The 243,793-nt window shown below is 33.0% G+C and overlaps 7 protein-coding genes and 1 non-coding gene across 8 annotated transcripts; 3 read left to right on the forward strand and 5 right to left on the reverse strand.

The window, feature by feature from the left end:
* Window positions 1-11,180: 11,180 nt before the first annotated feature.
* Window positions 11,181-12,394, reverse strand: LOC133201274 (uncharacterized). Its single transcript, XM_061337075.1, has 3 exons — window positions 12,335-12,394; window positions 12,129-12,163; window positions 11,181-11,611 (listed from the first exon to the last, which is right to left on the reverse strand). Exons 1-3 carry the CDS (start codon window positions 12,384-12,386, stop codon window positions 11,360-11,362), a joined length of 339 nt encoding a protein of 112 aa, XP_061193059.1. The 5' UTR covers window positions 12,387-12,394; the 3' UTR covers window positions 11,181-11,359.
* A 4,714-nt stretch (window positions 12,395-17,108) lies between these two features.
* On the reverse strand, window positions 17,109-25,790 carry LOC133178115 (uncharacterized). Its single transcript, XM_061312871.1, has 11 exons — window positions 25,680-25,790; window positions 20,139-20,395; window positions 19,875-20,003; window positions 19,651-19,786; window positions 18,561-18,722; window positions 18,309-18,463; window positions 17,970-18,134; window positions 17,818-17,858; window positions 17,627-17,740; window positions 17,417-17,497; window positions 17,109-17,320 (listed from the first exon to the last, which is right to left on the reverse strand). Exons 1-11 carry the CDS (start codon window positions 25,788-25,790, stop codon window positions 17,109-17,111), a joined length of 1,563 nt encoding a protein of 520 aa, XP_061168855.1.
* A 9,188-nt stretch (window positions 25,791-34,978) lies between these two features.
* Window positions 34,979-46,670, forward strand: LOC133174138 (tyrosine-protein phosphatase non-receptor type 21-like). Its single transcript, XM_061309196.1, has 20 exons — window positions 34,979-35,103; window positions 35,238-35,441; window positions 36,446-36,624; window positions 36,925-37,022; window positions 37,409-37,479; window positions 37,761-37,919; window positions 38,241-38,329; window positions 38,430-38,511; window positions 38,702-38,784; window positions 39,521-39,565; window positions 40,351-40,393; window positions 40,585-40,663; window positions 40,859-42,339; window positions 42,556-42,678; window positions 42,803-43,021; window positions 43,371-43,499; window positions 43,627-43,701; window positions 44,991-45,150; window positions 45,452-45,609; window positions 46,130-46,670. Exons 2-20 carry the CDS (start codon window positions 35,268-35,270, stop codon window positions 46,256-46,258), a joined length of 3,576 nt encoding a protein of 1,191 aa, XP_061165180.1. The 5' UTR covers window positions 34,979-35,103; window positions 35,238-35,267; the 3' UTR covers window positions 46,259-46,670.
* Window positions 46,671-51,367: 4,697 nt separating this feature from the next.
* LOC133178116 (fibrinogen alpha chain-like) lies at window positions 51,368-144,654 on the forward strand. Its single transcript, XM_061312872.1, has 12 exons — window positions 51,368-51,448; window positions 51,938-52,069; window positions 53,872-54,014; window positions 54,429-54,525; window positions 54,600-54,770; window positions 60,024-60,158; window positions 72,000-72,131; window positions 132,011-132,153; window positions 132,372-132,468; window positions 132,551-132,721; window positions 134,525-134,708; window positions 144,621-144,654. The coding sequence occupies exons 1-12, from the start codon at window positions 51,376-51,378 to the stop codon at window positions 144,652-144,654; spliced, it is 1,512 nt and encodes a 503-aa protein (XP_061168856.1). The 5' UTR covers window positions 51,368-51,375.
* A 726-nt stretch (window positions 144,655-145,380) lies between these two features.
* On the reverse strand, window positions 145,381-220,264 carry LOC133178117 (uncharacterized). The gene is made up of 36 exons (XM_061312875.1): window positions 220,157-220,264; window positions 219,548-219,855; window positions 202,826-202,969; window positions 201,213-201,369; window positions 198,547-198,717; window positions 182,645-182,778; window positions 179,424-179,597; window positions 178,674-178,717; window positions 177,542-177,573; window positions 177,148-177,248; window positions 176,458-176,619; window positions 175,945-175,991; window positions 175,666-175,782; window positions 170,368-170,487; window positions 163,273-163,395; window positions 163,028-163,062; window positions 161,843-161,940; window positions 160,825-160,986; window positions 159,957-160,006; window positions 159,501-159,523; window positions 159,055-159,170; window positions 158,823-158,966; window positions 158,513-158,574; window positions 158,087-158,200; window positions 157,919-157,962; window positions 157,451-157,542; window positions 157,015-157,170; window positions 156,320-156,366; window positions 156,100-156,204; window positions 155,927-155,961; window positions 154,826-154,932; window positions 153,667-153,819; window positions 153,285-153,321; window positions 145,949-146,034; window positions 145,633-145,846; window positions 145,381-145,548 (listed from the first exon to the last, which is right to left on the reverse strand). Exons 1-36 carry the CDS (start codon window positions 220,262-220,264, stop codon window positions 145,381-145,383), a joined length of 3,990 nt encoding a protein of 1,329 aa, XP_061168859.1.
* An 11,115-nt stretch (window positions 220,265-231,379) lies between these two features.
* LOC133201284 (acylphosphatase-1-like) lies at window positions 231,380-238,562 on the reverse strand. Its single transcript, XM_061337086.1, has 4 exons — window positions 238,448-238,562; window positions 234,762-234,778; window positions 234,413-234,522; window positions 231,380-232,198 (listed from the first exon to the last, which is right to left on the reverse strand). Exons 1-4 carry the CDS (start codon window positions 238,500-238,502, stop codon window positions 232,084-232,086), a joined length of 297 nt encoding a protein of 98 aa, XP_061193070.1. The 5' UTR covers window positions 238,503-238,562; the 3' UTR covers window positions 231,380-232,083.
* On the reverse strand, window positions 236,572-236,644 carry Trnas-aga (transfer RNA serine (anticodon AGA)). The gene has a single exon. It is a non-coding gene; the product is annotated as a tRNA-Ser (tRNA).
* A 3,191-nt stretch (window positions 238,563-241,753) lies between the features above and the next one.
* Window positions 241,754-243,339, forward strand: LOC133201295 (uncharacterized). The gene is made up of 2 exons (XM_061337094.1): window positions 241,754-243,000; window positions 243,263-243,339. The coding sequence occupies exon 1, from the start codon at window positions 241,772-241,774 to the stop codon at window positions 242,990-242,992; it is 1,221 nt and encodes a 406-aa protein (XP_061193078.1). The 5' UTR covers window positions 241,754-241,771; the 3' UTR covers window positions 242,993-243,000; window positions 243,263-243,339.
* The last annotated feature ends 454 nt before the right edge of the window (window positions 243,340-243,793 follow it).

Raw genomic sequence — 243,793 nt, forward strand, 5'->3', positions numbered from 1 at the left:
TGTTTGTACCTTAAATAAGGGGTGATTTTTAATGCTTAGAAAAACCACTAGCACCACTGTTGTTTCTAGTAGGTATCGTTGGGTATTCTGTAAAAAGTTTTCCCGAAGTTTGTTTGCATCGGCCAATCGATAAATTAGCTAATTTTAAACCTAAAAATCATTTGTCCATTTAACTTGCAGAGAGATTTTTTTATTAATATAGATCGACTGTTAAACATAGGAGATATTTATTTAGGCTCATAGCAAATTTGCTAGAAAGATTATGTTGGAGCGTTCCATTTATTATAACGCTTCCCATGGTTCAAGGTTGCCAAGTTTAACTTCGATTTGTCCTAAGTTAATTTTTATTAGCTACTTAATTAATTTAAGAAATTCACTTTAGATCAACATTCAAATGTCATATTTTAAGAAGTAAGCAAGTTTATTAATTCTTATTCAGCTTAAAATAACTCCGTAGCCTCAAAATCACAAGTAATACTTGTTTGTATGTTTATTTTCATATGTTAACTCTCAGAAGCTATTTAACATTCCTTGACAAAGTTAGATGCCAATATTGTATGAAATTGCATTGATTTTGTGTTCAAAAAATATTTTACAAAGTACAAATTAAAAAAAGGTTCAACCTGATTTATTTTCCTTTATATCTACAATCAGATGCATTTACACTGATATTATTAGCTGTGGTATTATACTCTACAGTATCCATAGTGACAGGACTCTTGGAGTTGTCTGGTCTTATCCCGTCCTTCCAGCCTTTGTTGACGTCATTGGAAAACGTCAATTAATAGTGTTCTGAACTAAAATACTAGGGTTACGGTTAAAGCACTAAATTATCGAGGTGAAGGTCCATGTCCACCGGATGTGGAAAACTGATTCCAAGTGGGTCATCTGGATTACTAGAATGAGTCATATAAGCCCCGCGTTCTAGATGGATTACATGTATTATTCTGCTTAACATAATGTTTTATATGTTTGAATTATTAACACTATCAGAAATAGGAATCATTGTTTACAGGGTGTGGTTAACGTTTTCTAGGATGTTTTCCTTTTGCAAAAAAATAAATTATAATAAATGATTATTTTGAAATCACAATGTATTAAATGGTTTTTAAACAACAGAAAAAATCATCCGACCTTATCGAGTTTACTAGCCTTTTATCAGCTCACCTGAGTCAAAGAGCCATAGAGTCGTATAGTATATATCCAGGTATATACTAGAACAGGTTATAGTTCGCAATTTGCCCTGTACGACTATAAGCTATATACGCTGTTGTCCCCGAATGACTACTCGCCGAAAACAAATAATTATGTAGAGCAATTTAGAGGCCCTGTAAGGGGTTACAGGTAAAGTGTACTTGTAATTTCATACTTTCGTTTTCAGCAGATCGGAAATTATATAGGAATTATAAAGGAATTAGAAAGAGTACATGGAAATAACATATTTTGTAATAACATGTTTTGGTGCCAGCTGACAAACCTGTATTGTACATGTAGTCTTTATAAGGTTCATTATTTCAATTGCATTCAGAGGAACTTGATTTATATTCCACATTTGGTAATCCAACCTATACTCACAGTTCCCTTTCAAAGGATGAAATTCCTCCAAAACACCTTTCATTTTTAAATACTTTTTACATTTCAGTCATTGGAAGTGAGTCACCGCACAGGTCCTTGCCGGATTCCAAAACTTTATACAAATCCTTACAACAAAAGATACATATAAAGTTTCAAACATTCTTTACTCCTAACCAAAATATTTGCTGCTGTAAAGGAGAAACTTCAGATGTACTGTGATACAACATATTCAAGAAGTGGCATAAATCAAATGTGACTTGTCAAAAACTCCAAAGAATTTTTGAAATTTATTAAAATCACAGTCGGTTTTTTTCCCCAAAAAAATCAATATCATCAAAACATATGACTTTTCAACGGTTTTAAAGCATATAAAGCACGACAAAATAAAAATTAAAAAGCATGCTACCTTAAAAAACACAACTCGTAAATTTTCATATCTTGTGATTGGTCATCCACAAAATTACTTTAGAATCGTTTTGATTCTACATACAGATACGCATGTACTCTGAAGTTAGTATCAAAAAGATGCTGAATTCCTAATTGACAATGTATATACATGTACTTGTATCTTTGGAGACCAGGTCTTCAAACAAACTGCTGAAATTTAGATGGGCCTTAATTCTGCATTCTTCTCTATTACCTGATCTGTTTTTTTTTTATTCTTATGAAGCACAATTTATTCAAAAGCTTCTACATGAGAATAAAAAAAACAACTCGACATTCAGATATATCGACGACGTTTGCTCGATTAATAATACATGTAGTTACTTTCATTTATATGTCGTCCCGATATATCCAGGTGAACTCGATATAATAAAAGACACTGCAGAGTCTGACACTTCTGTTTCCTATTTGTATACATGTATTTTACTCACTGTAGACGATAATGGGTAACTATCAACGAATCTTTATGAAAAACCGGATATCAATAGTAGTCTCGTTTGAAGTCATCATTTCGCAAGTTTTATGGTCGATACAATGACCTTGTCGGCAAATACAACCTAGATCTATCACTAAAATGCTACTGACAAATAAGTTGATGTTACAGGGATTTCAACAACATCGTTTAAGTCAGTATTTTGCAAATTCTACAGTAGTTATATTAACCTCGTTTACAAGGATAACCTTTTACTTTAGCTGATCGTCTTTTGACTAACATGTTTCAAACCAATTGTTAAGTTATTTGTTTTCTGCCCTAATTTGAACATGGATACCTCCGTTTACAAATTGTTAGGTCATTATTTACACACTGATTTTTCCGATTTTCCCGTTCATAAGGAGCACACGGCGGTTGTGACCGGTCGACAGGGTATGCTCACTCCTCCATGGCACCTGATCCCACCTCTGATAATTTTGGAGGTCCGTATTTTCTCTGCTCCCGATTTGTATTGTTTAAATGGACTTTGAGCTTGAATACTGTTCGTTATCTCCATATTTCAAGACTTCAGATTTCCCATCGTCAACTTCCCTCAGTTACCCAGTAATATTCCACTATCACCTGCAAATTGTGTTTATGATTCCCATCTGATTAGATAGGCAAGAGTATTCTCTGAGTACGATGATTTTTTTTAAACGAGGCTGGCTACTGACAAATAGGTTGATGTTACAGGGATTTCAACAACATCGTTTAAGTCAGTATTTTGCAAATTCTACTGTAGTTATATTAACCTCGTTTACAAAGATATCCTTTTACTTTAGCTGATCGTCTTTTGACTAACATGTTTCAAACCAATTGTTAAGTTATTTGTTTTCTGCCCTAATTTGAACATGGATACCTCCGTTTACCTGATCATACAGTGGGCTCACGACGGGCGTGACAAGTCGATAGGGGATTGTGACGGCACAAATTGTCATTCTGTACATACTGTTCGCCGGCAACAATATGTACTCACTGCACATATTGTAGTCAATCGGTACATATTGTCACCGACAACAATACATGTGCCGAGACGAGCCTTTTTTCTTCCCGCAGAATACACAATACAATGTACAGTCACACATCGGCAAGTATTGTCCAGATAGAGTCTATGGCAGATAGATAAGTAAACAAGCAATAATGAAGAGAGAAACTTTTTGGTCAGAAAAGTGTGCCCAGGATTTGTACACCGGTATGATATGTCAATATACCGGAAGTCACGATTTACTTGTATCTGATAAATCAGCCTATTTTTTTCTCGTTATATATATTTGGAGATTTGTGTAGTTATTTGATAGAATTGTCACGTAGGCATATAAAAATATAAAAAAAAAATAGAAAAATATGCCTACGTGCAAGTCTGTGTGATTTACACATCAATGATTCACACTAAACTTTAAAAAAACATTTCTTATATTTACATTCTGCATGATTAAAAGCACCATACATATATGCTCCATGTTTAAATTTCTCTCTGCACTATATCGTTATATTTTCATATAATTTCGGTTGCAACGCGTCATTTTTTCAGTCTTACATTTACCGTTGTAATATCTTAACTATAAATTTAAAGGTCGATTTCAACTCTAAGACTTAACATTCACACATGGTTTTGTAAATATTCACCGATATATAGGCAGTTAAAGTTTTGATATTAACATAATGTAATGTTGAAAAACGTAACAATTTTGTTTTAAATTTCATGCATAGGATGCAGATTTCAAAAAGAACTGAAACTTTTCTGAAAGTGACCACGGAACCTTATAAATATCATCGATTCTTGTTGCGAGTCAGCTATTTTAGACGATTACATTTTCGACATAACAAAATGAATTGGACAAAAACAGTTGTCTCTCATAAAAATTTAACTTCCATAACGGTAATTCAGGGAAGTTTTTGCATTAAAGGTATAAAAAATTATTATTTTGGGAGCGAAATGCTTCATACTTTTGTTTAATATTCTAAAACTTTAACTATTGAATTTTAACTTTTATTGCTGGGAATTAACTTCCGTAACGATTAACTTCCGTAACGATATTTTTCCCGAAAATTTAATTTAAATTCGGATTTATGCGAGACTTTATAAATCATATTTTAGCGTTCTTTACTGAACATCAGAAACAAAAAATTGGTCAAATTCAGCTTTATTTGAAAAATAATAAGGCTTGATCAAGCTTTAACTTCCGTAACATTACCTTAAAATCAATGGTATCATGAAATTGTTGTAAAAAGTAAACGATACCAGATTTGTGGACAATTCTTTGTTTTCAAGTTCACTGATATATCCTTTAGAGAATTATGATGGTCAATTTGCTATTTGAAACAATTATTTTTTCATGTTTTATACTCTGAATTGGTCCATTTATCGTAGAATGACTGAATTGCACACAAGATATTTTTAAATAACACATCTTGATGCTATGGTGCCTCTTACATAATTTTAGGATTTGTATTGATTTCCTTAAACTTTTTTTTTTTTGCTAACGTACAAATCCATCTCCATGACTTCGTTTGTGAGTATTGCCATTTTATTTTTAACGCGTGATCCGCAACAGAAAAGCGCCCATCTTTTTTAACTTTCGATTCTAGTAATTTTACTTATAACCCGTTTCCTCACATATCGTATATCGCCTTATACACAGTCTCTATCACCCCAAAACTGTCTTTGATATGTAACCACAAATGAACGGCTCACTTTTGACATTTTTTCTGCTTCCTAAAGACTTTTCAGATTTTATTTTGGAGTTTTCCAGAGTGCAACACAAAATTGTATCGCTTGTCGCTGCTTCGTGACTTTCAACAACCGTCACGTTATCTTTTTTCTTCCCTTTTTAATGAAGACTATCCAACTTCTGAAATTAATTTCTTTTCAACGAATCAAAATCATAAGGTCACAGTAAAGTATTTGAAAAAATGAAATAATTCTTTCTATGAACGTCTAGATTTTATTCGTTTCTGCGCCATTTTACTGAGAAATGACTAGGATTCCCAGTTAGGGGTACGCAAACTTTTAAAATTAATTTACATGACAACAGAAACTCACAATGCTTGCAGTTCATATGAGTTTAATAAGGTAAGTTGTATCAAGACTTTCTTTATTTTAGGGGACGGGAACGGGAGTGCTTCCTTCAATCTGACACTAAAAAGTCCAGTTTTCATTTTTTTTAAATGTATAGGAAGGTGATAATCTTACAAAGATAAATAATCTGACTGTGTAACGTTTTATCTAGGTTTTCATTGTTATATAAGAAATTTCTCCATTAAAAAAAACATAGTTTCATTTAATCATGGATCTAGTCATAGCGATCAAAAATAAATAATTAGAACCCAAATCAATTTCTTTGAATTAAATTCTTGCTAGCTCCATCAGTCCAAACATAAGGAACAAAGCTCTTTGAGGTAATATGTCTAAACAATTTTCGTAAGTACTTGAACATTATGGTCTCAATTTTCTTTCAATCCAATTTCTGAGATTAAACTTTTTCCTTTGCCTTGGGCAGGCTTTTTAATTCTAAAGTCCTGGCATTGTTAATGAAGTTCAGACTTTAAAATATCCAATAGAGAATGCCATTTAAACAGTATTGCAAAACTCTCGATTGAAAGTATGCTGGGTACAAACAGAAGAAAACATTTAATCGGTAACCCTTGTCGATGCTGAATTGATGATATTTGTGTTCGGGGTGCAATATTGATCGAGTTTAGAACACAATAATGGAGTGGCTGAAGAAGGTGGTGGCGTGGATCAAATATTGGTACTTCCAGTGGGAGGTGGCCAGCATGCTGGTTGTTATGGATCCCATTGAGAGGTACTTCTTTCGTATCCTTTGTTGGGTGGTCATTTAAAAATATTTATTCCAAGAATGGTCTTCTGAACATTTTGTTATTTAGCATGTGTTTATGTTTTCGTCCATTTGGCTGCATGGAATATATGGTATAAGCTATGTTTAGAAAAGGTGTTAAGTCAAATTCAAACGAACATTTTCAGCATTGCAATAATTTGTAATTTTTTAAGCAGCATCTATAAAATGTTGCTGATTTATATTTCAAATTTCGATTGCCGACTACAGGATCAGTCGATAAATCGGCTATACCCGGCTATAATTAACACGAATATCACAGGTCCATTTAACTCGCAGAATAAACATTTTTTCGATTTATTGATCCATTTTTGTACATTGGATGAAATATGTATAAGAGCTCACCGTGCATTTTCTATAAAGATTTTGTTCAAGTGACTAAATTATAAATGCCTATTGTTTTTCTCGTTACCGAGATATTTCTTATATTCATCATGCAGGCGTGGATTCAGGAATTTTTTTTCCAGGGGAGTGTGTGTTTCTACCCCAGTCCAAGAAAAATTTCCAATCCAGAATTTTCCTGACAAGCCAAAAAAAAAAAAAAAAAACAAAAACAAACAAACAAAAACAAAAGAAAAAAAAAAAAACTAAGGACCCCCCACCCCCTTCTAGATCCGCGCATGTTCATATTTCATGAAAAAGCAAACCTTTTTACTTTGAAAGTCCTGATTGAATTCTCATTTTAGCTCTAATATGCGCAATAAAATATATTGATTGTATAAAGAACATGTAGTAACGATACAGATTGGTAAGAATGTTAAAGCCTAGTTATTTGGATCAACGTAGTAAGATACATGTATATATGCTCAACAAAATCTCACAGTAGTCATTTGTGATAAAATCTACTATAGTTGAAAAAAGTGATTGAAAATTTCAAAGATTATTCCTACATGTACTTATGTATGCAGGGGTACAAGACTATTCCTGTAAAAAATTAACAAACAACAAAAAGAATTCAGTCAACCGTGACTTTGCTTAAAACCCCAAATTCTATATCTAGTTTTCAGGAATGATCCTTTGTATGAGACTAAATATTTCAAAAATTGAACGTTGTTATTTTTCTATATTTCGAGGTTTTTGGGAAAAAATCACGTGCCTTGATACGACGACAAAATTTCCCATTAACTTCTTTAGAATGTGTTTGGTATAGTAAACCATAAAAAATCAACTTCAACACATATTTTTGTTTTGCAAATAAAATAACTGAAGTTTTGTTCAGTGTATATGAGCGCCTTTCCTCTCGCCCCTGAAAAATCCCTAGATCCACCCCTAACATTAACCGATTAAACGAAATTATTTCAGATCAACGTTTAATAATTCAAATGACACATATCTCTCAAAAAGTGTTAGTTCACATCTACATTTTCTCAACTTAAAATTTCTGCTTCGCATATCTATCAAAGAGCAATAACCGACTCCACGAAAATATTAATTTATAAACATCTGTTTTTGAAATTCGTTGGGTGTATAATTTAATGTGTAACATTATTTAAGAAAATGAAATAGTTTTTCCTTAATATCTGCACCCAGATGCCTTTACACTGATATTGCTTGCTGTGGTAATATATTCTACAGTAACTTTAGTAACAGGACTCTTGGAATTGACTTCGGGATCCCAAACCTTCCATAGTCTTTTGACGGCATGGGAAAATGTCAATGATTGACAGCTGTCTGTATTATAATAAAAAAAAGGAAGTACTAGTGACGTAACATAACAGCATTGCATTTCGGTTGTTAGTTATGATTGCTGAACATTCTCTCTGTTGGTGCAGTAAGCTGTTCAAAGTCCGGCGTTCGAAACAGGATAAGATGATGGCTGCATGCAAGATTCGAACTTTTATAATGAGGGATGGAATGTTGTTTTATCATCATATTTTATAAGTATATTATGAAAATAAATCAATTTCCAAGAAAGCTTTCTTTGCTGATTATCCATATTTAGTAGAAAAGTATTACGTACATGTATGCCAATAACTCTTTGGAAATTTTAGCGGTTTTTTTTTTCTTTTTTTTTTTAAATTATTTTGTTTTGTTTTTGTTTTTTTTTTTTTTTAAATTTGATTTGTTTTAATAATAAATAACAATATTTGTCATGTAATCAAATATACATGTAGCTTCTATCTTTTCGGGTTTTATTATGGCAAAAATATGTTGCGTTTGATTGATTTATATATGTACGTAACATTAGATAAATAGATATACCTCAAAGTAAAACTATATTAAATGCTTTTTATAGTTAATTTCTATCGGCTGATAGACTTACTATATATATATATATATATATATATATATATATATATATATATATATATATATATATATATATATATATATGGGCATACATGTAAAACGCCTATCAAAACACATTGATACACAGTAATACTTGGGACAACTTTCACGCCTGAATTATTAAGCAGTTTATCCGATTACGTCTCTCGTATTTTAAGAATTTGAAATTTCATGACCTATTTCCTTAGATCGTGTGCAACATTTCATAAAATGTTCATAAAATGAACCCTAAAATACTGCAGTAAAAGCTTGTTCAAAAGAGTTTCTTCAAATGTTTCCTTTTTTTATGTCGAGGTTCAAAATTGTTTTCATTTTCCATCTTACAAACTGTCTTATAAACAATTGAAAAGTACAAATGTAAGTAACTAGCCGGGATAAAATATTATAGTTTACTATAGTTAGCGATAGTTGATCAGCGATAAATCAAAGATTTTTATAATTCAATGACACATTAATTAATTCAAATTATCAAAAATCAGAGTTGGAGGACATGTAAACTCAAAATTCTTGCAATATATGACAATATTTTTGACATTTTTATATTCAATGTGTTTAACCTAAGGATCTGCTTTTATCGACAGTGAAACTACAAAAAAGTGCATGTGAGAATTAAAGTCAAATTTTTCTTTAAATAATAATAAATACTTTGGCAGATGATTTATTTCTGGATTTTAAGGGTTAAATGGAAAAATGACAAATTTGCTTACGTTGGGCAATTGATAACAAAGGACAAATCATTGATGTCATATAAACATGCATCATAATTCAATACTCATTCCGATGTTATCCGTGTATTGAAATTGCATATTCAAGAATCTCATGTAGCATAAACCATGAATACATATGCAGAATACATACTAACTAAAGTTAATTCCTTAAAAGCAAGCAATTGATATTAATTTCACGACAGCGTTGTCAAAGAAATAAAAAGCGTGACAATCTTATAAGTTATTTATGGTGCTAGAACGTTAAATGTTACTTTGGAAATATGAGTGGCTGTAAATTGTATTTTTAAGAAGCAAACCAGTTCTGTTCTTGTTTTAAAACCACCTTTAGTATTAATCGCATTTTTTTTGAGGGAAAAAAACTAAAAACAAAAAATTAAATCCAAGTTGATACCTGATTTTTCATTTAAGTTTTCTGTACCTAGGATTTCTAATACGAGTCGGATTATTCTCAATCGTCCTTAAATGTCCCATTTTTTAATCATTAGTAGCCCCTTAATCTAAACCTGATCAACAGTAAACAAATCCACCGGATGCCTCTAAACACACATTATAGAGAGTTAATGCAAATATTTGTTTTGCGGACTGTCACAGAAGTTAATCTTGACCCCCGGGTTTTAACGAACCTTTAACCTTCACCATTCCAGTCTCATTGTTTAATGCGAAGTGGTAACAACTAAGAAAAGAGGGGGTCATCTTGATTGTTTACATTAAATGTTTATATATTTATTTAAACCAAAATTTTTGGTTTAGATATTGAGAACATAGGAAGTGTAGAAACCTTCTATATTAATACTTTTAGATTGGGGGGGGGGGGGGTCGGGAGGGGAGGGGAGGTGCAGGCAAGTATTGCTCTACAATTTTTATCTAATTTTAATCAGTTTACATATAAACCTGTATTTTTTTAAAAACTAGTTTATGGTCTCATTGAAAGTAGAGTCGTCAAATTTATTTTTGAAAGGTCTTCTATCGTTTTATATGAGATATTCGGTAAAATTCATAATTATCGGCCGCGGGAGCGACCGATCTATTTGTGGCTGTGTTAGAAAGTGCACATGGGGAAATGAGACGTGCTTTTTATATTAGTTCGGTAAAAGAATTCGTTAATGAGAAAATGTATAAAATTATGAGAAAAATATTTTTAAAACTTGCATTACACAAGTCCTCATTGTCGTTATTATGTTTCAATTTCATGTTTATTTCTCATCAAATAATTATTAATTTATGATAATATAAAAAGGGTTTAAAATAGGTAAGCCCCAACATGGGAGTGTGTATAAGATATGAATGCTAGTCGTTATGATTTTATGATTTTCCGGATGTTAATTACAGTGGTAAAAATGAAAGTTGTTAAAACTAGTAAAAATTGTCTACAACTTCATTATCATTATATATATAATTATATATTATTATATATATAATCATTGATTTTTATATCGATAAATTCAATTTGATGAACTGATGAAATTTCTATTTATCGTGTAATATGTTTTGGGGGTTTTCCTTGCTTTGAAGGCAGTCTGAAATAGAAAGTGGTCATTCTATCAGCTTTGAATATCTTGCGCTTTCCTTAGCTTGGATGCTTACTTGTGAAAGTACCTTTTAAAATGCTTTATTTTGTTTGCGGCCGATTTGATGCTTTGCGTCGATTTAATTTGTTATATACAAGTACAGTCATGGAAAACATTAACAATAATTGTTAGAGGATATAAGAAAATATTCAAACAGGAACAAACTGATGGGTATATAAATCTTGGAACAGTCGTTCACATGTACTTATTTTCATTTTCGAATAAAAATCAGCAAACGAGACAAGTATCAAACTGATATTGCAAACGTTTATTGGGTGCAAAAATTGTAAACATCATTTTGAACTTTGATTACATTTTTTTGACACTGGAATCCTCCCTGCTATACAAGCAAATCAAGCTGTGGCCACATTAAAAAAAAAAATGCAATGTTTACTATTCTTTCTCCACAACGTTTGTTGTTTTAAATCAGAATTTCAAGGCAGAACGAATTCTTGAAGATTCATCAGAAATCTTTCTGTTTGTTTTCTTTTTCTTGATATTATTGCCATTATCGTCTATCTCCTTCATCTTTTCATTTTCAGCTAAATGTGAATCTCTTACTTTTGACAGCAGACTAGCTCTTTTGTTTTTGGAGGCAAAGAAAAACAGCACCATAAGTAGCAAAGCACAACACACACTACCCACCAATATAAATAGGAATTTTGACAATGATAACGCCTGGAAAAGAAGGAAAAGCAATTTTAAGAGAACAAGATCATAACATTTTTTAAAAATCGGCAATGTTCAATAACTCAAATTTGAACATTCATTCCAATGAAGGTTTCTAAAATCAAAATTTCTATCACTGAACAGCTACTGATTTCGTGACTTTAAAGGCACGACTTTGAGGCAATATATAATGATGTACATTTAGGTAATATGCAGCAACATACTTATGTACTCGTAAGTTTGAATTCATTCCAATTAAGAATTTTCAGTGTTGTCTGAATAAACATTGTGCATTGGGTGAGGGGAGAGATAACCATCGATACTTCAATTTTTTTTATTATTAATATTATACCTTTATAAGAACTCGAAAGACACAAACTACTCTCGAAACAATGAGACACAAACTACTCTTGGGACCATTCAAGAATTTCCATCTACTAATGTTAAAGTTCAAATGTTATAAATTGGTTTATGAAATAACAAGATTAGGGCTCTAGATTTTTCTGACTTTTTAAAAGTTATTTACCCTTTTATAAGATGCTTTGACAGTCAATCTCAAACCTGCAATAAATCATAGGGAAGAATATACATTTAAAATAAGTGTTATACGTGCAAAAGCACGAAATCATATGATTCACTGTAGATCACAATGAAGGAAAAGAAATAGTCTACATGTATTGGTTTAAGATAATTTTGTGATAATAATTTGTGTAAGAAATTTAGTTCCATTACCTTGAGAACAATCACTTCCAGTCCATCCAGATGCACATTTGCATACAAACATCCCATTGCGATTCAAACAAGAACCGTTATTTTGGCATGGAGAATTACACGCATCATATATTTCTGTAACGATAAAAACGAAACACAAATTTGAGGCCAAAACTATAGTTTTCAACCAAAAGCATAGAGTTAAAAAATGCTTTGACAGATAAATGCGAGGAAATTCAGTTAAGATCCTAGCGGCAGAACTGAATCTGTCTGGTTGAGAAAAACCAAAGAGCTACTAACAGATCCAAGCATTCACGGCCAGGAACACGTTAAGTTCCTAGGCAGTAACGTTGTCAGAAACCTTTAAAGTTAAGCACTGAAACTGGTTCGTTGTCATGAACATACAGGTGAGGTTGTGATAAAATCCGTCCGGTGTCATGCAAAAGATACAAGAATTTATACATAATGCCTAAATTTTAACGTTTTTGACAAATTCTAAGAATAAATTTGAATTCTGGGAAACAGATACAACATTCAGTATTCCATAAAAAGATTTCTGTATTTGATATCCACAATACATTTTGAGGAGTTTTGGTTGGCGATCACATACCCATGTGTGAAGCCATGATCGTGAGCTGGAAAATTATATATTTCTTATATTTAAATCATCGAAATGGTTCTTTTATTTTAAAATATGAAGAGAAACTTCATTTTCAATGTATTAGGCAAGTGACAGCCTTTTGTAGCTTACATGTTTTAAGAAATCGCATTTTATAAGCAAAAAGTCCGTTGTCAGTACATGTACATGTTAAGTTTATCTGGTCCGGTGTCATTTTTCTTACCATGTAAGGAAATCAATAAAATGCAACAGAAATGATCAAATATATGCTTAATTTAAAAGAATACAAAGCATATTACAAATATATTTAAATCTCGGGGTCGTCTTAAAGTAGCTCACACCAACGTGCTAACTATTCTGCGATGTTTTTATTTTCAATTCATTTTCTCTCAGGAACCTGCATCCTAGCTAGTATGCAAACATATACAATTCCTTGTATATCATCAGTATAACAAAATTAAAATGATATGCTTAGGTCACATTTAAGCCGATGGTCGGGCGACCAAATTATATTTGTATCGTCGGCTGAAAAAACATGATCGGCCGACACCAGTATCGGGCGACGCAGAGTAGTCATATTAATTCCTAGGAACATCGATACCTTTAAAAGTAAAAATATTTATAAGTTGGCCAACCGTCGCCCAATCATCGTTTGCTAGGCCGCAGTTTGATTTTCATCTTCGGCCGACAGTTGTACGAAAACCCAATTCCTAAATGTCGACCGACTGACGACCGACTCTAAAAATTGTATGCCGATGGTCGGCCGATGATCGAAGGTTGGTAGACGGACTATTCATTGAGTGCTTCAATTGAATCGGCCACAGACGCAAAAAAAAAAAAATAACTTGACCCGACTGACATGCATAAAATTGGTCGGTCGACGAAAAAAAAAGAGATAAAAATCGGGCAAGACAACGACCGATAATATGAAACTTATGTGGAAGCATCCTCAGGTAGTGTAGATTCAAGTTTGTTCAAATCATGACCCCCGGGGGTAGGATGGGACCACAGTGGGCTATCAAAATTTTACGTAGGATAACATAGGAAAAATCTTTAAAAAATCTTCTTCTCAAGAACAGCAAAGCAAAGCCATGATTGGTCATAATAAAATTAAAGCGTGATTGTGACGGTACATTTTGTCGCCCTGCACGTTCATATTGTCGCCGGCGACAATGTGTACACACACTCACTGAGAATATTGTCGTCCATCAGTACATGTCGCATGACAATACATGGCAATGTTTCCATATAGATCTGACTTATCATTGCTTTGCTGTTGTTGAGAAGAAAATGTTTAAAGAATTTTCCTATATATTCCTGTGTAAAACTTTGATCGCCCTTTGTGGCCCCGACCTAGGCCAGAGGGTCATGATGAAAAGAAACTTGAATCTACACTACCTGAGGATGCTTTCATATAAACAAAAAAAAATCGTTTGTGTTTGAAGGAGTCTTAGTGTATAAGTTAAGTATAGTATTTAATCATGAAATTTTGTCTGTGGAAAAATTGAGAGTATATACAGGTTAAAAAACAGAATTTACAAAAGCAAAGAAAAATGAAAAAAATCAAATGGAGGGGACAGGGTGGGATAATGATGGGGGAGGGGGTGGGGTGCGCCGGTGCTAGATCCGCCTTTGGTTCTTGAGGAGATTTTTAAAGAGTTTTTGTATACCGTATATTCCAACAGGAAACTTTTATCACCAATTGTGGCCCCACCCTACCTATGGGGGTCATGATTTGTACAGAATTGATTTTGTGTTTGTTTGTTGTTTTAATATCCCTCTAGAGAATATTTCACTCATAAGGAGACATCACCACTTGCCGGTGGAGGGCCAAAAATTTAGACCTATTCTCGGAACTCAGGGCCATTGAAAAGTGTGGGATCTTCTTCGTGCCAGAATCTAAAAAAATTAAAAAAAAAAAAAAAAAGTACACTTCATGTACTGTAGATTCCTAAATATACGCGAGGAATAAATTATTGCGTAATTACCCGAGAAGCACCACTCGCGAAATAAAATTACACGCTTTTATTTTGATGGTGCTTTAATTATGTAAAATCTCTAGATAAATCACCCCTTCGCGAATTATTTTTCTCGCGATTTGACGCCCTTGGGCCATTTCGCGATAAAATAAGGAAACTACAGTATGTGAAACTTTCACATAAGTTTAAACTTTTCTGACACAATGGTTCTTGTGAAGATTATTTAAAGATGTCACTAAATTTTCACTAATTCTTAATTATACATGTACTTTGTTGAGAGAGGACATGACCATTAATTTAAACAAACTTGACTCCCTTTATCCACGTTTGCTTTCTGGTAAGTTTCGTTGAAGTTGAAATTGGCTAGTAGTTCCTGAGAAGAAGCTGAAAATGTGAAAAGTTTACTGACAGACAGACGGACGATACAAGAAATGTGATCAGAAAAGCTCACTAGAGCTCAATAGAGCTATCAGCTCAGGTGAGCTAAAAATATGTCAACCTCTACACCAATTATATCGGCACTCGTATGAGAATTAAGCAAAAAAAAAAATGAATTCCAGATAACACTTCTACTGAACAAATAACTTTCAATCTCATATCCATGTATATACAACGAGAAAAAAGAATAGACTGATTTTTTAAATATCTCAAGAATTACGGTATTTTGACATTTCATAGTCATGTAAACCAATGCTGGACACAATTTTCTGAGCAACACCATTTCTCCCTACAGTACTGCGAGTAATTCTAAATAAATACAACTTGTTTACTTATTTATCAGCGAAACACTTTGTCTATCCTTCGGTCTGTCTAGCTCTCTCTCTTTCTCTGTGTTTGTGTGTCAATCTCTCTCTCTCTCTCTCTCTCTCTCTCTCTCTCCACGACCATAGTAAATATTCAACACAATATATCGGAGACAAAATGTACCAATGGTCACAGTACATACATGTATTGTCGCCGACGACAAAGCGTGCCGATGCTTGACTGTACATTTTGTCTTCCATTACGCAGGAGGAGGAAAAAAGCTCGTCTCGGTACAAATTGTCGCCGGCGACAATGTGTATCGATGGACGACGATATGTGCAGTCAGGGTAGGTACATTTTGTCGCCGACGACAATATGTACAAACAACAATTTGTACCGTCACACCCCTCTTTTTGATGGCATGCTTAACGATACCTAAAACAACATAAGATCGTCCTTCGTAGTGTATACAATACAGTAGCGACAACGGACCGATGACAACGGACTGAATTTTCATATCTTGTCATGACAACGGACAAAAATTGAAATAAATCAAAATTTTCAGTTTTAATTTGTTCTCAGTTTTTCTGTAAAGGCTTAAAACATGTCTTGATACTTAGTGTGTATATTATATTCTATTTACGAAAAATATAACATCTTAGGAAAACGAATCAAATCCGCAAGTGATTTCAACAGAGTTAATGTCGCCAACGCAAACTCTTCTTTTATTTCTTCTTTTTAACGGCTGAAATTCATACAGCACCAAATAGGGTATCAGTCCTGTTTCCCATTGCAATTTCAGACATTGTTATAGATAATTTAACTTGAAAAATGAAAAACTTCTCACAGCCTGTCTCCTCAAGTCATGACGGATTTTATCATAACCTCACCTGTATGTTCATGACAACGAACCAGTTTTAGTGCTTAACTTTCAAGGTTTCTGACAACGGTACTGCCTAGGAACTTAACGTGTTCCTGGCCGTGGCATTGTTAAAAAAAAACCTTCGATATACGGCAACGCTTTTTTGTCGCTCACTTCGGGTATCATTCCTTTTATTATATGCGTTCCCTCACTTAAAGCAATGTATCCGTTAAATAACCATATTTTTTTTACTCCTATTCCTGATACTTATATCCCATTCAGGGTGTGTTAATCTATCAAGACTTCAACATGGACGTCGGACTGCGAATTTATAAAGCTGGCATTTCAAGCCCATATAAGGCTGTTTGGGATCGCTAAAAGGTAAATGAAATATTAGAAATAGAAGTCAGATATGCAGTTACACTCTCTATCATCGGCTCATACATTCACCTCGAGGTGTCTGAGAGAGAAACAAACGACAACTGTGCATAGGAGATTGATGCAGTTAATTAAGGATATCATCTTTTAAGCAGGGGGCGCATATGATACAAGAAATAATACCCGAAGTTAGCGACAACAAATCGAATGTTTTTACAATGATTGGATCTGTAGCTCTCTGGATTGTCTCAACCAGAGTGCTACAGCTCTGCAGCTAGTATGATGCTTACCACAGCTGTGGCCAATGAAATTTTTGGGACAGAGACATCGGTATATTCCCGACAAAGAAATACAATTCCCGCCATTTTTGCATGGGAAACTTGAGCAGGGTTGTTCTTCAAACTGGCAGAGGTCTCCAAAAAATCCTAGCAAAAAAAAAAAAAAAAACAAAGACAGAATAAGACAAGTTTGGTGACTTTTCATCAGGAAAATGATACATAGAAAATTACCCTCCCCCTTACCATGTTTGCACCGACAAGAGAATGTCGAGTTGACTGAACATGTTCCATTATTCAGACACGGGTTTTGGTCACAGGTTATTTCTGAAAGAAAAAAAAATCACAAGTTCTTGGGAAAAACATGCAAATAATTAAGTATATTATAATATTTTTTGAGAAGACGGTGTTGTTTGCAGCTTTGCATAGATTGTTGGAGAATTTATTTATACATACTTTTCTGACAAGTTGAGCCCTTGAAACCAGGTGGACAGGCACATGCGTACCTTCTATAGAGGTTGACACAGGTGGCAGAACCGTGACAAGGATTGGAAAAACACTCGTCAGAGTCTGAGAACAAAACATCAAAAGTAACAATGTTTTTGTATAAATCACGTGGTAAAGTCGATGTAAAACGTTTCACTTACCAGCAATAAGTCCTAGGATGCATTGTTTTCTCGTAGTCACTCTGTAATGGAAATTATACGGTTTGAAATAGAAACTGAGATTAAAAAAAAAACAAAAAACAAAAAAAAAAACTGATGATTAGTTTTCTTTTTTCTTAAAATAATTCTCTTACCCTTCATTATCCTTCCCCCAAACACACAAGAGATTCTCGCCGAGTTGTTGTGGAACTGGTCGCCATTTCGAATACAATTCTAAAGTATGATGACTTCCTGAATGGTTCCTTATAATTGTAGTATTGATGTGTTGTGTAAAACTCTGTACAAATGTTGTAATATTCCTAAACAAAATTATAAATACGATGCTATAATCATGAAACAAACAGCTTAAAGCCTCATTTCTTATAGAGAATTGGTATGCTACAACTAGTCATATGGGAAGGAACATAAAAGAGTGATACAAATTATTGCTGGATCATTATTTGATAATCAGTAATTGATATAGGTACACCCACCTTGTTGATAATAAGTATACTGGAAATACAAAGTTGACATGATTGTGGAAATCCAAAAAGCTGTAAGACGCAACTTTGTTGTCTGGAAAGTTCTTGTTCTCAAAGGTAATAACGGGTTTACAACCGGAGCTTGACGAAACAACGTCTATAAAGAACTAAAAACAAATAAATACATGTATGTATCAATCTGATTAATCAGAAAACAAAAATAAAACTTGCATTTTTTATGATTGGCCTGTGAGTGTAACTTACCTGAAGAGGAATGCTACTGATTGGCTGATTTGGGAGGAGAATGTGTGACGCTAGTTCAATAGGGAATCTTGGGAAGTCCTCGACTGTCACTGCAACACGATATCTGTGTCCTGTTTTATAGCCTGTTTGCTTTGATGCATTAATATGAATAGTGCAGGAATTCTAAAACAAAATTTAAAAAAATATCAAAACAAGAGGCCCATGGGCCACAACTCTAACCTGAGACACAATGACTCTTGTGTGTTCTTCATCAGCAGATTTTTTTCCTACACATTTCTATGTAAACATTAAGATTACATATTATGACCCCACCCTACTTCCCAGGTGTCATGATTTGAACAAACTTGAATCTACACTGCCTGAGGATGCTTCCATATAAATATGACTAATTATGGCTTTGGTTCTTGAGAAGAAGATTTTAATAGATTTTTCCTCTGTATTCCCATGTAAAAGTTTGATTGCCCATAGTGGCCCTTTCAAACCCCCCGTGGTTATGATTTGAAGAAAAATATTGAATTTAATAGAAATATGTCAGGAAGCTTTCACATAAGTTTCATCTCTTCTGGCTCAATGGTTCTTGAGAAGAAGATTTTTAAATGACCCCACCCAATTTTCACTATTTCTTAATGATCTCCTCTTGAAAGAGGGTGTGGCCCTTCATTGAATAAATTTGAATCCCATTTACGCAGGGATACTCTGTGCCAAATTTGGTTGAAATTTGCCCAGTGATTCTTTGGACGAAGATGAAAATGTGAAAAGTTTACGACAACGATAAAGCCGACGTCAACGACAGACAACATATACATTTAGATCAGAAAATCTCTCTTGAACCTTCGGTTCGGGTGAGCTAAAAACCCTTCTCTTGAAATTTCAATGATCCTCCTAATCTGGCTCCGGGGCCATAGATGAGCTCAGTTGTTGGTCTAGGTCTCATACAAAAAGGAATCAAAGGATAAGTAAGAATGAGATCAAACATAAGTCCCAGGGCCTGAAGTTAGTCAGACTGGTATGCTTTCCACAAGCATCTATAGGCTATGATTGTTGCATTAACAAGTTATTCAAAAGAAAAAAATGAAAATCATGAAATTACTTCGTTTATGTATGCTTCAGGTAGATCAGTGCAAGCTTGACCACATTCTGCACTCGTTGCCCAGCGACATTTGATTACGTCATTGTCAGGGTCGATAACAGGGAGTGTAATGTTGGAGACACACCCAAAGGGAATTCTGAAATCACACAACTTTATTGAATGAAATTAGCATTGATTACATGTACAAAGCAATTGGAACGTGGATATGTTTTAGCTTTCTTTACCCTGTATATGGAGGAAGAGCCGCAATAGGACTAGAATTCATGCTGTGTGTGTCATTTCGAACACGGGTATCAACAATTGTTGTTAAAACTGCTCTGCTGGTGTTACTAAGAATAGATGGGATAATCATTCTGAAATAAAAAGAAAAACTAACTTATTTGAATGAACTTGTTAATTAAATGACTATTCTGAAATTTTCATTAGACGTTATTTTAAAGAATGTTCCTTTGTATACATGTATAAACATGATATTTGTGAACACATACGACATTGTGAATTTGGTGTCTTTTATTCTATGTTCAAATACATTTTCACCCTGCTCCCATCTGGGATTTTCTCCAATTGCAGTGACTACGTAATTTAGGTCACTTCCGGTAAAATGGTTTGAACATCCTACGCATGCCCAGGAGGTTTCGTTGAAAGGTTTTCCCGCCTTTGTTTTCTTTCCTATATCTGTATAAGAACATGCTGATCCGCATGGCCCATTACCCAATCCAAATGTCACTCGATAAGTATAACGCAGCTTGAAAAGAAATAGAAGAGGGAAGTAGTTAATTTCATGTCGGACAGGGTAAATGGGAGGAAGGAGAAAGGGATGGGAGGATGGGAAAAGGGTAGAGTGGATTAGGGGAAAAAAAGAGGAGAAAAAAAAGACAGGTGGAGAACATAGGGGCTTGACTTCCGGATTGTTAAATGTAAAATAAATTCATAAAATTTTGAATCTACTTTAAATACACTTAAAAGTTGTTAAAATAAAGATTCTGACACTTTCAGTCCAGAAAAAAAAAACGTTTAAAAAAGACGTACCACACCTACATACATAAACTCTACAGGGGACGAAAGCTCTCTTGGAAAAAATACCCCACCCACTTCAGCGCCTATTTCTGGACTCTAAAGCATTAATTTATTTCGTTGCCATGGTTCTGTCCGCCACAGCGATGATTTTCCTATTATGTTGATGCGTTTGTCAGTCATCAACACGCAACAGAAAACGGATACAGTTTCTTCGATTTGGGGCTCATTTTTCTAGGAGAAAAGGAACAAAAAGAAGGAGATGGCGAAGGAAAAGGGGGAGGAGGTAGGAGGCGGCTACCCCCTGTACTCTTCTATATGTTTCATGTTCTAAATTTTGAATTTACCGGGTGGGAGTAAATACTCCCACCCGGTAAATTCAAAATTTAGAACATGACATTTGATTAAAATATGAATTTCTTTCAATTAATTCTTTGATATATTTTTCTTTGATAAAAGAGTATTCTTAATCTTAGTTTAAAATATCGAAGTCTTAACACTCGACTTTAATGTTTCTACTGATAAAATTGAGGGGGGGGGGGTAATCAAAAACATATATATATATATATATATATATATATATATATATATATATATATATATATATATATATATATATATATATATATATATATATATATATATATATGTCAAAAGTGACACATATACATAATCAGAGATTTAGAAGTTGAGACTGTCTTGAATATGAGGATTAGACATTACCAGCATAAATTAAGCGGTGCGTTTAATCATATGATGTTCCCTCCAAGGTTATTATATGCAGTAATCCATATGCAAAATATTCTTCATTAATTGTATAATTTCGTTATGTCTTTAAAAACTCTACTTTTAACCTTATACATGTATGAATTACGTACTTTAAAGATTTAATTTATGGAGAAATTCTTGTCAAGTTTCTATCTAATCAAAATATACTTGTCTTTTAATTGAAATGTTAGGAATTTTTTTTAATAAATCATATTTTTTCTTTCCGTTCTTAAAGCTGTACAACGAGCTAAAGAAATGCTACACCGAGTTTAAAATCTTGCAGAAACAGCAGCGTAGAAGATATTAAGTTTTAAAGTTTTTCTTTTCAAATTTACTACAGAATAATGCATTTAGTTCACAGTTTTAAACAATCAAAGTCTTAAAGGCTTTTGTGAGGTGAATGAAATTTATAATTAGGGACTTAGGTTTACGAATATATTAAATAATAAGGTTTTCCAAACAAACTATATAATATTATACAAATATTGACTGGGTATGAGGGCAACATATGAGGCTGCAGGCCAAGGGCAACATTTTCACCTTCAGGTCCAACAAATCATATGTTGCCCGAATCCCAGTCTATAACTGTTTTGTTATACCCTTCACTTCAGATAGAACAATTAAATTAAAACTTTTGAACAGATTTCATCAATATATAATCAATTACTTTCTTTGAAAAATTTTGGCTTAATCAACAAAACAATAGGAGAGAATGAAAAAGTAAAGAATAAAATTATTATACCATAAAAATTATTTATCACAAAACATACTCTTTCATATAGCAAACGACAACTCTTTCAGCTCTAAACTTCGGCTATTTCCGTGTCGCCTATATTGAACGATGATTAATTACTTGTGACGTAGCAGTGACGTTGCGGTCTAACAATTCTTATGTTGCAGGCCGGCCAACAATGAAATTGTTAGACCAATGCAATTAACATTTCTTTTGTTGGCCTTTTTATTAGTAATAAATATATAGAAAGATATTTATAAGGGTATAACAAACAATCTTGTTGATAAACACTGTAAAGACCCCGACAATTGCTAACCTATTATTTTCACACTGAATTATATACGGATTTTTCCGTTTATCCGATGATGACAAAGCGTACACGATGGGTGTGAGAGGTCGACAGGGGATGCTTACTCCCCTGTGGCACCTCATCCCACCTCTGATGTTTTTAGAGGTCCGAGTTTGCTCTGCTCCAGATTGGTATTGTTTATAATTGTTTCAATGGACTTATGAGGTTGATTACCTTTCGTTATTTTCATATTTTATGAGTAAAGAATTCATCAAAAGTACTCTTGTCAAGTCTCTGATAATTAAAATTAATATAAATAATACGCGAGTTTCGAGATTGTAACTCTCCTACGATAGAGGCGCAAAAAGTATCCATATCAGCATGGAAGTGGGACAGGTTGTTAATGAATACAAACGTGCATAAAGAAATGAACGATGGCTATGGCTTTTAAAATTCATTTAATGTTATAGAAAGATGATAGTGCTAAGCAATGATCATTTTGATGGTTTTATAAAGCTTTACTATTTACATATTTACAAAATTTGCTTTTAATTAGGATACTTGAAAACGAAAGAACGGTCATAGTCTTTGCAAGAAAAATAATTCTTTGATTGTACAAACCTTTTCTAAAAAGTTATTAGGCTGATCTTTGAAGTTATTACGGTATAAGGGAAAGAGTCATTCAGAATGCCAACGTACAATGAGATGCGTGTGTATATTTAATAGAGATCCATATCTCTCCCCTCGTTTGATAAGTTCTTATCCACTGATATTTTCTTTTGTTCCGATTTTTATTTTCTTTTGTTCCGATTTTTGTTCGTAGAAAAAAATTGAAGCCTTTGATTCGGTAGTTAGTGTATCCCGACAATCAGTTATGATGGCACATGTATCCAATATATAAATAACTGTCCCACCTGCCTTGCTTACAAGGAAACAAAACTTCCCTCCGTAACGAAAGAGCGCACCAAGGGAGATAATCTCGAAACTTGCGTATTGAAGCCTAACAGAATAATAATGTACACTGTGTACAAAATTAATTTCATAAAAAAGCTTGCATGCAGCCTATCCGGTTTTCCATCAGCAGCTGTCTTTTCAAACCTAGGAAATTAAAATATCGTGCTAGAACTTATCTTCTGAATATTAATTACTGGTGCAACTTTTATAATTACAACCCCCTTCCCCGTATTTAGGTCCTCAGTATTGCATTCTATTTGTATTTTGTAGAAATAGTTGATTGTTGAGGTTTAAAAAAAGAAAGGAAATCAATTAAAATGATCTATGACTTGGCCAACTATTAAAAAGCTATTTAATGGTTAAGTGGGGGGTCACATGTGGGATTGACATAGATACAGTTTTTGACAATATGACATGCAAAAAGATACCTCCTACCTAATCGCCAATATCCAGCATGCCTTCGTGTACATAGAGTATACACAGGGTCCCCAAGAGTAGGGAGTCTATCCATTTAAGTCGGTACGAAAGTCAATTAATGATATTTCATGTGTATTATGTTAATCTGAAACAGTGAATATCAGGGGGGAGGGGTGGCACCTGAATCTTCTTCGCTTGACCTTTAATTGAAGCATATTTTAAAAATCGTATATTTAATAACTTTCAATTGATTATCAATCTTCTTTTATTTCACATCATTATTGCTTTATATATATATATATATATAGAGAGAGAGAGAGAGAGAGAGAGAGAGAGAGAGAGAGAGAGGTGGATGGGTGGGCGGTTTTTTTTGGAAGGGAAAAACTCGAGGTACACCCCCTCTCCCCATTTTTCTCTTCTAAAATCAAGGATCTGAATAAGCACATGTACTTTGTACAGCTATATTAATCTTTGTGTTGTTTTAATTATTAATTTTTTAAGTGACAATTTTAAATTGAAATTTTAATCAGGCATCTATCTTGATTTCGAAAAAAAAAAATCACAATGATTTCAGATATATTCGAGAAAATGTATCCAGGCCAATCTGCGGGGGGGGGGGGGGGGGGATCCACAATTATTTTCCCAATATAAATTTTAATAAAAAAAAACTATATTAAAAAAGCTTATATTTTACAGTTGTGCGCCCTCAATAATTTCTACTATAATACACTCTACAAGAAAGCAATTCCAATGATTCTTTTTTGTTACTTCCTGTGTTTGTAAATCAATGAAAATTCTTTATGCTTTGAAATCCATAGATACATGTTTAATATTCATGACCTCTATTGAGGCCCAATTTGTCGATACATTTCACCTATATCAGTTTATATGATAACGGTTTATCTAATAACAACACGAGCCTCCTCTTGACTGCTTCCTCTTAACGCTTCGCTGTTTTCGCTTCTGAACATGATAAAGTAATTAAATTGATAAACATTGTAAAGACCCCCACTTATGGAAGAAAGGAAACAGTGGGTGAGCACTTCAGGTGTATAATGACCCCATCAACATGCAATTAATTATACTAAAAGGTGAAAAATATCTGTTGAATATATAAAGTTCCACGTCTTACCAACAAGCGATATCCCCCTAGAAGAACTCTAGAACAATTTATTTTGAATCAAAATTCTTCAAGTTAAGAATAAAGATAATAATTCAAAGTAGTATCAGCTGATAATCGTTTGTTTATTTGTTTTTGTTTTTCTGAAGTAAAGGTGTTTATTTGAGAATTTTTAAGCAAAATCGAATCAATATGAAACCTTTTCCTTAGTTCTTTCTTTTCTTTCTCGCTCTAAGTGATTTGTCATCAAGTATTTTATGCTTGCTTGTTTTATTTGCTCTGTTTTTTCTCTTTTACCAAACATTACATATTAATTAGCCTTCTTCAAGGGAAGAAAGATTTGTTGAGTCATCTGTATTTATTTACAATTTAAAATTGTAAATAAATAAATGAAATATATATTTTTAAAAGCATGTGAAATTAGAAAAAAAATATACATGTATATAATGGGATAAATGAAGTATGCTGAACCAGAATCAATGGCTTTTTGGAAAGAAAAATAAATGAAGATGATCTTAAAAATAAATGCCATTGAAAATTTTCGCTGACCATTTTGATGTTTAACGAAGGACATGTAATACAGATTCTGATCAAATTATCCAATCATCATCTTTGGTCGTCTATATGAAACAAAAGCAAAATAAATTGCAGACTGTTTTCCTTTGTTTGTTTGTTTTTTAACTATAAAAGCAACAATCCACTTTCATTCTTTTGTATAATAAGATTTCTCCTACCTTTCTCTGATTCTCTCGCCAACTTATGGTCCCTCCCAGAAACACGGAAGATGCAAACTCAAAGAGAACATTCAAAATGCTAAAAATGACAATTGTATTCCATTCCTTCATCGCAGTAAATTTTTGCTCTATTCAGATAAAAAAAAAAAGCTATCAATAAATATATTTATTGATTAGGATTTCCAAAGAAAACTCTCAAATTAACGCTATAATGATCACTTAGAGGTGACGGCATCCTAGAAATGCCCACTGCCCCTTGTCGAGTCGTTTGACATTTTATATAAAGGGTTAGGGGGTGACGCAAGGAGATAACAGGGCATTTATAACCAATACATGCAATACGTGCAACTCAATGTGTTTGAATAAAAGAAAATGACCAAAAGCACCTGCTTGTCAAAATGAACAGAGGAATTCCAAATTAATCATAAGTATTTTAATATTTACATGTATTTCTTAATACATGTATATTGATTGAGTAAATATAGTAAATAGAATAGAGGCAGTAGGGAAAAAGACATTAGCAAAAAAATGTAATCAATGCTAAATGCGCACAATGTGTTAAGGATTAAGCTGATTGAAAATATGTATGTATGTTTGAATTTTATTCAGTGAAAACATAAGGTGTTGGAGGTTTTTTTTTTCCGAATTCTTAATAGAAAACAAAGAAAATCAAATTTGTTGATAGCATCTTACCCTAAAATTTTCAAAAATAGGTCAAACTCCAAGGTCATGGTGAAAGGGTCAAAGTTGTTGGTATCCAAAGAAAGGTCTTGTCACAAGGATTACAGATGTGAAGTTTGAAAGCCCTAGCACCAACTGCTCAATAATAATAGTGGCCAAGTTTAAAGTTTTCCAAAAGTAGGTAAAACTCCAAGGTCAAGGTCAATGGGCTATAATTGTTAGTATCTGAAGGAAGGTCTTGTCACAGGTAATATACATGTGAAGTATAATTATAAGAGCCCTAGCACCAGCCATTCCAAAGTTATGACAAAGGTTAACGTTTTTCAAAAGTAGGCCAAACTCCTAGGTCAATGTCAAAGGGTCAAAGTTGTTGGTATCTAAAGAAAGGTCTTGTAACAAGAAATACACATGTGAAGTATAAAAGCGCTAGCACCAACTGTTCAAATGTTATGGCAAAGGTTGAAGTTTTTCAAAATTAGGTCAAAGTCCTAGGTCAAGGTCAAAACGGTCAAAGTTGTTGGTACCAAAAGGAGGATCTTCTCACAAGGATTACACATGTAAAGTATGAAAGCCCTAGCACCAACTGTTCAAAAGTTATGGCCAAGTTTAAAATTGGGTAAAATTTTGTAAAAATGGGTCAAACTTCAAAGACAAGGTCAAAAGGTCAAATATGATGGTACCCAAAGAAAGATCTTGTCACAAGAATTATATACACATGTGAAATATGAAAGGTATAGTTCCAACCAATCAAAAGTTATGAGCAATGTTAAAGTTTTTGCGGACATACAGATAAAAAGACAAACAGACAGACGGACGGACGGACAGGGCAAAAAACTATTTACCCCCGAATCTTCGATACGGGAGCATAAAAACTGCTTATCATCTTAAAATACTAATACATGTAAATCAAACTACAGACTGCACAGTAATTGAATGAGATGCATGAATATGCCGAGTTTTGCATTCAGGTTTCTGACTTTCTTTGTCTTCAATTCCATTCTGAGCTCATTGTTTGAAAAAATAATTCCTTGATATGAGGTTGATTTTCAAGGTCAGACCTGTAGCTCCCGATCCCGTGTCAATCTGAGTACGAATTTCTGATTATTATCCTTGTATGAACCTAATCCTCTTTACCCTTGGATTGTAATCGATCATACTTTTTTGTCAAAGATAAGTCGTTTTAAGCTTTGGACACTTCCGACAAAAACTATCAGTGTGTCAAATGTTGATCCATAATGAGTGTCACAGTATTAAATAGAAAACTCTGGACAAGTTACGAGATAGATCAGTAGGCATACATATACATGTATTATGCTATCTTAGATCAGTCGCGATGCATGTAATATTAGGTCTGTAGAGATTTAAGGAAGAAAGAAAAGAAAACAACCCATCATTTTGGAAACTGCTATTTCCATGTTATAAATGACCAACAGAGAGTCTTTGGCTCTTTTAGCAGGGTTTTCATACCTGGATATAAAAACATTCAGAAATGACAAGAACAATCAGTTTCTGTTAGCTTTAAAGTAATCTGGTCTTGATTTTAGGTGACGTCCTTTTTTACTTCCCAGAAAGAGTCACACAAGTTCTTTTATGTATAGCTTTCATTCAGAGCTGCATGCTCTTTTTCTTTAAACAATCGTTCAGAGATAATAAACGACCAGGAATGAAATCTTTAATGGTGTGTCATTAAGTACAAGTGTCCTTTGAACACTTCGAACCTATATAAATATTTGTCAAAATTGATAAAAATTATGTCATCAAAGTTTGACTTCATACTCACCATGTCTTACCTAAATGGAATCTTTATAAATGTTTAATTTGAATTAGTGTTTGCATGTTCATTCAGACATATTTCAAAATTATCTATTAACATGAATTTTTGAAAGCATAAACTTAAGGATTTAAGGATTCTAGAGTGGAAAAATCATAATTGCTTCCTTTTCCCTAAGAAAAATTCGATGCTTTAAGTCACTTATCGACCCTACATCTACCAAACTTATTACAGACTGTATAAAATAAACAAGAGGTCCAAGGGCCTTAACGGTCACCTGAGTATAATACAACAACTTAGAGGATCCATAGAATATAAAATAAACAGGTAGATGAAGATTTGTTGCCCAAAAGCAAGAGAAATAGGATGATCAGGACCAATGACATAATTAGTCTAATATCTAGTAACAACTCAAAATTTAAGTTCTAATCTGTCCCCAATTTATCACTATCACCATGCAGACTATTAACAAACTTTTAGTGCTTCTGTACTATTTTTAACCCCAAGTTATAATCTCTCACATTGGCCTCTTTTGGTCTTTGAAGAACATTTTAAAAAGTCATTTTTGTCTCATTTTTCATTATTTCATTATTTACAAGTCTATCTGATCATTAAAACTATGAAAGTAGTTTTTGTATTATACAATAAAATATTTTGCCTAATTCACTTATTCTATTAACTTTACAAATACATTATTTATAGTGATTATTTATCAAAAGTAAATTGCAGAGGGGAATAACTTCTCTCAGTAGAATACAAACTTTTACTTTGTTTGCCTTTGATATGCCAAGCAGAGATCAGAGAAGAGAAGATTTTCAAAGAAATAATGCATTTTCAGTACATGTACCATGACTACAGATTCAAAACAGCCCTACCCTAACACCAAAACCCATGACCCAGGGTCATGAATTTCACAAAATTGGAAGAGGTATCCTCATCACAAAATTGGAAGAGGTATCCTCATTATCATAACTCTGCACTTAGTTAAAGATTTTCAAAAAATTAACACATTTTCACTTATGTTATCAATACCCCCCCCCCCCCCCAATGAGAAACACAAAAGCCCCCCACCCTGGGACCACGAAGTTTAAAAAATTTTGTGAGAAGCACCCTTATTCATCATAACTATGCACTTTGTGTATCTGCTCAACACTAAGGATTAGACAGGATTATTTAACAGAATAAATCCATTTTCACTTCATATTTAATAGAGCCCCGCCCTAACACCAGAACCACTGACCCAGGGGCCATGAAATTCACAATTTTGGAAGAGACACTCTTGCTCATCATAATTATGTACTTAGTTCATCGACTTAATATCCAGGAGCAGAGGAGAAGATTTTCAAAGAATTAATGTATTTTCACTATATAATCAATAGAGCCCCGTCCTAACACCAGAATCCCTGACCAAGGGGCCATGAATTTCACAATTTTGGAAGAGGCGCTCTTGCTCATCATAACTATGTATTTAGTTCATCAGCTTTTTACCCAGGAGCAGAGGAGAAGATTTTAAAAGAATTCATGCATTTTCACTATATAATCAATAGAGCCCCGTCCTAACACCAGAACCCCTGACTCAGGGGCCATGAATTTCACAATTTTGGAAATGACACTCTTGCTCATTATAACTATCATGTACTTAGTTCATCGGCTTAATACCCAGGAGCAGAGAAGATTTTCAAAGAATTAATGCATTTTCACTATATAATCAATAGAACCCCACCCTAAAACCAGAACCCCTGACCCTGGGGCCATGAATTTCACAATTTTGGAAGGGGCACTCTTGCTCATCACAATTATGTACTAAGTTCATTGGCTTAATACCCAGGAGCAGAGGGGAAGATTTTCAAAGAAATAATGCACTTTCACTATATGATCTGTGTAGCCCCGCCCTAACACCAGAACCCCTGACCCTGGGGCCATGAATTTCACAATTTTGGTAGAAGGCTCACTGCTTACTACAATCATCCCAACAATTTGACTGCTTGATGTCCAGGAGTAAAGAAGAAGATTTTTAAAGATTGTATAAATTTTGGTGGTTTTAGCCCCACCCCTCAGGCCCCCCGGGGGGGGCAAGGACCCTGAAATTTACAATTATTTTTGTTCCCCTTCACCCATAGATGCTATTTGCCAAAATTGGTTGAAATTGGTTGAGCGGTTTAAGAGAAGAAGCTGAAAATGTTCAAATGTTAACGCACGACGAACGACGAACGCCGACGGACAAAAACGAATAGCAATAGGTCACCTGAGTCACTCAGGTGACCTAAAAAGAAACGAAATTGTGCTATTGAACAATCTTTTAACAATCTTCCATTATTTCAAAAAGTCCCATTTCCCTTTTATAACATTTAAGAGAACCTTAGGGAAACAAGACAACTAAAAATCTTTAAAACGTCTGTATCTAAGATCCTGTAGCGACGTCATCACCGAAAAGGTATCCAAACGGATTCAGATGATTATTTATCATACCTAAAATTTGCAATAATATTGACCATCCGTGCACATTTATTTTTTCAAAGTGCGTTAATATGGTCGATATTAACGCACTTTGCAAAGAAATATATTTTTTGAAAGTGCGTTAACTTGGTCCCAGATTTAACGCACTTTGAAAAATTTTTCAAAATGCGTTGTAACAATGGAAATATGACAAAACTTTATGATAAACGTAATGGCTTCAACTTTAAATTTTCCGTCGTCAGCTTCCATTATTTATGCAGCAATAAGTTGCTGATTTATTTCAATCTATTTATTACACATACAAGGTTTCATCACAACTAAACAAAACCTCTATCTGAGTAACATCACCCCTCCAAATTGTATCAAATCAACGTAGAAATGAAAATAGATATAGGCCATCGATATATCTAAATATATCTGAACAGAAGGCCACAGCAGGAGACTGCTATTCATGTAGAAGTTTTTGATGCCCCCGTAATAGAAGATTCGGGGCATACAGTATTTGCCCTTTCCGTCTGTCTGTCTAGCTGTTTGTTCGTCTGTCTGTCTAGCTGTTCTTCCGCAAAAACTTTAACCTTGCCCAAAACTTTTGATTGGTTGGAGCTATGGCTTTCATATTTCTCATGTGCATTTCTTTTGAAAACAAGATGTGTTTGTGAAATACTGATGCCCCCGTATGGCAACTTATAGCGAAGGTTAAACTTTCTCAAATGAAAATCAAATATGTTGGTACCCAAAGTAAGTTCTTGTTCCGAGGAATATACCTGTGAAATATGAAAGCCCTAGCAGCAATCATTAAAAAGATATGGAAAAGCTTAAAAAAAAAATCAAAAGTAAATCAAACATCAAGGTCTAATGGTCAAAATTAATGGTGCTCAAGGAAAGGCCTTCTCACAAGAAATACATATGTGAAATATGAAAGTCCAAGCACCAAACGATCAAAAGATATTGCCAAGTTTAAAATTTATCAAAAGTAGGTCAAACTTCAAGGTCAAAAGTTCAAAGTTGTTGGTATCCAAAGTAAGGTCTTGTCACAAGGATTACATTTGTGAAGTATAAAAGTCGTAGCACCAACTGTTCAAAAGTTATGGCCAAGGTTAAAGTTTTCCAGAAGTATGTCAAACTCCAGGGTCAAGGTCAAAGGTATCCAAAGTAAGATCTTGTCACAAGGATTACAAATGTAAAGTATGAAAGCCCTAGCACCAACCGTTCAAAAGTTATGGCCAAGGTTAAAGTTTTTCAAATGTAGGTCAAATTCCTAGGTCAAGGTCAAAGAGTCAAAGTTGTTGGTATCCAAAGGAAGGTCTTGTCACAAGAATTGCACATGTGAAGTATGAAAGCCCTAGAACCAACTGTTCAAAAGTTATGGCCAATGTTAAAGGTGGGTAAAATTTTGTAAAACTGGGTCAAACTCCAAGGTCAAGGTCAAAAGGTCAATTATGATGGTACCCAAAGAAAGGTCTTGTCACAAGGAATACACATGTTGAATATGAAAGTCATAGCTCCAACCAATCAAAAGTTATGGGCAATGTTAAATTTTTTGCGGACAGACACAAACAGACAGACAGCTAGACAGACAGCTAGACAGACAGGACAAACACCATATACCCCCGAATCTTCGATACGGGGGCATAAAAAACCTTTCTTTGGGTACCATCATACATGTATTTGACTTTTTGACCTTGGAGTTTAACCTAGTTTTGCAAAATTTTACCCATTTTTATCCTTGGCCATACTTTTTTAACAGTTGGATTTGGGGCTTTCATATTTCACATGTGTAATCCTTGTGACAAGACCTTCCTTTAGATTCCAACATCCTTGACCCATTGACCTTGACCCGGTAGTTTGACCTACTTTTGAAAATATTTAACCTTGTCCATAACTTTTGAACGGTTGGTGCTAGGGCTTTCATACTTCACATATGTAATCCTTGTGACAACCTCTTAATTACACGTACTTTGGATACCAACAACTTTGACTCTTTGACCTTGACCTTGGAATTTGACCTAGTTTTGGAAAACTTTAATCTTGGCTATAATTTTTGAACATTTATTGATAGGGCTTTCATACTTCACATGTGTACTTCTTGTGAAATGACCTTCCTTGGATACCAAGAATTATTTATACATGTATATAATTTTATTCAAATGAATTGATCGGGATTGGGCAGCAGGCATAGCCTATTTAGCCCTCTCCCTACAAATATAGCCCATTGTACTTGACCTTGGAGTTTGACCTACTTTTGGAAAACTTAAACCTTGGTCATTACTTTTGAACAGTTGGTGCTAGGGCTTTCATACTTCACATGATTATGTAATCCTTGTGACAAGACCTTACTTTGGAGAACGGTTGGTGCTTGAGCTTTCATATTTCACATGTGTATTTCTTGTGAGATGACCTTTCCTTGCAATCGGGCACCATTAATTTTGAACATTAGACCTTGATCTTGATATTTGACTTACTTTTGAAAAACTTTAACCTTTTCAATATGTTTTCAATGGGTGCTGCTAGGGCTTTCATTTTTCACAGGTATGTTCCTCGAGACAAGACCTTACTTTGGGTACCAACATATTTGATTTTCATTTGAGAAAGTTTAACCTTCGGTATAAGTTTCCATGCATTCGGGGGCATCAATATTTCTTAAACAAATCTTGTTTGTCATATGAAAACAGAATGCAGAAATACATCTGCTAATAACTGGGCGCAATTAGTACCCTGGGAATTCCAACAGATTGTTGGAAGCCTTGATAATCAAAAACTATATACATGATATTGTCAATCCGAAACTCAAGCATGTGTTTAATATCAACTTCGGAGTACTTGTGTTTCAATCAGAATGTTATTAACAAAATAATCATAACTTTGATTTATTAGGATATCTTTATTCGATCAATGCAAGCGCTGGTAGCAGGATATATATAGTTCTCATAATACATGTAATAGGAGGGTCATTCAAAAAAAAAATACGTGGACAATATCGCTCTTACTCATATTACAAAAAAAACACAATCATATTAAAAACATTAATTTTATTTTGTTGATGTGTGCATTTTCATCCAATACGGTCAACTGAAACTCACGATACTTTTATCAGTAGTTTTAACACCAAGAAGCAATTAAAGCATCCATCGCTTTCCAATTTGACCAGATATTACAGATAAATTCTGTTTTCTCTCAGATCCTCCAGTCTCTACCATTCAGAAATTTTCCCATTTTAGTACAAATGCACGACTCACTTTTGAAGAAAAACACGTCTTTGATCAAATTATTTAAAATTTGATCATTGGGAAAAACACTCTGAAACCATCGTTTTCGATAAAAGAAATCGTGTTACTTCAAATTTAACACAAAACTAAGTAAAGTTTTGAAGTTTACCATCTAAGACCGGAGTAACAATGCTGTGTATGTACATGTACTATGTAGTGTACCCACCCTTTTACATGTATGTCTCCTGAATACTACACACTACAAGTAATTTTTTCTAAAAAAAAAAAAAAAAAAAAAAAAAAAAAAAAAAAAAAAACGTGCATAGAGCTATCATTTTTAGTGCATTTACCCCCCCCCCCCCCCCACACACACACATGTATTGAGCAGTACACACCATTTCCTTTCAATTTGTTGGGTATCTTTCAAAACTATAGGAAATTTTACACATGACGTAAAGGATGCATCTAATCTTGTATTTAATCAGGGACCTGTATACATGTACTTAATTTGATATAAAATTGCATTTTGTGTCAAAGTTATGCTGTAAATAAAAATAAATGCGAAAGATGTTTTTTTTCTATAAGAGAGATTACCAGGATAATGAAAATTCAAAAACTTAATTTAAAATCATTGAGACAATTCACTTTACTGACAACGGGGGAACAAGAAAATTACATAATTCATTTCTTTAACATAGGCCTACTTGTTAATTATTTCAATATTACAACTCTGAAAAAAATTCTACCAACAATAAACCTCTTTCATAACTTCTGATGAAACTAATCCCGTATCGCAACCCCTCCCCCCTTTTTACACAAGAGATATTATTTATGTGCACCACCACCACTCCCCAATAATCAAAACACGTTACAGACTTTGTTTACAGAAGCACCTTTACTGAGCTTCGCTTTATTTGATTGTCGTGTTTTTCCATTCGTTATCAATTACTATTCCGGAATATTCTAGTCTTTTCAAATCTATTCTACAACTTATGTCCTAAAATAACGACATATGAAAGAAAGTTAAATTTGATGATTGAAAGCATATGCCTCATTCATCGAAATACAATCGTTCTAGTTAAGACTATTTTAATTGAAAAACTGTTTAAATTTCATTGAAATTTAAGATAAAAACTTTCCATTAGCTTAATTGGTTTTGCGACAGTCAGAAATGAGTCGCTCCAAATATTTGTCATTTTAATCATAACACACCTGAGGTTTTAACTACATGATGAGGGGGTGTGGATGAAGAAATAGTTATGTCAAATCAGTCATCAATAGTCCAAGGAGTTGATGGTGAATTGCCTTAGTGAGTATTTTGTCTCAATGTACTCATTAGGCTGCATTTTGTTTTAACGTTATTCAGCTAATTTTAATTGGTTTGTTCATTTGCCTGTTTTCTTTAGTGTTTCAGCCGTCAACTGGTTTTTCTTTGCATTTCAGAATTTTAAAGAGATATTTTAGCAATATACAATGCCATTTGGCTTAAAATTTAAAAGAACCAGGCGGTATGACATCTCTACAAAGAATGTGTTTGTTGTTGGGGTGGAGATGTTGGATCATTCCTACTTAGAGTGTACGCTGAACTCAGACAGCACCGGTCAAGAATGTCTAGAGAGCATTGCTCAGCGCATAGAACTCAGTCAGGTAGAGTAGAATATATTAACTTTATAGAGAACTCAGTTTTGTTTTGTCAAAACTTCCGTATAGAACTTGGTCAGATAGTTTAAAAAAATATATAGAACTCGACCAGGCCGGGTAGCATACATATTAACTCTACCACTTTGCATGGAAGTCTTAGCTACTTTTTTACTTCTTCTCCTGCCTAATGCTTTTATTAAAAAATCTACTGTTTTGCTACCAAATTCATTTTTGGATGGCTCGGGTAGCCATTTTTGATACTACAACGGCCATAAAATCTCTTTGGTTTTTAAAATATCACATGATTTAAACTGGAAGCACACAAAAGTTTTTCTTATTTATGTTTATATGGATTTCAAGCAAATATTTGACAATAACAGGTGTGCACATTGGTTAAGATAAATTTTGTCTACACCCAGCCAAGAAAAAGGGAGAATCAGTATTCTAGAAACTGGATGAATTTAAATTATGACTTCATGTAAAACTCCTTGCACAATGCCACCGCTTTTGAAGTCTCAAATCTCCCTCTTTTTCACCACACAGTTGATGTATACAGTATCCTGTGTAGTGTAAAATTATCATATAGAACTCAAGTTAGAATGAGCTGCATGTCGGGACAATTAAGCCCTTACCACAGTTAAAATATGTCCCATATAGTTGCAGTGAAGCAAAATGGAGCAGTTTTACTCCAGAATAATTTTGGAAAATTCAAAAGGAGTTGAAGTGAAAAAACCTCCAAATTAATCAAAGCAAACCTAGATGTTTTAGCTTACATATGTCTTCCACCCTAAAAAATAATCAACATAAAGAAAAAAATTGAGTCAACACATTTTCTCAACTTTTTTTTTGCTTCAAGTTTACACACCAACATAATATTCAACATTTACATGCTCATGTACTTCGTTCTATATACACAGTACTTTGGTTTACAATTACTAACGATTTTAACTTTTCTTTAGTTAGTGATTTATTTTTATGACCATTAATATTCAGCATATTTTGTTTTATAGACTCAGTATTTTGGTTTACGATATGTGACCAAAAAAATGCAGTATCATTGGATTGACTTGGCAAAGCCATTGAAGAAGCAGATTGAGAAGAACCTTCAACCAGGCCACTCCCCCAGGCTGTACTTTGGGGTCATGTTTTATATCACAGGGGCACACAAAATCATAGATGACGTGGCAAGGCAAGTTTTATCATACTAGCGCTGTGCAATAATATCAATATTTTGCCATTTTTGACAAAAAATATTGTATTGCAATATATTTTGTGAGTACCGATATACTTAAAATATTGCAATACATATCACAATACAGTTAAAAAATATCACAGTATATCACATTATAAAATTATCAGCCAATACCCATCCCTTTATCATACTTCCCACAAATGATACAAATTCATTGTTCATTTAACATGTTCAATGTGAAAGAAATAGATTGTAAAACTTGCAGTTGTTAAAATTAAGTTTTGTTTTCTGTTGTAGGTATCAGTATTTTTTACAGTTGAAGACAGATATAGTCGAGGGTAGAATTCCAGTCAGTATTGAGCAGGTCATTCGTCTGGGGGCCTTCAGTTTACAAGGTCAGTATCTTCAGTCAGAAAACAAATAATTTCATAAGAAAGCTTTTCTTAATGGAAAAAATCATCTTCATCAGGGGCTCACTAGGGGGGAAATACATATAAGTAATAAAAATTTTGACATCATAGAGCTTTTTTTCACAGTATAGATTCAGTTTCAAATTGAAATTAAGGCATATGAAGTTATCCTGTAATTAACACTGCGTTGGTACTATATATTGGGTAATTTCTGTTGTATAAATATCAGCAGAACTACATGTTCTAATCATTGATTTAAAAAAAAATATATGAATCATTGTGTTTGTAACCCTTATTCTTTATATGTAATGTTAAAAACCTACATGTATTTATTGTTTACACTTCACCATCTTGTTTCACTTATTTTGCAGCTGAGTTTGGGGATTATGAATATGACAAACAACAGCAGGAATATTTTGAAGATAATGATTTATTTCCTAAGGTAGTACAAATAGCAGATTGAACTTAAATCTCCTTAAAGTTTGTAAACTCAAATAAAATCAATGTACAGAAATTTTGTTCAAAGGAGAATTTTGATTCTGTTTAATTTTTAATACAAAATGTATTTTAGCTGGAATGTGAACAATTTAATTTGAATCATTATTTATCATGTATCTTGAGTTAGATTATCAAATTTAAAATGTTATTACTTAAAAAATGAGAACTCTTCTATTGCTGAAGAGAAATGGTAGTGTTAAATGTCTAGGGATTTACTTTAAACAGACAATGTGTCGGGATGATAATGCTGTGTCAGAGATGATGCATGAGGTACTTAACTCCTACCAGAACCTACAAGGCATCCACCCAGTAAAGGCCGAGATGCAGTACATCAAAGAAATACAAATGATGGATGGTTATGGCATGGAGTATTACACAGCCAAGGTACCAATATTATTAATATGATCAGTCATAGAAAATGCTGTTTTTAAAGGTCTTCTTAGAGAAGACCCTGTATTTGGTTTATTGTGTTTGCACTACTTACTTTATTGTGGTATTAACAGTATATCAATACAGTGATATATCTTGATACATGTACTTGCTCTACAATGATACATGTACATTCACAAATATAGATACAAAGCCATACAGTTCAGTGTATCAAGTGTATTTAAAATGTTACAAAAATAATCATAAAAATACTGAAAGTTTAAGATTTGTGATCTTCATTGACACATAGTTTAATATGACACAATTATTTCACAGGATGAAAGAGGTAAAGAGCTTTACCTGGGGACTTCCTACACAGGTATATTGGCTAGATACCTGGATGGCTCACCTACAATATGTTTCAGGTATGTACATGTGTTTAGAAATAAGTGATGCTTTTTAAGATATTTATGAGGTTTAATCCTGAGAAAGGTATTCCTTTATGAAATGAGTGTTTATTTTTAGATGGGCAGAGATTGCCAGACTGACTCAAAGTAAGAAAGTCTTGGAGGTTGATACGTCAAAGAGTTCCTCTCATTACACAATGGTAAGTTTAAAATGAGTCATATTTTTTATTTAAATATTGAATGATCTTGGAGAAAATACACTGAATGCATGTTAAACATCGAAATCGAGGATATTTTCAGATAAATTTTCAGTTCATGTTTAACATAAGCATTTGTTTGATACGAACAACAAAAGATCAGCAGTAGTTGTGATGTTTTTGTCTTTAACAGGAGGACTCAGATACAGCTAAATACCTGAAGAGGATGGGATACCTTATACAGAAGTTCCACAAAACCAACAAAATGACCCCAAGGTAATGAAATTTTGAGTCTACATTAACTATTCTGAACAGTGAGAAGAAAATATTTGCATTTACATTTTCGTTTATTTTTCAGCATGTTCAGTCATCTTTTTACATGTACTATAAATGTTATTTGCAGGATTGCAAAGCAAATATCAATTTCATTCAGCTATGTACACGTGTGGTTATTTATAAATAATCTTCAAACCTTATACATGCACTTATGTTGACTTTGACCTTGATTTTGAACTGGTATATGATTTCCAGCATATACCTCTGTCTCAGTTCTTATTCACTGAGCAGATAATTTAGGACTGATCTCAACAATATCTAGATTTCATTGGAGTGAAGCCATAATTGTAATACTTTGCAATCCTGTCAAGTCATCTTTAAAAGGATATTTTATGTACACATGTACAGCATATTTGGTACAGAAAGGGATTTTGAAAATGGCTTCTTTTTACCCATAGTTGTTGATTTTATGCTTTAACTCCATTTGTTTATTTGTAAGCTGTATAGTAATTTTTTTTATGTAAATGCATGTCAATAAAGAAAAGACTTAAGTTAATTTCTGATAGAAAAATTACCATTTTTTCTTTTGGCTTGGTTGAATTTGAGTCTGTACCTGCAGAACAAACTCACAATGCATCTTAAGGTCGATTAGAATGAATTGCACTGGCTGGCCTTAGCATGTTCTATAAATAGAATGGTTCTATAAATAGAATGATGCATGACAATCTGTTTACAGTTCCAGTATCGTTGACCTTTCTGACCTCTCGGCAGATGCGGGACAGTAAGCTTTGCTCTCTGCATGTTACTATTCTTAGCTTGTTTCCTTGACAACTACATCACCATGGTGATATACTGTAGTACATAGAGTTGCATTTTCTATTTCAGTAATACTATATTATTCATTAATCACGGGGTATATCATATCAAGTAATGTATAATATAGCTTATTTTAACCTTGGTTGTCAGGTATAGCTCTATGTACATGTATTTAACCTCTATTTCAATCATTATCATTTCAATAATCAAGCCATTTATCACACTTTATGGTCAGCACTACTCTTTTGGCCTGGAATGATTCATTGACTTTCAACATCCAAATTTTTAAAACTTTATTTTTAAAATGCAGTTTTCTGTTTGAAATATAAATCAGTCTAATCATTAATAATATTGATTTTTCAGGCTTTCAACATCCAGTTTTTAAAATTTTGAAAATGCTATTTTCTGTTGGAAATAAATCAGTCAAATTTTAAAAATGATAAATTTGGCAGTTTTTTGTCCTTTATATTCTATGAATAATCAAGATATTAACCAAGTACATATGCAGTATTTACCCCCAAAAATGTGTATGCTAAAAATATTTCCAAATACTAAAAATGGCATTACGCTATTGATCTTCAGATACATATACTTGATGTAAATGCATTTTGTTTTGTGAACATTTCTATTTACAGATGTGTATTCGTTATTTCTTAATTGCTTCTTGTAATGTTGCCAAGTAATTTTTAGTTAATATAATATACATGTAAGAAGCCATATTCTTAATATGTACTTGACCTTTCTTTTTAGGGATGATATTCAAACATCACAGCAAGTCTTCTCAGATCCACTGGTAAGCCATACAATTCATACATTAGATCTAGATCTGTTTTTTCCCGCTCTGAAAAGAAATGTTGTTTCTTTAGGGGATTTCACATTGAAATTAAGCATGACAACAAATACATGTAGCCCTTTGATAGTTTGAGATTTTAAATGAAATTTTCAGGAATGTTTCACTAATGATATACTGGGTTTCTTTTCCAGACCCAGTCCCAAACATCACTGACTTACTCTCAACATTCCACACATTCCCAATTGTCACATGACCAGAGGTTTGATCCAGGTGAGGTCACATGACAGTCATGTGTTCGTTGAAACACTGTATAAAATGGCAAATTCTTTTGTTGTTTTGTGTGTTATTTATGTTTAATTCTTTGTAATAACTTCTCTAATGTTTGTATTGAGTAGTCATTATACTTTAAAGTGACTGTCTTACATTTACAAGTAATTTATACCAGTTTCTATTTTTCTTTTCTAGATTTATCGCAGTCTTCCTTTGAGGATTTTTATCGTCAGTCACAGCAGAGCTTGGAGACCACTCACAGTGACATCATTCACTATTCTGGTGATGGAAGCTTCACGCATATCAATGGAGGTCAGCTGATCACAGACAGCCCTGTGATTGGTCAGCACACTCCTGTACAGAGAAGTGATTCCCACAAGTCTCCCTTATTACCGGCGTATAGACCGAGTCCCAGCTACGAGGAAGTGATGCGACGTCGAATGAGCCAGCAGCCCCCAGCTGCTGTTCATAGCTCCCCCATTCTCCAATCACACCATCATCCAAACCCTATCCCAGACCACAAATTGTACCCCCCAACCTCCCCAAGAATTTTACATGACGCAGTATTAATGCAGCAGCCTCCTCCTGGTATAATGTATAACCCGGATGTTACTTTTACCACTGGAAATGCATATATGAACAGTGAACTTATGTCTTCTTACAACAACAACACAATGTATGCAAATAGGGCAGTCTTCACGACAGATCTTGGTAACAGGGGAAGTAACTTAGTAATGCAGCCAACGTACAGTTCCCCAGAGTTAAATTCTCAGTTACCCCAGTTCAGTATTAAAGAGACTGAGCCCCTCCATTACAAGCCCCCACCCCCTTATCCCAGGTCCAGCACAAGTACCCCAGACTTAGCAAACCAGACTGTCAGAACTAAAGTAGGGGAGAGTCCAGATTTAGTGTCACGAAAAAACTTGGGTGTGAAAACAAGTTTTAATGGAAGTGTGGAGAATGTTCCAAAGGTTGTGCTAGATCACACTGAATTAAACCCTTATCCTGCAAGTACTTCTGAAAATGTGATACTTAACCCAGAAAGTGCAATATTACAAAGAGACACAACAGATTCAGCAAAGCCACCATTGGTCTTGCCAAATATTTCAACCCTGGGAGTGAGTCCTCATATCACAGTTCAGCACCCAGAGACAGATGACGCCTCGAGTGACCACTCAGGTGCTACGTTTCATGTCAAGGACACAGACAGTGAGAAAGAAGATGATAAAAGTCCAAAGTTAGACAGTGTAAAATCAAAAATAGCCATCAAATATGTGGCCCCCAACAAAGCACCCCCTCCTTCCACCACTAAAGAGCTTATTACTCGAAGGGAGAGTTTCCGTCGTCAGATGATAGCACGGACAACACAGGAAAATCCCATCAAGAAGGATGATCCTCAAGACCCAGTGGTCATCCCTGAGCACACAGATGGTAGTAATGTGGCGGTCAAGCCAATCACCAGTCAGTCTACCTTCATACGGCGGTTCTCCAGTCGGAGACTGTCCCACAAGAAGCCGGAGGTACCACCCCCCATCACCAGGCGAGCCTCAGATATAGCAACAAAGTTTACTGGACTGGATGTGGTTCCCCCAGTGGGGAACTTTGTCAGACAGGTCAGCACAGAGTCAGAGGAACAGGTGCCCCCAGAGGATGATAGTGATTCAGACTATGAAAAGGTAGGAAATATATTTTTTTTTTACATTAATAAAGATACAACAAGATTAATTTTTTAGTTATCTTCTGAAATAGAATTTAGATTCCTAAATATTGAAATGAAAAAGAATTTAATAGCAAGATTTTGAAAAGTAGAAGTTTGCATACACTCGTTGATGCCAAATTCAGTTTAATAAATGCATGCAACTTGCATGTATTAATACATGATACCATTTTAGGATGCTACTGTAAAATTGAAGATGGGACCTCTAAAGATGGCTGCCATGAATGGCCTAACAATGTCTCGACCAATGGTATTAGCTCTTATGAATGATGAAAGCAGAGCTCCAAAGGATGAGAGGGTAGGTATCAAAAGTGGAAATTAAAAAAAAGGGTACAATTAGTCAAAATATAGGGTAAGGATTAAATAAATTAATTATTATCAATATTTAATAGATAATTTTGTTGAATTTATATTTTTTTCAGAGAAAGCTTCTGGAAAACAAATTGTCAGAGAACTTGGTATTTAAAGAGTTTGAGGAAATCCCCAAAAAGGTCCAATCAGCTGAGTGTAGTGTAGCCAGACTTCCAGAGAATGAGGGCCGAAACAGGTTCAGGGATGTCCTGCCGTATGATGTCACTCGGGTCAAACTGACCCCCAGGAAGGACAACCACTCTGGTTACGTTAATGCTTCACATATTAAGGTCAGTTATGAAAAACAAAATGTTGAAATCTCTTTAATTTTTATCATTAATTTTGCAGTACATCATATTATAAGATTTTAATAATTTAATGCTAGTGATTTTCAGTAAGAATTCTAAATTGTAATTAAGATGCATACAATTTCAGCATACTTAGTGGGAAAAAATTTGAAAGAAATGGCATATTAACTTGACAATTTTATAAAATACCTGGTAATAGTTGTCAATTATCCAGTGAGAGTTATCTTTCTTATCAGAGTGTTAATGAACCTTAATATTCAAGGTATCAGGTACATGTAAAAAAAAAATGTATATGGCATGTGATTTTAATGTTCAACTTATATTCTTACAGCTGTCCTTTGGTGACCGGGTCTGGTGGTACATTGCCACACAGGCTCCAATGGAGGAAACATCTGTAGATTTCTGGCAGATGATCTGGGAACAGGAAGTGGATGTCATAGCCATGTTAACAGATCTAGCTGTAAGTCTGTACTGACTGTCATCTGAGCAAATGTACATGAATGAATATTTCTGTTTGGAAGTAACTTTTACAGTATGATTTTGTTCTGTATATGTTTTAATGAACTGAATTCTTCATTTACTTTCAGGAGCAGGGAAAACAGAAGTGCCACACTTACTGGCCTCAAGAGATTGGACCAGACCATAAGATTACATTTGGACAGGTATTTAGTCAAGTCTTAAGATCAAAGTGAAACTTGAAGAAACACAATTGATACAAACCTTCCACTAAGATTTAAATGTATTGAAAATGTGATGAAATATAATTTTTGCTCCCATCAGTATGTCAGTAAATAAGGAATTAATTTAATACCATGCATGTTTGGTAAAATCAAATCAAAGTTTTCTAAATATTCTGTCACTGGTTCTGAGTTATCTCCCTTCCTCAGAATTAAAATTTAGAAAATATTTTGAATCATAAAATGAATATTATGTTTTTAGCTCACCTGAGCTGAAAGCTCAAGTGAGCTTTTCTGATCACCTGTTGTCTGGTGTCCGTCCATCTGTCTAGCTGTCTGTCTGTCCGTCCGTCTGTAAACTTTTCACATTTTCAACTTCTTCTCAAGAACCACTGAGCCAATTTTAACCAAAGTTGGTACAGAGCATCCTTGGGTGAAGGGGAGTTTAAATTGATAAAATGAAGGGCCAACCCCCCTTACAAGGGGAGATAATCAAAAAAAGACAAGAATTGGGTGGGGTCATTAAAAAAATCTTCTTCTCAAGAACCACAGGGCCAGAAAAGCTGAAACTTATGTGGAAGCATCCTTGGGTAGTGTAGATTCTAAATTGTTCAAATCATAGCCCCCGGGGGTAGGGCGGGGCCACAGTAGGAAATCAAAGCTTTACATTGAAATATATAGGCAAAATCTTTGAAAATCTTCTTCTCAAGAACAACTGAGCCAGAAAAGCTGAAACTTATGTGGAAGCATCCTTGGGTAGTGTAGATTCTAAATTGTTCAAATCATAGCCCCTTTGGGGTAGGGCGTGGCCACAATAGGGAATCAAAGTTTTACATTGAAATATATAGGCAAAATCTTTGAAAATCTTCTTCTCAAGAATCACTGGGCCAGAAAAGCTGAAACTTATGTGGAAGCATCCTTGGGTAGTGTAGATTCTAAATTGTTCAAATCATAGCCCCTTTGGGGTAGGGCGTGGCCACAATAGGGAATCAAAGTTTTACATTGAAATATATAGGCAAAATCTTTGAAAATCTTCTTCTCAAGAATCACTGGGCCAGAAAAGCTACGTGGAGGCATCCTTGGGTAGTGTAGATTCTAAATTCTTCAATTCATGGTCCCGGGGGGTAGGGCGGGGCCACAATAAATATTACAAAGGGGAGGTCTTGTGAAGAACAGCAGGGCCAAAGTAACTCAGGTGAGCTTTGTGGCCCATGGGCCTCTTGTTTTCTTCATGTTCCGCTTAATGCTGAGAAATCTCCCCTCTCTCATTGTAGTTTGAGGTGACCCTGCTGTTTTGTAATGATTCCCTGTGTTACATCACCGATAGAATCTCTGTAGTACACCTGCCCACTAAGAAAGAGAAACAGGTGTGGCACCTTCAGTACACAGACTGGCCAGACCACGGATGTCCTGAGGACATGTATGGGTTCTTAGGTAAATTATATTTCCCTTTTACAAAAAGAAAAGACTTCTGCCCAGTCATGATTTCAAATCATAAGAAATTATTTTGGATATATTATTTGATATATGTGTGGCATTTATGTCTAGGAAAAGTATTTTTGTCATCGCTTGAACAACAATTGGATTTTGATAGGTATTTTTTAAAGATTTTTTTTGTAGGTTTGAATTTGTAACAATGAAAATAAAAAATTTAAAACCGAAGACAAATCAGGAACAATTTATGTAAAAAAGTGATGTCAGTGTTTTCTGGTATAATATTATTATGTACCTGCAGGCTTTCTGGATGAGGTAGACTCTGTACAAAGACTTGCCGAGAGTGAGGAGGGAAGTGGAAAAAAGTCCCCCATTGTCGTCCATTGTAGTGCGGGGGTGGGGAGGACGGGGGTGGTGATTCTTACCCAGGTCATGAAGTGGTGTCTGGAACACAACTTTGTAAGTCACTTTTTGTTTTTTGAAAAAAAAACGTGATAGTAGATTAGTGGATTTAGAAGCTATCGTATAAGCAGAATTTTTAGCAAGGATTCAATTTGGGCATTATTAGCGAAGATGTTGAGGTTGCTAAAATTGAATATCGCTAACAATATTAATTGTGTATTAGTTGTAATAGCTTTTTTGTTGGCATTATAAAACCACCAAAATAACTTCTTGCTAAAAATATATGCCAATTTTTAAGGATAAATAGCGAAATTTGCATCTTGCTAAAAATTCAACTTGTACGTTATTTTCCTGCATGTGCGAAAAAACAATCTGATTAAAATCAGATCCTCGATGCTCCTTTTTTAACGATGTGTCGCTTAAGGAGCATTGAGGATCTGATTTTAATCAGATTGTTGCGAAAAAAGTAATTGTTATGCAATAAACTACTTTTCATTTATGTGTTGGATCAGTATCTGTGAAGAGTAAAAACTTAAGTCCATTATTTTAAATGTTCTGAATAATTCTATTTCTTTAGGATATAGATCTTCCAAAGGCTCTGGGTGCTATCAGACAACAGCGAATGTTCATGGTTCAGACTTTAGGGCAGTACAACTTTATCCACAAGACTCTGATCCAATATCTGAAGAATTCCAGACTCATCTAAGAGTGTGTATCCAAGAACCTGTTCAAACTTTGCTAGTCCAACAAAATATCGAGATTAGGATATGTTACCATGGTTACAGATGATGTTAAAAAGCACAAAACATTTCCATAGTTTCAGGATTCCCAGAGAGGAATGATAAGTGAGAGGAAAACTTCCTAAAAAGAATGTGTTTTGGTTCATGTTTGAGTTCTTCAAGGATAATAATGTACAAAATGTTTCTCTCACTGCAACACGTACGTAATTATTGTGATTCTCAGCGCTTGTAGCTCTGAGACTATATACATATGGGTTGTCAACATATACCATTATAAAATATATTTTTTATATGAGGAGTATTAGTGGAAGGGGAACATTATAAATAAGTATTCAACATGTTCAACGATAGAATTTGTTTTAAATGGTGAAACTTTTTATTTAATGCCCTGTTCACACGGAGAGTTTAATTCGCAGTAAATTAATGCGAAGTAAACTAATGCGAATTAAACTAATGCGAATTAAATTACGTTCACACGACAACTAATGCGAAGTAAACTAATGCGAATTAAATTTTTATTTCTACAATAAGGCTATTCAGTAAGGCTATTATGACGTCATTTTGCGAATCACGTCACATTGTGCTGAGCAGATACATTTGACCACTGATTTGATATAATGTCACAGTGTCTGTACACATTTTAGTGATTATCATAATTTCCCTTTGTTTTCCACTCAAAAATAGCACAAATACCTATATCTGACCACCGACATGTGGCCTGTGACTTAATTCTGCACTTACGCTTACGTCAAAATTTAATTCGAATTAGCTTCGCTTAGCATTCACACGGAGCTAATGCGAAGTAATTTAATGCGCAGTAAACTAATTTGAATTAAACTAATTCGCATTAAATTCTCCGTGTGAACGCGGATCAGATTTAATTCGCAGTAACTTACGTTTAATTCGAATTAAACTCTCCGTGTGAACAGGGCATAAGAAGAGGTTTTCAGAATTTGATATCTACTTGTACAATGTTAGTATCAAGTCAGTATTCACTGGGCATGTAGATCGTGATTTGAATTTTTTTTAAGAAAAAAGTTTTTTTTATCATGTCGAACACATCATATTACAGTGGCATTGTTTTGCTATTAAGAAATTCATTATGGAGGATTTTTTAATGGTGATTACCAGTGCATGCTTAATATTGTTGATAAATTTGGGTTTAGATATTTGTTCGTATATTTTATAATTGAAACGAATATTTTTTTTGGCAGTTTATGAGCATTAAGATACCTGAATTAAAAACAAAAATTAAATCCTGAAAATTAATATTATGCTGACTTTTTTCACAGAGATACAGATGTGACCTCTGAATATTTCTTTGTATAAATTAAGGGTATTTTGCTATTCATTAGCTGTATTTATATAATGATGGAATGTATTAATATTATTATAGAATGGTTTAGCTTTTATTGGCTTTTTTGTCCATATACAAAGGTTGTTTACTCTGGTTGTGTGTCACATTTATGCATTAATTTTATCTTACATCTCCCAATACTTGAATATCAAAAATACTATCCAACTGTTTTTATTTCCTTAGAATATTGTACTCTTATATTTTTTTATGTATATCTATGCAAACAACTTTTTAAATTAAGTTGCTGTTTAAACATCATTAAAATATATGATGATTGAAATATGTAAAGGGACATAACCATGAAAAGTCCCCAATTCAATAACATTGATATTCTTGATAACATTATACAGAACAAGTTCATAAACATGAGCTCAAGCTCTGTTTATGTTTATGATTATCTTTTTATGGGGTGTATTTGATTTGCTAAGACCACATTATTGAACAGAAACGGACAACACTGATGTGTTGGTCTTACACTTCTTGATTATAATTCTAATATTTTTATGAATACTCCACATATTCTCCCATTCACATTAAATATTAAGGATAAATTTAACTTTGTAAAAGTGCACGATCTATGAAAATCAAACATGCACAAATTTGTAAGGTTGATCATTTTCTGAATTAAGATGAAGATTTCTAAAGCAAGCATTTATAATATATGTCAATCCATTCTATGTAGGTCTTGAAATTCTACCGAAATTTTTGAAGAATAAAAACTTAAACTACCAATGCCCCCTTCTAAATACATTAATATAAATCAAAGTACAAAGTTTCACGATATAAATGTAATAATGAGAGATTGTTACAATATTTTATTGGACTAATCAATTTGTTTGCCTTTCTCCTTTTGTAGAGCATCTTTGTGTGTGGGTTTTTTTTTTATCCTCAATAACTCTGAAGGATGGAATTTGTAATTTTTTCATTCATGAATTTACTTTTTGTCTACTTAATATTTTATCAAAAGAAAAAAATTGATTGATATATTATAATAATCTTCTATACTTAATTTTTTTACTGAACAAATGATTTTTTTTTAATTACAAGTGCTTTTAAAAAATACTTCTGTATGCAAATTAATTTCATGTTGTACATTGTTGTAAAGTTGGTCAATAATTAATTTGCATTTTTTCTGCTTTTTGTAATTATTATCATTTTATGTTTGAATTTCAGTGACTATATAAGTGTTCATGCCATGCATTAATTGTTTATCAAATACTTACCATGTATTTCACACTTGACCTTTTAGTTCATTCATTATAGAGTCCCAAGTCTGTACTACAAACATTTTTAATGTTGTACATAATTTTTTTTTTCATTTCTAGACATATGAATTTCATACAGTCATGTAAATGTAGAAATGGTGTGATTTAGATAGCTGTGTTCATTGTTGAGTATTCTGACTGCTAAAATTTCAACAACATAAAATTTATTCTAGTCTACAAATTTTTTGCCATTCATTTTGAACATTTTTATTGATTAGGGTGTACTATGTTGCTTATATTAAGTGATAATGCTAGGTGATTTTGGAATGCACATGTTTATCATTATGTTAAGTGTTAAGCCACATGTAATTTTTTTTTACACTTAATGAACAGTCTGTATTAATGCTCACAAATAAGAGAGATTATTAATCTAAAATAAGAATTATCCAAATAATTTTCTGATATGGTTGATTTCCAACATAGCTGTGTTATAACAATCATGATTAGTCAATTGCTGTATGACTATTCAATAACCTTTTTTATGATTGGTTGATTCTGACAAGGTAAATATGAATAGTTTCATACATTGATTTCTTCATAATGATTACAAGTGGTGCAATTTCATTAATTCAGCATTTAGATAGACAATTATGATTGCTTCTATTTATTATCTGTTATCTCTATTTTGTTAAATTAATAAATCACTATAAAGAAAAGGGCTCTTTTGCATTATATCATTATTTATTGTACATGACCCATGACTTTCACTTCTAATGCCGGGCATTTGATGAAGAAACAGTCACTACCTATGTTCACGTCTTAGGTTTGAAACGGCGATCAGAACGAGAATCGAACCCGGTACCTTTCAATCACGAAACGAACATAACCTGTTGTCTGGCGCTTGTCCTCTGATCCCGGTATTCCTACCCTCTACTATATAAGCAAAGAGAGACAACTCTATAACAAGAACAAAACTTTGTTTCAAATTTACGCTGATTTATTTTTCGATTCAGAAATCGTCGCCAACAAAGCGGAAATTGGATACACGCAGAAAAAACCTGATATACGGTATAACATTATATGTTCATGTCAATTTAATCGTCGATATTAATTGATTTTTTTCCCGGGGGTGGGTGGGGGTTTCATGAACTATATTTCAACTTCATTATTATAATTTAAAAAAATACATTTCATAATCCTTATATTCTCTTAAGGTAGTATGGGATACCTCCACGTTATGACGTATTTCCGTTTGAAGTATTGTTTTGATTTGCATGAGTGCTTATTATCGGGTCAAAATTTGTAGATACACCGTTGAAAAGAACACTCTCAAGCCTATTTCAATGCAAGTCATCACAAGTCGGCATTTTAAGTAAAAACAGACCAAAAAATCGCAAGTATATAAATTTACTTACAATTGTACAACGGACATTTAAAAAAGCAAACCCCTGTAAAAGGTAGTTTCAACATTGCTGCTTTTGAACACTTTTAAGCAAAAGCTGTATTTCAATTGTTTGAGTAACTGTACAGCACCTTGTGTGCGGTGAGGCATGGATAAGTGCGATTACTTCACATTGTGCTGAATTATCACCAATCAATTATCACGTTAACCAGAGCTGGACTTTTTTGTTATTTAATTCAAGAAGAAACTGTTTGGTCACAAATCAGCTAGCTGTTGTATATAGTCCCAAAACGTTCAGATGAATGCAATTGCTCTGAACAAGACACGTCCTGGAAAGCGATTGTCCATGCATTGTTTTCAAAACCGCTCAAAGTTGAAAACTACAAAGTGCGATTTTTTTATGGTTGGGAAAAAATGCTCATCATTTCTAAAATAAAGAAGGATAACTCTTCCGCTCGGATCTTTTAATTCAAAAAATTTTAAATGCATTTTATATTTTCCATTTATATATATATTTTCAATTTGTTTATTTCACTTTGCTAACATATCAAGATACATTCTTATTGTAGACTTTCATGAAATGTTATCCGTCTGTTTTCAAGAAATAAAGTTTTCCCAGTTTTTTACGCTTATTTTTTGTTGAAAATTAAAAAAATACTAAGACATATTTCTTGTCATTTTTGTTTTTATAAACACTTTATATTAGCAAACGCCTGCCTATAACATTAAGCTTATGAAAAAAGAATTATGCAAGAAAAAAAAAATCGTTTTTGTATTTCTCATTAAAATAATAAAAAAATTATTAAAATTACACTTTAATATACTGAAAGGTGGGGGTATTTCAAATCCTTCTAATTTGGGTACATAAATATGTAGGAGAAGTTTCGTTTGGTATCCCATACCACCTTAAAACGTAGTTAAAATATGTAACACTTTTGTATGTTCATGTTGTGATACGTTCACATATGATATTACATACATGTACAATTATATCAAATGTCATTTTAATTACATTGTAATGAATACCTCCTTCAACACGTTATATATATAAATATTGTACATCCCTTCAGGAACAACTGTGTTCTTGTGAAAACCTTGCAACTGTGAAAAACGGAAACAATGTTGAAGTTTGTGGTTTTAACAGCTGTATTTTCTCTCGTCTATTCTGCAGGGATTAAGCTTCACTTAACAGGTCAATTATGCATTTTGTTTTTGTTTTTATTTATTGATAGAACTTTATTGATATGAATACATAATAATTTTCTATGGAGTTATGTTTTTTTTATTTTCTAGTAGTTATCCAGCAAGTTTAAATTTCACTTTTCTGAAATAATGCTTGAATACAATGATTATTACTAGCTTCTTCCGTTTCCACTGATTATGTGGTATAGTAGGTTCTCATCAAGAATTAGTCTTAATTTATAATTAAATCGTGTAAATATACTTGCTACCTTTTGAACTGTGGCATCTTTGTACAATGGCAACAGTCTATTGAAAAAACTTATTACCATTAAATAGTAAAAGAAATGCTATTATTACTATAAAACAAATACAGGAGATAAACTAACACATCATGTGTAATTCAAAGAATTTTTTTTCCTGCTGATGATCGTATTTTGTCAAGAAATTAACAACAAAATCATTAATATTTGTATTTGTATTTTATATTTTGTGTGTTTAGATGAAATGAAAGCTATGTTGAGGAAGTCTAAATGGGATCACAAGAATACAGTTATCTCTATACACGGACCTATGACTCTAAATCTGCAGTCAAGTTATAAACTAAGGAATGGACAGGTGTTTCTGAAATCACGTAAGATTAATTCCCTTTAAAATCCAAGCAAAAAAGAAATAGGCCTTATGATTTTCACGTCATGTAAGACTCAAAGAAAAACATTGTTATAACAGAATGGAATGATTGATTGATTGATTGTGTGCTGTTTAACGTCCCGTTCGAGAATTTTTCACTCATATAGAGACGTCACTATATGCCGGTGAAGGGCTTCAAATTTAGACCTTTACTCCGCACTCAGGGCCATTGAGCAGTGAGGGTTCTTTATCGTGCTAACGCCTACCGTCACACGGTGCCTCGGTTTTAAGGTCTCATTCGAAATACACACAACAGTGCCGAGCGCGTGGCGAAGGAACAGTTGCTACCTATTTTTTATTGACTTAGGTCAGTCGCGGCCGTGATTCGAACACACGACCTTCCGATCACGGAGCGAGCGCTCTAACGACTGAGCTAGAGTGACGGTTAGAATGAAATGAATTACATCATGGAAGAGTCAGACACTGTTTTAATAGAAATAAATGTTTTTTTTTTTTCAATATCAACGTAAAACGACTAATCAATTTAAAAGAAGAACCCATTTCCCCACATTTTTGCCCAACTGCGCCCAAAGCTCAAGTAAGCTTCTCTGATCGAACGGTGTCCGGCGTTCGTCTGTTGTGTGCTATCTGTCGTCTGTAAATTCTTCACACTTAAGAAACATTGGGTCAATGTCAACGAAACTTGCCACAAAGCATCTGTGGGAAAAGGGGATTCAAGTTGTCTAAATGAAAATCCACGCCCTCTTTCAAGGGAAGATAATTAAGAATTATTGAAATTATTATGACATCTTTCAAAAATTCTTTTCTCGGAAAAGATGAAATTTATCTGAAAGCTTCATTACATACCGTAGATTCAAGTTTGTTCAAATTATGACGCCGGGGGGGGGGGGGGGGGGTCGGGTAGGGCCGCAATGGACGATCAAAGTTTACCATTGGATTTATTAGTAAAAATCTGTATACATTTTTTTCTAGTTTAGATTCAAGTTAATTCAAATCATGACCCCAGGGGTAGGATGCAGCGGCTGCAGCCACAACTGATGATCAAAGCTATACATTGCAATATATTGGATTTTTTATTTCTAAATATCAGCTTTTCGTTCATATTTATATAGAAGTATTATCAGGCAATGTAGACTGAAATTTGTTCAAATCATGAACCTGGGGTAGGTATGGGGCCAAAATACATGAACATGTAGGTTATCAAAGTAAAAAAAAAATCTTACGATGATTTAGCATTCTTAGGTAGTGTGGATTCAAAATTGTATTTGTACTTCTTCAAATGATTATCGGTAGGATGGGACCAAAGTGAGTGAACTAAGTTTAATACAGGAATATATAGAGAAAATGTTTAAAAATTTTAATCTTAAGAACAGCAAAGGCATAATTAGTCATAATATTAAGGAAGCACCCTCGGATGTGTAGGTCACAGTGGCAAGTGGTAAGACGCTCGCTTCGTGACCGGGAGATACCGGGTTCGATTCTCGTTCCCTGTGTCTTGTCGAAACTAAGACGTAAAAATAGGTAGTGACTGTTCCTCCACCAAGCATTTGAAATGAAAGGCATGGGTCTTTCGGATGAGACCTTAAAACAGGTCCTCTCTCACGGTAAGTGGTCCTGTGTGCCGAGTATAGGTTTAAATTTGAAGCCCTTCACTGGAATACACAGTAAAATCCGTTAGGAATATTGTAGTACAACAGGACCATAGTTACTATGATGTCAGCGTATGGCTCATGGACCCTTTGTTCTTCAAACCCCTATTTAAATGGTTATTTTCCTATTTTCCAGATATCAAAGAGAAGCACAAAGACTGTGCTGATATCCTCAAACACAGACCCCTGAGTAAAGACGGCGTGTACACGATTTATCCAGACATGAAGACAAAGAAGTCGGTGTTCTGTGACATGACGACTGACGGAGGCGGATGGACGGTAACCATGACAAATGATAATATTGAAACATAATTATGCGTTGAACACTCTCTCCTTTTTCTTTCACTGGAATACTTTACAGAGTTCATAACGTCATTACTTAGTTGTTTCAAAAGTAGAGATTCATAAATTCTGTATTTTGAATGTAAATCTTTATACAAGTTACATATTATATGTTAACTGTAAAATAACTCAGTAAGGTCTTTGTTAAACTCAGGCCCGTAGGAAGCAGTTTCACCTTGACGTTATTATTGAGGGGGCACAAGCATATAGTAGCTATGTTTTCAATAGTATTCTATATATCGGCAATATTATGAGGGGAGGGGACGGCCCCCCGTACCCCCCCCCCCCCCGATTCCTACGGCCATGAAACTACACATATTCAGTGTATTTCAGCTCCTTCCTTCATTTCAGGTGATACAAAGACGACAAGATGGCGTGACCGACTTCTACAGGAACTGGGCCGAGTACAAGAATGGATTTGGTGACGCCGAGAATGAATATTGGCTGGGTAAGATCTGCATTTGCAACACATTAATATTTTTTTTCCCTGTATAATTAGTAAAAAAAACTTTTTATGTTTAGGAAATGATGCTATTCACACACTGACAAAAGACAAAAAGCAAGAACTAAGGATAGATCTGGAGAGATTCTCTAGACAAAAAGCACATGCCACTTACTCCACATTCTACATCGGTAATGGCGCTGAGAAGTATAAACTAACATTAGGGGGATTCAAGGGCACCAAGGGTCTTGGTAAGAACAATTCTTATATAATTAACTATATTTACATAAGATATTATTTCTCTTGCAGATTCCTTAGAAAGAAATTCTAAGTTTAATTAATATCTTTAAATTTATCTATTACCGATTTGGTGTTCTATTCAATCAGGCAGCACTTCATCCCCTGACTTTTTTGTCATTCAATTCTTTTGAAAACCGACTGCTGTTAAACATTATCAAACCTTTAGATTATTAACCCGTTTTAAAAGCCAGAATTAAGATGAGCCAAAGGTCAACTGTTTCTTAGCCCTTCGCTTGCTCTATCCAGAGTTGTTCTCGCTACGCTTCCACATTCATGTACACCTCTGTCAACGCTTATTTTATAAGATTCTTGAAAAAATTGTAAATGGTGAGAATTGTATCAAGAATACCTTTTAAATATATCATTTATCAATAAAAAAAAATTATTTTTAAGCTATTATCCTTTAAAATGATTTTTTCCCTAAGTTTTACTCCGCAAAAAAGTAACTGAAGAAATAAAGTGTTATAAGGGATGATAATTTTGAAATAAATGATAAATATCATCTTTATTGATAGTTACATTAATTTATTAAGATTTAAAGTTAAATTTCAACATTTAAAACTTGTACAAGAATCATACAACAAGCGTTGGCAGGGGTGCTGGGAGCGTAGCGGTAGCGGATAGAGAATAAGCCCTTCCACCAATGTTGATTATAGAGTCTTTTATGAATTCCGACCCCCTATATATCAATATTTTATAGTTGTATACAGATATAAATAAATTAAATATAATCAATGAAATGTCCTTCGTCGGATATCTACGTTGGATCTCGTATTTTACTCACCATCCGTGGGCAAACTGGCTGAAATATCATTGTTAAATATGCAAATTCGTCGATTATAGACAACAATCAAAAAGTTAAAACTCTTCAATTTTGAAAATACGTTTTTTACTTTCCTATTTCCTCTCATATGGTAAAGACCCTTAAGAAATTTTGTTTTAAAATTGCCGAACATACTTACTATGTACAAAACTGTGATTTGTTGATTTGCCATCGCGACTCTGTGCAGTAACCAATCAAATGATTACATATACGAGGATATTTCGGCGAGTTTGCCCACGGGTCATGAGTAAAATACAAGATCACCTGTGGACATCCGACGATAATTCCTTTATAAGGGAATTATCAGTTGAAACTGTTGCATTTATATAAGACGATTATTATACGGGTTTCGCGTTTTTAGCTCTTCTGAGCCAAAGGCTCAAAGAGCTAATGCTATGGCCATTTGTGCGGTGAGCATAAACTTTTTAGAATATGGGACATAACTCAAGAACCCCTTGACCAATTATTGTCAAATTTGTCACAGGGCATCCTTGGCCAAAGGACTCCCGTTTGTACTAAAACTAGGGTTGTGACTCTTAAACAAGGGGAGATAATTAGGAAAATAGAAAGAAAAGTACTGGTTGCTAAAAAATCTTCTTCTCAAGAACCACTGGGCAGATTATCACCAAACTTACACAAAAGGATGAGGATATATTGTAGATTAAAAATTGTTCAAGGCATCACCCTGGGGCAAAGGGCGTGGTCTCAAGGTCACTTCAAAATTGACCAAAAATTACATTTTATTAAAATGTTGATATTTTGCTTACTATAAGGACTAGGATCATCAAATCTTGTCAGTTAATTCCTCTAAGGACCTCATATCTTGCTGACTCAAAATTAGGTCACGGTGACCTACTTTTTGAATTTTGCGGCCATTCTTTTTCAAAATGATTTAGAGGCATATTTTGAACATTTTAAGGCCCATGATCATCAATCTTTGTCAATTGATGCATCTTGGGTCCTCAAAGTATATCGACTAAAAAGTAGGTCACCTTGACCTACTTCTTAATTTTTATGGCTTATCTTTTTTTTCAAAACAATGAAGGCCATTAATTTAAATACTGAGAGGTTTAGAATCATTAAATCTTGTAAGATGATGCATCTTGGGGCCTCAAAACATATTTATTAAAAAGTAGGTCACAGTGACCTACTTTTTGAACTTTGCAGGCATTCAATTTCAAAGCGTTTTAGAGGCATAATTTGGACATTTTAAGGCCTATGATCATAAAACTTTGTAAGTTGATGTATCTTGGGTCTTCAAAAAACGTCAACTGAAAAGTAGGTCACCTTGACCTAGTTTTGAAATTTTATGGCTATATTTAAATATTTAGTGTACTATTTGGCTTAGAATCATCAAAATTTGTCAGTTGATGTATCTTGGGTCCTCGGAGTAGGTCGACTGAAAAGTGGGTCAGTGTGACCTACTTTTCAATTTATATGACTATAACTAAAAATTTCGGGTACTAGTTAGCTTAGAATCATCAAATTTTGTCATTTGGTGCATCTTGGGTCTTTGGAGAAAGTCGACTGAAAAGTAGGTCATCGTGACCTACTTTTGAAAATTTATGCCTTTATTTAAATATTTCAGGTACTTATTGGCTTAGAATCATCAAACTTTGTCAGTTGATGCATCTTGGGTCCTTGTAGTACGACAACTTAAAATTAGGTCACCATGACATACTTTTGAAAATTTATGGCTTTAATTAAATATTTCAAGTACTATTTGGCTTAGAATCATCAAACTTTGTCAGCTGATGCATCTTGGGTCCTTGGCGTACGTCTACTGAAAAGTAGGTCACCGTGACCTACTTTTCAATTTATATGGCTATAATGAAGTATTTCGGGTACTAGTTAGCTTAGAATCATCAAACTTTGTCAATTGACGCATCTTGGGTCGTCGAAGTAAGTTGATGGAAATGTAGTTCACTGTGACCTACTTTTGAAATTTTATTGCTTTATTTAAATATTTTTAGGTACTAATTGGCTTAGAATGACCAAACTTTGTCAGTTGATGCATCTGGGGTCCGCAGACTTGGTCCAATGAAAAGGAGGTCACTGTGATCTATTTTTGAAATTTTATGACTTTATTTAAATATATCAGGTATTAATTGGCTTAGAATCATCAAACTTTGTCAGTTGATGCATCTTGGGTCCTCAAAGTATGTCATCTGAAAAAAAATGTCACTGTGACCTATTTTTGAAATTTTATGACTTTATTTAAATATATCAGGTATTAATTGGCTTAGAATCATCAAACTTAGTTGATGCATTTTGGGTCCTCAGAGAATAACAAGTGATACATGTAAGTAGATCACCATGACCTATTCTCAGGTACTAATTGGCTTAGAATCATCTTGGGTTCTCAGAGTGTTTCATCTAAAATGTAGGTCATGATGACCTACCTTTGGAATTTCAAGGCTTTATCTAAATATACAGGATACTTAGAAGCTTCAAATAGAAGTGATAGGTTGTACAGTTTATCAGAAGAGCAATTCAAGACCCTTGGGCCTCTTGTTCTGCAATGTTGCATTCGTTCATCTCCGTACAAAGAGCAAAGAAACATTTCACTGTATGATTAAATCCTAGGCATTTTGCCAATTTCTGTTTCTTTGAATGATTATTTGGAATGAAATTGTTAATAAAATATTTCAGTTTTAAGTTCAAGGGGATATGGCTTTATACTTTTGACCCTTGGGATTTTTAAGCACTATCCCAAGGATAATATGTATCACGTCATACATTAATTAACTCCCAAAATGGAAATATCTGTCTTAAGTAATTGACATGTGAGAAAACTAACATCATATATTTTCATCGATAGATGAAATGTTGTTCACTGAACGATTGACGTATGTATTATGTATCCCCTCCCAGGGGGGACATATTGTTTTATTCGATTTTATCTTATTCTTCATCATCCAAATTTTGTCCGTGCGCAACTTAAATACCCTTTGGCATTATGACTTCAAACTTGGAACTTACATAGATGACATTGAGAAGAATCCACCAAAATTTTTGAAATTGGCCTATTAATAAGGTCAAGGTCAATCCTTTACATTAAAATAGAGTCCAGGCCATAACTTGAGATCCCTTTGATATTAGGACTTCAAACTTGTAACATAGTTAGATGATATTGAAACAAGATGCACTGCATCAAAATTTTTACCTTGAACCCTTTAAGGACAAATAGAGAAAAACACGATTTGACCATTATTTGAGAACCCTTTGACAATCTAATAATTATAAGATCAAGGTCAATCGTTTACATCAAAATAGAGTCAAGACCAAAGCTTTAATACCCTTCAAACTTGTAACATAAGAAAACATTGATACAAGATGCACTGCACCAAAATTTTGACCTTGGCTTCTTTCTTTCTTCAAGGTCAAATAGAGAAAAAAAAAACTTGATTAGACCATAACTTAAGAATCTTTTGTTATAATCACTTCAAACATGGAACATGCAGAGGTAATATGAAGGAGGGATGCATGAAACCAAATTTTTGACCTTGATCCAATTTATAAGGTCAAGGTCAATCTTTTACATCACGATAGAGTCCAAACCATAACCTGAGAACCTTTTGATATTAGGATTTCAAACATGGAACATAGGAAGGATGCACTGCATCAAAATTTAGACCTTGATCCCTTTCTTCATCAAATTGAGAAAACAGGACTAGACCATAACATGAGAACCCTTTGACATTAAGACTTCAAACATGGATAGGTGATATAGAGGAAGGGTGAATGCCAACATTTTTTCACCTTGATCTATTAATTAAGTAAAGATCAATCTTTTACATGAAAAATATATAGTCCAGTTCATAACTTCAGAACTTTTTGACATTAGGATTTCAAATTTGGAACAAGGAAAGACAACGTTAAGACCAAATGCACTGCATCAAAATATTTAACCTTGACCGCTTTCTTCATTCAAGGTCAAATTTAAAAATAAATACGACCAGACCATAACTTAAAATCCCTCTGAAATGAAGACTTGAAATTTTGTACACAAATCGAGGAATCTGAGATGAGATGAGATGCACTGCATTATTATTTTTGACCCTGATCGTATTATTGCACTCGTTAATGTTGGTAAAGAAGGATAGACATGCGTTTATTATTTGTAAGAAAAAAAAAAATACCCACTAGTTATTATTTACATGTACTTATATATGGTATACTATCAGATGTTTTTGTTGGTCATATTTCAGTTATAGTTTTATAATGCAGTAGATGCAATATTAATATGGAAAAAAGGGTGATCGCAAAGGGAGGCATGAGAGAGAGAGAGAGAGAGAGAGAGAGAGAGAGAGAGAGAGAGATTTCAATTCTGCACACCGGAAATAATCAATCAAAGAATGAGCCATGTATGTACTTTCAGGGGATAGCTTAAGTGTAACTAAAAATATGAAGTTCAGTACCAAGGACAGAGACAATGACACTGATTCTAAGTCATGTGCTCAAACCTACATAACAGCAGGCTGGTTTTCTAATTGCTTTAATACAAATCTGAACGGTGTATATCGAAAAGACTCCAAGAAAGATCCCAAAGAACTGAGTTGGTATGGCTGGGGAAACACTTGGAGGTCCTTGAAGTCGGCAAGAATGATGGTACGCCCTAAAAAAATATAATAAAAAACCAAAACGTTCTATGTATAATATTAAAATAAAATATGACAACAAAACATGCCTGTTTTTATTATGAATTTACATGTATGTGGGTTTTGTGTGTCTTAAATAACATTTCAGCCAGTCAAGATAATTAGTAAAGAGAAGTCAAAACATTTTATTTTAGCATTAGGATTTATCTTGTTTTATTTTGGATTTTTTATTCAAATGCATGCCCTTCATAACCAACAGGGATGGGGCACGATTACTGAAAAATGTAATCGATTAATAATCAATTACTTAGAGGAATTTTGTGTAATTGATTATTAATCGATTACACTAATTTTTGTCCTGTAATCGATTGTAATCGATTACTTTGGAAGATGTAATCGATTAATAATCGATTACTTTCAAGTTTTTATCCCTTCAAATATCAAAGCAATATTTAAATGGTAAATGTTGATTTTATCTACAGAAGTTTGAATGTGTTCCTGCAGTTTCAGTGCAGATTATTTTATGGTTTTATTCTGGCTAACATTCTCACTAAATGCCCAAATGAGGGATTCTCTCTACCATGGGAAGTGGAGACATGATTCCTTCAATAAAATATGCCAAGGAATTGATTATTCCTTTCAACCTTGGATCTGAACCAGTCCTCCATATTTATTGACTTGTTGCAAAAACTATTTAATATTTATTGTGAGTTACTTCATTAGAAGTATTTTGGCTTAAGTAATTTAACTAATAGCACAATTTCATTCTGTATTGAAATAAGTGTTTTGATAGCTATTTAAAATTGTTTTAATAATATTGTTTGTCTTCAATGGAATGAAAGTTAAACACTAGATAGTTCACAGTTCACACTTCATTATCTGCAAATCAGGGATGTCTCAGTTAATTAATTAGCCAATTAAGATAAGCAAACACAGTGACACTTACTCCCTCTCTTACAGACACTTATAACCTCTCACTGATATGAAAGCAACCTCAAAATTTTGAAAGAAAACATGAGAATGATTTTGCAAATTTTAAAGTTACTAAAACCCAAGTTTGAAGTTATTTAAACATTTTCAGATATAAATAAGTTTTTCCATTTTTTTTTTTTTGAGACAATGTATTTTATTTACCAAATTATTTATATTTAATACAGCACTTAAATCTGTTTTTGCTATTCATAATTTTCTATTACAAGACAAAGTTTTTCAACATCTGAAATATGAAAAGGACATACAGCACAAGGACAGTGAGTCAAATGTAAAATGCACACAAAAAATCTGTATATTTTATTAATAAATGTTTGAAATACATTTCTGAATTATTTAATACTAGACCAATGGGTCTATAATGCAAATTTTATTGAGAACATTTTTAAACTTATGATTATGATAAAAGTTAGGAAATCCAAACATTACACTAGGTGGTTTATATTTGATATTTATGTGTGACTGAACGGAAATAATTCGCCAAAATAACATCCATTTATGTATAAAATAATCGAAAGTAACCGAAAAAGTAATTATAATTACATTGAATATTTTAGCTGTAATCGATTAAATTACGATTACAAGTAATTGAAAATCTCTTCGATTACAGATTACTGTCGATTACTTGAAAAAAAGTAATCATTACAATCGATTACGATTACTTGATTACGATTACCCCATCCCTGATAACCAACTAATCAACAATAATCTTACAGTTACAGGGAAAAGGTAAAATAATTTAAATATAGAAATGGAAAAAATAAAAAAATAATAAGTAAATAAATAAACAAATAAATAAATAGAAATCATACAATACAAATAAAAATTGAAAATTAAAGAAAATAGATAAATAGAATGCACATAAATAAAAGCCCTATCTTTTTTCTTTCAAAAGTTATGATCAAGGTTAAAGTTTGCTAAATTTTTTCAAAACTGTGTCAAACTTTAAAATCAAGAAACAGGGACTAAAATCAAAGTAAATCTGGAAAGTTTTTTTTTTTCACAGGTAGTGTACTTGTGAAAATATGAAAGCCCTATCTCTTTTTATTCAAATGTATGACCAAGGTTATTTTTTTTGTGACAGACAGACTGACAGACGAATGTGTTAATATCCCCTTGCATTTGCGAAAGCGGAAGACAAAAATCATAATCACCAAGTAATTAGATTAATTCAACAAGGCGATAAGGTGAAAGTATTGCATTTTAATAAGATCAAATCACCCAACAAGTTTATATTTTTACCTACTAGTTTCTTTCTGCATACATGCTGGTTCCTTTGTACTTTCATACTCTAAAATCCTTTTAAAGAGCACTATCTTAAATAGAAATAATTATAATTTCTCTGTCAATTTCATTCTTGAAGAAAAGAAAGAAAGAAACGTAATTAAAATCAATTATGAAACCCAAAACCTTACCAACACTACAATTCCTGATTCGCTATTTCGACAAATGCAGAAGAAATATGGTTGAACAGGAACCTCAATGCAAGTTCCATTAGATGAACATGGGTTTGGGTTGCATATGTGCATTTCTTGGCAAAACAAATAAAAAAAACATATCAATGCATATACGATTATTAAACTAGCATACATTACTGCAACTTGAAAGAATTCAATTTTGCCTAGAGTACATTTTAAGTGCATTTATTACTTTTTTCACATGATCTTCCAGTAAAAGGGTAACGACAAGAGCAGATATATCGGGCATTGCAATCGACAGCCATACATCGACCCCCATTTATACACGGTTCCGATACACATGGATCTAAAAACAAAGAGTATTTTGTATCAAAACTCTTATCTTTTTAACAAGAGCCCAAGGGTTGAAAGGTCACCTGAGTGTCATGTTTTCCAGCTGTTGTCCACTTCTGCCTCACCTAGAACCTTTGACATTTGAAACTTAAAGCGTTGTGGTGAGGACTTTATACTCATCATCATATTCACATAATATGTGTCCCAGAGGATCCGGAGTAAAGAAGATGAGATGCACTGTAGAATGATAAATAAATGCATTACCTACTTCGGTCCACCCTTTGGCTTCATCCATGCACCCAGAAGGACATAAAGTTTTGCAATTTTTGTAACAGGCTTAAAGCTCATTATCATCGTGCAAACAATTTATCTGCTAAATGCCCATTGGTAATGAAAAAGATTTTCAATGATGTAAAGTAATTTCAATATTTGTGGTATTTATAGTTTAAAAATAAACTTTTATATGTCTATTGACCTGAAGCAATCTGCAGATCTTTTTAACGTGACTTCAGCCGTAGATTTTTTTTCTCACACTAAAAGGATCGGGAAACTTTAACCCTTCTTTTTCTGATATCACTTAATAAATTCTTGAAAACAAACTCTTTCTTTACTTTAACTCTTCGTTAAAAACGTAAGTTGTTGCTTCCCCTTTGCATTGTTTTGGATTTAGCAGGTCATTGGTCTGGAGGGTTCTCAGCGCTATACAGAATTTTATATGTCCGCTGTACCGTTATGACGTTAAAATTCATTTGTTCGTCGTAATCAGATTTCTTTTTTCTTTTTCTTTTTTTTTAAAATGGGAATATCAGTACATTTCTGGCTTAGTAGTGATTTTTACATTTGTTTTATAACTCAGTATATTTTATCAGCCCGACCTGTTGCCTTGGCCGGGCTGGGGTTTTTCGAATTACACATATTTGGTAGTTGACAGATGTTCATGACAAAAGAAAAAATAAGGATGAATTGAATTTCCAACACATTTTCAACAAATGACCAATTTAGCTCCCACCTGGGGCTTACAAGCTTGAGCTCTAGATCCAAAAATTTGAATTTTACTATCGTGGTATAGAGATAATTGCATACAGTATTATAATCACGCAAATGGTTTGCCTATTAGAAGTTCTTATGAAGCTTAAGATTTTCAAATGTGTAATTATTTTCGATGTATGATAAACATATCCCCACTCGGGGGTATAAAGGGAGCAAAAAGTTTCACAATTTTGGTAGAAAGCTAATTGTTCGTCATAAAAAATGAAACAGTTTGCTGCTAAATGCCCATTTTCAAAGATGCAATTTATTTTCAACATATGACCAATCATGCCTTCAGGATTGAATTATGAACTTTGGACCCAGGAGCCATGAATTTCACAATTTTGATAAGAGATTTTATAAGAAAACTGAAAATCACAATTTGCATGGTAAATGTCCATGAGTAAAGAAGAATATTTTATGGATAAAATGCATTATTTTTCAATATATGACCAAGTTTGCCCCATCCTTGAGTCTGAACCCCAACCTTAGGGGTCTTGGATTTCAGAAATTTGGTAAGGGACCTATTCTTACTAGTATTATAAGCATACACACAGTTTGCATGCTAGATGTCCAGGAGAAAAGAAGAAAATATTTGAAAATTGCATTCATTTTTGGTGATTTTGGCATTACCTCTCATGTCTCAATGAAGCAGAAACTATGAAATTCACAATTTTTACCCATATACCAAAATTAGCTTCAAATTGGTTTAGTTGTTCCCGAGAAGATGCTGAAAACGTTTAAAAGTTAAAGATCGAAACGACGAAAGAAAACTGTGAGATAGCAATAAGTCGCAAGTTTGCATTACTGAAAACCGATATTTGCATTACCAAAATGTTTCTTCTCAATACCGAAAATATTTATATATCAATACCGAAAATTTTGTTAGTTTATCTATGAATAAATTTAAAAGTCCATGTAAAGCATAAATTTCTGAAATCTAACTTTGATACCTCCACCGTTAGCTAGGTTGTAGCGTGCCCCTCTGTTCATCAGACGTTGATGATAATAACTTGAACTAATTAATTTAATGATAGCCGATGAGTTCTCAAAATTTTCGGTAATCAATACAACCCGATAGCTCATCTGAGTCTTAAGGACTGCATGACTTTCAGAAATGCTTTCAAACTGACATTCACGCAGTATATAGTAAGTAGTACTTTGCCTTTCCACGGTAACATATAGACAATCCTGTATAAAAGTCGTGCTGAAATTGGAATGTAAAAACTCTCTTCAGCATAGGGCTTTATCTAAATCTATTTACAGTGAAACCTGTCTAATCCGGGTGTTATGTAGTCCGAAGGCGATGTAAACCTTAATTCCTCTCAGAAAATTCAATTGTTTAAAATCTTCTCTTATCTGGAACCTTGTCTAATCCGGCCAATTTCTATGGAACCAATGGTGTCCGGATTAGATAAGGTTTACTGTATATTCTTGGAAACTAATTACGTTCATTTAAAGTCTATTCATAAAAAAAAACAATACGAGGGTGGTCAAAAATTTCTCGAACTCTGTACACTGTATCTACATATTAAGCACAATTCGGATCCCAATGATATTTCAGATACATACAGTCATAAACAGGTTCTATAAAAAATATATCACAAAATATTTTGCTTCATGTTTTTGACGTAACGATGTGAAAGAGGCGTCATTATATAGATGACTTGTCACAAAAAATGGTTGTCTCAGTCGTACTTGAGCAAGATCGGCTGTAAAGTTTTACGTTGATTTGAAAAATCCTTTGAGTAATATACAATGATTAATACAAGGGTGATGGCGACAAAGGTTAAATAGTAATTGGATGAAGTATTTTAGCGAAAGAGCTGGAGATAGTTAAAAATGATGTGCGTTCTGGGTGCTCTGTGAAATTGAGTTGGGAAAGAAACGTGTCCTTCGTTGAGCAATTTTTAATGACAGATCAGTGGGTCACATTTAGAGAAATAGTTGAATACCTAAACAATAAAATAATTCATAACCCCCTAAAGGTTCATTTAAGAGATCAGATATGAGAGGAATTTGACCGTACTTTATCAATGCTGGATACATAACGCATCTGAGATCTAGAAGATGTAGGGATGTGATTGACACAATGCTCATACTGGGAAAAGAAATCCTCAGCCACCTATCCTATATATAGCCGAGATCCACAATTGGTGACAAATATTATTCTTGTAAAAATAAACTGCGTGGTAAGAAATATAAGACCCAGGAACATAAATGGGCTACTGTAAAGAGTGGAACACGTGTTTCGTGCAGAAAGGTGGAATATGTTTATTAAAACCGGAGGGGTCTACTTTAAAAAGAGAATAAACACTGAAACCCAATTTGATTTCTTTTATGGATGTTATTCAATAAGTTTGCGAACGTTTTGATCACCTGTCGTATATCAATATTTAATTCTATTTTATGAATTACTACACAAGAGTATAAAAGTACAGTTTTTTATATAGATCTGATGCCGGTTATGTACAATCCCTTTCTCCCTGATTGATTGCTTAATGAATCCTGTTTATTTTGTTTATCTAAATCAGTGCTATCCCAGTGATAGTAATATCCCGGAAGCTAATAAGACAGGGCCCCTGGGTCAGGGGTTCTTGTGTTAGGACGGGGCTCTATTAATTATATAGTGAAAATGCATGAATTCTTTGAAAATCTCTGCTCCTGGGTATCATTTGAACAAACTAAGTGCATGGTTATGATGCACAAGGATGCTTTTTCCAAAATTGTGAAAAAGAATGGCCCCAGGGCTGGGGAAAGAGGGGGCTCTGGTGATTAAATGGTGAAAAGCATGCTATCTTTGAAAATATTCTTTTCTTCTCCTGCTTATAAAGCAAAGAATATAAGTGTATAATTATGATGAACAAGAGTGCTTCTTCCAGAATTGTGATTTTCATGGCCCCTAAATCAGATGTTCTGGTGTAAGGGTGGGGCTCTATTTATAATGCAGTGGAAATGCAGTTATTCTGGTAAATAAACCTGTCTGCTTCTTAGTGTTGAGCAGATAAACAACGTGCATAGTTATGATAAACAATTGTGCTTCTTAGGAATTTTTTTTTTAAACTTGTGGTCCCAGGTTTTGGTGTTTCTCGGGGCTGGGGGATATTTTGATAAGTGAAAATGTGTTTATTATTTAAAAAATCTTCAACTAAGTGAATAGTTAAAATGATGAGGGTACCTCTACCAAATTTGTGAATTTCATGACCTTTAGTGTTAGGGTAGGGCTGTTTTGAATCTGTAGTAAGAATGCATTATTTTTTTGAAAATCTTCTCTGCTCCTTGGCATATCGAAGGCAAATTTGATAAAAGGTTTAGTAAGCAAGGGTATTTTTACCAGGTTTTTTAACATCAGGACCATTTGGTCAAGTGTTCTGGTCCGGCCAGGACTCTATTAATTTGTATTCAACTGAAAGAAGTTTTTCCCCTTTGCCATTCACTTTTGATAATTAATCACTGTAAATAATGGTTTAGATCAAATAATCGTAGACACACGCGATTTTTCTCTTTTTTATGCCACACTGCTAAAAACATATATAATAATATTAATAATAATTACATATAGACCATAATTGAGTACATTTGTAACATTCAAAACAATATGCGATAAGTTTCAAGCGTCATCAGTGCATGTATAAACACTTCGCATACATAGACTGTAGAGCCCATTCCGAAGTTGCACCAAAATTTATTACAACGTCATGAAGAGATATCCTATTTTCATCAAATAACAGAAGTTTTTCACTTCTTGTAATGTCTCTTAAAATGTACACGCCGTTGAAAAAATAATATATACCTATTTCAAATCAATGAACTAAATATATATTCCAATAGCTTCCCGTTCTTTGAGTAATTAGTTTGTCTCTGACGACGTTTCAGCCATATGACATACTTTTATGATTGGACGCTGTTTCACGCGAATGGCCGACATCGCTCTTTCTGTCAATTTTTGAAACATATTTCTCGCGGTTTTTTAAGGAAATAATTTCACCATATGTCCAATAAGCGATACTAGGATGTCAATAAATAAATAAATAAATGAATACAAAATAATACAACAGCTTTATTTGAGACACATTCAAATTTTTCTTCAGTTTTAGCTTGTTTTATGAAGAAAATAACAATTTTAGTCGACCTTTAAAGACCGCGATTTTTTCAAAAGTATTGAATTCAAACAACCAAAACCAAAGCATTCTGACTTATATTTTCATAACACATATCTTGGTATACAATAGGAGAATTCAGTTTGACAAAAACGTCATTGTCCGAGAACTTTATGGACAACCCTTGTATGTGTAAGATGGATATCTAAATAACAGACAAAAAATCAAATGCGGTGTCGAATTTATTCTTAAAACGATTCCTGAACAAATTCACAAACGCCACAACCTACTTTTGACGTCGTCAGTCTTGCACCGACATCTATTTTCATTCTAAAAGAAAAGAAAGAAATAAACGTAATTAAAAATCAATTATGAAACCAAAATCCTTACCAACACTACAATCCTCGGATTTTCCGGACTCGCTATTTCGACAAATGCAGAAGAAATATGATTGAACAAGAAATTCAATGCAAGTTCCATTAAATGAGCATGGTTTTGGTTGCATAGGTGCATTTCTTTGCAAAAACAAATTAAAAAGACAAAGATGAGAAACTATGAATTATGCCCCGGTCATGCTCTCAATAGGAAAGATGAGGAAGGAAGTGCATGGTTTTTCACCTCATTACCTGGTATTAGCGCGTTTGTAATTTGTTGTCACTAATTGTTGATTAGAAATTCAATTGTACATTTTACACAATAAAAGGTAGTCTGTGCAACGTTCATAAAGTCTTACAAAGAACTTCAGCGCTTCAAGGATACGAAGGAGCAGCATCCTATAGACATTTAAATAGGCAACAATTTTTTTCTTTATTTTTTTTATGACAGTACGCGTGAACTTTTGTCTTTGGCCAGGGAATCCACCTGACATTTGTATTCACCGATAGAAAATCGCAAATCGCCTTACAGAATGGCTTGTTCGAAGTAAAATGTAAACATGAAAATTTGAGTTTGTTGAAATCCCCGTAACTCCAATTTATCCGTCTGTAATTGCCTCGATTTAAAGTTGATTGTTCTCAAAGCATGCTCTTGAGTATCGAATTAGTTTGGAGACGTAACACCATATGCAGGTGAAAGTGGAATGTTATAATTACTTTATAAATAAGGAAAGTTGACGATGGAAAATCTGAAATCAGTTCTTTTGTCATACAATTCATCTGTTAGTTGGCCGATTGTCAGTAAAACATCCAAATATGAAACAGCTTTGTAAGACTAATTCAAGTTCACTGAGATAATTTTATCCACTAGACTCTGATCCAATATCTGAAGAATTCCAGACTCATCTAAGAGTATGCACCCAAGAACCTCGTCAAACTTTGATATTCCAAAAAAATATCTAGATTGAGACATGTTACAATTTGTGTCAGAAAGCAAAGCACAAAACAATGTCAAAGATTCAGAATTCCCAAAGAGGATCAAAAAATGAGTGGAAAGCTTTCTAAGAGAATTTGTTTAGGCTTAAGGAGCTGTTCAAGGATAGTTGTGTACAAATCGTTTCTCTCGCTGCACCATGTAATTATCATGATTCCCAACTCTTGTAGATGTGAGAATATAGAAATAGGTTTTCAAAATCTACTATTTCTGTGTACCAATAAATCTTAGGTTGTTGAAACAATAAAGAGAATGATTTGAATACTATGTTGGGTTTGTTATGCAAGTGTGTGCATTGTTTGTTCACAAGTATCACCACTTATAAATACAGATTGAGAATTTGTCATTTAGAATATTAACAAATAGTTAGTGCATCACTTCTTATTATGCTTTGATAAAATGACCAAGAAATTAGAAGTGTTTTTCTTAATTTTTAATAAAGTAAGCAATCATTAAAATTTACTCAATGTAACTCATTGTAACCACTTTGACTTGTTTAATTTTTGCGCTTGCTCTCTTTAAACAATTTTTATAATGTAACAAACCCGCAAAATCCGATAGGTTACGTATCCTTTTACAGCATTTTTGTACTGTCCGATATGTATAGCCATGGGAATTTCCTAAATGTTATAAAGTTCAGCAGTTGTAAACAACGGAATCTTAACAGACATGCATATCTTAAATATTTGTGCAATTTATTAGCATAATCTCTTTGATGTTTTATGTCCAGTTTCATTGTTTGCTGATAATTAGACCTTCTGAGCTGAGGGTTTAAGAAAGTTAATCTTAACGTAAACTTGTCATCGCTGTCCATTTCATCAGACTGGTTAAAGTTCACATTAATCATGTTAATGTAAGATAAAAACATAGATCTAAGCATATTGGATAACCAAAGGTAAAATTCTCCCCTATACATGAATTGTGATTGTCTACTCCAATTGGTTATGTTATCGATACGGGAATAGCTGAGTGTAAATGCAAATATCACTCTTGTTTTAGCAAAATCAGGTCAAAGAACACGTGTGCTTTATGGAACGATTCATGGGTTCAGGCCCTTACCATGCACATATAAATTCCGTATTTTAGTTTCAGGTTTTTATTTAATAATTTCATTTTCTTTATTTCATAATTTCTTTTTCTTTATTTAATAATTTCGTTTTCTTTATTCAATAATTTCGTTATTTTTTATTTATTTTTGGTTTGCACTATTGGGCTTCCGTTTAAAATATATTTTTTATAACCCCCCCCCCCCCCACACACACACACACACACAAACAAACAAACAAACAAACAAAATGGAAAACTATTTTGAGAGGGGTAGGTGGGAATGAGAATCTAATGATTAATTTTATCTGGCCAAAGGAAGGATATTTTTCTCGGTAACTCTTGCTACGATCGATATAGGCCTAATCTTAAATGGAGTTCTGTATGTTCGTGGTAACTTTGCCTACCGTATGGTCTTTTGGGTGAAAAAAAAACCCAAATGTTTCTGTTATAGCTAAAAGCTGACAATTTTTTTAAAAAAATTCAATAACCTAACTGATAAATGCAGAAACTGTCCTTTTTTTACATTCCTCTTTCAAAAACACTTATTTCGATAACAAGCTAAAATCATATTAGATGTCAAAAGAGCAATAGATGAACAAAATACGCGTTGATTATTTTCCTGATAAGCAAAATTTAATCTGCATTGATTTGAAAATCATGGAGTAAATACTCTTTGAGGTAAAAAATTATCTGGAGCTCTGTATATACAATGATATCAATTTTCATTTTAATTACCTTGTAACTTATAATATATAAATGGGCACCGTATATCCTAAAGAGTACCAGGAACAATTGCCTTCTTGTGAAAAACCGTGCAATTGTAAAAAACCAAAACAATGTTGAAGTTTGTGGTTTTAACAGCTGTATTTTCTCTCGTTTATTCTACTGGGATTAAGCTTCACTTAACAGGTCAATAATACCGTTTTTAAGAACACTTGATATGAATGCTTTATACTTTTCCATAAAGTTATGCATTTACTCACTTGTATGTATTTATCCAGCTGCAAGTTTAAAATACCAAATTATGAAATAATACTTCAATACAATCATGATTAGAACCAGTTTCATCAGATATCACTGATTATTTGGTATAAAGAAACAAAGATATTCACATTTATAATTTATCTTAACTAATAAAGAAAACATGTAAATTTATAAATGAATTATGCAAATATACCTGCTAAATTATGGACTACTTACATGTACTATGTAATAATCATAGTTGGCATTTTTTTGTACTATGTCAACAATTTATATTTTCTATTGAAAAACTAAATCTCCACTAAATAGAAAGGGAACGATATTTTTAGCAATAAAACAAAATTAAGACACAAATAAAAAAAAAAAGAAGCCATGGTGTATGTTCAGATTTTTTTTTTTTTTGGCCGATGATCGCATTTTTGTAAAGAAATCATCCAAAAATCGTAAAATAATATTTTATGTTAAATTTTATATGTGTGTGTGTCGATAGATGAAGTCAAAGCCATGCTGAAAAAGACTAAATGGGATCACAAGAACACAGTTATCTCTATACAAGGACCTATGACCCTGGATATACAGTCAAGTTATAAACTAAAGGAAGGACGGGTGTTTCTTAAATCACGTAAGAATTATTTAAATGAATAGGGTAGAGCTAGCAACTCATACATCATGGATGAGTCAAACAATGTTTTGTTAGAATGGAAGTTATATGTATTTAATATCAACGCAAAATAATACATAATAGTAATTTAAAAGATAAGCCTTTCCCTCGTCCCCCACTTTTTAGCTGACTGAGCCGAAGGCACAAGTGAGCTTTTCTGATCGATGGGTGTCCAGCGTTCCTCTGTCGTGTCATCTTTTGTTTGTAATTTTGTCATGTTTTCGATTTATTCTCAAGAAGCACTGTGCCAATTCAACCAGAATTATTATTATTATTAGAAAATTATTACAGAACTATTACAGGAACAAGTGCCTGTACTTCAACCCAACAATTAGATATATCCATGGCGGTTTATCATACGTTCATTCATATGTCGACTCGTTATATCCCAGCAAAATAAAGATAAAAGACAAAAATATTCTGCCATATCTGTTTCATATTTTGGATGTTTTTCTGACTATAGACGATAAAGACCAAGTTGATGTTACAAGAATTTCAATAATCTGGTTTACTGTAACCTTTTGGCAAATTCTATGTCGATTGTTTTAATGACCTTTCTGTAAATACATCCTATCGTCGAATTTTGTCTGACATACCATTTGTTAGGTCATTGCTTTTATATTAAATTTGACTATGGAGTACTCCATCTACCTGATCATTACTATGGCTAACGGTAGGAAGGGGGTGTGATCGGACAATAGGGGAAGATTCCTCTTTCTAGGCGCCAGATCCTACCTCTGGTGTTTCCAATGTTCATGATTAGTTTTAACTACTATATATAAGTATGACTTTAATAACTGTCATCTTCACCCTTTGCAGGTTAGTATAGATTCAAATCTGTTCATTTTAAGACCCCCCCCCCCCCATGATAAAGATGGTAGAGTAGGATTGGGAAACAATGGGTGATAAAAGTTTGACATTAGAATATATAGGGAAAAATCTTTTAAAATCATCTTCTCAAGAACAGCAAAGCCATGATTATTTGAAAGAAAATGTAGATTTATTTTTTTTCTTCAAATCATGACCTCCGGGACTAGTATGGAGCAATAATAAGAAATTTTATGTAGGAATGTACAAATAAAAAATCAACTGATGAAGATGAAAAAGTATGAAAATAACTTACAGTGATCGATGATAAATAATCCACACACAATACAAATGTGAAGAGGGTAAAAACACTGACCCCTGTAAATTCAAGAGGTGGGATTAGGCGCCTAGGGAGAGTAAGCATCCCTTGTCGACCAGCCACAACCACCGTGAGCCCTACGTATTGATCAGGTAGACTGGACATTCCTGTCCATAGTCGATTTCAGTATAAAAAAAACAATGGCCTAACGATTGCTATGGAACAAGTCAGCCAAAATACGACCAAATGATAAGACATATTTGCCAACAAGGTCATTGTAACGACCATAGAATTTATGAAATGCCGGCATAAAACAAAGTTGTTAAAATCCCTGTAACATCAACTTATCTGCCAGTAGCCTACTTGGTTTAAACACTGATCGTACTCGGAGCATGTTGTTGAGTATCAAATAAGTTAGGAGATGTAAACACCATATTCAGGTGACAGCGGGAATGACCACAGGGCCATAGTGGCTCTGGTGAGAGCTATGACCCATGAGCCTCTTGTAGTTTCTTCAAAACTCTATTTAAATGGTAATCTTTTTTCTTTTCAGACAGCAAAGGAAAATACAAAGACTGTGCTGAAATCCTTAAACACAGACCCCTGAGTAAAGACGGTGTGTACACGATATCTCCAGATATGAAAACAAAGAGGTCCGTGTACTGTGACATGACGACTGACGGAGGTGGATGGACGGTAAACCTGGCAACTTATATTGAAATATTATTACGAGCTGATCCCTTTCTCCCCTTTCTTTCACTGCAATACTTCACTGAGATCAACAAACAGTTAACATAGTTGTTAGTTGTTTTAAAAGTAGATATATTCATTAGTTCCCTATCTTTATACAAGTTACGTACATATATGTCAACCGTTAAAAAGAAGTAAGGTATTCCTCAAATTACTCAGATTTAGTATTTCATTTCCTGAATTAATTTCAGATAATACAAAGACGACAAAATTGGATTTTATTAACCATTACATGGACAACACATCACTGCCTTCAGACTCCTTTAATCAAGGGTGATAATCCAAAACAACATACAATACAGAGTAGCACTGCACCAAGCCCCACAGGACTAACATCCGCTATAACTTGAGTTCTTGCTTTTGGATCAAAATATCCTAATGTCTCAGCTTTCGATAAACTTGTCTTCAGCTTTCTGAATGCTTGGTCTTGTTCAGGCCGCAAGTAAATGGTTGACTTTTCCTCGTCAAAATTCTCAACAGTTCTGACCCAGTTGCTAGGTTAGGAATAAACTTTCCACAATAGGTTACTAATCCAAGGAAACTTCTGACTTCTGATGCGTTTGTTTGCGGTCTAGCCTCTACTATAGCTTTCACATTCTCTCTTGTTAGGTCAATTTTTTTGTCCGATAAGATGTGTCCCATAATTCATTCTAGTTTTCAAAGACGAAGCTGACATTTTTCTTTGTTCAATGTCAATCCCTTGTTGCCTAGTTTCTCGATCACAGCTAATAATCTACTGTCATGCTCTTCCACTGTTTTGGCATGTAGTGCCAAATGATGTCGTCCGGCGTGTTTCTCACTCGTCGTCCGGCATGTTTCTCACTCACTCACATCCTTGGAGTGCCTGCTGGATGGTGTGCTGATAGATTTCAGGTGCAGAAGTGACACCAAAACTAAGTCTTTTGTTGGAAACACTCCAACATGAGTAACAAAAGTGACGATGTCACGAGATTCTTCAGCTAGCTCTAGATGATGAAAACCCCACTTCAGGTCCAACTTGCTGAAAATACAACTCCCATTTAGATCGTGCAAAATCTCATCAATGGTAGATATTGGATGTCTCTCTCTAATAATGGCCTCATTAGCTTGCCTCATATTCACGCACAGACGAATGGCTCCCAATGGCTTTGGTGTAACAACAATAGGGCTGATCCAAGATGATGGTCTCTCGACTAGCTCAATGATCTCACCGAACTTCCGTACGGATAGAGTTTCTTATCTGATCTCTGTGAAGTACATCTGACCTTCCTCTTCTTTAACCCCTCCCAAAGGTATCGATCAAAAGCATTACAGCTAGCGCCAGAGTTAACGATCATCGAAATATCCTATACTCAACCAATATTCGTGGTAACTGTGGGGTGATTTGGTCCACCAACGATAAGTGTTTCAAGAGTTTCTTGTGAATTGTCAATAAACAGTGTAAATGCATAAGCTCCTTCCGAATCCACTGGCTCTGTTGTGTCCACCAGTCTAGCCCATTGCTTGGGTTTGCCTCATCCCGAATTTTTGTAAGTACTTGGTGTGAAAGATTTACAACACTTAGCAAAGTGATCTGGCTGGTGACACTTACGACATTTTTTACCCAGGGCTGGATATGTTGGATCAGACTTAATATGTCCCCGTTTGCCACATCTATAACTAGCATTGCCGGAAGGATAGGTGACGCTGCGCAAGGAAAAATTTGGGATTTCGCGGGAAAGTGTCCCAACGCATACTACCCTTGAATTACGCCTTTTGACTTTTTCCCTGTAGATTCTGTTGATTTCTTTGGTTGATAATTTTAGAGTAGTGACCTTCACCTTTATGTAATGATATAACCCGGGAAAAACCTCACAATAGTATGGTAAATAGCGTCGTTGAAAATCTTGGATTTGCATTTTTAAAAACTTACCAATTTACTATCTCTTTTAGGAAATTTTACCTCTGAAAATAATTGGTACCATTTTAAAAGTCATTATTGGCCATAATATATGGAAAACATTGTGAAATATTCAGGTACCTTCAAACCTGGAAGTGACCTGTCTAAGGAAATTCGAACTTTAAACAACGTGGTGACAAACGCAGACTGACAGAGTACTGGTTTTAAGATGTACATATTTCTTCTAAATTCTAACGAAGTATTTGTAGATATATAGTGCAAGCTGGAACAGTCAAAGTTAGATTACTATCTGTAAGATTTTTAAAATAAATAAATAAATTTAATAAAGACGTTTGAAAGTTTTGCACTTAGAAATACTGTTCTATTAAGTTCTAGTTCCTTTGTATGTTTTGCTATTACCATTCAAGAAGAATAGATTTATGTCCAATTTTGATAGTGATCGTTCTTTCAGTATGGTTTTTTAGCTCACCTGAGCCGAAGGCTCAAATGAGCTTTTCTGATCACATTTTGTCCGTCGTCCGTCTTTCCGTCTGTCTGTCTGTCCGTCCGTCTGTAAACTTTTCACATTTTCGACTTCTTCTCCAGAACATCTGGGACAATTTCAACCAAACTTGCCACAAAGCATCCTTGGGTAAAGGGGATTCAAGTTCAAATGAAGGGCCACACCCTCTTTCAAGGGGAGATAATTAAGAATTAGTGAAAATTTGGTGGTATCTTTTAAAAATCTTCTTCTCAAGAACCACTGGGCTGTAAAACTTATGTGAGACCTTCATTACATAGTGTAGATTCAAGTTTGTTCAAATCATGACCCTCTGGGGGTAGAGTTGGGCCACAATGGGGGATCAAAGTTTTACATAGGAATATACAGAAAAAAAACTTAAAAAATCTTCTTCTCAAGAACAATAAAGTAATGTTTTGTCATATTGATATGGAAGCATCCTCAGGTAGTGTAGATTCAAGTTTGTTCAAATCATGACCCCTGGGGGTAGGATGGGGCCACAATGGGGGATCATAGTTTTTCATAGGAATATATAGGAAAAAATCTTTAAAAATCTTCTTCTCAAGAACAATAAAGTCACAATTAGTCATATTGATGTGGATTCATCCTCAGGTAGTGCAGATTCAAGTTTGTATCAAATCATGACCCCTGGGGGTAAGATGGGGCCACAATGGGCGATCAAAGTTTTACATAGGAATATACAGAAAAAAAAACTTGAAAAATCTTCTTTTCAAGAACAGCAAAGCCTTGTTAAGTCATATTGATATGGAAGCATTCTCAGATAGTGTAGACTTAACTTTTTTCGAATCATGACCCCAGGATTAGGGTGGGGCCACAATGGACGATCAAAGTTGTACATAGGAATATATAGGAAAAAACTTTAAAAATCTTCTTCTCAGGAACAGCAAAGTAATGTTTTGTCAAATTGATATGGAAGCATCCTCAGGTAGTGTAGATTCAAGTTTGTTCATTTCATGACCCCTGGGGGTAGGGTGGGGCCACAATGGGGGATCATAGTTTTTCATAGGAATATAAAGGGAAAAAACTTGAAAAATCTTCTTCTCAGGAAAAGCAAAACCATGTTTTGTCATATTGATATAGAAGCATCTTGAGGTAGTGTAGATTCAAGTTTGTTCAAATCATAACTCCCAGGGGTAAGGTGGGGCCACAATGTGGGATAAAATTTTTACATAGGAATATATAGGAAAACATCTTTTTTAACAACAGAAAAGCCATTTTTAGTCATATTGATATGGAAGCAGTTTTGTTTGTTCAAATGATGGGGGGGGGGGGGAGGTAGGGAGGGTCCACAATGGGGGATCAAATTTTTAACAAGGGAATATATAGGAAAAAAATCTTTAAAAATCTTCTGCTCAAGAACAGCAAAGCCATTTGTTATATTGATACGGAAGCATTCTCAGGTAGTCAAAATCCAAGCCCCCCCCCCTTAAACTTTTCAATACTGAAGTGATTTGTGCTTTTTCCTAGCCAATGTGCCCAGGTGAGCGATGTGGCCCTGTGCCTCTTGTTCCCTATTTGTTATTTTGAAATCAAGTTGGAAATCCCGTTTCATACCCAGAAATATTTGTACTAATAATATTAGTGGCGTAACCTGTTTTCAATATGATTATTACTGAAAATTGAAAGAAAATTTATAACAGACAAAAGTTACTTGATATATAAGTAAAATATTGAAGTTCTAACATACTTCATTCATAAAAAAAAGGTTACATGACTGTATAATTATTGATGTCAGTAGTAAATGAACATGATGAAATTCATGCAAATTATATAGTTCATATATTAGTAATATATGTATATTTATTACTGACATTAATAATTATAACTTTTTTTATGAATGAAATATGGATGGAATCTCAATATTTTACTTATATATCAAGTAACTTTTGGCTAATATAAGTTTTCTTTTAATTTTCATTGAAGACAGGTCACACTGCTCATTTTCATAGGACATTTTGGATATTAAATTAATATTTAATAAGTACTAACTGTCTTATTTTATAAGAGGGAGTGTATGAAAACACAACATATATTGGCAATAGATAAAGGTCGATACAGTTATATACAGCATAGTTTCTTTTGTTCAAGTCATATTGAGGACGAATATCATTTTGTTTTATTATGTCCTGCTTATGAAACCCATCGTAAAAAATGCATAAAATCTTATTATTGGAAATAACCTTCAATGTTTAAAATTGTTTCAACTTTTTAATGTTAAAATTTTAAAGAATGTGCAATTTAGGTAAATTTATTTACTTTGGCTTAAAAAAACTAGAAATGACATGTTAAATTGATTATTTATTGTACTGTATCATACGTACAGAGTAACGACATTCTCCTGTAAACCTACTTGTACAGTCATGCATATTTGTAACTGTCTGCACTGTTGAGCTGTAAAGCCTGAAGTTAATAAAGAACTGTTGAATTAATGAATCACTATAAAGAAAGGCTATTTGCATTATATCATTTAGTGCACTTTATATATAATGTGTATATCAGGAGTTGATGTATCCTGTCTAAAGTTTTAAATAATATTGAGACAATTTTTGAGGAATAAATGAGTGGTTTACAAGAAAGAGACTTGAGAAGGACGTCTGGAACGATATGTATCTGAATAGAAAAAAAGTATCTCGAAGTGAACAGTGTATTGTTTAAGTAGGTTAATGATTGATAAATTAATATTTTTATAAAACATCATTTGCACTCTTCTATTGATTTTTAATGTAATATTCCCTTTTTCTCCAAATGACATATCAACCTTTTAGAAACAAATGTGCTTAACATTAAATCAAGTAATACCCTCAATTTGTAAATACTAATTAATAGTTTAAACTCTTTGGAGAAGTAAAGGAATTTGAAACCATTGAACCTGTTGAAGTAAGCAAAGCCACAACCAGGCAAAGTCTGCCGCTTATTTTTACATAGAGGTCGCGTTATCTTTATATACACCATAGCATGTGACCTGACAATCAGGCGCTTTAAATCTCCATACGCCTACATGTATAAGGATTCAAAATCGAACCTAATTCTGCTGCATATCCATGGCTGAGACACAATATAATATAATAGAAATAACATTGGAAAGGGGAGACCATGGTAAGTACAACGTTTTGACCTTATCTATGCTATGCTAAAATAAAAAAAAATCCCTTAATTTAAAGATAATACGGAGCTCTCAAAAACTCGAGAATTTTCCTTCTCTTCATTAAGAATGTTGTACAAAATACTCCCTGGTCTGTTATAAGATAGTAGAGAGTCAATTACTATCCTAACAGAGAGTAAAAACATCCAAAGATTCTCCAAATAATTATGTTATTGAATTCCATGTTAACAGTGTTTTCAATCTCACAACTTTGACATATGGAGAAATGCTGTACACTTTTATTCATGAGTTAATGAACGTGACAGCTTTATAATCCCCATAATTTAATTATCGATGTTCCTTTTTTTTTTAAATAAAAAAGGTATTTATTTGAACAAATTCTCATCTTGGTTTGTCAACAATGAAGTGTAATATTTTCCAAGGCCAAAAACAACTATATTTTTTCTAAGGCACGTCCAATTCATAAAAATAAGATAAGCATAGTTTAACAGTTGATAAACTCTGTTTATCGATTGTAAACTGTAGTTTAAGAACAACAAACTATAGTTAACGATTCATTATCCATAGTTTTCATCTGTAAATCTATATTTAACGAATCTGTACTTTACGAATGCTAATCTAAGTTTTTCTGTCTGTAAATAAACGATAAAGAGGATTTTACTGATATCAATTCTCGTTTGTAAGCAATAATTTACATTCGTTAGCCACATTTAAGAGTTGTTAATCACAGTTTCACAAAATATGAAACTATATTTATCAGATAAACTATTTTTTAGATTGCTTTTAAGTCGTCGGAATGCATGCACGAGGCTTTATTAGGGCATTGATTGAATAAAGCTTTGGTTAATTAGGTTACCTTTATTCAGTCAATGAGCGATGGTTAAAGGATAAAAACAAATCTTGCATCATATGTTAAGCAGAATTACTGGAGTAATTTGTCTTCCTGATAATCTTAAATTTATAACAAGCTTTCTGCAATTCTTTTGATACTAGCAATGATCATGCAATCATCTTTCTCTGCATGATCAACACAAATTAAACGGCTTTAAAGACTCAGGAATCATTTCATTGCTGATGAAGAAAAATTTGAATACAAACCGTCAACATGCATTTTTCTCTATCTTTCTCTTTTAAATAAGAAATAATTTTCCTGTCATTTTTCTTTTTACTTCCAACTAGATTTGCTTTAAAGTGATAGAAAATTTTCTTTTAATGTCAACAACAAATATATCTTTAACAACAAATGAAAATAATCGTTGCATAGAAAATTTTATCATGTAAATAGATTATCCGTTTCTATTAATTACGGACAAAACTACTGTAAACTTTGGTTTTGATCGTAAACTATAGTTTAGAGTCGTGAAATATAATAGTTTCACAGAAAATTGCGCATCTCTGATACAGAATCAGAGACTCTGTCGTTAAATTGTGTTTCTCAAATGTAAATCTTAGTTTATCACAAAGATTTATCGCTATGAATTCAGCGCCTTTAATATGCATTATTTTCTCCCCCATAAACTCCCCGAAAAGAAATCTTTTGACTCATTTGGATAACAACAACAATTATATTAGGCTAGGTTCGTTCGTTTGAAGATCGCATTTATATTATTATTTTTCTCAATGCTGTAATTGATAACACAATAGTAATATACAACCACATCAACAAAAAACATAATGCGTTACATAGTTCTAAGGGCGGGGATGGGAAGGGATAAATGTATGTCCTCATAATCTTGTAATGAACTTCGCAATGACCAAACACACGCCATAAAAACTATTTAAACTAATCACTCGTGCATGAAATAATTACTATGAATAGATCGGACATTTCCGTAATACGGAACTCTCAAAAACGTAAAGAAATTCATTTATTTTCTCCCTCGTAAACTCTTCCAAAAATAAATCTATTCCTGACTGATTTGAACGACAACAACAAATATGTTAGGTGCGTTCATTACAAGATCGCAAACAAACAAAGGTGTCAATGAATATTTACTACAAACCCAGATTCATGGACACATAAAGCTTTTTCTGAATACTGTCTTCAATATACCCATCCTTTGCTTTATCAGTAGACCAACGACCATTAACTTTAAGAAGATTAAGTATTATATGGAATTTATTTCACGAGTGGGACAGGATTTTTTATTTTTTTATTTTCACGAATGTGAAGCACGAGTGAAAATATAAAAAAAATTCTGTCTCACGAGTGAAATAAATTCCATATTCATCTACAAAACATTGAATTTTCTGTTTATTACATTTTCGTTTATTTTCCCTTTAACTCTGTCTTTTCATAACAAGGTGCATAGGCTGCGACGTCATAGTTGAGCGGTTGAGACGTCATAGCTAAGCGATTGCGAGATTGAAAATTAAAACGTTGTAAACATGGATTTTTAACAACTTTTGGCAGTTTTAGTCTCTGTCAGGATGGTTCATTTACTCTTTCTCTACCATATAACAGGCAAGGGATTTAAAAAAAAAACTTTCCGTGATGGGAAGGGGAAAATCAAGAGTTTTGCCGCACTTCTGATATTCTCACACTGTGAGAATACCATTGTGATATTCTTTTACACTGTGTCGGAATATCAATTTATTCAATATAAATTACAGTATTTCACTGTTGAAAATGTAATAAAGTCGAAAGAAAAACGATTCAAAACCAACATGAAATAAATGCATAACCAAGCATACATTATTATATAATATAGATTGATTGATTGTATGTTGTTTTACGTCCCATTCGAGAGTCTTTCACTCATATAGAGACGTCACCATATACCGGTGAACTGCTTTAAATTTAGACCTTTACTCGGCACTCAGGGCCATTGAGCAGTGAGGGATCTTTATCGTGCCAGTGCCTGCCGTGACACGGGGCCTCGGTTTTTAAGGTCTCATCCGAAGGACCTGCAACTTTCACTTCAAAGCGCCAAGCGCCTGGAGAAGGAACAGTTGCTACATATTTTTTATCGACTTAGGTCAGTCGCAGCTGAGATTCATAGAAGTAGAGTCCTCCACTATTGATAATTCAGAATTTATAGAAAAAGAGAAAACAGTCATCTCTTCGGTAGTACAGACCTCCACACATAATAATTCAAATTCAAAATCACTCACATTATTAAGAGAAAACAGTCATCTCTTAAGTTTTTTTTGGATATAATTGTTCATATGCACATGTAAATATTTAAATTGAGACGTTGCATTTTTTTTTTACACAAGCACATCACTATTAAACATCGCTGCTGCAAATATACTATTTTTATCACAACCTGCGCTGAAAAAAATTACAGCTTTTTCATACTCAACGTGTTATTTAATAAACCACCTAGATTTTCCTTAAATATCAGCAATAGCTAGCAAAAATCAGAATATTTCCATTTAGGCACTACTAAAACACCCATAGCGCCGCAAAAAATGATATTATTAATGGTTTTTCTGATCAAATGTATTGGAGGTACTAACCAACTTAAACCCTGAGATCAGTCGAAAGCAGAAGCATTAACCCCACTAGTACCTGGTGTCCAAAACTGGGAATAGAATTTATTAACTTTGAAATTAAAAGAGCTAACAAACAGTAGTGCATGTGAATGGTCCCCAAATTTGATCAGAATATTTAAAATTACTCTGATTAACACACCAGTCGTCAAAGTCAAAAACTTGCTGTAAAATCAGCTACTTCATTGTGTTCTGTGGGAATCCATGCTACAAAAAAATCTATGTTATTCAAAATTCACGTGGAATAAATAGAAAACGCTAATTTTTGCAATTCATATTTCATGCTACCTGTTTGTGAAATTTTAATTATTTTTTGATTATCTGAATAAACTTGAAGGATTTATTGTGGATACCATGACTACATTGTAAAGTTTATCTTGAATAGGACTACGGACATATCATGAATAGGACTACCGACAGTATTCCGTGAATCATTTTTCTCCAAATCACGCATATTCTTATGCTGGACCTTATAATCTTGTTACGAGCTTCGCAATGACAAAACACACGCCTGGAACACTCTTAATAAATGTGCCAAGCGTCAAATCACTCGTGCATGAAATAATTACTATAAATAGATCAGACATTTCCGTAATACGGAACTCTCAAAAACGTTAGGAAATTCATAAAAATAGAGTATAGTTTACAACCGTAAACTATAATTAACATTCGTTAACTAAAGTTGTAACCCATAGTTTACAAATCGTGAAACCGCACTTATCAGATAAACTGTGTTTAGCAATCGAAAATGATTGTTTTCAGTGTTAAAAAAGTGGTTTACACTTGTGAAACATTGATTGAGGCTTTCGCTATGGTTTGGAGATGTGGATATAAAACTATAATTAATTCATTTTAGCTCACCTGAATCGAAGGCTGAAGTGAGCTTTTCTGATCAAAATTTGTCTGTTGTCTGTCGTCGTTGGCGTCGTTTACTTTTCACAATTTCATCTTCTTCTCCAGAACCACTGGGCCAAATTTGACCAAACTTCCCACAAAGCATCCTTTGGTAAAAGGAATTCAAATTATATATGTATAAAGAAAAATCATGCTCCGAGAATTTTGATCTCTTCTGATGTGTACCTATTAACATGCATTTAGTTTTTGAAGCATTAAGACTCATATTATTCTGAGAACACCATTTTTCTATACAAGCAATGTCCATTGATAATGAATTTACAATAGATTGGGAATCTTTGCCGGGAACATATAGAGTGGCATCATCTGCAAACAAATCTATGTTTGAATTTTTAATATAAAGTGGAAGATCGTTAATGTAAAGTAAAAACAGAAGAGGTCCTAGTATAGACCCCTGTGGAACTCCCGCTGTGACTTGCTGCTAAGCCGATTGTTTGTTAGACAGATGGACACTTTGAAGTCTGTCACTTAAGTACGATCGGAACCATTGTAAAATTATTGCATCAAAATTATAACATTATAGCTTATTAAGAAGAATTTCATGATTTACTAGGTCAAATGCCTTACTGAAGTCGAGAAAGACAGTGCCAACAAGTTTCAATTGGTCCATTTGATATAACCATTTATCTGTAATTTTTATTAGGGCTGTTTGACATGAGTGCAGTTCTCTGAAACCCGATTGAAATTCTATTAAAAGATCAAAGTCTGGAAACAGAGATCGTAAATATTTTGCTACATGTTTTTCTATAATTTTTAATAATGTCGTTAAAATAGAAATGGGTCTGTAGTTATTTGGATCTAGTTTGTTTCCCTTTTTAAAGACTGGTGTAACTTTGGCAAGTTTAAAACTCTTAGGAAAAATACCAGATGTAATACTAGCATTTATCATATGGGTCAAGGGTTTATGTATTATTTGTGTAGTAAGTTTTAATAGACGTGGACCAATGGTATCTAAACCTGATGATTTACTAACATCTAGCTTATTAAGTAAGGAAAGCACTTCATCGGGACTTATAAGCGGGATACCAAACATTTCTGTACCCAATTTAGACTGTACAAAATTCAAAAAGCCGTTAAAGTCACACTCCTCTTTATTTACTCCTTCAAGCAGAGACATTTGAAAAATGAGAATTAAACATCTCTACAATTTCTTGTGTATCCTCCGTAACATTATTATTTTGTGCCAGTGCGGTTGGAATATAATTTTGTGGGGTAGAAGCTAATTTATTTAATGCATACCACATCTAGCGTGGATTTTTGTTTTGCTCTATGGTTGATTTATAATAATTAATTTTTGCATTTTCAATTAGTGATGTTACTTTATTTCATTAAACTTTTTGAAGTCTCTATATGTTATCTCTGTGTGTTTATACTTCTTCACATAATCATGTAATTTTCTTGTAAAACAAAGAGAATAGTGGTCAGAGACTGCAATTGGCGGTACTACAGATTCACATATGTTCTCCGGTAGGTTAGTATATACATGATCAATTAGGGTTGATGAGGCATTTGTTATCCTTTTGGCAACATTAATTATCTGTGAAAAGTCATATTCTATAGAAGCTGAGGTCCAGTACTTGGGGGGGTCTTTCATCAGGTCAATATTAAAATCACCTGTTAAAATAATTTCAGCGATGTCAGATGCACAGTTTATCTCCTGTGTTAGACTTTCCATCCAGCAGGTGGTAGCAGATAGGGGCCTATATGCGGTACAATAAAAAATTGGTTTTGAATTTGAGATGTTAATTTTAAGCCATATTGTTTCTATGTCACCTATTTCGAAATCACTGCGACGTTTGTAATGCAAATTATTGAAGATATATACAATAATTCCTCCTCTTGATTCACCTAATCTATTTCTTCTCTCAAAATTAAATCCATCGATATCTAATCTAATTCACAGTTGTCTGTCTGTTCATCTAAAGATGTTTCACAGATACCAAATACATCAATAGAATGATAGCCTGATAAAAGAAGCTTAAGCTGGTCAATTTTAGGCAAGATATGACCTATATTTAGATTCCTAAATCTAAGACCTTTTTTGACGAGCCCAAAATTAAGTGAGTATGAATTTGAATTTTTCTTGTGTGGCTTCTCATTGACTTCAGGATTTAATAAGTTAAAATTTCTTTTTGATGATCTGGTAGTCAGGGATGTACATGTATGAGCTTTCCTAGGAGATAAATTTTTAAAACAACAATTTACATCACTGTCATTGTTAAAACTTGAATAAGACATAAAATCATTATTTAGACTCGATCTCAGTGATATATGATTAGCATTGCGTGAATTACAGAGATATGAGCATTTGCATGATATTTCACCACATTCACCACAAAGACTATTTAAAACACTAAAGGGGTTTGATTTAAAGAGGAATGGTTTTTCGGCATTTTCCTCTTTGTCGAATTCCTAATATGAACAGTATTTTGCTTTATGTCCCGGAGATTTACAGTTCCAGCAAACAATTTTACGCCCATGTCTACAATTTCGTGAGGAATGACCATTTTCACCACAATAATAACACACATTCACTTTACCAGTTGCACTTTGTGTATCATTTAGATGACGGATTTTAATGTCTGGAATATGGGCATCATAGGATTTCAGGAGAGCAGATGTTCCCTCGTCGGATAAATGAATCCCATCCTTCCAGAACAGATCTGATGACTTGAACTTATTTTGGAGAGAGATCATGTAAACACTGTATTCCTCACAGACAAATTTTATCATTTCATTCATGTGAGTTACATCAGCATCTAGTCGTGGTGGTATTTCGATATAAAAATCTCGGTATGTGGGGATCTTCTCTGGATTTCAAGCACAATTTCAGTGAGATTACATTCACTGGTCTCAATTTCTCTGTTGTTGGCAGCTTCATTACCCCCGGCAAGAAGTATGATTGATCGAAAGGGTGTTAGGTCAGTTTCCTCAAGAATTCTCCTAATGTCGGACAGCCGAGCCCCTCGGTTTGTTCGGACAGCAACATGCCTCAATAATCCACGGGTTCTTATTCGCTGGAGGATGGAGTCACCAATTACTAATACGGACTTTCCAGATGGAACGTCTGACTCCATAGTTCGTTCTTACTGGGTTTATTGTAAGCTTGTTGACTTTTCTGATCAGTTGTTGTTTCCGGGAATATTGAAGATTCTGTTGTTTCCACTCTAACACACTGTGTGTGCCTGGTCACGCCTTGTAATTTGGAATCCTTTAGGTCCCTTGTGTCAGTCGCTTTAGCTTTTGTATCTGGTTCCCTTGTTTGGGTAATTGCATCCACTGATTTAGCATTTTTAACCTGTAGAGAATGCAATTCCAGTTTTAGTCTAGCAACTTCTTCGGAAAGATCAGACACAGTCTTTGTTAGTTTTTCAATAATTTCAAAACTATTGTAGTTTTGGCATGGTCGAGTTTCCACATCTTGTGATTTGCAATATTTGGGTGTAGACATATTTTGTGGCTCTGGCATTCTTATTCCTTCGATATTTCTAACTTCGGTTATTGGTAGATGAGTAATTTGTTCTAGGAATTCTCTTAGCCAAGTGAATCTTTCACTGCCTTGAATGTGGATTGTCTGGGTTGATTTATACAGCGTAGCTGTAACATTACCATTACGTGATTTGTAGATGTTTCCATTTTTAAATCCAGTTTTGGTAAACAGTAGGTCATTGTTAAGAATGGTCACAATGTCGTAAAACTTTTCTTGCCCATAGTTCAATGTAACACTCTGTTTGTTGAATCTCACTTGTAAGAAATCTGGCACTTGAACATCAAGAAATGGATCTTCTTCGTCAGATAAAGAATTAGCATTTCCTTGTGAAAGTGAAAGTCCAAAGGTATCCAAAATAGATCCAAATAAACTTGTATTTTCGTTCAAATTACTTGACTCCATCATTTACCATATTCAGAAGCACAGGTTATTACTGTTAAGGAGGAGCATTGTAAAAACACGTCTGTTCACCTCGAGATCTATCTATATTCAAAACAATGTCCGATATGGAAAAAGGAAAAAGAAATAAAAAAGTTAAAACAGAGACAGGAATACCATATCCGGAAGCTAAAAAATTAGTAAACATGTACGGCGTTCTAAAACCAAATTTGACGTATGCAGCTGTTGTTAAATCATCCTCTTTGAAGAAAGTGTCTACTCAGGTCTCTGAGAAGATTTTCTCTAGCAGACCTAATTATCTGAAGCACCTTTGTCTTCTCATGACAAAGGTCAATCTACTTCATCACCTGCTTCTGCAGGCCATGCAGTTGTGGCTGCACCAAAAACTGTAGCTGCGACTAGCCTGAATCTGCAGGTACATCTAGATCATCCGGGAGACAAAACAGATCTTCCTAAAAAAAACACTCAGCAGCAGTCGATGGATCGGTTGCCGAAAGGGGCAGACGACCTCGTGGCTCTCCACAATATTTGGGGTCCTAGAGGAAATGGACGTTAAACCTTGTCATTCTTCCTCACAGGTCGGAAGTGTGTCACCCAATGAAAATAAAGTAAGGATATCCCCCATTTCCTATATCAAGAAATACATATTAATCATCCTACAATTATACAATAGAATTGTCGAGGTTTTAGAGTTAACTTTAACGAATTATCTTTACTTATTCAGGACCATTGCCCGGTAGCTTTATTTTTACAAGAAACACATTTAAAAGAAACAGATAAGATCAATATTAAAGACTATAGTATGTATAACCATTATGCTCAAACTGATAGAGCATCTGGTGGTACTTCTATAGCAATCAACAATAAATACATTACAATACATACAAATAAATACATACAAATAAGTTTAAAAACTAATCTTCAGGCAGTAGCTGTACGCCTTTCTCTCGATAAGACAATCCCCCTGTGTTCTGTATATGTACCCCCACACTATCAATTACAATCTTTAGAACTCACAGAATTAATAGAACAACTCCCTGCTCCATTTCTGATTGTCGGTGACTTTAATGCCCATAATCCGCTATGGGGTAGCGACAAAATCGCAGATAAAGGGGAAAAAGTTGAAGATGCAATAACGCATCATAATCTTTGTATACTTAATGACGGCTCAAACACCTTCTTGCATCCAGGTAATGGTTCTTATTCTTCAATAGATATCAGTTTAGTAGATCCTTCTTTACTCCTAGATTTTTAGTTGGTCAGTGCATGATGATTTATGCGGTAGTGATCATTTCCCAATCATACTTAAAGTACCCAACCCTCTGAAAATAACAATGTTCAAAACTCGAAATTAAACAAGGCTGATTGGAATAAATTTGAATACTTATGCTTACAAAATATTTTAGATGAAAAATTTGAAAACCATCCTGATCCTACTCAGAAATTTACTGAAATACTATCAAATACCGCAAATGAATCTATACCTAAAACCTCGACAAATTCTACTAGAACTAAAAAATCATGGTTTACAGAAGAATGGAATGAAGCGATAAAAGCTCGAAAAAAAAAGCAGAAAGATTATTTAATAGAGTACCTACATCAATAAATTTAAGCAACTTCCGTGTATTTAGAGCAAAAGTTTGCAGAACTATTAATTTTAGCAAAGGAAAATCTTGGGAAAAGTTTGTTTCAAACATAAATTCACATACCCTATAAATAAAGTTTGGAACGCAATAAGGGAAAAAAAGGAAAAAGTCCTGAAAAATATCAACATCTTAGTACGGAAAATTCAAATTATTACTGTTAAGAAATAAATATTTAATGAAATGGCTAGTACAATTTCAAAGAATTCCTCGACAAACAACATGAGTCCTTATTTTATTACTTATAAAATTACTCAAGAAAAGAAAACATTAGATTTTACATCGGAAAACAAAGAATGTTATAATGAACCATTTACTTTTGAAGATTTGCAAAACTCTTTAGATAAATCTCACGACACAGCTGTAGGACCGGATCATATCCACTATCAAATAATTAAACATCTTCCTAGTGAAAGTAAAGAATGTCTTCTGCAAATTTTAATACTATCTGGGAACGAGGTCATTTTCCACCTTCCTGGACTCAAGCCACAATTATTCCTATTCCAAAACCTGGAAAGGACCATGCAGACCCTAATAATTATCGACCAATTGCATTAATCAGATTAGAGTTTCTGAACTACCATTGGATATCGTAAAACCTTCTACTCTTTCTGAAATACCACCATGGAAATTAATTAAACCAGTAGTGAATAAATCAAAAACAAATCCTCTCATTTTTCAACAGAAATAAGCTGAAATAAAATCTAAACATCCTACAACAGAAATTTACACAGATGGTTCTAACCCTGATAAAAAAAATACCATAGTAAACTATAATTAACTATAGTTTACTATAATTAACTAAAGTATCAAAGTAAAAACTTTGGAACTTTGTTTAACTATAGTAAAAACTTTGGAACTTTGATTTACTATAGTAAACACTTTTGAACTTTAATTGTAGTAAAAACTTTGGAACTTTCATTAACTATAGCAAAAGCTTTGGAACTTTGATTTACTATGGTAAAAACTTGGAAACTTTGATTTACTATAGCAAAAACTTTGATTTACTATAGAAAAACCCATTGAATTATGTTTGTGATTCTCATTCTTGACATTTTATGATAATTAATGTTCAAAATTCATAAAAGCTTCAGAGAACTTTTTATAAACCCAATCCCTACCCTAAAAGAATGTACAAGAATTTTAATGTAAGGTTGTTTGACGCGCCATTGACGAACAACATTTGAATGTAATGTAGTGTAAGTTTTTTTATGGAGAAAGGAAAATAATAAACAATAAAATAAAATTCGTGTCATTTAGAACTAAAATATACTTCAGTAATAATGTATTCTTTTTAATTCTTAAATATAAATATTGCATTTGAATTAACATATTTGTAAATTTAAATTAACATGTACAAAACCCCCCAGTCCCAACCCAACCCCAACTCCACCCCCTTAAAAAACTGCAAAATAAGCAAAAAGTTGTTTAAATACTTGAATCAGTTGATAAACTATCGTGAAAAAAGTTGATGTAGTATAGTGATGCTTTGAAACTTTGATTAACTAGATTAAAACTTTTGAACTTTGATTTACTATAATAGTGAAAACTTTGGAACTTGATTTACTATAGTAAAAACTTTGGAACTTTGATTTACTATAGGGAAAACTTTAAAACTTTGGTTAACTGCAGTAAAAACTTTGAAACTTTGATTTTTTGATAATTTGATTGACTATTGTGAAAACTTTGGAACTTTGATTTACCATAGTGAAAACTTTGGAACTTTGATTTACTATACTGAAAACTTTGGAACTTCGATTCACTATACTGAAACTTTGGAACTTTCATTTACTATAGTTAACTATAGTAAACTATGGCTAACTATAGTTTACTATAGTATTTTTGTTGGGGAAGGACAGAGGTAGGGTTGCTGCCGCTGCAGTGGTCAAAAATGATGTTTTTTTTCTACACGACTTCCGAACGAAGCAACAATTTTTACGGCTGAAGCAAAAGCTATACAACTTGCTTTTGAATATATAAAAACTTCTAGTGAAAATTCATTCACAATATTGTTAGACTCGCTCTCATGTTATGAGTCCATACACAATATGAACACAGATCACCCATACATTTTGGATATAATAACTTAGTTCTATCATCTTACTCAGCAAGGTAAAAAAGTAGAATTTTGTTGGATTCCGATCGCGAGTCACATTGGTATTACGGGTAATAACAAGGCCGATAGTTCTGCAAAAACTGCTCTTCAATATGAAATTGTACCTTTTAAAATTACTTACACTGATTTTAAGTACTTAGTGAAACTTCACGTATATTGTCTTTGGCAAATATTTGGGATTTTTGTGATAATAATAAACTATATACCATACAAAACAAAGTTAATCAATCATCTGACTTCGGCCTGAAACATCAGGACGAAGTCATTATTTCAAGAATAAAAATTGGACATCCAAGGTTTACCCATTCATATTTACTGAGTGGGGAACATCAACCTGAATGCATATATTGTGACTGTGTAATAAGTATAAACCATATACTTTTAGAATGTTCTGATTTTACGCTTGTTCGAACTAAACTTTTTAATGGTGTGCAAACATTGCATGATCTTTTTACATATGTAAGTCCTAGTGCAATTTTACAATACTTGCAAGAAACTGATTTTTACAATAAAATTTAAATGTACATATTTTTTAGATTTTAAATGTAAAATTTAAATGTATATATATATTTTTTTTTAGCATTTTTGCAATTTTCAATTTATTTTTTTTTTTAAATTCCAAGTCCGTCGGATGGGACGTAAAACGCTGCCCCGTGTCATGGATTACAACCCCTTTGGCACGTTAAAGATCGTTTCTCTGATTTTCGTAAAAGAGTTGGCTCACTTTGGGCCGCCAGAGAAACCCAAAAACATTCAAAACCGTTCATACAGTAATTAAATTCATACCGCTGAAATATTGCCGACTCGGCGTAAAACAACAATAATCAATCAATCAATCCGATCCAGGATACAATAAAAAAAAGAACAATTAAAGAGGAAGAAATTATTTCGAACAGATAAATTTTTTATCTCGTTTTTTCTAAGTTTTCTTTTTATAATATATTGAACCGAAATCTGCCATATTGAATACAATATGGCTCCAGCAAATTAGCAAAATGTACCCCATTTCTCCATAAGACGTCTTTTAACTATGATGTCACAGCCTCTAACACTGTGTTAAAAAGACAAATCAGAAGAAAATATGAACAGAAAATTCAATATTTTGCTGTGGAATGGATATTCACTTCACTCCTGAAACGGGCAGACATCATATTTGATTGATTGATTGATTGTATGTTGTTTTACGTCCCATTCGAGAATTTTTCACTCATATAGAGACGTCACCATATACCGGTGAAGGGCTTCAAATTTTGACCTTTACTCGGCACTCAGGGCCATTGAGCAGTGAGGGATCTTTATCGTGCCAACGCCTGCCGTGACACGGGGCTTCGGTTTTTAAAATCTCATCCGAAAGACCCGCAACTTTCACTTCAAAGTGCCGAGCGCATGGCGAAGGAACAGTTGCTACCCATTTTATCGACTTAGGTCTGTCGCGGCCGAGATTCGAACTCACGACCTCCCGATCACGGAGCGAGCGCTCTACCGACTGAGCTACCGTGAACGGTCATCATATTTGAAGTTTTGGTCAATGAATTTCAATTGCTCTTAATCTATTAATAAACACTTCCCCTACCCCCGCCTCACAAAAAAAAAAAAAAAAAAAAAAAAAAAAATACATTTCCTGAGTTCATTACATGTCAACTTTCACTTTTATTTAAAATGCATCATGGATGATCAGGAAAAAAACATAGCTTGATATGCCTTAGGTAAATGGGGTTACACTAAATAGTGATTTGAAGACAATTTGAAATTTAAGAAGTAAATTTCTTATTTTATCGAAACAATCGATACTTTTAAATAATTATTTGGAAACATATTTTTTTCCTCTATTCTGGTCCAATAACCCGCTACTCAGTGACGAGAAGGGGTTATTTTCTGAAGAGCTGCATTTTATGTATTGTGGTCAAAATTTAGGATTTATTAATTTTTTATTCCACTCTTTTATTCATCATAAACATATATTTCCAGCACGTTCAACAGTATTTAATTCAGTCCACTCTTTTTCAGCATTCTTCCAATATTTACGCCATCTTATCTCAAATATTCTCATAAAATATTAAAAAAAACTGCGACACTTAACTCCGGACTCATCAGTCCGGACTTTTGTCAACCAATTTTCTGAAGACACTGTAAACCGCTTGTCATCTGATGAGATTTTTTTTTTTAAAAAATTAACTGATGGACCAAAATTTACACCTGAATTTCTTCTATTTAAAAAGATATTTTACCAGCAATCAGAAAATCACATGGGATAATGGTGGGATTTTTTCTCCTAACCAGTATCCTAACATTCGGACAAAAGGTATCCTATGAGATTTTTCCCCATAAAAATTTCATGAATTACATGTTTGTATTCCGAATCGATTAAATAAATCTCCCATATGCTTAATACAGAGATAATCTCCCATTATTATTATTATCTTATTATTTATTTTATTATTATTATTATTATTTATCTATTGATATCTGTTTTCGTCCGTCGTCGTGCGTTGTGTGTTAACATTTAAACATTTTCAGCTTTTTCTCTGGAACCACTGAACCAATTTCAACAAATTTTGGCATATAGTATCTATGTGTAAATGGGAGTAAAAATTGTGAAATTCATGCCCCCTGCCCCAGGGGGGCCTGTGGGGTGGAGCTAAAACCATCAAAATTAATACAATCTTTAGAAATTTCTTCTTTACTTCCGGACATCAATAAGTCAAATAGACAATTGGCATGATTGTTATAAACATTGAGCCTCTACCAAAATTGTGAAATTTGAGTTTTCAAAATATTTATAAAATGTTTTAATGCAACCATAAAAATGACTTTCACTTCACTGTTTTCCTATAATTTCAATGCTCCCAAGCTAACATTTTAATCACACTATGTCTTTATATCCTTATATTTATTGTCGGTTTATTAAAATAACGACCACTATTGAATTAATTTTTAAGATGATTGGTTTTTTTTTCAATAGTGGATGCAATGAAGTGTTTTTGAAATGCATTTTCACAATTAATAATTATTTTAATAGTGGTCAGTATTTCAATATGGTTACAATGAAGTTCACTCTCTACCACTATTGAAATAATTATTTCAATAGTGGTTGCAACAGTGAGGCTATAATGATTATATAGTGAAAATGCATTAATTTTCCTTGGTATTAAGCCGATGAACTAGTACATAGTTATGTAGCAAACGGGCAAATTGTTTAAAGAATGAGATTACTGTAGTGTCTCCTGTTTGACTTCTGATGAGTTATTGTCAGGTAAATTCATTCAGATCAGAGTTTAGTTAAAAAGAGATTAAATAGAATTGTTTTATACTTTATCAAAGTCAACAAGTGATCAGAGAGCCAGGCCTGGGATGTCTAGGGGACCCTGATAAGTGGCAAATATCCTTGTTGTATAGCCCATATGCTAGTAATGGTAACAAGTATTTTGTATCACTCTGCAGCCAAGAGGCAAGTGTTGGTACCAATTATTACCAAGTGGCAAGCAGCTAAGTAGAGGCATATGCATCAACTTGAGTAAATATACAGGCATTAGAGATTTTTCTTTGTGTGCTTAATTGTAGCACTATCAAATGACAAAAACAAATCAGTAGGGTGAGTTAACCATGCATCGGACACATACCTTGCTTCAAACAACTTTAAGCAATAAACTTTCATTGAACCTGAGTCTCCCCTTGTTTTTACTTGTTTCTGTCTTAAAGATGAAGAATTAAACTTTTTAATGATGTCGATTTTTATTTTCATGTTGTGATAAAAATACCACAAGAATGGCCTTGAAATTACGTCATATTTTGCATCATCAAAGGGGAGTAACCAGAATTTTACGATTTTGCAATTTTTGGAGTTGTCGTTCTTTTAAATAGACCTTGGTAAAATTTGCCAATGATTGATAATATTACAGAAATTTTTCAAAAATTTTAATTTAATGATTGTATAATTTTTTTTAGAGTTGTTTTTAACTAGTATGTTTATTTCACCGTGCATCGGACACAAATTAACCATGCACCAGACACTTTCCGATGCATGGGTAATCACTTCCATTTTCAGGTAAAACCCAAATGACAACTGTTTTTTTTTTACGGAAATAGAAAACAGAAACTCCAAATTTTCAGTGAAAATACAAATTATCGATATATGACGACTAGAAGTGGACTCAATTTATTTCTTCAAACTAGATGATTATAACCCACGAGACAAAGGCGCGAGTTGCCATCTTACTAGCATTGTAAAGCCTTTCTAAGGCGATGTGATGCAACTAAAATCTCTTCATATTTGTGGATCGAAATTGTCATTCAAATTTAATTTGAAGGTTAATTTTTAAATAAAAGATAAAAATGTTTCGATATCACTAATTTTAAAGCACCGAGATCAAGGTATGATATTTTTCTGGTCTAAATATCGTATGTCCGATGCATGGTGAATATTGTCCGATCCATGGTGAATTCCGACTTATTTCGAAAAACTCGGAAATTTTCTCAATAAAAAGGACACGATTGTGTCAAAAATTTATATTTTAACCACATACTACATGTTAAGTTCCATTTTGATAATATTCCGTCTGTAACGATATCGCTAGAACTTGTTGAAGTGCAAGGGTGTCCGATGCATGGTGAATTCACCCTATGTACATTGAATACCCTACACACTAGGCAAGTGTCAAGTGGATTTGTATATTTCGCATTTATTATTATCCCTGTAAGACTTGGGGAAATTTTATAGAAATATACACACACGGTATAAGTAAAATTTCTTGCTCAAAATTTAAAAAACAAAAATGTTTTCCAGTGTCTTCACATGTTAGCTTGTTCTCTGTATTAGAACTGAAGTCTAATTTTAAAAAAAATCACAATTAACGAGAAAAGCCATAAATGTATCAGAAAAGATGCACTAATACCTTTGATCATGCAGGTACTTAAATATGGTATGGTAAAAAGTTGGTATAAAAAGAATGCTGGCCAAATATCACTCAGGCACGGATCCAGGATTTTTTCCAAAGGGGGGGGGGGTGTTTCCACCCCAGCAAAAATAAACAAATGTGAAATCCATTTCCCAAACGTGAAAAAAAACTATTTCGTGGTGGTGGTGATGGGGTCACATTTTCTGGAAGGGGGGGGTCAAAGTAATTTTTTATTTGCTTCAGTATATGGGGGGAGGGGTCCTGACTCCCCCCTCTAGATCTGTGCAAGTCATAATTGTCTTGAACTTTCAAATGCTTATTTTCCTTGAAGTGACTGTCATGGGGGCAGACTGTGGTCTTTGATTGCTTTATTTCAGAAAGTAATCAAAATATATTCTTTTCTTGATGCGGCTATAGGAATACTGTCTTTTCCTGACCAACTTTTGAAAATTAATATTAAACCTTACCATATAAAACTTCAGTATTTGCTCATATTTTGAATACTCAGTATACACTTATGATTTTGAATTCGAATGTGAAACACTTTACATCTAATTCCAGGGATTTAGAAAATAAGTAAATGGCTCATTCTCATCTAAACTTGAATGCATATATTTGTATTTGGAAAAAAACAAGCTCAGTTGACAAAAAATATAAGATATATATTCTTGAAATTTCTTGGCAATGGTATTATCTGTCTTTCTCTTTCACATACTGAGGACTTAATAGACTCATGGCTTAGAATAGTCAATACATGTATTTCAAAAACAAAGAATGTTAGGGGATCTTTGGTGTCTTGGAGTTGGAATTCTTCAAGGCATTTACAATTATATTTCAATGCATGGGAATTAATTACCAAGTGAACAAACAGTATCAAGTTTTTCTAAATATGCATCTTTCCATGTCAAGCCATAGTACCACGGGACATCCTCTTTTTCTTTAAAATAAACTTTTGCCACAAATGAAGCATAGTAATTTTAATTCAAAGGCTCTTTGCCCATCACCCCCTTTTCTTCTTCTTTTTTTTATATAAATCAAAAACAGTTAGACTGCCCCACCACACAAACACACACACAATTATGAAATTCACAGGTTAAATACATGTTAGGTCTATAGTTGAAAATTAAGACAAGTTCTCATCTTTTTCCATTGAAATACCCTTTACCTTGAAAAGGATTCAGAACATATATCTCAATTATGAAATTTTTGGCATATGGACACACTTCATGCATAAGGTTGTCAACTTCTCATAAGGAGAACTAAAACTGGTGGCCAAACCTACATGCTTAATATATTATCATTTTTAGTAGGCATAGGAAGGAGATCAGGGTCTTTTGATGAAGGAATTGTGAATTGTTTGGTAGCATGTACATCATTAAAATACTATAAAGACTGGAAGATAGGTTGAATTGTACTATTGTACTTTTCAAACTCAAAAGTATATGTTCGCCTATAAATATGTCGTATCTCCTGTAGTTTACAAATATATAAGGTCCAAGAAACCTCTACATTCCATCCCTTCTAGATATCTAGATATGTATGATAAGTACATTTGATATGAGGAGAGTAGAAAAGCTAGAATTTACCAAGAGAATTTTTTTTATAGACCAATAAACATTTTCAACAATGCAAATACCTAAGCAGTTATTAATCAACAAAGATTGCATGAGGTCTCCAAATATAAGCTTATTTTTGAATATGGAAATGTAAATAGTTACTAAGAATACAAACAATTGCCATGGCGAAAAAAAAATGCATATCATCTTTAGGAATAATACTTAACTTGAAGTAAAAAATGTCAGGGTACACATGCTTGTATACTTAAAATTATGAATGATAATTATTTCTTAATATATTGAGTGATAAAACAGCTAGAACATATCTGTCATGCATTCATACTGAAAGCAATTGAAATATATCAAAAATGTTATTCACCAGTGACCACAACAATGGACATGTAATTTCGGCATATTTATAAACTATTAGTTATTTTGAATGACTGTTAAAGGTGCTTACATTTCTTCAACATATAAAATTCTAGTTTTCATGCCAGCAATCATTGTTACCAACTAGGAATAAAACTTCTAAAATAAATGCCAATTTTCTTATAGAGTAGGAAGTATTATCTGGGGTGGGGGGGGGGGGGAGTTGATGAATGTGAACTAATTACAAACGATATTGGAAAATTGTGTTCTGTTATATATAAAAGCACAATCAAAGAGAGATTTTTTAGCGATTATGGATTACTATAGAGTATAATAAGGGCTGTAAGATACCAGTTTATGAAAAAATAAGATCTGTAAAACTTAGTGTATTTTTTTGTGTTTTTTGAATGTAACATATTAATTGCTGTAATTTGAAAATGAATACTAGTAACAGCAATTTTGTTCATTGGTGTACCAAATTTGCTCCAAGATTTCCTGGCCCTGAAGACTGCATATTCTTTGGGGATAAAACTTTCTTATATGATTGCAAATACTCAAAAAAAAAAAAAAAAATCACTGGCTTTGGATTGACAAGCTAACTGGAATCTTATAATTATGCTCTCTTTAGTTTAAAACTGAAAAAGTTGCATTATGTGTAATTCAGTATATATCCACTAAAACATAAATATACATGAATATACCCCTTATTCTGATACTAGTATACAATGACTTTTCACAACATATTTATAACATTTACTTTATTATAGAGTTATTGACTAATTTCTTTTCTTATATTAAATCTATAATTCAATTTTAAAAGCAGTTGGTTTATTTTTCATCAAACAAAATTTTCTCTGAAAATTATAAGTTAAAAAAACTGAAGAATCATTGTTTTAGCTCACTTGAGCCGAAGGCTCCAGTGAGCTTTTCTGATCACATTTTGTCCGGCGTCCGTCTAGCTGTCTCAAGAACCACTGGGCCAAATTCAACGAATCTTACCACAAAGCATCATTGGGTAAAGGGGATTCAAGTTTGTACAAATGAAGGGCCACGCCCTCTTTCAAGGGGAGATAATTAGGAATTAGTGAAAAAATAATGGCATCATTTAAAAATCTTCTTCTCAAGAACCACTGGGCCAGGAAAGATGAAACCTAAGTGGAAACATTCTCAGGTAGTGTAGATTCAAATTTGTTCAAATCATGACCCTCGGGGGTAGGGTGGGGCCACAATGGGGGATCAAAGTTGTACATAGAAATATATAGGAAAATATCTTTAAAAGTCTTCTTCTTAAGAACAGTAAAGCCATGATTGGTCATATTTATATGGAAGCATCCTCAGGTAGTGAAGATTCAAGTTTGTTCATGAACCCAGGGGGTAGGGTGGGGCCACAATGGGTGATCAAAGTTTACAGAGGAATATATAGGAAAAAAATCTTTTTCTCAAGAACAGAAAAGTCATGATTAGTCAAATTGATATGGAGGCATCCTTGGGTAGTGTACATAGCGTGCAGAAAGCCTATAGCTTCAGATATATAAAAATCATGTTCAGTTTGTGAATTTAGTATTTAGAGTAAAGTTCTCATTACTGAAATTTATGAAATTATGATAAACAAAACTTTTCTGAGGAAAATTTTCTCGGCAAAATTTATTCTTTTATTAAAAAAATTAATGTGGTATTTGTGGGTTCGAACCCTAGCAATAAAAATCCTGAGTATTATTTTCTTTCGAGACTAGCACGCTAACCACTAGACTACACATGTCCTGATGAATAGTGTCATTTAAATCATGTTTGTGATAAGACCCTTGACTTAATGGACTTCAAGTATTTCTCGAAAAGATGCGAATGTCATGTCATAAAAGTATATTTTTAAGGTATAGTGAGTCATTGCTCCATATTTTTGGTAACCAAAAAATGTATATTTTTATGCAAACTTTGAGGATTAACTTTCAAAAAGGTGGAGCGAAGTCCCACTCCTATCGAAAAATAGTATTATAGTATGAGAAAATAACTCTTTTTGCCCGTTTTAGTGTGTGTCTAATATTTCACAGGCAAATAATTTCAATCTTTGAGGGATTTTTGCAAATTACAGAGATTTTACATAAAGTATAATTTAATGTTAGACGAAATATCAAGGAAAATTTTGATATAATTGAAATCTAATTTTTCATCTTCATGTTTGTCACACTATAGGCTTATCGCTCGTCATGTTCACCAATCTCCTTTTTTAAATGAGGGCCCCCGAGGTAGGGTGGGGCCACAATGGGGGATCAAATTTTTACAAATGAATATATGGGAAAAAATCTTCTGCTCAAGAACAGCAAAGCCATTTGTTATATTAATATGAAAGCATCATCAGTTAGTTTAAAATTCAACATCCCCCTCCCCGTAAACTTTTCAATACTTAACTGATTTTTGCTTTTTTTCCTAGCCAATGTGCTCAGTTGAGCGATGTGGCCCATGGGCCTCTTGTTTGTATATTTTTTTGAAAATTTTGTTTCCATGGCAACATTAAATAAAAGATTTTTTTTAAAATTATAAATTCAAACAACACAATATTTGCTATATACATGCCAAATTTAATGTAAATTGGTTGTCAAAATTTTAAGATATTTGCATTTAAGTATGCCATTGTGACAATTTTGACAATTTTCTAAAACAACTCAGTACTGAGCTTACCGCTCACTTAAAACAAGTCAGCACACAAAGGGTTAAAATGCCAAATTTTGTGCAACACTGTCAAAAGTAAAAACCATATGTAAACAGACTTATTAAAGATGTAGGAAATGTTATGTTATGATATATATGGCTGTAAAACATTTCTCAGTAAAGTCCTCATTTTTAAAGATAGATCTCGTTGGTGTTATAAGATCAAATTTATGAATACTTATGAAACATATGCAGCATATTAAAATACAGCTTATACAGTAATAAATTTGGGTCCAGACCTATACTACACATTTGATGTTTTAATAAGTAATTAAATGCTCTTGAGAATAAACTAATATATTCCAAGAAAACAAAACCACCTGTCAAAATTGAACTACACAATCCAACCAACTGCAAAAGTACCAACTGATGAATTGTCTCAAGTATTGACATTTTTTTTTGGTTTACAAAGGAATTATTTTAGTTAATGCGCAAGAGATAATGTAAAATTTTATTATAAATACATGTAATAGAAAGGACAGAACAAGGACATTTCTTTACTAATACTTATATAGTCAACTTTTGTATTTATCGTAAAATATTTATTTACTAATTATATTTTAACACAGGAACTTAAATGAAAATCAACATGGTTATCCAGTAACAAAAAAACAGAATTTGTAATGACGTGTAAAAGATGACCAGTCTCTTACAAGATCAAAGTGAATGATAAAGTGGGTGGTCACCGCAACTCTTACCAAACACTGGACCTAAAGGAAAACTAAATTTAATAAGTATATGCTTATATTTGATTTTCATTTATGATCTGAGTCTGCGTTTCCTGCGTCGATTGTTCATAGTACGCGGGGAATGAAATTGTCTTAGAGTTATATTTGGTATGTTTTCACGAGGTTCCCATCTTTTTACGTCGTAGCCTTTTCATTTTATTAAGTAACGCAATGATCAACCCTTCCCTAACTAAATGCATAAAACAGCATCTTACATACAATAACATAATATTTACAAAAAAATTATTTCTCAATTATTTAATCAATTTTTTGCTTTGGCACCCGTAAGTTGTAACTGGCCGGAGTCACTTAAAATTTTATCACTATCTACGATTTGTCCCGGATTATCACATACATTTTTACACAAAATTTCCTTGGTCACATTAAGAGACAACAGTTTTACACTGAATAAAGAATCACGTTTTACTGGTCTTTTTAGTTCATCCATAATCCGTAAAAACTTTCATCTGAGTTTTAAATAAAAATTAATACAATATATTAATAATTAATACAAAAAGTTTTGGAAATGTATTTCATTTGCACTTGACTTCCACTTTAACTGTACGAACATAAAATTAAGGTACATAGAATCTTGGGTAAGGGGTTGGTGTGATGGGCAGGAGGTGATTCTGGGGCCTGCCCCTCTCCCCACCATTTTTAGTTCATCTGAGCTGAGAGCTCATGTGAGATTTTGGATCATCTGTTGTTTGTCGTCCGTCTGTCCGGACGGACGGAAGGACAGGTTGACCCAAATTTATATTCCCCACTTTCAGTGAAAGCAGGGGACAAAAATGAATGATTTAAAATATATTTTGGAGGAGGGATGAGCATCCTCTATGACAGGTCACACACGCCCGCCGTGAGCCCTATGCATTGATTAGGTAGAAGGAACGTTCACTATCCGTAGTCACTTCAGTACATGAACAAAGGCGCAACAATTGATATGAAACAAGGCGGCCAGAATATGACCCAATGATTTGTTATATTTGATAACAAGGTCAACGACCAAAAATTTTTTAAAATGCTGACTTTAAACGAGGCTTTTGATATCCCTGGATCATCAACTTTTCAGTGAGTAGCCTACCTCGCTTTAAAAAATTGATCGTACTCAGAGCAAGCTCTTGAGTAACGAATAAGTTTGGAGACAAACATCATAAGCAGGTGATAGTGGAATATTACTTCAAAAATAAGGACAGTTAAAAGCGAAAGCTAAAGTCATCTCGTTTGTCATACAGTTTAGTTGTCAATTGGCTTTTATCGTCTATAGTCAGTAAAATATCCAGATATGAAATAGATGTGGCAAACTCTGTGGTGACTTTTATTTCAAGTTCACTGGGAAATATCGAGTCGACATTCGAATGAAAATAATATTGTAAATTGATAAAGCATCCTCGATATATGTGAATGTCGAATTGAAGGCCACAGCTAGTGTTTTCCTCTTCTCGTGTAGAAGTTTTTGAATAAATTCTGCTTCATAGGAATTTAAAAACAGGTCAGCTAATAAAGGAAGAACAATTAGTGTCCATCGAAATTCCAAAAGTTTGTTGGGAAACTTTGTCTCTGAAGACTACATAAAGATTGTCAATGAGGAACGCCAGCATCCTTTTATAATCAACTTCAGAGTACTTTTGTGTACAATCAGAGTTGTTTTTGACAAAGTCATTTTGCTGGTGACCAATCACAAGATGTGAAAATTTCCGAGTTTCGTTTTATTTAAGAAGCAGTTGCTTATGATATCAAAAAGTTGAGATTTTAATTTATCGTGAGGAAATGTTGTATAAAGTGTAGAAAATCGTTAGTTTTGATGTTACAGAGTTTTGAAAAATTTGGTGATTTCAAAGTTCCTAAATGTTCTCTCGAGTTTTTGAGGATCCACAACAATCTGATTTACACCACTTCTAGAATAAGCTGTAGCACAGTTTCTCATTTAAAGCAGTTAATATTTTTGTAAGAGTAAAGATAAGGGCTTGGTAGGCATTTGCTGGACCCAGCGATATGTTTTTTTTTCTTTGTTTGTAAGGATTTTTATGAAGTTTAGGAATCCAGTACAGGTAGGGTATATCGCACTCACCTTGGTTGACAGGTATATTAAAAGTATTAAACACTGAAATATGGTTTTGAAGATTTTTTTCCTTGGAAAGTTAACTGTGAGTACATGTAGGATTTCCATACGTAGAAATAAAACCATTTCTTCCAAAATACAATTCTAATAATGATCCTTACAAACAAAGAAGAAATTGTTACAAAAAGTCTTGTCTGCTGCAACCATAACATATTTTATGTGTAGTCGCTCTAACTCTTTATTCACATCCGGTTTAGTAATAATGGAAGGGTAGATTGTTGGCATTTTGACTTTCTAATACTGATCTTATTTATATTTCTAAAACACTTATTCAATTCTGACAAAGTGTTCGGGTCTTCTTTTTCATATTTAGACCAACGTTTGGCATAATCTTCGACATAATCCATGATGCAAATAAAGTTCTATCGCTAATTGAAAGATCGGGTCTCACTGTATTTAGAACCTTTTATAATGATTGCTTTGGAGTCCTCATTTTCAACTATATTAACATCACCAGTAATGACGTGTCCAGCGGGGCTGTAGTTGAAAGACGAAGGAGAGTAAGAACACTTTAGAGGATTTGTTTTTGATGTTCAATATCAAGACTCTGTAGGGTTTGGTTATAATTGAAAAGTTTGGTCGCAACAGTTTGTGTTGTTTCTGTAGGAGATGCAGGGTGTAGACTTCAACTTGAAATATTGTAGAATCCAAGACTAAACTTTTTTAATATTGAGAATATTACTAATGTTCACAATATCTATTCCTTTTTTGCAAATTCAAGCTTAAGGAACCGACGGGTCGGGTCAGAATTATCTTCCGACACACGTGATGGTTTAAAGAGCCTGTGCTGGACAACATCACAAAAACTAGCTTGCATTCTGCAGTTGAGGTATCTACGTATGAATTTGGTTTAGCTTCTTCAAATAGTCATTTAAATATCTTAAGGAAACAGAATAATGGCTGGGAAAGACAAACATAAACCCTCATAACTTATAAAAAGTAACTTAACATAATTTATTCCAGAGAATGTTAATTCTCTGATTAATGCCAAAAAATCACATGGTTTATATGGGTTAGACACACAATGGAACCTTTTGGAAAAACATCTTTGGAGTCTGTGACTTGAGTATTGGTGAATACGAGAGAACTTTTTAAAATTGTCAAAAAAAAAATACAAAGCTTCAGTTATTCAAATTTAAAATAAATCATAAAATACTAGCAACAAATTCTTTCTTGCATTAAATTCATAAAATTGATAATAAAATACGCATCATTTGTAAAACATCAGTATATACATGTACCAGTATCTGTTTTACAAATATAACTAAGTTAAGGGTTGAAACCCAACAAACTCGGATGAGTTGACAACTGTGGAATATAAGTCGGCATAAAATTGCTATATTTGTCACTTTCTATTATGTTCATCAAGTATTTATTTTTGATTCGGTGATCTAAGACCATCATAGACTGTTGATCATGAGTGCCAGTATTTGACAAGACCAAAACTTTCACTGATTTTTGACATATTTTGAGGAGTTCATCAAAATTGCATGAGGTTCAGGTGGTAATAAACAAATTGGTGTCGCAAAGCATGGTCTTATTGCATTGTTTTAATTTGAAATTGTATAACAGGTCTTGGTTTCAACATCAGAGGAGGTGTAGACATTCCATGGGTTGAAGGTGATCCAGGAATATTTGTGACCAAAATCAGAGAGGATGGTAGCGCGTTTCAAGATGGTCGTTTAAGAGAAGGAGACAAAATTCTTGAAGTAAGTATAGTTACTTTTGACACTTTATTGGTTCTAAATATTTATCTGGCTGAAAGGCAAAAAAAACATATTCATTTCTTTAGGAAAAATAAATTGAACCACTGGAAATCGTGCTGTTCTGTGTTCTGATTAGAATATCACAGTTAAAGTTTACAAACAAACGAAAAGACTGATACCGGAAAAAATTTGATCAGAAAAGCTCGCTTGATATTTAGCTCAGATGAGCTACATGTAATAGATTGTACTAAAATCTTTCAGCAAAGCTGGGTTTTGTTCGTTTTAATTAAGATGTAATCAACCTGAAAATCAGGAAATCGATCAGGGTGGCAAGTCATGGATTCTGATTATTTCTTGCTTCTTGATAACTAAAAGCAAGCATTTTCAAATTGCAAAACCAAACATTTTGATTGCATTCCCCGAGTCTTATTTTTGATAAATGACGGGGTTTTTTTTTTTTTGGGGGGGGGGGGGGTGAAGGGGCAAAAGGGTCAACATCACATGATTGAATTTATTTTGTCTAAATGAAAAGTGAAAGTCGGAATAACATTATGTTCTTATTTTGCTTTGTTTAATGATTTTGTTGTATGACATTGCTGACGATAAATTCTGTCTGGTTTTTTTTTTTTTTTTTTTTTTTTTTTTTTTTTTGGCTTCAGATTAATGGTCATAGCTTGGACCGAGTCACACATAATGAGGCAGTTACACACTTTGTCAATGCAGGGGAGACAATCACAATTAGGGTTCTGCAGGAGGCAGAGGAGGCATTACCTGTGAGTTTATCCAAATGATGCATTGATATGTCCACAGGATTTACGATGGATTAATGTTTTCAGAGTAATTCCTTGCTCACGAAAATAGTGAAAATATTATCACCATAATGTGTGTATTCCAGTTTATATTCTATTTTCATAATTATCTTTTTGTTTCATTATAAGATTAAAAGATTTTATTCACTAAAATTCAAAGTAATTTGTTGATGTTGTTTGACAGTAGGTGCAAGCAACAAGAAAATTTGTACATTTTTTAAAATTAAAAAAAAATTAAAAAATAATTTTTAACTTTTATAAAATACCTCTATTATAAACAAAAAGTACAAATATCAATAACCTTTTTATTTCAATAAATTAAAAAATGAAACCCACCTTCAATTTGTTGAGCTTATTGTTTCATCAAGAGAAATTTTCTTAGATGCTTCTTGTTCCAAAAGCCAAATAAATAAAATGAAACCTCCATTTAGTTATTATTATATGATCCATAATTTCTTTTATAGCAGAATCCTCATGTGCCTGAGATACCTATTATGGACCCCCAGTACAGTGCCCAAGACATCCTCCTCTGTGACCTGTGTCAAACAGCTGCCTTACAGAGTCATTGTGAACTTTGTCAGATTAACCTGTGTAAGGCCTGTGTAGGAGAGCATCTCTCTGATTCATCCCAAAAACACAACGTTGTACCATACAAACACAGAACATCTCCTACCTACCCAAAATGTCCAAAACACACCCAGAAACAGTGTGAGCTTTACTGCGAGAAATGTGACATTCCTGTCTGTACTACCTGCATTTCCTCTGGTAAACATCACGCACATGAAATAACAGATATTGTACAGAAACTCATATTTAAAAAAGAAGATTTAAAAAGGGATTTGAATGAACTAGAAAAAAGAATCCATCCCGCATATGAAGAAATTGCATCAGATTTAAACTCTGAAGAAGTAAATTTAGAAAAACACTATGAGCAACTTACAGCAGCTGTCACCAAACAAGGCGAAGACTGGCACAAAGAAATTAACATCATTGTCAACAAACAAAAATCTGAAATTATTGAGATGAAAACTAAACATCTAGCTGCTCTGAACAAACAGAAAAAAGATATTGAACAGATTACTTCTGATGTTAAACAGAGTATTTTTGATTTGAAGAAAATACTGGACTCCAATGATTTCTCCCTAACATCTGCATACAATTCCAGGAATGCTGAATTCAGAAGTTTACCTCCTAAAGTTAATGTGTCATTACCAAGTTTTTCTCCTCATCCGATCAGCACAGAAAAGCTCCATCAAATGTTTGGTTTTCTGTCAGCATTATCCATTTCAACAGAAGAACATGGTTACACAATGGAGACACCAGAAGCTGGAACCTCTCCTCCAATCAAACCACTGCTTGATGAACCAGAGACTGTTACAACCATAGACACTGAGTATAATTATCTATACAGTGTTAGCTGCCTCAGTAATGAGGAAATCTGGACACGTGGGTGTGAAAAAGTCATGAGACTCTACAACCTCCAGGGCAAACTTCTGAGGTCAATCCAAACCAAGTCAGGAAAATGGCCAAATGACATGGCAGTGACAGAGAGCGGAGAATTATTTTATACTGATTCTGATACTGGTCCTGATACAAGAACTGTAAACGTGGTGAAGAATGATCAGATACAGGAAGTGATCAGAGTACAGGGGTGGAAACCTTACTTTGTCTGTATTACTTCCTCTGGTGACCTCCTGGTTACCATGAATAGTGATGATGGAGAACAATCAAAAATTGTTCGTTACTCTGGTTCCATCGAGAAACAAACAATCCAGTTTGATAGTGAAGATAAACCTCTATATTCATCTGGGTACTATAAATACATCAGTGAAAATAGGAACATGGATATCTGTGTGGCTGATAATGAAGCAAGTGCAGTCGTTGTGGTTAATCAGGCAGGAAAACTAAGATTCAAATATACAGGCCATTCCTCTGCTAACAAGGAATCATTCCATCCATATGGCATTACAACAGATAGCCAAAGTCAGATCCTGACATCAGATAGTGTCAACAACTGTATCCATATCCTAGACCAGGAAGGACAGTTTCTCCGTTGCATTGATAGCTATGATCTAGACCAGCCATATGGTTTATGTATAGACATTAGAGACAATCTCTTTGTAGCTGAATGGAGCAGTTGTAAAGTGAAGAAAATCAGATACATGTCAAAAGTCCAATAATTCTAAAATATAGTGATACTAAATGAAAAAAAACCAACAAGCGCTGTGAATTTAATGTTTACCACTGGTGACGGAACAATTTCATTAATATATTGATATTTTCTACTTACAGGTTAATTATAGTTATATAGCAGAAAAAAACATTTTTTTCAAAATCCTGCAGCTACTATAAATATGTCAACCCTCCCCAGTTTTTGTATTTGCTTTTTGTTTTTTTATGCCCCCGTATCGAAGATTCGGGGGTATATAGTTTTTGCCCATGTCTGTCTGTCTGTCTGTCTGTTTGTCCGCAAAAACTTTAACATTGCTCATAACTTTTGATTAGTTGGAGCTATGGGTTTCATATTTCTTGTGACAAGACTTTCTTTGGATACCATCATATTTGACCTTTTCACCTTGGAGTTTGACCCAGTTTTACAAACTTTTTCCAAACTTTAACCATTGTTATAATTTTTAACGGTTGGAGCTAGGGCTTTCATACTTCATATGTGTAATTCTTGTGACAAGACCTTTCTTTGGACACCAACAACTTTGACGCTTTGACCTTGACCTACGAGTTTGACGTACTTATGAAAAACTTTAACATTGGCCATATCTTTTGAACGGTTGGTGATATTCTTCACATATGTAATCCTTCTGACAAGACCTTTCTTTAGATACCAACAACTTTGTTCCCTTGACCTTGACCTTTGAGTTTGACCTACTTTTGGAAAACTTTAACCTTGGCCATAACTTTTGAACAGTTGGTGCTAGGGCTTTCATTCTTCACATGTGTTATCCTTGTGACAAGCTCGTCCTTTAGAAACCAACAGTTATAGCCCATTGATCTTGACCTTGGAGTTTGTCCTAGTTTGGAAAACTTTAACCTTGGCCACTTCTTTTGAACAGTTGGTTTTAGGGCTTTCATACTTCACATATGTAATCCTTGTGACAAAACCTTACTTAGGATACACACAACTTTGACCTTTTGACCGTGAATTTGGAGCTTGACTACTTTTAAAAAACTTTAACCCTGGCCATATCTTTTAAACGGTTGGTGCTAGGGCTTTCATATTTCACATGTGTATTTCTTGTGAGAAGACCTTTCCTTGGGCACTCTTAATTTTTACCATGACCTTGATGTTTGATTTACTTTTGAAAATCTTTAATCTTTTCCATATCTTTTCAATGGTTGCTGCTAAGGCCTTCATAATTCACAGGTATATTCCTCGGTGCAAGACATATTTGATTTGCATTTCTGAAAAGAAAGTTTAACCTTCGCTATAAGTTGCGGTAGGGGGGCATCAGTGTTTCACCTTGTTTTGTTAGCTGTCGTATATTTTAATCTGGGTTCGTTGCATGATCTTCTCAGTGGCGAACATTCATATTTTACTGATAAATTTATCAGCACAAGCATCAAATAGTCTTTCAATACATTTAAATTCACAACTTAAAGTGTTATCAATAGTTGTTAAAGTGTTATCAATTATATATGTAGGGAGAGAGTGAGTGAAAGATGTCATTTGTTCATGATAGATTATAATAGCTAGCTTTAGCACTAATTTTTTAATATAAATAAAGTAAATAAAACATAAATAAATAAGACAAAATATAAAAACTCATTTTCAGACATTGATCTCATTTTGAATAAAAGGTGGGTTTTTTTTTTTACTTCTTTTATTAACATACGTTTTTTTTTATGGATTTTATCTTATCTGGAAGTGAATTCCACTCCGTGATACCATTATAATAGAAAGTTTCTGCCTCTGTTTTTACAATTCTGGGGACAAAAAAAATTCGACTTACTGGACCTAGTTGTTCTAGTTGTTCTTGTAGAATTTTGTGTAAAATGTTCAGATAAATAATTAGGACATTTATCATGGAAAATATTGAAAACATGGTGGTTAAGACGAAGTTGAGAAACTCTATTACAAACATTCAAGTAGCCAACTTTTTCAAATTCTTCAAAAGTTATTCTCTTCCTCTGATGAATATTGAGTATAAACCTGATTACTTTGTTTTGAGCAACCTGTAGTGTATTTTTCATATTTTTTGTCAAACCCTCAAACCAACAAGAACAAGCATAGTCAAAATGACACTGGCTTAATGCACAAATATTTTCTTGACAAAAAAGATAAACAGTCTTATCTAAAAAGAAATTTTAGTCGCTAATTTGTCTTGCTGATAATATTTTCAACAATTTTTTCACCAGAGAGTAGGTTGTCTAAAAATACACCTAGATACAATTCAATTCTGACTCCATTACAATATAATGAAAAAAGATTCTAGATCATGTTTATCAACTTTACGTCGAAGACCAAACAATATACTATCAGTGTTACCTAAATGGAGAGACAATTTATTATCAATCAACCAATCTTGACAGTGTTCTAACATACAGGAAAGTTTTTTTTTAGATATAACATCTGGATCTTTGTGGGGAAAAAGAATAGCAGTATCATCAGAATATACAATGTAGTAATACTTTGCATTCTTGATCTATACATGTCTCTAAGTCATTGACATACATTAAAAATAAAAGAGGCCCAAGCAAACTTCCTTGGGGTACTCCACATGAAACATCACACACTGTAGAATTTGTAATATTAACATTTACAATTTGTTTCCTGTTAGACAAATATGATTTAAACCATTCAATTGATTTGACACCAATAGCACTAAGTTTCTCACATAATATTTGATGGTCAACTGTATCAAATGCTTTTTAGATATCAAGTAATACCATTCCTGTAAAAAAAAAAAAAACTTTTGCTGTTTTACCTTTTATGTAATCTGTTAAAAGTATAAGACAGCTTTCTGTGGAAAATGAGCTCCTGAAACCAGATTGTAATTCATATAAAATATTGTTTTCAGTCAGATAATGTTCCAGCTTGTATATACAGCTTTTTCAAGAATTTTGGAAACAATGCAAAGTATACTAACTGGTCTATAATTTTCTGGACTTAATTTTTCAACTTTCTTAAAAAGAGGTTTAACTCTTGCAATCCTAAGATCATCTGGAACAATACCTTCTGAAATAGACATATTTATCAGAAAGTTTGATAATAGGTGCTTCATCTTTCAAAAATTTTGCAGGTATACCATCAAGATCAGCACTCTTGCTAGTGATAAGGTTACATAATTCTTTATAGATAAAATCTTCTGACACATGTTTCAGTATAGTATAAAAGGATCACTGGTTTTCCTTGTGACATCATAAAACTGTTTGAAAAAAACGTGATGTTGCTTTATATACTCCCTTTGGTTATGGTAATTTATCAACAAGTTTAGAAGCAATAGTAGTGAAAAAAAAGTTAAAATTGTCTGCAATTTTGTTATTGTCAAAGCAATTTTCTTCATCTATAAGTAAAATAGTATTTCCGTCTGCTTTTGTTTTATTTTGATAACCTAAGTCTTTTAAAAATGACCAAAGTTTCTTTGGATTTCCTTTGTTTTCTTCTATTTTTTCATTAAAATAATCTGATTTTGCCTTATTATTTGACGTTGAACCAAATGTCTAATTAGAATAGTTTATAATCAGAGTCTTTTCCCGATTCTCTAAATTCAATTAAATACTGATCTCTCAAATGAATATTTTCTAAGATTTAGAGGTGATCCATGGTTCTGTTCTTTGTTTCAGCCTAATTTCCTGTATTGGGGCTACACTATCTAAAATACTCATAGAAGTGTCCTTAAAAATACCATGATTTATCTAAACTTTCAGCATAAAAACATTTTCCCCAATCAGCATTAGTAAGTAACTATAAAACTCATTTTTGCCATATTTTTTCATCTTTCTTATTTTAACCGTATTGTGTTTCCCAAAATAACATTTTGCTGATTTTCTTGTACAAAAAGTTAGAAAATGTTAGTTCCAGTATTCAATGTTTTCTGTGACTTTTCATTTGTATGCATAAAATAGTGATTCAAGGTTAATTGAACATGTAGAATAGATTGTATGAATAAGATATCATGATGTAGTAAATGTTCATGATTTCCTTACATTTTTAATGTCATCTCTGATAATGATAATAAGGGAATACCGTTGACTTGTGACCCTGATATGATATATCGATCAGTTTGGTGGTGAATATGATTGATGTATAAGTCTTTTACTTTTCTTGACTGAATGCATGTAGAGGTCTGCTTATTGTTAGCGACTATGTATATCATTACTTGAAACAGTCAAGTTAGGTCTTAGGGCAGTTGTATATTGAAAAAGTCAGTATCTGAGTATCTGTGTCATATTAAGTTGACCAGTTTGAACATATTAGTATGAGTACATAATTGTACCATGTGTTATATTTAGTGTAGATCTCACTGTATATGTTTGCATATGATGATGATCAGTGTTGAATAGTTTGCTCAAGAGTTGTGCACAAATGTTTTATAATTGAACTACTAGGTTAACATCATGAACCATCATTCGATAAACACTTTGTACATACTTTGCAATTGTTGTTTACTATTTGTAATTTGTTCTTTTTAGATCACTGCTGCCTTTGGTTTACAATAAAAGTAGTGAACTCACACAAGTCTTATCACTTGGCTACAAAACAAAAAACAAAAAAAAAAATCCTTATCTGCCTAAAATATGAATTTACATGTAATTTATGTTGCACATTTTTGGTCACGTGATAATTGAAAATTTAAGTATACCCCCATTCGTATATTTTTGGAGTAGACATTTTATAGGGAGAAAATGGATTTTTTTTAACCGTCAAAAATCGTAAATGAAATATGATATTTATGAAGAAAGACCTAAATTAACAAATTTAAATATTTTTCCTTTACAGAATTTTATACGACTGTTTTTTTAAGATGCTATTTTTTCTAGTGTGTAAAATGTTACTTTTCCTTAAATGAGGACGAATTCAATTTTAAAAATTGTAAACATATACAGAAAGTTTTTTTATCATAATTAATTGACAGTTTATATATAAACTTTATAATCAATATATAACACTTCCTCATACGAGAAATGTAAACGAAAAGATATGTAGACATGAGATAGGTAAATGTCAAAACGTTCATAAATACATGTATATGCAATATATTTTCATCAATGTGGTTATACAACTACATGTTTTATAAAAAATATACCTTAATATCATCAAATTGATTTAAAAAAATGTTTTGAAATAAAAAAGAATTTTTATGATTAAAAAATAAATGCAGCTACCATACATAAATTTAAAAAAAAATTATAGGCTCCTATTGCTACGGAAGCTGGTAGGTGCAAGGTAAGAAAAATATTTTATCTGGTGTCTGCCACATAAATATATCTGGCGACTGCCAAATGTCTTACCTGTGGCCACCACATACGCATGTGAGTTAAGGCTAGGTATAGGCGTTTCTATGCAAATGAGCTAATAAAAACGTATAAGAGGTATATTTATTATTCAGAGAAAGTTTTGATTTATTTTCTTATGCATACTTAGTACCTATATGTTATAGCCAGTACACATTATGACGTCATATTATGACGTCACTGATCTAACCTACTGAGGTAATAAATCACATCAACAAAACAGCTTCGGTGCAAGGAATTACCCTATTTATTTTTATATAAAATTTGTATAATACTAGGAAGAATATTCTATAGATTAATAAAACTGCTGCACAAATCCTAGGCATTTTCTCATTTGATCGGAATTTGAAGAAACTTATACCGGACGGTACATTTTTACCCTTCTTCAACTAAAATCTTTACGAATAGAAATTATACAACTGAGCTGTTAATATTTGTGCAGCAATACCAGCAAACTTTGGAATATATTGCTTCTTAATACACCTTGATTCGGTTAAATAATATAGAGCATGCCCTTGCGCCGAAGCAATTTTGTTGATGTCCATTATAATCTTGTGTAGTAAAGAACAATGTCATGGGTACCAAGTATGTATTAGACAATAAGTTTTAACTTTCTCTGTATAATAGATATAGTCCTTAGGCATTTTAATTAGTTTATTTACATGGAAATGCGTAAACTTAGCCTTAACTCACCTGCGTAAATAACTGGCGGGAGGCAGAAACTTATCTGGCGGCTGACATATATAATTTTCTGGCGGCCACCACATATATAACTAGAAGGCTTATGAGAGAAAGTATATCAATGTCATACCAGTTATGTTATTTACATATATTTGGGTAGGAAAGATATAGAGTTGGGCTGTGGGACCTTCTACCTGAGTGTCCTCTCCTTGTTCTTAATGAGGGTTGATCAATTCATCAGTTTTTCGAAAAAGAAAAACAAAATAATGCTGTCTATTACTAAAATCTAAGTCAAGATTTTTTGTTTTATGCATATTTTTTTAAAGTGCATTATGTGTCTCCATGGAAAAAAAATGTTGATATACACTCTACGAAAGCCCAGAAGGCTCATTCGAGATTCGAGTTTCGAAATACGAGATTCGAAATTCGAGTTTCGAGATTCAAGATCCAAACTAACCAATCAGTTAAAAGGCGGATTCAATATTTGATTACTCCCCTTAATTAACTTTTTATTATCAAGAAATCACTGAATATACATGTATTTATAACAAATGGGTTATTTGCTTAAATAATAATGAAAGAAAAAATGCTATATATATCAAAACAAAATAAAATAAATTTTGGGAAACGTTTTGAAAAATATATATAAAATCTTATTTTCCTCATTAAACAAAACAATAGATACATATATAGAATATTATATGGTCTTATCGCTGAATTGCTAAATTAGTAGGTCGATGAAATATATGGAGATAACGAACAGTATTCAAGCTCAAAAGTCCATTAAACAATACAAAATAGGAGCAGAGCAAACACGAACCTCTAAACATCAGAGGTGGGATCAGGTGCCATGCAGGAGTGAGCATCCCCTGCCCACCGGTCACACCAGCCGTGTGCTCCTTGTCATGATCGGGAAATAACGGAAAAATCCGTAGACAAGACAATTCAGAGTGTAAATAATGGCCTAACATTTAGTATGAAAAAATTCAGTCAGCATTTGACTCAATGAAAAATTGTATTTGCTGACAAGGTCATTGTATCGACCATAGAACTTACGAAATGATGACTTTAAACGAGACAGCTGATATTCTTGTTTCATCAACTTCTTTGTCAATAATTTACCTCGTTTTAGAAATTGTACATACGTAGAGCATGCTCTTGCGTATCGAATCAACTGAGAGATATATACCCCGTATGCAGGTGATGAAGGTATATTGCTGAATAAGTAAGGGAAGTTGATGATTGAAAAGTTAAAGTCATCACGTTTATCATAAAGCTTGGTTGTTAGATTACCATTAACGTACGCGTCTTTTTCAAGTAAAATATCCAAATATGAAACAGATGTGTTAGACTCTGTGGTATCTTTTATCTCGAGCTTACCAGGATATATCGTATCGACATAAGAATGGAAATAGCCATTGTTAATTGACAATACATCGTCGATATATTTAAATGTCGAGTTGAAGGTCACAACAAGTGTTTTCTTCTTTTCAAGATTTTGGACAAATTCTGCTTCATATGAATACAAAAAAAGGTCTGCTAATAACGGGGCGCAATTGGTACCCATGGGAATTGCAATAGATTGTTGGAAGACCTGGTCTCCAAAAACCACATAGATATTGTCAATCAGAAACTCAAGCATGTCAACTTCAGAGTACTTGTGTGTACAATCAGAATGTTTTTTACCAAATTAATTTTTGCAAATGACCAATGACAAGGTAAGTATATTTACGAGTTCCAATTTTATTGAAAAAGCAGCTGTCAATTATATCAAAAAGCCTGGACTTTAATTTATCGTGGGGAATGGTTGTGTATAAAGTAGAAAAGTTGTAAGTTTTTAAGCTGTTGATTTTGGTAAAATCTTGTGATTTCAAATTTTCCAAAAGTTCCTTGGAATTTTTAAGTATTCACATCTGATTTACACCACTTCTCGAATATATTGTTGCACAGTACTCTTGAAGTTTCTCCTTCACCACTGTTAATATCTTAGTGAGGAGTAAGAAAGAGGCTTGGTTGAACGTTTACTGGAACCCGCTATGTATCTTTGTTTGTAAGGATTTTTATGAAGTTTCGGAATCCAATATAAATATGGTAATTCAAATGCACAGTGATTTAATTAAGGATACATATCATTACAATTAAGGGTCCATTTGTGCAGTTAGACTGATCTACTATTTGATATGGAATAAAAAAAATTCCAGTCTGTATTGTACATGTATATATAATTTTTAAATGAATTCAAGTATTCAAAGCCTTAGACCAAGATAAGTATTTGAAAACTGAATATTTATGTATTTCTCCTATTGGGAAACAGTGGTGTATATTCCTTTCTGCTATTGTATTAGCAGAAATAGTTAAAGAGTTCTAATTTATCGTTTTTATAGTTGATTTTTTATTCAAGACCCTTCATAACCCACCTAATCAAAACTATGTTTTAGATATCGGGACACTGAGTAAAAAAATCCCACATAGCAATCTTAAAATTACATGGAAAAATGTAACATTAATTTTAATACCATATAAATTAACTAGAAGTTTTATCGAATTTAAATTTTCAGCGAGGATGATTAGTCACTAAAAAAATACGTGTCTTTATTTATTTGTAACAACAATCATTGTTAAAAAACAGTTTTAAGGCTTGGTATTTCCAGACTTGTTTGTAAAGGCATAATCATTACTGTAACTTGAAAATTTAAAGTTGATATCCCAGCCTGCTGAAGTAAAAGATTATACTTTTACATGGAAGATCGGATTCAGTATATATCAGTGAATGGAATTTTTAATGAGACCCATTGACTGCTCACCTGAGTAACTTTTGCACTGTTGCTCTTCATCAATTTTTTTTGAAATTTGCCTTTTTTTAATAAAAAAAAAAAAATCGACGCCATACTGTGGACTAAATTCGATCCTTAACGGAGCTAAATGTTTGATTTATTCAAAGTTAATCACCATAACATTAGGTTGTTTCAATTAAGAATTAACATTGCCCTGCTGTTCCGGAGAAGATTATTTTTCCTGTATACATGAACTGTTTAAGATTTAAATCTCTAATTTCCCACAATTCTAACTTCAAGACTCAACCCTGAACGGAAGTTCGAGGAATCGATCCCCGGCTGCGATTAAGTCGATAAAATAAGTAGCAACTGTTCCTTCGCCAAGCGCTCGGCACCTTGAAGTGAAAGTAGCGGTTCCTTCGGATGAGACATTTAAAACCGAGGCCCCGTGTCACGGCGGGCGTTGTCACGATAAAGATCCCTCACTGCTTAATGGTCCTGAGTGCCGAGTAAAGGTCTAAATTTGAAGCCCTTCATCGGTTTATGGTAACGTCTTTATATGATTGAAAAATTCTCGAATGGGACGTAAAAAATACAATCAATCAATCAATTCCACGTAAGTTGATTACCTAATGTGACCCCGCCCTATCCCCGCAGGTCATGTGCATGGTTTGAACAAACTTGAATCTACACTAACTTTTAATGCTTCTCTATATTAGTAAGGCTTATCATGGTTTTGGTGTTTTTCATCAGAATTTTTTTTAAAGTTTTCCCTATTTATGCTTATGTAAAATTTTATTGCTTAATGATCCCGTCCTATCCCCATGGGTCAAAAAGTGTACACTACTTGAGGATACTTAAATATATTAACATGACTAAACTTAATTGTTCTTTGATTAAGATTTTAAAAGTTTTTTTTTTAATAATTTCTATGTAAAACTGGATTGCCTACCCCCCCCCCCTTCTCTAGGGGGTCTCGATTTGAACAAACTTGAATTAACACTACCTGAGATTCTTCTTAATTAATATAACTAATCATGGCTTTGTGTTTTTCATTTGATGATTTGTAAGATTTTCCCCTTATGTTCTTATTTGGCGTGTAAAACGTTGCATTATTACTCTTTTTGTTATTCTTATTCAAAGAATTTATTATTCTTATTCTAAATCATATTCCGATTTAATCAAATGTGATTCATATTCGGTAATTATAAATTGTTATTCCTATTCGAAAAAAAAAATCCTATTCGATGATTTGTTATTTCTATTCGATTAATTGTTATTCCTTTTGGAAGATTTGTGTGTTTGTTGTTTAACGTCCCTCTGGAGAATTTTTTACTCATATGGAGACGCCACTACATGCCGATGGAGAGCTGCACATTTTGACCTATTCTCGGCACTCAGGGCCATTGAGCAGTGAGGGATCTTTTTCGTGCCAGCATCTAATGTGACACGGGGCCTCGCTTTATACAGTCTCATCTGAAGGACCGGTCTCCACGTCCCACAGTGGGATCCGAACCCGCAACGTTAGGATTAATTCTTACATCGCAACTCTAGAGCAGACGCTTTACCACTTCGCCACGCTGGCGACCCTTTTGGAAGAAATATCACTCCTATTCCCAAATATATCATTCATATTCGAAAACATGTCATTCATATTAGTAAACTTTTCGAAAATTTTGTCATTCCTGTTCGATAATTTTGTCATTCTTATTCGATAATAATGTGATGCATAAGCAGTAAACTTGGTACATGTATTCCTTTTCGAAAAGGTTTCATTTTTATTCGAGAACATATCATTCCGATTCGAATACGTAGATTCCTATTTGATAATGTTGTTATTCTTATTCGTCGATTTTATCATCCCATTGCTATTTTTATTCATTTTAGGTAATTTTATGACCAAAAAAAAATAGAAGTGGTTGTAAACTTAATTCTAAAGTAAGTCTTGGTGGGAATCCCAGGAAAGTTAAAAAATTGCTGGACGACCGGAAAGGAAGACGTGTCGAGATAGCTGACCTTTCTTGTAAAAAATATTTACCTGTGGCTCAATAGCTCTTTCAATCAGACGATTGCCGTGCATGTGCGAACCTCCATGTGGAGCCGAACTACTTTCGTTTTCATATTCCAATGAGCGGAGTTGTTACAATGGATCATTTTATCGAATAAGAATGATATGTATTAGAATACAATTAACAACTTTTTCGTATAGGAATAACAAAAAGTATAATAATGCAGCGTTTAACACGGCATACACCTGTGTAAAACTTAGTATGACTAATCATCCCTTTGTGTTCTTCAGAAGATTTTAACGCCTGAAATGGCCCAACAGTAACCCCGGGGTAATGATTTGAACATACTTGAATCTATAATACCCGAGAATGTTCCCTAATTGATAGGACTAATCAACGGAAAAAAATCCTAGACAATTCAATGTGAAAATACTGGCCTATCAAGGATGTATGCACAATATCAAAGGAATTAATCTATAGGAGAGAACAATTTCCCGGAAAACAATAACATTGAAAATCAATTTTTATTAGTTTTCTACCGTATATATATATATATATATATATATATATATATATATATATATATATATATATATATATATATATATATATATATATATATATATATATATATATATATATATATACTATGTACAACTTAAAAATTAACCTCTAAAGTTGGCAAAAATAGCATTATGTCAGTTTAAGCACCATTTTTTTTTTTTTTTTTTTTTGCATGAATTTTGACCTGGAAATCCTTCAGGCCAGGCCTGCTCCTTAGTAAATTTGTTATATTTTGATATGTTATGTTGTAAAGAATAAATCATATATCATAAGGGGCACCAATACCCTAGAGCAGAAATTCACAAAAAAAAACCTACAAAAATAAGGAAAGCTTTTTTTTAACCTAATTAACAATTATATCAGCTATATTCTGCCAAAATAGCTCAATTGGTATAACAGCTGAGTATAAACACCGCGGATACATTTTTAGAGTCGTAGTTCGAATCCACCTGGTGCCACCCTTAGTTTTAAATTTTTGCCTATATAAACTATTTAGATTTTTTATAGGGTCTTGTGTATTATTTTTTTTTTAATTATCTGTTTTTTAGGCGTGTTGATTGTTAATATCAAAGACACTAAAGACAAAGCAAATCGTAAATTCCATTGTAACTTGAACACAGTCAAGCAGATACAAGCCTCACTTTCTTCGAGGAAAAGAATATTTATAATTCCCTCTGTATTACGCATTACATGTATTCTTCCTTGCAATGAGCTGCGATTGATTTCTATCCATAATATACAATCAATTACCCCTTATGAGGTCAACATGGTGAAATAAGGACCCGAGACCTGGCCCACGAGGTGACCTGACCTGACCGAGGCGAGTGGGCCAGGTCGAGGATCCTTATTTCACCATGTTTACCCCATGAGGGGTAATCAATTGTTTTATTATACCGATATCAGTAAAGACAATTTTTGTATGCTTAATTATGCTTAATTACTAAAATAATCAATTGTGTATTAGACCTACGAACAGTTATTAACAGTGTTCCATCGGGATCGGAATTCGCTAGTGAAGTTGTTTACTTTTCGTCTGCAAGTTTTGTAAGTTTTTGCACTGCCGACTTATTAAAACACTCAGTGATTGTCAATAACATGCATTTTTATAAATTCTTAAATACCTTACCCCGAGTACAATGACAATCTGGAGCAGATTTTTACTGTATAAAAGAGCCGAGTCTGCATCCGTTGAATTTGACATTGTAAAGAAAGTTTCAATGAAAACGATAAAAAAAACGATAAAGGCCAATCGTATTCCGTATATTAAAAAGACTATGCATATTTTTATATCGGTATTTTTGTAATGAACAATCATTACTGAATGCATAAATTTTTAATTTGAGTTGAATTTACTAGATAAATAGATCATTTTTAGCGGGTTTGTTTGTTTGTATGTTGTTTAACGTCCCTCTCGAGAATTTTTCACTCATATGGAGACGCCACCACTTGCCGCTGGAGAGCTGCAAATTGTGTCCTATACTTCCCACTTACGGCCATTGAGCAGTGATGGATCTTTTTCGTGCCAGCACCTACTGCGACACGGGACCTCGGTTTATACGGTCGCATCCGAAGGACCGGTCTCCACGTCCCACAGTGGGATTCGAACCCGCGACGTAAGTATCAACTCCTTACTTTGCGACTCTAGAGCAGACGCTCTAACCACTGCGCCACGCGGGAGACCATTTAGCGGTCATTATTTATAATGACCGGTCATTATACCCCACGTGCAATGATTCCTAGGTTATTATTGCTGTAAACGGTACTTTCTGGAGTCATTATTGAGTTCAAAATCCTTCTAACAAGCCAATCAAATTTGAGTATTCTTAATAGATGTATAATAATTGAATATATATTCATAAGAATTAAAGGAAATCAGTATATAACACTGATTTCATTCCGTCTGTACTCCTAGTACTTGCCTGAGTTATTGCACTGGAAGTATACGCACTGCTTGTATTATCTGAGCTTAATGTATTTAGAAATACATACATGAAATTTTGTCATTGTTCTAAATTCAGATCTCAATTTTCCAAACAGTAGGATTACATATCAACCTCTGCACTCCCTTGGATTTCATTTATATAATTTGTATACATTAATGGCATGTTTTTATAATATCTACGGAGATGTGTTATAGAATAAACTCACATCAGGAAAAAGATATGACTATAGACAATAACATTATTTAAGTATGAAAAGTAAAGAAAAAATCAAATAACATTTCCAAATGCGTTGACATGCTTCAAATTCAACGTATTTGGAAAAGTTCTTCTTATCTCGAAACGAATAAGTACATGTATGTAGCCTTAAGTCATTGACTGTAACGGAAATCGACAAGCTTTTTGTAAAGACTAAAACCAATCTTGGCCCTTTAGGTCCAAGTTCTATTTATAAAGAGGTGTTCCTTTGTATGAAAAACGTCAGTGAATATTCGACTTTAGCATATATGTATTTGCTAATAATGTTATTGTATCGACCATAGAATTTATGAAGTATTGACTTTAAACTGAACTGTTGATATCATTTATTGTATCGTCTACTTATTTTTCAATAGCTTGCCTCGTTTTAGAAATTGTTTGTACGCCGGACATGCTCTTTCTTATTGAATCAACTGGGAGGAATAAACTCAATATGCAGATGATAATGGTATATTGCTACATAGATAATTGAAGTTGAGGATATAAAAGTTGACGTCATCACGGTTATCATACAGTTTTGCTGTTAGGTTGCCATTAATGTTTTTCTCTAGAATCATATCTAAGTATAAAACAGATGTGTCAGATTCTTTGATAAATTCTGCTTCAATTAAAAACAAAATAGGTCTACTAATAACGAGGTTCAATTAGACCCCATGGGATTTCCAACAGACTGTTGAAAAACGATCTCTAAAAGCTACATAGATATTGTCTTCTAGAAACTCAAGCATCCTATTAATATCAACTTGTATATACAACCAGAATATTTTGAACAAACTTAATTTACGAGTTCCATTTTTATTGAAAAAGCAGCTTTATACGAAGTTAAATAGTCTGGTCTTTAATTTATCGTGGGGAATGGTGGTATAAAATGTTGAAAAGTTCGAACGTTTTGATGCTATTGATTTTGGTAAAAGTTTGTGCTTTCATTATTAATAAGACATATCATGAATAATTCTGAGATTGCAAATTTATATTTACTAAGTAGGTTTGGATTTTTTTTTTTTCATTTTTTTAAAATTTTCACTAGAATGTTAAAATCTGTCCAAATATTTGATATTCATAGCTCCCAAATCCTCTAATCACACAATAATCCAAATCCTATCCTATACATAAACTATACCCCCAACCTCCCCAAGGTATTTACATTTACTGTATTAATACAGCGGCCTTTTCCTGGTATAATGTACATATAGACCGGATGTTACTTTTGCCGCTAGAAAGGCATATTTGAACAATAAATGCCTATGTACTTTTACAACAACAATACAATTAATGCAAATATGGCAGTCTTCACAACAGATCTTGGTAACAGGGGAAGTAACCTAGCTAGTAATGCAGCTAACATACAGTTCATCTGAGTTTAATTCCCAGTTACCCCAATTCAGTTTTTGAGAGACTAAACCCTAAGGCTTACACTACAAGCCCCCAACCCCTTATCCCAGGTCCAGCACAAGTACCCCTGATTTAGATTTAGCCAACCAGACTGGCAGAACTAAAGTAGGGGAATTCCAGATTTAGTGTCACGGAAAAACTTGGATGTGAAAACAAGTTTTAAAGGAAGTGTGGAGAATAATGTGCTAGATCACACTGAATTAAACACTTATTCCACAAGTACTTCTGAAAATGTGATACTTGACCAAGAGAGTGCAATACTACAAAGAGACACAGCAGATTCAGAAAAGCCATCATTCGTCTTGTCAAATATTTCAACCCTGGGAGTGAGTCCTTATATCAAAGTTTAACACCCTGAGACAGATAATGCCTCGAGTGATCACTCTGGTGCTACATTTCATGTTACATGTAAGGACACAGACAGTGAGATAGAAGATGAAAAAAGTTAGACAGCGTAAAATAAAAAAAAAATAGCAATCAATGATGATCCTCAAGAGCCATTGGTCATCCCTGAGCACACAGATAGTCGTAATGTGGCGGTCAAGCCGACCACCAGTCAGTCCACCTTCATCCGGTGATTCTACAGTCGGAGACTGTCCCAAAATAAGCCAGAGGTACTTCTTCCCATCACCAGGAGAGCCTCAGATAAAGAAACAATGTTTACCGGGCTGGATGTGGTTCCTCCAGTGGAGAACTTTGTCAGACAAGTCAGTGCAGAGTCTGAGGAACAAGTGCCTCCCGAGGATAACAGTGATTCAGGCTATTAAAATGTAAGTATAATATCCAGGTAATGAAGATAACGTAATTTTTATCACTGTTTTTAATATAATTTGAAGATAACAACATTTTTGCACTGTTTTTAATATAATTCAGATGTCTAAAATTTGAAAAAGATTCTGAAAAGTTGATGCTGCTTGCATGCATTTCTGAAACTTTCAATTTCTTACGTACATGTAGTTATTAATGCACTATATCATTATAGGTTACTACTGTAAAATTGAAGATGGAACCTCTGAAAATGGCTGTCATAAATGGAATAACAGTCTCGACCAATGGTATTGGCTCTTCTGAACGATGAAAGCAGAGCTCCAAAGGATGAGAGGGTAGGTATCAAAATGGAAATTAAATGAAAAAATCCGATAAGAGGAAACTTACTTTCTCTTATAAGATGATTTAATTAAATAATCATTACCAATATTTAATAGATAATTTTTTTGACTTTAATTTTTACTTTCAGAGGAAGCTTCTAGATAACAAATTGTCCAAGAACTTGGTATTTAAGGAGTTTGAGGAAATCCCCAAAAAGGTCCAATCATCTGAGTGTAGTGTGGTCAGACTTCCAGGGATTGAGGGCCGGAACAAAAAACGTTGCCATAGATGCAGGATTCTCAAAGAGAAATAATAAGTAAATTGAGGAGAAAGCTTCCTAGAAGAATGTTTTTTGTTCAGGTCAGAGTTTTTCAAAGATTGTAATGTACAAAATGTTTCTCTCGCTGCAACGTGTAATTTTGTGATTCTCAACTCTTGTCGGTCTGAGAATATAAAAATAGATTTTCAAAATTTACCATTACAAAATATGTTTTTATATAAGGAGTATTAATGGAAGGTGATCATTATAAATAAGTGTTCAACGATAGGATTTGTTTTAATTGTTGAAACTTTTTTTTATTTAAAAAGAGAATTTCAGAATTTGATATCTACTTGTACAATGCTAATATCAAGTCAGTATTCACTGGGCATGCACATGTAAAAGTTTGTTTTTTTTTTTTATTATGTCGAACACATATCATATTACAGTGACATTGTTTTGCTATTAAGAAATTTATTATGAAGGATTTTTTATGCTTATCAACATTTCATGCTTAATATTGTTGATAAATTTGGGTTTAGATTTTTGTTCGTATAATTTATAATTGAATATTTTTGGGGCACTTTATAAGCATTAGAGATACCTGAATTACGAAAAAAGAATTAAATCCTAAAATTAATATCATGCTGACTTTTTTCACAGGGATACAGATGTGACCTCTGAATATTTCTTTGTATAAAATTAGGGTATTATGCTATTCATTAGCTGTATTTATATAATGATGAAATGTATAAATATTATTATAGAATGGTTTAGCTTTTATTGGCTTTTTTTGTCCATATACAAAGGTTGTTTACTCTGGTTGTGTGTCACATTTATGCATTAATTTTATCTTGTATCTCCCAATACTTGAATATCAAAAATACTATCCAACTGTTTTTATTTCCTTAGAATATTGTACTCTTATATTTTTTTATGTGTATCTATGCAAACAACTTTTTAAATTAAGTTGCTGTTTAAACATCATTAAAATATATGATGATTGAAATATGTAAAGGGACATAACCATGAAAAGTCCCAAAATTCAATAACATTGATATTCTTGATAACATTACACAGAACAAGTTCATAAACATGAGCTCAAGCTCTGTTTTTGTTTATGATTATCTTTTTATGGGGTGTATTTGATTTGCTAAGACCACATTATTGAACAGAAACAGACAACACTGATGTGTTGGTCTTAACCTTTTGATTATAATTCTAATATTTTTATGAATACTCCACATATTCTCCCATTCACATTATATATTAAGGATAAATTTAACTTTGTAAAAGTGCACAATCTATGACAATCAAACATGCACAAACTTGTAAGGTTGATCATTTTCTGAATTAAGATAAAGATTTCTAAAGCAAGCATTTATAATATATGTCAATCAATTCTATGTAGGTCTTGAAATTCTACTGAAATTTTTGAAGAATAAAAACTTAAACTACCAATGCCCTCTTCTAAATACATTACTATAAATCAAAGTACAAAGTTTTACGATTTAAATGTAGTAATGAGAGATTGTTACAATATTTTATTGGACTTATCAATTTGTTTGCCTTTCTCCCTTTGTAGAGCATCTTTGTGTGGTTTTTTTTTTTATCCTCAATAACTCTGAAGGATGGAATTTGTAATTTTTTCATTCATGAATTTACTTTTTGTCTACTTAATATTTTATCAAAAGAAAAAATTGATTGATATATTATAATAATCTTCTATACTTAATTTTTTTACTGAACAAATGATTTTTTTTTAATTACAAGTGCTTTTAAAAAATTCTTCTGGATGCAAATTAATTTCATGTTGTAAATTGTTGTAAAGTTGGTCATAATTAATTTGCATTTTTTCTGCTTTATAATGTAATTCATGCCATACATTAAATGTTTATCAAATACCTACCATGTATTTCACACTTGACCTTTTAGTTTATTCATTATAGTGTCCCAGGTCTCTCTGTACTACAAACTTTTTTAATGTTGTACATAAACTTTTTTTTTCATTTCTAGACATATGAATTTCATACAGTCATGTAAATGTAGAAATGGTGTGATTTAGATAGCTGTGTTCATTGTTGAGTATTCTGACTGCTAAAATTTCAACAACATAAACTTTATTCTAGTCTACAAATTATTTGCCATTCATTTTGAACATTTTTATTGATTAGGGTGTACTATGCTGCTTATATTAAGTGATAATGCCAGATGATTTTGGAACGCACATGTTTATCATTATGTTAAGTGTTAAGTCACATGTAATTTATTTTTTACACTTAATGAACAGTCTGTATTAATGCTCACAAATAGGAGATTATTAATCTAAAATAAGAATTATCCAAATAATTTTTTGATGGGTTGATTTCCAACATAGCTGTGTTATAACAATTAGTTAATTGCTGTTTGACTATTCAATAACTTTTATTATGATTGGTTGATTCCGACAAGGTAAATATGAATAGTTTCATACATTGATTTCATCGTTATGATTACAAATGGTGCAATTTCATTAATTCAGCATTTAGATAGACAATTATGATTGCTTCTATTTATTATTTGTTATCTCTATTTTGTTAAATTAATAAATCACTATAAAGAAAAGGGCTCTTTTGCATGATATCATTATTTATTGTACTTAATCCGTGACTTTCACTTCTAATGCCGGACGCTTGACAAAGGAACAGTCACTACCTATGTTCACGTCCTAGGTTTGAAGCACCGCTCAGAACGAGAGTCGAACCCGGTACCTCTCTAATCACAAAGTGTATATAACCTGTTGTCTGGCGCTTAATTGTCCTCTGAACCCGCTATTTCTACCCTCCACTATATAAGCAGAGAGAGAAAACTCTATGTCAAGAACAAAACTTTGTATCAAATTTACGCTGATTTATTTTCTGCGATTCAGAAATCGTCGCCAACAAAGCGGAAATTGGATACACGCGGAAAAAACCTGAGATACGGTATATCATTATATGTTCATGTCAATTTAGTCGTCGATATTAATTGTTTTTTTTTTCCCGGGAGGTGGGGGGTTTCATGAACTATATTTCAACTTCTATATTATAGTAAAAAAAATATTACATTTCATAACCCTTATATTTTCTTAAAACGTAGTTAAAATATGTGGTACTTTTGTATGTTCATGCTGTGGCACGTTCACGTATAATATTACGTACAATTATATCAAATTTCATTTTAATTTACATTGTAGTGAATACCTCCTACAACACATGTTATAAATATAAATATAAATTTTGTTCATCCCATCATTAGCAACTGTGTTCTTGTGAAAAACTGAGCGATTTTGAAAAACCAAAACAATGTTGATTAAGTTTTTCGTTTTAACAGCTGTATTTTCTCTCGTCTATTCTGCAGGGATTAAACTTCACTTAACAGGTCAATTATATATTTTATGTTTGTTTTTTTTATTTATTGAGAGAACTTAATTGATATGAATACATAATAATATGTTTTTTATTTACTTTCACGTAGACATCCAGCAAGTTTAAAATACCCATTGCCGAAATAATGCTTGAATACATGGTTATTACCAGTTTCATCCGTTTCCACTGATTATGTGGTATAAGAGGTTCTCAACAAGAATAGATAAATTTTGTACTTGCTACCTGTTGAACTACTTACTTTTGGATAATCGCAGTTAGGTGGCATTTTTGTACACTGGCAACAGACTATTGAAAAACTTAATTACCATTAAATAGCAAAAAAAAAGACGCTATTATTACGATAAACAATATATAAGAGGTAAACTAAAACATACTGTGTAATTTAAAGATTTTATTCCTGCTGATGATCGCATTTTGTCAAGAAATCACCGAAAAAGCATTAATATTTTTATTTGTATTATATTTTGTGTGTGTAGATGAAATGAAAGCTATGCTGAGGAAATCAAAATGGGATCACAAGAATACGGCTATCTCTATACACGGACCCATCAATCTAGATCTGAAGTGAAGTTATGAACTAAAGGATGGAGAGGTGTTTCTGAAATCAAGTAAGATTCCCTTTAAAACCCAAGCAAAAAAGGAATAGGCCAAATGCTTTATACGTCATGTAAGACTCAAAGAAAAATACTGTTATAATAGAATGGAATGATTGATTGATTGTATGTTATTTTACGTCCCGTTTGAGAATTTTTCACTCATATAGAGACGTCACCATATGCCGGTGAAGGGCTTCAAATTTATACCTTTACTCGGCACTCAGGACCATTGAGCAGTGAGGGTTCTTTATCGTGCTAACGCCTACCGTGACACAGGGCCTCGGTTTTTAAGATCTCATCCGAAAGACCCACAACTTTCACTCCAAAGTGCCGAGCGCTTGGCGAAGGAACAGTTGCTACCTATTTTTCATCGATTTATGTCTGTCGCGGCCGTGATTCTACCTTCCGATCAGTCCAGAGCTCAAGATAAGGTGCGTATTTGCAGAAATACGCATTGAATTTTACAAAATACGCATTGAAAATTAAAACTGGGCATACAGTTACGCATTAGCGATCATAAATAAGCATTACACTACGAAAATACTGCCTACGACGGATTGAATAATACAAATACGATTTAGCTAATGATATGAATTGAGGTTAGCTCAGTGTTTGATTTTTTTTCCAAAATGAAATAATAATTTAAAGGCGTTTCAATAACCAGGACTATTCTAGTTGTGGCGACGACGATTTCCAGTTTGGGAGAAAGAATGATTAAAATCGATTTCTTTATACAGAAAGACTACGTCCTAGGCATAGTTACTTTTAAGCACACAAAGGCTAGAAAACAATGTTAGAAAACAATGGATAATTGGAGAAAAAAAGTCCTAACCGGAGAAAAAAGATTATACTGCAATCTTATCAAAGAGTACATGATGTGTAAAAAAGCAGTGAAGACCATATTAAAACCATATCGAAAAAAACGAGCTCCGTTTAAATTCAAGACCAATTAAATAAACTGCTGTAGAGAGATATCACGCGTAATATGTTATGCATTAGAATTTAATGATCAAGAGTTCTCATATTCTCTAGAGGTCTCTATGGTTCTCTGTTTAGTAGGACGGTTACACAAGGTTTGTACTTAACGTTTTTTATGATGGCTTCATTGATAATTTCTGATTTCTCTCGTAATTTTTTTTTCTCGGTTTACTCTTGACTTGCTACGATATCATCTTAAATGGAGAAAAAATTTTATGTGTCTATGGTTACTTTACCTACTGTATGATCTTCCTTGTCAAAAAAAAATGTTTCTCAGATTTAGCAAAAATCTTGTTGGCATTTCAAAAATTTTATTTAAATAAATCCAGGAACTGTTGTAGTTTTTTCTTTCCTCGTTTAAATACCTTTATTTCGATAACAAGCTCAAAATTACAATAGATGTCAAAACATTAATATATTAACAAAATACTCTTAAATCATTTGGCTGAATATCAAAATCTGCATTGATTTGAAAATCAGGGAGTAAATACACTTTGGGCTAAAAAATTACCTGGAGCTCTGGATCACGGAGCGAGCGCCCTACCGACTGAGCTATCGTGACGGTTAGAATGGAGTGAATTACACCATGGAAGAGTCAGACACTGTTTTAATAGAAATAAATGTATTTGTATTTATTTTCAGTATCAACGTAAACGACAAATTCTAGCAATTTAAAAGAAGAACCCATTTCCCCCATTTTTGCCCAATTGAACCCAAAGCTCAAGTTAGCTTCTCTGATCGAACGGTGTCCGGCGTTCGTCTGTTCTGTGCTATCTGTCGTCTGTAAATTAAATTCTTCACAGTTTCGACTTCTTCTAAAGAAACATTTGGTCAATGTCAACGAAACTTTTTTTCTCGAATTTTTGACTTCTTCTAAAGAAACATTTGGTCAATGTCAACGAAACTTTTTTTCTCGAATTTTCGACTCCTAAAGAAATATTGGGTCAATGTCAACGAAACTTGCCACAAAGCATCTGTGGGTAAAGGGGATTCAAGTTGTTCAAATGAAAATTCACGCCCTCTTTCAAGGGAAGATATTTAAGAATTATTGAAATTTTAATGGCATCTTTCAAAATTCTCTTCTAGGAAAAGATAAAATTTATGTGAAAGCTTCATTACATACTGTAGATTCAAGTTTGTTCAAATCATGACGGGGGGGGGGGGGGGGGGGGGTCGGTAGGGCCGCAATGGACGATCGAAGTTTACCATTGAATTTATTAGTAAAAATCTTTATATATTTTTTTTTTCCCAAGAACGAATAAGCCATTAATTTTGAAGCATCCTCAGGTAGTTTAGATTCAAGTTTATTCAAATCATGACCTCAGGGGTAGGGTGCAGCGGCTGCAGCCACAATTGATGATCAAAGCTATACACTGAATATATTTCATTTTTTTTATTTCTTAATATCAGATTTTCATTCATATTTATATAGAAGTATAATCAGGCAGTGTAGAGTCAAATTTATACAAATCATGAATCTGGGCAGGTATGGGACCAAATTACATGTAGGTGATTAAAATTTTTAAAAAATCTTACGATGATATCGAAGCATTCTTAGGTAGTGTGGATTCAAAATTGTTATTTGTACTTGTTCAAATCAGTAGGATGGGGCCAGAATGAGCGAAGTAAGTTTAATACAGGGATAAAAAGAGAAAAATCTTTAAAATTTTAATCTCGAGAACAGCAAAGGCATAATTAGTCATAATTATAAGGAAGTATCCTCGGATAGTGTAGGTCATGGTGGCAAGTGGTAGGGCGTTCGCTTCATGATCGGGAGGCACTGGTTCGATTCTCTTGTCCCCGTCGCTGCGTCAAACCTAAGACGTAAACATAGGTAGTGACTCTTCCTCCGCCAAACGCCCGGCATTTGAAGTGAAAGTCACGGGTTTTTCGGATGATTAAAACTGATGTCCTCTGTCACTGTAAGCGGCCCTGTGTGCCGAGTATAGGACTAAATTTGAAGCCCTTCACTGGAATACACAGAAAAATCTGTTAATGTAGAACAACAAAGCCATAGAGACTATGGTGAGCGTTATGGCTCATGGACCTCTTGTTCTTCAAAACCCCATTTAAATGATTATTTTCTTATTTTCCAGACGTCAAAGAGAAGCACAAGGACTGTGCTGATATCCTCAAACACAGACCCATGAGTAAAGATGGTGTATACACGATTTATCCTGACATGAACACAAATAAATCGGTGTTCTGTGACATGACAACTGACGGAGGCGGATGGCCGGTAAGTTTGACAACTGATATTGAAATATAATTATGCGTTGAACACTCTCTCCTTCTCTTTCTTTCAATGGAATACTTTACAGAGTTCATACCGTTTCAAAAGTATGTTCTTTATTCTGAAAGTAAATCTTTATACATATGTGCAAGTTACATACATTAGTAAGGTCATCGTTAATCTACTAAAAATTAAGTGTATATTAGATCCAGAAATGATTTCAGGTTATACAAAGACGACAAGATGGCGTGACTGACTTCTACAGAAACTGGGCCGAGTACAAGAATGGATTTGGTGACGCCGAGGATGAATATTGGCTGGGTAAGATCTACATTTGCAAAATATTAATATTTATTTTCATTTTCTGTGTAATAAATAAAACAAAAAAGACTTTTATGATTAGGAAATGATGCTATTCACACACTGACAAAAGACAAAAAGCAAGAACTAAGGATAGATCTGGAGAGATTCTCTAGACAAAAAGCACATGCAACCTACTCCATATTCTATATCGGTAACGAGGCTGACCAGTATAAACTAACAGTAGGGGGATTCAAGGGTACCAAAGGTCTTGGTAAGCTCAATTATCATATAATATGTCGACGGTGCGACCGTTGGGGCGAGCGCATTGTTCACTTCATTCGTTAAGATCCGCCTCTTCAAACCGCACGAGAGATTTGGAACGTCTAGACTGTGACGTCACATGACATCGTATGTTAGCTGCATTTCCATAAACAGTTTAAAAAGTGCAATGATTTTAACAAAGAACGTTTAATCTACTATCTGTATGCAATATCCATTAAATTAAGGTGAGTTTATTTTGTCTGAAATTTTAGTTGTTGTTACCGCGCGAACGAAGTTAGCAACGAGAACAAGAAGCGATGCATTGTGGGTCCAGAATTACTGCGGAAAAAAATTCTATTGAATGAATGTGCAGTAGTCCGAATTTTCTCTTCGCCCAGGCGTTGTCGTTAGAGCTCGCAGTGACGAGCGGCGCTTTGCGCCGCTCGCTGCGCTCGCTATTAAACACATTTACATACTGTATATCGGATATTTTTGCCTCCGTTTTACTTTCGCCTTAATCACAGGTGGGCGAATTTAAAACGGAGCGAATTCAAAGTACACAGTGTTATTTCTTAAACAGAACGGCGACTGGGAGAATTTAAAACGGGGCTAAATTGTTTGCAAGTGCGAAAGGGCGAAAATAACACGGGGCGACAATAACCCTGTGTACAGCAAGATATGATTAATCATTCCTTAGATTCCTTCTAGTTAAATTCTAGTTAATCTGAAATTCTAGTTAATTAATACATGTATATCCTTATGCAATATTACTGAAGGGTGTACTGTTGAAGTCTGGTAGCCCTCTGTTAAGCTAAGATGAGGAAATAGAGTTGCATCCACTGAACCTTTACTCCTTCTTTTCTTAGGAAAATCGATTGCTTTTGATCAATTATACATGTAAGCACTATCAACTTGTAATATCCAGCTTCAGAAGTGTCAACTATTTTATGGCCTAACCAAATATGTAAAGACCGCATCAATTAAACAATAGTTTGTGTACTTCCACATCCTTTGATATGCATAATTAATTTATACAGATACACATATAAATAGTAAAATCTCTTATTTTGTTTCTTTTAACGAGGATTAACAGATGAAATTTTTATGAAAAACTGCGTAACAAGCTAAAAATATGCGGGTCGTGTATTTTTCTACGATGTTGCAACCGTTCATCAGTATTAAACAAGGAAAGAAAGCATTTATGGCTTGAATAAATCCTAGACAATCTGGCACTTTCTGTACATATGTGTTTCAATGAAATAAATGAAAAGCTGGAATTGAATTGTAAGTACTATTTATATACTTAAAAAAGGCGGGCTTCATATTTTAGCGGCTTTGGCGCGAACTATACTGTGCGCTACTTCATGAATACCTTTCATAAATCATTTATAAATACATAACACAGCGCGGATATGTGTAGCGCTAATTCATGATTACGCCAACCATTCAATATCGAGTGATTACGCTAAATTTTGACTACGGCAATTTATGTACATGTACAGTATTTCAGTTTTGAAAGTTCAAGGGGATATGGCCTAATACTTTTCACCGTTTTATATTTTTAAAACGCGCAATCCCTCTTCATGAAATATGCCTGGTAGAAAAGTATGCTTATACCTTAATGAAATATCTCTATTAAGTAAATGACATGTAAGAAATTTTCATAGATGAAATGTTAACTGGACAACTGCATGTATTGCTATTTACTTATATAATATATGATATTATAAGATGTTCTTGTTGGAGATAGAGAACAATTTCTGCACACAGGAAGTACTAGTAATCTAAGGATAAGTCACGTGTGTACTTACAGGTGATAGTTTTGGATACGAAAACGGCATGAAGTTCAGTACCAAGGACAAAGACAATGACACACACTCCAAAGTATCATGTGCTCAATACTATACAACAGCAGGGTGGCTTTTTAATTGTCTTAGTTCAAATCTTAATGGCGTATACAGAAAAGACTCCAAGAAAGATGGCAAAGAACTGAGTTGGTATGAATGGGGAAAGACATGGAGATCGTTGAAGTCGGCAAAAATGATGATACGCCCCAAAAAACTATAATAAATTTTTAAAAAGTATTCGTGTACATGTATAACATTGAATAAAACCAATGACAACAATACTCACACCTCTTCTGTTTGGTAATACAGTATTAATAATTAAATTTTGTGTGTGTGTGTGTGTGTAATTAAAACATTTCAGCCAGTCAAAATGAAAGAAAAGGAAGTCAAAACGGTTATATAAGATTTACAATTTATCCTTTAAATTTTCTACAGTTGATTTTTTTTTATTCAAATACCCTTTATAACTCAACTAATCCAGGCTATGCGGTAAGACCTGGTCACTAAGTAAATGAAATCTCACATAGCAATCTCAAAATTACAGGAAAAGGTAAAATAAGTTAAATGCCGTATACATGAAACTTGAAGTTTTATCTAATTTAAATTATCAGCGATGTCTATTTGTCACTAAAAATTGAAAACGTGCATCTATATTTTATAAGAATCATTGTTAAAACAGTTTTGAGTCTTGGTATGCGCCCAGATTTGTTTGTAAAATCATAATTTCCTGTAACTTGAAAATTTAGAGTTGACATCCAAACCTGTTGCGGTAAAAGATTATAGATTTACAAGGTAGAACGGTATATACCAGTGAATGGAATTTTTAACAAGAGACCGATGGTTCACAACGCTCACCTGAGTCACTTTGGCACTGTTGATCTTGATCAACTTTTTTTTTAAAATGATTTGCCTCCTTAATTAAAAAGAATGACTCCATACTGTGAACCAAAGTGAAGTCCTATGACAACTACAGTGTACATGCATGCATGGTTTATTCAAAGTTGAATCCACATAATAATCGAATGTTTCAATATCAATAAAATATCAGCATGGTTCCGGAGATATTCCCCTGTACTCACACATTATGTAAAATTTGAATCTCTGGTTTCGAACAACCCTAACCCCTGAGCTCAAAATTAAAAAAAGACATAATTCCACACAACTTACATGTAGGTATGTTTTGCTTTTTAATATGATGTAGTGTGGTCTTGTCACTCTTGAAAGGATTTTTCCTAAGTATTCCCTTAGAAAACTCTAATCCCCTATGTATAGCCTCAACCTTTTCCTAAGGGTTCTAATTCGAATACACTTTAATCTTAACTTTATATAACTGAGGACACTTGCATATCAATATGAATAATAAAATCTCTTTTATTTCTTAAAAGTATTTGAATTTTCCCCCATATATTTGTATGTAATTTTTTTTTATATCTCTTTTGCCCCCCCCCCCCGCACCCTTCCCCCAACTACCCCCAAAGGGTCATTAATTGAACGCATTTGAATCTACATTGCCATAGGATGTTTCCACATTAATATGACTAATGATGGTTTTGTTGTTCTTGAGAGGAAGACTTTTAAAGATTTTGTCCTACATATTCCTGTGTAAAAATTGATTACCTAATGTGATCCCTGTGGGTTATGATTTGAATAAACTTAAATCAACACTAAATGTACCTTTAGGTCTTAGGTGACCGCATTCTTACTCTAAATGTGAACTATCAATTTAACATTTTAGCCTTTTAGAGTTTCAATTTCGGTATATCATGCGCACCACATTTGCCAAAAAAATCAGTTTGATGATTGTGCGTAGTACTTGGCAGAAGCAGAAGCAAATGATACTTAAATATTAATCTGACTAACCATGTCTTTGATGTTCTTGAGAAAAATTAAGATTTTAAAAGGTTTTTTTCACAATGTATTCCAATGTAAAACGTTTGCCTACCCCCCCCCCCCCCCAACACCGGAGGGGGAGGGGGGGGGGGCGGCATTATTTGAATACACTTTAATTTACACTACCTTCTTATCATAAACGATCGAATTAATTATCGCTATTTAATAACTACGAAACAATAAACCGTAAAACGTTGTATTCTCTCAAACATAGTGTAACTAAATAACAAAATAGATACTGATATGAAACGAATAAAAACTAAAGATAATTATACATGTATGACAGAACTTGAAGAAGACATAATTTTTAGCCCAATTAATTTTTTTTCTCTTTTATTAAAACATCGCACATAAATAATTCAGTGTACAGAAAATCATAATACATACATTGCATAGAAATTTATAAATCAAAATCACAAATAATTGCCTACTTCTAGAAACAGATTATCATTAATTACATGTGTTTTCCTTAGAATCACGTTTTGTAAACAAAGACAATTTTTTATCTTATTTCGAAAAACTTCTATATACATGTTTTCTTTTTGAAATCTACATTTCATTTTATATTTATAAATGGTAAAACAAATGAATGACAATAGATTATTCAATCTAGTTGTTTTTAAATTGATTTCATTGTAAAAACCCAGTACCAGTATTTTCCATGTGATTTCAAAACCCAAAAACAAACTAATTTTTTTCCAAATATTTTCACAAAGTTTACACCTGTACAGGAGATGTTCAGTGTCTTCAACAACCATACAATATTCACAAAAAGGTTCTACATCTTTGTTCCATTTACTTACATTTAAATTATTGTTCAATATGCAATTCAATAATTTATAATTGAATTCAGCAACATTTTTTTCATACATATACTTAATTTTAGCTAGATATACATTTTTCCAGACATATTTGTAACTAAGATCAAACGTCTTTTGGCACATATTTTCATAAACTGATCGTTGAAACTTTATGTTTACCAAAATTGAATAATAAAAATCACATTTAAGGTTTGCTACAGTTCTTACACTATTATCTCTAAATAAAAAATGACACTTCGTTTTTAATATTAATAAATTTTGCATATGTACAGTCAAAATTGTTTTTGTATTCTCTGAGTGCCTTTTTTATCATGATATATTCACAGAGTATATTGTTTTTCTTTTCCAGTATATTATAAAAGTGTTCAATACTAAGGAAGTTTCCATCATTATCAAAAAGATCTTTGATATATAGAATATCACTTTTTATCCCGTTTTCAAAACAAAGAGGTTTAGAATCATACTGAAACAGATTATTGTTCCAAATGAATTCCGATAAAAATTGGTCTCTCTTTAAAGCACAAATTTGTTTAACTTTTTTACATTTATTGAAAGCAGAAAGGACTTCACCATAAAAAAGTGGTATTCTTAGCATCTTAAAAAAAGCAGTATTTTCAAAGTTACATACACTTGTTTTAACAATATCATTAACTGATAGGTTTTTAAGATTAAGAATATTATTCAACATTTTATATATTATACTTCTTTTATCTAGTATTCGTTTTATCCAAGAAGCCTTCGCTGCAGTATTTACTCTCTATATCAACAATACCTATTCCACCTTGGTTAACTTTACCAATTAGCGTATTTCTCTTTATCCTATCTTTTTTCTTCCATAAGAAATTAAATACAAGTTTTGATACATTTTTAAAGAATTCATTTTTTGGATTTGACAAAATAAAAGCATTATATACCAATTTAGATAATGCTAGTGTATTTATTATAGTGCATTTTCCGAAGATCGTTAAGTTTCGCCTTCTCCAAACACTCAGTATTCTTTCAAGTTTCTCTAACTTATTTGTCCAATTCATATCATAACAGATATCCTTATCATGACCGAGATATACACCTAATGATTTTACATGACTTTTAGCAATTCTAACACCACAAATATATTTTTCATTTAAATACATTTCAATAAATTTTCCTGTCAATAAACATTCTGTTTTGTCCATATTGAATATGGACAAAGCCCAATTAAATTTTGAAATCATAGTATTTTAAAAATATATTATCGAATGAAAGCTTTAATGAGAAACAGTGATAAAAAAGAGAAAGTAATAACATTGAATAGAAGAAGATAATTAAAAATAGTCTAATTGAAAATAGTAGCATGAATTAATTGGGTGGTAAAAACGATGTGGAGGAAAAGTCTTGCATGGTATTATTAAGGAGGGATTCTTCTCATAAGAACACTTATTTCTTATATTTAAAAATCAATGAAATTTTCACAGAATCAAGAAGACAATATCTCTAAGTGATGGTATCAGTTAGATTAAATTTGACCGTTTTATATTAGAGGCAAGGTCAGTACCTTTTCCCTGGACATTAAGAATAAAAAAATACTGTTGCCAATCATGCGATGCTTACTTCCATTTCAATAAATTAAATGTTTTTCTTTTTGCATAAAGAGATATTACCATAAAGGGTCTATAAGATGATATTACCAAATTGACATAAATAATTTAACTAGAATGGATATTGGCTAATCCGAATTTTCTCTATTTTTTTAAATTTTAAGATATTTTAGTTATTTTTATATGCTTCCTATATTTAATTTTTTCTTATTTTCACATATGGTAAAGTTGTCACATAAAGATACAAAATGATATAAAAACAAAAAGTTTTGACCGTTAACTAAGAGAGAGAAAACACTTTTTACGGATTTTTAGCTCAAATCTGAACTTAGATTGGAAGCTTTTAAAAGCTAACATAATTGTAGTTTGTTTGGAAAATCATATTTATTTGCTATATTTTAAAACTTTAGTCCCTTATTATTAATTTAACTTACATTTACAAATTTTTTCCAAGTCTTTGATTGTGAAAAATTATAACTAAATTCATTGTTCTATAATCATTTTGAAAGGCAGAAAGGAAGATATTATCATATAGTCCCTGTTGGATTTCAAACTCAGTTTACCATTTCTATTTAAAGTTTTACAATTGTGATGAGGAAAGAAAAATATGATCTTTTAAATCTCTTACATCAAAGTATATAAAACATATAAGCAAATATACTTTGAATATTTCATCTAGTCAGAAACCAGACAAGAATCCCTCCTTAACGAGGTTCGCTCCTGAGCTTTTGAGCAGATTTTTATCTTAACCTATATTTCGAAAATTCTGCATAGTGTTTTAATTCTTACAATAAATTTGGATTCTTCAATGCCAGTTTAACTATTTTCAGCTAAAACTCCATGATTAAATTCCATATCAAAGGCATTAAGTGAGGAACTATATTTTGTGGCGGAAGGTTTTTTTTTTTAGAAGAAAATGATCATTTTTTTTCCTCTTTCGAAGTATTTAAAGTATGTTAAGTTTGGATTCCTATTTTTACATGCAGTCTGCACACAGAGTTATTTTGTGCGGTGAACTGTTTTATATACTGGTCTTAAATTATCTATAAAATAATCTGTCATGAACTCCATCATCATATTTAATGAATATAGCAAATATATTGTGAAAATCAAGAAAAAATAGCCTTAATTTAAGCTTAGAATTAGCACTATTTTAGTGATATCTAAAAATTAACATCACAGACCCCCACTTTTAATTTTCTTTTCTGAAAATATAAGATACATTTAACCATTCTTCTTAAATTCAGTAAAATGTCATTACTTTCAAATGATTTTTTTTCTTGTTAAATTTTTAATGCCAGAAAAATGAAAATTTCTGAGTGCAAAAAGGTCAAATAATTGAACATGCGGAGTAATTTGAAAATTTTTTCGTTGTCACAAATTTTAATGTGTCTATTTAAGATGAAATAAGACTGTATTTGTCCCCATAATTTATTTGAATAAAACTATTGGAGGAAAAAAGGAAAAACTTAAAAAAATTATTCATGTGTAAGACGTATTAGCAGTACACAAAGGTCAAACTAAATGCTCTGTAGCGCCAAAAGAAGCGCATAGATCCCCATTTTGCTTTGATTTTAAAATAAGCTATGTGTATAAATTTTCAAAATATACTTGATAAAAAATTCTCATTACTTTTGATGGCAGGATCCAACCTCCTTAAATATTTTCCCCTAATTCAAGTCCATCCTCGTGAAGTCATTCAGTTAGTTAATACCATTATTATCGTGGAATACATTAAGCGTGTGCATCCTGAATTTTTCTTTACTTTTTCTCTCAGCATCGGCCAATTTCGTGTTATTGTCAATAACCATTCCTGTCATGTCCTTCTATTTGTGACCGTCGACGTTTAAATGTTCCCCAACTGGTTCATTGAGTTTCTTGGTCTTAATGGTAGAGGGGTGATTATTGATTCTCCTGCAGAAATCTCCCGTTTCAGTTTACAATAAAATATGAAGATGACGAACAGAATTCAATCTCGAAAGTCCAATGAAACAATACAAATTTGGCCAGAGCAAACACGGACCTCAAAATTTAGAGGTGGGATCAGGTGCCATGGAGGAGTGAGCATCCCCTGCAGACCGGTCACATTCGCCGTGTGCTCCTTGTTATGATCGGAAAAAAAACGGAAAAATCCGTAGACAGTTCAGTGTATAAATAATTGCCTAATAATTATCATGAAAAACGTCAGTCAGCATTTGACTCAGTAGGTTGTATAGGTTGTATGTGCTGACAAGTCATTGTATTGACCGTAAAATTTGCGAAAGGATGACTTCAAACGAGACTGTTGTTTCATCAACTTGTTTGTCAACAGTTTGCCTCGTTTTAGAAATTGTACCTTGTAATTGATAACCTTCTGACGTCATGTCCTCAGAATAGCACTTCTCAAGTGTAAAGACAAATAATGACACTAGTAGAATAATGACCCGAGGGGGGGGGGTCATTTTTTAACGCAGAAAAATGACCCCGGTCATTATTCGACACAACTTAACACAATTCTTTGCTTGTTTGCGCAGCGACGTGTTGTGTGAAGTTGCGTTAGCGTGACGGCTTGTTGTGCAAAGTTCCGTTAGCGCAACGGTGTGTTGTGAACAACGAGCCAGCGTGTTGTTAATAATGTGAACAACGCGCTGGCGCATTGTTTCTAACGCCCTGCTGCACTTTTGCAGGTGACAACGCGCTAGTGCAAAGTAACAATGCGCCGGCTCGTTTTGTATAACGTGACAGCGTGTTGTCACTTCGTGCTGGCGTTTTGTCACTTCATGCTAGCGCGTTTTACTTACGCGCTGTTACACTTTTGCAAATGACTCTATCGGGACACCATATTCTTATATGATAAACATTAACATATACTCATATACTTTTCTAAGGAAGAATTTTTTCAAAATGTTATGTCAGCTTTAAATATTTTTAATGCTCCCAACAACAAATTGAATTTGAATTACCATTACTATACTAGATTCCTAAACTTTACACAGATTCTTACAAACAGATACTTGGCGCGTTCTAGTAAATCGTCTGCCGAGACATTTTCTTAAGTCTTCACGAATAGTTTACAACAGTGAAGGAGAAACTTCCGGAGTACTGTACACCATGTTTGAGAAGTTGTGTTCATCAGATTTGGATACTTATTATCTTCAAAGACTCTTTTTGAAATTTTGAAATCACGAAATTTTACCAAATCAATACATGTAGCATCAAATCGTGCAACTTTCCAACAATTCATACAACCAATCCCCTACATAAATTCAAAGACCAGGGGTCAGTTTTATGAAAGAACTTACAACTATGACCAAAAACTTAAGTTGATTTAAAATCTTGCAAAATTAATGTTTCTTTTTTTTTAAAGAAAATGCTGGCATAAACATAAAAATATCGCTCTAAATTCTTTTCAAATAAATGTAAAAAAAAAAAAAAAAAAAAAAAAAATCCAAAAAATGAATTTTACTCGTAAGTTCTTTTGTAAAGCGGGATCCTAACTTTTTGACATAATGAACAACTGCTTCTTCGATAAAAATGGAACTTGTAAATTGTCACACAGAATTATTAACAGATTTTTCCGTTCACTCGATCCTGACAAGGCCCTAAATATTGGTGTGACCGTTCGAAAGGGGATGCTTACTCTTCCTTGGCACCTGATCCCATTTTTGTTTTCAGAGGTCCGTGTTGGCTTTTATCGTAATTTGTAATGCTTAAATAGACTTTTGAGAATGGTCATTGTTCGTTATCTTTTCATTTCATTTCGAATGGTTAGATTCATATCCAACATTGCTAGACAATTGCTCAACATTAAAAATATGCTATAGCAGAAATTTTTATCATGAAGTTGTTAATTAAAAAGAAAACAAAATAGATTCTCTGATGCCCATATAATACTGCATGCTTAAATTGTAATTGAAAATTAGATAGTATTAATAGAAAGATAAGAAAATGGATTTACATCATGAATATGAAATGAGATTACATAATAAAATGAAGTTAGGCATTTGTTGATTTTTATAAAAGGTAAAATTGTATTCATATACATAGCATTAATCTTAGAAGGAGATACTATAGACATCAACGAAAAATAGGTATTAATCTCATTAAATCTTTTAGTACGTTTGAATCTTGCTTCTGAAGTCAATATTGAATTTATATATAAGCCAGAAGTTATTCCTTTAATGACAGTTTATCTTGCAACAGAATTATGTTGAATACAGACGAACAGCTCGACGTACTAAGATGCTAAAGCTAATGAGTCACCTTTTTATATCAACTGCCTTCAAATAATGTTCTCTTCGCCTTCATCAATCTGCAGGATATTTGCACAAGAGGCCCATAGGCCATAAGTCTCACATGAGTCACTAAATGATAGATTGTATTTGCTGATAAGGTCATTATATCGACCATAGAACTTGCAAAATTATGACTGTAAACGAGACTGTTGAAATTCTTGATCATCAACTTGTTTGTCAGTAATATACCTCGTTTTAGAACTTGTTCATACGTAGAGCATGCTCTTGCGTATCGAATCAACTGAGAGATATACAACCCATATGCAGGTGATAATGGTATATTACTTCATAAGTAAGGGAAGTTGACGATTGAAAAGTTAAAGTCATCACGTTTACCATAAAGCTTGCTTTGTTGTTAGATTACCATCAACGTCTCTCTCTAGTAAAATATCACAATATGAAACATATGCACTACCCGAGGATGCTGGCATATTAATTTGACTAATCGCGAAGGAAGTATTTTTAAGAAGATTGTTCGCAATATTTTAGGATGTAAAACGCCTATCCCATTCATGTTGTTGCCAACCCTACACCCCGGGGACATGAACAAAACCATTAAGATTGTAATCACATAAGATTTGATTTTTTTTCCTGGCCAAGTGGTTCTTGAGATGATTTTTCATAGGGATGTCAACGATCAATATATATAAAGAGGGGATACCATGATTTTGAATAAGCCGTTAAACGATCGGATCTAGAAATCCATAATATACTACCCAAGTAAAATCTGTGAAGAATGTATAATGTACATATCAAAACTAAACTCATTGATCATTTAATTATTATTATGTGTTTAACAGTATCAGCTTGTATTGTTGTAAAGGGCTCAATATGACTTACTTAATTATCTCATTTCATGCGTTTTCCTGATTAAAAAAATTATTATTAGGAAATAAGTTAATTGATAAACACCTCTTTGGAGGTGTTTGTTTTGTATTTTCAAAACATTTTATTAAAGATTTTATCTTATCAGGCAGATAGCTTTTAAATATTTTATTACGGACTGCATTCAACAATCGTCCACTTGGTAAGATTATCGATTCATCATTTGGAGTATTTTTCAATTATGTTTTGGTTGTATGCAATTAACATCGATAAACATGTACTTATTTCAAACAATGACACATATTAAATGTAAAATTCCTGTACAAAACCTTCAAAATTCTTATTGAATATTACAATATGGATTAATGACAGATTTCACGTCCCTAATTACTTAATTATCTAACACTCGGAAGGGGACAAATCTTTTCACCAAAGCAAGTTTAACTGAAATCTGTTTACTGCTTCTGGGGAAGAATTCATAAGTGTTAAAAGTTAACGGGCGACCGATGACAAAAATAATGAACAAATGTGATAAGAAAAATTCAATTGGCTTTGGCTAAGAAAGATGGAGATTTGGAATTGAAGTATTTTTTTTTTCTTTTTTTTTTTTTTTTTGGAAAGATCATATTTGATTTTAGAGATCGATTTTGTAATTGATATTGTTCTTTTGTGTAGGTATGATAATGGACAACTCCATAGATCAGTCTAGAACATACACCCAAAACGACTCATTTTTGCATTATTTATTAAACGTAATATACGTCTAAGCTATAGATTTTTTTTATCTTCAATTGCACAGTATGTTTATTTATTGTTGTCTCTGTGTAAAACCAAGACAGTTCTTTTGTTAAAGTGAGGTTTAAAGGAGCATAAATTGTATCCAGTAATTTTCTGGACAACGATGAATTATAATGTCGATAACATAAACGGAGTTATCTCAGGGGAGGTTATAATCTCAAATAACTGACAAATAAAGTAAGGTTTCAAGTAATAATTTTTAATGTATTCAAGATTTGATTTTTAAAGACTTCTTCACGTATTTTTGCACCATTGGTTCCCTTTCACCAATAAAAAAAAAATCCTTTCGCTTTTGAACGTATGTTAATAAGAAACCTTTCAAGATTACATATAATTATGATTTTTAGACATCTTCAATTTTGTCTTCATCACAAAAGAAACGTTTAAAAGCAATTTTATCAAACAGTGTTTATAGTAATGCTTATAATTATAGGAACAAATTCTTCAAAATCTGTTTAATATAATTTTGCATATTTATGACAGATAGATCTATACAATAGAATACTAGATACAGAAGTATATTTCATGTTTCTTGGTTATGAAAAGCAAGGAAAAATGTCTACAAATTAATCAATAAAAGTTTAATAATATGTTCTCAATTTCTGGGTCTGATTTTTATCCGATCACGTTTCCGATGTTAAGTTGTTGCTTTGTACTTGTCTTTGTGGTTGGTTGCTGCCTTGTACTTGTCTTTGTGGTTGGTTGTTGCCTTGTACTTGACTTTGTGGTTGGTTGCTGCCTTGTACTTGTCTTTGTGGTTGGTTGTTGCCTTGTACTTGTCTTTGTGGTTGGTTGCTGCCTTGTACTTGTCTTTGTGGTTGGTTGCTGCTTTGTACTTGTCTTTGTGGTTGGTTGTTGCCTTGTACTTGTCTTAGTGGTTGGTTGTTGCCTTGTACTTGTCTTTGTGGTTGGTTGCTGCCTTGTACTTGTCTTTGTGGTTGGTTGCTGCCTTGTACTTGTCTTTGTGGTTGGTTGTTGCCTTGTACTTGTCTTTGTGGTTGGTTGTTGCCTTGTACTTGTCTTTGTGGTTGGTTGCTGCCTTGCACTTGTCTTTGCGGTGGTTGCAGTGGAATGCTGCACGAGCAAAGTCTGTTGGACAGTAGCTGCAAGTAGGAATGTACAAGATACATGTATCTCTAATAGAATTAAATTGCATGTTTATATATACTTAAGAAATATCAATGTTATGCAATCACGCCACAAACAGCTGACAGACACTTCGGAAGTTCGGTAGACACAAGTCCATCATCGAGAGCGTTGTCTTAACAATGTAAGCTGTCACCAGTGTCTCCTGTCAACATCATAATAAATATGCTTTACTAATATTTTATATAATTTTAGATTTTATGTTTCAGATCAAATTTTATACTTGATTTCAAGTTAACAGGTCCGGACATGTGTCTCCATCCATCCCTTTCCGACCGAAATTCCTCAAACTTTTTATCATCAAACATCGGACATGTTTCTTGGTTTGTTTTTTTTTTTTTTTTTTTGTTTTTTGTTTTTTTTTTGAACATCGAATATGGGTTCTTCATGAATACAAAAATTCCCAGACACCAATATGTTCACTATAATTGATCACAAGTAGCCTTTCACAGAATTTTCCTTTCAAAACAGAATCCTTTGCCAGATGAATTTGAAGCGTAACCGCTTCTCAAGCCGATTTACACCTTGCGTAATTTGTCAAAATCTACGACGAACAGATAGGGCAATATTAATATTCGATTATATTCTATTGTCCGCCTCAAATATCTCAAATTTATATATAAGTAATAAATAACAAGTTTAAAAACTTCACTAGGAAATGAAGGCCTTCTCTGAAGATTTGATCACGTACCGACCCACTTCATTTCCCAGATTTTCAAATTTATTGTGAGTAAGTTTAATGAAAAAAAAATAAAGCATTCAGAGGTCTACAAGAAAAATAAGGGTAAACGTTGAGACTATGCAGCTCAGACATGAAACTTATAACACGTAGTTTTCTATTCTGTATGTAAAATCGATCAAGAACTGTATTAGATACTCGTTTACATTGTAAATAAAATGATTATTATTTCACTTGCGTATTTGGTACATTTTTATACACGAAAATGCTATATTGCTAAATAGAATAAGTCTTTTTACGTATAGTTGTTAATGCGCTGTGTGATTAGGTCACGTAATGACCTATGACCTTCGAAAAACCATCATACAGGTATGAATAAATTTGCTCTCTGTATGTTTATATAATAGAGAGATACCATATATATATATATCATTTATGACAGTAAATAGTTTTATGCTGACGAATGACTTCATATTGCAAGTTGTGTTTCATATTTGTTTTATGTTCAACATATATATTTGTTCATATAGTAATTTAGTTGTAATTGTAAGCCCTTACAAGGGCCTCCGCAATTTTTCCCCACTGGGAGCCTCAGGGTCGTTGCGGCAATCTGATTGGTTGAGAGTTAGCGTTGCTTTGTACGATTTGTGAAAGAAAAGTAGAAAGAACTTTGAGCGTTTCAGAGATTTTGCAAATCTCCTCAACTTTTGGAGCCTTTGGACCTCACCTGCCACTTACAATGATTTTTCTAGTCATGTCTGTTTCCATACAAATATTTTGGAATATTGTAATTTTGATGTATTATACCACTTATTGTGTTTGCAATTGGTTATAGTTACCAAACTTCTAATATACATGTTTGTAAGTTTAGACTTGTACATTTTGCTAATGCATGTAATTTTTACTTGGTCTCAACCGGTGTTTGCTTGTCAAATTTTGGTTTTTGTATATACTACCTTGAAATCTATCAAGCCTTAATAAACAACGATTTCAACACATACATGTGTTAAGTTATAGTTTTCTTGGTTACTGTTCATTTAATTTTTGCTGGAAAGAGGAAGGAGATATATATATATATATATATATATATATATATATATATATATATATATATATATATATATATATATATATATATATATAAAACCACACTGCAGCCTTTGGATATTTGAAGTCTCAAAGGTATTCACACAATGAATTCAATATCAAGAAATATTTAATGTCATAATTTTTGTCAGTGATAATATGTAATACGCAAAACTTCTTTGTATCTTTTTGATAATTATGTTCGCAGGATCTCTCTAGAGACGTGATATAGCTGAACTGGTTAGTACAGTAGCATATTCGTAAATATATTACAAAGCTTTTAAAATTTATGTTTAATTTCAACATTTCGCAATCCTGTTATAATTGTTATAATGACCCTATTTGCAACTACATGTACAAACTAGATGCTGTGATGAGACAGTATTACCCGCACTAAGGTGCTTGCCTCTAAATGCACACCCCTTCATATTGGGCTTACCAAGGAAAAAGTCAAAATAATTCTATAATTTACACAGTAAATGTATTCGTCAATTCGAGCATAAAATGCTCAGGTGACCTTTAACCTATGAGCCTCTTATAGGTATTTCCTTTACTTAATTCATTACCAGTCTGAAATAACAGAATTTAATTAATTATATAAATTAGGTTTTGATAAAAGGGGGAATATAAATTTTTGGCCCATAATTGGAACTTTTTAAATTCATTTTCTCAACAACAAATAATATTATTTTAGTACAAAGCGTTTTTGATGAATTTATCAAAATGTGCAATTTTTTTTTTTTTTTTTTTTTGGTATTTGATTAGGCAAAAACCTCCTTGAAAAGCCATACCCAATCAATTTTGTCACCCCCTCTTGTACTGTACATGAATGTGAACACCTTTTTGAAAATTTCTACATCACATTGGGCTTGCGTCACCCAACTAGTACTAGTACTAGTTTTACCATTATCATTTTTACATTGCACATGGTGCAGTGTGGTGTACAGTAGAAATTAATTCATTTTGTGTTTTAATTGGATTATATTTCATGAAGTTGACAGGACCTATGACAGTCGGTAAGTACAAGTTTAAGTATAGATTGGGGTAAAATAACCGAAATGCAAATGGTTAGGATTAAAGTTTAAAAAGGATCAAAGATCATCGGATGCCACAATATACGAATTTCACATTCTGAAGAGTTATCTCCCGTTGTCGACATTACATTCAGTTACAGGCACAGATCCAGGAATTTTTTCCGGAAAAAAAAAACAAACAAACAAACAAAATAAAAACAATGATGGTGGGGTCCATGTTTTTAAAGGGGGGAGGGCGTCCAAAGTCATTTTTTATTTGCTACTGTAAATCAGTATATAGTCCTATTTAAATAACTCTGCAAATTCCAGGGGGGGGTCCAATCTCCCTAGCCTCTCCCTGTCCCTGAAATGACAAATGATCATGTGACTCCAAAATAGTAGAAAACTTTTCCATTTGACTATACATAATTTTGTTGCTTGTGTTATTATGTTATGTACATCTAATGGTCTAAGGTTATGAACCCCTGGAGGTCATTCTCACTCTCTTAATGAACTGGAAATGTTCACAATATGACTACATCAAATTAAATAAAAGTGCATCAATGATAAGATTGCTTGACATTTCATTCATTAATTTGGGTCAACCCATGTACCCTCCTAGAATTAGGAATGAAAATCATTCAAAGAGATGGACTATTTTAAAAACTATTTGTTTACATTCACATTTTTTAATGTCAAGACAAAGTATTAGTTACATGAACAAACAGGGGTCTGGGAAGGGGAAGGGGCGAGGGGAAGGAGTTATGTCTTTACGTCTTAATTGTTGAAAACTCCTAAAATGAATGTTAACCTCAAATCCGACTTGTACTACGTCTTCATTATTTTTAAGTGGTGACAGGAGTCTCCATATAAGTGAAAAATTCCTGAGAGGGACATTAACAACAAACAAACATTAACGACTTAAAAAACACAATACCTATGTACATGTTTATTAGTCAACGGATATACTTCTGGTCATATCTCTAGTTCTCCCTTGAATCAGAAATGAATGATATAAATATTTTAACAATGATTAATATAAGAGTTGAAAAGGTTGTGCATCTTAAAATTGACTAAGCTCTGTGGTTGAATTAGCTACACCAGTTTAGCTTATTTAGCTACTCAAAGCACCTTGATTAACTATTTTTAATCATACTGTTTTCTGAAATGTGCAGTTTTTTTCAACATGGATACAAGTCATACATTTTCAGCTCCTGAAAACAATGCATGAAAAAAACTGCTTTTCAAATACTGTAACTCTTTCCAAGTACTTGTGATTATAAGTTTTTAGCTCACTTGAGTTTTCCTGGTTTTCTGATCACATTTTGTCTGTCATCCATCTGTCCGTCTGTATACTTTTCACATTTTTGTCTTCTTCACTAGAACCACTGGGCCAATTTCAACCAACCTTGCCACAAAGCATCTTCGGGTAAAGGGGATTCAAGTTTGTTCAAATGAAGGGTCACACCCTCTTTCAAGGGGGGATAATCAAGAATTAGTGAAAATTTGGTGGTATCATTTAAAAAAGTCTTATCAAGAACCACTGACTGGGCCCAAAAAGTTGAAACTTTCTTTACATGGACTTAGTGTAGATTCAAATTTGTTCAAATTATGACCCACTGGGGTAGGGTGGGGCCACATATGGGGATCCAAAGATTTACATAGAAAAATGCAGGGGATTTTTTCCATCATAAATCTTCTTCTCAAGAACAGCAAGGGCATTATTGTCATCCGTTTTCGCAAAAGGGACCTAGGGGACATTAAATCTCATTAGTCTGTCAGTCTGTCCGTTTGTCAGTCTGTCACAATAAATTTAACCTTGGTCATAACTTTTGAATAATAAGAGATAGGGCTTTCATATTTCACATGTACATTACCTACAAGAACTTTCTAACCATACTATGATTTTTGAACCCATGATCTTGACCTTGAAGTTTGACCTACTTTTCAAAAAAATTAACATTATTTTAAATTGATCATTTTGAAAAAGAAAAGATAGGGAATTCACATTATACATGTATATTACCTGTGACAAGACCTTTCTAAATATATCATGACTTTTGACTCTATGACATTGACCTTGAAGTTTAACCTACTTTTCAAAAATGTTATATTTCCTTATAACTTTTGATTGAGAAAAGATAGGACTTTCACATTACCTGTAACAATTTAATATGTTTCCGAGCATGCTATGATTTTTTACCCCTTGACCTTGATGTTTTACCTAATTTTCAAAAATCTTAACTTTGGTGATTACTTTTGAATGACATATGATGGGGGTGCATATTTGAAACAATATGTCATAAATAATGGCATCCCATCCACTAGGACACGGAAAGCAGGGGACCACAATTCTTTGAATTTGCTTGTTAGTCATTTTGATATGGAAGCACCCTCATATAGACTAAGTGTTCATTCAAGTTTTTTATGCTCTGCCATGAATATGGCCGAGGCATATAGTGTTTGTCATGTCCGACTTCAATCAAACTTCGTATGCTGATACATACTGATGTAAGCTTTTCAACTGCATCAACCTTTTGGAACTTGACCTTTCCTTTAACCTTGGCCTTACTTTTCTTAAATTAGTGTCTAGATCAGTTTTGAATAAACAATTCAAGATATATTTATCAAACTTCATATGCTGATACATACTGCTGAGAGCTATCAATTGCATCAACTTTTTTGACCTTGACTTTTCCTTTGACCTCACTTTTTTAAATTAGTGTTTATCTACGTTTTAATACGTTTAAATAAACCATTTATGATATTTTTATCAAACTTCATATGCTAATAGTAAATACATACTGATGTAAGCTTTTCAACTGCATCAACATTTTGATCTCAACCTTTCCTTTGACCTTGACCTCTCTTTTCTTAAGTAAGTGTTAAGCTCAGTTTTAAATAAATCATTCAAGATATTTTCATCAAACTTAATATGCTGATATGTATTAATGAAAGCTATTCAACTTCATCAAAAACTTTTCACCTTGCACTTTCCTGTGACCTTGACCTCCCTTCTCTTTAATTTGTATTTTGCTTAGTTTTAAAGAAACAATCGAAGATATTCTTATGTAAGTATGCACTTATACATCATTTGGTGAGAATTTATCATGTATATCCATTTTTTTAGATTTTAGTTTCAATTTTAAAGAAACTGTTCAAGATATTCTCATCAAACTTCATACACTCATACAAATTTTCATGTTGCATTAGTAATATACATTCGGCAGGGCATTTATGTCCTATGGACATATTTCTAGTTTTCAAATCATGACCTCTAAGGATAGGGTCAGGTCGCAATAAGGGATCAAAGTTTTATATAGGAATAAAAGGAAAAAAAATCTTCAAAATTCTTCTTTTCAAGAACAACAAAAGCATGATTAATATGGAAACATTCCCAAGAAGTGTAGATTCAAGTTTGTACAAATCATGACCCCATGGGTTAGGGAGGGGCCATTTTTTTCCTGCCCCTATTTGCCATCTACATGGAAATGCAAATTTTGAAACCATTTTAAACATCCACAGGACAAAACCAATCATCTTCCAAATGATCATGATTTAAGGCTAATGCATAAAACATAAGGGAAGTTCTGGGAACCAGGGTGTTTAAACTTGTTAATTTTTTTTTAAATGACCCCCATTTGACCCCCAGGGTGAAAATAAAAATTCCGAAACCTTACTGCAAATCTACAGGACACCACCAACCATCTCCCAAAAGATGATTAGGCTACTATGTAAAATGTAAGAGGCGTTCTGGGAACCAGGGGCTTTTTGCATTAAAAAAAAAACGTCATTTTTCTACTCCGTTTGACCCCCAGGGTGAAAATGAAAATTGTAAAACCTTACTGCACATCTACATGACACCACCAACCATCTCCTAAAAGATGATTAGGTTACTGTGTAAAATGTAAGAGGAGTTCTGGGAACCAGGTGTTTTTGCATAAAATAATGTCATTTTTCGACCCCCATTTTAACTCTAGGGTGAAAATGAAATTACGAAACCTTACTGCACATCTACAGGACACCACCAACCATCTCCCAAAAGATGATTAGGCTACTGTGTAAAATGTAAGAGGAGTTCAGGGAACCAGGGGCTTTTTGCATAAAAAACGTTATTTTTTTTACCCCCATTTGACCCCTATGTTGAAAATGAAAATTCCGAAACCTTACTGCACATCTACATGACACCACCAACCATCTCCCAAAAGATGATTAGGTTACTGTGTAAAATGTAAGAGGAGTTCAGGGAACCAGGGACTTTTTGCATTAAAAAAAACATCATTTTTCGACCCCCATTTGACCCCTAGGGTGAAAATGAAAATTTCGAAACCCTACTGAACATCTACATGACACCACCAACCATCTCCCAAAAGATGATTAGGCTACTGTGTAAAATGTAAGAGGAGTTTGAGAAAGAAAAGTGTGACAGACGGACGGACGGACAGACATGAGTAACAAAAATATACCCGAACTTTCTTTAGAAAGTGCGAGTATAACTATCTATTTTAACTGACACGTAGTGCGTGATTGATTTGAAATAAGTATGTTATTTTTAAAAAGTCTTGAATGACGTATTATAATTTTCCTTTGTAAACCTTCTTCCAACGTACCATGTACCTCGTACTCAACAGCGTAACATCTAATCTCCGAAGTTCTACAATAAAACGAAAAAAGTTAACGTGAACATTAGTAACTAATAATAAAAGGGTCACTAGTGAATGCCAGAGATTTCTTTCAAAATTCCAAGTCAGAATTCTTTTCAGCAATATAGTAATTTGACAAACCAGTATAAATTATATGTGATTTTTCTTCTGTATCAGTATATCTGGGGACAGAATTAGGATTTAATTAAGACATTTGGTCCAAATTATTGGGAATTAGAAATCATCATTTTGTTTGAAAAATAATCGGATATTGAAATCGTCAACCACTTCGTATTTCCTGTGTAAAAGCATTTTGATTTTCTTGATTTGAAAGGTACACATTCATATTAATTTACCCATCACTCGTTGCCTCGATACAAAGCTCTACTTTTTTCCCTGAATGTGCTCCTAAAGATTTGAGGAGAACATCCACAGAGCAAGCGTTATCGTCAGTAGTGTTGAAAATATGTACCATAATTTCAGTAGTCGGCAGAACTGAGACGTCAGGGCTTTAATTAAAACATATCTTATATCATTTCACAAAGTGCAATATGTATGAAAGAAAAAAAGCTAAGTACCTCTTAATATTGAATCATTAGATGTGACCAAAAAATAAAAAGTATATAAATGCTATATAAAGAATGATATTTGTTGGGAAGAACTATTGCGCCACTAGCGTCAAACAAGTTAACACCACTTTTTATGACGCTAAACTAAGGATTGAAAACTACATGTATCTAGCTTAGATTTGTACAAGCAACATGTAATTAACATTCGTTTAACAACAATTAGCAAAAGAAACAATCAAATTGCAGATGCAAAATATTGATGCGTTTTCTTCCCTTATTTCTTTTAAATTTTCATTTTATTTTGTTTTATTTATTTATTCATTTATTTTATATATGCAACTGTTTATTCCATGCGATTTCTTATACGGACGTATATACTCGCCTATAAGTCGGTCCGCCTATAAGTCGGTTGTATTTTTTAAGCTTATATTAGAGGGATTGACCCTCTAAAATACCAATCTTTTTATAACTCGCCTATAAGTCGGACATAGAGTTTTGGACCAAAATTTAACTCCCAAAAATCCGACTTATAGGCGAGTATATACGGTATTTCACGTGTGGGATGATTTTTTTTCATAATTTAACGAATGCGATAAATTCTATATCCAACCATAAAACATTGAATTCTTTGGGTTTTTTTTTCCTTTTGCCCATATCGCCTATTTAGTGTTTTTCATAACGCTTAGGCGTAGGTTCTTACCATAGCGGTCATCGCATTAACCATTTATTTCATCCAACAAATAAAATAGAGTATTTCACTCTTGAAAATGTAATATAACACTATTTTTTCTATGCTAGTGGATTAAACTACATGTATTTTGTAAGTCATTATTATTGAATTTATTTTATATGTGAATTATTTTAACAATCATTACACACATTTTTCCGATTTCGATCAGCGATCTGTATAAAGATAGATTTCTGATCCTTGTAAATGCAAGCTTACCACCGATTATTGCTGTTTTGCCTCAGGTAAAGTAACATGTGACACTCCAAACCCGGAGAACACGAGAAAGAAGAAGAATTGGTCGGGGATGGCCTTATAAAGATTTGCTGAAATGAAAGGACAATTTTGATAATGAATGATCATTTAGCAACAAAACGCTTATTCAAAATTAGCATAATTATTATTATACATAACAATATTTGACAATATTTTTCCCTAGGTTTTTTTTTTTTTTTGTTTTTGAAAAAAAAAATGAATGCTAACTTCGGGATGACGTTTTAGTTGACAGAAATGGTTTGATATATTAAAAAATAACGTCCTAGATAAAAAAAAATATTCTAAACAGACAAAATAATCATGTGATATCAAAATTTAATATTTCACTATCTGACGACAATGCGCAACAACAAATGTAGATTCATGGTAATGATTCATAGTAATCCAGGGACTATTTTAAATTTTTAATTTTATTTTCTTTCTAAATAGTTTTTTTTTTCTAAGGATGTTAGGAAGAAAATCTGAAATATCTACAAAAGCAAAAGCCTTCCCATACAGATAGCATATTTCAAAAGTATGATCATAGACCTTATATAATTGTAATACCAGCAAAATAAGGACAACACAGGTAAACTGAAACAATAAATAGTTCAAATTTCTCCTCTTTCAATTTCTAATAATATGAGATTAAATATGGTTAAAAGTGTAGTTTAGAAAACTGACAGAGGAAATTCGTTGTAAAATATTTTATAAGTTTATTGCTCAAACTCTATTTTTTTTAATTTTAATTGATTACACTACATATATAATTATTATATTTTGCTTAGAAAGAAAATCTTGGCCATAGTGCGAAATTTTAAGCATGTCAATGGGGATCTTTCGAGAAGTTCTTAGAAGACACTAGTATGAAAGAGGTAATTTACCTTCTTATATGGAAATGAAAAATAGCACCACAATCATACGTCTACAATGTGCAATAGGTTGTTTTTCATTGTCATGACTAAAATTCTTTTGCCATCTGAGAATTCACGCATAGATGCATATCAGTCCATGAAAAAAGAAAGTAGATAATAGAAAAGCTACAGTCAAGAACAATCATGATACCTTTTCTATGTTATGAAGGCCCTTAGATGGAACACCTGAAAGTGAAATGACCAAGTAAAGGCAAAGAAAGAATAATATACATTTTATGTAAATCTACAATAAGACTAAGATACATTGATTACAACTCCTGGGTATGAAAATAATGAAATCACCGCAAAGTTTGCACGATTTACGGCAAAAGACGGCCGTGGTTGGATCTGAGCAAATGTTATTAAGAGCTGGTGGATTATGGCAGTCATCCACACTGACGTCGATGCATATGTCACCTGAGTCAGAATCTAAAATGAAATTGGAACACATCTACTTAGTATTATAATACGGAAAATAGTTAACGATTTCATTCTCTTTTGTTGTAGTTGTTGTTTTTTTTTTAATTTATATTTTTTGACAAACCTGGGGATAGTGATGAAATACTAAAGCAGACTTTGTCTGTTTCATTGCTGCAAAATAAAAATGTTTAAATGAAAAATATATATAAAAAAAAGGAGTAGAACTGTAAATAAAATTGAGTATCTTTTACGCATGGATTCTACCACATCATTGTAACGTAAAATGTGCCTGTTCGAGGTGAAAATGAACCCAAGGGGTGCATGATATATTTTTAATTCTCAGTAGATAGTTAGGTAGTTCTATTTTGTTCACTTTAAGGTATTCATTTATTATGTCAAGTACAAAGAAGCGAAATTAAAGATTGTCCCTCCTTTAGTTTTTATTTTCAAACAAACTCATTGGCGTCTGTCCAAATTTTAAATCAAACTCTGAGGTTTTATCGCTTATTCCTTGACAATCATTAATTGAAATGGAGGAAAATTAAGTTCTCGTTTCAGGAAAATAAAAAAAAAAAATCCCGAATTTTAATCTGACTTCGCTGAAAATAGCGGTCACAGTATCTCTTCAAACAAGAAATACTCTGGGCTATATGTGTTCATTTATGTAAAAAAAAAAAAAAAACCTCAACCTCTAGTTCAATTGTGTATATGGTTCATGTATTTTAAGTTATGTAACTTTATCATACAAACCTTATGTGTAACTCGAATAAACGTTTTATTTGCAAACATAGTATAGAGTATTGAAAGGTTTATTCTTGCCTATATGCATCAGGAGAAACATTTACGCAGAGCTGGTGGGAACCGTTTTTCTTTGGGATAACTATCACTGTGACTAAGTAGTCTCCAGACAACCTTGTTTCGTTTATTTCCTTAACCTCTATACTTGAAGGATCTGTGCTTGTGGTAACGTAGAACCTAAAATTACAGTAGAAAAACTAATCACTGTAAGTAAACAAAAATTATGTTGCATTATTTCATTTCATTTTAGTCTCAGTTTGTAAATAACGAATGAGTAAAACTGACAAAAAATTGTGGAGGATATTGGTCAATGATGAATTTCTTGAAATTTTCAAATGCTATATCAGAAGATTCTGTATTTTATTGAGGACAGCCCCCATCTCTTTCTCTCTATTCATCCATCCACCCATCTTTCATGCAGAAATAACAAGCTGAGACAACTATTTTGTAAACTCACCCAGTTCTTTCTGATACCAAAATCTGAACATGACAATCTTCATTCAAAGTGCAATTCATCCGTTTTGGTAACAACAGGTTGCCGAACAAAGGCTGAATTAACATTGTTATTAAAATGTTATATATATATATATATATATATATATATATATATATATATATATATATATATATATATATATATATATATATATATATATATATATATATATAATGAATTTGATTTTTGAACAAATACCTTTACCAAATTAAATATCTTACTTTCTTAACAAAAACAATTTAAACTTATAACTGCTAAAAACAAAGTGAATATTTTTAATGTCGATGTAGTTTTTAGAATTAAAAAAAACATTTAAAGTGTCTTTTACAGCAATTTGTAAAAGAGAAATATAGAAAACATAGTAATGCCACAGAAAAAAAACTAATTAGAAGAGGAAATAATCAATAAAGTAAACTAAAATATACCTACATATTGTATATTAATTTCATTATTCGCCGGAGGTACGCTAGTCTCTAAAAATAAAACATCAAATAAGGAGTTCTCTTTTCTTGTAAAACCGGATGAGGAAGTTTGAAACGAGACGTTTACATTAATTAAGGTTAATGTAACTGAATATATAAATACATATCTATCTACCTGAGGAACAGCTTTCACCGGAGAACCCAGCACGACATAAACATGCTCTCGTTGTTTTATGGCCGTCACAAAAACCGTTGTTGCAGCAGGATTGTTTGGCACAGGATCCTTTAACTACAAAATAAAAAAAAATTAAATCTTTTTCCCACATAAAGCCTTTAATTCTAAAGAAATGAATATTTGAAAGCTTTAATAAAATTTCTTTTACTACAAAGACAATGTTTTTCTTATTCAAGTTTTATCTTCAAAATTGAAATTGGTAGCACTATACACAGTACTTATCCATAATGTATAAACTACCTATTCTTCAAGGGTCATTGGATTTTTTTTCAAAGTGCAAAGTAGATATAAGAATCAAGCACAGCTGATGAGAAAAAACACATGTACGAATGTAATCAAATATATGCATACAAAAGAAACATTTACCACTCAGAATAGGAGAGAACTGAATTGTATAGCATCTTTTCCTGAATTGTAGACTTCCATGCCTGTTTAATATTTAAAAAGTATTTAAATATTTAAAAAAAAAAAAGGATTGCAAAGATAAAAGTCTAAAATACCAATTAAAATTACAATTTAAACAAAAATCTATTATACAAATGAAATATAATTAATTATAATTACTGCTCTTAAATTCTGTTAAAGTGTGTATTTAAAAAGAAATTATTTATTTAAGGAAATAAAGTAACTTATTAAACATGGCATACACCGAGTATTTTAGATATAAATATTGTACCCCATCAAAGTGAAGCAGCAGGAAATGTTCGACGGCTTATCCTTTTTAAACACAACATCATACATGCAAGGAGAAATTGTTTGATTTTTAGGAGAAATGATAAAAACACCTTTGTCAACATCCACATCAGAGCTCAGGCTTGGGCTGAAATACATTGCATAAATAAACTGATGTAAGGGTTCAGACATCATTGAATATCTCAGATAGTCAATTTACCTAGATTAATGCTTACCAGTTCCTTTCGGTAATAGCATTCTTTGCCCACAAGTTCAAATGGCAGTATTTACCTACGTTACACTGAAAAACAGACTTATCTTCAAATGTTGGTTTTAAAAACTGAGGGGAAACCTGAAATGATAGAAAATCATTAATTAATTATGTTTTTGATTTATTCAATTTATTATTATTATATCTAATATTATAATTTTGCTTTTAAGATGCATATTTGACACATCTTATTTTGACCCGATATAGTAAACAAAATGACGATCATCTTGCCTGGAAAAAGGAATGAAAACTAATGAAAAGATGCTCGCTCATAATTATCATGGAAAGGTCCGTTTGTCTTCAACTTAATTCATTTAGTGAATCCATACTTAAATTTGATTTTATGCAATCGTTTTCAATGAAGTTCTTTAACTTGTACTTTGAAAACCTAAGTTTTACAATCTACCTCACCTTGACATCTTTGTGATAATGGCCTAAAAACGAAAAACAGCTATATTAAAGCATTTCAACGTATCAAGTATGAAGATCAAGATTGTTTATCTCACATCCAGAAATTTGCTGTTTGATTTGAACATATTTTATTTCAATAAATATATGCAATGGGATAGGGCACAAGTTTCAGAAACTTAATTCGCCCTCTCCCTCTGCTGATTAAATATAGGGTATAAATGTTTTTGTTAAGAGTAAAACAAAAGTTCCTACAGAAAGAAATCTGAAGAAAACCAGTGTGTTTTTTATAATGATAAGCTTGATTTTTTCTTCATATTCAATGAAGATATTCCCTTTTTAGAGATTATATCATTACTTTGCATAATGACTTTACCCAAAGTAGAAAAAATAAGACTTTTGCATTTTCAAGTTGATACATGTATTGTTTTGTATTGGATTAAAATGACTTGAACTCACCATTACGAACAACTATCTCAATACATATTTCATCTTGAATTCTAACATACCTACAATTTTTAAGTGATTATTAATACAAGAATATACACATGTAAACTGCTTAAAAACATACCCCCCCCCCAAAAAAAAAAAAAGAAACGCAATGTATTGTATATTTTTTTTTCCATATTTAACATGTTTATTTAGTATATCAGATCAAACAAATGTCATTTTAACACACATCATTGCCTTTCCGTATATCTGTAGGTATATATAAATCGAAAAACATTGTGTGTTATTAATTAAAACTGTTTCTGACGTCAAAAAAGAACTTTGTACGACGAATAAAGGAAAGGTTTGCATGCCCAATTTTTTGTGCTTCTTGCTTGCTTACGTGTTTACAGACGATGGAATGGGCGTTTTGCTTGGAGCACTTGTTTGTTCGAAGTGGAGAGATTCGGAAGCGGAATTATTATGGTGTTATTTGTTAAAACAAAAGAACAAATTAATTCATATTCCACTCAAAAGAACGGCGGCACAAAGGTATCCTGCAACCTCATTTTCTACTAGCAATCATTATAGAACGGCACAAAGGTATCCTGCAACCTCATTTTCTACTAGCAATCATTATAGGAAGGGAGATTTTTCAGCACGTTTAAATTCATAATTAGAGCTGTCTTCGAAAGGAATTAATGTATATGTTATCATTTGTCTATGGCACCAATATTTTTTTTTTCAATTCTTGATTATCTTCTTATTCCGTTTCTTGCATAATTATTGATTCTAAAATTTATTTAAACTTTATAAATCATACTGAATAGAAAATGTGAAAAGGTTTTTTTTAGTAAATTGTGTTTGTTTGCTAAGTCAATTATAAAAGAAAACTTACTCCGATTTTTCGACGGAATCTAAACAGAGATTTGCTTTTCCTAAGGAAGAACCTATGACTTCAGCAATACCATGGATAATCCTGCCAGAGGACTCAGAGTTCTGGAGGTCTATTCTTGTGATTTTTAATGAAGATGTTATAAATCCAGGAACAATTAAAGGCCTAGAGATTAAAAAAGTATGAGATTTTATATTTTTCTTTAAACATGAAAGTATTTTAACTCTTCAGTATTTTGCAAAAAAAAGAAAGTAGATTCTATCCAAATGCCCCTTCTTTATTTCCTTGGTAACAAGCTAAGAAGCAAAAATAGTTATTCTATAATTTTCCTAATATAAAAGCATCGATTGAGTTTACAATGTTCAGGTAAGCATTTAGCCCATGGTCATGGACCTCTTATGTTAGCATTCATATTATGAATTCATAACCATTCTGAAATTAAACACTGCCAGTAACCTTCCTATGAATGACTTGACTACTGCGTAAAAATGTTGAGCAGTTCTGAGAACAACGTTTTTTGACACTCCAATAACCTCTAGAATGAAAATCAAATTCCCAAACCTTATTGCACATCTTCAGACACATGCAAACATATTCCAATTACATTTTACGATGTTTACAAATCATCTTTGGGAACATGATTGGTAGTATTCCAGAGATGTGCAATAAGGATTTGGAATTTTTATTTTCATCCTTAGGACCAATTAGGATCGGCCGAAAATAGACTTTTCTCCACAACAAAAGACCATTGGCTTGAACGGTCAAGTGATTTTTATGCATATTCATATTGATTATAAATAACTATTGTGGACTCCTCCTTAATTACCAAGATACGAAGAAATTAAAGTATATGTACATTTAAGGTCATGATACCTTTTTTCCCCAAAACCATGAAAATAACAACTAAATATGTTTTTTTATATGAAAAAAAAATCAGATTAGGCCCACAAAGATTTACTTTTTATTTAAAGTTTCTCAATAATATCCTAAGTGATAAAAGATTGTATGAACATCAACTTACTTGCTACTGGTATGTCCCGTTACCGTGAACGGAATAGGACAAGGCAGGGAAATATAACAAATGGCGGTTTTCGGAAGTACACTATCTGTAAATTTGTTCTAAAATAAAAAAAAAAAAATGGTGGTTGAATATTCATGTACTGGTAAACAATTTCCTGTTTAAAAACAGAATACCTTCTCCCTTCTTAAGCTTCTGGATGACATAATTCATACAAAAAATCCAAAGTTATTGTAATTCAAATTCTATCCATATAAATAAGATATTCATACTGAATAGAAAATGGAAAATACATGATTCAATGAGTATATACATATAGATGAAATAAATCAAATTTAAATAGTTTTCCAATGAAAAGAAACTAATGGTTCTTCTAGTAGTTTTAAGTCACGATTTTAAATCATTTTATTGCTTAAATTATAATGTGTTCTTGTTCAGAATAGCAAAATTATAACAAGCATTACCAGGTATGTGAACATGTTTATCATAATTCCGATTTTTGCCTTAGAAATAGTTTACAATGATTACAAATTTACGACGCCGCCGATCAGAAAATATGCAGGGCATTTAAAGAAAAACAATACATGATAAACGTTTTCCTATTATTAACCATAGACAGAATATACTTCTGAGAGTTGATCTTTTCAATCATTTATTAAAAAAAATTAATTGAAATAATTCCGTTTTCACTAGTATAATTATACAGATCATGTTCAAAATGTACTGCAAACAACGCTACATAAGTACGTTATTCATGTGCCTGTTACTCGTATTACTTTATAGAACCTGTACATTAATATTTTGGAATTCAAATTCTAAAAAAAGAATAAATGACGTGTATTTTATAGACTTGAGCTCGCTGTGTAGTCAGTATTAAAATTCAACCCCTCTCAATGGCAATAAACCCGTCCATCCCAGCATGGTATTTTTTTAGGTCATATAATAATGCCTTACTTTGTTACATTTTCACAGCAAACACTGTTGCTGATTTAAATTATGTATTTTTAGGATAATTCTTTTTTAAACAAACAATTTCCAGGATTGGGGCAATTTCTTTTGCTCATTTTTCGAATTCAGGTAAGTAAGTTTTAATCATTAAAAAAGCTTCTTTTTTATCTTTCAAATGCAAAACAATAAAATATTTCATTTGAACAAAATGTAGTTTTCCGAAATATTTAGAACCCTTACCTCAATGTAACTTAAATTTGTGCGGTTATCTCTATCTGAAAAAAAATGATACAACGCCTTTCAGAACTTCCTAGAGAGTTATAAAATAACGTTTATCTAAACTCCCTTTACATGTGTAAAACTTTTGAATAGGAATTAAATCTAGCTATATTACATGTATGTGTCCAGAGTAATAACTACATTGAATACCTTGCTTGTTTAATATTCAAGCATTAAGTGTAATTTTGTAATGTTGAATCATTTACCATCAGAACAATTTGTTCCATGAAATCCCAATCGACAGATACATGTTTCCGTCAGATTCCGAATGGAATAACACCACGCATCATTTCTGCATTTGGACGAGCTTACACAATTTTCAGAAAACTCTAAATTTATAAAATGATGATATAAAATTATCTACAAGAGTAATCAGTTCATTATGAAACAGGTATAAATCTAGAAATATCACATTTACTGTTACCTTGTTGGAATGAATTTGAGTCAAGTATATAACACATCCTCTTGTATTTTTCATTCATTTATTTATTCTTCCTTTATTTCCTCCATTTAGAGATTCATTATTATACAGAAATACACAGTCAAAGAAAGTATCTTTACATAAGCACTAATTTGTACATGAGTGCATTAGTTAATAAGAAAATTTACTTTTTCTTATTAATCTTATTAAAAGTTAAATTTTTCTTATTATACTTTTTCTTAGAAATCGATTTCAAAATCATGATTTCAAATGCTTTTTTTTTAATTTAATTACATACTCAAGAACTTTACATATTTTACTTACATATACATGTATACCCAAGAAAAATTTCGTTTCTATTTTAACCTTGCTGTGGAAGATTCCTGCATTCTTATATGCAATAAGGAAAAATTATATTAAGAATGAACAGCTAACTTTTTTTCAGATAGTTATCACAGTTTATAATAAATGAAATACATGTATGTTCATTTTCAGGGTATTGTTTTAATAATCTGAGCATGTTAAAATTTTCTCCCTTTTCAGAATAACTTCAGTTTTTAATGGCAATAAAATTTCGAGTTTCTTTTCTTATTCCTACAGGTACGTAACACCCTTTTTCAAATTGGGGAAGGGGGAAAAAAGTTGTTTTTAAGGATAGGGAATTGAAAAATATAATTGACTAGCCATGAAATAAAATTTCCGGGAAAACCTTGACAAAAAATTGATGCAATCTTTAAAAATCTTCTTCTTTACTCCTGGACATCAAGCAGTCAAACTGTTGGCATGATTGTAATAAGCATTGGGCCCTCTACCTAAATTGTGAAATTCATGGCCCCAGGGTCAGGGGTTCTGGTGCTAGACCGGGGCTATATAGATCATATAGTGAAAGTGCATTATTTCTTTGAAAATCTTCTCTTCTCCTGGGTATTATTTAAACAAACTAAGTGCATGGTTATGACAAGCAATGATACCTTTTCCAAAATTGTGAAATTCATGGCCCCTGGGTCAGGGGGTTCTGGTGTTAGGGCGGGGCTCTTTTGATTATATAGTGAAAATGCATTAATTCTTTGAAAATCTTCTTCTCTGCCCCTGGATATTACATAAACAAACTAAGTGCATTGTTTTGATAAGCATTGATGCCTTTTCCAAAATTGTGAATTTCCTGGCCCCTGGGTCAGAGGTTCTGGTGTAAGGGCGGAGCTCTATTGATTATATACTGAAAATAAATTCTTTGAAAATCTTCTTCTCTGCTCCTGGGTATTATTTAAACAAACTAAGTGCATAGTAATGGTGCACAAGGATGATTTTCCCAAAATTGTGAAATTCATGTCTTCAGGGTCAGGGGTTCTGGTGTTAGGGCGGGGCTCTATTGATTATATAGTGAAAATGGATTAATTCTTTGAAAATCTTCTTCTCTGCTCCTGGATATTATATAAACAAACTAATTGCATGGTTTTGATAAGCATTGATGCCTTTTCCAAAATTGTGAATTTTATGGCCCCTGGGTCAGGGGATTTGTTGTTAAGGTGGGGCGCTATTGATTATATAGTAAAATGCATTAATTCTCTGAAAAAATTCTTCTCTGCTACTGGGTATTATTTAAACAAACTAAGTGCATGGTTATGATGCACAAGGATGTTTTTTCCAACATTGTGAAATTCATGGCCTTGGGGGGGGGGGGGGGGCTATTGAGAATATAGTGAAAATGCATCAATTCTGTTAAATAATCTTGTCTGCTCCTTAGTGTTGAGCAGATAGAAAAAGTGCATTGTTATGATGAACAATTGTGCTTCTTACAAAATTTTAAAACTTGTGGTCTTCAGGTTTTGGTGTTTCGGGGGGCGGGGAGGGGGGGGGCTATATTTATTAATAAAGTGAAAATGTGTTAATTCTTTGAAAATCTTCAACTAAGAGCATAGTTATGATAATGAGGGTACCTCTACCAAATTTATGAATTTCATGATCCTGGGACATGGGTTTTAGTGTTAAGGTAGGGGTGTGTTGAATCTGTAGTGAAAATGCATTATTTCTTTAAAAATCTCTGCTCCTTGGCATATCGAAGCATATCGAAGACAAACGGAATTAAAGTTTTAATAAGCAAGGATATTTTTACCAGATTTTTTTGAACATCAGGACCATTTGGTCAAGTGTTCTGGTCCTAGTCAGGGCTCTATTAATTTGTATTCAACTGAGAGAAGTTATTCCCCTTTGCCATTTACTTTTGATAATTAATCACTGTAAATAATGTATATGAAAGTTAATAGAATAAGAGAATTATGCAAAAAATTTTATTGAATAATTCAAAAAAGTACTTTTATAGTTTTAATGATCAGGTAGACTTGTAAATAATAAATAAATAAAAATGAGACAAAAATAACTTATTAATTCTTCAAAGACCAAGAGAGGCCAATGTGAGAGGTCACAATGTGGGGTTAAAAGTAGTACAGAGAAACTAATAGTTTGTTAATAGTCTGCATGGTGATAGTGCTAAATGGGGGGGAGGGGGGGGGGTAAAATAGAATTTAATGTATGATTTGTTACTGAATACTAGACTAAATATTTTATTGATTCTGATCATCCTATTTCTCTTGCTTTTGCGCAACAAAGCTTCATCTATCGGTTTATTTTATACTCTATGGATCCTCTAAATTGTTGTATAATACTCATGTGACCGTTAAAGCCCTTGGGCCTTTTGTTATTTTTCCGAATATAGTCTCTTGCAGTAAATTTATTATGGCATTTTTTTTTATTAAAAGGCTGCTCCCCTCTTACGTTTTGTTGCAGTATGGACGCCCCGCCACACCGTAAGTAGGTTTCTGAGTGGAACAGTTTTCTTATTGTATGTCAACGTTTTTCAGGGAATTTTTTTTTGGCTAATAAATTATATTTTCTGCCCCCTTACCCTAAATATCCATTATTTTTTGTTCCCCCTTCCTCGATTTGAACAGGGATCTGACCTACCTGCAATATGAATAAGAAGAGGAAGTGAAAATTTTCAAATGCAAAATTCAGTGCTTTTTGATGAGGTGGGAAAAATAGATATCATCTGCAAATTATCGAACATTGTAAATAATGTTGCAAAGAAGAGGGCTTGGGATACCATTTGTGAAAAAAAAATGATTTGTGTAAATCATCAGCTTATACACAGACTATTGAGGAACGCCAAATTGTAGCTTATACTTGTGATACTCAGAAAAATAAGCATCACCACAAACTTAGGATGATCTTAGGATAAGAATTATGTTGTCCTAATAGAGTTAGGACGAACTTATGGCGAGATCCTAGATTTAGGAAAGCTTCGAGAAACTGATTTAAGACTAGGATATTTCCCAAGACGTTTTTAGGGCACAACATAGTCCTAAGATAGCTTCGTGAACATGCCTGAAGGTAATCGAGGTTACCGTCGAACTAGATCTTAAGATGTGTCCTAAGTTGATCTTAGGATGTTCCTAACCTTCCTAACCTAAGTCATATCTTAGGATCATTCTTATCTCAGAAACGTTTCATGAACAAGTCTGCTGACCAAAAAGAAAATTACTACTATTTTGATTATTTCTTTTATATGCAGTACATCGGGTGAGCAAGTTATGTATTACTTTAAACAAGAGGCCTAAGGGCCTTAACGGTCACTTGAGTATAATGTGACAATCCATAGATTAAAACAGAATAAGCTGATAAATAAAGCCATGTTGCCCAAAAGCTAGAGAAATAGGATAATCAGGGATCAGCAAAGTATTGTTTTAGTACTCAATAACAAAGTTGATATATTTATTTGCCTGTACATTCCCCCATTTGTCACTATCAGACAAAACACTACCAGTTAACACATTTTATTCCACCCTCGCATTGGCCTCTCTTGGTCCTTTAAGATTATTTATTGTACAAAGATATGGTATTTTTGTACCATTTTCATTTGTCTATTATTCAAAACTTTTCCTGGCCATTGAAAACTATGGAAGTACACCTATATTAAATATTATAAAAAATTCTTGTATAGTTCTTTATTCAATTGACCTTCTAAGTAATATTATTTACAGTGATTAACTATTATAGGTGAATAGCAAAGGGGATAAACTTTTTCCAGTAGAAATTAATACCAGTAAACTGACCAAGGGTTACATAATTTCAAAATCTGGTAAAAACAACCCTGCTGATTACAACTTTTTACACTCTATTTACCTCCTAGATGCCCAGGAGCAGAGAAGAAGATTTTCAAGTAAATAATCATTTCCACTATAGATTTAATATAGCCCCACCCAATACCAAAGCTCCTGACCCAGGGACGAAGATAATCACAATTTTGAAAGAGTTGCCCTTGCTCATTATAACTATATACTTGATTAATCTGCTACATATCCAGGGACAGAGAAGTAAATTTCAAAGAAATAGTGCACTTTCACTATATAATCGATAGAGCCCCGCCCTAAAATGTAACACCAGAACCCCTGACTCTGGGGCCACAAATTTCACAATTTTGGAAGAGGCGCCCTTGCTCATCATAATTAGTCCCCTACCGGTGAAACCGGAGGGGACTTTAAATAGGTTTCCTTCGAGTCTGTCCGTCCGTCTCTTTGTTTGCCTATCTGTCCGTCTTTCTGTCTCTCTGCCTGTCTGTCAGTCTGTCCCACTTGGTTTTCCGCACTTTTTTCTAAACGCTTGCAGATACTGAGCTGATTTTTCATCTGTGAGTGTATCTTGATGAGTTACAGATCAAGTTTGCATTTCGTTCCGCTTCAATGATTTTTGACGGAATTGCGACCTTTTCAATTTTTCAGGGTTTTCCGCCATTTTTTTTTCTAAACGCCTACAGATATTGAGCTGATTTTTGGCATGTAATTTTACCTTGATGAGTTATAGATCGTGTGCATTTCGTTCTGCTTCATTGATTTTTGACGGAATTATGGCATTTTCAATTTTTAACGGGAACCAGATTACACTTGCCGGTAGGGGACTAGTATTGCTAATGCAATACTCTCAGAATGCTTGTTATATATTTGTTTTACCTGCTTAATACCTAGGAGCACAGATGAAGACTTTCACAGAAATAATGCACTTTCACAATATAATCAATAGAGCCCCCCTTTCCCGGAGAATCCCTCACCCTGGGCCACAAATTCCTCTTGGAAGAGGCACCATTGATCATCATAACCACGCAATTAGTTTATCTGCTTTATATAATGGGAAGAAAAGAAGATTTTAAAAGAATTTGTGAATTTTCATTATATGATCAATAGAGCCCGACCCTAACACCATAACCTTGACCCAGGGGCCAAGATATTCATAATTTTGGAAGAGGCGACCTAACTCATCATAAGTAGGAGCAGAGAAGATTTTTAAAGAAATAATGCACTTTCACTATATAATCAATATAGTCCCCCTCCCACAGAACCCCTCACTCTGGGGCCAAAGATTTCAGAATTTTGGAAGAGGCACCCTTGATCATCATAACCACGCACCTAGTTTATCTGCTTTACATACAGGGAATGAAAAGAAGATTTTTAAAGAATTTGTGCATTTTCACTATACATAATCAATAGAGCCCCATCTTAACATCGGAACACCTGACCCAAGGGTCAAAATTATCTATGTACATAGTTCATCGGCTTATTACCCAGGAGCAGAGGAGAGGATTTTCAAAGAATTAATGCATTTTCACTATATAATCATTAGAGCCCCGCCCTAACACCAGAACCCCTGACCCAGGGGCCATGAAATTCACAATTTTGGAAGAGGCGACCTTCCTCATCTTAACTATGCATTTAGTTTGTTTGCATAATACCCAGGAGCAGAGGAGAAGATTTTTAAGAAATAATGCATTTCACTATATATTCAACAGAGCTCCACCCTAGCACCAGAACCACTGACTCTGGGGCTATGAATTTCACAATTGTGGTAGAGGGCTTATTACAATCATGCCAACAGTTTGACTGCTTGATGTCCAGGAGTAAAGAAGAAGATTTTTAAAGATTGCATTAATTTCAGTGGTTTTGGTCCTACCCCTCAGGTTCCAGGGACCATGAAATTCACAATTTTTGTTCCCCTTCCCCCATAGATGCTATATGCTAAAATTGGTTGAAATTGGTTGAGCGGTTTTAGAGAAGAAGCTAAAAATGTTCAAATGTTAACGCACATTGCACGACGCATAACCTAAAAAGGAAATGATCGGGAAGCCTTATACGCATTCACAGGTAAATCAATGTCTTAGGAAGAAACTAAAGATACGGACGACTGCATATGCAAAACATGAAAGAGGACTCTTAACTTATGGAAAGAGAGTGTGTTAAGGGATAGAGATTATCCAATGGACTATATGGATGGTTGTGATCCCTCCAGGATATGACCGTTTCCCCTTCTATTTTATTTTTGGCTACTCAAAAATTTCAAACAGTTACTGACGACTTTGTATGGAATTGTAAGACGAGGATTTCAAGAATTGTCAGCAAAGATGTGTCTGAAGCATTTGTCAAATTTTGTTAAGGGTGTTATGAAAATATGATCAATTTTGCCCTATTTTGTGTACGCATGCTATTTCATACGTGAATAATTTCAATCTTTGTGAAATTGTTGCGATTTGTGGATTTTTTACATGAAGTATACGTTAATGTTATATGAAAAATAAAAAAAAATCATAATTGAAATTTAATTTTTCCACTTTCTTCATTGGCATTTTGCTCGCCTTATTCGCCCATCTTCCCTACAGGAAAGTTCATAGCGAACAAGTATTCTGTTGTGTCATGTGCTAGCAAATTAATTCCTCTGAATAGCAACAGTTCTGTTGCCTGATTCTGATAACGAAATGTAAAACAGAAAAAAATAATAAACGAATGAAAGAAATTAACATTAGTATTATCAATAAATTTAGTGAAATGTTAGATCTCACCTTTTTCACACAAATTGCCTGCTTTTCCATATTGACAGAGGCAAAAGAAATATGGATAAACTGGAACCGAAACGCAAGTATTGCCAAATCCACATGGGTATGAAGCACAAACATCTATCCCTGCGTTTTATATATATATATATATATATATATATATATATATATATATATATATATATATATATATATATATATATATATATATATATATATATATATATATATATATATATACAGTAGGGATGTCAAATTGGTCAATTTTTGATAATCGGTTACTCGAACGTTTTTCCGATCGAGTACCCGGGTACTCGGTACATGTAAAAATGTAGTAATTTTCTTGAGCCACGTTAAGCTACATGTATGTTAAACCCCACAGCTGTTTTTATCACGTTTATAAATGTATGTAAACATTAAGTCTAATGGAATTGATTTTTGGTACTAAATTTATTTATCAAATTAACACAAAAGACACAATTTATACATCAAAAATTACAAATGGTTTACAGTTCTTGTTTAGGATCTATTTCATCAACGCAAAAGGAGGACAATCTGTTATGCAGGTTTGTGATGATTAGACTAGCGAAAGGGAAAGAACGGACGTTGTTGGTTTGCTAGTATAAGTTGGTTGTTTCCCCCGTGTAAACTTACTACACAATCTGACTTTCAACGTTTTTTTTCAAATCTTTAGTTATTTCTAAATATTTCTTCACTTTCGAAGTGGGTAGCGGCGTTTCTATGCATGTCCGATTTCGCTGCCATATATTAACTAAATAATTTAACAATGATTTGAAGATAATAGACCATACTTAATCAAATCGATGTTCACTAAAAGCAATCATTGAAGCCATCTAAAAATTAAGGAGCACAATAGGTGAGAACAGCTGTGTACCAGGTGATTGGTCACTAATTACTGTATATACACAGCCACAGGCGATAACGTTTTTTTTTTTTTTTTACAGGTGCACGTAGATGACTTTTTTTGATAGTTTTTGATAAAAATATGTACTTTGAAATAAGAAAAAAATACACTTTCGAATAACCGAGTACCATTTTTAGTATTCGATACTCGGACGTTCGATCGAGTACCCGGTTAATCGGGTACTCGTTGACATCCCTAATAGATAGATAGATAGATAGATAGATAGATAGATAGATAGATAGATAGATGGATAGATAGATAGATAGATAGATAGATAGATAGATAGATAGATATAGATAGATAGATAGATAGATAGATAGATAGATAGGGTATGACTTCATATATTCGAATATATATATATATATATATATATATATATATATATATATATATAAATTGGTAAGTGGTAACAATGCCTTGAATAAGGAACTAACCTATATTAAACATATATTTTTAAAAAAAAAATAAAAAATTGGTACGAAACATAATAAAACAAATGTAGTCTTTAAGGTTATTAAATTCCCTAAATTACTCTATTCAGTAAAAAGGAACAATAATTACATTAAACAGTTTATATATATATATATATATATATATATATATATATTTATATATATATATATATATATATATATATATATATATATATATATATATATATATATATATATATATATATATATATATATATACTTGGCAAAATTTTGTAAAATTGCAGTCCAAAGGTCATAGTTAGTGCGTACAGCATATGGATAAAATGCTATTAACATTAAAATAACTTTTTTAGATTAAGATAATTATTTTCTTCAAAAAACAAATCAAATCATAGTAAAAACTAAATGAGTCACAAAGAAAGCGGCTGTCTTTATTCATTGATTTTTTTAGTATCCATTATTGGACAGATATGGAATTTTTTTTTTTACAAAAATGCAAGAAATGTGTTTCTGAAATCGATGGAAAAAACGACGTCGGCCATTCGACTGGAACAGAGTCCAACAATAGATTGTGTTTTCATATGGTTATGCTTCGTATGAGATAAAAATAAATATTCAACTAACTTATGAATTATTGGAATATATTAGTTCAATAATTTCAATTGCTTGATTTTTCAGCGGTGTATACAATTAAGAAGTCAATTAAAGAAGTGGACAACACTTTAATGAAAAAAGGACATCCTTATTTAGTATTTATGACGTGGTTATAAATCTAGGCAACGTAGGACAGGCCCGTGTGTGTTTGTGTACCATAGGCACTCTCCAGCTTAATTGGTGAAAAAATATCTACTTTAGTATAAACATAACAAGGCCTGCAATTCATTTTCGGCAAACTGGTCTCGTCCGGAAGTGCTTAGTCTAAAACTACGTTTGTTTCGAGCTACGATATGTATTTTTCTAAACTGCTTATATGTTCATTCATAGACGAACAGTTATTTTGTTTAGAAATATCACTATTTGACTACTTCCGGTGTAAAGACGGATAATGACCCCTGTAGAATAATGACCGGGGGTCATTTTTCGACATCAAAAAAAATGACTCCGGGTTCTTTTTTTCCACTTCGAAAAAATGACCCCCGGTCATTATTCGACGTCGAAAAAATGACTTTTGACTGTATAAATAGTTGCATCACCCTTAAAATCTGCATACCCTACGTAACAAAAAATAACCCCGAAGAATAATGACCCTTTGTAAATTTTGGTAGGGATATATATATATATATATATATATATATATATATATATATATATATATATATATATATATATATATATATATATATATATATATATATATATAAAATTTTCGGACATATTGCAAATGTATCTAACCAGTTGTTAAAGAAGAATTGTGATTTTTTTAGATACTTTTGATACATTTTCATTAAAACTGAAAGAACAAGCATTAATTAACTATCCATTGTATATGGCAAACAAAAGTGGAGATACAAACAATTTTAACCTTAACTGCAAGTAAAACTTCCATGAATCCCCAGAAACCGCAAAGGAATAGTGTCAATAAAAAACTTGATCACGCCGATATCCATATCTCGTCTCCAAAGTTCAATCCATGTGCTTTATACAAGTACCATTTCTGATTTTCTGGATGCTTTCATTTATCAGAGGAATGATAAATCTTGTCGAAATATCAAATCTGTTCGAACAAATATGTAATTCGCCAAGTTATCCAAGGAAATATCCAGTTTCTACAAGCAATTCTGATTAACACAATTTAATCTACTTTCGTCTAATATATTTAATATGTCCAAAGAAATAACTTATTTGTCCACAAAAAAATCTTGTTTGTAGGAGCGAAGTACGAAATTGGCAGAACTATTATCTTATTTTTAACAAATTCATCCTAACAATAAAAGATTTTTCTGGGTTCAACAGCACCATACTATTGTATTATATTCCGTATTGGTAAAAGTTATGGCCTTCATGTATTTTTTTTTTTAAATTTGTCATTAAGATTTTAAAATTAGAAAATGTATAACCTAAAAAATAAAACAAAATGAAAAAAATTAATGTATTTGGTAAAAAGGTTGTTATTATTATGACCCAGCAATTTCAGAAATGTTGATTTTGATTGAGATCAAATATGGAGGTAACGAACAGTGATCAAGTTCAAAAGTCCACTGAAACAATACAAATCAAGAGCATCCCTGTAACATCGTCTTATTTATCAGTATCCTGCCTCTGTTTAAAAGGAGACTTAAATACCATATGCAGACGATAGTGGAACATAACCACATAAATACATGTAAGAAGTTGGCGATGGGAAAGCCAATTTGGAAGTCCTCCCGTTTGTAATAAAGTTTAGATGCTACTTGGCCAAAATCAGTAAAATATTCAAATATGAAACGGATGATGAATAAAGATTAAGATTACAGGTTTTAGCCAAAAGTTCCCGTGACGTATCTATTGTGCAATTTTATTGTGTGCTAAAAACACAGTCGATGACATATAAAGATAACGAACATAATCAAGCTCAAAATTCCATTGTAACATTACAAGGGAGCAGAGCAGACACGGACCTCTGAAGACATCAGAGGAGGGATCAGATGCCAAACAGGATTTAGCATCCCTTGTCGACGGGCCACATTCGCTGTGTATGCCTTGTCATGACTGGGCAAACAGAAAGATCAGAAGACAATTCGGTAAGAAAGAAATGGCCTAACAATTTGTATGAAAAAAAGTCAGTCAACATTCGACTTAACGATAGCAAGTACTGTATCGACCATAGAATTTGCGAAATGTTGCCTTTAAACGAGATTGTTGATATCCTTGTATCATCCACTTATTTGGCAATAGCTTGTCTCGTTTTAGAAATTGTTCACATGCAGAACATGCTCTTGCGTATCAAATCAATTAGGAGATATCAACTCCAAATACAGATGATAATGGTATCCCTAGCAAAAAATACTATAGTTATCTGTAGTTTAACTATAGTATCAAAGTTTTAACTAGAGTAAATAAAAATTTTACTATATAGTAAATCAAGGTATATTTACTATGGATTTCATATTATTGTATTCAATGTTCCCAAACTCATACATATTCATTTTTTATATTAAATAGAAGTATTAGTTGTATGTTCACCTAATTATTATTTCAAAATTTTACACCATAGTTATCGAGTAAAGTTTCATAGTAAATCAAAGTAGCAAAATATTTACCACAGTTAACAATAGTAAACAATCATTAACTACGATAAATTTTTGTTAGGGATATTGCAACTTAAATAAGGGAAGTTGACGTTACAAAATTTGAAGTTATCATGTTTTTCATAAAGTTTTGTTGTTAAATTGCAATATGTGTATTTCTGTGTAAAATATCCAAATGGTTATAACAGATCTAAACACATGTGATGCTGTTTTAGAACAATTTAATTGCGTGTTCGTCCTAAGTTCGTCAGAAAAAAGCAGGGGACTTAAACGTTAAGACTTAAACCTTGTTATCAATCACCTCTTTCAAACTTAATTACTCTGTTGTTTCACAGGTAGAAAACTGTCCCCTAGGGTTCTCCTTAAAAAAAACGACATTTTTCTTCGGCTTGGGGGTCATTTTTCAACGGCGAAAATTGCCACCGGTCATTTTTCTACGTGGTCATTATTCCTCTTTACACCGGCCGAGATAAAATTGACAAGAATGGGGGAGTTTCAGGCCTTGTTATGTTTAAAGTTAAGTAGATTTTTTTTCTTTACCAATTAAGCTGACCTATGAGGTGCCTAAGTGTATACGAAGTATTTATACTGATGACACTCGTAAATAATCGTCGTGTATTGTTTTTAAAAATTTACTCAGTTACTGTGTACATGTATGTATAAATATAATCTTACACACATGGCAATGTTGCATAATGTAGAAGAAAAAATATCGTACTTTTTTCACAAAATGACCCAGTAAATCCCAGTCCTGTGCAGACGCAGTTAAACCCGGAATAGTCATGAAAAGGCAGACAGCGTCCAGAATTTTGACACGGTTCAGAAGCGCAGGGATCTAAAAATAATTTGAATACACCATCACAATAGCAGAAGAGTTTATCGTTGATGATATTTCCTTTATATAACTTCTTTATATTTGTAGATTTATGAAAGACTTAACTTCTTAAAAGCTGCATAACTTTCAGTTATTCTTCAAATTTAAAAAGTTAACATTTACCTGGTAATTCCACTGTAACATTAACACACATTGTTGAAAAAGCTTTGCTAGAAGTGAAAAAAGAGATTGTTTATGGTATTAGAAATATTTATTTCACTGAAATAATGAGAGGACTTTTGGATCAGTATCGAATTAGTTTCTATGTGACCCAAATGAACAGCTTGTTTTGAAACCTCATTGGGGAACTTTTCTTTTACAGAATGCAGGCAGTCTCGAGGAGAAGGAAATTGGAAAAAAAAACTTCTTTCATTTCCATTTTTAAAATGAATCACGATATTTTTTTTTTCATTTTCCCCAAAAGCATACCTTGTTCAAAATCAAAAATAAAATGTTCACAATTTTCTGAAATATTTAAGTGCATATACTTACAACATTTTTATATGTATTGCTGATAGAAGACAAGACAACCACAACTGCATTGAACTGATTACATGTAATTCAGGTGCAAACATTTCCAACTACGTGTAGCTTTATAAATAAAGTTATTATATGCCTGTATGAATATATTATTACCGATCAGATACTTTTAAACAAACTTTCCGGGGACCAGCGTGACTTGCAAGGAATTCTACTTGTGCCACTTTTGTGTCGATTGTTCCGTTTATGAGTTCCCTGCTGTACTGAATCGTGACATTCTCCATGCTCTCTGCTGTGCTAACAACGCTTCTGATTCCCCTGTTACGGGTTAAAGGAAAGAAATGCTTTCACTTCTAAAGCTTTATTTTTGGAAATTTTTGACGTTGCTATTTCATTTACTCTTTAAAGTTGATTTATTTCTATACTATTATACCTGTTGTGGTAGAAAACTTATAAGATATTTGGTTGTGGAATATCATTTTCTTCTGATATTATTTTTCTCATTTATATAAATTAAATCAAATTAAATCAAAATTGGGTCTCGGTATGAATTCTTTTATATTAATGTTACAATTCTATTTTAGATGAAGGGGGAAAACTCATCAACAGGAAACACAAATAATTGACTCTGAATAAAACATTATTTTGGCATTAACAAGGGTTATTTCTTTACACTAAGAAAAGAACCATAATGGCTCATACTTCTTTTCAGGGAGACTGACATGCCCCTTCTCAACACTTTTAACTAAATTTATCAATTGATTATCCTGTATTCTCATTCTGTTTTGAAAATGTTACTTTGGGTCTTAAAAAATTGCAATAATCATTCTTTTCTTCTCAACATACCCCGAATCTGTAGTGGTGGCATACACAGGAAATCTGCAGTATGTTTCTTTTTTACACGTTAGATCCTTTGAATCAGGAAAGAAAACAAAGAACGGCTTCCCCTGAAAAAATAAAAGCATGATTTAGAACCTTTATAAAGGTCCACATTTCTTTTATAAAGGCAACTGATTTTATAAGTTTAATCTATTACAAAGGAATGGCAAAATACTGATTTGTTAACCTAGATGCCAGTCAAACAATGTTAATCAGTTTCAAAATTGGCTTGATCTTTTATTTTTCTTTTACACACATTTATAAGACTGCTTTATAATTATATTTGATTATGTGTCCAAATCTCTATAAATGCAATGGAGGGGATCAAAGCATCTAGATTGATTACTAGTTAACTTCTTACTTGTAAAGCTTGTCTTGGTTGAAATGCAATTCCTAAATGGAAAAAATATACTATAGGTTTGACTATATAAATTATTTTGTTCATCGAGAACAAATAGCACACTTTATAAAAGCCGAAAGTGTGCGATTCGTTTTTTAGATTCATTTCTCGATGTACAAAATAATTTATATAGTCAATGCTTATAATTCAATTTTGGTGACAAACATGCTTCTTTTCATGTACATATTCGTTATTTAGCTTACTCAAAAAAGTGTGCACGAAATTAATAATCTACTAGGTTTATTAATCAGAAAGTTATGAAAATCTGCACGTGCAATTTTCATAACGATTAAAAAATAAAGCAGGCAGGAACTTGCTTTGTTGTTAGTAAGCAATCGGTCAATGGTCACAAGTCTAGTGTAGTGCCACGGAAAATTAAAATGAGATATCTTCAGGTTTATATAAATTTCTTGAAATAAACTTGTCTATGTATTACATTAGTATATGAACAACTTCATTGTCAGTTAACACCCTTTATTAAAATAAGTTCATAGGAAGAAATACAAAGTCAAAATGAGATAAACACTAACATCAAGAAAAAGTCTGAGCTTCCTTTTTATTGTTTTATTATTTTTTTTGTAAGCCATATAATAAGATTTACTTTTTTCTAGATTTGTTTTCGATTCATACATGTACTAAATTCTGTGTAGTGCTGTTACTTGTTAACATAATACGCAATCACGTACTTCTTTACAGAGTTATACCCCTTGCCATCCTCGGCATAAAGCAAGGATAGTAATTATTATGTATCACTTAGTAATTAAGTTGAACTTTAATCATGAATAGAACATAGTCATTCTTTTGGAAGAGTGTTAGTTTATAAGGTCATTCTAAGAGGTAAAATACTGCCGAACATCGTATTGAAAGTAGTTTAGCCCCTTAAGTATTGGAAAATGAACAGAACTTCTCTGTAGAAATCCATTAGTTCAAAATGATGAAAGTAAGGAAAATCAAATTATATTGATTTAATTATATAATGAATTCATAATAAATGTAGCTGCTTTTCTTCGCTTTTTTTCTTCATGAACGATGTTGTGCTATACATTATTTATGGACTAAATGAGAATGTAAACTTTTTTGAAATTAAACAAACCTTTGATTAGGATGCGAAAGCAGTGCAAATCTACAGTCATTCTCCTGTTAAGAAAAAGTACACTCTTCTATCAAATATTTTATGAATCTAGTTCGCACAAACATCGAATCTTCACACTTTTTACTTAACAGCATAACTTTATTTTGTGAAAACTAGCTAATTTTTAGCTAGTTTCTATCACCTGGTAGGCTTAAAGTCTAGGAATGCTCTAATTTGGCAAAAGCATCCTTGTTTTCTTTTGTTGCAAAATGAGTTACCACAATTCCTTACTTTTGACAAACAAACTCGGTTCAGCGCTATGATAATCTGTACAAAAGTCATACGTAGCATTTTTGTTGATCTGCCACTATTTCCCGATTGCAAAATAGTGGACTTCACAGAAATTTCGTAATGCCTATCCCTTTGATCTCAAGATCATACCATTCAATACACTATCTACTAGTTTTGAATCTTTTTTTTCCTTTAAAAATTAAAAGTTTTAAAGTTAGATAATAAAACAATGTAGAAGGTAAGACAGAAATCACTAATCGAGTTTATTATTGTATTTCATCATGCAGGATAAAAGTTATACTCTTAAATTATGTAGTAAATCCTTTAAAAGGTTCTTTACTAAATTTATAATAGTTACATGTAAATAATATAAAAGTACATATTACGTACAATTACTTCGATTATTTTAATGAACTGCCAATACTTATAAATTATTTACATTTAGCCCTATATTTTTGATAAACATAAAATATCCATTACCCGTCATCATCCTCAGCATTTGCACACAGAATGTGGTGTCCTATGTCCTTTTCTGTTAGCAACCAGCTCACTGATATAAAGACAGCATTAGTACTGATGTGTGATGCATCTTGAATTTTAGTGTAGTTAACACGTCTTCCATCAATTCTCAATACATCGAAGCGTACTATTTTCCTACAAAAAAAGGAAAGAAAAGACATAAATTTGTGTTCATAATCATGGAAAGCAGAGAAGAATTTTCGAGAGCTTCAGGTGTCTATTTCTATTAAGGGCCATTCTCTGTAGGGAATTGAACTTTTTAATTGCTTCTTTATTTTTTTTTTCTATATGAACCATGATGTTATATATCATTCACAGACAAAATGAGAATGATGTAAACTTTTTGAAATTGGACAAAACTACAGTCATTCACCTGCTAAGGTTTCACTGAGCTTTTCTGATCACCTTTTGACAGTTGTCTGTCTGTCTATCAGTCCGTCTGTTTACTTTTTCGACATTTCCAAGAACCATTGGGCCAAATTCAACCAAACTTGCCACAAAAGCATCATTGTAAAAAGAGAACTAAGGTTCCTTCAAACAAAGAGCCACGTCCTCTTTCAAGGGTAGATAATTAAGAAATCGTAAAAAAAATATATATTGGTGGGGATATTGAGAACACCTAATAATAACGTTAGATTTGAGTACAGGAAGGGATTGCAAGATGCAAACAAATGCTGAATGCAGAATATCACTTTAAATGCGTAGCAACCATTGAGCCAAATTGTATGAAGATGCAAATATTCAAGTTTCAAAAAAAATATGTCAATTGGACATAATTAATGAACTTTTTAAATTAAAAAAAATTAAAGAGTAAACGATATATAGCAAAAAGAGCAAAATGAATGAAAAATAAAATAGTACCTCTATGGTAACGCAATCTTTTTAAACAGCCTTTTTAGCTCACCTGAGCTGAAAGCTCAAGTGAGCTTTTCTGATCACCCGTTGTCCGTCCGTCTGTCCGTCCGTATGTAAACTTTTCACATTTTCAACTTCTTCTCAAGAACCACTGGGCCAATTTTAACCAAACTTGGTACATAGTATTCTTGGGTGAAGGGGAGTGTAAATTGTTAAAATAAAGGGCCAAGTCCCCTTAAAAGGGGAGATAATCAAGAAAAGACAAAAATAGGGTGGGGTCATTAAAAAATCTTCTTCTCAAGAACCACTGGGCCAGAAAAGCTGAAACTTACGTGGAAGCATCCTGGGGTAGTGAAGATTCTAAATTGTTAAAATCATGACCCCCGGGGGTAGGGCGGGGCCACAATAGGGAATCCACGTTTTACATTGAAATACATAAGAAAAATCTTTAAAAATCTTCTTATCAAGAACCACTGGGCCAGAAAAGCTAAAACTTATATGGAAGCATCCTGGGGTAGTGTAGATTATAAATTGTTCAAATCATGACCCCCCGGGTAGGGCGGGGCCACAAAAGGGAATCCAAGTTTTACATTGAAATATATAGGAAAAATCTTAAAAAATCTTCTTCTCAAGAACCACTGGGCCAGAAATACTGAAACTTATACTGAAGCATCCTGGGGTAGTGTAGAATCTAAATTGTTCAAATCATGACCCCCGGGGGTAGGGCGGGGCCACAGTAGGGAATCCAAGTTTTACATTGAAATATATAGGAAAATCTTTAAAAAATCTTCTTCTCAAGAACCACTGGGCCAGAAATACTGAAACTTATATGGAAGCATCCTTGGGTAGTGTAGAATCTAAATTGTTCAAATCATGACCCCCGGGGGTAGGGCGGGGCCACAGTAGGGAATCCAAGTTTTACATTGAAATATATAGGAAAATCTTTAAAAAATCTTCTTCTCAAGAACCACTGGGCCAGAAATACTGAAACTTATATGGAAGCATCCTGGGGTAGTGTAGAATCTAAATTGTTCAAATCATGACCCCCGGGGGTAGGGCGGGGCCACAGTAGGGAATCCAAGTTTTATATTGAGATATATAGGAAAATCTTAAAAAATCTTTTTCTCAAGAACCACCGGACCAGAAAAGCTGAAACTTATATGGAAGCATCCTGGGGTAGTGTAGAATCTAAATTGTTTAAATCATGACCCCCGGGGGTAGGGTGGGGCCATAATAGGGAATCCAAGTTTTACATTGAAATACATAAGAAAAATCTTTAAAAATCTTCTTCTCAAGAACCACTGGGCCAGAAAAGCTGAAACTTATATGGAAGCATCCTGGGGTAGTGTAGATTATAAATTGTTCAAATCTTGACCCCCGGGGGTAGGGCGGGACACAATAGGGAATCCAAGTTTTACATTGAAATATATAAGAAAAATCTTTAAAAATCTTCTTTTCAAGAACCACTGGAGCAATAAAGCTGAGACATATTTGGAAGCATCCTGAGGTAGCGTAGATTCTAAATTGTTCAAATTTTGTTCCCCGGGGGTAGGGCGGGGTCACAATAGGTATTGTAAAAGGGGGGAATTTGGTAAAGAACAGCATGGCCAAAGTTACTCAGGTGAGCGACGTGGCCCATGGGCCTCTTGTTGACTCTTATTATATGCCTAATCATATCGAATTAATTGATTCTTATAATATTTGCGTTTGTTAGAATTTGGAAGTTCATACTTTGCAATGCAAAAATTAAGGTTTAACACCCTGTTGGCATGGCAATCAAGATACTAGTAAGCACATTATTAATGTATCCATTCCTTTTCATTATCTTTAGATATTTGATGTCTTTTAGCTTGTTCACTCTTTCAAATAATAGCATTAGACTTTTAAAAAAGATGAATTTATTCCATATTTTATTAATTACAGGACTTCGTTGAAATGATACCAAAGTTGCGACCTATATCAAACGGATTCCCCATTGTTTCTATTCCCCATTTGTTTCTTTCTTAATCAATGACTTTTTATTACTTTTTATTTCTACATATCTGTCTTTAACTTTCTTTTCCCCTGCAAAGCCACACTTCAGATTCGAAATAGCCAAACCATTTCAATTTTTTACTCTTACATATTATGAAATTATTAAATCTCTACTTAAACAACAAAATCCATTTGATTAGGTAATAAAATGTGTTATCATCAGTTGTTTAAATTTGCATGAAGAAGGCCTACTTACTAAAGCATGAAGATCCTTGATCATACGTGCCAAAAAAGTTGTGCTCGTAGAGAATGGCTCTTAATGTTTCCTACCATCATTTTTTTTCAGTTAGTACCTTTTATGTGAACTCTTTGCAAAAAACCTAGCGTGAAAGTCCCCTCCAACAAAAACAGTGTAACCCTGATTGTTTGCTGGAGTCGGTGGTATAAACTCAGGTGGATCAGTTCTTCCTGTTATTTTAAAATACATCTGAAATTAAGCAACAGAAAGTTTCTGGTTATTTTAAAATGCACATTAAACTAAGCAATAAGAGAGAATTAACCCGGAATACTTTGGAGGGTATTTGAATATGCATTTTATGATTGTCAGTGTTCATAGAATAGCAAGCGTATAATGTCATCTGAGTATCACATGTTTTTGTTTTCAGGGTTCTCCATCATTTCAAATTTAACTATGGCGCAAGACTTACGCGAAGTACCAATATTTGCGGTCATTTCGCGACCGAATTAGCGAAAGAACCACGAAATAAATTGAAAAACACACAGCCCCTATGAATGAATAGTTTAATAATACACAAATGGCATTAAATATTGATGAATCTATTGTTAACTTTTCAACATTACAAAAATACTACTTCATGATTACGATACACGTACGATGTCCAACTCGCAGTGCCAATGCAATTTTAGAGACTTGGTTATCTATTAACTATTAAAGCATGAATTAATTGATATTCAAAAAATTCATTTGTAATGATCGTGAAGCGTGAAAAAAATGGCTAGTCTCATTTATGTGTCCAGCGAGGTCTAGAGATAATTGATTGTGCAGGCCAAACAATGTGCCCTAATTAGAGTAAATTAACGGTTTAGCATGAGAAACTGAAAAAGATACATAATTTGGAAGATCATTTGATTTATAAAATATTCTTACTGAAGACGTCGATCTTACTGCGCTAAGGAATTTAACTGTGGCGTGGCCGCCACGTTAAACGGCCAGTGAGGAACCCTGGTTTTAAATTTTGATCAGCCACAATTTAAGTCCAACCGTGGACCCAAATACTGGACGAAAGTGACATAAATTTTAATATTTTGGAAAAGGCTTATATTTTACATAATTATATCCTTGTGTTAACATTTTGTCTAGAAGAAAGACAGAAAAAACTTTTAAAACATTTTGATATATTATCCCCTTCACCCCACGCTGATTAATTCTACAATTTGAAACATTACTCCTTGTCCATTAACAAGTTGAAGAATGTATCCTCTAAATGTTCAGAGGTATTTTTTGAAGTTATAATAAGCCTGACAAAATAAAATCATCGAAAGCCACGAGTTCTGTGTCCATTCTATTTCCACAAACCCGTGGCCATTATGTCATTAATATTTACTAAAACGAAAGAATTTTGCAGTAAACAGCTACGGTTTTTTGGAAATAGAATGGACACAAAAACCGTGGCTTGCAACGATGACTAGTACATTAACCCATGCACGCACGGGTTGAGGAGGATGAATGAATTGGCGAAATAAATCAAAGTCAATTGAGTTGAACATCTTAAGAATTTAAAAAAAATTAAAAATTTAAAAGTTAGTAATACGGGGTTTTGCTGTTACTATATTTGCATATCAAATTTATAAAGATACATATTGGTTCGAATTGCACCTGAAAAAAATTACATAATAAAACGAACTTTATGCATCCATTTTCTTTTCATTAACAATTCAGATATTTTTGAGATCGTACAAGCAATAAGCATTATATGCAGTCAATATTAATGTCTTCATGTAATCCATACAAATGCGAAGGGTTTATTTGATGGCCTACGGAGATTGAAAATTTAGCTAAACCCCAAACAAAAATGAATATCAGTAAAATATCTACACTGTGTATAGGTGAGAATATATTTTTTTTTCAAAATGAATCTCTTTCTTGCAAGCACTGAAAATTTTCGCTGCAAAGAGGGTTTTCGGTCTATCTCACTCCCCTTATGGAGTAAAATCCATTTTAAAGCGATTATCTATGAGAAGATAACCCACCCACCCCACCCCCACAAACACACAAGAAATGCCTTTGAGTATGGATTATTTTTAATTAAAAATATTTCCTAATTGGATGTTTTAGAGGATAATACTCCCCTGGAGAAATAGTAAAATATTTGGATCCACTCTTGATTCTATCTACTCAACTACAGATTTGCATCTTACATTGTATACGTATGTGTTATTTTCACTAAACCAATGAAAAATATTTCATTTATATGCAAAATCGTCAGCAATCTCACAGCAGCGAATATTTCCAAGTTGCTACTTTTCTAAAGTACGCATCACACTGGTAGCTGGATTCATTAATTATACCCGCACTTTCTAAAGAAAGTTCGGATATATTGTTCCGGTACCCTGGTCCGTTCGTCCGTCCGTCTATCATACTTCCTTTTTCTCCAAACCTCTTTTATTTTAAGCACTAACCATTTCATCTTTTGGAATATGATAGTTGTGTCCTGAAGATGTGCAATAAAATTTTTGGAATTTTCATTTACACCATGGGGGCCAAACCGGGGTCGAAAATGACTTTTTTTTTTTTTTTTTTTTTTTTTTTACAAAAACTGGTTCACAAAACTCCTCTTACATTTTAGGCAGTAGCCTTATCATCTTTCGGAAGGTACATGTACCTGCTGGCGTCCTTTAGATGCGCAATAGGGTTTCCGAATTTTCATTTTTATCCTGGGGGACAAAATGAGGTTGAAAATGATGGTTTTTCTACAAAAACCTGTTACCTAGAACTTCTCCTACATTTTACACAGAAGCCAAATCATCTCTGGAAAGGTGATTGCTGGTGTTCTATATATATGCAATAAAGTCTTGGAATTTTCACTCTAACGCGCTTCATGAAATATGCCGGCGTGAAGCGTCGTAATTCATGTTCTCATGAATCTTCAAAAATTAAATTCATTTCTTAATTGAATTAAATTTATATATATATATATATATATATATATATATATATATATATATATATATATATATATATATATATATATATATATATATATATATATATATATTGTAATTAAGTCACCTAACTAAAGAAAACATTTAATGTAAAAAGAAATGTATTTGTAAAAGAATTGTAATTTACGTGTACTTACAGTTCTTATTCTTTATATTTATGCTGATACCTACTGATGCTCAGAATATCGTACTAATTTTTTTTGTCTATATTTTAGCTTTCACCAAGTCGCAGTGGAGTATTTCGGAAGAAGAAATTAAGAAAACCATCCGAAACAAGTTGAACAACTACCACAAAAAAGTCATGGGATGGGAGAGACGTCCTTCCAAGGATACCGTTCAAGAAAAAGACTGAATTTATGTAAATATCTGTCTGAAAAATTTCCTGGTCCATTGAAATTGCCATTCCAAAGTAATGTGTTTCATGTAGTATTAGATTTTTGTAGTATTTATTGTAGTAGGACTATCTGTTTTCAAATGTTGTCATATTTATTCTTATTGCTGGTTTTTTAAGTTATAACTGTAATATACTTTCACTGAATTTTTAACTGTTAAAAAACTGCAAGTATTCAAACTTTTGATGTCAAACTATTAAATTGCCTTCATAAGTATTGTTTTAAGAGGTTTATTTGTATATGTTTACATATTTTTTATTTCTCCTAAGAGTTGTAATATGTTTGAAGCACAATCTGTTTCATTTTTAGAGCTAAACATAATTTTTAAAATATTTATTTTTAGAAAAAGTACACTGTTTTGCTTGTTGTTTTTGTAAATTTTAAGTATTGTTTTTCTTGCAATGCATAGAATGTGCCAAAATTCTGTGTGAAAAGCAGGGTTGTCCCTACGAAATGAAAGAGTAAGGGTCATTGAAAAGGAAGGGGGGTTAGAGTTTCTAGCTCCCCCGGGGGGTTGAGGGGTTACCAGAATAACTGGGGGTGCATATCATTATAGATGGGGAAACTCCCCAGGTCTTAGGGACAACTCTGGTGTTAAAAGGTATATGTTAAAATGTTATCAACATTGTCAAATACGAAAATGTTTTGTTCTACAGTCAGTTTTGTAACACTTATATCCAAAAAAAATGGAAAGTTGTAAAGTTTTCTGTGATAAACGTATATAAGATATTCATTTCCTGGTAAACATTGCATAATTTTCTGTGATAAAATTTTTACTTAATACGTCTTAGGTTTCGTCCAGTATTACTGACTTCTTTCAATTTCTTTTTCATATCTTGTATTTACAATACCAGAATTCCGTGTATATTGAATGCCATATATTTCTGAAACTTGATAGATATTATGGAAATTGAATTGAATAAAATGAATTATGTTTTTCTCTTACCTTCATCGTTTATTATTTTATTCTCTGAATTTATACAATATGTAAATCAAAGTTTTCATAGTGATCACTATAGTAAATCAAAGTGTCAAAGTTATCACTATAGTAAATCAAAGTTTTCATAGTGATCACTATAGTAAATCAAAGTGTCAAGTTATCACTACAGTAAATCAAAGTTTTCATAGTGATCACTATAGTAAATCAAAGTGTCAAAGTTATCACTATAGTAAATCAAAGTTTTCATAGTGATCACTATTGTGAATCAAATGAAATATATGGAGATAACGAACAGTATTCAAGCTCAAAAGTCCACAAAACATTACAAAATAGGAGCTCCAAAACATCAGAGGTGGGATCAGGTGCCACGGAGGCGTGAGCATCCCCTGTCGACCGGTCACACCCGCCGTGTGCTCCTTGTCATGATTGGGAAATAACCGGAAAATCCGTCGACAATTCAGTGTGTAAATAATGGCCTAACATTTAGTATGAAAAACGTCAGTCAGCATTTGACTCAATGATAAATTGTATTTGCTGACAAGTCATTGTATCGACCATAGAACTTACGAAATGATGAGTTTAAACGAGACTGCTGATATTCTTATTTCATCAACTTGTTTGTCAATAATTTACCTCGTTTTAGAAATTGTACATACGTAGAGCATGCTCTTGCGTATCGAATCAACTGAGAGATATAAACCCCGTATGCAGGTGATGAAGGTATATTGCTGCATAAGTAAGGGAAGTTGACGACTGAAAAGTTAAAGTCATCACGTTTATCATAAAGCTTGCTTGTTAGATTGCCATTAACGTCTTTTTCAAGTAAAATATCCTAATATGAAACAGATGTGTCAGACTCTGTAGTATTTTTATCTCAAGCTCACCGGGATATATCGAATATTCTTATCGACATAAGAATGGAAATAACCATTGTTAATTGACAATACGTCGTCGATATATCTAAATATCGAATTGAAGGCCACAGCAAGTGTTTTCTTCTTTTCACGTATAAGATTTTGGACAAAGTCTGCTTCATATGAATACAAAAATAGGTCTGCTAATAATGGGCGCAATTGGTACCCATGGGAATTCCAACAGATTGTTGGAAGACCTGGTCTCCAAAAACCACATAGATATTGTCAATCAGAAACTCAAGCATCTTTTTAATGTCAACTTCAGAGTACTTGTGTGTACAATCAGAATGTTTTTAACAAAATAATTTTGCAAATGACCAAGGTAAGTAAATCTACGAGTTCCATTTTTATTAAAAAGGCGGTGTCAATGATATCAAAAAGCCTGGACTTTAATTTATCGTGGGGAATGGTTGTGTATAAAGTTGAAAAGTCGTAAGTTTTTAAGCTGTTGATTTTGTTAAAATCTTGTGATTTCAAATTTTCCAAAAGTGTCTAAGTTATCACTATAGTAAATCAAAGTTTTCATAGTGATCACTATAATAGTAAATCAAAGTGTCAAAGTTATCACTATAGTAAATCAAAGTGTCAAAGTTATCACTATAGTAAATCAAAGTTTTCATAGTGATCACTATAATAGTAAATCAAAGTGTCAAGTTATCACTATAGTAAATCAAAATTTTCATAGTGATCACTATAGTAAATCAAAGTGTCAAAGTTTTCACTATAGTAAATCAAAGTTTTCAAAGTGTCAAAGTTTTAATTATAGTTAACTAAAGTTTACTAAAGTTAACTATAGTTTTTTTTTTTTTTTTTTTTTTTTTTTTTTTTTTTTTTTTTTTTTTTTTGTTAGGGAGGAAATGTTTTCAAAAATGTTTTCCGTTTTCCGTTGATTTCTATAGTGAAAAACGCAATTTTTACTAAAATTAAAGAGTTATCTCCCTTAGCTTTCCCAAATAACTTATGTTTTATTCACAAAAATTCACATAAATATCTACTATTATAAATATGAAAAAATCATTCAAATATGATAACTTTTGAAATTTTATTTGGAGGTAGGTGACAGAACAACACTATCGTTCGCAGTTCTTTGATGGTGGAACTATGAACCATAATTTTGTAAATTCTTTTGTAATTGAATTGATCAGAATAAACCAATTAATCCCATCAACGTTGTCAATTTTATTGCTCTGTGTTAAGAATCTTAATAGTAAATTTGCATTTCCGCTCAAATGTTATAACTTAAATAAAATTTGATCGGAAATGCAGTTACTATTAAGACAGAGCAATAACACAGAGCAATAAAATTGAAGACCTTGAAGTAGATAAGTAAAGGAGCTTAGTACTACGCGTAGAACTCCTGTGGTGCAGAGAATGGGACTGAGTCCATAGATAATACTACCGTAGGTACACCTTGATTGGAGGGTGGTGCCATGTTGGACAACGGACAAAATTACGGACAAACGTAGGTGGCAAGGCAATGGTAAAACAGCCAGTAAAGTGTACTTATATCTCCAGGACCATGAATACCCTCTAAGCATAAAATACCCTATTTGCTGGGAAAACTCACTTTTTATACCTTTTTAACTTTTTACTACTTTTGGGCTTTATGATTGACACTCGTACATTTCTACTCTTATTTGTTCTACCTCTCAGTTCTTTCGGACATTTGACAATTTCGGATTTATCTTAAAAGCTGTTGTTTATACAAATTGTGAAGGTTTATTCTGAAAATGTTTCAGGAATTGTATTTAAAAAACCTATACGATCATGGTGCATTAATAAACTTTTGAAAAAGAAACAAAATCTCATTATTGACTTACAGGAGCCATAATTTAAATAAATAAATAAATTCAAACTACACGGGAACGATTGTAAATTAATGGTTCTTTTGTGTTCCTTAAGAAGATTTTCAAAAATTCAAATAGTTCCATTCGAAATTTTGATTCCCTATTGGAGCCCCAAGCTACCCCCGGGGGCCATGAGTTGAGCGGTTTAAAATCTATACTACCTCAGGAAGCCTTCACATAAGTTGCTTTTATACACGTCCAGTGGTTCTTGAGAAGGAAATTTTTCTTATATATTCCAGTGTTAAACTTTGATTCTTTATTGTGGTCCCACCCTTCCTCCAGGCCGGGTCCATAATTTGAAGAATATTACAATGTCTGGAAGCTTTCACGTAAGTTTCATTATTTTCTAGTCCAGTGGTTCATGTGAATAACATTTTTGAAGAATAAATATATTTGAAGATAAAATAAATTTCCCAATATATTTCAATGAAAAACTTTTATCCCTATTGCAGCCCACCTTACCCCTGGTGGTCATAATTGGAACAATTTAGAATCTACACTTCCTCAGGAAAATTCCACATATTAAGTTTCAACTTTTCTGGCCCAGTACTAGTGGTTCTTGAAAAGATTTTTTTAATGACCTCCCTTATTTTTGCCTTTTCTTGATTATCTCCCTGTGAAAGCGGTCTTGGCCCTTGATTTCAGTATTTAGAATCCCTTTTACCCATAGACACTTTTGCCAACTTTGGCTAAAATTGATCCTTTGTTTCTTGAGAAGTTGAAAATGTGAAGTTTACAGATGAATGGACGGACAGACAACAAGACGGACGGACGCCGGACAACTGGTGATCAGAAAAGCTTCGGAGCTTTCAGCTAAGGCATACTAAAACTCGAGTTCATAATTATGATATAATATGTTATCGGTGTGACCGCTGTACCATTAAAACCTTACACTGCTTAGGCTTGTAACTTTGATCGGTCTCTTCCAACTTTAAAGACCGTCACAGAAGCTCAGTCGGTAGTGCTTGCTCCGTGATCGGAAGGTCGTGTCTTCGAATCTCGGCCGCAACTGACCTAAGTCAAAAAAAAAAAAAAAAAAAAATATGTAGCGCTCGGCACTTTGAAGTGAAAGTTGCGGGCCCTTCGGATGAGACCTAAAAAACCGAGGCCCCTTGACACGGTAGGCGTTGGCAAGACAAAGAACCCTCACTGCTTAATGGCTCTGTGTGTCGAGTAAAGGTCTAAATTTGAAGCCCTTCATAGTATATGGTGACGTCTCTATATGAGTGAAAAATTCTCGAACGGGACGTAAAATAGGCCTTTTGCATTTTTTTTAAAAGAAAGACATTGTAGAGTAGATGTAATAATTTTTTAAAGCCAGCTCTCTGCAATAGTTTTAAAAATCGTTACCTGTTATAAGCCATACTCGCATGGAATGCTGGTAGCGAAAGAATTCTGGGTAGCGTTCACCAAAAATTTTCATGAAGAATATATGCATATTTTAAAATTAGTTCAAATTTTCTCTGTTCTTATACGTAAGTCTAATGAGCTCGCTGCTTTCGCTAACAGTATACATGTAGATTGGAACAACGCTGGTTCAAATAGTACATGATATTATAACCAATATAGATTCAACCAATTCGCTTTTATGATAATAGTCCAAAAAGCTAAATTGAATTCAGGTAATTATATATATATATATATATATATATATATATATATATATATATATATATATATATATATATATATATATATATATATATGAAAGATTTCTTTTATAAAACTGAAAGTTACTCAAGATTGCTTTTGAAGTGACTGCCGTGAGCAACACGTACTTTATGCCTTGTTCATAGATTTGTATTGTTTGTACAAATAAATCTTCTAGTACATTGACAATGTGTTCAATATAAAAAAAATAACTTGTCAATAGAAAAAATGTATAATTAAAAAATCATACTCATGGTACATGTATCATAAAATATGACACTGAGACCATGACCTTTTTATATAAAACGTTAATCTACTTTGTAGGTGTAAGCATAATACAACGTAATACATTTTACATTTCACGAGTTGAAAAATCGGAAGTTTACGAAGTACAATGTTGTTCATTGACGTAGTTTTCTTTTACATTTTGCACAGTTAAAAAAGTTGTGATTGTACAATTTGCAAAATTACAAATTGCAATCTACAGATTAAGTTTTTCATGAACTTTAAACAGAGTTAAACTTTTTTGTTCTTTGCATAATGTACAAACTCGCACACTATCTAGCGTTAATTCAGATAATGACTGTTTTTTGTACGCCATCTAGCATCAACTCAATTAACGATTGTTCGTTTTGCATTGGATTGTTCGTATTGTATCGGAGTCTGTTGATTTTGCAACTGAGTCTGTTGATTTTATTTCAAGTGACTGATTTGTATTTCCGTAGGTTTTTTTGCAAATTTGCATTAACGTATTTTCCGCTGTCCATACAGTTAACCGTCAAATCCGTTGCTTATTTGCCAATTGTAAAGTCCTACAAGAGGAAGAGCAGCAAATGCGACACACCTCTGGTTGGCCATGCTACAATGTACTGGACACTCTAACAAAACCGATCATCTATATACCCGTGACAAAACAAATGCAAAAATTATTGCGTTTAGGCACTTCATTGCAAGGTGTTTTTTTTTTTTTTTTGTTTTTTTTGTTTTTTTTTTGTTTTTGTTTTTTTTTTTTTTTTTTTGTTTTTGTTTTTTTTTTTGTTTTTTTTAAACGCAAAGTTCTTTGCGCTTAACGAGGCCGAGTCTAATTCGAGTGCGCATGATCTTGCGCATCTTTTTAATTTCATGCAGTCATATGTGCGACGTTACATCTTTCCCAGATATTGTGATTTTGATACAAAATTAACATTATCTATAACGCTTATGGGTCTGAAAGTGTGCTTTTACGACAATAATTAGGAAAAACGCTGAAATGGTTCTAACGACGTCAGTGTTTTCCGATTTTTGTAAGCAATGCTTGACACTGAAGAATGACACGACTCGCTTGTATATTCAAGACGTTCATGGATATTATACTAAAAACTGTTGACAGAATATCAAAAGAAACAAAGTAGCAATCTAAACATTGCTATTTTTTGTACCAAAATAATTCATCTGCGCCGAGAATTTATCTGCACCGATATATTTATACCGCTGTATGGCAATTTTAGAGGTATTGGGCATTGAAAAAATAAACTTTGTAATAATTCCTAGACCAACCTAGATGGTCAACTGTTTTTGATATTTCACAATTTGTTGATTTTTTTACAATAACTTTCCTGTCCTTGGCTGAAAAAGAAATCTCTTGGGCAGAAACACAAAAATAGGTGAAAAATTGTGATAATTTTCCAACAAGTTCCCATAGGGTACATTAGTAAAATTTGACAACTTTCTAAGAAATCGGGACGGTAAACATTCGATTTTTTAATCTTAAAACAATAAATATAATAGTAAAAACTAGAAACTCATTGCGAGCAATGAGAGGTCTTCCGTCCGATTCTGAAAATAAAAACGAAAATTCAAGCGGAAAAAGAGATAAAAGAAATTCAGACACTCTGGGGATTTAACCGTGGTCATCAGCGTGAAAATCCAACGTGCTTACCATTAACCATTCACTTTTTTACATGACTTCCGGTCACGACCGGAAGTACCGAAAGTAACGGCGATACAAGATTTTCTCACGATTCAAATAAACTGATGACTTACCATCAGTCCTGAAAGTTTTAGACTTCAGGCGTTTACTGTTGCCGAGCAATATTGTGAGAACAAATTCAAATTTTGAGGACAGGTAAACACGAGACCGGAAGTGAATTTTATAAAAATCTCTGACTTTCTCTAGACATTTGCAGTATATACAACATACATAAAGTCATTTCAAGTACATTATCGATGAGGAATATTTATGAGAAGGTTAAATATCAAAATAAAGTAGTTTATCTCCTAAAACCGGAAATTGACTTTTTGATTCCAATCTAACATATTTCAAAACAGCGAAAGAGATGCAATGAAGTGATGCAAGCATTAATTTAAAAAAGAAAAGTTAATTTTTTTTTATAGATCTTTTTGATCACTTACTGTGACAAGCGGAAGTGACGACTGACGCGTTTAACCCAAATGGTTTTGCCTACCCCTCAAGGTCTATTACTCATAAAAGTTTAGTGTTTTAATCTTTTACCTGGTTTTGAGATCTCGCTCAGACAACTTCACATTTTGAGGACAGGAAAACATGCGACCGGAAGTGAATTTTTGAAAGATATTTAAGATTACTCTAGACATTTGCAGTCTGAATAACATATTTAAAATTCATTTCAAATACTTTATCTAGAAAAAAAATATTGATGGGAAAGTAAAATACTCAAATTATGTAGTTTTTCTCTTATAACCGGAAGTTGTCGTTTTTGTTTCCGGTGGGACCAACACCTTTCGAATCTGCGAAAAAGATGCAATAAAGTGATGCAATTTTTATTTAAAAAAAGAAAAGTTGAAATTTTCGATTTCTTTGATCACTACCTGTGACGACCGGAAGTGACGGCTGACGGTTTGAACCCAAATGGTTTTGCTTACATCTTAAGATCTGTTGCTCATATAAGTTTGAAGTCTTAATCTCTCATCGTTTCCGAGATCTTGTTCAGACAACTTCTCATTTTGAGGACAGGAAAACACGCGACCGGAAGTGAATTTTTAAAAGATATTTGACATTACTCTAGATATTTGCAGTCTTAATAACATATTTAAAATTCATTTCAAATACTTTATCTACAAAGGATATTAATGGGAAAGATTGATTGATTGATTGTATATTGTTTTACGTCCCATTCGAGAATTTTTCACTCATATAGAGACGTCACCATATACCGGTGAAGGGCTTCAAATTTTGACCTTTACTCGGCACTCAGGGCCATTGAGCAGTGAGGGATCTTTATCGTGCCAACGCCTGCCGTGACACGGGGCCTCGGTTTTTAAGGTCTCATCCGAAGGACCCGCAACTTTCACTTCAAAGTGCCGAGCGCATGGCGAAGGAACAGTTGCTACCTATTTTTTATCGACTTAGGTCTGTCGCGGCCGAGATTCGAACTCACGACCTCCCGATCACGGAGCGAGCGCTCTACCGACTGAGCTACCGTGAACGGTTAATGGGAAAGAAAAATACTCAAATTATGTAGTTTTTCTCTTATAACCGGAAGTTGACGTTTTTGTTTCCGGTGGGACCAACATATTTTGAAACTACAAAAGAGGTGCAATAATGTGATGTAAGTATTGATTTAAAAAAAGAAAGTTGAAATTTTACGATTTCTTTGATCACTTCCGTAAACGACCGGAAGTGCCGACGATGAACGAAAATGCGATTCTGCAAATTTAGAAGTCACGTTCTATGCTCTCCAAGAAGTCTCCAGTTCATATCTTTATCCATTTTTGAAGAAAAGGGGGACAAAATTTCATTTTAAAATCAGGAAATTGCCCGTAACTTGGAACCAAAATGGAATTTTCCAAATTTTCCTTGTGATGAAACAAGTTCATACAATGACTAATTTTTCCTGAAAGTTTCACGGAAAACCACTGAATAGTTTTCGAGAAAACGCCTGCACAAAATTTGGTCAAAAAAATAATAATAATAACTAGATACTCGTTGCGAGCAACGAGAGGTCTTCCGTCCGAAAAACTATCCTTGTGTGTGATATTCTTGGCATATAAAACAAGCATTCTGAGAGTATTGCATTAGCAATACTAGTCCCCTACCGGCAAGTGTAATCTGGTTCCCGTAAGAATTGAAAATGCCATAATTCCGTCAAAAATTAATGAAGCGGGATGAAATGCAAACTTTATCTATAACTAATCAAGGTAAAGCCACATACCAAAAATCAGCTCAATATCTACAAGCGTTTAGAAGAAAATTGCGGAAAACCCGTAAAAATTGAAAAGGCCGTAATTCCGTCAAAAATCAATGAAGCGGAACGAAATGCAAACTTGATCTGTAACTCATCAAGATACACTCACATACCAAAAATCAGCTCAATATCTGAAAGCGTTTAGGAAAAAAGTGCGGAAAACCAAGGGGGACAGACTGACAGACAGACAGAGGGACAGACAGACAGAGGGACAGACAGACAGACAGACAGACAGACGGACGGACAGACTCAGAGGAAACCTATAGTCCCCTCCGGTTTCACCGGTAGGGGACTAATTAAATTTATATATATGCTCTAAGTAAAAATACCTAAAATATAACACATATGCACATGTAGGTCTTTCAAAATACAAGAGTTTTAAAGATTTTTTATTGAATGAAAATAGGGCAGAATTTACACAGAAAAAAAACCCATAATATATATAGGTGAAAAAAATAAAATGGGGAAAACGGATTAGGACGGATTAAACACAGATCATCAGATGAAAATTTAATTCGGAAACCACTACACCAGCGCAATGTACACGTTTTCAGCGATGTTTACTTTGCACTCATTGCCTGAAGTAACGTGCGTCAAGCAGGTTAATTTTTTGTCATAATGCGGAATTATAGGATGAAAGCTAGTTAGATAAATTTCATGAAAGCAGATTGACATCGGAATTTGCTACTTGAATTTTAACAATTACTTTTAGTAAAAGAAATAATCTGTTACAAATGAAAACTACTGATGTCTTAACGTTCTTTATTCTTTATGCATTCAGCGTTTTATTACATGCAATTCTTAATAGAGACGTATCCGTGTAATTTTTCTCTGCACTTCAGTCAATTTGTCTACTAAAAAGGCGAGAACGATATATCATTCCACACCAAACGTCACGAGTAAAGCCTTTTTTGGAATGTGTGTTTTATTGAACGGGAGTGAAAGTTTCAATAAAATATAAAAATCTGCTGTTATAGCCTGATGTTTTAGCTTTAGAATGTACATTTATGGCATTATACATATTGTATATGGGCAAGTAACACTAAAGCATTTCATTTGCAATGTTTTCCTACATAATTTATTTTCCTGTTTACCTAAAAATTGGAGTATTCCGTTTAGTTTATACATTTTATAAAAAGACTGGAACGTTTTGCAACAAGACCTTTTGTAAAGTTCTCTAAATACAAGTGCACAAAATTTGTCTAAAAATAAGAGTAATTCTTAGAGTTTGGATTTATCAATTTCAAAACAAATCAAATATTTTGCAATTAAAAAAGAGTCTCTATTAACCCTACTTAAAGTCTCTGAATACTTCTCAAGATATTGCGTGCACAAAATTTATCGAAAAAAAATCTATTTTTAAAACTACTTCCGGTGGACATTTTCTAAAACAAATCATATATAACATATTTCAATAAGTGTCTCTATTATCCCTATGAAAATCATAGAAAAATATTAAGAAAGAAAAAAGTTGAAAATAATTGATCTTTTTAATTCGCTTCCTGTAGCGACCGGAAGTAATGACGACGCACGAAAAGGAGATTCCGCATATCTAAAAGTCATGCCCTTTACTCTCTAAAGAGTCTCCAGTTCAAATCTTTGACCATTTTTGAAAAAAAGGGGCGACAAAATTTCATTTTAAAATCAGAAAATTGTCAATAACTTGGAACCAGAAGCGAGGTGTTCAAAAAGTCTTCCAAATGTAACAATGGCATTTAATAACGCATTATCCCCAAAAGTTTGACAGAACACTATTGAATAGTTCTCGAGATATCGCGTGCACAAAATTTGTCTAAAAAATAAGAATAAGAAACAGTAGAATCACTATAAGGTCTTCCGCAAAGACGGAAGACCTTAATAATAAGAAACAGTAGAATCACTATAAGGTCTTCCGTGAAAACGGAAGACCTTAATTAATTCAAGAAAATTTATCAAAATCTCTAGGATAGAAATAATTAGACACGGTCTCGTTAAATGCGATAGATTACGTTAAGGAGGTTGGATCCTGCCATCAAAAGTAATGAGAATTTTTTATCAAGTATATTTTTAGAATTTACACACTTAGCTTAATTAAAAATCAAAACAAAAATTGGGGGTCAATGCGCTTCTTTTGGCGCTAAAGAGCATTTAGTTTGACCTTTTTGCACTGTAAATACGTCTTACACATAAATCAATTTGTAAAGTTTTTCCTCCAATATTTTTTATTCAAATAAATTATGGGAACAAACACAGTCCTATTTCATTTTGAACAGACACATTAAAATTTGTGACAATGAAAAAAATTTGAAATTACTCCGTATGTTCAATTATTTGACCTTTTTGCACTAAAAAATTCCATTTTCCTGGCATTAGAACTTTAACACCAAAAAAATTATTTGAAAGTAATGACATTTTACTGAAATTAAGAAGAATGGTTCAAAGTATCTTATATATTCAGAAAAGAAAATAAAAAGTGGGGGTCTGTGATGTAAATTTTTAGATATTACTAAAATAGTGCTAATTTTAAGCTTAAAATAGGGATATTTTTTTTTTATTTTTACAATATATTTGCTATATTTATCAAATATGATGATAGAATTCATGACAGTTTATTTAATATATAATTTAGGACCAGTATAAAACAGTTCACTGCACAAAACAACTCTTTGTGTAGACTGCATGTAAAAATAGGAATCCAAACTTAACATACTTTAAATACTTCGAAAGAGAAAAAATGATCATTTTCTTCTAAAAAACCTTCTGCCACAAAAGATAGTTCCTCACTTAATGCTTTTGGTATGGAATTTAATCATGGAGTTTTAACTGAATATAGTTTAATTGGCATTGTAGAATCCAATTTTATTGCAAGAATTAAAACATTAATTATGCAGAATTTTTAAAATATAGGTTAAGATATAATTCTGCTCAATAGCTCAGGAGCGAACCTCGTTAAAACGCAACGGTTTGTGCTTAAGCTCAATACCTTAAGTATAATTCTGTGTGTTCGTATTGGAGGAGTTCAAATGGTTCAGATCGTCTGACTTAGTTGAAATTTTAGGAAATTAGATGTTCTGTAAATTTTACATACCAGGACAACAACTCTTCCGATGGTATTTGTGTATGGGAGGTTTAAATAATGCATGGCTGGATTTGTCATCTCTATAGGATATTTATTGTAGTCCTTTAAAGTTACTGCAGCAGCCCATGTATCATCTTCATGGAAATAGGTTGAATTGACAGTGATGTTCATCTGACATTTCTAGAAAATTATAGAAAAATTTTTTTTTAACATACTCATAATACTTCTCTTTTTAGTACATTCAGTCTAAAGTGCATCTCTTTATTCCAGAAAATGGGCTGATGGTAGAGAGCTAGTGCATAAATCCCTTTAAAACATATGTCGTTGCTTCTTAATACCACAAAATATAATTGTTTATGAACTAATTCATCATGTTTATAACACAAACACCATGTGCAAATCAAATCGACTAGACAAGTACACTGTTCGGGAAATTTCAGAAGTTGTTAGATCTAGCTAGAAATATTACAAAGAGGGTACAGTTGAGACAAATATAGCAGGAAAGCATAGAGACGTCGCGCACGCTATTTGGTTTAAAAAGTCTTAATTTCCATACCGGTTGCATTTACGCTATATTTACATTTTGGAAACAGTTAACCATATGAAAGCTACATGTACATATCATTCAGTCGGTAACTCTTTACTTAAAACAAATTAAAGATTTGTCCGAAAAATCAATGTATCAAATATATTAACTCGACTATAATTACATGTACGTCCATAAAGCATTAGACAGGTCACAAACATCGCACATACAGTAGCAAAATGCTGATTACTTGTATAAAATAGTCATTACACACATAAAATTTAGGGGAGGGGGGGAGAGAGATTAATAATTTGATGTTAATAATGTACGTCATTATAATTGTGATGTCATTCAATCCGTTTCAAATAGCAAACGCAAAAAAAAAAACAAAACAAACAAACAATTAATTATTAGTAATGGAATGCATTGTACATTTACATATTATGTAACAACCTACTATTATATACTTTTTCTTTCGTCAAAAGTTAGATTTAGAAAAAGTATTCTAATGTTACGTAATTTAATGTCATTTTGGCCTTACCGAGATTGACACATATTGCTTGCGCGACTTCTAATGGGTAGCTATAGTTAGCCGAAGTCAAATGGATTTGGAAAGCACCCCCCAAATATATCATATATATATATATATATATATATATATATATATATATATATATATATATATATATATATATATATATATATATATATATATATATATATATATATCTTAAATGGAAAACTGATGCCCCCCCCCCCCCCACAATTGCAAATTCCTTCATTTGAAAGAAAAGAAATGTACCGAAAAATTTAAGAAAAAATCTACCCCTCCAACCACCCGATAGATAGAATTCTCAAGTCAGGGCTTTTTCTTTTGCTTAATAATTTTTTCCCCGGAGAATAACCCCATACCCCTCCCCCTTTGGAAAAACGTGGCTACGGGCCTGAATAACTCTAACTGCACTATAAAACCACAGTTTTGTGCAGTGTGTAGAAGGTTTCTAAAAATATTATTTTAATATATTTTCATTTGATCAAGTGTTTTTGTACTAAACTTGATTTAATTTTAATGCCATTTCCTCTCGCGTTGAAATATACATGGTGAAACTGGCGCTAAAGTGACGTCACAATGAGGCGTATATTTACATAAATGTCCTTTCTATTGAGCTATTAACAAATTATGTGTTTTTTTTAAAGTAGTCCTTATATTATAGGCAACAGTAATATCTTATCCTTAATGTCAATGAAAACATGATGACCTTGACCTGACCTTGTTACTTAAATCCCTTTTTAATAATAAAAAAAACAAGTAACGATAAAGGGCAGCGAGAAATTCAAATATTCAGAATTTTTGCTGCTTTTAAACATGTAAAATGTAAATCTAAAGAATGTTTTTAAGTGTAGTGTGAATAGGTGTGTAAATCACACAGACTTGCACGTAGGCATATTTGTCATGAAGCGCTAGAGCGCTTCATGAAAATGTCTACATGACAAGTTTGTGTAATTACTACGGAAGCCGGTTGGTGCCAAGTAGAAAAGATATTTTATCTGGCGGCCGCCAGAAAATTATTTAGCGGCCGCCACATAAATAACTGGCGGCCGCCAGAAACTTATCTGACAGCCGCCAAATAATTATCTTGCCGCCGCCAGATAACTTTTTGGTGGCCGCCAGATAAGTTATCTGGCGGCCGCGACTTATTTATGTGGCGGCCGCCAGATAAAATATTTTTCTAACTGGCACCTACCGGCTTCCGTAAATTACAAACCAGTAACTTACATAAAACTTAAAAACATCCCGTAAGCATAAATCAATTCATACTTTTTAGTTTTTGTTATGTTGTGATGATAAATTATAATTGCTCTTTCTATTTACTGTGTCAAGTTTTCTTCCTTTCATGATAAGATATTTATTTTTTTCTGATAAAAAAATAAGCACGGCTTCATACTTCATACTATTTTTCCATTTGAATCTGATGATATTAATATCAAGAAAATCAATGTTAGAAAAATAAAAAGAAAAGAAATGATGAAATTTAGAGCTGATTGTCATCACATTCTATATACACCATGTTCATTAAGTATATTTTTTGGATTTCTTTAAATATACCTTTGCTGCATTGTAAAATACAATATTTTATACAATACGTACATAGCTATCAAGAGAGAAGAGGCCTTGCCGCCTTAAAGCTAATATAAATGGTCCAATCGTTAAACTTTCGATGAAATGGGATATTTCACAACGTATTGCATCTCCATCATTGTCGATAGATGTTAAATGTATCGTGTAGATCTTCCCTAACTCCAAACTAAAAACAAAATCAACACAATGAATGTTCTTCACTACGGAATAATATGTCGAGATCTTATTAACATATGACTACAACGATATGTCTGAAGAAAGTCTTATGACCTTTTTTTCTTCTTTTTAAAAATTATTTTATTTTTTCAACACAATGCATTATATACAAAATATCCATTATCTTTTCTATAACAGAACTGTGCATATATAGACTTAAAAGAGAGAGAGAGAGAGAGAGAGAGTTACAAAAATAGTTGGTTCCACCTGTTCCACTTTAAGTGTCAAATTTCTCTTGTTCACCATTTTATACGATATATATATTTTTGTTTTTGGTAAAAAAGACTCAAGTGTGATATCGCACATTTAGAGGTTTTTCAGTACATCTAGAGGTATAAATATACTATTTTAACCATAAGATTAAGATATCAGCTGTTTCATTATTTATAATTTTTTTTCCTCCAATACCTAAAATAAATTATTTTTTTTATGGGCATCTAAAGGTTTCTCTGATGGAGATAATATTCAAAGTTTTCAAGGAGTGATTGTGCAAGATCACATTCCCATAGAAAAGGTTCAATTGTCTCTTCTTCTCTTTCACAAAAATTACACTGCTTAGAAACTACTTTTCTGATTTTGAATATCCAAGTCAAAAAATTCAATCCACTTTTTGTAACCAGCTGTTATATAGAGGAATTTTGATTTAGAATTTCATAGAAGTTTTTTGATTTTTTTGCATTTTGATACAATATAAAAATCAGACATAATAAGATTTTCTAAATTTTGTAAATTTTTATCAGAATTGCTCCTCTTTATCCAAGGTTTAAGTGCATGGATTAAGCTATCTTATGACCTAATGAAGAGATGCCACAGAAACTCAAGATGGGGGAGGAGGGGGAGGGGTGGCTATAATACTTTGCGACTTACTTCCCTGTAATCGATAGGTGTGATCACTGTGACCAAACCTAACTTCCTTATTTTCAATGGCAGTGTCTGTGTATCGGATGACAATGTAACTTTATTGAAGAATTTCCGATAAAAACAAAACAAAAGTTAGAAAAAGTATTTGTACCTAAAAGTATATTAATGATAATTTGTTGAATTTCGATATATGAGACCATGTAAAGGGTCAATGTTGATTGCTATCTAAAGCATGTAGATTATTAAGCGAGACTATGTGTTTTATGCTGACGGTGATTTATATGTGAAGGATAAATCATCAAACTGATAAAAAGGTGTTTTCGAAATATACCCAGTCATGAGAGAGAGAGAGAGAGAGCGAAGCATCGCATTTATTCCTTTGATATGAATGTAAACTTGTACATGTAAATAAAATAAGGTTTTAAGCAAAAAATAGCTTCAATACTAGAATGAGAGATTGATATCACAAAGAATTATTAAAGATAGTCATGCTGTTATATGCTTTATACTCTCACATACCTGTATTCTTTCTGCTAATCATTTACCTGTAGAAAGGTTTTACAAGAACCTCAGGACTTCTGTTTGGTCTGTTCGTATCATTTCTTATACCAGGATTAACTTTTACCTGGAGATGAATATGCCGGGTCCTTGGTAAAAGTGTCATTACATCATCTATTGTGCCATCAAACCTGTCAGTTGAAACCACAGATACTTTTTATGTAATAAAAAGGTTTAAAAATTCAATTCAATTATTAAAACATTGAGGTAAAAAACAAATTTTAAATTTATTTACGTTATACATGTATTTTCTTTGAAAACATTAAATTTTTGTATGTAATTTTAGAAACAGATTTTATCAAATCAAAATCCATGATCATATTCCGCCACAGAGAAACCAACTGCAATGTAATCTTTGACCCTTGAACACATGGCCAAGGTCAATGGTCAAGATCACTTTAATTTGTTGAAAAAGGATGTATTCGGAATTTCAAAATATTTGACCTATAAGAGAGAAAAAAATTTCCAGGAAAAAATAACATTTAGAAATCAATGTTCATAAGATATTTTCTATCGTATATTTGTTTAAATTTTTCAAATTTGCATTTTGAACCTAAACTTTAAAATTAAATTTCAAAGTTGGCCAAAAGAGCTTTTTTTCCCGTGAAAGCACCGATTTTTAAGCGAATTTTGGTCTTGAAGTCCTTTATGGAAGGCTTGTCCCTAAATAAAATTATGCTATTTTGATAGTTTATGATGTAAGGAATAATTTAAGATGGAGTTTTTTTTAGGAACACCCCTGTCCTAGAGTCGAAAATCACAAAAATAAAATACAAAAAAATAAGGAAACCTGTTTTTGACAATCTGGTTCACATTTTAATATGACGACTATATTTATAGTACGTATATCCGTTGAGTATTAACACCAAGATTTTTTTAGAGTCGTGGATCGAATCCACCTGGTGCCACACTTTTATAATATTAAATTCTCGCCTTTTCAAAGACTATTTTCATTTTATTTATAGCAATTAATTATGCAATGTAAATAATATTGGACTAGGCTAGTACATTCTTTGAAATATGAGGCTGTAAAAACAAAAGAATGACGTCACAAAAATATTTTAAGTGTAATTCGATACAGGTATTCTTGCTTGAAATGAACTGCGATGGATTTCTATTGCATATATCCCTTAGAATTTAAACACGTTGCTTTTACTCCGTCTGCACTACTAGTGCTTGGCTGGGTTATTACGCTGGCAAGTATGTTACGTATTGTTTATATTATTTGAGCTTAATATATTTAGAATCACATACATGTACTTTTGTACTGAGTCAATGTTCTTAACTTAGATCTCAACTTTTGAAACAAAGGGGTACATATCAGTATCTGCTCTTTCTTGGATTTCATTTGTATAATTTGCATACATTAATGGTAAGTTTTGGTGTTTCCATGGAATTGTGTTGTAAACTAAACACATAATTATTAGTATCAAGAATAGAATTTAGTCTATAGACATTACCATTATGAACAATGAAAAGTAAACAAAAATATCAAATATTTCTAGATAACAAACTCAAAATGTGTTGACATTATGAAATGATTTATATATGAGAAACAAATAACTACATGTGAATGTATGTAGCCTAAGGTCATTGATCGTAACGAAAATCGACAAGCTTTTTGTAAAGAAGAAAACCAATCCCGGTCCTATAGGTCAAATAATTAGGTTTATCTCATCTGGATAAGCCAGGTTATTTCGAGCACAATATGCTTCTTAATTTTTTTATGGTCAAGAAGGATAACTCTAATTTCTTTCGTGCAACTAATTTAGCATCAATGAGCATGATCACTGTCAGCTTCCTTACTCTTCCGTCATTCTCCAAAGCTACAGGCCGGGAACATTTTGGTACAAAATTTTATCTCGCTCATCGGCAAATTAAAGAAGGTATCGGTACAACAAGAAATTTCATGAGCCATGTTACGAGCGAGCAAGATTAGGGCCTCGAAGGCGAGGAGCCCATATGCAAGGGCCAAAACTACTGGAGTCAACATGCCTTCCATAACACCAATTCAAGATGTTAGTACGTCCATACAACCAGAGACTTCCACAGTGGTAGTTCCCATATCATCTACATCAAATGCAACTTTCACGTCACCGGTCGCCGGAATTGCCTCCACCGCAGGCTCGAGCAGAACAACACACCGGCAGACGAATTCTCAAGCTGTTCCAGCAACCGTCGCCTCAATTATTGACACAGTTGCATACCAAAAATCAACTAGTCAATCAGTTCCAACATGTACAAACAATTATAACGTTGAAATGCCTATGACTTTTCATCGTGTTGTTTCGCCATTAGAGGCTTATGACCCCCAAGGTATAAAAGATAAGATATTGAACATAAGATAACGAATATGTTCAATTAAGTAAATTGTTAATTTAAAAACCAACATCAGAGGTTCAACATCAGGTCATATTTCAGGAGAGTTCATTTCAAATTAACCCTGAATATAAAGAAGAAAAAATTCAAAATATTTCACAGTGGGCAGATGCGTTTTTGATAATGCATCAGTCTTTTGCATCAAACACCCAACATGCTATGGGTTTGTTTCGTTATATTGCCACCATCAGAAATGCAGCAGAGAGGTCACCTAATACTTTAGGTTTGAGGGAATATGACGTTCAATTTAGACTTAAAAAGTCCATTGAGTCTTCCTTGAATTGGGGTTCAATAGATGCAGAATTGTGGCTCTTTTATATGCAGCCAATTAATCAATCCAAGTTAAATATCAACCAACAAAAACAGTTTAAGTGCTTTTCATACAATTATCAGGGTCTTTGCGAAAAACCTAATTGCAAGTATTTACACCTTTGCTTACAATGTAATGGGGCTCATCCTTCTATGAATTGTAGGTTTGGCCACGACAGTCAGAAGCCACCTATTCTCCCTGCCCAACAAGCCCACTACAGGCCTAGATTCCCATAGCAGCAGCCTCGTCAGAAATTCATGTAATTTATTCAATAGATTATGGGACCTGGGTAATACCCCTGTAAAAGTTAACAACCTGCTCACACTGCTGCATCATTATCCAGATAAAAATGTGGCACATTTATTAGATAATGGTTTTAGAAAAGGGTTTTCATTAAAATATCAGGGATGTAGAAAAAATGTAGATTACAAGAATATGAAATCTGCTTCAGAACAGAGTGCAGAATTGGGAAAGAAAATAGAGAAAGAAATTCTTTTAGGTCGTATATTAGGTCCTTTTCCTTCATTGCCAATCACAAATTTACGTTGTTGTCCTGTTAGATTATTACCAAAGAACCAGGGAGGGTGACGCATAATAACTAATCTTTCATATCCACTTGGCGAAAGTGTCAATGATTACATTGATCAGCGAGATTGCTCAGTAAACTATGCTTCATTTGACAAAGCTTTAGATATTGTTCAGCAGAAAGGTCAGGGAGCCCTTATGGCAAAAATGGATATATCAAGTGCATTTAGGCTTTCACCAATTGCCCCACAAGATTTTTGCTTACTAGGTTTCAAGTTTCAAGATTCTTAAGTTATTACATCCACAAGTTTCTGCCTATGGGCTGCTAAGTTTTATGCTCTTTATTTGAATTTTTTTTTAATCTTTACTACATTGGAAATTGGAACATAGGTCAAGGCTAGACGGCATTGTGCATTATATGGATGATTTTTTGTTTGTAGGAGCCGGTGTAGAGGAGTATTTAGTTGTGCCATTAGCTATTGAGAAAACAGAGGGACCTTGTACTAGATTGTCAATTTTAGGACTGGGTATAGATTCAATAGCTAGAACAGTTTTTGCTTCCACGGGATAAAGTATCTGAATTGTTAGAGAAAATTGAGTTTGTATTTAGAAGTAGGAAAGTAACGAAAAAGGAAATTGAATCACTTTTAGGTTCGCTGGCCTTTGTGGCAAAACCCCTTCCTGTTGGCAGGGCATTTCGTCGTAGGCTGTACGGGGCACTTGTAGGTGTACACAAGTCTTTTCATTTTATTAGAGTTTCAAAAGAAATGAGACTTGACCTTGAAATGTAGGTAGAGTTCCTTACAAAATTTAATGGTTTATGTCCCTTTCCATCATTAAGTTGGCTAGATAATAAAACAATACAGTTTTATACGGATAGTTCTGGGGCTCATGGCTGTGGGGTATTATATGGTGATAAATGGAGTTTCCTGGTCTGGCCAGAGAATTGGTCGCCAGAGATAAGATATATTTATTTGCTAGAATTTATACCGATATTATTAGGTATTTATATTGTGGGAGGGGGTGTCTTCTCAAAAACTTTTGCTTCATGTTGATAACATGTCTCTTGCACACATAGTAAATAACAGGACATCTAAAAACCCAAAAAAATATCATAATGGTTTTGTTGAGGGCACTAGTATTATTATCGGACGCAGCAGCGGCAGATCTTTTTGTGGTTGTAGAAAGTGCACATGGGGAAATGAGACGTTATTTCTTTATTAGTTCAGTAAGTTAATTCTTTAATGTTAACATGTATAAAATCATGAGTAAAATATTTCAAAAACTTGCTTTAAACTAAGTCTTAAGTGTTGTTATTATGTTTCAATTTCAATTTCATTTGTCGTCAGATAATTATTAATTTATGATTATATTAAATGAGTTTACAATAGGTACTACCCAACAGGGGAGTGTGTAAGATATGAAAGCAAATCTTCATGATTTTCAGGATAATAATTAAGTGGTTTTAAAGAGCATGATGAAAAAAAATTGAAAAGTTGTTCAACTAATAAAAAATGTTATGAATATTCAACAGCTGCGATTGACATTAGGATAATTTTTTCTAAATTTTGCACCGCGTCGTGCAGCGTAGTACTCGGCAGAAATCATCGGCATCATCATGTGTCAAAGATCCACAGCACGTGGGTCATCTTGAGATCTGAATATAAACAGGCCTACATCTTCATTTTGATGACAAAAAATATGCTTGTCATTTATCACTGACTTAATTACATCAATATGAATCAATTTGATGAACAACGCACTAAAATTTCTATTTATTTATTTTCATTTTATTTTTGAAAATGGATTGATTGATTGATTCATTCATTCATTTATTTATTTATTTTTTTATTTTTATTTATTTATTTATTTATTTATTTATTTTTTTTTTTTTTTTTTTTGGCTTTAAAGACAGTTGGAAATAGAAATGATCACTCTTTCAACTTTGAATATCTTGTGCTTTATTTAGATACTTAATTGTGAAAGTACTTTTTGAAATGCTAAATTTTGTTTGCGGCCGATTTGATGCTTTGCATCAATTTCACTTGTACACACTGCAGCGCAATATTCAATTTAAGTGTCAACATATACCTGATGCAAAAATTAGTAAGGCAGATGCTATTTCTCTTTTGCAGTGGTTGCGGTTTCGACAAGTCGCACCTGGGGCACAACAGTATCCTTGTCAAGTTCATACACAATTTTTGGAGATTATCAGGCAACTGTAAATTCCCTTCTTGATGCAAGCCTTTCACTAAATACAAGCAAAGTTTAGAAGCAAGGCTTGCAAGCATTCTCCTGGTTCCGGTCAGAGACATCATTTGAGCAAGTATGACCGCCCCTTTCGATCATATAATTAATGTCATTGCATACATGTCTGAGAACAGCTGTTCATTTTCTACTGTTAAGTCTTACTTGGCAGGTATAAGTTTTGCAATTAATGTACGCGGATGGTTTAATCCCATAGACTCCTTTTTAGTCAGAAAGTTGTTGGTAAGTTACAACAAAAAATCAAAAGTAGTTATCGACACCAGAAGACCTATAACACTTCAGTTGTTGCAAAGTATATTGCTTATATTGCCAAATGTAACAGTTTATCATATGAATTTGAATTGTTCAAGTCAGCCCTTGTACTAGCATTTTTTCTTTGTTTAGAGTTAGCGAGGTAGTGGCGTTGGAAGAGGACTGTATTCACATGTTGGAATCAGAAATTTTTGTGCACATTAAAAGCTCTAAAACTGATCAATTAGGCATGGGGATGTCTGTGAGAATAAAAAAGGACCAGGATCTACTACTTTATTCTCCACTTTACAAAGTTTTTCAAAAAATGCGACAAAATCACAGGGCAAGCAATTCTTGGTTCATTTCAATTCCAAACCAATAAATCGGTATCAAATTTCAACTATGCTGAACAAATGTTCAAAATTTCTCAATATTTAAACAGCATCCTTCAATCGCATTCTTTCAGAATTGGGTGAGGCACTCAGGTATATATTAGGGGTCTTTCTGAAACACAAATTAAAGCAATGGGGAGATAGAATTCATCAGCTTATAAATCTTACATCAGACCTATTGTGTAAATACATGTGTATCCAATACAGAAAATTTTCAATTGGCAATATTTTCAGAATGTATCTGGATTGTTGGATCCTCAATTGTACACTGGGCATAGAAATACGCAGCTGATAACATGAACCAGAATTTGAGTCTGATCTCACTTCAACTTGTTTGGAAAAGAGTTAGAGGAATAGTTTGGGACCAGATTTATCCTACGATCAAATCTGTTTCAAAAATATAAAGCTCCAGCATTTCTTATTTTACATTGTGGAGGCAATGATATAGGAAATCCTTACAGTACACTATTAGGTACACAAAAGTACATGAAATACATAGTTGTTAGTCTACAGAAATTGTTACCAAAAATTGTAATTGTATGGTCCCACATATTACCTAGGAGAAATTGGATACACTCTTTATCCAATTCTGAAGGTGAAAAATGCAGAAGAAGGATTAATTGTTCTTTGGCAACATTTGTTTTAAAAATTGGGGGTGTTTCAATCAAATATCCCGGCAAAGTAGATAATCATAAAAGTTTATTCAGAAGAGATGGTGTTCATCTGGTATCTGACCTTGGAAACATTATATGTGTAAATTTTTAATTCAATAAAAAATGCACTGGTCCAGTTTACAGTAACTTCAGATATGTTGTTTCCCTCTATATCCTTAAATAGTTGCTTGTCATGGGCCTCAGTGTATGGTTTGTACATATGAATTTGATTGATGTTAATGACTGAATATTGATTTGAACTGATTTAGAAAGGGGCAAAATTGGCTACCTTCACTTGGTATTGTTGGCGGATGTTCATGAGATGAAATGTATGGAGATAACGAACAGTATTCAAACTCAAGAGTCCATTAAACAATACAAATTTTGGAGCAGAGCAAACACGGACCTCTAAAACATCAGAGGTGGGATCAGGTGCCATGGAGGAGTGAGCACCCCCTGCCGACCGGTCACTTGTCATGATTGGGTAATAACGGAAAAATCCGTGGACAATTCAGTGTGTAAATAATGGCCTAACAATTAGTATAAAAAACGTCAGTCGGCATTTGACTTAATGATAAATTGTATTTGGTGACAAGGTCATTGTATCGACCATGGAACTTACGAAATGGCGGCTTTAAACAAGACTGCTGATATTCTTGTTTCATCAACTTGTGATGTGATCTAATATGGTACATTTGGCAGAATTTTGCATAGAATACCATCTCCGGGGGGGGGGGGGGACTGTTTTTCCAGGTCCCTAAGGCCAAGATGGTAGTTCTACTGCTTGTGTTTATGTTTGTGTGTATGCCGCCATATCTTTATATGATCGGCGCATAATTTGTTATTTGATACTATTTGAATTATTTGCAATAAACGGCCATGACAAGCTCGCCAAACAATCTGTACTGTTTTCTCATAAATATCCAAAGGAATTATTGCCATTCATGCACTATGTACGCATTGATTAACATGTATATTATACAAACATGAACAGTTATATTTAGGTTTAATATTTACAGTATCGAAATAATTAGGTTTATCTTATTTCGAGCACAATTATTATGGGTGAAGAAGGACAACTCTAATTTCTTTCGTGCAACTAATTTAATTTCATTGAGCATGCTCACTGCCAGCTTCCTTTTCCGTCATTCTCCAAAGCTATAGGCCGGGAACATTTTGGTACAAAATCCCCACCCACCCTGTCCATATTTATAGTAAACATGATGGTGGCATATAAATTGAAACAGATTTCATAAAGATATTTATTAATGATAATATTGCTCTAATTAAAGATGTAATTTTGAAGTTGTGTTCGAGATAGATACCGAAGTTGCACTGTATTTGAACCATCTTAAATGTATGTTATTTAATCAAAATATTTGTTATGCTTGAAAAACATAATAAAGTGTGTTTTTGAATCATAATTTTTTACAAAATTCTTGGTATCCTTACAAAGTAACGTTTGTATCATACACATTAAAGATAAATTGTATACATTTTTTTTTCAGACAAGAGTTATAAAAAAACACTTCTATTGTATTAACATATAGTAATATCTAAATATTGCATGTAGTTGAGTGTAACATTGAAAATGTTCATGGTTTTCGAGAGATGAAATTTTTTTATGTTACACTCAACTACATGCAATATTTATTATATTATACTGAATGTTTTATACAAAACACATTTAACAGTGAACCTTGCGCGCTTAAATTCTGCACAGTCACTATTTGGAATTTCACCCGTCATCAAGCAATGTTGACTGTTGCTACGCAGGAGGGCGTGGCTTCATCATTCAACGGGTAATAGTGTTTTTGAACAAATGTTTCTCGACGAATCAGATTCAACTAATTTACATGAAAGTATAATATGATTGATTGCTACATATAGGATTCAGAACAGATCTATGATCATCAACACATAGCCTTAAATCTAACAATGCTAAAAAAAAATATTATTCCAAAAAACATTTTCGGTATCTTTCAGAGATAACTAAATATTGTCCCGAATCAAAACTTATAACAATTCTTTCCAGGATGACATACAAGAGCTATCAAACAACCTGCGAATCCATGTAATTCTAAACTTTTACCTCACGATTAATTAAAGAGCAGGCTTTTTGACATCATTAACAACTTCGTCAATAAAATATGTCGCACATTTTCATATTTTGTGATAGGTCATCTACAAAATAATTTTGTTAAAATTTATTCTGATTCTACGTACAAGTACTCTGAAGATTATTTTAAAAAGATTCTGGATCTTCACATTTTACAAAAGGAATCAAGACGTGTCATTCTCATACGACCATATTCATAATTTTGGCTCATAATATTAATTTTTAGTTACCTTTAACATCTTCTACACCATGATGATATAAGCTTTTTAAAAGAGTAAGTTATTGGCAAAAAAATATTCAAATCACACAAAGTGCATTACATGGGAAGTATGTCCAGACTGGTAATTAGGGTCAACATTATATACGTTTTTTGTCTAATTTTGAGTGAAACCAAATAATTTATAAACTTTAATAAAAAAAATTGGTCAGCTCAATATTTTCATCGATATCTTTTCGGAAAAAAATCATTTATAAAGAAATTTCCTTTTCATAGGTATTAACTATGTATGTAGCATGATATATATACTTTTTTAGAGTCATGCTTTGAATCCACTTTGTGCCACAATGTTACAGTTTTAAATTCTCGAATACTTCTCAAATACTATTTTAATTTTCATTATACCCCCGCCTAAAAACCGGGGGTTCATAGTGAGGGGGTGTCCGTCCGTATCACGTCCATCCGTCTGTCTAGCTGTCCTTCCGTTACGCTTTGGGGTACCCATCTCTTATCTGCGATTCCTTCTATACCACACCACAAAATTTTAAGAGACTTTCACAGAATCTTTTAACGTAATGCTTATTTTACTTTTTGACCGGACACATATTTCATGTTTCCCATTGCAAAACATAGACACTGTCATTTCTTTATTATCGGTGGTGCCCATTTCTTATGTGCTACTCCTCTTATACCACGGAATAAAATTTAAGGATACTTTCACAGAATCTTTATCACATATTGTCATTGTGTCCCGTCTACTTATTGTTTTGGTTCAACAGATATTTGGGCTTACCCATCGAAAAAATGGACTTTGCTCATTGCTCACAGCACCTCTAGTTTTATAGAAGTGTATTTTCCTTCAATTTTCTATCTTTTATGCATGTTTGTTCTTGATATAAGAGACATTTAGAGTATTCCAACATAATTAAACCACTGTCAAGCGGAAAAATACCTCAGTATAGCACATTTTCTTTGAGGAAAAGATACCGTCAAGGTAGCTCAATCGTTAGAGCGCTCGCTCCGTGGCCGCGACTGACCTAAGTCGATAAAAAATAAGTAGAAACTGTTCTTTCGCGAAGTGCTCGGCAAATGGAAGTAAAAGTTGTGGGTCTTTCGGATGAGACATTAAACCGAGGCCCCGTGTCACGGTAGGCGCTGACACGATAAAGAATCCTCACTGCTCAATGGCCGTGAGTGCCGAGTAAAGGTCTAACTTTGGAGTCCTTCACCGGTATATGGTGACGTCTCTATATGAGAGAAAAAATTCTCGAAAGGGACGTAAAACAACATTCAATCAATCAATCAATCGAGGACAAGAATTATTCACTCAATGTTACTCGGTACAAGTATTCTCGTCTGCAATTACTTGCATAGGGTTTCTATTACATATAATATAATATAATATAATATAATATAATATATATATATATATATATATATATATATATATATAATAGAGAGAGAGAGAGAGAAAGCACAAAGAAATAATTCACATTTATAAGGATACCTCTTCCTCCCCAACCCGGTGTTGAACTCTTGACCTACGCAATATGTCTCCAAGCAGTACAGGAACAGCGCGCTCGGCCATCTAGGCAAATCAAAAACTTGCTTTCGATGCCGATGGAATTCTCGCAGCGATGTCCTGCACATGCTGCACTACACGGTTATTGAGAATTGAGAACTTATGGCAGTTATGTTAGTTAAGAGTTGTTGTAAAATGTGCTTTATAAATAAAATTAATTCATTACAGTGTGTATCGGTAAGGATCCTCTAATAAAACTAATGTCTAGAGAAATGTATCTCACTTCCCTTCTCATAATTTGCATAATAAGGTTAATTAAATAGTTTCACACGTCGGGGTTTTAAGAGTAAAAATAAACAACAAGGGTCAATTAAGATCAACACGTGAGTGCTTAACGAGGTTCGCTCCTGAGCTTTTGAGCAGATTTTTATCTTAACCTATATTTTAAAAATTATGCATAATGTTTTAATTCTTACAATAAATTTGGATTCTACAATGCCAATTAAACTATATAAGTTAAAACTCCATGATTAAATTCCATACCAAAAACATTAAGTGAGGAACTATATTTTGTGGCGGAAGGGTTTTTAGAAGAATATGATCATTTTTTCTCTTTCGAAGTATTTAAAGTATGTTAAGTTTGGATTCCTATTTTTACAAGCATTCTGCACACAGAGTTATTTTGTGCAGTGAACTGTTTTATAATTGGTCCTAAATTATATATTAAATTAACTGTCATGAATTCTATCATCATATCTGATAAATATAGCAAATATATTGTGAAAAAAAACAAGAAAAAAATAGCCCTAATTTAAGCTTAAAATTAGCACTATTTTAGTAATATCTAAAAATTAACATCACAGACCCCCACTTTTAATTTTATTTTCTGAATATATAACATACTTTTAACCATTCTTCTTAAATTCAGTAAAATGTCATAACTTTCAAATGATTGTTTGCTTGTTAAATTTTTAATTCCAGCAAAATGAAATTTTTTGAGTGCAAAAAGGTCAAATTATTATACATGCGGAGTAATTCGAAATTTTTTTCATTGTCACAAATTTAATGTGTCTATTCACGATGAAATAAGACTGTGTTTGTTCCCATAATTTATTTGAATAAAAAATATTGGAGGAAAATCTTTAAAAATTGATTTATGTGTAAGACGTGTTTACAGTGCAAAAAGGTCAAACTAAATGCTCTGTAGCGCCAAAAGAAGCGCATTGACCCCATTTTTTGTTTTGATTTTTAATTAAATTATGTGTATAAATTCTAAAAATATACTTGATAAAAAATTCTCCTCACTTTTGATGGCAGGATCCAACCTCCTTAAACATTTATTTTTATAAAGTGAGATTCAAATGATTCGAGTTTCTGATGACAAAAACACAATAATTTGAGGTTTACTCAATCTGATTAAAATCAGATCCTTTGATCCGCTCCGGTAGATCGCTACACAAGGTGTAGCGATCTATGTGAGCGGATCAAAGGATCTGATTTTAATTAGATTGAGGTTTACTATGCCTTTAATTAGGGAATGTTTTTAAGTTTTGTGTGAATAATTGGTGTGTAAATCACACAGACTTGTCACATAGGCACATTTCATGAACCGCACTAGCGCTTCATGAAAAATATGCCTACGTGCAAGTCTGTGTGATTTACACACTAATAATTCACACTCAACTTATAAACATTCCTTATATTTACATTTTACATGTTTAAAAGCACCAAAAATATACTCAATGTTTGAATTTCTCATTGCCCTATATCGTCATATTTTTTATTAACGTCTCTGTAGTTCATTGTGACGTCACTTTAGCGCGAGTTTCCCCGTGCATATTTCTACGCGTGAGTATACACAAAAATGACATTCAAATCAATTTCACAGTTGGCTTAGTAGAAAGACATAGCAAATGTAAATATATAGTCTTGAACTTACTTTCTTTTCGTAGAATCATATAATTCTCTGCAGTTTACAGATTGAAGTAATTTTTATCTTAGTCATAGATTACAACTTTACACACTTGAAAAAGGTTAATACATATGCATGTCGCATACTCCCCATTAGTTCACACTATATCAAAAAATAAAAAAAATGAATAAATAAAAAAAAGAAAAAAGAAAACAAAGAAATACTTGTATGGTAACTTTGTCATATAAAGAAGATAGTGAACCATAAAGTTATATTTCCCTCTAAAAAAGAAGGCTGAGGAAATATAATGAAAAAATTATCTAAAATAGTCTTACGAATTTTTACCTGTAGCCCTTTCTACAATGTTTGTGGAAATTTAGGTATTGTTTACGTTCAAAAGAAATAAAACTGTTTATTGTCTCCATGCAAGTAATTTATAGAGCGGACCACAAACTGTTAAACAAAATATCCGAGACATCTGCATATATTACAAATAAACAACTGTGACATTACTCAGTATTTTACATGTTTTACAGACATCAGTTCCAAACCATTTTCAATATTTTACAAGTAAACAGCTGAGACATAATTCTGAAGTTTACTAATGTCATTCAAAGCTCAGTATTTTACCTATAAACACTTGAGGCATACTAAGTATATCTTTCCAATAACATTCAAAACATACTTATTTAACAAGTGAGCATGTGAAGCATAACACAGCACTTTACAGATACTCCAAAATATTCACGATACCATACTCTTTAAATCAATCAATTACACCCCTGATGCCCAGAACTTAACCTTGAACACGCATCTACGTATAGAAGCGTTTTGCCCAGAATAACTTCTATTGCGCAGAGCAGAACTACAACTGTCTCATCTAGTCTCTGGTTTTCTTTCTTTCTGTCTGTTTTATGATAACCATCTCGGAAGCTGCCTGGCTTCGTACCGTTTGAGTTTGTCACAGTGCATGACCTTGACTTCTCTAGGAGACTTAACTCTTAACTGCAAAGACGGCATCTGACTTCACCTCGACTATGATGTCTGAACCTTTCAAGACTAACTCAGCCTTCTTTCCCGCATTACGGCGCCAGTATACCTAATCTCCGACCTAGACCTTCAGATCATGTGCACTCTTCACTGTCTTCAGGACAGATTAGGAGATATATTCTGTCTGGCACGATCATGTGCTGTCTGAACATTTTGCTCCAGATCGCAAACATATCTGCTCACTACCTCACTTATCACTACATCACCCCTCCAAAATTTGGGGGAAAAGCCAAAGAAGGTTAACTAAACATCAAAGTCGCTGGGATATCGACTTCTCTTCCCAGATGAGTTGGTTTGGCGTGTATTCCGTGTATAGCTTTTTCACAGATTTAACATCTAAGCAACTCTCTTGTGTCATTAACAGCTCTAACATGCTATTCTTAAATCACTCCGACCAAGTAGATTCATATATGTCTTTTTATATTTGTCTCGCACTTCTCACTCGTTATTTAAAAATTTTATTTGAATATTTCTAATATGCATTTGTAGTGTAGATTTTGTTTTGCAATTCCGGCCACGTTTCACGAAATCCTCAATGATTACACATGAATTTGGTCATCCATACCTTTAAAACTAAAAAGAGAATTGAAAAGTAATCGAAATGAATTAACTTTATATAAATTATATATAAACAGGGTCTAATCCAGCACCAATATGACGTCCAATCCGGCGAAATCCAGCAAATTAACAGATTCAAATATATAAGCAGAAAATTTATAATCGAAGTATTTCTGTAATTGAACTGAACAACATACATGTATAATGCAAGGTGGGGGTACTTCAAATAATCCTTGTTAGCGACATTCCAGCTGCTGGATTTATAAATCTGATTGACTGATTGATTTTATGTTGTTTTACGTCCCATTCTAGAATTTTTCACTCAAAAAGAGACGTCATCATATATCGGTTTAAGGGCTTCAAATTTAGACCTTCACTTGGCATTCGGGGTCATTGAGCAGTGAGGATACTTTATCGTGCTAACGCCTACTGTTACAGGGGACCTCAGTTTTTAAGGTTTCATCCGAAAGACTTGTGACTTTTACTTCTAGTGCGCTTGTCGAAGGAACAATCATTATCTATATTTACATCTTAGGTTTGACGAGCCGCGGTGAACGAGAATCGAAAAAGGGCCTTCCGATCACGAAGCAAATGCCCTACAACTAGGTTTCTTTGACCGGTTTTATAAATCTGTAAAAATCTGAAAAAATAACCTCATCCCACTTCAATCTCAATGGAAAAAATTCTACTTTCAATTGATAAATTTCAAGTTTAAAATACGATATGAACAACTGCAATCCTTTATAGGAATACTCTGAAATCACAAATTTTCGTGGGGTTTAATTTTCGTTTTTTTCTTCTTCTAAGTTATGACGAGACTCACATATAAATGTCCACAACGAAATGTAATTTTTCAAGTATATTACTATTTAACAATTCTTCATTCCACGAAATGAAATCCCCACGAACCAATATATGTTTCTCCAACCACAAACATTTGACCCCTCGAAAATATATGATTTTACAGTAATTAATTTACCATAAATTGGACAATATCTTTGAAGCAATCTTGTCATACTTATTTAAAATGTAAATATTTACGTATGCACATTGTCACTAAACAATTGCTTAATTTCTATATGATTTAAAAAGCTAAGGAAATCCTAGGGGAGTCCCGACTCCATCCCCTACATTGGAAAATCCTCGGGAAGTACCGACACCACCCTCTACATCCCAAAATGCAGAAATCAGAATAAGGATGATCTCGAGAAAATAGCAAACATTTTACATGAATATCGGCATATTGATATGCAGTCTTAAATTGGTGATTCAGTTCTAGTCTAATTATTGAAGTTTTCTAAACCGTTTATCAAAGTGTATAAGGAAAATTACAAATTAAACGAATTGAAATGAACTGAAAGGAAAAAGAAACGCATGGTAAAGTTTTGTGATTTAATGTTATTTTATACCACGAATTTTCCAATAATATTATCTAACATTTAAGTTCATCTTAAATCAACCAGTATCCAAAATCTCTTCTGATTGGGATTGATAATTCATATTTCACTAAAAATCATATGACGGTACCCCCAAAAGTGAAAATCGAAAATTCTCATTATCTCCTATGGCTACCTCGCACATTTGTCAGCTTTGATTCTCCTTTGCAAAACATTCATCAGTGCATTTATCTTTCTCATATGGAAATTATTCAACCCTTCCGACAAGGCAGCCCTTAGTTGGTCGAGAGTACTAGCCTGGGCATTCAGACGCCTTTAAACCATACCTTCCAGGTGGTCCCACAGATGTTCGATTTGAGGAAAAGATGAATTGGACTTTATGGAGGTCATTAGATTGGGGTAAGGTGATTTTTTGCGAGAAAGTCTTAACAAACTCTTGCTACATAGGGCCGGGGTTAACATGCTGAAAAATTACACATATTTCGCACTCGTGAGTGTGCACTAGACGAACACCGACGTAAAGTTTACAAGCTTCCAAACAAAAATCGCACAATAGTTTTTTTTTAGTTTTTGGCCAATGTAACGATAATGATTGCCTACTGTATTAATACCGGTTTCAGTGAAAGTGTGGTGGTGATTAAACAAATGCCAGGATGAATAACCCAATTTTGACGTGGCGTTATCACGCGTCAACGTCATTGTAACGGTTGCTTGAAAAACCCTTCCTGTTCTTCTCTGAAGACGGATAAGACGTATTCTAGCGGAAAAATTCACAACAAATTGCGCAGCAACCTGCTGTTTTTTTCTTTACTTCGGCAATGCAACAGACATACCCAATGGAACTTTCCTCGGGCGTACCATGATTGCAAGCTAGAAAATTAAATTGTCTGTAAATATCAAAAAACGATATATATCTCTAGTGCATCAAGTGATATTACAAGATGCGTTTACAAACCCGTCATCATCAACATGCACGTGTTTCTAGCTTTTTACCCAGTTTTCTCTCATGACGTCATACATTTCACTGTTGAGTAATTTTGAAGACCGATTTTAATGCACAATAAGCAGGGCCAATTTTCATAATTTTCAGCCATGCGGTCAACAAATTTTTGCATATTATATTACCCTGCGTTTCTTTTTCCTTTCAGTCAAAAAGAAATTTTTAAAAATACTTACTCGATGTCAAATGTCTCACTTGTGAAATCAATCTCCAAAGATACGATTGAACTTTCCATTTCCCAACCATCTCGTTCACTAACAAGCATCACAAAACTTCTAGAAACACTGTTTATTTCTTGTGTTTTATCAATATCTTGATAAGGATAGTCCCTTTCAATTGTCCATTTCCCAAATATTTCTGAATCATTGGCCTGTTGGATTATACGTTTTCTTTTGTCTGTGACTTCTGTTCCTATATCACCAGTTGTGCAGTTCTGACATGGACCTTCTCCAATTTTCCATCCATTTAAGAAGAAAACTTTCACCTTGATAATTAGATTTAAGAAAAAAAAAATACTTGCAAAAAGAAAAAATACAATCAAAGGTACAATTGCAAGTGCTTTTTTTTATCATTTATGTATATCGTACAAAATATTACCTATTTTCGAATATATTTTTGGTTGTTTTCATTAATAGGATCTTTACACATTAATAGAAATGAACATGATCGTTTAAAAGTTGAAACGTGCTTTAATTGTAAAATTTTGCAAATGTGGAAAAGGGAAAATATAGAGTTATATAACATGTTTTTGCATCTGTTCGTACTTATATTATATAATTCTTTACCTTCAGATGACCAGAAGGCTCAACAATAGTTGTATATCTCATACATCCACCATAGATCCCAAGGACACCCTGAACCCCGGCAATTATTACAAGAAACAAGCCTAACATCCTCCTAGACAGCCATCAACTGTGTGTTAATAATTTGACTGTTAGTAAGAGACATTTGTATCAATAATTCATTTTTATAAACGAGGAATTAGAACGTATTATTTATGATTTTATAACTAGAATTACATTAACGATGTCATTGCCTTTGGTGTTTGGTGGAGAGGTTCTTTAAACCAGGAATTGATAAAAAATTCTAGTTTGAATTACTTATCTTCAATATTATTAATTTTGTGAAATTTTCAATGATATTTTGGAGGTGTGGTTCGTACAACTGCCAATTTAAACACTCAGAGAATTAGTTTTCGATATTATAATTTGCTTTATTCATATTATTTTTATAACCGTGTTAATAATTCCAATAATATCAAATAAAGCATTTATTCTGAGACGAATTGTTGCATAAATCATACATCCAAATTCTGTGGCATAATGAATTCGAATTGATAATTTTAATATTATAATGCCAAGTGTAGTGAGGTTATGTAAAAATTATATGATTCATTAGATAAAACCTTTTAAATGTTATTTCAGTGACTCTAATTTCCTCAAGGATTTTTAGTATACAGAACTTTTTTTTCAATCAAGTTATTGTAAAACAACCTTAATTGCTCATAGATCATATGACAGACTATTACATATTTCTTCCAGCCTAAACTCTAACTTTTTTGCACTTATGATGGCGATTCCGTTCCAAGTACCTTACATAAACCAAGCCTTACATAAACCAAGCGATTGTTCTACATGTAACGACTGAGACATAGATGTGGTTTCAGTGAAGGAAATGACATTTATGCACTTAAATTTTTAGTCTGAATCAGAATGTAAAATTCAATTCAACGACTTTTTAAAAATCCCAAATGTAATTGGAAACAACCTAATTCAGAGAATTTGTGTCCTCCGCTTAGGGAAAAAAGAAGAGCATGCGCAGTTCGGGAAGGGGGGGGGTCACACTGCCCCCATGTATTTGTAGAATTATCAAATGTATACATGTATATTGAAGCAAATTTTAAAAAAAAAATGCCAATATGGATATAAAGATTTGATTGCTTATTCTTTAATATGTGCATAGAAGATTCTTTTTAATATACTATATACAGAATATATATCAGACTGTAACAATGATTTTATGAGTTTGTACACGCCAGACATCATAACTTTTTTATTTCACATGTTGAATAGTATCATTTAGAAAATCAAAAAAAAAAACATTTAAAAAAAAGAGAATCGTCCGGAGATTTAACCCGGGCCTAGCGCTTGCTAAGGGGGCAACATACCACTAGACCTCGGAGGCACTTAATTATATAGCTAATTAATGCAAACATTAAGTCATATACAATGTTTATATTCACGTTTGATATTGTCAAAATTTTACACAATAAATGTTGTCTAATTTAGCCTTTACTAAACAGTTCTAATAGATGTAATTAGAATATAAAATCCGCCGACAACCTGTATTATACGTAATAACTCTCCACATGCCCCTGTGCTAAAAATAGTGCCAAGCGACTTTTAATACAATAAATACATAAAAAAAACGTGATGGGACACTTTGAGAGGGGCAAGAGAGGCTATAGGAGTTATGGTATAAAATTTCATTGCAAAAGCTCAAAAGCTTCTTGAGATATCGCCCAGAAACGAAAGTGTTACACACAGACGGAATGTATGAATTTATGACCTTTACCTTTAACCTTTTGACCTCAAAATAAATAGGGTTCTTCTTTAGGCCAAAGGGAGTTGCTAAGCAAAATTTCATTGCGAAAGCTCAAAGGGTTCTCGAGATATCGCGCGGAAACGAAAGTGTTACAGACAGACAGAAATACAGACAGACGGACGGACGGACGGACAGACAGACCCAAATTAGTATCCCCCACTTTCAGTGAAAGCGAGGGACAAAAATTTTATTTAATCAGTCATTGCCAAAAAAGTTGCTGATATTGAAATGTTATGATTATGCTTGAAGAATGCTTGGGTTGTTCCCAGGATAGTCAAATGGACGGATGATATATTTATAGCTAGAGAATTTGAAAGAGTGTCGGAATGACCGGTTAAAAACTTAGTCACACTAATGACACTAAAGCAACAGTATTTCTTATTATATAAATATGTACACATAAGTATTTTCAATGAAGTTGTGTGTAATAATAATCTTTTTTTTAATTAGGAATCGGCATTTTATACATGAATCAAGTTGATTTTAAAGACAAGTATGATTGATATGCATATGGAGGTTATAAGTCAGGAAGAATATAAGAATCCTCATACGTTTCTCAAGATCAAAAACTGTAATAACACACACACAGTGTGTAATATAGAATCATATCACAATATTTTATTTTGGACGCTTAGAGGAAGTGTTTAGGGTGCTTGAATAATGTACTAGTATCTTTAAGGATGTACATGTATAATACCCCCACAGAATGTTGTTTAATTGTCATTCAATTGTAATTGGACAGGAAGTTCCAAAAGTTACCTCCCTTTGGCTGCTCACAGCGAGGAGAAAGTTTCAACCAATCCTTTACAAAATCTATGATTTTCAAAAATGTTTGGTTTGCCTAGTTGTTAAATTTTGATGCGCCCTTCTCCCTTTTATGACTTTTAAAGATACAAATAAAATAAATTTGCTGTGGTACATATAAATATAAAAACAATTAAGGCGAACTTAAACAGGAAACCTACATGTATGGTCCATCTTATTTTGTGAATTCTAACTATGTGTATATATTTAATTGATGTGTTTCTTTAATGTGAAATATAAAAGGGAAAGATAAAGCTTTTCATCCGATTCTTTTTGAGGTCTTTAATTTATGTTTTAATTCCATTGACAATTTATCAAATGAAATCGTGATATTGTCACATAAATTGACTCGGGGGTATCTAGGGCCTTTGAAAATAAGGCAAGTATAAAATCAAAGACTCTACTTTTCAAACAATGTCGCAAAGATTTTTTTATTTGCACATAATTCCATTTACAATGAAATTTAAGCAGCAACCGAGTTATGGTCTTTATAATATTAGCAGTGTTAAGATATTTGATAGATAGAAGAATGGCAGTAAAACATTTAACATAGTAAGAAAATCTTTCATACTTTAAGAATTCACCTAGACTATAGTTGTACCAATTCCATTCATTGAACAGACATTGACAGACATCTGTCAAATATACTAAAACACATTATGCGACATTGTTTAAGCAGGGTTTTGTAATATTTTTTAAACAATGAATATACAAAAAGAATGTTTTCAAAGCATTTTTGTTAAAAAGTTTAGAAGGGGTTTACCTTTTTCTAGGTATTGTTTGTTTTCAATCTGTTCAACAAAGAAGCATTTCTTCACTGAACAATTTTACATGTATGAATGAACCACCACCATACCCTAACAAAAAAGTACTTTATTTTATATATAGTATATAGTTAACTATAGTAATTCAAAGTTATCAGTATAGTGTCAGAGTGATTACTTTAGTAAATCAAAGTGTCAAAGTTGTTACTTTAAATTAAAGTTTCAAAGTTATAATTATGGTTTATGAATGTGTTTAACATGATAACATTAGAAATATTAAATTTTAAATTTATTACTACAGTTTATAATTTTCTGTGATAGAAATTATTTAATTTCACAACATGGGTATTATCGAGTTTTGCAGATTCTCATTTTACGAAAGATATCTCTTGATGTCCTCTACTTCCAATAATTCCATGCACATAACATGCAAACCCTTTTATTTCAAATTTTATTTTTAGTTTGATACTTTTTTTTTTAATCTTTTGGTTTTCAATTACTTCTACTGGATAATATTTCTAAAATGATTATTGTTTGTCTTTCATTCCAATTTGGTCTTTTTTATATTAGTAAATAACATCATATAAATTTCATTAGGTCTATCAAGCAAGCCGTACACAAGCCCTAACAAAAATTTACTATAGTTCACTATATTTTGCTATAGTTAACTCAGGGTTCTCCATCATTTGAAATTTTACTGTGTTGCAGACTTAACGTGAACCACTAATATTCGCGGTATCTTCGCCATCAATTTCGCAACCGAACCACTATTCATTATACATGTAATTACAAAAGCATACACACACAAACAAGTTTTTTGAATTGATATTGTTGTATATACAATGTATATTTAACTTCACATTTTATACATGTTCTGAAGAGCAGAGGAAATTCTGGTTGATAAAATCGATCTACTTCCCCACTTAAAGAGTAAATTTGCCGTGATTTTTGTCAGTTGATCGAATTTACGAATTTAAAAAGAAACTTTAGAATAGTAAAATACTTTTACGGGTTGTCTTAAATCCTTCAACAATACATTTATACATCAAAGGAATCATTAAGGTACGATGTTTGACTCATAGTGCCAACATAATTTTAGGGTGAGGGATGGAGGGTCCACTTGGTTTGTCTTATAGTACATTGTATGTATATTATTATATGGAAAAAGTCTAATTGTTTTAAATATCCATTCCATTAAATTATTTTTATCAATATGTACTACCATACCATTTGTATAACGAATTGGTGATTCAAAAAACTTGTTTGTGTGTGTATGCTTTTGTAATTACATGTATAATGAATAGTGGTTCGGTTGCGAATTTGATAGCAAAGATACCGCGAATATTAGTGGTTCACGTTAAGTCTGCAACACAGTAAAATTTCAAATGATGGAGAACCCTGACTTCAGAATTTCAAAGTTTTTAAATTTATCACTTTAGTGTCATACTGATCACTATAGTGCATCAAAGTTTTCAATTATCACCATAGTAAATGAAAAAAGGTGAAGTTGACGAACAGTAATCGATCTCAAAAAAATCTATAAACAGTACGATTCTATGAAGAGGGCATAAAACATGGACCACTGGAAATTCCAGAGGTGGAATCAGGTGCCAAGGAGGAGAAACCATCCCTTGTTTGACCGGTCACATCCGCCGTGAACCCTGTTTATTGATTAGGTATACGGAACATTCCATAGTCAAATTCAGTATAAAAAAAAAGTCCTGTCAATTGGTATGAAACAAGTAAGGCAAAATACGACCCAATGATAATTTATTTTTGCTAACAAGATCATCATAACGACTTTAAAATGTACGAAATACTGACTTCAAACGAGGTTGTTGAAATCCCCGTAACATCAACATATCTGTCAGTAGCCTGCCTCGGTCTCGAGTATCGAATAAGTTGGGAGATGTAAACACCATATGCAGATGTTTGGGGTATCTAACTACAAAAATAAGGAACGTTAACGATGGAAAAGCCGAAGTCATCTCGTTTGTCATTCAGTTTAGTTGTTAGTTGGCCCTTAACGTCTACAGTCAGTAAAACATCCAAATATGAAAGAGATGTGGCAGACTCTATGATGTCTTTTACTTCAAGTTCACTGGAATATATCGAATCGACATATGAATGAAATTACTATTGTTAATAGATAATACATCGTCGATATATCTAAATAATAGTTGAAGGCCACAGCAAGTGTTTTCTTCTTTGTAGAGGTCTTTGAATAGATACTGCTTCATAGGAATATAAAATTGTCAAAGTTATCACTATAGTAAACTAAAGATAACTATAGTCTACTCTAGTATTTATTGTTTGGGTAAAGTCCTCGGTGAATAATATCATATAATGGAAACTATGGAATGATATTATTATAATAATAAGCGCAGCTTAAGTGGAAACATACTTTATGCATATTGAAGATGTAAGTAGCACTTGGAGTGGGCAACTTATATTCATTTTGGAAATTATGACCTTCTTTTAGTATTTTACAACTGTTTAATGAAATTAAAAGATAGGTGATTTGTGTAATAGGCAGGAATAATAATATTACATTGATAAGTTTTCCCCTTAAATGCAAAATAAGCAATAATTAACTTTTCCATGGAATAAATAGAAAATAAATTGTCATTGATGTTTTATACTAAAAAGTTCCACTTACCCCAAGGAAACAATCACAAGATTAACCGTACGAACTGACAATGTCAAATAAGTGATTTTGTGAAATTTAACAACATATGTATTTGATGTGGTACTTTGATGTCATCTTTCAAAAGGAAAGATAAGGGATTTTCATTTCACATTTTTGGGGGTTTAAATATGTTTTAATTCTACCAGAAATTTATCAAATCAAATCATGATTTTGGAAAATAAATTTACTGAAGGGTTATCCAGGGTCCTGAAAATAAGACAGGTAAAGAAACAAGATTTTGTATTTCAAATAAATGTCACAAAGATTCTTTTTTGGTTGCACGTAATTGTGAAATTCCATTTACACTGCAGTTTAAGCAGCAACGGAGGTATGGTCTTTATAATTTAGATATATAGGAGAATGACAGTAAAACATCTAGCCCAATAAGAAAACCTTTCATACTTTAAGGATTCAGTTGGACTATAGTTGCACAGATCTCATTTATTGAATTCGAGACGTGAAATGCAGATCTGTTTTCACTTCTGAAAAAGAAATTGCATATACTGAATGCCTTTCAAAATAGGAATAAAAGAAACATCCTAGTGTTTATTGGGGGGAAAACGGGTGACAAATAATTTGTACATTTATATTAGGGAAAGTTTATTTGATCATTCGTTTATGAGGCATTACGACTTTTAGGTTATATCTGAGCAGTTTCTTACATTAATTTGATTAAAAGGTTTCGAAGGGGTTTAATTCTTCCTGGTCATTGTCTTAAATGGAGAAAGTCCAATGAAACGATACAAATATGGAGTAGAGCAAACACGGGTCTCTAAGACATCAGAGGTGGGATTAGGTACCATAGAGGAGTGAGCATCCCCTGCCGACCGGTCACACCCGCCGTGTGCTCTTTGTCATGATCGGAAAAAAATTGGAAAAATCCGTAGAAAGTTCAATGTATAAAGAATGGCATAACAATTAGTATGAAAAACATCAATCAGCATTTGACTTAATGATAGGTTGTATGTACTGACAAGGTCATTGTATCGTCAGTAAAACTTGCGAAATGATGACTTCAAAGACTGTTGATATTCTTGTTTCATCAATTTGTTTGTCAATAGTTTGCCTCGTTTTAGAAATTGTTCATACGTAGAGCATGCTCTTGCGTATCGAATCAACTGAGAGACATAAACCCCATATGCAGGTTATAAGGGTATATTGCTACATAAGTAAGGGAAGTTGACGATTGAAAAGTTGAAGTCATCACGTTTATCATTAAGCTTTGTTGTTAGGTTACCATTAACGTCTATTTCTAGTAAAATATCTAAATATGAAACAGATGTGTCAGAATTTGTGGTATCTTTTGTTTCAAGCTCACTGGGATATATCGAGTCGACATATGAATGAAAGTAATTATTGTTAATTGATAATACGTCGTCGATATAACGAAATGTCGAGTTGAAGGCCACAGCAAGTGTTTTCTTCTTCTCGTGTAGAAGTTTTTGGATAGGATAAATTCTGCTTCATATGAATACAAAAATAGGTCTGTTAATAAGGGGCGCAATTGGTGCCCATGAAAATTCCAACGGATTGATGGAAGACCTGATCTCCAAAAACTACATAGATATTGTCAATCAGAAACTCAAACATCTTTTTAATATCAACTTCAGAGTACTTGCGTGTACAATCAGAATGCTTTCTAACAAAATAATTTTGCAAATGACCAATGACAAGGTAAGTATATTTACGACTTCCGTTTCCTTCTATGATGTCAAAAAGCCGAGACTTCAATTTATCGAGGGGAATGGTTGTATAAATTGTTGAAAAGTCGTATGTTTTGATGTTATTGATTTTAGTAAAATTTTGTGATTTCAAATCTACTAAAAGTTCTTTGGAGTTTTTAAGTATCCACATCTGACTTACACCACTTCTCAAATACTAGTATACTGTTGTACAGTACTCCTGAAGTTTCTCCTTCAATACAGTAAATATTTTAGTGAGGAGTAAAGAGAGAGGCTTTGGTAGAACATTCACTAGAACCCGCTATGTATCTTTGTTTGTAAGGATTTTTATGAAGTTTAGGAATCCAGTAAAAGTATGGTAATTCAAATTTATTTTGAATGTTGGGAATATTAAAAATATCTAAAACGGAAATAAGATTTTGAAGAATTTCATCCTTAGAAAGGGAGCTATAGGTGTAAGTTGGATCTCCACCTGCAGAATTAAATCCTAGTTCTATGTTGTTACCAGCTTTGTCCGTTGGGACCAGTATATACTGGTTGTGTATTCTATCTAATTCCTTTTTCACTTCTGAATTATTAAAGACAGAAGGATAAATAGTTTTCATACAGCCCCTCAATCGATTAATGCGAGATTTCAACATCCATCTAATGCTCGTAATCCATTCTGACAAAGTGTAACGGGTCTTCTTTGTCGTGTTTGGCCCATCGCCTGGCGTAATCTTCCACAGAATTCATAAAATTAATAAAATTATGACGCCAGTTGAAATGAATATTGAATGGCTTCAGGGGCTGTCATTGTTCTTAATGTGTCTTTATTTAATCTTTTTTATCACTTACATGATATATTTTTTTTAAATAACAATCATCGTTGAATTGTTTGTAGCATACCAATTTTGTTTACCTCATAGTTCATGTAATGTTTTATCTTCGCAGGTCCGTTCTAACGCGGGGAGAGCTCGAAGAAGGGGGATGATTGATTGTATATTGTTTAACGTCCCATTCGAGAATTTTCTCTCGTATACATGTATTCTTCCTGGGTTCTTTTTTGTCCGCGAGTGATCTCGGAAACTACTCATCCAACTGAGGTGAAACCATTTTAGGGTTAATAGACATGTTATGTAAATGGTCGGAACGAAGGTCATTTTGCGCGCACATGCATGCATGTGCAATGTGTAAAATGACCAATATATTCTATATAGCCGTAACTTTAATATTTTTTGATGAAATGCTTTGATACTCAGAATATAAAGACATATTAAAGTTCTAGACAGGAAGACATGGTCATCATGCACATGCATGCACGTGAGCGCGCGTGCAATACGTAAAATGACTAATATACTTGATGAAGTCGCAACTTTTAAATTTTTTTATGAAATGCTGTGATACTGAGAATTTAAAGACATATTTAAGTTGTAGACAAGATGACATGGTCATAATGCACATTCATGCACGTGCACGTGTGCAATGCGTAAAATGACGTAATACTTGATATAGCCGTAACTTTCATTTTTATTTATGAAATGCTTTAATACTGAGAATATAAATACAAATCAAAAGTGTATAAAGATGACTTGGTTATCATGCATCTGCATGCACGTGCGCGCGCGTTCAATATGTTAAATGACCAGTATACTTGATAGAGCCGTAACTTTTACATTACAAATGAAAGATATAGGCAAAATAACATGCTCATCATGCACATACCTGCACGTGCGCTCGCGAGCAATGCGTAAATGAACAATATACTTGATATAGCCGTAACATTTAATATTAATTTTTACAATGATATGCTTTGATACTCAAAATATAAAGATATGTTAAAAGTGTAGACAAAAGGATATGATCATCATGCACATGCATGCACGTGTGCGTGATTGCAATGAGTGAAATGTCCATGCAGTATATTTGATAAAAGAGTATAGATAGAGATGGTGAATATGGAAATTATTGAAATCATGTGCATGCACTGATATCTGATTAGCTTATTCTCACTTTGCTATACACATCTATATGCAATATTATACCCCCTAAATACTTCAAACAAGTATAAATCTACAATACAGAGATTTTGCCTTATAAATGAAGCTTGTAGGGAAGAGGGCACCGAAAAGGAGTTGGGAAGCGTTTGGGAAACACCTGCAACTGTCTCAGTTACAATTACAACTAGTTTTCACTGAATTTCACTTTTAATGTCGAGCGCTTGGCGAAGGAACAGTCACTAACCTATGCTGACGCCAACACCCTACCACTAGGTAACCGTGACCGGTGTGTGTGTGTTGGGGGGGGGGGATTTTCGTCTATCTTGCAAAACGTATACGTATATATATACATGTAAGTAATCTCTACGACTCTATGATCAAAAAAACAAAGTAGTAGTATAATTTGATTAATGACTATATCTGTAAATTTTAAATATATCTGATAGATTTAAATTCAAATCTTTTAGATATGCTGTGTTTTTTTTTAGTATCTCAATTAAGAAATTGATTTGAATGACATTTTCGTGTATACTCATGCGTAGAAATATATACGGAGAAACTCGCACTAAAGTGACATCACAATATGAGGCTACAGAGATGTTAATAAGCGATATAAGGCAGCGAGAAAATCAAACAGAGTTATTTTTGCCGATTTAAAACACGTAAAAATGTAAATATACTATAGGGAATGTTTTAGGTTTTGTGCGAGTTAAAAATATGCCTAGTAAATACAAGTCTGTTTACATACTAATAACTAACACAGAACTTAAAAACATTCCTTAACACTTACATTATGACTAAAATGTGAGATTGTAAATTCATATTTACAGGGTGCATGTAAATTTCAAAACTTTCACTAAAACACAATGTCATAATAATTCCATTAAATTATTTGAACACTTAAACAGTAAAATGTTTTCTTTCTTTGTTCATGTTGGAATTGACGGTTGCAACTAATGCAAAAAAAAAATATATTTCTCCAATATTTGCGACCGTTAATCCCGCATAAACAAATTAACATGGAAAGACTTTTTATCGTTCAAATTTATGCCTGTATAATCGTATAAGGTTTAAGGTCATAACATATCAGTAAAAAATATTGATCTGCACGTCACAGTATAACTGGATGGAGAGCCCAGTGCTTAAGAAATCTTTCATACAGGTGGTCTGGAAAAAACAGTTTTAAATATAGTCCAATTACTTTAGTTCAAGCTTGCAAAATCAACAATTTTGTTCACAAAATTCCTGTTTAACATATGAGGGGTGATCAAAAACTATCTCCATTTACAAAACCACAATTCAGATCAGCATATGCGCAGAACAATGGCAGATGTGCATTAAAATTGGAGAGGACTACTTTAAAAAAAAATAATGAACACTGAAACCTCATTTTATCTCTTTTAAGGAAGTAATTCAATTAGTTCGCGAACTTTTTGATCACCCCTCGTATATAATTTTATTGATAAATGGGAACTATGACATCAACTTGGTCGAACAGAATATGTTTTATTATTGAAATCACAAAATTCGAAATAAAACCGTCAATGGGGCGAGGACAACAAGGAATTAGTCAACAACAAGTATTTCAATACCATGGTCTTCGTAGAACATAATTTATTACACAAATCCATAAATTAATGGGAAGGTTTCCGAAAATATTTGCGTTGTGCTTAAAGAAAAACACTAGAAAATACGTAACAAGTAAACAGTTGTATTTTTGTGTATATAATATAAGTGCCTGTTATATAAAAGATTACTAGTATTAAATGTCTTTCTAAATATATCAAACCGTAGCAGTTAAAAATACATGGGCCTCGTCGGATAGTAATCGACCTTATGGCAAAATTTATCGAATATATAACTCTGCTGCAACAGTCTGACAGTCTGATATTTTCATAAGTTTTTATATCCGTTTAACAGAGATGCAGATTGTCACGCACACGCATTTGATGTACAGACAATTTACACAATTTCTTCTCTGTATTCGTTATCTTTGAATATACTAGTATTCATATACGAGTCTTTAGTATCTTCACCACTTGACATGGCTAAAACATATAAAAACAACAATATAATTAGAAAATACAACAAAATCTTAACTGGCCAGCTAACAAAACCACCAACAAACATATAAATCAAATTAATCAAATTACTTAAACTTCTGTCTGGGAAATAAACCAAAAAACATCGCTAGTGTCTGACTGAAAATTCCTGATATTTAACAGATGAAATTGTCTTTTCATTTTTGAACACTGCACGGTCAATTCTTGAACTTGGACTTCCTTTTGTTTGTAACCAAGTCTTCCTGAAAAAAAATCAAGATTTGAGAATATCAAAATTTAAATTTTTTAGCTTATTTGAATTTATCATGATTATATTACATATCATAAAGGTTTCCTAATTTTTAATCCCTCAAAAGCTAGAAAATGACTTAATACATATAACAGTCACAAATATTTGTTTTGAAAAAAAAATAAACAAGCCAAAATGAAATTTGTAAGTGTTGTCGTGTTCCTGTGCCTGATAAGGAACTTTGAGGATGTCAGTATTTTTGGTAATTTGTATATGACGCCACAAAGGTAAACACATTGCAGATTTTTATTTGACAAAGTAAAATTAATCAGAATGGACATAAGGATTTCATTTATGTATCAATAAATGACAAAAAAATTAATGAACAAAATGAACATACTTCTCTTAGATTTAAATAGATATATGCTGAAACGCGAAAGAAACGCAACATCCTTATTTTAAGGGGAAAATTATATACAGGTTATAACTTTGTACTTAAAAAGTTAGGACATCAACTTTGCCAAATCAGCAATTTAACAGTTGAATGATTTTCATTCCATTACCGGAAGTTGATTTTGAGCCCTTTTAACAGAAATCCAAAATTGCATGTTTAATAAAACATTTGACAATAATTTGGGTTTTCAAGGGTACAGTGTATGTTGCTGTTAATCAAAAGTATTGCACTAATATTCCAAAAAAAATCCTTCTTTCTTTTCCCGATGTGATGCCAATATTTCCTCAAAATGACTGAAAGCAAGCATTTTCATTGTTCTTGATGGAAATTCTCAAAGTAAAGGTAAAGAAGATTTGCAGATGCAAATATGCACTACATAACGACTCATCAGGCTCATGCGTTTCATAAGCATGAATGACAGTTCTTTGACCGGAAGTCCAAGGGTTACTAAACTACGCCAGTTTAGAGAAAATTCGACCTCAGCATCTGAAAAACAGGCACTTAAAAATGCCTAAGAATATTTATTTCGCTCAGATCAAGAGATTGATAAACCTAGTGCATCGTAGAAATCGAGCTGCAATTGTTGTACATGGCGGAATAGCAAGCTGAAATTGAATGGTCGGAGGGGGGGGGGGGGTTAAAGTTATGTGTTACTTTCTGAGGTTTAAAGATAACATTCAAAAATGAATACAGTAAGGTAAAAAGTTTATTTACAAATATCAGATATTGGTTTAAACGTTAAATGTTATCTTTAAACCTAAAAAAGTAACATAACTCTTAAAACATCCCCCCTTCCGACCATTCAATTTCAGCTTGCTAGTCCGCCATGTACAACAATTGCAGCTTGATTTCTACGATGCACTAGGTTTATCAATCTCTTGATCTGAGCGAAATAAATATTCTTAGGCATTTATAAGCGCCTGTTTTTCAGATGCTGAGGTCGAATTTTCTCTAACCTGGCGTAGTATACAGGCCCGTAGGAAGCAAATTCAGTTTGGGGGGGCACAGCCATACATTTTCAGTTGACAGTTGAGGGAACACTAACCAAAAAATCTCCTGACAAGCAAAATAAAAAAAAAAAGGTCATCAGACGTTTTTTTTGAGGGGGCACAAGCATATAGTATCTAAGTTTTCTATAGTAACCTATATATCGGCAAAATTATTGGGGGGCACGGCCCTCCGTGCCCCCCCCCCGGTTCCTACGGCCATGAGTGTAGTAACCCTTGGACTTCCGGTCAAAGAACTGTCATTCATGCTTATGAAACGCATGAGCCTGACGAGTCGTTATGTAGTGCATATTTGCATCTGCAACTCTCCTTTACCTTTATTTTGAGAATTTCCATCAAGAACAATGAAAATGCCTGCTTTCAGTCATTTTAAGGAAATATTGGCATCACATCGGGAAAAGAAATAAGGATTCTTTTTCCCTGAGTATTAGTGCAACACTTATGATTAACAGCTACAAACCCTTGAAAACCCAAATTACTGTCAAATGTTTTATTAAACATGTAATTTTTGCTTCCGGTAAAAAGGGCTCAAAATCAACTTCCGGTAATGGAATGAAAATCATTCAACCGTTAAATTGCTGATTTGGCAAAGTTTAAGATGTCCTAACTTTTTGAAGTACAAAGTTAAAACCTGTATATAGTTTTCCCCCTAAAATTAGGATGTTGCGTTTCTTTTGTGTTTCAGTATATTAGTGTTACACTTAAATTAACAAAATGGAAAATGGTATTGAGAGATCATGTTTCACAAAACAATTATATAATTTACATCTGTTTGACTTTGTCCTCGGCCCCCTGGACCTCGCCCTCCACTGTTTTCTGGTTCGTGTTCCTGACCCAGCCTACTAACCCCAGGGACTTAGCCGTCTTCTGGGTGTGCTGATTAACAGGGGAAAGACAAATATTAATTGCAGATCTCATTAATTTTTAAAGGCATTAACTTCTCAAATATATAAATACAAAGTAAAATTATTCCCAAAATAAGGGAAAACAAAAATGCTTTTTTATTCAATTGTTAAATATTTATCTTTTTCTTTTGTCCTTTTCATATTTTTTTTCCAAATCAACAATACAATGATAATTGTAGCTAGTGTTTGGCTTTATGAAAGTAAACTTACCTTTCTAAAGAATACACCTGAAAATAAAAAAATAAATATTAAATCATTAATAAAAATACTTTTCTCGAAGCCGTTCTAGATTTATAGAGAAGCCTAGTGTTATTAATTTTGAAATAAAGCAGCTTGCTCTTGTTTCATATCTACAGTTTTCCTTTTTAATTCATATTTTGACATACTTAAGACTTATTTAACAGTGTATATTACATGTACTACTTAGTATTATATAGTCATGTAAGTGTATTAAAAAATTTATAGTTATTATTCCACTTTTTTAAAAAAGTTTTTTCCTGATTTTTTTTAAAAAAAGATCTTTAATGTGAATTTAATTTTCTCACAACAGATGGAAATACCTTAATCTTATATAATAAAGTACCATTTTGATTGTTCTCCAACCAATTTGCTATTGAAAATTTAGGTACAGTGTAGAGAAACTTTATTTTATGTATAAAATATTTCCCAGTGGTGAGCTGATGAAAAGACAGAAATCTTGACAAGAAACAAAAGTAATGAAAACCATGTTATTTTGGGGTTGATTGCTGAATTTAAAGCCAAAGATAAAATAAAACACCCATTTAGACTGGTTATTAGGGTCAGGGTAATGGGCAGCATACATAATGAATGTTAATGAATTAGGCTGATCATGAATTAATGAGAATGTTTCCCAAAATATGCCTTCGTTAGATACAAAGACAATTAACATTAATCAATCTGATGAATATGTACAAAATCGACATTGTGTATGTATGCACTATTCGATCATTATAGTAGTGTAATTAACACCTGCTTTTATTGGAGAAGCATTTAATTCCTATGAGAAAAGAATCATTAATTCTTACAGTGTTTTCCCTTAAAGAACCGGCTACCGGCCAAACTGACCACTTCATTTGATGAAAATGCCACTTAGAAATCAAAAATTTAAACAATAATTGTTGTAAGGTCCACAGAGATTTTGTTCATATACCTTACCCCCTAGCCTGTTACAATTGATCTATAACCCTAATACTTTGATATAAAGAGAAAACACTGTACTTATTATTTCAGAATTATCTTACCCAAAAGGGTTCCCCTCTATACTGATTAAACAGATTTTAGTTTTAATCATGCACATATATTAGCATGTACATGAACTAGCAGAAAAAAAATGAGCATTTGCAAAAAAAGAGTATGGCTACTGCTAAAATAGTCATAATTCCCTATCTCGACCTTAATAAGACCCAAAAAACTTCAAAATATCTGGGTATTCAAGAAACTAAGGTTAAAGAAAAAGTAGTTGGGGCTTCAAGCTGACTTAAAGATATACATGCATGGAATTTGATACATTCGATTTTGAGTTAAAGAACTTCAACTGTTACAGTATGTGTTCAGAATGCATTTGTCTTATACACAGGCACCTTACTTATTTTTCTTTTAATAAAAAAAATATACCCCCTACAGTACCTTATAATTTACAGTGAATAATTAGGTATGGGGTATATTTTTTTTTTTATTAAAAGAAAAATAAGTAACTTCAGGTGCCTGTGGTCTTATAATTATTTATATAAATGTTGAAATATTTTTAAGTTACAATGAAACATAAAGAAATGAAATCTACATAATTATGTTAAACACTGTGAACAATCTGGGTAAGCATTTACTGTAAGGTATACTAATTGAACATGAATAATTCTCTTCGTAACTCCTCAGACTTTTCCATTTAGTTTTTAGATAATTAGTTAAATGTACTTTGATATGTCATACAAAGCACATCATTTAGAAATGATAAATTAGACATAAACATTTCAATTATAATGGGAAAGGAGAAAAATGCAATGGACCAGACCGGGACTTGAACCCGGGCCACCTGAATCTCTAGTTAGGTGCTCTACTAACTGAGCTACCTGGCCACAGGTGATCGAATCTGTCTGACTGCCACACAATTGACTTTTAATCATACTGATTATTTAAGAAATAAGGTATCCTTTTTATAAACATCTATCGGGATATAAATACGGGTTGGTCACGAGATCAAATTCCATGAAGCCTGAAAGGTTTTATGGTAAATATGATCTCGTACCAACTCATATTTATATCCTGATAGATGTTTTAAAATGATACCTTATTACTTATATTTACATTTGTGACTTATTCATATTTCATATTTGCCTGATTATAATCTTTAACCTGTGAAATGTTTTATTTTTCAAACTCGGCATGAGTTTGATTTATTGATTGCTTGCTGACCCTTTATGATGTCACTGAGAAATTACGTCGAACATTTAAGACGTGAGGAACCTGTGTTTATACGGATATAGATACACATTGCTTTCAATAGTGTTATATAAACAAAAGCATTTGCAAATGTAAATATATGGTTATATTCTTTAATTGGGCTATAATTTTGCAACTAATTTTTCATTGCTGAAGTTCTATTTTTTTTATTATTATTATTTAGTGATATACAGACTGAGCAAAATCACAGTTTATAAATCTTATGAAACCCTTTTCAAACCAAAACAAAATTTTAACACCTGCAAGTTCAAAACACATGATATTGCTTAGGCACTGTATTTATATTTTTTATCACTGGAAGGGAAGAAAAATCCCTTTGTGTAAAAATAATTCTAAAAATTATCTGACCTATGAATATTTTTACTATTTTGAACAGGCTCTTTACAAATTAATTTATTTGCATGGGAAGATTCTGCATTTGTCTGACATTATATTTAAAGGGACATAGACACAGATTTGAAGTTAATATTTTCTCAAATTTTCTGTATAATATCATGACTTATATGTTGCTATAGTATTTCACACAGAAACATAATTAAAAAAAACTTATTTTATCTGGAAATTATTGAAACTAAGAATTTCGGGACACGTTTGATTGACACATCCTAGCACTTTCACAAAGTAAACTTTATCCTTAACACTTAAGAAAAGTAGAAAATTTGTTGTGTATTAATGAAAATAATTAAAACTATAATCCAGAAATTCAGAGTGGAAATGTGAGAAAGCAAAACCAACTCACCAGTATTGTCAGTCCATGTTCATTGATGTGTGCAGAGTTTAACAAATTGAACACATCCAGTAAAACATAAACATTAACAATAACAGAGCTCACGCCCTGTTTACAAAAACAGTTTACGTTTCACCATTCATAAGTTTTTTTATTATATTTCCGTGTGAAATGCTATAGCAACATATAAGTCATAATATCATACAGAGAATTTGAGAAAATATTAACTTCAAAATCTGTGTCTTCAAAATCTGTGTCTATGTCCCTTTAAAGCCTTTATGAAGTGTAATGCACTATATATAATTGTATCTATGTACTGGTATTTTATACATACAGTTGGAAATCCGCTGATTTTTACATCTACGTAGACCTAAAAATGTACTTTAAATCAACTTCAAGGGTATAACAAATCAAAAGTTTGAAATTTGTCTCAGATTCCGCAGGAGACCCCCCCCCCCCCCTCTTTTCCATTTTTCCCTGAAGCAAACTTAATGTTTACTACCTATGTCATCATAGGATTAGTCAATCTACAATGCATGTGTATTTGTCAATTTTTGTGTAACTTTGGGTGCAGTAATATTTTATTTTTAACGCAACAATATTCGGAAAATTATCTTTAGAGATAATTCGAATTGAACTGAAAATGCATCAAACACTATTGTTCTACTTGTATAAATATAAACAGCTTTACCTTGAACTTTGCCAAATACTTCGTACTCAACTGAAACAAGTTTTGCCCCTGCCATTCCGGCATGCAAAAGTGCAGAGAAGCGAATGTGACTTCTTTGTTGACAACAATCGCAGTACTGGAAGTCTGTAAAGGTCACTAGTTACAAGCTCGACACGATGCAACTATTTGATATCCGGTATTAGGCAGACTGCTTTATTTATTTTTAGCTCACCTGAGCCGAAGGCTCAAGTGAGCTTTTCTGATCACATTTTGTCTGTAGTCCGTCTGTCCGTCTGTCTGTCCGTCTGTCCATCTGTAAACTTTTCACATTTTCGACTTCTTCTCAAGAACCACTGGGCCAATTTCAACCAAACTTGCCACAAAGTATCCTTGGGTAAAGGGGATTCAAGTTTGTTCAAATGAAGGGCCACGCCTTCTTCCAAGGGGAGATAATTAAGAATTCGTGAAAAATTAATGGCATCATTAAAAAATCTTCTTCTCAAGAACCACTGTGCTTGAAAACATGAAACTTATGTGGAAGCATCCTCAGGTAGTGTAGATTCAAGTTTGTTCAAATCATGACCCCCGGGGGTAGGGTGGGGCCGCAATGGGCGATCAAAGTTTTACATAGGAAATATACAGGAAAAATCTTTAAAAATCTTCTTCTCAAGAACAGCAAAGCCATGATTGGTCATATTGATATGGTAGCATCCTCAGGTAGTGTAGATTCAAGTTTGTTCAACTCATGACCCCCGGGGGTCGGGTGGGACCACAATGGGCAATCAAAGTTTTACATAGGAATATATAGGAAAAATCTTTAAAAATCTTCTTCTCAACAACAGCAAAGCCACGATTGGTCATATTTATATGGTAGCATCCTCAGATAGTGTACATACAAATTTGTTCGATTCATGACCCCCGGGGGTCGGGTGGGGCCACAATGGGCGATCAAAGTTTTACATAGGAACACATAGTAAAAATCTTTTAAAAAACTATTTGTTAAGAATAGCAAAGCCATGATTGGTCATATTTATATGGAAGCATTCTTAGATAGTGTACATTCAAGTTTGTTCAAACATGACCTCTGGGGGTCGGGTGGGGCCACAATGGGTGATCAAAGTTTTACATAGGAATACATAGGTTAAATCTTTAAAAATCTTCTACTCAAGAACAGCAAAGCCATGATTGGTCATATTTAAATGGAAGCATCCTCAGATAATGTAGATTCAAATTTGTTCAATTCATGACACCCCCCCCCCCCAACCACTTTTATATTTAAACTTTTCAACCTTTCAAGATTGAAGTGATTTCTGCTTTTTCCTAGCCATAGTGCTCAGGTGAGCGATGTGGCCCCTGGGCCTCTTGTTTAAAGTATGGGGGAGCCAGAAAAAAAATGACTGGAAAAACTTTGACAAGGAAAAAACATTGCAGAACTCCCAAAATCCTATTTTGGAGGGAGGAAGGTGTAGTTTCCAACTTTATTTCATTACCAAAATTTACTGATACATTAAGGAGGGATTCTTGTCTGGTTTCTGACTAGACGATATATTCGAACTGTATATTTGCTTGCTGTAATTGATCAGTTTAAAAGATTAATATTTTTCTTTACTCATCACAATTGTACAATCTTAAATAGAAATAGTGAACTGAGTTTGAAATCTAGCAGGCGGAACGGTGGCATATCAAAATCACGCACAGAACAATACATTTAGCAGGGACCTATATATACATGTAGTAGGCTATATAGGTCCCTGCATTTAGTTAAAAAAATCAAAGAAATGTAACTGATATTAATAAAAACGCCCTAAAGTTTTTAAATATATCACATTTATAAATATGATTTTCTAAACAAACTACAATTTTGTTAGCTTTTGAATGCTTCCAATCTGAAAACAGATTTGAGCAAAAAATCATGACAAAGTGTTTCTTCTCTCTTACTAAACTGTCAAAACTTTTTGTTTTTGCATGATTTTGTATCTTTATACGACTACTTTACCATGTGTGAAAATAAGAAATAGTTAGATATAAGAAGTGTATAAAAATAACAAATATATCTTAAAAATTTAAGAAAAACAGAAGAAAATTCGGATTAGCCAATATCTATTTAAGTTAAATTATTTATGTCAGTTTGGTAGAATCATCTGATAGACCCGATATAGAAACATTTCTTTATGTAAAAAAGCAAAAACATTTAATCTTTCAAAATAGAAATAGGTATCACCTGATTAGCGACAGTTTTTTTTATTATAAATCTCAAGGGAAAAAGAAAATGACCATGACCTGACCTTGCTTCTATATAAAACGGTTAATCTAATTGCAACCATCACCTAGTGATAATGTCTTCTTTAATATATGAAAATGTCATTAATTTTTAAACACAAGGAATATGAGAAGAATATGACCAGAATCCCTCCTGAACACATTACCTTGATTTAACCATATACCTCAACAAAACGAGGGGGGGGGGGGGGGGGAACAACCTTTCAATGAACATTTTCAACAGTAAAAAGTTATGTTTGGAAAAAAGTGCCCCCGATACTACGTGCCTGGAATATGAGAATTTTTTAACATTAATAAGATAGTGGGGCGAAGTATTCAATATTTTGCATGATTCAACGCATTCACTTTTTTTGTATTTATACAAATATTTTAAAAGCTAGTCCTGCCCGTTTTTAATCTCTATATACTCATGACAGATGCAAAGTATAAAACATACAGAACTATATACGATTATTATGTCACAGAGAGTCGTTAAACAACCACAGAACCCCATAATAATGTCAATACTACCTAGGGATAATATCCAATTAATAGGCCATCTTGGCATAATTAATGTCCAGTTCTATCCAGAAATATAGCATTTGGTTAAATACCTAATAGTTATGAGTTATCAGCGTTTATAACAATATGGTTACTGCTGCGATGAATCAGAACAAACGTAAGGATTGATCGGCGCAACAATTTCCGGACAATTTGCACCTGACAAGTATATAAAAGAAGGTTCCTAAATCTCAGTCCCCAGACCGGACACATTTTAACGGACAAGGTAAGTTAGGAAACGTTGTTGTCTGTCCATATGTCATCTGTTCCTTCAGATCTAACGACTAATTAATTGTGCAAAATATATCAATTAACAACGACATCATTTTTTTTTTGTACTAAACATAACTTAAGCATGGTACATGTGTATTTATCTTGATAATCAGCGGACGTAAACGGCCAAAAAATCTTCTTTCGTTTGAAGTTGATAGAGACATTATTTTGCTTCTAGCCAAAAAAAAGTCTTGAGTATTTCCAAATATTTTTAATCGTTTTTTTTTCAGAGTTGATTTTTCTATTTCCAGGATGAAAGTTTTTCTGGTTCTCCTGAGCGCTACCTTCTGTTATGGACTTCATATCCTCCCTTGTGAGCCTGGGGACCCAGGACCCCTGGGATGTGATGCCTACAGGAGGAACGGCGGACGTCTGGACGTAGGAGGCGCTGGAAGAGGTTCCATGAACTCTATTGGGTTCGAACAGAACGCAAATGTTGGGTTCGGGAACGAACTCAACAGTTTTGTTGAGCCAAGACTTGAGTTTGGATTTGACGGAGGTGTTGTAAATGACTTAAACTCTGGATTCAATACAGACGTCGGACTGGTTGATACTGGTTTAGACAATGGATTCCAGAACGACTTGAGCGGTGTAGCATTTGCCACTAGAGGACTTAGTTTGGACTCTAATATTGGAGTCGGTGGGGGTCCAGATGCCAGCCTTGGAGCTGGTATTGGGGGAGGTTTTGATGCTGGTTTTGATGTGAACTCAGGTATTGATGGATCATTTATTGGAGGAGATGTAGGTCTTGACGGAAAGGGAGGAATAATTGGTCGACCATCGTTTGGGGGAAATGACGGTATAATTGGAGGATTTGATGGGGGAAGAGGTAGTGATATAGGAGGAATTGATGGAGGAATTGGTCTAGGAGGAGGCATTGCCGGTGTCCCTTTTGGTGGTGGTGCTGGTTTCGGACAGGATAATGGCTTCGGTGCTGGAATCGGCGGAGGAAATATTGGCGGATCCCTTGGTCCTGCTGTTGGTAAGGACAGGGAATTTGGACTTGGTAGGGGTGGATTTGGAAAAGGAATTGGAGGTGGCAAGAGATGGGGATCTGGAGGAAGGGGAATTGGATTTGGAAAAGGCTCTTTTGGAATCGGAGACAGAAAAGGTATTAGCAGTGGTCTTGGAATTGGAGGAGGAAAGGGTATCGGAGGTGGTTTAAGATTCGGCAGTGGCGGAAAACACATTAGAGGGGGTTTAGGATTTGGAGGAATGGAAAGAAAGAGATTCGGTAAAAGAAGACCTCTTGGACCACGACCAAAATTTGGCCAATCATATCCATCCCGGTATAGGAAAGGGGGCTCAGTATTCAAAAACAGACGACCCAGTATCTTACCCATCAAAAGACCACACCTTAGTTACGGACTCCGAAGCCCGGTCTCATACTTACAAAGACCTTATCGTAGAATTTCTAATTACCCCAAGAATATGCCGATGAGACCAATCCGACGCATCGGCTCTGGATATTAAAATATTTGGTAAGTTGAAACCTGTAGAATTTGAAATATTTGCAAATTAAACAAAATACAAATGTACAAATATACATTCTATTTAAAACGACGAGGTTTAAATCAGTCGCTAAAGTTTATTTTAGAGGTCACTTTCAGATTTTTAAATTCCTTTTCATTTCCGGCCAATTCAAGGTCATGTTACATTCCTTTCCTATGACAATATTTTTTTCTGTTATTCATACGCGATATACTGTGTAATAAAATATGGGTGTTTTGAATTCCTCTAAAGGTAAGCAAAGTGAAGCTGTCCATAAGAAATCTCCAAACAGCCGAGACCTTTGCGAGAACTCTGGACGAGAATACAAACATAATGATGGCTTCTTGTTCTTAACTGTTTTTAATGTTTTGTATATTTTGTTTTTATTTATTTAATAAATTATTTGGAACATTAAAAAAAATATCTTTGAAAATATGGCAACTCATTCGAAGTAACGGAATTGGATGGATCGCTATGCGATTTATGGATATATGTGTAATATTCACCAGGAAATATAATTTACTTTATTCTGTAAAACTCTTAAAACGTGCTATGCAGGGTACTGCCTATTAACCTGGTGTGACTTAGAGTAGCATCGACCGTGATTGTTTTATGAAATTTTTTGATACAAATGGAACTTTACATCAGCGTGGGGAAATTTCACATAAGTACATGTACATGTATATGATATATAATTCTTCTCTCCAGCATTTGGTAAGCAGATCAAAATTTAAGACAATTTATCTTGCTCATCTTTGGTAAATTGAGTGGTATAAAACACAA

The sequence above is a fragment of the Saccostrea echinata genome, unplaced genomic scaffold (genome assembly GCF_033153115.1).
Source record: "Saccostrea echinata isolate AGI-Se365-2 ecotype Australia unplaced genomic scaffold, CSIRO_AGI_Sech_v1 ptg000002l, whole genome shotgun sequence".
Classification (NCBI taxonomy): Eukaryota; Metazoa; Mollusca; class Bivalvia; order Ostreida; family Ostreidae; genus Saccostrea; species Saccostrea echinata.

Coding starts and splice junctions, on each gene's coding strand:
- LOC133201274 (XM_061337075.1), bottom strand. CDS start 12,386: ATGTTTGTATGCAAATGTGCATCTGGATGGACTGGAAGTGATTGTTCT. Junction 12,164..12,334: donor TGGAAGTGATTGTTCTCAAG/GTAATGGAACTA, acceptor GATTTATTGCAG/GTTTGAGATTGACTGTCAAA. Junction 11,612..12,128: donor TCAAAGCATCTTATAAAAGG/GTAAATAACTTT, acceptor CTTCTTTTCCAG/GCGTTATCATTGTCAAAATT.
- LOC133178115 (XM_061312871.1), bottom strand. CDS start 25,790: ATGAAGGAATGGAATACAATTGTCATTTTTAGCATTTTGAATGTTCTC. Junction 19,787..19,874: donor GCTCTTCCTCCATATACAGG/GTAAAGAAAGCT, acceptor GTGTGATTTCAG/AATTCCCTTTGGGTGTGTCT. Junction 17,859..17,969: donor TGGGGGAAGGATAATGAAGG/GTAAGAGAATTA, acceptor TTTCCATTACAG/AGTGACTACGAGAAAACAAT.
- LOC133174138 (XM_061309196.1), top strand. CDS start 35,268: ATGCCATTTGGCTTAAAATTTAAAAGAACCAGGCGGTATGACATCTCT. Junction 35,442..36,445: donor AGCGCATAGAACTCAGTCAG/GTAGAGTAGAAT, acceptor TTTGTTTTATAG/ACTCAGTATTTTGGTTTACG. Junction 37,480..37,760: donor ATAATGATTTATTTCCTAAG/GTAGTACAAATA, acceptor TACTTTAAACAG/ACAATGTGTCGGGATGATAA.
- LOC133178116 (XM_061312872.1), top strand. CDS start 51,376: ATGTTGAAGTTTGTGGTTTTAACAGCTGTATTTTCTCTCGTCTATTCT. Junction 54,771..60,023: donor CAAGGGCACCAAGGGTCTTG/GTAAGAACAATT, acceptor ATGTACTTTCAG/GGGATAGCTTAAGTGTAACT. Junction 134,709..144,620: donor GATGGCAAAGAACTGAGTTG/GTATGAATGGGG, acceptor TCTTTTGTGTAG/GTATGATAATGGACAACTCC.
- LOC133178117 (XM_061312875.1), bottom strand. CDS start 220,264: ATGTTAGGCTTGTTTCTTGTAATAATTGCCGGGGTTCAGGGTGTCCTT. Junction 202,970..219,547: donor AGTGAGACATTTGACATCGA/GTAAGTATTTTT, acceptor TTCAACTGACAG/GTTTGATGGCACAATAGATG. Junction 198,718..201,212: donor TCTTCTCTCTTGATAGCTAT/GTACGTATTGTA, acceptor ATAATTTTCTAG/AAATGTCAGATGAACATCAC.
- LOC133201284 (XM_061337086.1), bottom strand. CDS start 238,502: ATGGCAGGGGCAAAACTTGTTTCAGTTGAGTACGAAGTATTTGGCAAA. Junction 232,199..234,412: donor GAGGACAAAGTCAAACAGAT/GTAAATTATATA, acceptor ATTTTTTTTCAG/GAAGACTTGGTTACAAACAA.
- LOC133201295 (XM_061337094.1), top strand. CDS start 241,772: ATGAAAGTTTTTCTGGTTCTCCTGAGCGCTACCTTCTGTTATGGACTT.